Source organism: Lagopus leucura, unplaced genomic scaffold (genome assembly GCF_019238085.1).
Source record: "Lagopus leucura isolate 7727_CA_CO unplaced genomic scaffold, USGS_WTPT01 Super-Scaffold_760, whole genome shotgun sequence".
NCBI classification, from domain to species: Eukaryota; Metazoa; Chordata; class Aves; order Galliformes; family Phasianidae; genus Lagopus; species Lagopus leucura.
In genome coordinates this window covers 3152350-3436067 of record NW_024962257.1, presented here as the reverse complement: position 1 = coordinate 3436067, position 283718 = coordinate 3152350, and the positions used below count along the sequence as shown (strand labels likewise).

The following is a 283718-nucleotide window of genomic DNA, read 5'->3' as shown; positions in this document are numbered from 1 at the left end:
CTACATTACTTAATTTCATAATAATTTTCTGTGGCTTGGATCCAAGTCTTGGATAGAGTTTATTACATTTAGTGACATCTACCTGTGAATGTGTCAGTGGTACAAAGTTAAATCATATTTGTATGTAATCTGGATTGAATGTTGTTTCCATTGCTCACTCTACAGAAAGACATTTTGGGGCAAGAAGATAAAAATCAGAGATGGAGAAGTGAAAGAGGGCATTATTAAAAGTTGATGCAGCCATCAAAAAGTTTAAGAATTTTCTTCATGTATTTACAGAGTAACAGAGATTTTAGTACTACCAGACACTGGGAGATCAGAAGTTCAGAAAAGCTCTTTGAACTTAAAGAAAACTAACCATAGGCCATTCCAGTAAGAAGCTCAGAATTTATACTGAGGCCAACTCACCTCCATTGCCTTGGAGGAAAATATAGAGAAATGCCTGCTCAATTATTTTGTAGCTGTATTACTAAGCATATATTGAAGTTGTGTTTGCCAGAACTTCAGTCTGTGACCTCTGTTCTTACAAACCACAGACAAATCCATCAGGAGGCTGGCTGACAGCCAGTCCACATGAAAACAGCTGGCATTCAATTAGAATATAAGTGGTGTGTTTTGACTTGTTTCTGCATTGGCCTAGAAGAAAGTTGAAGAAATATTAGTTCACGTACCCAAAAATTTGGCTGCGAAACAAAGAGAGCAATTATCATTGGATGTAGAGTTTAAAGACCCTCCTGGTATGTGACCTGTTGTACATGTGGCTTCCATCTTATGATTCTGTTTTGAAATAAGATGTGTTCAATTAACCCAGTTTTTTGTCCCATATTTCTATCAGCATGTATGACTAAGCATTTGTACAAGCTGAATAATTTCAGGGGAATGCAAGGACTGAAGTAGGAATAATGTTTAAAGATACTAATAACCAAAAATAACAATTCTTTAGTATCATTATTTGTTGTGTGGAATATATGCCGAGAGGTTGTCCAAAGGAAGGTAACAAAGATGGTGAAAGGTCTAGTCAGGAATGGATGAGGAGCAGATGAGATCCCCATGTTTGTTCAGCCCAGAACATAGGGTTTGGATTTTGAGTGGTTCGTGCAGAGCCAGGGGTTGGATTCAATGACCTCTGTGGGCCTCATCAAGCTCAGGGTGTTCAATGAATTCAGTGAAATCCTCCTATTAGCACTTCACAGTTCTTTTTGCAACTGCATGGCAGGCAGTGAGAGAGAGTTCTTAGCAATTTATAAGATTTATCTTAATTTAGGTGCATGTTTGCTCTAATTGTGTAGAATACCTGAGATATTTAAATTCAGAGTGAATAACCACATTCTCTTAAGACTTAGGAACTTGTATGTGACCCTGGCATTGGTATCTGGAAAAAAAAAAAAAAAATTAAGCAAGGATATGTATTTCCAATTACAATTCAGTAGGTCAAATGATGGGTCAGCTGTTCAGTCTCATCAAAGACAGCCAAGATGAATGGAACAGAGTGTAAAGTTTGACTAATGCTTTCCCCTTCAGAGATGCTTTATCTAGTGGTTTCCTTTGCTCCTGCCACAATGCTCACCACACAGAGTTAACCAGTTTTTTATATTTATGCAGCAGTTTCTCAACTACAGTTTCTCTACAAGTTATAATGTTCATTCATCATGCATTCTCCTTGGTTAGTAATCTGAAGTAAAAATCAGTTTCGTATTCAAGGAAACTTTCTTTATAGCACTGGTGACCACAATTCTCAAGATACGTCCATTTCTGTAGACTTTGCAGATTCTATCTCAGGTGTCCAAGGTCACAGAGGGGAGGGAAGGAGATAGACAGTGCCAGTTCTGCTCTTGGTGAAGTGCTATGTTGGAACTGACCTGAAAAAAAACCTTTGTGGAAAGCATAGGGCGTCAGTGCAACTCCTAAATAAACAAAAGAGTGTAAGTATTGAAACGTGCCAAGTGCTAGCTTTTATCTCCTCTAACTGTTAAAAGACTAAGCAGTGTTGCTGACATAGCAAGAGCTTACAAACCCTCACTGTAGAGGCTGCTCATTAGCACGGTTGTTATGGCAGTGGCATGGCAAACATAACATTTAGCAAAAATCACAAAGCTTATAGGAACTGTAAAGTCTATCACTCTTTCTGGCAGACACTTGAAGTCCTTGTCCTCCACAGTCAGTGGTGTCAGCTGGCAATGTCATGATTTTCTAAATGGGGTGCAATTATACACACAGTACAGCATATTACACTGCTGAACTTTTAATTTTTAAGGACTTCTTATGGAAAAAAATCCATAACAGTGGAGACAGGTTTTGTTCTTTCGCCCCTTAGTATTCATCTCCGCTTCTCAGTTTTTCTTCTTCTCCTTGTCAACCTAATTATTTTCCATTGGCTCTCTTTAAGCTTTCCCTGAGTTTCAGAGGTATGGTTTTTCCAACAGAAATTTTGTCAGATATGAAAATATATCCCATGCAAAAACTGCTGGGTTTTTTGAGGATGGAGAGATACCAGCATACATTACAAGAATTTCTCCCAGTAAAAAAATACAAGATACTGCAAGAGCAGCAAAAGAAAGGTGACCTTTGAACTGAGAGGTAGTTTGTCTGGATTCTGTTGTGTCCTGGGCTTTAAGCATAAGGTAAGTCTTGCTTTTCCTTCCTCTAGGAAACCTGTGTCTTCCTTGTGAACTGCATCAGTCCCTCAGACCAGAAGGAATATATTCCCTTTGGGTTAATACTAGTGTGGATACTCCCTTACTATCTCTGCACATTTAGAATGATACATGTTTTATGTCTGAATACCATTCTGTGCTTCAAAAGAAGGTGCAGTACTGACAACATAAAAGCCGGAGCGATTTATAAGTGGCTGCAGAGCCCTGTGATTAAATTACAGGCTTACTATTTAGCCATGAAACTATATATTGTTACTGGCTGCGTGCATTAAGAGATTTTCAGTATTTAGCTTCCAAGGACTATAATTTATAATTTACTTTGCAAGTGGAGAAAGTTTGTAGTTTGAGAAACTGTGCGTATGAAATCATGTTTGTGCTGTTGTTTGTGGAAGTGTAGTGGAAGAGGGAGAAGAAAAGGCATCAAGGTAACTTTTAGATTAATGGAAAAACCCGTGGAGTATATCTACGTAAGGTAGAAAGCTTTATGTTTGTACAGTGCACTGTTATAAGTGTAATTCTGGAGTTGTCATTGCATTATGTACTTTTGTGGAGTAGTTCTGTAGTAGGGAGGTTTCACGCTTGAAAAGATGCTAAAAGGCTTCCTATAAATTTTTCACTCAGCTTTATTAAAATATACATGTATGTCAGGAAAATATACAGTGCACTAAAGAGCACTTAACGATTGACAATTTTTTTTGGTGTTAATATGATTATTATGTTTTAGGTCACCAATTATGTGAAAATGAATGGAAGTATATTGCATACAATTGCCATTCAAAAAACCCGACAGTTACTGCTTGATCTCAGAGTTTTCACAATGCAAAATCTCTTCTAGTCATTTTTAAGCAGCTAAGAATTGACAATACAGATCAAACTGAGTGTTCACTGAAGACCGTGTCCTCTCTGACACTTGAAACTTTGATACTTATTGGTGGTGAATACAAAATGCACAAGGTACTTATGATAGCAGCTGTGAAGTTGGCTTGATGTCTGAAGTATGTAGTCTTATATTCCTGATAACTAGTTTTATTCTAGCTGATGTAATTATGGATGTTTCTATGTGGATGTCTGATCCTTTGTTTGAATTTTGCTTGTTGTTTTTTTTGCCTTTTTCTTGTAGCAATGAGTTTGTGTAGCAAATGATTCACTTTAACAATTCCACGATTTAAAAGTAAGCCAAGAGATTCAGCGATGCACTGGAAGGGAAAGGGTTACAGTGTCATTTCCAATGGTAAATATTCCATGAGGGTCAATTAGTGAACGTCTGTTCAGCTATGAATTTTATCTTTAAGATCAATAAGTTCTGCCTCAATTCTCTAATTTGTATGGTACAGTTCTTCCATAATGTCACAATTTTTAGTTTACTTTCAGGGACAGATGCAGTGTTTCTTGTAACCTCCACAGGACAAACTGACAAGAAGAAATACTACTTAAGTAGCTTTGTGCTCTATGTAGCAGAAACAACCTCAGCCTCTATTTTCTGCACATTTCTAAGCTACTTTTCTTACCGAGGAGCCTGAGTTTTAATGTCCTACTTATGGGCTGGCAGTGAATAGTCAGCCAAGATCACTGTGTGTTGCTTACTGGAGTTGTGACACTTTTTATGTGCTTGAAAGCAGTAGCATGCTTTTAATAGAGAACAGTTTGACATGGCATAATGCAGACCGGTGCCAGGAATGCCAGAAGCAAAATGATGAGATTGTGTGGTAGGTTAGGTTGGGAAAACATGCAAGTTGTTGCTGTGTGGTTTTTTTGTCTGAGGGGGAAGAGGGATGGCGAGGGGAAGGTGGTGGTGGGCTTTTTGTGTTATTTTTGTGGTGGTGTTGTGAAGGTGGACAGCATCTACAACAAAATCCATGTCAGAGCACTACATCCCCTAAGGCCTATGAGTGACAGTTGTCCTGAGGGCTGAAAAGTTTTGGCCATAAACAAAAACACTGACATAACACCTACATGCAGAAACTAAGTTGGGAATACCTGAGGAATATATCTGAGGCTCTAGCCCACAGATTTGTTAACAAAAAATGTTAGAAACTAATCCAACTTCACTTGGGAAGATCATGTTTTCAGCTCACTGCTGTCCCAGATCACCCATGCACTTATAAAACAGCAGCAGATGGTTCCTTGTGTTTGCACAGCTGTCAGTACCAGTGGTAATAACAATAATGCTTTTTGCTTTAATAATACCTTCCATATGATGGTCCTACAGAGGTACATAAGAGGCTAGTGTGGTTTCGTTGTTTTTTGGTCTTGGGACACGTCCTCAGGGTGTCACTTCTGAAAGGTTTTCTCCATTTTGCTGTATCCCCATCTCAAGGCAGCAGGGTAGACCTGGCTGCAGCTGTGTGTGGTATTTATGGCTCCTTGTTGCAGAAGTGCTTTGTGTTTGTACACAATCTTTTGGTTGCTTTTCTTGCAATGTATTTTGATCATAGCCTATTTAAAGATCAAGTTCTACTTGTTGCAGAAATGATTAGAAGGATCAACAATATTGGAAAAGGTTTACAGCGAAAATTGGAATCTTACTTGTGTCACCACAATATAAGTCATATGTAGGCCTGTTATACAGCTTGCCACAGCAGTCAGGTTCTCTTTTTATGGGAAAAATACCACCCTGTGAGTGTTTTTGTATTCTTTATTATATAAATTGTATATGAATGTGTGTTTATATACACGTAAGTGAATGCATCTGTCTAGAAAAGTATCCTATCGAAATACAGCACATACAGCTTGTGTATATTAATACAGGTGTGTATATGTGGTTGTATAATGAACATCCTCCATATGCATCTGAAAATATTACATTGTCTATTGTAATAAAAGGCAGAACAACACAGTTTTGTCCAACTCTGTAATTAGTAAGCAGTGCACCGCTTAAAATGAGACAAAGGTTAAAAGCAGAACAAAGCACAGCATGTCTGTTGCTGAAAGATCAACTGCTTTCATCAGGAACAGGAGGAGAGAACTTGCAACCAGGTAGAGATGGGTGCAATGAATGGAATTAGCATGCCTTTGATTAGTTGCTACACAGCTGCAGTGAGGAGTAGGAGGCTGTTGTGAGAGCACACAGCCATTGAAGGGTCTGTCCTGATCTCTGGTGGGGTGGAAGTTGTTCTTTGTCTATCCCACAGTGTGCAGCTGGGAAGGCACTTTTCTCTACCTGACTGCTTGCTTTTGAGTTTGGCACATACTGTTTGATATGATAAAAAGAGATCCTATAAGCTGTGCCTTGGTAGAGGAAATTTCATTAATATTAAAGTGGAGATGAATAGGTATTTTACTATTGGCTAATAGCTGTGTCAGTGGACATAGGTCAGAGGATCTTCTGTCTGCACTTCAGCTGGAAACTGTTGCACAGATCTGGCTTGATTTTATGCTATATAGCTTAGTGGAATTTGCTAGATTTTACTCTGATTTGTAATATTGAGGTCTGTGATGTTATTTCCTTTCTTTAGTACTGACTGGTTTCTTATATGTTTACAAATCTTGCATGTTTTTCTTTTCTTTTGCATGAAAAAGTAGTTTTGTGCACTCTGGGATTCCCCAGATTGCTCATCAACCTATGCATCACTTCCAAATATCTTTTATTAAAAGGGATTTTTGTAAAATAAATATTTGTCTGCATATGTGAGTAGTAGTACGTGTTGAATGTTCAGGGGAAATCCCAGTGACAAGCTTCAGAGTGAGTAAAAGGCCTGTAAGCAGGCTTTTATGACAGTCTCTCCGTGAAAAGACATGGGAAGAATGGATTTTATCATGCTCCTTTCTTTTTGTTGTTCTGTTTTATTTCCTGCTTCTCAGTTTCTTACATTTCCTACCCAGCAAGCACTCCACTGGGGTTCTCTTGCACAAGTCCAGCTCTGGTTTCATTCGACGCTGTAAGCTGAGCGCCCTGAGACTCACTGATAGAACCCTTTTGAAACCACTAAAAAGCGGTCCTGCTACTCTCGATGTATAGAAAGCCTTCAAAGAAAAACAAACAAAAAATCTTTGTCTATTTAATAGAGTTAAAATGAATGCAGCACTGCACAAAGAAAACTGCGCTGTATTTGTAAAACAGGTGTTCTGATAAATAAAAAAAGGTTTCCGGGCAGATAAACACAGCAAAAGCTTGAGCCTCCCTTTTATTGTGACATTACTGGAAGGTTGCCTAGCTGTAATTTTATCCCTTTTCACTGGCCCTAGGTTCATGCATGTTCTTGGGTTTTGTTTTTCGACACTTATTTTCTTTTAAATGTAGTCCATACAATTAATAAGAAGCAACCTATGTATGGAAACTAATCATTTTAAGGTATGGTTAACAAGCTAAAAATAAGCTTATTTTAATTAAAAGTACACACTGTATAGCTTAGCTTCCACATCCATCAACAAGACAAAACTGTGGCCCAAAAAAAGCAAAAATAGAACCAAAAGTACATTAAGGCAAAAGAAATCTGGCTGACAGCATTCCAATTGCCAGTGTATAAAATTGGAATGTCATATATATTCTTTTCAGGGCAGTATGCTATAAGTCATATTAAAGAAAGAAGTGTTTTACAGAGCTCTAAATACTCCCCGAGTTCTGGAAAGGATCCTGTAAATAGATCTGTACTGCTTTTCATCCAGATCTCACAGAGTTTTGTGCAGAGTGATGGGTTTAGACCCAGAGTACAATTAATATTTACTACCTCAGCTAAGAAGAATTCTCTGCTGTGGTGATGAAGATCCTGTGTCTGTATTTAGATGTGGAAGACCATGATTTTCAAAACTGCTGGATACTTGATCATTTTCAGGCATTGTAATTGTAAAACTATCAGGCAATGCTTTCTGAAGCTGCATGTGACAAACCTGTCAGCAGTAAACTGACAGCTAATGTTGCATCAAGATTTTTATATGAAGTAGAACTTGCACGTTAATGACTGGGTGTACTCTGTACTCTCCAGACTAAGGATAGAACTGTTGATAGGAAAATCAAATTTCTGAAGTTTTTTTAATATAACTTTTTCAGAACAGAAGTTTTAAAAGATTCAGTGTTTGAAGCATTGCTCTGTTTTCCCACATTGTCCTGATTGCTTTTTCCCCTAGTTTTGAAGGTAAGTCCCCACTGCAGTTATCTGTCTTTGCCATTTCCAGAGTTGACTGCTGATGTCTACTTTGTATTGGAGCAATACCAAAATACCACTCTGAAAGCTCAGCTAATGTAGAATCCTTCTGCCCTGCTTCTTAATGGAGCAAATTACCTTTGTCCTTTTCAGACCTACTTCTAATTCATTTCTGGGTACAATTTAAGCTATACAATGTTTGCAGTGGTGTTAATGCAACATAATTGGAGAGACCATCTGTACTTAGGTCATATGTAGTCATTTGAAATAAGCTGACAAGCAAAATGTGTTTATTAGAAATTTGAGATCAGAGTTTTCTACTGAGGACTTCCTTGGTCCATCAGAGCCTATGTTGGTTAAACTTCACAGCTCCCAGTAGAAGCCTGTGTTTTTCCAGAGTCTTGTTAAAAGGCAGCACAGAAGATTCAGTGAATTTCGTAGGAGATGTTTTCAGTTTGCTCATAACATTTTCTCACTCTAACTACTGTTTGTCAGTAAGACCAATAAGAAATGCATAAGAGTTTGCTTGGTAAATTAAGCACTGAAATCTATTAAGTTGGAAATTCATTCCATCTTTATAATTCCATGAAGATATTGTAAGCAAGCTTTAAATCATGGAGATTGTAGAGCCATACCTCAGGTAAGCAGTTCCTCAAGACCTGAGAGAAATGCCTATTGCTTAATGAAAGCAGATATGAACAGAGTCATCAAGTTTAATTTTGGTTGTTGTTTGTTTTTTCCTTGAGTAATTTTACAATTGTCCTTTATGTAATTTTGGCAGAAATTACAGTGCTGGTGGGGAAATGAAAAGCAGTAATCTGTAGTGTTCTAAATGACATTGTTGGGCAGTGGAAAGCATGCAGTACTAATTACATAGGGATCAGGCATGATGACTGATCTGAATTTTTTACAACTTCTGTGAACATGAATATGATGTGCCTGGAATGGTGTACTCATGGTGAGCTCTCAGGCTCATGGTATCTCTGGCATCGTGCTGTGATGTACTTTGCATCACACTCCATTGCACTTATAGAACTCTGTGGACCTCTGCCATATATCCAGGCTTCTGGTGCCTTCGGCTCTTTATGGTCTCATGTTTTGTATCTAGAGCTGTTTGTTCTGATGCTGTGATGGCTCATAATACTTCTAAAATATTTGAAAAGCAGTGATTGTCAGATTTACACTTATACAGATTTATGCAGTACAAATTACAACACATGGTATGAAAGTAACCAGAAAGTGTTCATAAGGAGGGGGAGAAAAAAATCTTACTCCTTATCTGAGTTAGTAGTTAGTGAAAACTTTTCCCTTCCCATAGTGTGATCTAATGAAACCTATAACTTGCAATGAGTTCATTTCCATATGAAAAAGAGAAGTTATAAGGAAAGCATAGGAGATTGTACAAAACTGCAAAGGGTAGGATGTCACCTTTAAAAAAAAAAAAAACAGACATATCCTTAGAAAATAATCACTGGGCTCTGTTGGCAGGGCCCTCCTGCCATTGCTTCAATGAAATGAAGCCTTACTCTGTCATGGCATAAAGCCTAAAGAGTTGTGAGCAATTAGAACATCTTTCACTGAAAGAAGGACGAGATCATTTGTTCAGACCTCTAGGAGGTTAAGCTGACTAACACTGAGGCTTAGTTGAAAGGTGTGTGAAGATGTGGGCTCCCAAAGGAACATCAAAGAGTGATGAGATGAAAGTAGATAAGCTTGCTAGTAAATACTTGATTCCTCCTGTTACAAAGTTATCCTGTTGTAAAGAAAGAGAAGTATTTGTTTTATCAGGCCTCTATGATCATAGCCTCCAAAGAATAAATTTGCAGAAGCCCAAATCAGGCTTCTTGAAGTTAATATGCAGGGGATTAATGCAGAATCATGTTCTAGAATTGGTTCCTTCCAAAAGCATCATTTTAAGGCTTGTCATCAGTGAGACTGGGCTGTAAAAAGCCCAGGGAGGGGCTTTTTAAAAAGGAGGGAGCATTTGCTTACCTTAACATCCATAAGAAATGCTCCTGCCTTCATCCTGCTTGCTTCATCTTTTTTCTTTTCTTGAAAAACAAAGCAGCACATCTTCTATGCAAAAGTCTTGTGCTTTGCTCTGGGAATGGGACTGAGGAAACCATATGATATTGCAGAATCTGTGGCGGTATCTGGGAATAGCTACCCTAAGTAAAAAAGTCCATTCTGCACAGAAAATCTGTCCTTTTGCTGAAGATTCGTCTGTAATTCTGGCTGGAGGAAACTAAGTCTCTGTTCCTTATCCTACTGAGTGAGATGATCTAGATAAAGTCTTCTGCCCAGCTTGAACTTAAGAACCATCAAGTCCAAATTTCTATAATGTAAACGTTCCTACTTAAGCTGGTCAGAGCAACCAAACAATTTGTTACCGTAAATGCTCCTGAAACACTTGTAGTAATTTTGCATTTCATGATTTGTTGGCAGTTTTTGGGAAGGTATGTATGAATTAAGCACACATGTGTCAGCACTGATAATACTGAAACTTTGTCACCTTTAAAATGTGCAAATCCTCCTCTTCTCAATTCCTGTAACAGATAGACTTCAAAGCCATTACATGTTCTCTGCTAACTGAAACATTGCCACATTTGTTTTCAAAACCTGTAAAGTGGAAATAGCTGTCAGGCTAAAAATTCACATTAAGTCTCCCCCTCCAGCAATTTTTTACTGTTAAATTAAGTAATGCTTATAACTGAGTTAGACTTTTTAGCACAGCCACAGCAATGTGAGAAGCTCTGCTAGATAATGCTGAACACGGAGCTTTGTGTCCTGGCTCAGCCTGGTGACTCTCTCACCAGTGATAATTTTCTGTTTGAGAAAGACTTGAAACTAATCTCACAGTGTTTTCAAATATTTATCTTTCCAGGAAAAATGAAGAGATGTCAAATAAAGGCTGCTATGGTTCCTTCTTCCTGAAGGACTCTTTGTTAGGGAAATTTTGATGACCTCACAGGTGTATTTCCAAGGACATCAGCTAAACGTGGCTGACTTTTGGAAGACGTTTGCTTACTGGAAGCCTACGGTGCATCATTAACACTTCAGCTGAACTATTTGTAGCACAAGTATTCCTGTGGTGTCAGTGCTGGTGAAGGAGGAATGTAGTGTCTGGTTGTTTCACCAGGAAATTGTGGGCATGCCATACACTACTTTTCTTCCAGATAATTATGATTAATTACTGAAAATCCATCAAGCCTAGTTGCAAGTGATATAAACAATGATTTTTTTTATTTTTTTTTTTTGCTGACACTGAACTGCCCATGTGTGCTTTTAGTGCAGCTCTAAGCTAAAAACTGTTGATTTCCTTGGCTCTGTTTTTGAGGGTTGTTTTGTTTTTTATTTCCAGCGAAAACAAAATGAAACAAACCAGCCAGAAAATATCAGCTGTAAATGGATGATGCCTCTAGTAAGCAAATAGCTCAGTTTTTGTGTTCTTCTTTCTGTTTCCTGAGCACACTTTTATTAACCAAGTTACATTTGTGTGTTTTGTAATAATACAGATCATCTTCAGTTAGTCAGATTTACATTAAGGAAATCAAGCAATATGAAAAGCATATTGTGCAGAAATGAACAGCATAGAGACATCCAGTAAATGTGACTTTGATACATAAACTTCATGTAAATTGCTTCTTAATTAAGCATTGTGAAACAAGTCTGCATTCTAAGCATGAGACCCTTACCTCATCTGTTGCTCTCTGTCAGTTCTACAACTCGCAGTGTAACCCACCAGGCTTCTCCCACCCATGCTGTCACCCTTTCATTGGTAGCTTGCTGTAGCTATATGCAGTGACTTACAACAGATCCATTTCCTCATAAGAAACCGAATCCTTGCTTTGGAGTATTTGTAGATTGAAGATCTGAGCAGTGTCCATATTTTGAGATGCTGGGTTTTATAAAAACCAGAATATTGGAAGAACACTTTATACTACTAAGAAGGATTAGAATTGTATGCCGTGCAGCATTTCCATGACTGGGATGAGTTCAATTTTTTCACTACATCCCTTATCAGTTGCGTACCCTCTGCACAACGCATCAGTTTTGTAGCCTCCCTTTGTATGTAGCTTTCACAGCTTTATTATCCTGTGCGTGCAGCCTCCCGTAGAACTTGGCCAGCTATGTCTTCTTACTGGGGATTCTGGCTGAGAAGGATAATGATAATGAGATGAGAATATAGATATCACATTGCTTTGAGTGTCTGCATGGCGACTGCTTTTGCCAAGAGTGGATTGTGAACACAGCTTTTGGTCAGTGATGGCTGACAGGACAAGATTGCTGCCAACCACAAATTCTGTGAACTAAAACAATAATTACATTACAATGGACTGAAATTCTATTTGCAGTTAAATTTGTGTTCCCTCTGTACCCCCCTGCTCTCTGGCCCTGCTTCTAATTCCTAAAGTGGGGGCCAGCATGTACAGTTGATCCTTATGAATTGTACTAAGGGAGAAAAACTGCCTATCGATTATTTAGTGTTTTTGAATGAATCATGCTTTATAATGACTGAACAATCCAGACTCTCTTTCATCTCCTTGCATGCTACTTTTTGATATTCAGTATGTGTATTAGAGAGAGGTGCAACACATGAAATGGAATATTATAACCAACTTCATATTCGGGAGAGGAGAGCCAAGAGGCAGAATTAGAATGGCTGCATCCCAGAGGAAGGTTCAAACTGCCTTTATATTGTGTTCCTCCTATGAGGAGATGTTAAAAACAAATCAGTTTTTATCCTTCAGAAAACAACATTTGAATTTTGTTTGCTTTCGTGCTTTAGGAGTCGAAGGATAGTAATTTTTTCACACCTTTTTACTTTGAATAAGCATCATTTGTGACATGCAGATAAGAACAGTCATAATTCACTCAACTGTTGTTCTCCACTTGTGTTCTGCTCTGGTGTGGGCCAAGTGCTGTGTTGCAGGAAAAGCGATGTTGAATGTTGCACTGTCCCATGGCTCTAATGTAACACGAGAGACAGACACTAACAGCGCCCGCCTTTGTTCATTTCTTTTTCCTGGAGCTTGCTAATTAAATCATTAAACTTTTATCTTCACTTAACCGTGGATAAAACCATTTGGAACAATTAGTATGCTGCAGGAGACATGTGTGAAACCAGCAGCATTTATACAGTGTGAGTGACAAAGGAAGATAGATTGAGAAAGAAGGCACATGGCAATGCAGCAAAGCTGCCCATGCTCCCAAATAGGCTACAGATGAAATTACACCATTGGCAGTAGTTACTTATATGAGAATACTGACTGCTAACCCACAGATTAAAGTGCAAATATACTGTATGTTTTGCACTGTCATGTTCCTTTGGTAGTTGGTGAGGGAACTTACAGCTACTCATGGAACTTGTAGACCTGAGTCACACACTGTATAGGTTTTCTTGCAAGAACAGTGCTATGGACTTGAGAATGACAACAGTTTCGACATTCTGTCTTGTGGAAAATTTTAACTTTGTCATGTGGCATGAGGTTGCAGAGATGGATTTATCAGCCAAGGCTCACTGTAAGAATGTCTTAACAAAAAAAAGATAAGAAACTTAATCGTGGTCATGATATTTAGATACGCGATAAATTGGTGTTGCAGTCTCTATCGTATTTATAGGGAAAAACTTGGTAGTACAACTAGGCACAAAAGAAGAATTTGGTATTTCAGAAACATTTGCAAGAATCTGGAAGGAGTAGCCATCATTTATACCAATATGTAATTCTGGTGTGAAAGCCTGGCAGCTGAATACAGGGGTGAACTGAAGTCAGAGGTGGGTTTGACTCTGAGTCTCACAGACCTCCTTTGAACACCAGACTGTTGTATTTTGAAACTACTACACAGCAGAAAGGTCAGAAATACTGAGTCCCTAAGCAAGCATGTTGTACATTGTAAGGAACTTTGGGAGGCTCAGTATGGCAATTTCCAATCCTATTCTGCGTGCCAGGAGTCCTACTTCTTTGGGACAGTTTTGTTCCAACAAGGGGGAAGTTCAAGAAAGGCTCAAAAAGCTGACTTTCCCTTTGCTCTCAAAAGGGAGTATGTCTTTGTTTAAAACAAAACAAAACAACTTACACCTCTGTTCTTTCCATAAATAATCTTTTCCTGGCTGTTTTTCTGACAGTCTGGCCTCCCCCAGGCTTTTCTCATGTGTCGAAGAAGTTGTAAGAGTTGTGTAAGAAAGAACATTAAAATAAAATGAAGAAGAGAGGCACTTCTGTTTTCTCTCCTTTCCCTTACTGAGTGTAAACACTGACTTTACTGATATCTTATAATATCTGCAAAAATCAAAATATCTTGCAAAACCTCACTGCTGTTATTGTGTGAGGTTACAGAAGTGCTGTAGTAGGGATGCGTGCCTGTCAGCTCTAACAGCACGTAATGATACAGTGCTCCATTTAGAAATGGCAATGACAGCTATTAACCTATTCTATTTGTTATAGGACAATAGTGGAGAGTAATCCTTTGATTTCTCTTAACCACCACGAGAGTTTAATGCTGTCCTAGAAGACAGAACCGTTGGTTTCATTTAAATGAACTGTAGAATGCTTTTGGTCTCCATCTCTAATTTGAAATTTCTGTACTCAGAATTGCAATTCTGTGGCTTGCCCGGTCCAAGATTTAAAATTGGGAGTGAAAAAAGGGACCTTGTTTTGTTTTATTTGGTCAGTGCTCTGTAGTTCTCAGTTCAGACGTTCAGTTTTTTGCTGGCGAAGTTTGATTTGCATCTACTCCCGAGCTCTCTGTGCCTTGATTCATCATTGAAGCTGTAACTTTGACCTGACAAGACTACTTTGTCTGAAGCAAACAATTTTTTTTCGTTTCATACTGGTCATTAAAGTCAGAATTCTGATCAAACTCCTTGTTCCCTCCATTGATCTGAAGGTAAATTGTCCATTTGCAAAACAAGTAATATCAAATTTTGTTTTCATTGTCTTCCTTTTTTGAAAGCATAAAGTGGAATGAATTTGAGATAACTTGCCTTGGATTTGAAAAGCTTATTCACATGGTAGGAAAACACCTCCATTCAGGGCAGCTTTGCCTTCCTTGACCCAGTATGGATGGATGGTTTGGAGAATACAGACATCATTAGGTATGGAGAGCTGTTGCATCAGCTCTACTTGTGAGCTCAGGGCATAGCACAGGCATGCTATCTCAGTTCACCTAAGAGGCCTGGGAACAGCAGAATCCAGCATTCCACCCCATCCCCAGCATTGCTAATGCCTTGTAGGTCACAGATGGTTCATTATGCAGGCAGACTTGAGAACAAAGGATACTTAGTGCACGATTGTCTGCGTTCACCAGTTAGGCATGTCCTATATTTTCCCCTCTGTATGTATAGAATTCGCTTATAGTGCCCATCAGTGTATGGGACTGATCAGCCCAGAGAAGGAAGGTGGGTCCCTATCTCCAGCAGAAAACTCTTCAGTGTCCATTATCTTCCTCATAACGGTTTTATTTTGTTTCTGCCACAAATTTATTCCCATTTTTTCTTCACAAATACCATTCATCAGTGTGAGCTGAGTTTGATCTCAAATCAGGCTTCTTGAAAATCCAAATTCAGATATATCTTGATGGCACTTTCATCAGTTTACCCCTGTATTCCTCCCCCAGCCCCTACCCCAGTCCTTTGCTCCATATAAAAGATGTTTGAATGATCAAAAAAGAATAATAGCCAAACAAAGAAGATCCATTTGCAGTCCTTCTGAGAATTACCCTACTTGTGCATTCTGACACTAGTGTATTTATTTGTTTGGAGTCAGAGGCTTGCAATAGAGCAGCTAAATATCAGGATAACACAGCTGCAGACTCCAGCAGTATATAGGATCATTCATAAATTGCTGATCAAATTCTACCCAGAATTACATTAATGCAGCGTTATTGACTTTAATAGAAATGCCTGGAAGTGCTAAGGACAGAATTTGTCCTCTCAGGTCTTCCATAATGTTGAGACATTTATGCTTTGACATTAGTTTCCCACCATATATCATAGAAGAACATTGTAACAGTGTTTTGAATTGTTATTTTAATGGTCTTTTTCAGTACATAGATTAAAAACTGCTTGTTTGTTTTCTGATATTTATTTTGGGGAATCACATTGTAAGTATGAAGAGAACTGTTTGCTCTCTCCCTTGTTATCCCTAATTATAGCAAACTCTTATGATGCATCAGGTATTTATATCTGAATAAAGACTTTTCTACTTGCTTAGCTGCCATCACATGCTTGAGAACTATCCTTTTTTCCTTTTATGACCTCCTGTAACTGCTAAACAGGCACAGCTGCTGTTCAGGATTTGTGTCTAGGCTCTCCTGAAAGTAATATAGGCTGTCATGTACAGATCCCATGATGGATTTACTCTAGCCTAGACAAATGCAGAAGGCAGCCAGAATAGGGTTAGTTAGGCTTACTGCAACGTCATGGCAGCTTCTCAGACTTCTTCCTCTTTTGGAAGAGTTGTTTGAGAGTTCCCAAGAGGAAGAGTAGTCTTGGAAGAATGAACATGTTCAACAGACACGTGTACTGAGGCAGGATTCACTCTTAAAGTGCTGAGATCCTTCTCTTGAAAATTATTTTTGAGCCAACAGGTCACGGTGGGATGAGTAAAACTGATAGGAGAAATGTGGAAGTTTGCAGCAACGTTCTGTAATTGCATATCCTGTTCCACTGAGCTAAAACTGGATTATTCAGATAAAAAGATTATTTGGCTTCAAGATCTTTGGAGCGTGATAAGGATGGAGGAAAATCTACTTACTACTCGCTGTTGACAGGAAGACACCTAGCCCATACCTCTACCTTGGCAGATGTGTCAAATTTGAATCATTCACTCGTTTTAGTGACTTTTTTTGACCTGAACTCTGAGCCATCACAATGCAATTACTGTTTCTTCTCTGCATGCTTAAAATACGAAAGCTTGTACCTTGCTTTGCATCAGCAAACTTTCTGAGCCTGATAAGGATCTCAAATCCCAGCCTCTGAGGCAGTTACATCTGCAAGTTCTGCAATCCTCTCCTCTCATCCCAGTTTCAGGCTGTCTTGTTAACAGGTGATTACCCAGTCTAACTTACTAATTTATTTCATTTTTTTAAAGACTTTTGCAGAGCCCATAGATATCTCTAGGTCTTCTGTTTATTTTTTCCAGTTCTTGTTCAGAATGAGGATATTGCTGGTGAATTATTTATACGACAATAGGAAATGAGAGGGAGAGTGGTGTGAAGAATTTCCATTATAAACTCATACAGTTTTCAGTAGACTCCAGTAAAAACATTTTGTTCTCTTCTTTGCAAGTTTCATTTATATTTTGTCACTAGAGAAAGCTGCTACTGATTTATTTTAAATATTTATACAGAATTGCAGTCTTAAGATACACACACACACACGTTATGAGAATCATACATTAAGGAAGTTTATCTGCAAATAAAAGTGTAGGAAAGGTTGTGCCTGTGAACATCAACTGATTCATTCTTTGCTAATTACCAGCACCTGCAGTAGAAAGAATTCTCCACTAAAACTGGTATTTTGGTCAGTTTTGGTTATGACTATAGACAGAACAAACATTTCTTCCATGTGTTAGCAGAATACACCAATTGCACAGCACAGCAGATGAAGGATGGGATGGAATGGAACGGAGGGCGTCTTGTTCTTCCCTTTGCAGTGAAGGAAAAGTAAAGACTGAGAATGGCTCATGGAATTACATCACCAGCTGTAGAGTATCCTTTGTTTGGTCAGCAAATACATATGAAATATAATTGAAGCTTTACTTCCCCAGAAATACCTTGACAGTGACTTCCTTAATTATTCTCAGTTGCTTTCTCACCTTTATTATTCTTTTGTTGTATCACTAGAGATACTGAGACAGTAATTAGTGAGATAGCATGCTGTCTCTTTGGCAGCTTATCACAGAAATGAGATCTGAAATGGAAAGAAACTTGCAGCTTGGGAGGACCAGGATTAGATAGTTCCATGTGGAATTGTCCAAGAGTGAATGCAGAGAAGTGGGGAAAAGAGGTAAAACTTCAGGTGCCAACCACTCAGCTGTCATCTACCCTGACTCAACTCACAATCATTATTTTGATGGTTTTATTGATCTATTCCCACAGTAGCCTTTTCTGCTGGAGTTTGGAATCTCAGCATGAAGGGACATATCTTACCAGCTGGTAGGTGGACAGACATCCGTACACAAGTTCCTGATTAGCTGAACATCGTATACGTTCAGCTGTATCTTGTGCATCTACACATCCCACTAAACATGGTAGTTTTGTTTCTTTCAGGCCCAGACTCTCTGAAACCTGTTATTACAGTGACTACATCATTGCTTTCCAGAACTCCAAAGTTAACAGAGCAAGGTCATTGTATCTGAGGTTCAGCTTTTTCCCCCCTTGGAATTTTGAAGGAAATGTGAGAGCAAAAAGAAGGTCGCAGGACTTGAGATTAACATGCGTGCATTGAAACATGTATAATGTATAATACAGATGCTGAAGTGTGTGGAATTTTGCATGATTGTGCATAATTGTGAATGAAATCCCAGTGCATGGTTGTCTGCTGGGGGCACACTGTGTGCATAAGCGTTTGCTTGTTGCTGTACTTGTGTCACTGATTTAAAGACATTTTCAGTAATTGTTCCTCCTAAAGCACCACACTTACACATCTAGGAGATATTCTATAATGTTACAGCTCCATAAAACAGATGTAATTGTTCTATTACCACTGTTAACGTTACCACAAGATTGCTTTCTCTTTATCTATGGATGAATTTGTCAGAATCAAAAAGTGTATATAATTCATCCTGCCTAAAGTAGGATGGTGTGGTAGATCTTGGTGAGAATCACACGGAATTCAGACACGTTTTGAAGTAGAAGGGGACTTGATGTAAGTTATTTCAAAATCAATACTGTGAACTGTTTTGACACAAAGTTTTGTGTCTGACAGTACTTAGATTTTACATCTTAGATTATCAGTGACTGATAATGAAAAGGAAACACTGGGCAAACATGAAAAAATTGAATGTCATGGAGTAAGTATTTCCCATCTTCTGTTCTTGTGCTGACATACTACGTGTATAATAAAATCATTAATCGCTTTCAAATGCAAATTTTTTTTTTAACCTTCTTTTCAAATGATGGAGAACTTTACTGTATTCTAAGTTTCCGAGTAAATCCCAAAGCTCCTTCCTTGTGGTTGGTTTCTTGTGTATGTACCAAATAAGTAACTCTTTCCCTTAACAAAAACAGTGCAGGGGCTATAGGTTAATGTTTACTTTTGTGAATGATTATGAAGTAGCTGTCTTTGCTACTAATAAGTGCTATGTGAATTAAGCTGCGTTTGTACTTTTCCTTTTTTCTTTTATAGCATTTTTGATGGATGGTATTTTTAAGAACTTTGTTTCACAGCTATGTTCTTTAGTATCTGCCACTTTGATTTTAATTATTCATGTAAGATATGCTTTGATTTCATACGTACCACCATTGCTCACGTTGCTCCAGAACTCTTCTATGCACGTGTTGACTTTTTTTTTCCGTGAAGCTTCATAAAGCATGTGTCTATCTTGACAACAGGACTGCAGTGTTAAGCAAATGAGAGACTATACAGTGATCTTGCTCTGTGTAAATACTTCAAAAGTGAACAAATAATGTGCATATTTAGCAGGACACATTGCTGCCACACTCTACTTGCTCATTTCATTTGTGACAATGCAGCCCTTTAGCAGTGAAAGAAGGAGTAAACAGAGTCAACCAGGGAATTAAAGTTTTGGGGCAGCTTGTAACCTTTCCAATTATGAAGTAATTCTGCATAGCTTTAACCTCGTAGTTACATTCAAATTCCTGTTTATCTAAAAGGTCTGAGCTGTCTTAAAGGAATTATTTCATCTGACCTTCAGAGGTACTTGTGAAATGCAGTGGGTCGGTCCGTCAGAAAAGCAATAATAAATCCTCTCCGTCTCAACAAATGAAGCTATGCTTGCTTTAGCTTTTGTTTGCTAAGTGGTAGTGTTAATGTCTTCTTGACTCCTGGGCCATTAGGTGGCACACTTGGGCTACGGGTTTGGCAGGGCACGCCATGAAATTGTTTGTGGAACCCAAACTACAACTGAATGCACATCTTTTAATTTATAAGGAGTGAAGCAGGGAGAATGCAATAAAACGTTTAGAAACGAAGTTCTGTAAATATTTTGTCAACTGGAAACGAATGAGGTTTTTGCATCGTTCCTCTTAGGGCATTAGCGGAGTGTTGTCTCCAGGAATGCTATGCTACTTGTGTGGGTTACATTACTGCATTGAGTTGCATTCTCAAAAATACTTGACTGCAAAGCTTTTCTTGGATCATGCACTGGAGCTTCCATTTTCACTGGAAAGAGAAAAGTCTCAAGACTTCTTTTCAAATCTAGCAAAGGCGGCCACCCATAATGTGAAATATGTGCTGAAGGAAGTTCTCCACCCCACCCCACACTTTATGCCAGAATTCCTTTAGTTTTCCTCAGGCTTAGTATTAATCTACTTAGTATTGCATGGCCATACACTATCCAGGCAGTGGGGTCACTCCTGGATGTGAGTCTAATGCTACTTTATAAAAGATAACAAACAAAGACTGATGTTATTATGTTAATACTACGTGCATGACTCTGACTTGGAGTTTCCATTTCTGTCTGGAGAGAGAAGCTTGAATTATTGTTATTCCTGAATTTGGCCAGAGCTTTTCATTTGAGGCTTTATATCATCTGAAATTCCTTTCAGATATGATTGTGCACACGTTCTCATTTATCTGCATTCTGATACGAGAATTAAGTGCTCTGCCTATATGGACTCCAGAATATTTAAAATGTCATGGATCCTGGTGGATGTTTGTGCATGGCAGGAAATGATTTGTGCTGCAGTTGCTTGATGGAGGAATTGGAAAGGATTAGTTAGCATGAAAGTTGTTTTATGATTTCAAATTCTTCTGGAAATAAGAATCTGTATTTGGAGAATATGATGGTGGCAAATGTAAACAGATGCATACAAACAACTTTACATTGCTTGTCACTGATAAGGATTAAGATTTTTATTTACAATCAGCTTACAGCTACTGGTTTCAAGCTCTTAAAACATTCAGAACTGTTTCTTTTGTAATATTAAAATACTGAAAGCAATACATGTAGAAAGTCACCGTTCATAGTCTCATTCAGACTTCCACCCTCACTGGAAATAATTAGTGATGTTGCAGCCAAGGGGGCACAGCTTGAACAAAGGACAAAAAGTAAAGACAAAAACAGTGTCCAAACGGTAAAAGTTTCCATCCAGCTGCTTTGCTTTGCTCTTAAATTTCCTTCCTGCAAGTGGCCTCTCTAAAGGAAGGTAATGGTCCAGCAGTGAAGTGTACAATGAACTTGAGAAAGATGAATGGTTCTTGTAATTTCTATCATAAATCTGCCATGCACAGAAACAGGGTGGAATGCAAACTGTTTTAATGATGACTGAAGAGGGAACCCATAGAGTGCCAGAAGTTCAGATGTTGTTGTATTGACAAAGGACATATGGCTTGAAAAAGAGGCAAGCTACATCTGTTGGTCCCTAAATACATCGAGAAATGTAGGAACTAAGAAGCAGCATTTCAGGACTGAAAGAGGAGTGCATGCTCCAGAATGAAATGTATCATTCAGCACACTGGTTTACCAGAGAGCTTACTGGTATTGCTTAATATAGGTTTGCAAAGTTGATGAATCTGGGACTTAAATAAGTTTCATGTCAGGATGTCAGAGCTCCTGAAGACTAAATGCATTTTCTAAAAATATTATATAAGCCATTGTATGAAAAACATCTGTAGGTTATCATTCTAGATGTGAGAAATGCTACCTTTTGCTTTATTTGCATGATAAGTGGGAGATTATTAACTAATTAGTATGCAAATAGTGAGTGATCCTGACCCAGTTCTTTGCTGTCACTTGTCATCCTTTCAGACAGTTGAGCCATTGTTCCAGTTTACACAGCTAATATTTGCACAACCTGGGATGGCAGCCAGAGGAAAATTCATGCAATGAGTTCTTATCCCACCCCCTGCATTTTAGTTAAATGCCCCTTTAAACTTTTGCGCCTTTTGCATCTGAAACTTTTTCTCTGTGCTCTTCTCCCTACATGTGGCCACCAGGACACCTGGTTTGCTATGGATTAAGCAGCACCTGTGCTTAAAAAAAAAAAAATACTCTCCACCACAAAGCAACTTTCTAATCAATGGTAATGATCATAAAATGAGTGCTGTGTTACAGAATGGCGTGGCTGAGAGCACTGGATTTTCTTTCTCTGAGGATGTAAGATCTCAGAGACCCAGATATTAGGGAGAAAATCACTTGTGCTATATGAGCTTCATTACTCAATAGTGTGATAATTATTTTGATAACCCCCTGAGAAATTCTTCAGCACTACAAAGGTAACTCAGCACCAATAAATGTGGCAACCTTTTTTCTTTGGGATCTACAGTGGCCATTTTAACGGATATTGTGGAGAAAGATGTTACGTGTGCAGAAGCAGCTCTATTTCTGTTGTGAGTGTTCTTCAGTCAGCGGATTGAGAGCAGGGCTTAATTTTGTCTGTTCTTTCTAAGAGGTTAAATCCCATTGGTGTTCAGTGTGTGTGTGGAGGATCTGGGGCTTAGGCACTGGGGGCCATACAGATGAGCTGCAGGACCAATGCTGCAGCAGCTCTGTGACAGTGCCAGCAGAGCAGGAGCTGCCTGCATAGAATTGAGTTAAAATCTGCCTGGTCTGAGCATCTGCATTTGTGCATGTGGAAATGTATGTGTGTTGTTTCTTTCTTTCAGCATGGAAAGTTTTATGTCAGCAATATATTTCTGTGGCATATGGTGTAGCGTTGCTCCACAGATGCTAAAAACCACCCAGATGTTGCAAAAATACAGTTCCAAAGCTCTGCTCACAAGAAGGCCAGACCTCTCAAAACTATTCAAAGAAATTTCTTACTAATCTGCTATGTTGAGAAAGAAGTCAGCACTTTGCTACTTCTGCATGTTCATTTTAACTTGTAGTTTGGTGCAAATGTACTCCTGGAATTGTTGCTTCTGGTCATAGTGTTGCTGCACTACTGAACCATTCTGCAGGTCTGTGTAGTAATGGTACAGCATCATTTGTCCTGTCCTGTAGGACAGCCAGCCCTCCCACCTAAAGTGCTATAAAAATGCTTTTCTCTTTGCAGTTTGCTTTCATGCATGCACGCACACAGTCACCCTGCAGTTTGTTTGTTTTGAATTTAAGAGCTGTAGCCATGCATGTTGTGCATGTTTGGCTTATAAGCTTTAATGAGCTATAGCTTATTAAAGAACAATACATGAAGGCAACAACTGTATTTTTAAAGACACAGGTATACAACCATCAAGTACATAATACTCAGTGAGTAAAAATGCCTACAGTAATATTTAATAGTGGAATAGTTGCCTTTTCTGTAGTGCTGGGATGTGGAAGAGGGGAAATGGTGACAAAGATGAGGATGAAGAGCAGTGGCTGTGTGGCATTCCCAATGCACTTCTAGAGGGCTGATAAACAGGCTTTGGGTGTAGAATTGGTAGAGAGAGTCTATAAATCAGACAAGTGCTTGGAAATTCGGATCTTTTGTGCTTGGCCTCTCAGGCTTATTTTTGTTTGGTTGGTTTTTATTGATTCACATGGAATTAATGGCTTGTTGGAATTTACTCTTAGTCTGATTTGGGATATAGGGATATGGTATAAGGGGGATACCTCATCCTTGCAAATCCCTGAGTAGCTGAGGATAAGACCTTGTAAAAGGAAAAAAAAGTGCAACTGGAGAGTTAGGAACAAATTGCCCTCTATTTTCCAATCCCAGTTACTTAATGGGGGTCCAGGTTACAAAAATGGAATCCCTGTTGTCACATGGATGGATAGATAGATAGATAGATAGATAGATAGATAGATAGATAGATAGATTCCACATGGAGTGGAATGGTTTCCATAGCTGTCTTAACTGTGGCTTCTTTTTCCAGATTTCAGTCACTTTGCTTTTGCAAATGAAAAGTGTTTACACTGTATGCAAACATTTCTGTTGTGTAGTCTATATATTACTTCTATGAATAGCTAAGAGAAAACTTTACTCCCACACTTGCAATATCTTGTCTTCCTTTGTTCTGCCTCAGCTAATTATTTGTGTTCTTAAGGGACACAAATTTCTGGCTTCCTCTTTCTTTACAATTCAGAGTCCTTCTGAAATTCAGAAAAGGAACATACTTCGATATTGAGATGCTTTTTTCTTCTGCTTTCATATATTATTTTAAAAGTAAACATCGCATGTCATCAGATCAGAGATTCATTACATACCTACTTCCCACTAAAATAAATTCAATTTAAGGAAACACTCAAAATTGAGGACTTGATTATATTTGCTCAAACATTACAATAAACACCATCTACTCTTGAGCCAGAAGGATTGTATGACTAAACAGTAAATGATCATTTTCAACATTTTCTAAAGGAATTACAGAGCTATCTTGAAAATGTCAGTGGAACCCGGGAATCTGATTCCTTATAGGCCTTTGAAATCTGTAGTACTGTGGATGACGGACGATACAGCACATTCACATGAATGTAGAATGCAAGGGCAAATTCAGCTGTGACTTTCTTGGCCTATGTTATGTAGCAGTTAGATTTACAGCCCTGGCTTTCCTATGTTAATTTGCAGAATGGAGCAATAGTCATTACTATTTTGTGTATTTGTTCCAGAAAAAAACCCTCAGAATTCCTCCATATCTCATTGTACACCTGGATCATCATTCGTACTGAAGTTGTTCTCAGTGACTGCAAAATATCACATAGAAGAAGCTCAGAATCTCCAGAAATGCTTGAAGAGGAGCCAGAAGCAGTGAAGATCAGCAGGTCTGGGTATGTCCAAGGTATGGCGCTGAGAAGGAAGAGTAACTAGTTTTGTCACACTTAAAATCTGGAAACTGAACAGCATAGAACTAGGTTTTTTTTCCCAACCAGCATGTATTTAGGTTGTAGTTCTTCACCCCAGGGAACCCTTTTACACTACAGTTGGTGTAACACTTTACCAATGTGGGAAATGCTGCATGACAGCAACTTGGGTGTTTTGGATATAGAGAGGCAAAACACAGTGCTGCTATGACTTTTTTTTCAACAATGAGTTGTTAGTGAGAGTATTCAGAGGGATTACCAGTCAGGAGGAGGCACCAGGAATGCTTTGGGAAGGATGCTTGTTTGCAATATTGGCTTCAGTAGGAGTTAGCACGAAGATAGGGGCAAAGGAAGTAGAATGTCTGTGTGGAAGAGACAAAGACCCTGGAACATGTATGAATATTTTGTCTGAAACACAAAGCAGGCCTCAGGCTACAGAGAGCTCCAGGTTATGCTTTGGGCTCTGTTGGTTACACAGTCCATTGGAATTTCTCTCCCATTGCTTTTTTTTTTTTTACTGGAGCTCTGTAATTCACAGTCTGTTATTATGCATACAGTCATTTATATTTAGTATAACATTCTGATTGAAATTAAGACTCAATCTGAAAGAGGGTTAGATTACTTTGGAAATAATGGGCCATTTAAACAATGTCTTAATAGAGCTGAATTATTTGGTATCTGTAGATTCAAACGTGCACTTTGAGAACAATGGTGGTTATGAATTTTTTTTCATGGTTCTGCGGCTGCAATCTAAAAAGAAACAAAACCATACAAAACTGTACTCCTTGAAGTACAGCATGGATATTAGGGAAGTGTGAGATGAAACCTGTGGGGTAATGGGTCACACAGGTACAGCTGTATCTATATATGTTGAAGTGATGTGTGTCACTCCTAGGATCCAGGCAAGTGTGACTGGTCATGCAGCTTATTAGTAGAACCCAACGTGACCCTTTCAGGTTTTCCATATAATTGATAACCAGTCCCACAAGCTTGCATTCATTCTACACCATGGTATTAAAGTGAAGATTTTTTTGATGTAATTTGGTACTGTTTTCCTGCTAATGCTGTGCTTTTTATTTCTCTGTGCTACTGTGAGTAAGCTGTTACCATTTATCAGGCTACAGAAAGATATGTGAGCAAATAAATTTGCTCAAACCACTAGAATACATTGATTCCTAGCTCCCTCTGAGGATGAAGTGCACATTTTGAGATCACGTACTTTACAAGGCAGTAGATCATAAATTTTCCAGTGGTTCAACATTAGGTTACCCCCCTACAGACATTTAAATGGTGTCATTTGGTTAGGAAATTAACAACATACCAGGAAAAAGAAGTTCATGCTCTTGTGGGCATTTTTGATTAAATAAAATAGCAGTGTGAAACCACTTTGTCCTTAGCACGTTACAAATGGTTGGTAATAACTAAATAGCTGTAAGGGTTGAGTCTAAATACTCGTTTTCTTGGTCATACAATGGCAGAAATAAAAAAAAAATGTGTTGATCACTGGGTGTGCAACTAAACCTGCCAGTGGTCAGCACTAACTTTGACTTTCACAGCTTTTGCTAGCTTAAGTTATGTTTATGATGTTCTACCACAGTTCTCCAAAAGCAGAATAACCACGGGGACCATGTGACTGTATGTCACAAACCTGGATGTAAGAGGTGTGACGCTGCAGCAGAGGGGTTTCCAACCTGCCAGGGTACCTTTTGGAAATGGAAATTGATTTTTCTCAAGGATTCTTTACTGGGTGAGATAAATTAAGTCTATATTTAGTTGTACCTGCTTAAAGCCCTCTGTGTTAACATAAGAACAGTGATACCCAGATAGCAATGCATTAGAGCAAGATAAAGCACGCCCAGCAGTTTATCAAATACTTCAACGTATGAGGGTGTCACTGAAATGCTCAGGCTTGGCTGTAGGTTACTTTAGCTTTGTTCATGTAATGATGTGGTTCGGCTGCTTTTTCCTCCTTTGCTGTATGCTTTTATTTTGATAGGAATTTTCTTGCAAATATTTCAGTAAGAAAGTCAGTGTGGCTCAGGTCAATAGGCCTAAATTTGACCTTAGACATTAGACAATCAACCTCAAAACGCTGCACAATTTGTACTGAGACACTTAAAATGTTAATAGGTTTTCAGGACACAGATGAAACTGTTGTATTCATTTTGCCAGCGTAATTTACTACATTAATGATCAAAAAAGAGTGAAAACACTGAGTAAAATGTTAATTTCAAGCACCATTACAGAAATACAATACAATAAAATAAAATAAAAAAATCAGATAAATGTTCATTTGCTGTAAACTGACGGTTCTTAAGAGCCCATGGCCCTGAAGCAAGATATGCTTGTAGCACCAGAAGACCTCGGTCACTATCATTTATGAAATGCAGATTACTTAATGGATTTTTTTTGTAAATGTTTTAATAGAAAAATAGTGATTTAAACAGTGTTCCCTCAGTAATGAAGAGTCGGCATTGTTATGGTGATTGTCTTAACACAGAGCTGCCCCTTGCTTTAGCAGCTATGGCATTCTTGAATTTAAAAGAGATTGAAAAGTCTCAGTGCAACTCGGTCTGTGTCTCCTGCATCCTTAGCGCTGGGTCACCAGTCCTCCAGCTCCAGTTGCTCCTGTTTGTGGTCCTAGTTCTGGAGATATCCCTCTAGCTAGCTGGGGCTGTGCTTACAGCAAATGTGTCAGTCCTGGCGTGATGTGTGCTGTCTGCTGGCGGACCTGGTTCTGTAGCTCAGGGGGCACAGTAATGTTAACGTGTCTCCCTGGGTCCAGAATTAGTCTCCAGTCCCTGACAGAGCTGACATGTATAGAAATGCAGGTGACCACATTAGATCTGCTCCTCTCTGATGAAAATTGTATACAAGGCAGAAAGTGAGAGATACCAAATAAAAGGGCCTTTCAGAGCTAAAACTGAGGGTAAACCTGAGGAAATGAGTCCTTCAAGAAGTGTAACATCAGTCTCTGCAGCATTTGTCAGCTCAAAATAGGTGTGAGGGCTCCCTTCCTGGTAAGAACTGGAAGGCACCTTAACTCTTCACATCTGTGTGAAGGCTCAAGTGTCTCCATCTGGTTGAAGCTGTTGTGCATACTCATATCTCAGTCTAGACCCGAGTCTTGTTCATTCTTGGGTACATTATTTATAAATATCTAAAAATCAGCATGAGATTTTGTGAAAAACTAATGGCTGAGTGCTGAAGATATAGCAGGAGCAGCATCGTTCAGAGTAAATATAGGTTTTAAATAAAGCCTTCTCTGGTGCTGTTCTGCATGCCAAGAAGGCCTAATGACACTTCTGATATACTTCATGCATTCTGACATTTTTGCATTTTCAGCCAGATAAGCATGCAGCACACAGCAGAAAGTGATTGTATTCGTTTCTTAGTTTCTGCACTGCCTATTGTATTAAATAATGGCTTAGGAAAATAAAATAAATCCAGGTCATGCATAAAGATGGTTGGAGTGGAATAATAATTATGTGCATAAGTTCAGGCCTTGATAGCACCTTCTGGGAGAAGCCAGGCTCCATGTTTAGCGAATGCATGCAGGGAAAATGTATTTCTGGCATGTGAGGGAGCTAAATCAGGTCCTGTGGAGGTGAGGGTGCAGACATTCCTTGTTCTAGTAAGCTCAGCTCCTTTTCCACAGAGACTTTCACAAGAGACGCTATGCAGAAGTTCTCACAATGAATGAGGACAGATGATCTCTCTCCTGTCCCACTAAATACTCATTGCTTTGGCTTTCCTTGCATTGAAGAGCAGAAAAGCCCCACTTGCTGTGGAACATATGTACCCACGTCAGCAAGGAATACATTTTTCTCAAAGAAATCAGTCCTTCTCAAAGATCCCAATGGAGCACGCTTTGCAGGTTGTAGGTCAGCACATCCGCTCTAGGGAGCAGTGCAGTTAGAATTGGCCATTTGCCCAGGTATCAAGGAGCTATTTGTGCTGCGAAACAGCACGCATGGCAGCGAGTTGTTTTCAGAATTAGAAGGTATGACAGCTAATTCTGCACTCCATTCATTTTAATTGGTGTTTTTGATGTGATGAAGTGGCAAGGTTAAATCCACTAACTGTGGTGGTTCACTTGAAACATAAGGAAGGGTACACCACAGTTTCATGAGTAGAACAACTGGTAGAAAGGCCATGGCACACAAATCTCTGCAATTTCAGTATAGTAAATATGGGAACAGTGAGCATGTAAACAGACAGAGAAATGTAGAGTAGTATACAATACAAATAGGAGCAAAGCCTCTGCTCTACTATTTGTTCACATCCATTTAAGCCTCTCAGAATATATTTCTTTAAATGGCAAGAAAAATTAGCCCAGGGAAGCTCATAAAAACCTTAGAAAAGATTTAGAATATTCCATCTCTGAAATCGCTTGCAATTAAAATATTGACACACAATCAATAAGCCTGAAAAATTTTACCAGAGATAACTGTGTAGTAGCTGCAGAATTTTGGAGGATAATTAATATTGGAATAGTACGAATTAATTTAGTCATATGTATTAAGGATCCATGCAGAGAGTTTGAAAATTTTTTGGCAGGACTGTAAGAAAAGACACTTCAGAGAGATGACCATTGTGCTTCCTTGTGATTCTCACCCATGTTTGTGCTTTCCAGCTTTCTTAGGCATTCTTCCAGCACGGGAAGCCCAGTGAGCACTCTGCTGTGGGATTCACTGCTGTCAGAGCCACAGCTGTAAAGAGAAACCCAGCTGTTCAATGAATCAAATGGGACTGGAATGGTCCACCATTATTCCTGGATTTTATTCTGCTGCAGGTACTTGTAGATTGGTTCTAAGACAGTCTAAGCAAAGTTTTTAACCTCATTATGAGCTTGCTAATTTTGAAGAATTGTTTTGGTGTTTAGCATGAGCATTTTGCTGCAGGTTTGAGTATGCTTTCATCCAGAATGTTTTTTAGAACGGAATTAACTGAGAAAGCAGTAGTTCTTTGGACAGTATTTATATATTACACAACAGTTTGGAGGCAATCTGCTTATTTATTCTCTCCTGTGTTTGTTAACAACCATCTTGCAAAATCTATCAATGATACAGGTAAGGACAATAGCAAAAGCAATAATGTAAGAGTATCTGGTCACTGCTGTTATAACCCCTAAAGAAGTCTCCACTCTGTGAAAGAGAACCTTTGAAAAGAATTGGTGTTATTTATGATGCTCAGAACAGACACACTGGAAGTCAGGAAGCAGCCAAGAGAATGGCAGTCTCAAGGTGTGCATATTAGACACTGCTGTATTAAAATCATTTCTGATTAGAACGTGATTCTGCATATTGTACCCCTATGCAAATACAGAATGCAGATTGGGCTCTTAAAAAGGGGCACACAGAACAGCACACGCTTGGAAAGCACACAATGGGGAACCAAGAAGCAGTTGGTATTCTGTATGCTTTGTATCGATCCAAAGAGATCTGTTCTTTTAAGAACCTGAAGAGAAGACATAACCTCACTAACGTGGTGCAGAGCCAGCGTGTGTGGACTGTTGGCTTTTGTGAATTAACAAATGCTCCAAATGAACGCTGTAAAAATAAATCAGGGATGCTGCACTGCACAATGGGCTTTGTTCATTTATTTCTGACACGAATGGTTTAGTTTTAATTATTTATAACACTTCACAGTGCATTGGTAAATGTGCTGCAACATATTCTGCAAAAGTAATGGAGTCTTTGAAATAGCAGAGCGCAGCACGGCTGCCATCCCCATTCGGTACTGTGGGGAGTGACCACAGCAGGGGAAGAGGAAGAGAGAGGGGTGATGGTATTTGCATTACTTTGCCTGTGGTATGGGAACAACTGCAGGCACAGACTTTGGGCTTCTTGTTCCGATTCATGCTGGTGGGCGGAGCTCTGGCACTTCAGGGCATGAAATTCACTTTTCCTTCGGACTCTCTGAGTTTGTCAACTCTAAAAAACGATCCATTGAATGTTTCTGGTTTCTATTTTTGCTGCATCTCTTATGTCACAGTCATTCGTTACCTGAATAGAAAGCTAATGTCTGAAATGTCCTGCTCTGCATCCACGTGGAGGTAACAGAAGGGCAGCCTGTTTGAGGCACTGAAAACACTCATGTAAGAGCACTGTGGAAGGGATCCATTTTTACCTTTGTTGTGGGGATAAGAAAACCAGCCCACCTTTCCTTTTCTCTGCATCGGTTGTTGTATCGATAATAAATGTCTTCCCATGGACTGGATGAAGGGCCAGACCTGCACTGCTATTTATAATGCATGCTCCTTCTCCTTTCTCTCTTGCTTTTATCTTGACTTTTCACACCATTGATACATTCACATGGAAATAACCCAGGGAATTAGCATCTTCCCTTTACCACTTGATGATGTCAGATATACCAATATGAGTATGAAGATGCTGCACAAAGGCAATCAAATTTAGTTTGGATTTATGTATGTAAACATTTTACTTCTCCATAGCATTTGCAGCCCTTTGCTGCAGCAACTGTGTTAATATCTGATGCTGTTGAGGAATAGCAGCAATGTTAATGAATAACTCAGCTTGTATAGATAAAAAAAAAAAAATGTTAGAAATATGCTTTGCAGGCTATTTTATCCTTACATCTTTTTCATGAAGCCACATTCCTGGTGTAACATGGGATTTAAAATACAAACCTTCGCTCTGATCCTGCAGAGACTTATTAATGGCCTTTATTTTATGTGCTCATTTTTCAGTCGGACTGTTCACAATATGGAAGGGTAAGAACCTACATGAGTCTGCCGGATCAAGATATAGAACACTAGATCTTATTCCAGCCTTTTCCCTCAATTACAATAGTGTGCTATTATCAGGGACAATTGCCAGCTCCTTAATTACAGGCAGCTGCAGAGCAGCAGGTTGTGTTTGTGCATCGATCCTATAATCTGACTTTACAACCCCAGTATCATCCAGTCACTGAACTACAGGCAACACCTATGCTTATTTTCTCTTGCTCTCTTTTGCACCTTGACAGAATTAATTACCCTTTGCTTCTGACCGTTCCACCAGCATAGCTGGGTGCTACCTCCTTCCCTCTTCCACAGGAGTGCTTGAGTATTCATTACGAGGAAAAATAAAAGTGGCTGTCACATCCAAAGGCATCTCCTCCTCTACAGTCTCAGTGGGTTCATCTACATTCCATAATCAAAAAGATGTAGTTTGCCTTTGCAGTGCCCTTTTCTCTCCTCTCAGGGTCGTGACAAAAAGATTCTCCCTTCCTGCACCATCTTCACTCCCTACAGCACACAGATGTTTTGAACTGCCACACAGTGTGTGCACACCTCCTGCCAGAAAAAGGTTTGTCCAGCATCTGTACCACCTACACGCTTCACTACGTATCCCAATGCTTCTGCCCATCACCCCTTCTCTCTTCCAGGAGGCAGAGTTCCTGTGAGGTCTGCTGTGATGATTGCGGTTTCCTCCGGACTTGTCAGAGCAGACATTGTGTTCTTGCTTCTCTATTGGAAAGTCTTTGAGATTTATACAAACAAAAGTAGCTGTCCCTGGTACACTGATTCACCCAGCTGATGTAAAGCTAAAGCGCTGCAGACAAGCCTGCAGTAGTTCTGTAGGATAGCATGTAATGGGCCGATAAAGCACACGGTTACTGCATTCTCAGATGTCATTTACTTTCTCCAGGGCAGAGAAAGCCAATATGGGGTGAGCAGTAATGGTCTCCAGCAACTATAAAAGCAAAATGAAAAGTGACACTTTTCAACCCAGCAAAATATAAAAGTGAGCTCTACTTCTCCATTCCTCTGAACACTTGAGTTTTAGCTTCCAGCCAGGGCTGTCACTTTGTCTAGGCTCAGCAAAGTGAAAACCTCTGCCGAAAGCGTTCTATCGTCATCTTTATCTTTCTCCTCACTTTTTCTTTCTTGTTAATTCATCTTTACTGGTCCTTTATTTACTTACTACCAAACTTGTTTTAACACCTAGGGCATCCACAATGATTCCTCACACGGAAAAAATGGTTGAACCATAACTAATGTAATAGAGATCAAGTTGTGCTATGTTACACAAAGCACTTCTAGTTTTTGCTTGTTTGTTCACTCTCCCTGCTCCTCTTGGCTGCTTTGGAGAGGATTTTGTTTTTCTGTTGTGTGTGCTTCTTTAATATGGATCCTATGATGTTTGAGTTCTGCTGGACTCCAACCCCAGCCACACATTCACTTTGCCTCAGGCCACCACATGATTTTCCTTTTACTTTACACGCTTTGGAATCTATTCTTGTATTAGAAATATGTTTAATGTAAGAATGTACTATTAATGAAATCAATGTTTTGCTATAAAAAAAGATTATTTCTTAAACTAAAAGACAGAGAAAAATTTAAATGCTCTGTTTCAGCTCTTTCTTCCTATTTTTTACAAGTGTCTGACAGTCAACAGAGCCCGGCTCTGTAAGAACACAGTAGGACGCAGGTTTCAGAACACCTACTGGGAATCCATAGCTCTCATGTGTTGGTATAAGACTGCCAGTTTTCAGAGTACTTCAAGTCTCAGCCTTTGTGACAACCCAGCACCAATCTATTGGTCCCTTCAGAGACACTCCACAGCATGGTTTGGATGCTTGGCTTTTTCCTAGGGAAGAGATCACAGCTAGAAATGGATTACTGACTGTTCTTCTTGAAGGGTTATTTCCATTGTTTTTGTATGGATGATGCTAAAGAAAACCTGAATCAGCTATTAGTGATCTGTTAAGTATGGTGCACAACAAATGCACTCCCACACACTCACGTTCATTTTTCATGATGTGGCAAATGCAACGACCTGCAGAACAAAGCATGCATGGCTTCTGTTTAGAAGGAGAGGCAGCTCTCTAACAACAGGTATGTAATTAGTAAAAGATGGTGGTGACAGATCCTGAAGAAAGAACCTTTTTTTACAGTGGATAAATCTTCAGGATTACTGTGAGTAACAGTTAGATTCCTTAATTATACTGGAGTAAAGAAAGAGCTCAATAGATCAGTTGTTGTAATACAGAGCATAGTTTGTTTCATTGTGTAAGGATAAGAATTTGATGCAGCAGTCACGGGGGGAACATATAATTCCCTGAAACCTAACATAAAATGGTAACTCCCTTTTTCTGTCAATACTCTTAGGATTATTGCTGCTGCTTCTCACCAAACGCCCAGTTTAGGAGTTATTGCAGCTTCTAAAAATGCACTGCTTGTATTCACTGGAAGTGGGAGCCTATGGCTTTGTACCAATTCTTTATATTTTACTGAGCTAAAATAGGATAAATGCACAACTTGATGCCTTTCTGAAACAGATACTTCTGCTTGTTTGCTGCATCCAAAGCTTTTTAGACTCTCAAAGCACTGCTGTGAACATAAGACAAATGTATTTTTTTCAGGTTAAGCTCTCAAATTGAAGGGATTGTGTCCATCTCTGTGCTTTTTCCCTCCTACGTGTGAAATACAACACAGACACACCTCTTGGAGTGAACATGGGTCAGTAAGCACAGTAGTCTTTTGTGTTTTGCATTATCAAATCAGCTGATTGGTCAAATGCTTCATAAAACCAGCATTCAGTTTTGTTAATGATCATTAGCTATTAATGTAACGAACCTAAGAAATTATTAGAGTCGTGGCAATTTGGGTCAGCAGACAAAAGCCTCACCTCAGTCTACATATGCTGGAATTTATTTCATTGCCATTACTGACTTTGACACATGTTGCTGGCATTCTTTTACATCAGGTGAATCAAAAATAACTCCATGAATAACAAATGAATTACTGTTTATTAAAAAGATGATGGCCTGTAATTCATGTGGGCATAGAAATATTGGAATGAAGTGAAATGAAAATCTTACACATAGTTGTAAAATATTTAATATTCTAACACCAATTTGTCACACAGGAAGAAGGCACAGCTTTCAGAATTCTGTACCATTGTTTCAAAGAAGTATAAAACACTCAATACCAGGTATTCGCTCATGGTTCAATAAATAGCAGTCATATAGTTTTATGACTACACTTAATCTCACAAATGTAAGATGTTCAGTGATATATGACTTCTGTTTATACGCAGTTGAAGAGCTCTTCTACAGTCCTGCTTAGCTTCCTTCCCTTGGGAGATACACTCTTAAAAGGAAAGTGGACACAAGAGTTTGGAAGAACAAATAGAACCAAAGATGAAGGACTCGTGTTCCTACAGGGGTTTCTTTGGAACAGAGTATAGATGGGTTTCCCTAGGATTGGGTTCAACTCCCAGTTTTGGGGAGTTTCAGTTTTCTGGCAGAGACGGATCTTTGTTTAGACCCATTAGAATCATTTGTGGTTCTATAACAGTCACTTATCATATGTTCACCTGGTTTCCATGCTGTGGATTTGTACACCTCATTTGTACAACAGTTCCAAGTTCAAATCTTTTCCTAGCCCTGTTTACAGAGAAGTGTGCTTTGGCTGTGTGAAACACGGAAGATGTCTGTATAAGATCTGTAATGGAAATCAGGAAGTCCTTAACTTCCAGGTCGGTGCTGCACTATTGGATTTTTGAATAATGGAAAAAATCCCCTTACCTCTAATGATGTGAATTAACATGTAATTATTATTTTAGTTATTGCATCACTTACATTATTAATTATTTCTAATATTTTTTTTACTCTGAGGAATATCATCCCTCTGAGCACAGCTTTTCTCCTTCTGACCTTTTACAGAAGCTGTACAGAATAAGAAGGGAGAAAATGCAGAATAATGCAAAACCATTTAAACTCTGCTGTTGTTTCCAATTTGTCTCTATTAAAGACATGTATCGTTTTTTAATTAGAATAAATGTTGACCTATAAAGAAGACAGGAAACCTTCTAATTCTAAACAAACAAGCAAGAATAAGTAACTTGCTTCTCCTTATTTCTCCTAACATTCAGATTTGATAGATTAGCTCTCATATCCCAGCTATGTTAAGTCCTTCACAGTCTAATCCTCAGAATGCATATTGACAATGCTATTATAGCATGAGTGGGGAAAGATGACCTTGTGTTTTTAAGCAAAATATGAAATATGAAAGTGATTATTTTTGGAACATTTTAAACCAAATTCATTGAACTAAAATCATTTTTTTTCCAGTCTATTTTCTGGAGTAAATGATCAAAAATGATCAGAACTCTGCTCTTTTTTTCTTTTCTTTTTTTTTTTTTTTTTTTTTTTGGTAGTAATATTGATTAGTTGCCCTCCTTTCCCTTTTTATTTTAATAGAAAATGCTTGTTCATAAGTTTTTTTGCCTTGAGTTTACAATATTTGCCAGCTTTTACAAAGCAGTACAAAGCAGCATGTCAGATACTGTTTTTCTAAATTAAGCCATGTGGAAAAAAAAAAAAATTGTACTTTTATCACTTTCAAGGGAGAACAAATATTCTTTTATCTCCCCAAAACTTTGTTTCCTCATCTGCTGGTTATATCAATAACTCACTGGTTGCTGTGAAACTGAAGTATTCACCTGGAAGGTTTAAAGATCTATGGATTTTAAGTGCTACGGGTATATAATTAAGAGCATAAGGACCAACATAAGGACCAGAGCTATGGCTCATACCTAGCTGTGATGAATAATGTATGTGTAATGAAAAGGAAATGGTTGGAGGAATCGCTAAATTAACTCTGCTTCTTCTGGCAGGAGTGGCACAGAGCCTGGGGCTGCTTCACTTTGGCCCCAGGAAGAGGCAGAGTAGATCTGAGTTGTTTGCTTGGCCCCTTTGCTGAGGGTAGATCCGTTGGCAAGGCCAGATCTGCTGTGCTGTGGGATGTCAGACCAACCCCTGCAATGGTTTTGAACTGAAATTTAGCCTGGAAAGGAGGGTGAGGATGCCCACACCCAATGCAGACAGATAAATCATTGAAGTCGACAGAGAGAACATTTTGTGCAAAAATACGTTAGCCCAACACTGTCAAGTGAATGAGAGAATTTTATACTATCCGTTTCTCACTGATATATGTTTGGCTGTCATCTTATTTCATAGCTCAGGCAATTGGAATACTGTTTAAATGTGTATCATAAACCTATAGATGGGAGCATTTCCCAACCGGATTTAAACCATTACCCCAGAGGTGCTACAGAAACCCTGCAGTGTGTCGCTTTTTAACATCAAGGGGCATTTCTGATGTTAATGTCTAGAAAAGGCAGATGAACACTAACAGCTGCTTATTCACAGGCTGGTGAATTGAATAGGGAAATACTCTGTTCTGGAAGTCAGATCTCTGGAGAGAAGTGATAAATTATGAGCATCTCTAAGTAAGAGCGATAGTCTCTAAGGACAGTTGAGCAAGGCTGATAATATAAAATATGTAAAATGTGGAAAATATTTAATACTTCTGTTTCTTTGCTCTAAAGAGTTGGAGGGGTTGTGTTAACAATATATATGGTGCACATGAGCAGGGGAAATGCAATATATTCATTCTCAGATCACTAGTTTGTGTAATGCTTTTCTGCTACCCAGGGAATTTCAGGGCTATTACAGTGGTAAGGAGTCAAGGGCAGTCTCCTCATGGGCTGGCATGGCTCTCTTGGGACAAGAGGAACAGCAGATGAAGAGCTGGACAGTTTAGTACTTTTTCCAAATACTCATTTTTTTATTATATTTGTTAGCTCTCCAATCTGCCACTACTTAAAGGTAATCAGCCTTCATTTCTGAGTGACGGACTGCTCTCCTGAGTGCTGACGAACCAACTCTATAGAAGGCTGTTCTGTAGGAAATCAAGGTGTACAAGGAGAATCTTCAGCTGGACAAAGACACAGTGTTTCCTGGGGCACAGACAGAAAGAAGGGCTTTCCTGCAACGTTACGGTGAGAAAGTCTGAGCAAAATACTCTCAGTGCAATTCTCTACTCTTGCTGCTCTCTAAGGGACACTATGAGTCAGAGTCCTACACCCTCCACTTGGATCAGGAAACCACTGATTCCAGTTCTGCAGGCTCTCTGCAGTATATACCTGTATTTTAGATGGAACATGTGGATTTTCTTGAATTTTCTCGTTGTCTGACTGAACCTGGTTATTTTCTACACTTACATTGTGTGAAACATATCCACACAGTCTATCAGCTTCAAATAACTGTAATCTCAGCCATAATGTTTCTATAGTTTGAGAGACATTTTTTAAAACAGAAAACTGGGTTTAAGTGTAAATTCTTTTAATAGAAGATTGATGCTGAGTTATGTGTAGCTTTATGATTGATAACTGAATTCTCCTTGGCTACTCTCAGTTTACAAGTCTTTATGATTAAGAGAAATTTGTCCTTCACATTTTGGTGATTGATTCCTCTAATCTGTTCATTGTTCACTGAGTAAATGCTTCAGCTCTTTCCTCAGTTTAGGCGCAGGGAAATGTGGGATCTCTAAAACAGGCACTGGACCTTTTGAAAGCTGTCTGGAACCAACAGTGGTAAGCAAAACAAAAACAGAAACAGGAACAAATTGTGCCCAACCTTTGCTTGACTCCAGAGAGCAGTTTTACAGTCTACTCCCTGATAGCCAATGTGCTGAAGGCATCAAAGGCAGAAGGAAAAACCTGTAACAAGACTTGTTGAATTTTAACTTGAATTCTGTCAAATATTTACTTCCAGATGAGGAACCGTGCATGGAAGATCTGTGTTTTAAACCAAAGTGAAGCCACAAAGCCTGCTTGTCAGCTGACTTCATTTCCCTAGTTGTGCTGAAAATGGTTCCTCTGTTGCATGCACAAATCAGCTTCCTCTGTGAAAGCAATGGAAAGCTTGGATTCAGAAATAACTTGCGTTGCTTTTAATGAAACAAGAGTGGGCCATAATTCGTAGAGCAGTATTTCAGTTTTTCTCCAGAGTATCTGCAGCTCTCCCCTTGTTGTGCTGGTCATGTCCAAAACTGCACAACCTCATCTGTGCAGTTGTCACATGGATAGATTTTGGTTGCCCAGGGCACCTTGTCACAGGCAGCTCACTGTTTATTCAAAGGTGAATTTTTGATGAAGTATAAGGATATAAGTAACACAAAACAGTATAGTCCTCACTGGAAAAAAACTGGTAAGAGAGTGTTCTACTGTTGCCCAGTGGGAAAGATAACTTGCTGCTTTCCTACGGCTACTATCCCTACGGCTGAGCTTAGGCCCTCCTCAGTCATGGTACAGGTACAACCCATGGAATCGGGGACAATAAAGGAGAATTAGAGCAGAGTTGCCCACATGTTTTGCTGCCTAGAGCATACTCTGCTCTCCCAACTTTCACAGCATTCAGGTTTTCAGTTTGATAGAACACTTCTGAGTGTTACTGTAATAGCACTTTCAGGCAGATACTGTCTCCCTTCCACTTCTGTTCACATTATCATCTCCCTTCATTCTGTTTTCTTTGAGGCTGCTGTATCCTTTGACCCAGCTATATCTTTTGATATTTTTTTCCACTGTGCTTTCTTTCCATTTGTTATTTCCCTTTAGTCTAACAACTACTTTTCCTATTTCTACTTCTCACTCCATTACTTTCATCATGCCTTTTCCCTTTCCCACATTCCTTAATTATCAATCATCTTTCCCTTATGCTTATTAATCCTAGTGTTTTTCCATTTCTTTATCTGCTTCTTATAGGAGATAAAAACACACACACACAGTTGTTTTCTTCCATGTTCACCCTCACATATAAGCTCCTCAGTGCTCCTTGGTGTGACTGTGGAGGAAGGCTCCCAGCGCATCCGTGTCCTCAGAAGGACCCAAATGTTGGATTTGCCCAGGTGTGTCTTTCAGCCCATGGTCCAGCATTCAAGCTATACCAGATGTATGGCAGCAGACAGACTTCCTTAGGAAAATGTTGTTTTATGGTGTCACTCAACTGTAACATATTCTAATACTTGCATTACATTTTGTTGTCTCCCTTTTAGCTTAGCAACAACAGCTGTTAAAAAATATATGTTTTCCAAAGGTTTTTGAAGAAAACACACTACTCCTCCTGCCTGGAACTGTTTCAGTTGAAACCCTCTTCAGTTCAGTCCTTTTCTTTCTTACCTGGCCAGTGTGTGCGCTAAGAAGCAAGGGCTGCTGCTTTGTGGCTGGAGGCACAGCCCCAGGTTGGCTGGCACCCAGCATCTCCCCTTCTACCCGGGGAAATGCACTGGGGAGCTCCTGATGCAGGCAGCTCAAGGCAGGCAGTGCAGACAGCCTCCTTTCTTGCTCTGAGCTATCAGCTGTAGGCTGCTGCCTGCTGTGCCCACTGCTCTTCCTGGGGAAGGGGCAGCAGTGCCTCTTCATTTGCTTACCGTGGTTCTTTGGGGCTCTGCTATCATCTGCTTGCAGAGTCATTTGCAAACAGGCAGTATCACAGGGGAGCAGAAATGTGCTTTTTTTTTTTTTTAAACCCTAAGCAGATTTATACTCTGGTTTCCTGTCAGATCTTTGCATTTTCCTTCTCCGCCCCTCCCAGCCCCTGACACACTTTTTCTCACTTTCTGTCGCTCTGTACTCATTCTGACACCAGTGCACTTGCTTCCTTTATTCCAAATTCTCCCCAAAACTTTCAGCACCTTGGGGGGAGGAGGGGCAGGAGGACTTTTGCTCCTTGCGTTTCTTTTACTTTTTAACAGCTGCACAGCACAAAGAACCTCTCTGGGGCTCCTTGAAGAGCCAAAGTCACAGGCATGGAGGCAACATAGGGACTTCATCCTGCAGCAGCAGCACTGAAACACTCGCTCATGAGCACCCAAGGTAAGGACAGCAGCTGCATGGGACAGCATTTAACTCTAATTGCCACAAGTTCCACTTTCACCTTTTTTCTGTGTTCATTTTTGAGATTGTGTCTCTGAGGACTGCAGCCACCCATCCTATCCTCAGCAGCACAAAATGTGCTGCTGCTCGGGGGGGCCCTGTGGTACCCCAAGGATTGGTGTTGGTAAGGGAAGTGCGTGCTGAAATGGAAGTGCAGAGAGGGAGGTGAAAGGGCTGCCTGTCAGCACTGGTCACCAGAGAATTCTGCTTCTGCTCTGTGTGCTATGCTCTGACCAAGTCTTTAAATCCTTTCACTAGGGATTTATGCTTTATATAAACTAATAAAATCTTTTTTTCCCCCTCTTTTAATTAGCTCTTCTCACTTCCTTTATTCTTTTCTCAACTCTAATGTATCTCTAATCTTTTTCACCATCTTCTTATGCCTGTTTTTCATCGAACGTATTTTCTGTGTGACAAACGTTCCACTTGTTCCTTTCTTTCCCTTCTCTCCACCTTCTTGCCCATGCAACAGACTGTACGTCCTCCCCCATGTTCTCAGTCTCTCTCCTTCCCCTCTGTGATTTCCTTCTCTCTCTCATGTTCCCCTTTCCTGCCACCTCTTGCATGCACCCCTTCCTGCTCCATCCACTCTGTGCATGCAGCACGCATTGCTGCCCTGCAGAGCTGGTTTTGCATGCAGTGGTGGTGCGTGTCTGCTTACCTGTCTTCCTAATACACACACACTGCTTTCATGTCTGCCCTTTTGCTCGTGTACATAATCAGAATTTGCATGTTTGCAGATTTGGAGATGCATCCCAAAATACCAGGCTTGCATTGCCTCCCTCTAACTCTCAGACTCGTGCTGAGTGATTCACAACAAATAACCGCTGTCATCCTGTCTCTGTTTCCTTCTGTCTCACCAATAGAGTTTTCTAACACCTATAACACACCATAGCTTCCTTTCCACTCACAAGTATGGCCCTCTCTGACTTTGTTTTATCTATCTCTGCTTTTAATATCATCCCACTCCTTCCGAAGCCCTTACCCCAACCCTCCACCAGGCTTCTCTGTTTCTATGCTGTGTTCACACTGGAAGGAAATGCTGAAGCAGATGGTCTTACTCTGCTGCCTCAGCATCCCCCCGAGACCTCGTAAGGAAACCAGAGGAAGTATTGCAGTCTCTCAGCTCCTCTTTCCTTTGCAGGATAGGCAGGTGAGAGGAGAGTAACAGCTTTGTAAAGCTCTTAGAATTTCTGTTTTGATGGTGTGGTCATTCTTATCCCGTTGAATCCCATGGGATTTCAGATCTTAGGGACAGAGGCTCCCTGCTGTAATGCTGTAGCGGTAGTAACTTTGTTCCCAGGATCTGGAAAGAACTCATTTTGCAGATACCAGAAGTTGCCAAGATCAGGTTAAAAACTGCATCCGGGGACAGTATTTGCTATGACTGCTTGTTTAAGTTTGTAAGCTTTGAACCAGATATGACAAAGTAGTAATTTTTTTTTTTTACGAAGTTTTTTAGCTTCACCTTCTTAAGCAGGGCTATTGAGACTGAAGATTTATTTCTTGGGATGTTCTGGTTTGGGCTTTTGGGGACTGAATAAGGATCACTTATTAAACTCAGCTGAATTAATAGGAGAATTATGATGTGCGAGAATTCTCTTAGCAATCTGTCCTGCTCTCTTATATTGTCTTTCTCCTTATGAGTGAAAGAGGCTTAAACTGTATGTTTGCAATTATAATGCATACTTACTGATTCAGAACTAGCAAACTGTGGCCTTTGAGCTGTGAGCATTCTCTTCTGAATACAGAAGCAATTACATGAAAATATCTTTGTCTTTTGCATCTGCCAAAAAGTCTGCAAGCCTGGAACAACACAGTAGGATATGCAATTTCATTCACAGAAGTTCAGTATAACTCTGTAACAACTTGTGATATGAGAAGTTATTGTGTTCTTTTTAGTCATCCTGCAAAACACGCATGATGATCTTGTGCTTTGTTTTTTTCTCCAGTACCCTGTGCCCCCAAAACTATTTGGTTGATTTTTGTTGTTGTTTTGGGTTTGTTTGTTTGTTTGTTTGTTTTGTAAGGCCTTGATATCTCCCTGAAACTCATTGGCCAAGGCTACGTTTCTCTTTTTCTCCCTCTTCTCCTTTTCTCTTCCCCTCACCATCCAACATCACAGTTTGCTGGGAGTTGAGTTAAAAATGGACTTGGTCAAAACGGAGTGGCGACATCTGCAAGGGGATCTGGAGCCAGATTTTATCTCCTAGTTTCTTCAGTCATGAACCTGACAGAAGAGAAATTTCAAAGGGAAAGAGTGCTGAAATTTCAGCCACACCCAGCAAACCCTTCTACTGGGAGGGGCACCTGAGAAATTCAGACCCACATGTTTGACTGCCTCTTCTTATGCAAACAGTAACTTATGGTGAGAGAGAAATCTGCATTAAGGGAGAAAATAAACTGTCTACAGGAGAAGACAATTATCTGAGTGCGTGTATCTCTGATAAAATTGAGAGCAGCTTGAACCTTCACTAAAGGTACATCCCAGATAACTGGGATATGCTGAAAAAAAGTCTGAATGTTTTGTCCTGTTACTTGGCCAAACTTTTAATGAGATACATGGCATGATTATCACAGAGAATGAAGCATATAGAAATCTTTATTCCTCCCAATGTTATGTCTATATACATAGAGAGTATATACTGTATACATAGAGAGAACCATCTGCCCACTTCTTATCAGCTGTCTCAACTCCCTTTGATATAGAAAAGCATGTTTCACAAAATACATTTCACTCAGATGTGGCCATTAAGGTTGTGATGGTGGAATGTGGCCTATGGCAGCTTTCTTTGTAAGCAGCACCCATAGCAACCTCAGCTTAAAAGAGGGCCCAATCCTGAAAAATTTCAGACTGAAGGGTAAAACCCTGCCCTCACTGAATGCAGTGGACTTTTGTCAGTGGCACCAGAGAGGTTTTGCTTTGGCTGTTTATCACTGCTGTCTGTAGGATTTGCATTCTCAGAATGCTGTCCGCTTTGCTGAGAATAGAATATCTGCAGTGAATCTGCAATTCTTTTTTGTTTTTTTTTTTTTTTCAGAGCAAATGATGGGGTTTTCTCAGGTATACGTGTAACAAGATTCTCTTCTCCCTTCCCCCAAATCCTCTGTTGAGTGCTGCCTTCACCCTGCAGACGGGGTCAGCTATTTAATGGCAACGAACGTTTTCAGAAAGGTAACCTTTCTGCTTGTGATTTGTTCAAGGACTTTGGAATTACAATGGTTACTGTCAAAAGTACATAATTGGTCTCAGTGGCACACATCCAACAATAGGAGCTTCCTTCTCTCTGCTTCACTCAGGATTCTCTCCCAGTATTACCCTCTCGCTTTTTTGCTCCTGTCAGGCACAAGAACACAAGTGCCAGTCTCTTAGCTTGCCATTGGACAGCACAGCAGACCTGCCATCCGCCTGGCTGCATCCTGCTGTGGGTGGCATTGAGTTGCTCCTTGGCTGGAGGTTTTCACATTGACTTTAGTTGAACAGAAGTGTTTCTCTGAGCTTAGATTTTGAACACCTCTCATCCTTCATGCTCTTCTCCCAAAGAGTTGGGCTGTAGGGAGGATGACAGTCTGTGAGTGCTGGGGTTCTCACATGTTTGTAGCTCTGCAGTTAGAAGTGTATAAGAAGTACAGTCTTTGGGTTCTCTTATACAAAAAGCAAACACTTTTTTTCACAGATCATAAAAATGCATGATTTCTAGCACCATAAGCTGACAAAGTGTTGTGTGTTGTCTGCTGCCACGTGCAGTGAAGAGAATATTCTTGTTCCTTTAGTCCCACAAAACCTATTTCATCCTCTGCACTGTGGATGGGGCATTGCTTCCTAATGCTGTCTGCTTCAGCAATCTCTTTAGCAACTCAACAGGAAAGAGGAATTTGTCAAATCTCACTGGATGTCTATCAGAAATGTCAAACTAGATGCTGTAACATTCTAGTTTTGTCAAAAGGGTAAATGTATGTACAGCTGTGTATGTGATATTATTGCTAGTAATCGTTGCCTCAGTGAATTTGCCTGTATAAAGCAGCACCCTGTGGTATTAACAGATATTTTTGTTCTGGTCCCAGAGGCTACTTTGGCCTTACACGAAGACACTGATTATTTGCTCAAGTCTGACAAGTCTGCCCTGTTCATGGCAGCTGAGGGGAGGAACTACAGTTCCATCACGGCCGTGGAAAGATCCCCAGCAGCTCCTTGTGCTGTGTCTGCTGGCACAGCTCTGCAGGCAAACCCAGGCACTGAGCAGTGAATGTAGCACAGATGTCTGGCTGAGGCAGGATCAGCTTTTTCCGTATGAATGCAGAAAAAAACTGTATGCTAAAGGACATACCTGATTTACACACTTTAGCACAAAAGGAATCCCTTCCAATCCATAGCACAGCTGGTGATTGAGTCTTTTCTTCTTGAACATCCACTGAGATGATCACATTGATAAGATCATTTGGAAGCTTTTGGCTTTCACCATCCCAGTTAAACTACCAGGGGTGGTCATCATTCACTCACCACACTGGTCTGTTGGATGAAGTCTTTGTTTAAAATATTTCCTTCCTCTTTCCAGCTTCACATGGATGTCTCCATGTTCCCCCTCTTGCATCGGAACAAGTCCTGCTGCAGCAGCTGCTGCCCACATCTGTTTCTGGGCTTCTTCCATCGAGTAGTTGCCATTCTGTGTTTGTCACTGTTTATGATGGAAGTAGTTGGGGAGGTCATCAAACACGTTTTGCTAATGCCTCGTACTGAAGGAAAATAGAAAATTCCATAAACTTTTTCCATCTTTACCATTGAAAACTGTTTTTTTCTTTCTGGGGGACAGAAAATAATCTTCTCTACCACTACTCTGGTATTTCCATTCACAGTTCCTGCCAAAACAGGACCCAATACATCTCAGTATTGATTTGCTTAAGGGTATTTTTGATGTGCTTTATCCTTCCAGTAATATATTCCTGTATCTTCAGTTGCACGCTTTGCAGGAGGATCACAGTGTAACATACTTTATTGGAGAAGATTTCATTTCCTTCTGTCTTTTATTCTCTAGATTTTGCGATTTATGCTGTGACAGCTTTTGGTGCAGAATGAAACAAAAAAAAAAAAGTATTTAAACTTTCATCTTAGGTCAGAAAAGAGTGTGTTTTTCTTCTGCTTCAGTTTTGAGAAAACTGAAGAAAAAAAAAGAAAAAGAAGGAGTATTACATTTCCTGTGAGGCTGGAAACACTGAATCAGTCTCTTTTTAATCTGAAATTCTGCGGTTTGAAGGAAAAATGATATTTCTTGGGCATTCTCTAATGGAGTGTTACAATACAGAAAGGTGTTTTTGTGACTTGCCCTCATCCATAGCGAGAGCAGCATCAGTCCTGCTGCACTAAATGCTGTTGGCAGTAACACCATCACTGAAGGGCTGAGCACAGTGCAGAGAACACTATGAGAACACACCATCAGGAAGGAATGAACTTCTCCATCTGCAAACAGCAATTGGAAAAGGCTGGCTTTGAGGCAGAAACAATCAGGATTTGAACACCTGTTTTGAAGGCTATCAATTTAAGGTCAAGCTCTGTGATATTTTAGTGTTTTCTGCAATGCAGAACAATGCAAACTCACGCAATTGTGTAATTAAAACATAGGCATAAATTGTGGTTATGCATCCAGCAGCAAGCACACTGAATCCTGCCTTGGCTGCCTGTGGCTCCTCTTGCACCACCTCTTGTTCTCTCTGGGCCCGCACCGTTAGATGTGGATCTTAAATCCTTATCTGTTAATGGGAGCGTAGGCTCTTCTCTGTTGTCATCACTTTTGGAAACAGGATGTAGGTAAATTGGGCAGTTTTGTCAATTTTACTATTGTTTTAAATATATGTCATGTATTTTCTACTATATTTCAAGAGACTCCCAAAAATCTGAGAGCTGAAAATTGCAATTCAACAACTTCAATTCCTTGTAACTTGTCTTTCTTGTAGCTAATAGTTAATGCTGCTGTGATGTAGTTTAGATGACTACATCATATTGCAGTATTCTGAGGCTGGAAACGGTGATGAAGTAGGAAAACAAATTTCCTGTATCACACAGATATAAGAAGACAAGTCAGTAATGGAGAGTCAGGGGTGAAAAAGAAGGTTGGAGGTTTGTTTGCTTGTATCAAACCTTTAATGATACTTAAACTTAGCTTGGAATGTTTTGTTATACAGGAATTTCTGATTTGTTTTCCTACAGCTGGTAATATTTTGCACTTAGGTGTGCCTTGTTTCCTGTGACTGTCAGCAGCCATGTCAGGGTGTCCTCAAGTTGATGCTGTAATGCATCTCTGCCTTAGGGAACTCAATGTAACTGTGCTGCAGAAAGGAATCAAGAGAAGGGTTTACAGAAGGTGGTTTTCAAAGCACCTAACTTATTTATTGCCAATAGAAGGCAGCAAAAGTTGTGTATTAATCACTTCCATTCGGTGAGTACCTGCACATTCCCTTCTGCCTTTGGTAGCTCCATTTCACTATTCCTGCTGCAGCAGTCCTCCTACTCAGAGCTTCCTCAGTTCTGAGCTGGCAGGGTTTCTGGGATAGAAAGAATTAATTCTAGGGGAAGGAACGAGTCAGGACATTAAAATAAAGTATATGCTTCTCCTTCCATATTTTTACTTTCTGAGAGCCAAAGCTCTTCCTGTTGTGTGCAAGGAGCAAAGTGAATACAGGGTCTTGGAAATGAACCGTTCTTTAAGAGGCTTCTTGCTGCTTTTCATCAGAACATAAATAGTCTGTGGCTCCTGCTCAGGGCCTTGCTGGTGAGATGGAGGCTGATACCTGAGGTCCAGCAGGACGGCTGCTCACAGAAGCTGCAGTCTGTGCACTCGTTTTCAGCCCTCTAGACAGATGAGTGTCATTTAGCTGCTCTGACCACCAATCTTTACCGTGGTCTGAAAACTCTGCTCTGCTCACTGGGAGTGGCCCTGGAACCTGAAGAGAACTTCTAAAGCACTGCGTGATCCTCGAGAGAAAATTAGGCAGAGCGTCTGAGAAAGCTTCCCTGCCCCTGAGCCGCTCTCGCCTCACAATATTGAACGATTCTTGATATACAGCCTCTGCTTCCCAGTACTGATAACAAAGAAGAGCTGCTGGATTTGTCACACTGCAAAGCAGCCAGTTGTTACAATGCAGCAACTGCATTCTTGGGTTTTCAGCTTTCAAGGGAACATACAAGAATTAAACAGTGGTGCACCCAAAAGGAACCGTGAGTAGCACTTTAATAAATCCCTTTTTACCCTGGAGGATGATGTCATTGACAGCAACCAAGGACATGCCTACACAGCCACTCCGGAAGCTTTACTAGCAATCCAGAGATCATTAATGATTTCTCTCACTCAGGACAGGTCTTGCAAACACTTCCTCCCACACCGATTTGCTGTGAACGACTGCAGTGTGAATATACAGAGAAAGTTTTGTGGTTCCTGCCCTTCCCCAGCCCTCTCAGAGCTCTCCCACAGTGCTCGCCCACTTCTCCATGTCCTCTCTTCCGTGACGGTTTGCTTTGTGTGCTGCTTCACCAGGATGCCTGCAGAGCAGGAGCAGAAGAACTCCTTTCTCTCATTTCCTTCCCCTCAAGTTACTCTCTGCCCAGGGAAATGTCACTGTCATAAGGCAGTGTGGGCAAAGACACATGGCGAGCTCTTGTCCTTTACCAACTCCAGTGAGAAGATGCAAAGGCATAGCTCTCCGTTGAAAGGATGTCTCCCAGTGGCAGCAGCATCAGTGCTGGTGGTCAGGACAGTCCTAGGAAAGCTAATAATAAAAAGGCAAGTTTCCTGTTTTAAAGGGGCATTTAAAATCCTGCATGTGCTTCCTGTAAAACAATTTCTGCAATCTCCCTGATGTTTGCAGTGCCCTGGAGAACTCAGATGATGAGTGTGTTGCTTGTAGAGGATTTGAAACACTTATTGACCTGTTTATTTTATGACAACCTTGCTTCTGTTTCTAATCCAGAGTGAGCTTTATCTGTTGTTGGTTTTGATTTTATATTGTGCTATATCATGCTAGAGTAATTTCTGCTGTAGAAGACAGAAAGGCCTTATCATCAAAGAGGAAAACCTGTGAGCAGAGCAGGCAGCTCCTAAAAGAGCTGTAACCTGAGTGGAGAGAAGCAGGAGTTAAACTGGCTCCTGCACTGCAATTGTTTTGGGTTACGGTTGAGGTTCCATCGCTGTGCCTGGTTCCTCAGCCTCATCTTCCACACTGGCTTCGTTAGCAATGAGATGCTAATTAAATTTCATATTTATGATTGGAAAATAAAACCATTGGACCTTTTAAAAATAGATTTTTATGAGTTTTGGCCCAGTCAGCTGAGTCAGCAGAATAGAGTCTGCAAGGCTGAACGTGGCAGCTTTGGGGAAAAAGAGATAAATAGAGCAAATAACAATAGGAGAGTCCAATGTAAAAGCTTATGCAGTTTCTACCCTGTATTAATTTTCAGCATAGGAAAAATAATTTTATTTTTGTTCCTCCTAGAATAAATATTTCTAGTCATGCAGAAAAAAATCCTTTATTTTGTCTCAGAGGGATCAGAGCTTAAAACTTCAGCTAATTCTTAAAATCTCAATTGCAGCTGGAGATAAAATGTAGGAAAGAGTTGATCCATCAGCAGCAGTATTTGCCATCATCTGTTAACTAGCAAAATATTTCATGGATTTAAAGGAGTTTGAATTAGCATGAGTGAGCAGTGTCACAGCATCAGCTCTCCTCACTGTGGGACAGATGGAGTGTTTGCACAGCACTGGGAACCAGAACTACCTGAACACTGCTGTTACCAAATTTATAGGTGCTACAGAGTGTGGTTTCATAGGTAAGAATTCGCACCTCCCAAAGATTTAAAGGCCTTTTGTTTTTCAAATACTTTGCATTGAAAGAATGCTGCAATTAAGAAAAGATTTTTGAAAGAGCTCGGCATCCATTTAGGCATGGAAGAAAGACCTGATTTTTAGGAGGGCTTAGCACTCAGCAGCTCTGTGACTCGTAACACCAATCTATCCCACACTCGGAAGCAAGCCATGCAAAAACCTGGCCATTTATTTTAATGCCTAAATTCCACCTCCGCTCTTTGAAAATCTGACCCTAATTACATGTTGTGCCCTTGAGTAGGAATGAGAAATAGGGGAAATCAACCCTGAGGAAGCAGAACCATTCACTACTGCTCATACTGCGTGTAACCTTGCTGCTTACAGACAGTGTCGCATTTAAAGCAAATGCTTTTCTGCTCAGAGTTGTTCGCTTGTGATGCTTTAAGCTACCAGGTACGGTTAATGCAGATAGCATATGAGGAATTGTTATCCTTCAAGGCATAAATTGGGAGAATGGGAGGGGAAAAAAGCTTCCACTGACTGAGTGTGCCATGATGCTTTACCACGCTTTGTATTGAGGTGACTCTTCTTGTAAGGACTGGGATTCAGGTGACTGTCATCCTGAAAATCTTGCTTTTGTAATACTGCTCATAAATGCTGTTCTGCAGCAGCTGCCCATGCTTAAAGACTGGGATGCTCACAGATGGAGTGCATCCGTTTGCAGCTTCTGTTTTCACAAATATTTATTTCCACAGTCAGCAGAGAACCCAATAGAAAGCAGCCCCTGCTCATGTGGGCTCCTTCTGGAGGACCACACTCAGGTGAACAAGCAGTCAAACGTTTGATATTTTTGAACTTTCCTACTTGATTTTTTTCCAAAGATACATGTTGAGCTGGCCTGATGTTGAGTTTCCTGATGGGAACAGAGTTTAATGTCTTCCTATGGTAAGTGAATTTTTTGTGGTCACTTTTCCACACCAAAGGTTCACAGTATTTTATTCTATATCATGAGAATATTGATAAAGCAACAGAAGGTACTTAATCCTTCCATGCAATGTGTTGGCAGTAGGAAATATCACGGAATTGCCATGTGTTTGGTGTGGTCTCTTCCCCAGGACAGCAAGCCAAGGTTGTAAAGAAGCCACTGCTTACAGAAATGCAGTCCTTTACCACTAAAGAAAGAATCAGGCAGCTTTAAATTGCTACAGAAGTGAACCTAAAGGAGCCCTCCTGCAGGATGCAGGGTGAATTATCTCTGTTTTTTGCAGGTTGCTTTCCTGTTCTCTGCTGCACACCTTGCAGGGCAGCAGCTCTGCTGTGCAGAGCTGAGCCCAGCAGCAGCAGTGCGGGAAGTGAGAGTCGGCACAGCATCCTGCAGCTCCTGCTGCAGCGGAGCATGCAGCTCTGGGTCAGGACAGTGCTTCCTTTAAGACTTCCCTCCACGGTGTTTGTTAGAGCTGACAGTTGCCCACAGCCTCTATTCAGAAGAAAAGGGAAGTCAGGCAGCCCCCAGCATGGTTCTGTCTGCTATATATAGACAGCAAGTTTGAGAGAGAGGATGGTGGGTGTATGTTTCCGGTGCTGTGTGATACAGTCCCACTATAGCAGTGCAAGAAAGGAGGGGACACAGAGAAGAGGTGACCGGAAAGCATAAGTGGGAAAAATCTATTCGTAAACCACATGCAACCATTTCCATGCAAAAGGAGAATTTTGATTTCAAAATAGTGAGCTCCTTCTGATTCCCACTAGAGTTCTGTCCTTCCTCAGCTTCACTGATTCGATCTATTGTATACTTATTCTTGCCAAGTGGCACCCAGTTTACTTCTGCATCTTCGTGCTCTGCTGGCTTGCTTCTTCAGGCAGCAAAATAGCACATGTGAGGGAGCAGTCTGCTCTTTGCAGTTGTTCTGTCTTCAAATAGTTGCAAAGAATGGGTAGTAAGCAACTAAGAGCTAAGGAAGGTTGGATAAGTCTTTACAGAGCTGTATGTAGAGCTGCTACACCTCTGCATAGTGCACTTGAGATGGTTAAGTCATCCATGTTCTCATCCTAGTCAGTATGTGCTGCTGTTATAATACAGTAAGCAGTTGGCAGGTGGGTTATTTTTGTAGTGTTTGGAGTAGACTTGTAAGGTTGACCTTTATAAGAGCGTATGACAGCTTTGTATTTGTTCATTCTTCAAATTTTCAAGCTTCTCTTTGCCTGTTTAGTACAACTAGTTGTATTAATGGAAGTGTTAATAGCACTGATGAGAAACAGGCTGTTTTCATAGGGTTATGCAAGTTTCATGTGCTTGCATCAGCTAATGAATCACTGACCTTACTGAGTTCTTATGTAGCTCAGTCTATACAAATTGCTTGTAAGCACTGGCTCTCTGAACCAAGGAACATGCTGCTTCTTGTAAAGTGAACATGCATTTACTGGGACCTAACCTGCAATCATCAAATCCATCTGAATGTTTGGCTAACTTGAATTTTGAATTCAAGACTCCAGATCCGATGGCAGGAAGGTTCCTAATCACACCCTCCTACCTGCTTGCCTGCAGTTGTGCCTCCTCCTCAACTACTGAAAATCTCATTAGCAGTTGTAAAAACAGGATGAGTTAATCTCTAAGAAAAAGAATTAACCTGAGACCCCGTAATAAATTCTGAAGCATTTCTTGGGCCAGCGTCCTCACGAGCCCTTCACAGCCTGAGGATGACAGCTTCTTTTTTAGATCTTTGCTTTTAGCACACATTAGCTGAAAGGAAACATTCCTGTCAGTAGTTAATGTTGCTCTCAAGAAAGAAAGGCCAGACATACAAACATTTGTACTGCGTTAGCCCAGTGATTTCTACTGTCCTCATCGTCATGCGTAACGGAATGGAGAATATGTAGATTAAAGCTTTTATTAAATGTTGGGCTTTCAGCTCGCCGCTGCTACTTTGCAAATCCTTTTAAATAGGTGCACTAAATCCTTGTGGTAAATTATTTATGCAAATTGTTGTGCTGTTTTCCTGATTTGCATGCCCAGAACTAGCACTAATTTCTGATGTCTCAGGATCGGTGACAGGGCCCTCTTTGCTTTACACCCCACATTTCCTTCTCTTTGCCTTTTCTAAGGCTTTTCCCATTCTCATTTGTGTCTCACTTCTGTTCTTCACTTTCATTCTGTTGATTTCCCCTTTCTTTGACTTTCTTTTTCTTTATCCTTCTCCCTTTCTGTATTTCCATTTCCCTTTTTCTCACAATTCTTTCAACACTAAATCTTGTCTTTTTCCTCAAATATCTTTGTGCCATTTCTCATTGCTTGCCTGTCTCATTTCTCATTTACTGTCACTAACATAATCACTTAATAACTCTGGTGTTAACAGTTTCTGAAAACTGGATGTCAGATTCACAAATAATAGAGAAGAAAAGAATAGCCAGATAGTAGGCATTGGCATCTGAAGGGACAAATCTTTTGGGTGACCATAGAGGTACCCCAACCAACAACTGTTTGGGAATCAAACTTTACATGGGATTCTGAAGTAGAAGTTTAAAATGGTGGGATGTAGTTCTGAACAGATCCATTTCTCCACCACTCACCAGAGAGGAACTCGATTTCTAAATTAACCTGGGTCCTAATGCTGGCTGGTGAGATGACTCCAACCTCTGGCTCCACTCAGAAGTTCACCCTTCTGTCAGTGGTGCTTAGTGGGCACCGTGCTGAGGAAGCTAGGAACATCTTCCCTGTGTGTAGAAAACTGACAGACAGAAAAATGGAGTCGTCAAAACATTGTTGCTACATTTCTTTAAGTTATTTGTGTAGGAGAATTTTTTCCATTTTCTTTGTTTATTATGGGTAATATGTGCTTTACAACCAATCTGATTGGATCTCGCATGTTCAGAGTAACGCAATCTGCTTTCAGTTTGCTATTGAGACAAAATTAGTCATTTCCTTCCTGTGTGATAACATGGTAAGAGCTCCCAAGTTCTAAACTGGCAGACCTGAAAAGGATGTCGACTTTCGATATTTTCACCAGATGGAGAGCAAAGCTGTGAAGCACAGATCTCTGCCTTTTATGAATCACAGATCACTACAGGATCCTAATAAGTATTTTTAGACTGATTAAGATCTTTCATAACAATATTTTGTTGTGCAGAGCAGCATTCTTAACATGCAGTTTTTTCCTCCAGAAAAACTGATGGGTACATTATAGTGTTTTGTATGCAGTTGCAAAAGCAGACAAAAGCTACATGCAGTAAGCATGGAATTCAAAGCAATATTATTAAGGTATTAAGCAATATTATCCTTCAATTCTGAGAAACTAGTTTGTCTTTGTTGCATACAATGTTTTCTGGTTTAGAGGATAATAAGCAAACCATTGGGTGTACTGCATTAACAACGCCTACAATTGATCCTTGCTTTATCTGTGCACATTTCTTTTTTGCTGAGATAGTGTTAAATGGATCTGTTCTTAGTAGAGTAACTAAAGGGAAAGGAAGAGTAATTAAAGAGAGTTCGTGCAGTATTAATTCTTCTGGCCTCTTCTGCAAGGGGAGGAATAGCGATTAGAGACAAGTCTCTGATTTATTCTATTGCCTTCATTCTTTTTCACAGAGGAGAGATACTGAAAGTGTAACATGACAGATTTCTTCATTTCTTTTCCTCTCGCTTCGTTGTTTTTGAGATAATAATTATGAAAATCAGGGGAATTTTCTTTCCCTCTCATGTTTGTCAAAGCAAGATGAATGTGCCTTCAGAGCCCTTTGACAAAGTTAGGAGGTTGTCTTGGTTCTCTCTGCTATTTAGAAAATGTGAGTAGTATTTATGACTGTAGCTGTCATCTGGCTTCACTGGAGAGATCCAGGTTTACCTCACTGCAGCTCTGCATGACTCTGAGTGGATTTGTATGTTGCATGTAGCAGAAAGATCGACTCAGTGGGAGTGGGCAGAAAATATTTGTGCTAAAGTATTCCTACTTTGAGTTTGAAGTTTCCTGCTCTTTTCCTACTTCAGTGTTCTTCTACTTTGATAGACTTATTCAATATTTTTTTTTATATTTTATTGGAGCTGTGGCTGGATGAATCTTTTATACAAAGAAGAAGCTCTGATATATACAAAGTAGTTCTTTCTATGACTGTGACCTGAAAGAGAAATACAGCCTGTTCAACAGCGCTGCCGCCTTCAGAAAGTGTTCTTGGGCCAACGAAACCTGAAGTAATAAAACCAGGTTAATAATAAATGTCTCTTCTGGACCTTTCCATCTCAGTGGTTCCAGGTGCTCTGCAGTCTCTGATGAATGAGTTCTACCAGGTGGGCACGCTGAGAACCTGCACTTTATTTTCTTTCGCATCAAAGACGGGTTAAGAATTTGTCTCCTCTCAATTTTGGGTTCAGGTTTAGGCAACTCTATGGTGAACACCTTGTAATTGTAGGCAAGCAAATTGTCATCTTAATCAATGTTTAAGCCTTTGGAAAGTGGTTTTCAGTACTGCAGAACATACAGCACTGCAGCCAATATAATTGGAAACAGCTGGTATTGAGCATTTCAGAGAGGCAGTAGTGCAAACAGAGCTCTCCTGTCTCCTTAAGCAAAGGGATGTAAGTTCCTTATCACACTTAAAACTGTGGCTTTCCTCTAAAATTAAAAATAGCTCTCAATCCCTTTGTGGTTTTGTGGTTCTCTGATATTGCAAATCTACATCTATCTGTACAAGCAGCTGTTGAAAAAACCTCCCTGTTTTATGTTGTCATCTGAGATGCTGGACAATCTTAAGGGAGAAAGGGCATACCCCATGAAGTCTGGAGATACGCATACATAAAGGATGTAATGCAAATACCCTCAAAATGTTGAGGGTAATACACATAGCTTCAAAAGACTACTTTCCATCTTTACAGTTTGCTTTAAAGTGTGCTAATTTACACATAATCCTTTCCTGTTCTGTATACACATTTAACATTTAAGATGAACAAATTTATGTTCATGCTGACATACAATTTGCACAATTTGTGTTATTTTCTCTTCAAATACTGCCATTCTGTCAACATCTGTGACAAATGCACAAGTCCAAAGCATTTAACAGTTCACCCCTTCCAAAGCAAACTTCCTCCTACTTCCCAGTATAGGGCAGAACCCACTTTTTTGCATTTTGTGAAGAGTGTATCAAGAACCCAGCAGTGCCAGATGAAGCTTCCATTTGCAGTCGGCTCCAATACCAACAAGCTGCCAGGAATTCACAGCAAGGGATGCAAATAATGAAGCAACTGAAGGGTTAATTTCTGCACCAACTGAAATTAATCACAGAAATGAAGCCTTGTATCAGCTTTGATGGAGAGAACTTTACAGAAGCCCTGGTTCTGAAGCCTGGAGGCTTTATTCCCTTGATTGGTGAAGAGTGTCACTGACATATGAGCGTGTGGAGCTAGAGTGAGAACAGAGAACTGCTTTAGTGGCAAGGTGATCTGTTTGGTTGGAAAACAGAAGAAAAAATAGCAAACATGGAGGAAGATTCATCTGTGCATAACAGCCATGAGAAGGATAGTCCCTGAGAGAGCGAAGGAGATGAGGAGAACAGAATGTTTCATTCAGTGTAAAAAGGGATTCTCTTTATTTGTCTGCATCTATAGATGCCTTTGAAATGGATGAGACTGGCTGAGATTATTACTGGATGAAGATCTCCTGCAGTTAAAAGCTACACTGTGTACTAACTACTGAAAGGAGCAGCAGGAGAGCAATTTTTTTAACTGCTGTGGCAATTCTTATTTCCTTTTGGCTAATGCCTGCTGAAGTCAGCCTGAGTCTGTGACTTCACACCTGTGATTTGTAATGGACAATGCAGTCTTTCTGACTTATCACAACTTGTGAATGTGTTAGGTTACAGCTCAAGAGGTGCCGGAGTCAGAAATGAGGTAAGGATAACAGTGAGCAGAAGAAATAGCTGATTACACAGCTGAAAGCATTTTAAGTCTGCCTTTTTATCTTATAAGTGAGAACAACTTTTGTGCAGGATCATCACAGCCAGGAACCACGGAGCAAGGTCCTTCAAAAACCTGCAGAGCAGATGCACTGCTGAAAATCTCCTTTAAAAATGGAATCCCCCTGTGCAATCCTTTAGTGGTGTCCCACTGAGTTTCATTTGTCACGCCTGGTTTTGTACCAACAGAACAAAACTTTGACCCATCCACAAGTATTTTATTTCTTATTCAGTGTTATATTTTTGTATATAAATATTATATTATTTACTGTGGTTCGTTTGAAGGGTGCTGTTTTAATATCACCCATTGGTTTCTGTTGTCTTTGGAAAAGCTGCAAAAGGCAGATGGGTTACCTGAGGTTTGTACTCAGTCTGGGCATGGAACCACAGCAGAAAAATAACAGATCTCTTATGCCCATCCATGAAGGGTTACTTGTTAAATATATTTTTCATACCATGTAAGAAATGTATTCACATTGAGAATTATGCTGATGAGTGAACTTTTCTTTGAATCGTTTAAATCCCTTACTAATGTCCTAAGGGAACTGCTGACACAGAGTGCAATAAGTTCTGGTTCAGTGCAGCAGGCTGTTGGATATTTTGCAATTTACAAAAGTCAGGCAAGTGCTGCTGAGATGCACCTGGGAGCTTATTGGAACACCTCCCCAAACAAAGGGCCTGCAAGATACCGCTGTTTAGCTGAGATAGCTGTGACTTTGAGATGACTAAAATACTGCAGGACCTTGCTGCCTTCTCCCAGACGTTCAGCTTTTCCAGTTGTGCAGTGTGTGTTACGTTTGTGATTCCAGATTGCACCTTGCAGCACAGCTCTTCCCTCCTCTGGGGGCAGCTGTCTCTTTTGGCCCCGCTGATGGCAGCCACAGAGCTGCTGTTTGTGTACAGTTACAGCAAACGCTGAGGAAGTGCTTCCTGGGATATGAAATGATTAAGAAAAGAATTCTGGAGTATGGGAGAGAACAAAATGGGCAGTTCTGTTACCTATCCATGAGGAAGCCATTCCAATTTTTTTGGAGATTCTGGAGGCCAGCCTGGAAGTTTGGACACTATGGTACAGCCTTTGAAAGCACTACACAAGGAAGGGGCTCTTTGTAGAACAGCTCTGCATCTGATTGTGATAGAACACTGACAGACACATTATCCTGCAGATTAGCACTTGCATTTATACTTTCCAGAATAAGGAATTAATAGCCTTTGGCTATAATAGCTGGATCTGCCCAGCGTAATGCAGCACGCTCTGCAGTTTCTACAGTCAGAAGCTAAGGAAATTATAATACATTGGAGATAGCCCTTCTGGTCCTAGAAAAACAAGGCATTGCTTTTGAGCTCTTTAGTTACTGATTACCAGCAAAGCCTCATAAAGCACAGCTCCATCTCTTATGGCCCGGGAGCAGCATGTTGTTTGTAAGGTGGCCTCTGATGGGCTAACAGAACTCTTGGAATAGAAGGTGAACTGTTGCATGCCACTCGTATTGCAAGAGCTTGGAAAAGCAAGAATGCAAAACTAGGACTTGGTTCCAGAGCTTGACATTTATCACAAATGTAAGAGGGAAAGATTTTTACAGCTTCTCTGCTATTGACTTAACTTTAGTACAGGGTTTTTCACCTCATTGCCTGCCTTGTAACCTTCTCTAATGAGGTGGTTACAAATTAGGAGCTGGCAGGAAATTGCTGAGCAAGCACTGAAAGGCGATGTGATAACTTTTTATGAGTCAAGAATGTTTTCTGACTCGAGTGACACTGTGCACAGAGGGCCAGGCCTGAGCTCACAGGTGCCTGCATTCAGCCCCAGGTCAGTCAGTCCATACACAGCTACAAAGGACAGACATACGGAACTACTCACTTGGGTGTTAACTCTTCCTGAGGTTCATTTACATGAGTTGGCTTATGCGGGAAAATTGCAATTCCAATCTGTGCAGCTGAGAGGAACAGAGGAGGTAAGAATGGCAAAATTAGGTGCCTGCAGCAACTGTTTGTCTCTGCTCTGGATTCTGTGCGTTCATATTCTTCCTTGCATTGCACCGTGTCCTTTACCATTGTTTCTATTACGAAGAGGGACTCTGACTTAAAGAGACCTTCATGGGCTTAGCAGAGCTACAGATTCATCACTCGCAAGCAATATGCAATAGTTCATAGGCTCAAGATAGCACTTCTTTGAACTGTCACTTTCCAGATGAGTTGTGAAAAGGCTGCACTTCAGTTCAAGCAGTTTCAATATAGGGCAAACTCAGCGTCAGAAGTGATTTTAAACTCATCCAATGTAACATGGAAGCGCCAAAGAAAAAAAAAGTAACAGGATATAAACTGCCCCGTTTGATGCTCATATGCCAATTGTTTCCCTTCTTAAGGAGGAGAGCCAGAGATGGATGACTGCCTGGAGACACTGAAAGATGAGGAGGAAGCTTTGTGGGAGAATGTGGAGTGCAACCGGCACATGCTGAGCCGGTACATCAATCCAGCCAAGCTGACCCCGTACCTGCGGCAGTGCAAAGTAATCGATGAGCAAGATGAAGATGAGGTGCTTAACTCTCTTATGCTGCCCTCCAAAATTAACCGAGCAGGTAATTATTTTATGAGTGGCTACATCTGTATCCCTGTCTCAGCTGCATTACCTTGGGGAGTCTGGAGGGAACCCATATCGAGTTACAGATTACAGAATGGAAACCCTCTATCCCGTTTATAGGAGATTTAATGAAAAGGGTGGAATCTGCTGCTGGTATTTTGATAACAATGACTCTTGCCACTGCTGTGCAGGCTGGAGCTCATGAGGTTCATATTCCCATCACAACCTTGGCAGACATTTCAGTTTGCATAAGCAGCAGCCATTCCAAGAGCAAGTTCCCCGCTGCCATGTGGTGCTTCATGGTTTGTCAGTGCAGGGTCTGCCATCCCAGCATGTCAGTGCTCCTGGGGGAGGCTTCTTTTGGAATTTCTGCTCCCGAGGACGATTTTCCTGCACACCTTTAGAGTAATAATCTGCACAGAGATAAGGAATACGTGGCATTACTTCATGAGTTCAGCTGAACCCAGCCAGCCATATTTTGCACAGCACGTTGCTGTGGCAGAGACAAGCCCAAGACTAGCCTGACTTCAGGGATACTATATTTATGCTTCTCACAGTGCTGTTATGTCACCTCTCAGTTCTCTCTGGGTTGTACTTAGGGCGGCTGCTGGACATTCTTCACACCAAGGGCCAGAGGGGCTATGTGGTTTTCTTGGAGAGCTTGGAGTTTTACTATCCTGAACTCTACAAACTGGTGACAGGGAAGGAGCCCACACGGAGGTTTTCCACTATTGTTGGTGAGTAGGATCAGTCCTCAAGCCTGGTGAAATAAGTACTATCTTGAAGACTGGGTTTGTATTTCAGGCAAGAACTGCAAACGAAAGCTGGTCTGTTAGTAGCATCTTGAAGTTTTTCAATCCCTTTCAGTTCACAAGGAGGGAGCAATGAGGGAAGTATAAAGAAAGGGAATGTCCCAATTGTCTGAATGGGGCTGAAGAGCTTTGGATGGAGTGAAAGCCACTACAAGAGGACACAGCAGATGTAATTTACATTGATAGCTGACACATGCACAGTACACCTGAAGCATTCAGATTAATTGTATATGTACACGTCCATTTTATAAAATTTGTGCTATTTCCACAGGCCTGTCAGCTCAGCTGACACAATAAAACAAATGTTAGTGCTTCCTGTAGTATCTAAACGAGCTGTATGTTTGTATACTGTGATTCTGGTAATAGTGTGCTGCGTAATACTTGTCCTGTTGCCAGTTAGATGTATAAATGTGTATGTGTTTATACATATTCCACACATACATAATTTGGGACACTTGTTTCATAGTGAGTTCTGCCGATCCTGCTTAGCGTTAGGTTACTTTATGAGAAGTTGATAAGCTGTTCAAACATTTTCAGTGGAGGAGGGACATGAAGGCCTTACCCATTTCCTGATGAATGAGATCATTAAGCTTCAGCAGCAAGTAAAGACAAAAGACATGCAGCGCTGCGACCTCTTGGCTAAGTCTCGCCAGCTGGAGGATGAGCGAAAGCAACTAAAACTGAACAAGATAGAGCTGATGACCTTCCAGGAGAGATACAACAAAATGAAGGAGGAAAGGAACAACTACAACGATGAACTGGTCAAGGTGAAGGATGAGAACTACAATCTGGCCATGAGATATGCCCAACTGAGTGACGAGAAGAGCATGGCTGTGATGAGGAGCCGAGACCTGCAGCTCGAGGTGAGAGAGATGCTCTGGGTTTCTCTAATCAGGAGTAGCAATGGAGGATGCCAGTGGCAAAGTGAGTTTTCCGCTGACAGCGGAGAGGTGTAGAGCTCATCTGCTTTGCTCACTCAGATGATTAAAGGCATCAAGGTACTGAAATTCTTACTGCAGTGTTGTGTATCAGTGGCAGATAATTTACACACTTGTATGAAATAAGCAGGACATAACATACATTGTTTGCTAAAATCATAATTTCAGCTTTTCAGGCTCAACAATATGCAACATGACAGTTATTCAGGCTTATATTACGGTGTTTTCCTCAAAAAAGCCTCATAACAAGTACTGGAGTATCTTGGGACCACTTATAAGACAGAAAGAATTACTTCAAGTGCCATGAAATTTATGCTTATGGGTATGTCACAGGTGAGGCAGAGTAAACAGCTACCCACAGTGGATCTGGATGCTGAGGTTTATTTTAGAACCGGTGAGATTAGACGTTTTACAGCACTTTGATTTTTCACAGTCATTTATTGCTCCCTCACCTCAGTGCCGCCTTTTCTGAGCCCCAAACATCCCTTCCCTGCAGGGAGATGGTGCAGGAGGGTTGGTCAGCAGTTTGTGTTGCTTTGTCCTGCTCACTGTCACCAGTCAGTGTGACTGGCCAATGTCCCTGACTATCCCCCAGCATTCATATCTGTACATCACTCTGACTTCCAGTTTACTCCACCACTTTCAGACCTTTTCCCCAGTCAGGATCATCACCCCTTTCTTTCTAGGCTCCCTTCATTCTGAAGCCACTTCCTGGGGACCTCTCTTTTCATTCCAGTGCCGCAAGTCTCTGGTTTTCCCAATCCAAATAGCCTGTGTGCAGAAGCACAATGTGTGGTCAGCCTCGTGAGCAGTATATCTGTCTTGTATCTCTTTATTTATTGGAGAATTGAGAATATGATGCTCTTACTCTAGTTTAGATGTTATCAAAATTTACAGCCGGCAAATAGTAAACAGCAAATAGTAAACTTCTGCTTGAGAGTTCAGAAGTTCAGATCAGGGCATTTATCACACATGCATATCTACCCAATTATCTGCTTGTTAGCATTCACAGTTTAAGCTATTTTTTCCACCTATGACAGTATGTTTTCACCCGAAGGTGAGAATGTTTTCAAAACAGTCAATACCTGAGCTTGAAATGATTTCTTGCCTTCTCTGTCTCTCCTCCTCACTGCTCCCTGGCCGCTGCAGATTGACCAGCTGAAGCACCGCCTGAACAAGGTGGAAGAGGAATGCAAGCTGGAGAGGAACCAGTCACTGAAACTGAAAAATGATATTGAAAACCGACCTAAAAAGGAACAGATGCTGGAGCTGGAGCGAGAAAACGAGATGATGAAAACTAAAATCCAGGAGTTACAGTCCATCATTCAGGTACCACTGTGAAAAGCTCTGCCACTTCAGCTCGCCCCTCCTGCTTACCCAGGTGATGGGTTCTGAAAGCTTTGACCACTCCTTGCCTCCAGCCATCCCCTCTCTCACCTCCCACACTATCTCACGTACCCCAGGAGGACTTCTACCAAAAATGTTGTCATCTAATAAGTCAAGCTGTTGAGAAATGAGCTCTTTCTCGGTGCAGAGCACAGCGGTATAACTAATGAGCATTCAACTCCTTCCTTAACCCTGCTGCTGTTCTTTGTACCAATCTGTCACTACAAAGCTGTGTTAAACAACCAGCCTAGATATTAGAGACTCTGTAACTTTTTCTGTGCTATTGTGCCAAAAGATTCTGATGAAGCATGGGATAGTAAAGGTCTCTAATCATGGTTTGTCACTAGTTACCAGAATGCCCCACAGAACACTGCTGTGCACAAGTACCTTAACTAACCCTGTTTTGGGCAGATGGGGAAAAAGTATGATATGCAGCTAATTTAGCACTGTGTTGCTCTGTAAAGAGCATAGTCAAATGCTGAGATGTGTGTGAGCGCTCAGCACTTTGCTGGGCAAGGCTCAAAGCCTTTTAAAATGACACTTAAAAAATATATCAATAGAATAATTTTGGAACATGGCTTTTAGCAGTGTCCAACAATTCATACTTCTAATATAAATCTGATTCAAAGGTTGAAAAAGTGTGTAGTGCAGAAGATTCTCAGAGTTCTGGTCCATGTAGGCTGTCTCATATTGATTGACATGGTTTTACAGCACATAAGGAAACAAAGAAATGATCGAGAAATATCTTAAAACAAGGTTGAAAATCTCCTGGGAGAAAGTATAAATAAACAAAAGGCAGTTTTAGAAATATTTACTTAATTAGGTAGCCAAAATGTCACTGAAATATCCAACTTAGTCTAGGTATTTTTAAAACAAATATGCACGATACTTGCTTGCATTTTGTGCCTTTTTTGTTTTCCATTTATGGTTAATTGTGGATGGCAATTTATTTATTGAAACCTGCTTTGGTAAGCCTGATAATTTTAAAACTGAGAGGAAAAAAGTATTGCTAGAGAGCACAGAAAATGAAGCAGGGGTACAAGCTACTTTCAGGCACATTTAATATTCTCTAAGCATAGCCCTCCAAAGCCTATACATGCTTTAAAAATGCCTCGGAATGTTTTCTTAGGCCCTGCTCTTTGGCAAAGGATGAATTTTGTGTTCAGTGAGAGCTGATTAATAGAGGAGAACTTTGAATGCAGGGCTTGGAGTGAAGAATTGTGAATGCATCCAAAATGGATCAAATTATAGCCAGCACAATAAAACAGTAAAACTGTTCCTTCATCAGACTGTTCTGACAGCACGACAGCCTTTATTCATCTTCTTTGACAATATCTTAAAATATGAACAAATGTCCATTCCTTCTGCTGCTTTCCCATTGCAATACCATGTTCATTTTCTATTCCTCTTGTTTGTTACTGTCTTTGTTTTTATTTTTCCTGCAAAATTCTTTTCTCTTTCCCTGGCCTGTCTATTAAAAACATGTTTCCTCAGGCTGACAAGCGGAGTTTACCTGATTCAGACAAAGCCATTTTGGATATCCTGGAGCATGACCGTAAGGAGGCACTGGAAGATCGCCATGAGTTGGTCAACAAGATCTTTAATCTCCAAGAGGAGATTCGTCATGTGGAGGACTTGAGAGACAAGGTGAGAAATAAGGGATGAAAAGAGGCGGGATATGTCAGGCTGGTACCCAAAAGACCTCTAAGTGCAGTGGTAGCTAACAGACTGTTATTCTCAGTATCTTGAAGAGAAAGAAGATTTGGAGTTGAAGTGTTCAACACTAGGAAAAGACTGTGAGATGTATAAGCACCGTATGAACACCGTGATGATACAGCTAGAAGAGGTGGAGAAGGAGCGAGACCAGGTATCTAACCATTGAAGTGGGGAAAATCTGTAGCAAAAGCCTATATCTCTTCTGTGTCACTCTAGGGAGTTATGGGTAATTGGATCCAAAACACCACTAAAATATGAACATTTACAAGAAACTGGTATTTATGGAAGTAATTTTACACAGGGTAATATTATGCTGTTCCCTCAGTGTAGCATCCACCAGGCAGAACCAAGAACTTAGCAACAGCTCCTACAAGTTTTGTCTCAGTGTCAAGTGACCCAATTTGCACTCTAGAATGTTTTCCCACCTGCCAAGAGAGAGCTGGAAACAAACCACCCTCATTATTATTTTTAATGATACTACTGTGGCATGCACCCTGGTCCTTACTGCTACGTTAATTAGTGGATGGTTACAATTTCTGAAGTCCTTATTCCAAATGCATTAAAAACAAAACCACTGGGAGAAGGCCCAAATGCAAAACAGATTCTTCTGTCCACCGCAGGCGTTCCGCTCACGTGATGAGGCTCAGACACAGTATTCACATTGTCTGATTGAAAAAGATAAGTACAGGAAGCAGATTCGGGAGCTGGAGGAGAGAAATGATGAACTCCGAATTGAAATGGTTCGGAAAGAAGCCTGCATTGTTAACTTAGAGTGCAAACTCCGACGGCTCTCTAAGGACAATAATTGTCATGACCAGGTAGGGACGAGGTAGATGCGCTTGCATTCTTTTTTTAGGACTTCTGTCTTTAAAATATTTCCACTTGGAATGAAGAGGGTACTCTATTCCTTCTGCGAATTAGCTAAAAAACCTACTTCCTTCTACTAAATGTTAATGCTCCAAGAATTTCTTCGGTACAGTGGGGATCACGTTGCCTGTGTTATGCACACAGCTCTCAAAGGCTGGCATTTCACATCCTGATTTGAATTGTAAGGGAAAGAAATGCAAAAGGAATGAATTTTTGCACTGGGGTAGAAACCATGAATTCTTTTGAGGAACGTGCTCCACTGAACAGAAAACAAAAACAGAAACAGATATGGGGAGTTATTGATTTGGGACTGGGCCACATTCTGCATGAGCTTCTGAAGCTCTCAACTCACAGAAAGTCCTGTCGGATTGCTCTTAAGGGGAGTCAAAAGGAGCTGTACCAAACTCCTTCTCAGAAGTCTTTCCTTCTGATCTTCAGAGTTTGCCACGCAATCTGCCCATCACTATTATCTCCCAGACCTTTGGCACTTCGAGCCCAAAAGCCAATGGTCAGGAAGCAGATGACTCCTCCACATCAGAAGACTCACCAGAAGACAACAAATTCTTCTTGCCTGATCAAGCTCGACTCAAGAGAAGAGTGAACCTAAAGGGAATCCAAGTATGTCTTAATATTGGGCTGGAGTGGTTCAGTGCAGGGACTGTTAGAACTAAGATACATCAAACATTGTGGTTATGCCTCTGAAACTGGTGTAAAAATAGGATTTATGTAAGTTTTTGCCCAGTGGTAATTTATGCCTTGAGGAGCAGATATAATCAGGTTTCATTGACCATTTTTGTACCTTCTCCCTCTTGCTTCTGTTGTTCATTCACATTCTTAGAGCACTGTCAATAAATTGATTCATTGCCTCCTTACCAGGAGTGAAAAAAATGATATAATGCCCAAAGTCTAGAGCACAAGGAACTGAAGGTGGAAATCGAAGCACGGGTGGAAAAGCTTGCATCAGCTGGAAGGAATAATAGAAAGAATGGACAAGAATTTGAGTCAAATTAACTGTCTAATTTAGAATTAAATTATGGCAATTTCCTTTCACAGAAGAATAAGAGGTAGCACGTGTTAGGTCTAAGATTTCCCCAACTGGCTGCATTTATTATGCTGTTATTATCTGATGCAATATTCACATGTTGTAAATACATATATATATATATGCAAGCTAACATTTGGAGTTTTGAGCTTCTCCTCACTCTCATTTGCATTTGAATTCTCCCTGCCCTTCATAACCTTTCTGAGCTTTGACTGTTGTTATTACTTATGGCTGTGGAGCTGCATTTTGTACACTGCATGCTCCAAAAGGATGTCTGTTGTATTAACAGCTGCCTGAAGCCAGTCCCAAGGCACCCACTTCACCTTTTGTCTCTTTGTTCCCTCAGCAGAATCTGGAAACTGCAAAGCATTTGGGCCAGACTTTAAAAATAGTTAAGTAGCTTCCATTCATGACAGTGGCATTTGGATACCTAAATATCTTCAAAATTTGGAGTCCTGTTGTTTAAATGAAGGAAAATATCTTGCAGCATAACAGTAGAAAAAGAAGGAGTGAAAATATCTGTTTTACAGTGTGTGGCGAATATCCTGCATTTGTTTTTGCCTTTTTAGATAAATCCAAGAGCTAAATCCCCTGTCGGCATGAACAGAACATCAGAGTTTCAAGGTCAGAAAGAGCACCTATGTCCTTACTCCTTTTCTGTTGTTTTGTCTCATTTGTTCAGTCTCTTTAAGTTGTTTTAACAAACACTGTGACCCAGGAGACTCTTAACTAAGCTCAAGACAGCAAAATAGTTCTTCTCACTGTAAACAATGTCATAATTTGAAGCAGTCGGCTGCTCTACCTGATCAACCTCTCCATCCAAAGGTACCTCCACAGACGCACAATACTACATCCCATAATCTGCCTAACTTTTTTGTTTACTTAATCTTCCCTTTATCTCATCAAAATTGTGAAGGCTGTACTGTATTTCTTTCACAAAAAGTCATTATGCTCTTTTCTTTTTGCTGTCGGAAAGATCCTTCGAGCCGAAGAGACCCCAGTCTAGTGATCCTCTAATGAGTTTATTTGTCCTTCAGCAAAAAGGAATTCATTTTAAATCTAAAACACCGCAATGGCCTGGAGGAAGGGCTGACCCACCCGCCAGCCAGCTGCCAAGTTACCAAATTGGTTGCTGTATGCTCCTAATTCCTCTTACTTAGCTAACAATGTTCTCCAAACAAACGTCATATGCAGCACTTCCTTCATTTGTTATGTGCTGTATTGTACAAAATAAGAAGGCAAACATGGTTCCTGCTGCATGATGTTGTATTTGTTTAGCATCAAATAATGGCAACATTTGTCCAAGTTAGAGATGCTGAAAGTGGGAGGGGGGTCTATCAAGAAATTCATGCTGTGCTTCCTGGGGCTGCCTATGGCTGCATGGCCCCTGTTGGGAGCATTGCTCTTTTAAAACAAATCCCAGGTTGCCAAATGATGGGGATACAACACAAATAATTAATGAATTAATAAAACAACCCTCCAAATTTGTGAATGGGTATTCATGGAGCTAACAAAAAAAAGCAGAGGAAAGAGCTGAAGGAATTGTGTTGATGGGGAGCTAGGCGGGCAGCAAAAAGGGCTCCAGTGCCACCCTCAGCTCCTGCACAGCACAGGATGGAAAGTGAGACAAACTGAAGTGGAAAGATAATTGTAAGCCTTGTTGAAATCTGTGAAAGACTCTGTATTGGAAATGATCTAACCTAATTTTCCTCGGTGTCTTTATTTTTCTCTGTCATCTGTGAGCGCAGCAGTCAGAGCGCAGGATGAAGATGGGGCTGATGCCAGCAATGGCCGCACAGACACTAGTTCCTCTAATTCTGTTTCCATCAGTAACTCCATCAGCAGCTGTGAAGTCAGCAAAATTGTAAGGAGCCTTCAGATGTCCCTTCCCTGCTATGACCTCCTTTTCTGGTGTGGCTGAGAGCTTCTGCAGCCCCATGTTGTCACCTCACTGGCCACCTGGCTGTGACCCAACCCCAGCCCCTTGTCAGAAGCTTAATTGTTTTACCAGCGTGTTCTTAGAACTGTGTTAGCAGCCTTTTCCAAAAGCATAGGATTGGACTTTGTTTATTTAAAAAGATTTTAGATTTTTTTGACCCTTCGCTGTGTCCTTATGCCATTTCGTGTTTAGAAAGACGAGATTTTCTTTAAAAGCTGCTTTGTAATGCAAGAAAATATTCAGGTTTTGGTTGTTGGTTTTATTTTTTTGAGTCCTCTGAAGATTCCCCCATTTGTAAGTAACAGGCAGTTAGAAGAGGGGTGCAGATCACAGCTGGAAGTTTCTGTGTGCCATAGCCAAACCATTTCTTCCCTTCTTGCTGTATCCCCCTGATCTCTCAAGGTAGAAATCCCATTATACATATGTGAGCACTGACACAGCAGGACAAGCAGGAAGAGAGAGTGCTCTTGTGGAGTGTTAGTAACAAAGAACAAAACATCTTTCTAGAATGCTGTGAAAAATGCTGCCCCCAGGAAATTAAAATTATAGCTGAGAATAGCCAGGAAAGAACTCCCTGCCACTTGTAATAAGTTTAGCTGATTTAGGAATATTTTTTGGAACATCTTTTGGATGTTTTGATCACTTAACTGTCTTCCCTGCAGTACAATTTGCAATTTAGACTCCAAACCAATGTACTAGAGTATTAATGGAATATATGGAGGTATGTGTTTTACTTCCTCATTCCTACTGTATTTGTGTGTTAATATATATATATATACAAACACACAGTCTGTTTTTCATCTGCTTTTCGTCCTCTTCCACCTATATATCAGCTGTGCATCACACACTCTGCAGATGAAGTTGAAATCCTTCAGTAAATCAGCCAGCTGTGTGTCACAGAATGAGGTTCAGTGCCATCAAGCTCTCTGTACATAGAGCTGTAATAGCATATGAACACGAATGCTCTTGTACAGAACATCTGTGAGCAGAGAATCCATTCTTCTTACTGTGGGATGAGCTTCTCAGTGCAGAGCACTACGAGCAAGCTAGCAGGATAATGCTCCTGTAAGTTAGAAATGATAGCACATTTAATGCAAGTGTCCTTTCTCTTGCATGCTGCTTTCTAAAAGCAAACCCTGAGAAATCGCAATGACAGCATCATGTCTACCACTCCTGAGCCTCCAGGAAACGACTCGATCGTCAGACGCTGCAAAGAGGATGCTCCTCCCTGCAGGTGTGTGGCTGTGCTGCTGAAATGTGCCCCATGCCCTTTTATCAGTAGGGGAAAGAGGCACCCTGGCTTGGCAAGGTCTGAACGTGGGCCTTATTTTGTTAAGCTATTGAGCACTAAATTCAGGTTATCTTGAGACCGTACCCAGAAGCTCACTGTGGTTTATAACTTGATCATTAGCCCACAAAAAATTAGATTTGTGAACATAATCCAAAATAATTGCTACCCTCGTGCCAAGTTGTGGGTTTCACAGTTCATCTGATCTCAGTTTCTGGGGGGAAAAAAGTGAGATTGTAGTTCAAGATGTAGGAAAAGTTACATTATTTCCTTGCTTATGCACAGTGTAAAAATAGCTGGTTCTTCCCAAACCAACTACAAAAATTCACCCTTCACCTGAAGCCACGTATGAGGGATATCAGCTTCACGAGGGACCTGCAAATCACTGTGGATGGAAAAAACAACAAGCTGTTCTCTATACGGCTTTGCAACCAAACAGCGTGCTTTAATGGAGGTGCTGAAAGTGGGAAAGTGAACATCTTTTTTCTCTCTCTTCTGTTCTCTCTCATTTTGTTTTTAATTTCAGCTTGGTTGAAGAGGACAATGACAGCTTTGGATTTGATGCTTTGGAGCTAGATGGTAAGCAAATGTAATAGTTTAACTGTGAGATGTGATGAGCTCATCAGCTACAGATACTGTCCAGTAATCAACTCAGTCTTAAAAAAAAAAATAGGACACACAGTCTGAGGAAAATTCATCAAATCATTATAACAAATAAGCAAAAAAGAAAACAGTGGTGAGAACACAGAAGCAGTTATTCCTGGAGAAGCGAAAGGATTGGACTGAATGAGTAGATAAGAATGCTGTTTGAGGTTTTAAGGGTTGAAAAGAAGACCTCCGACCTTAAAATAAGGAAAGCATCTAACTGAGAAGGGAGAGCTAGCACTGAGGAGAGTGTGGCTCTACTCAGTGAGAGGACAAGAAAAGAGAGGTGCAAACAATTCCATTTAAAAAGTAAGATAAAGCTTTTTTTACTACAAGAGCAGTCAAGCAATGCAACATAATTGTCCAGAGAGGTTGAGGAGATCATAGTTCAAGTTCCGTATCTTCAGAGATACACAAAGGAAACCAGAGTCCTCTGGATGATCCTGCTTTGAGCTGAGGGGTTCATTAGACAGTCTCCAAAGATCCCTTCCAACCCAAACTGTTCTGTAGGATCAGGTAAGATCTAGTAAGCAAGACCGGCATTCCTTGTCTGTAGAAAGGAGTCATTCCTCTGCATCAGGAATTTCGTCATTCAGCTTTGGCTAGGAAGAATCAAACTTCCGTTTTCATCTTTTCCATCCTTACTGCTGTATCTCGGACTCATTGTTTTGTTTTGTTACGCTTTTCAGATGACAGTCACGACAGACACTCACATGGAGCTCCTTCGGTGCACTCTTCTTCCTCTTCCCATCAGTCAGAAGGCCTGGATGCCTATGACCTGGAGCATGTCAACTCCATCTTTAGAAAGTTCTCTCTGGAAAGGTATTTAGTTTACCTCCCATAGACACAGATTAAGGGGAAAGGCTGTAGGAGGCATCCCCCACTTCACTATTAGTTACTGAAGATGTAATTCAGTGGCAGGAACACCGTGTCACAAATTGTCACTTGGCACTAAGATCTCTTGGTGCTGTGTGAAGTCATTATTTCTTTATACCGATAGCAGTATGGTGTGTTATTTTGGTCTACTTTCATATCCTGTAATCCAGTGAAAGTCATCTTAGAATTTCAAAAACTTCAAAGCTGACAAAACATTATAGAGGTTTAAATTTATCCCTGTGGTCTTGTTATCCAGTCAGTGTACTTTAGGCTATCCAGCTGCTCTTCTGCAGGGCTTACACAGTAATAAGGATTTATTTCAGAGTCCTTAGATTCTAGTGCTGGATAGATTAAGTTTACTTCTGTGTCTCTCATTTATCGTGCATGCATTTAACTCAGGATTGGTAGTTAAAAGGGGAGATAGCCATGTAACTCTTACATCCTTTCATCAACACAGACCTTTTCGTCCCTCTGTCACATCTGTTGGACGCATCAGGAATTCCTGCCATACCATCCAGCGCATAACACTGAATGGGGATACTCTCAATTCAGAAATCACTCTTATAGGAGGTAACGACAAAGGGAGCTTTGTTAGCTCTGTCAAATCAGGATCACTTGCAGAAAAAGCAGGTCTTCGGGAAGGACACCAACTCCTACTGGTAAGCATAGAATAATCAACACACATCACAGATCTCTGCACTCCCATGCATGCATCATCACCACAATAACATCTTTTTGCATCTTCTTTCACTTTGTGTTAATGGCAAACTGTATGAATTTTGCAGAAGAAAATCTGGTATTGACTATGAGATTATGGGAAAACAGTATTTGTGGTTTTGGTTGTCCAACACATGCGCTTTGCCATGTCCAACACATACCTTTGCACTTCAGAGTAACTCTGTATGGAAGAGCTGAGAGCAGCTGATGCTTTCTTTAAACGGTGTGTCTTTTGGTACTGCCCCTCTGAGAACAGTAGAATGGGAGACGTTCTCAACTTCCCAGTAGTTTCTTACCTTGAAGGGAAGTTTGTGCTACGTAACTCGGCACAGTGACTCCTAAGTCTGTCCCCAGCATCATGTAAGCACTCCACTGATGCTTTTGCTAAGTTGCTCACTGCTTAGAGTTTGCCTTACATTGCCAATGCTCCCAACCTTTATCCTATTAAAATACCGCTGAAGGAGAAAAATATATATATGTAATTCCTTAATTACTTACTACTGGGATTGTCAATGAGCTGCAGTATGAGTCCACGACTGCCAGCAGTCCTTATGTGAGAGAAAAGAAGCTAAATAATTGAAATATAATCTGCATCCTGATAGCAACGTATCTGGATTGCTTTATCAGAAAAAGATTGTGCCGCTTCAAAAAATCCCAGTATAATTGACTCAGACATTGAACCCACACTGGAGAGTAATATTTCTTTCATATCTAGTTGGAGGGCTGCATCAAAGGGGAAAATCAGAGTGTTCCCTTGGATACTTGCACAAAGGAAGAAGTCCACTGGACAATTCAGAGGTGCCATGGTCCAGTAACACTCCAATATAAATCAAATCACGAAGGTAAGACGGAAGGTATTTCTCAACTCAAATAGCCCCAGGTCTATGGTACTAATTAGCGTGGATGAGAATAACAGAACCAGGATGTATTTTATATTGGTATAAATCTGAAGCATGTCTACCAGTGTTAATGATGGCAATTCTGTGTAACTGCTCCAGCTTTTAGCTATGTAACTCCGAGCAAAATAGCCCATGTGCTTGTCACTACATGGCCCTGAAGGACTGACATGGTGGAGCAGCAGCTACATGACTCACATAACACAAAATTATTTTTATGTACTGTTTTCTGTAATACAGTGTGGTGAGCTGAATCATCTTTATCCAGCTGAAGCCAATTTAGCATTTACCTGTTCATTTCCTTTGTGTCTTTATCATATCCTTAACAGCTGGCGTTTGTGTGCAGTGAATGGAATTTGATTGTAGTGTTCAAGGCTGGCAATGATAATTTGGAGTCGTGGATCAAAAATTGCATTCCAAAATCCTTTTTTTTTTTTTTTTTCCTACTGGTGCATATGAATTTTAAGATTTTGTTGTTGTTGTTTTGGTTTGTTTTTTGTTTTTTAATGCTAGCTAGAGAATTTTGGCTGAACAGATCACTGTACTTACATACAGAGTTTAGTTATACTATGTACTTCCATAGGATAGGGTTTAGCTGTGTCTCCATCTGTGCTGAGAAATCCAGTTTTACTGGTTGTGTGTGGAGTTACTTTTCCGGGTAGCTGGTGGTGTCATCACTTGAACTGGCGAACACTGGAGGTGTTCAAGAGCTCTGTGGATGTGGCACAGAGGGACGTGGTTGGTGGGCATGGTGGTGGTGGGCTGATGGTTGGACCAGATGATCTTAGAAGTCTTCTCCAGCCTTTATATTTCTGTGATCCCCAAGGATTCTGGTACCAGCAGCATGACCTGTATGTGAGCCAGAGCTCCGTTAGTGTCATTAAAGTGCAGCCCCATAACCTTGCTGTAGTGTTTCCAGAAGTACAAAGCCTCTCTTGGAGGAGGCTCAGGAGTTTGTGCTGGGCTTCTGGCAAAGCAGCCTTAGTGTGCAGCAATACCAAGGTGCTGCCCAGCATGTCATGCTTTGTCCCATTCTCCATTGCTGCAGGTTACAGGAAGCTGCTCTCTGAGCTGGAAGATGGGCTTATCGCATCGGGGGACTCATTTCACATCCGCCTGAATCTGAACATCTCTAGCCAGCTGGACTGCTGTTCCCTGTCAGTGAAATGTGATGAGATTGTTCATATTCTTGACACCATGTACCAGGGGACATGCGGGGGATGCGACTGGCTTTGTGCCAGAGTCGACCCTTTCACAGACAAGGACCTGGAGAGGGGAACCATTCCCAGCTACAGCAGGTGAGCACGGAGCGGCTGCAGCTGAGAGGAAAATTAATAACTGCCATAGGAGAGGTGTGCACGCCTCAGTTCTTGGGATAAGACTTGGTGATGTTAAACGGTAACATGAGGTATAAGGCTTTAGAAAGGAGATGGCAGAGCTCACCTGAAAGAATAACGTGGGTTTCTCGAACGGATGCCGAGGAAAATACATCATGGAGGTTCTTTAATCCTTAACACTGTGTGGTTTAGTCAGTCCTCACTCCTGTTTCTATTTAATCTTTTCTGCAGCCACAGATCCGCTGCAGTCCAACCTTTGAGTAGTTTCAGAGCTAACCTGACCTATGTGTGATTCTGTCCTTGCAGAGCCCAGCAGCTCCTCCTGGTGAAGCTGCAGCGGCTGATGCACAGAGGAAGCAAAGATGAGACAGACAGCTCACACAACACCCTGAGGGCTCTCCGGGTAAGTGCCTTCAGAGTCTCCTTAGCATCCATTTCTCCACTGCTACTTGTTGTTTGTTATGTTAATTTTACAGGAGTTCCTGTCGGGGCTCTCTGTGGTTTTTGATTGCACAGGCAATGGGTGACCTTTGTTTGCTTTAAACGGTACTGTCCCTGGCAACATACCTAGCTCAGCACACTTCTAACTCCTCCTGCTATGAGGTCATATGCTTTATATCTGTTCTGTGTCATAGTCAATGCCTTTCATTTTCCTCTGCCAGTATGTCTCCAATGCATCTTCACATCCACGTATAGAAGAAGCTGTGTTGTTGGAGTTAGTAATCTGACTTATTTCTCTCTCACTGTGAACGAGTGTCTAATCCAAAGACTGTTATTGTCTCTAATTAGAAAGATCTTTCCCAACCTACATCCAATGGGGAGAAGTGGGACTTCCCGCTCTCCAAACAACAGGACTGCCAATCTTTCCTTTTCCTTCAGTACTTTTTCTTTCTTTAGCCCAAAGAATTCTACCTATTAAAAAACCAACTTACTGTTATATTAGTGACCAGAGGTTCTCCCTAGAACTTGTAACAGAGCCTAGGAGACTCGCTTGCTTCTAACACTGGCAGAGAGACGCTGCAGCCGCAGTGTTTGATCTCAGCCAAGGTTAAGTGTCATGCATTCCTGCTGTCCTCCAGGCCTCACTCACCAGGAGGACATGGAGTGCTGGCAGAGTTGTCAGTGAAAGCAAAAGCTCTGCCTGCTCTTTCCTGATGCAGAAATCACCTCCATCATAAGCTGTGGAGTGCAGTCTCCTGGAGGAGCAGTGCAAGAAGCACTGTTTCTCAGCATAGGCCGTAGTATACATAGCTTGCTTAGAACATTGTATTTGGGGTAGTTACAAATCAGTCATTGTTGTATTGGAAATCTGAATTAACTGCTTCTGCTTATTCCGTCCTTCGTTGCTGTGATTAAAAACGAGCAAGCAAACAAAACAACAAACTGTGCTATTTTTTACTAGAATACGCTGCAGCCAGAGGAGCCTGCCCCACAGAGTGACCCAAAAACCAGCCCTCGTCTGTCCAGAGCAAGCTTTCTTTTGGGCCAAATATTACAGGTAAAAAAGTTCAAATTCAGTGGAATGTCTGAAATAGTAGGTGAGAACAGCAGACATTCTTAGGCTGCTTTCCTCTCCCCAGTAACTCCACCCCAGGTAGTTGTGTCAGGATGTCTTCCTATCTAAAAGAGGTTTAATATATGAAAAAACTGAGTGGGTTAGCCTGTCCCCTTGTCCTATCACTCAAAAATCTGTCCACTCCTTTATTAGAGCCCCTCTTTAACCGAAATGCTGCTCTCAGGTCTCCCTGGAGCCTTCTCTTCTTCAGGCTGCACAGCCCCAGCTCTCAGCCTGTCCCCACAGGGCTTTAAGTCTCTGTAGTACAACAAAGAAGGGGCAGAGCTGTGTCTGTAATCTGCAGCATTGTTGTGCACATACTGTGTGTGTGCGGATGTGGATACATCAGTGCTTGGACTAGTGATAGCAGGGAGCTCTGCCAAGGAAAAGAAAAGCATGCCTCTTCATAGCAGAGAACAAAATAAGAAATCCCAAAGGGCATTAACAAAGGCTCTGAATCAGATCTATGATATTTAAAGAGCCTTAGAATTCAGTCAACAGATCCATGGAGTCTTGTCTTTGATAGATGTCGGTAATTCAGATCTCGTAGATAGAAAGTGTGGGCTGATGAATGCCTAGGAGAATAAGGAATGTAAGAAACGAGGGTCCAATCTCTTCGTTCACCTTTTCAGTTTGTCAGCAGGTCTGAAAACAAATATAAGCGTATGAATAGCAATGAGCGAGTTCGTATCGTCACTGGCTGGCCCTCTGGTCTGGCACGGACCTCATCTGAAGCAAAGAAACCCTTACCTGATAAACTGGAAGGTATGGATATAAAGTAATGGTAGTTTCACAAACAAGCTTACAGCAATGAAGCTTCCTGTTCTGTTGGCAGCTCTTCCTAGTTTCTCTCTTGCTCTTTGTCCAAAACGTTTAACAAGCTAATAAGCAGAATGATTCTCCCAGCAAGTCTCCTGTTAAACCGTGAAATAATCTCTTGAAAGCAAAAAGCACTTGAATTATTTAACCTTAAATTGGGCATCATACTGCTGGATACATAGTAAGGCATCAGAGAAGGAAGGACGGCTATGACTAACCATGTCATTTCTGGTTTGCACATTTCTCACTTTTTTTTCTCTCCAAATACTGACAGAGAAGAAATCAGAGTATAAGTGCCTTGTTCTCTACTCAGATTTGGATTCCAAAAGTGAAATCAACAAGAGGCTGATCCCTTACAGCTTGGTGAGACCCATCCACTGTGAGCGCAGGCGCCCCGTTCTTTTCACCCCCACCGTGCTCGCCAAGTCCTTGGTTCAGAAGCTTCTCAACTCCGGAGGCGCCCTGGAATTCAACATATGCAAGCCAGGTAATGGGGTAAAAGAAGCCCGTGACTGCCAACCTGCATTGTTGGAAATATGAACATCCATATGTGCACACAGAAGGGCATGCAGTACTGGAAGTTGCTTGAGGTACCAAAATCACATTAGAATGATGTCTAACTACAGTTCCTGCATTTTGAGAGTGCCTGAGATATCTGAATGTTTTTGAGACAGCCGATGCACAGTTATGAGACTGTGTGTCTGTGAATATCATCCATGTGTATGCTGCGTGGTTGCTAGGATGCCCCTCAGAGATTGAAATGCTGTGAGTGCTCTTTCTGTTTGCATACTGTTTGCATACTGCATATCTAGGCGATGTGAAATTTTGATTAATTTGTTTCTAGTATTCACTATTATGAGGAATATCTTCCCTAGAGCGATTTTATGTTTCTATCTCATCCAAGGCTTGAAGATTGTGCATTTGATCTGCTCAAAAGACTGATTTGCTTCCATGCTAAGTATTTACTATTAAAGCAATATGCAGCACTGTGATTGCTGTAGGGCAGGATTGTATACAACACAGCATTAAACACAGCTGACGTTTCATTTTTACACTAATATTGAATACCCAGTGCATCGTACGCAGTCCTACAGTCATCCAGACAGAGAAACTAAAAAGTTAAGTATGATAATAAATATTCCCTGTCTTGCAACATAAAACAAAAGCTTTGATGTAGAGCTGCAATTCACAAGGGGACCAGTATCACACATTGCAACCTAAACCAAATTTTTCTGAAACTTTAAACACGAATGCTGGAACACTAAATCCATACTTTAGGAGCCTGTGCTGAAGGGACCTGCTTTTTTTTTTTTTTTTTTTTTTTAATTTAAGCTCTTCTCAGCATCCCTCAGCCCTGAAATGTTGCTGCGTAACATTAGGTGCTGGAATTGTATTTACTGTTTTAATTTAATGCCTTCATAGTGTTGTGGTAATTGCCCAAGGACTCATTGGTGGAAGATATAGCTGAGGTGCTCAGCTGTGATCAGATTAAGCTTTAATTGAATTCAATGGAAGAAATGAGGCAGCTGTTAAGAAGACAATTCATTGCTCATCTTCTTCCCCTGAACCACTCTTACATCCCAGCTGAAGTGCTGTTGGATAGCTTTGCAGGTGTACTGTTGTTGCAATCTTGATTTATTTTTTTTTGTCCTCATCCACTTCTCCCACCAGATATTGTAACAAAGGAAGAGTTCTTAAGGAGGCAAAGGACGGAGACGATCATCTTCAGCAGGGAGAAGAATCTGAGCACATATGAGTGCATCGTACCTGCCAATATTGAGGCTGTCACAGCCAAGGTGCTTAGAGTGCTCTGTGCCATTGGGTAGCCAGTCTGTATTTGTCTGCAGTGTGTGTTTCTTCTTGAGCAAGGACTCGCTGGTTTACAGTTGTCTTTTCTTGCCTGCCTTAAATCTCAGATTTATGTTTATTCCCTCACACGGCCTTTATTTGTGCTCTTGCTTTTCCCTTTCTTTTTCATCCTCAGCCACGTCTTTTTGCATTCCTATTCTTTCCCTGCGATGACCCACATTGATGCAGCAAAATATCCTTTCGTTTTCTCTGCTCCGTCCCTCCTTCAGTTCCTTTTCGTATCGTAAGTATCTCTGAGTGCGTGAGAGAGTGAGAGATACAAGAAGCGAGACAAAGGGAAGGAGAGCCTGAAACACAGGCACAGGGGGGTACAGCTCAGAGATAACAATGTCAAAGACAGAGATCTCATATCAAGCAGAGCAGGTCTGATGCACAGCATGGAAAAAAGGGAGAATTAAAAGGATGGTTTTTTCTCTCACGAGCAGTTGCAGTAGACGTTCTCTCTGAACAAAGAGCGTTTGTGTATGCGTGTACCACTTGTGTTTTACCGTGCTCTTCAATTTTAGATCAATCCCTTTCTATTTTAAACATTTTCTGAAAGCTTTTAAGCTTCACTTTCATTTAACTGTAAACCAGTAGGAGGAGTTGGGACTTTAAATGTATATTTGATTTGAAGGTTTTAAACCAGTACAGTGGTAAATGCAGAGCTCTTGTGCTGACCCCATAAGGTACAGATACCTTTATCTGAAGATTCTACAGCTGCAAATGTTTCTTTGTGACTCTGCTGTGACTTTGTTTTTAGAATAAGCATTGTCTCCTGGAAGCCGGAATAAGCTGCACAAAGGATTTAATCAAAGCCAAGATATATCCCATTGTTCTTTTTATCAGAGTCTCAGAGAAGAACATCAAGAGGTTCAGGTAAAATAGCAAACCTTTTGCGCATTTGCTATTCTGTCTTATTCAGCCCGTAATTCTTGAGCCGAATAATGTTATCGCTGAGGGGAACACAGGCCCTGTTTCCCTTGGCCTGGTGTCTGCGTCTGCATCATTTCCTTCAGCAGCTCCTCCCTGAAATCTTACAATGGGAGAAAGGAGGAATTCCCTACACTTTGCATTCTTTCCCTATCCCTGGTAGCAGTGAGCACTGTGGGGAGGGTGAAGCCTCAGCATGTGTTTTTCTCTATGTTTAGTAATCCCTCAGCATTTCTTCAGGTAATGCTGCTGTAAGAGGGAAGTTCATAAACGCTTGCACTCTCTCTACATTCAGTCCTCTCAAATTGTTTCCCCATAGCAAATATTTTTCCTTGGGGGTGAGATGGAGGTAGTGGAGGGGATAGATGTGGCGTAGCTATATTCTTGCTTGCATATAGTTTTATTGCTTGTATATAATCAGTAGAAAATAAATTCTTGATGGGACAACTGGGAGTACAGGATTCACTTCTACTGTGAGATGTTTATTTTCGGTCTGCTCATTTGGTACAGGAAGTTATTGCCAAAGCCAGAAGCTGAAGATGAGTTTTTACGTATGTGCCGTCTGAAGGAGAAGGAGCTGGAAGAGCTGCCGTGTCTTTATGCCTCTGTAGAGGCAGATGCATGGAGTAGTATTGAAGACCTTATCAGAACAATAAAGGACAAGATTGGAGAAGAGCAGCGTAAAACCATCTGGATAGATGAAGATCAGCTCTAAAACCAGTGTGTGAAATGGGGCTCTTTGATGACAAGAGGATGTTCCCAGGTGGAGCAGGGGCGCACAGAGTTCTCTGATTTGGTGCCCGGCGCTCACTCCTGTCTCATCCCTGCTGACTGGAGACTTGCTGGTGGCAGAGCCCACGTATGGAATGGAACTGGAGCTGTGCTGGATAGCCCATGATTCAGGTGCCGGGGATCTCGGATGTGGATCAGACCACCACGGCTTCTGACACGCCAGCATCTCTTAATGGACAGCAGCTGTTTATTGAGTGGGAAGGACAAAGATCTTGAGAGGGATCTTGGGGTAATTTATTATGTGAAAATATGGATCACAATTGGCTTTTCACGCACTTCTGATGAGACCAGACAACTGGAATCTAGGAGAAATAAAGTGTGAGGATTGGGCTAAAGGAAATGAAATTGAGGTGTGTCTTACATCCATCTGGAGGTGAGATTCCAGATTCACTGCAGTAGGGAAACTGAAGGCTGTTTGGAAGCAACAGGAACACTACTGCTAACTGTCATAGCAGTTCTACAGCCTTGTTTTTCCATTACCATTTTGATCAGAAAGGAGGTAAATAACTATTATTCCTGGCTTTAAATAAAATGTAAAGGTATCACTGGTGTCTTCTCCAAACAAGTTTCTCTATTTCTTTTTCTCCCCTGAAGTCTGTATTTCTCTACAACTTCATTGCCAGCCAACGTATCTGCACTCAACAGGAGGGACTGTTCTGCAGAGAGGAAAAGGAGAGCTTCATAAGGCAGTAATCGCTGGGAGCCGCTCCATCCTTGACCTCTCTGCTGTGATTGACAGCACTGGGACCAGCGAGTGCTGCTCTGTGCTGTGGCCAAGCAGGGTAACATTTTCAGAAGCCTGTATGTGACTCAGAAGACCACATCCCATTTTCAAAAGCAGTCAACCCCTCAGAGAGTTGAAGTTCCACTGATAATGAGTGGGACTGAGACTCCTAAGTCTCTTAGGGCTTTTAACATTTTTCCTCTATACATTAGCTACTGTATTGAGACTGCCAAATTGATTCAATAAAACCGATCAGATAATTATGACTTGCAGAACTGCTGATCTGAAAGGCAGTAAGAACTGACCTGCAGAAGAGGAATACATCCCATTATCCTTGGGTCTTTCTTTCTCTGCTGTATCCCTCCATTTTAAGACACGTTTAGTAACTAATTTATCTTTGCTTCTTTGTTCATCCCACATCCTCTGTCTCAGTGCTTCAGAAGGGCATGCAGCAGCTTGCAATAGCAGGGCAAGCAGAATCCAAGCAGAACATCTGGCCTGGCTGCCCTCACTGCACTGACTGCTGCACTGTCCTTGTGAGGAGCTCCTGATGCTCAGGGTGTCTCTCAAGTAGACTGGGTCAGTTTGTGTTGGCTTGCATGATGGTGCTTTTCTACTCATGTTTATGCATATCATTTTTTAACTAATGGTATCTTCTAGAAGTCATTAATGTCAGTTTACATCTGACTTCTTTTCGCTGCTCTTTCTCTCATCTTATTCATGTTTGAAAGGCTGTTCATAGCACTTGTCAGAGAATGGCTCTTTACCTTCCCAATGCCATCTGTTTGGACTGTGCAAGCAGGGAGATGCTCCTACTTTGCAGTCTCTTTACAAAGAACAGTCTGCATCCACCATTCCCAGCTCTTGCCAGGGCAAAGAATAACAACTGATTGGGGAATACATAAAACAAATTGGATGATGCTTCAGAGAGCCTCTGTAGCCCAGCAAGAAAGCAGAAAGCATTGGCTAGAAAAGCTAAACCTTCCAGGAGTATCTTGCAGACATCCAGACAGCTGGGCAAATGGAGGGACTGTGAGGACATTCCTCAGCTGCTTCACCAAAAGGTTTGGTCAGGTCAGCTTCAGAACCTGAGGAAGCAATAACACCTGGAAGATTGGCTGGAACAGGTGGGGAGCAGGAAGGAAAGGATGAAGGGTCTCCAATTGGCTGTTTCTGTAGTGGTCTCTCACTATTGCTTTAACTCTGGACCCCTGTACAGGGAGAACAGCTGTGGATGTGATTTGTCTCACTTAAATTGAGGCACGGAAAAGGTAGATGCCACAATCTAAAGGATGTTTCTTTTGCAATGAATTGAGATACACCTCCAAAGAGGTATTTTTCTAACTTCTTATAGATGGCTATCTAAGGATGAGATGATTGTCCTCTGTGTCTTTCCATGGACCACAGAAGGAAACTAGACCTGGCCCTTAGCAGTTAGCTTTTTGATTTGTATTTTGAGACACCTAAAGATACACTAGAGATGGCGGCAGAGAACAATCATAGACCTAATTATTTCTGTAAGATGAAAGGGGTGAATACATGGAATGCATTTATCTTTACAGTATCAGAGCAAATGTCCTGTAAATTCCCAGTTCTGCAGGTACTGTGGCTGTCTGTGCATTTGATGCAAAGCAACCAGACTGTTAGGTGAAGTTCACTGGCAGAGCTGTATGCTGGCCCTGCAGCATCCTCATCTCTCTTTGGCTCAGTGGAGAAGCACCGTATTCCCTCTTGATTTGTGGGTGTGATCTCAGAAAGCAAAACAGGAACAGCAGGAACACATTCCCTGAAGTAAAACAGAGTGATGGGGCTGTTATCATTCAGACTAGCTGAAGGGTGGCTTCTGATCTAGCTCCAAATGCTGTTCATCTAAACCTGCAGAAATTAACCTCTGTATCTTTAGAAATGTATTCAAAAGTACCAGCCTGAAAGGAGGCCCTGCATTTCCCCCAAATGGTGGAGTAGTGAGGTCAGCATGAACCCCAAATCCTGAAGCCACAGAGCTGAAATGCAAACTTGAAGTTTGCGCTGTGGATTGTTTCAGTGATTCAGCTAAGTCTGGCTTACAAGGTATTACTTTAATCTACCAACGATTTCCTTGCATGTACATGTAATAATACACGTCATCCTGAGTTCCTGGTCGTGCATACGGCTGCTCAGGTGTGTGCACAGCCACTTTATCAGTCAGGCTTCAGTGGTGGTAACTCTGTTGAAAAGCTGGAAGCAATGATTAGGAAAAGGCAGTAGAAACTGGAAATGCTGTTTGCTGCAAACAGTGTCCCAGCTGAGTCCAGGCCAGACTGGGCCTGAGCTCATTGAAGGGTAAGGATACGGCTGTTTTTCCACCTGGTCCTCTGGTATTTCTGCATTGCTGGCCAAGATTGGTGGTCAGCACCCGGGCATGCAGCCATGGCTGTAATTCACAGATGTTATCTGAGTCCAATGGAATCAAGGGGCAGAGCCAGGTTTGAACTGGATGCCGTGGCTGAACATCACAGCTGACATCAGCCACCCAAAAGAGACCGTGTGGATCCAGTTCTGTTCATCCATCTGAGGTAAGCAGAATTGACATCAGCCCATTTTAAAGCAAACCACTCCAAGATTCTAAATCAAGTTTAGGAACACTTCTCCCCAATCCGTATTTTATGCTATACAAGGATTTATCAGAAAGTTAGGGCAATTGCTCTGTATTTGGTATGCTGCTTTTTTCTGTTTAAAAAAAAAAAAAACAACTCTGCTCTGAAGCATAGAATAATAGCCTTTCAACATGTATTATTGGAAAACTACTTCTTCTTTGCTTTACGAAGTCACGAGAACTTGCTGAAAGTTTTTCAGATGTGGTTTGTTCTTTGGAAAATGTCATTGAAAAATTGGTTTCTAGAAAATGCAACCAGAAGTATTTCAGTGGAATATTCTGTTAGGAAATGTGTTTTCATCCATATCATTTTCTATGGAAAATTTTCCATTCTGACACTTCATTTTAAGAAGGTCAAAGCTGTTAAATAATAGTAATAGTAATAGTAATAGTAATAGTAATAGTAATAGTAATAGTAATAGTAGTTCTTTTCAGTATTTCACATACTTCTAATCCCTTATCTAGATGTATATTTTTAATTTTGTATAGTTTACGTATTTCTAAATTCTACATTTAAACATTTAATTTGATTGAAATGCTTTTTGAAAAAAGCTTTGTTTTTGATGTTTGTATCCCACAGAAGAAAAACAGAAGCAATGGCTTATAGCTATCAGATGTGGTATAATGCAAGAAAAGGTGACCGAATTGGGCTTTACATTCTGCTCAATTCTGCTGCTAAAATGATGGATTATCACAGTCAGTCTCATGCAGTTCACCACATTTGGGAACTGTTACAGGTAAAAATTTCATGCAAACTTTATTACACAGAATTTGCTATTCCTTTGAATCCGAATTCCGGCTGGAGGCGAAGCTGTCGGTGGCTCTGTCTGCAGCAGGCAGTTCTGCATGATGTGCAGGGCAGGAACACACATAAAGCAGACCATTGTGTGTGAGCTTTAAGTGGAGATAGTTGCCAAAGCTGGAAAAATGCCTGGAAACTCGTTAGAGGTATCTGTATTCTTTTATGCCAAGCTATTTTCATGGCCTACGGTTGGAAAACTCTGCCGCAAGGATAACATTGGGCAGTATGCAGGTAGCTTCAGGGCTCCAGAGCTGCCGGGGACTGCGATGCTCCTCGTGGTCACTAAAGCTGTGAAAGTAAAGCAGCGGTTGCTGAGCTGTGTCCTGGAGATTGACAAGTAAGGCACAGTCAGGGATTTGAGGTTTCTGGGAGAGCAACATCCTAGGATTTTGCAATTGTTTGAATCGAATGCTCTGAATCAATCAGCATTAATCAGCTCGTGCTGTGAAGCCTACCAAACGTGTTCCCTCTTGGTGTAGTTACTATCTCCCTTGCTCTCGTTCGAGAACTGAATAATACAGCACTGTTTTGTGCTGTCTGCCATTAAAGGCGCACGGGATTTCAAGCCAGAGTTACGTGATTCCTTTCCTACCAGTTACTTTGCCTTCCCTGCATCTGCCTTGCTCAGCTTCCAGCATTCCCACCTGCTCCGTGCTGTGCAGTGCATGGGCTGTTTGCAGCACACTTGGTTTGCAGAAGCTCCATCAGAGCACCACCCTGTGCCCTCTGCTGAACGTGTAAATCAAAACTGCAATTCAAGAAAAACCTTCTGCCTTATCAGATTTGTCTGCAGCAGAAAAAGGAGGCTCATGTGGGTCAAGGCAGTGTGCCTTCTGATGTGGGAGAGCTGGTATCAGCACAGCCCTGGGCTGGAGCTCCAGACCCACACTGACAGCATTGAGCACTGCCCACACAGCCATGAGAAATTGTTCTGTCTGACACTTCCCTGAATGGAAAACCTAATTCAGCCAATGCAGTGCTGAGACTGTGACAGGAAATTTCCTCCCCGATCTTTCAGAGACCACAGAAGTCTGCTGCATTCCCAGAAATGGCATTTCAGATTTCTGCAAAGCTCTGGAGCCCTTCCTGATCCACACAGCCCTATCCAGTGACAAATCTGTGCCACTCACATGGACTTTCCCCTGAGTCTTTCCAGTGCGCGTTTGCTTTTGTGCCTCTGAAAACAGAAAACCTCCCATCCTGGTTTCCATCTCCCATCCGTAATGCAGGTCTGGTGTTGCCTCCACGACCTGACTGCTGTACACAGTGTGATTTATAGCTCAGTTTGAGAACCCTATCAGGAACCAAGCTCAGAACAACAGGAAGCTCTTCCACCCTCCTTCCCCCGCCTCCTTTTTTCTGTTCCTCTGCTGCAGAAACTTTCTGATGCTCAGATCATAGTCACTCCGAGGTTAACTGCCCCATTCGTCACTGGAAAAAAAAAAAGAAAAAAAAAAGAAAAGAAAAAAGAAAGAGACCCTTTAAAAGCAGATGGTGGGTGATAGGGAACCTGTCTGAGAGTAAATATCTACAACAGCATGTCTGCTTCATCAGATATTAGCATCAAAAGCCATCTGACAATTTAGCAACAAACAGCAATATTGATTTTCTTCCAAAATGCAGCCACAGAAAGACAGAGTTGGTTTCTTCATAGCACCCTATCAGAGCTGGGCAAACAGTGAGGCAAGAGCCAGGCAGTGCCTCCCACAGCTGGAGGTGATGCAGGAACACCGGGATGCTCCTGCTTAGCTGCAGTGTGTGCCACACAGAGCAGCATCACCAAACTGGGACCGGGTTGCTGCCACTGCAGCAAACAGGAGCTGCTGGGTGGGGTGTGAAGGAGCCAGGAGGTGCAGCTCACTTCTCTGGCTGTTTTCAGACATACTAATTAACTGCTACAAAGCAAATGAGCAGTAATAGCTGCCACTCCACCTGTGCTGCCCTCAGCAGCCAACCTGACTTTTTTGACCCTGACAATCTGGAAGAATTCCACCAGAGAACTGAGATGTAATGCTTTTCCCCTTTGTTTTCTGTCCCACTAAGTACATTTTCATATGAAAATACATATAGTGAAATTGGGAATTTTTGCTCAGAGATGTGGGGAACCAACAGGGATTTCTAACTGTCATCGCCCTCAGCAATTGCAGCTACCAAGGCATCAGCAAAACAGCACAGGGATGTGCAGGCATTGGGACGTACTGAAGGTCCATCTGCTACTCATGAAGTGGTATTCAGAGGGTCACTGCTAAAGCCAGGGCACACTGAGACACGAAGAGAAGATTGAACTCACGTGGCCATGCCCAGCCCTGGCTGTGGGCACATCCCCAGAGCTCAGAAAGCAAGACAGGAAATAGAGAACAGCTCATGAGCAAACTGAGAAACGTGTTCCTGGCATAAACGGGCAGAATTCCATTAACTTTCAGTTCTGTGCACCGGCAAGAACTGAGCTGGATATCGACTCTGACCTAGTTGAAGTTCTTTACAGCAGCATCACTGTACTGTTAAAATATTGTCCTAAGAGCCATTTTTTGGTTGTTGCCTTCATTTTTTTTCACCCTAGAGAAAGCCAGTGGGGTAAACTTCTATTAAATGAATGTGAAAAATTGATGCCTTGTTCTAAGTGCACATTTATAAATATAACATCAAATCCAATGTCTCTTGGCAGCTTCTCTCCTGAAGAGCTCTGCCCTCCAAGCACTCCTGCCTTGCTGTAGGAATGGCTTTCCCTTCTCAGCCTCCGGGAACAGTCAAGCCACCTTCCAAAGACAGCCTGACAATGGTGAGATTTAGCTCTGTCATTGCAGCATGTCTGCAGCATTTACTTCTCCATATCCTGGTACTGAGCTGATCTGCTCATTATCAGATTGCTGTTTATTAATCAAAGCAGTAACAATGGGATGAAGAAGCTGGAATGCAGCACAGACAGTGCTTCATTTGTTCCAATTGATTTTACTATCACATTTTATTACTTCTATTTACCCTATGTGCCTCAGAAAGATTTAACTGCACTAAGGGTGCAGTAGGGGTACATGGTTGAATTTCTCCTCCTTTAAGCTCTTGCTATTTCTATTATGATAGTCAGAACTGTAGGCTCCCCCAGCAACTAAGTCATGACCTTCTCTGCTAGAAAACAGCGTATGGAGGTTTTCTGATAACTGAACTCCATTTGTGTACGAAGTCCTGCATGCGGAGTCCTAGGGAAGTCCATGAGGATCACACATACAGAGCCTGTCTGGAAGTTAGATTGCCAAGATGACGTTTTACAAATTCTCAGCACTGATCAAAACCAGAGCTATAGTTGAAGCAGCTATAGAAGGTGTAAGGAAAGAGTACACAGAACAGCATGTGCTTGGGCCAGGATGGTGCGGTGGTCTCAGGATGAGGTTTTGTCTTCAGTAAATGCAATAGAGATGATGATGCATGTATTTTCTTGCCTTTCCTAGCTCTTTTCTAATGTCTTAGATTGCCGTTCACAAGCTGGATCTTGCAGACTTCAGCCAGCACATCTACAGCATTAGGAACAGCAAATGATGACGGCCAGAAGGTAAGCAGTGCTTTATGGAAGGTGGGCTTGGGTCAACCAGAATACAAAAGGAGGCAGGTGCTGTGAGATAGCATTGATAATCTCCATTTCACAAACAAGTCTCACTGAGAAACAAAAGTAATTATTGAACTTTGTCTGAAAGGCCTATTAAAATGAGTGGTGAAGCTCCTATTTTTAGCACAACCAGGATTTCACTCTAGAGATTTGTGAGTGTTGTAACCATGCTGTGAACTTGCCCCATTCAGTGAGTACAACAGGAAACCCATGGTTGGCTGCACCTGTGGGCGTGAGATACAGTTGCGTGGGGAGGTGATGAGAAAATGTAACCAAAAAAAAAAAAAAAAAAAGCTTTGTTTTGTACATTATTTTTGTAATTAGCCCAATCCCGGGGTGAGGAGGCAGCTAGCAGGTGGTGGCATGTGTCATTAATGAAGCTCAGAACTGAAACCACAGATTGTCAGCTGAGCTGAAAGTTTCCATGGGCTCTTCACTCTTACTGGAAATGTGACAGTCCCTCACACAGGAATTTCTTTCTTACCACGTGCTCCATCTTGCCAAGATGCTGTTTGGTAATTTAAGTGAAGCACCTGTGCATGCACATGCAAACCCATCCGCATGCACATGTGCCCCATAGCACAGCTTGTGTCTGTTCCACATACAACATCACACTCTTTGGAACCTGCCACACGATGTCGGATAGAGCTGCTTTGTGCTGTCTGCTCCACCAGCAAAGCAGCTGCTCGAGTGCTACCAGCAGAAGGTGTGGGGTTTTAGGGCAGAAGATGCTGAGTGCCACAGCCCCGCTGTGAAGTGCACCCATACATACGCTTGTTATTTCTGCAGCAGTGTCTGAGCTGTGTGATTTTGAGCTGTCTGATGATTTCTTTATCCTCCTGCAGCCGATGACCTTGAGCTGCACAAATAATTATTTTCCTATTGCTTTTTTTTTTTTTAAAAAAAAAAACCCTATATTTATTTTTGAGCAGTAGTAGGGATAATTGAATGATTGCAAAACGTGCCACTAGGCCACTCGGGGTTAAGTGAAAACTCCAATAATGCCATCTGCAGGAACGTTTTTGGTCGCATTTAAGGTCTCTGTCAGATAAAGGGTTAGAAAATATCAGCCTGAGACTTTAGCATTGCAAATGGGTTTCTGCAGGCACAGCATGAGTGATGGGAGGGAGAAGAAGAGGGGGAAAGAACAGCCTGACACTGGTGTTGTGTTCAAGCTGGGCTAAATCCGGGCACCTGGGTGAGATTCAGTATTGATCAGAGTGGAAGCACAAGAGTATTTTGGTTAATCTGGCACTGCTTCACTTGTGCTGTATTCCCATTGTTATTGGAACCCGTGATTTACGGTGTTCAGCCTGGATCAAATTCAGCCGCTGTATTTCTTAAGATTATTTTTTCACCTTTTCTTGCTGAAGTGCATTTCTGGCAGAAGTTTTACAGCTTTCCAACAGAATCACGTCTCCCCCCAGTGGTGAAGTAAAACAGCTTCGGTTTCCAAAGTCAATTAGGTACTGTGGCTGTGTGTGAATGTGCATGACAATGCGCTTAGGTGTGAAATCAATTTGAGAATGACCCTTCGTTAGCAGCCACATCTTTTACAATGTTTTTTTTCAGTAGAACTCCCCTGCTCCTTCGAACATCCTCCCTTGTACAGATATCTCATGTTTATGCTCTTCCTTTTAACAAAATAATATTGAAATTCTCGCTCGATTTGCATGTTTTCTTATATGAACATTAGTAGTTTCTGTCCACTGATTCCACAGTTGTACAATAAAATACCTGGTTGAGTCCCATCTTCTCTTGATGTGAGGTAATGCCATGCTTTAGACATTCGGTAGAAAAATCCCTTTGGATTGAGCTGTTTTCAGTCCAGGAAAGACATGTTCAAGCCCTGGTCACCTCGTAACCGAAAGCCATATGACACAAGTGCATTGGGGTGAGGAGATATTGATTTACCTTCTGTAAAATAAATGTAAAGCCAAAAGCCAGAGCATTTTTCAGCACCTCTCCTGTCCTTCATGATTTGTGTGACCCTCACTGCATGCCCCACATCTCACAACTTCACTCTGCATCCCACATCTCCCCTACAGTCTCTGAATTGCAGATACATATTAAGAGTTGCAGGACTTGCGTGGCTGTGTTGTGAGCCATGAGCATTCCATTCCTCACCCAGTCTGTGTCCCTCACAGACCTTTCTCATTTTTGACCTTTCTCTTCACATTTCCATATCTGAGATACACTCTGTATCACTTTCTTAACCTGCCCATGCCTTACTGTAGCCCCTGTTGAAACTGCTGCATTAAAAAGGATATTAGAATAGTACAGTGATACCTCAGTCAGAGGAACAGAAAGAAACACAACAACATTTAAACCTGTATTTAGTGTTAATTATGCTTTTACTTCCAAGAGAGAATAAGCACACCATGCTGAGGTTGGAAAAGTCGCTCAGAAAGGGTTCCGAGTGATGGGATGTGATTAATTGATTAGAATATGTCAGCAGTGCCCGTAGTTCCCGTTCTGCTGATTTTGTGCCAAAACAATGGGCTGTGATGGCTTTAGAATCAGCTCAACAGTCCCCCTTCTTCTGAGCATCATAAATGAATTGCAGAAAACAGATTTGTGCCTTTTCTTTCTGAGCTCTTTCATCACCTGAACTGTGACAGAGAATGGTTTTCTTCGGTGTTCACTGTATCACAACCGTTTGCTAAAAAAATGAATATATTTTTGAAGATAAAATATCTTGTCTCTTCAGGAGAATGCATTCTCCTGCTTTCTTTGGGTTTCAGGCTGTGCTTTCCCTGTCACCCACAAATATTCACTGTATGTTTCTTCCTCCTTTTCTTCTAGCCAAGGTTATAAATTAAAATTCAATTTCATTAAAATTGTAAGTAATCACTCTCTGTCTCTCATTAGTAATGATTCGATGCAGGGGGATCCCGGCTGCTCCCACAACTGTAATTCAATTGAACTCACCAGCTCTTGTTCACAAATCGCTTGAGCTGCACTTTCTTCACGAATTTATGGCATCAGCACTGTCCAGAGGTTGAATTACAGCTGCAGGTTTGATCAGGGACTGCATTATTCTGCATCTAATCCTTGCATTCTGACAGCAGCGGGGGGAGCCCTGTTGTTTTACAGGAGCTGTGCATTGTTCTCCTGCTTTATGTCAGGGGCTGAACTGCCTTTGGGATCGGAGAACTGTCAGCCCAAAGCTACAAGCAAACAACAAGATCCAAATGACACGGTGCATAAATAACGAACACAAGGACAGGCAGAAGCCAGCACTCCTTTTCCTGCTCTCTCCTAGATTACTGGGATGGTGGCTGACCACACACTGTGCTCTTTCATCATCAGATGATATCTGAATGCAGCGATGCTATCTGAGCGCGATGTTGAAATAGCACTCCCAGCTCTTATCCAAAATGAGGAATGTTGATACACACTGAATGCTGATATTCACTGGTGGCACAAAATCACTTAAGCATTAATTAAACGTTCAGCCAGAGGCCGTGTTCATGCGTTTGCTCACACATAGGCCTTTCCTCTCAGGCAGCGATTGGCGACTGATGCATTCTTGGCAGCATGGGATGTCAGCAGATCCTGAGCAGCACACAGCAGGGCCTGAGCTGCTCACACAGAGGTCATACATCACCCACCAGCTGACAGCCAGGATTTTGCCTACTGCAAGGCGATGCATATCCCCAGCCCACCTGTCCCCCTGGTTTTAACCCTGGTGGAAAGCAGCAGCTTCATGTAGGGATGTAGTGTTGTCAAGTCTGGAACATGTGTCTCTCAGGTTGGAATTGATCATCATTGGCACTGCAGAGGCACGTGCCCTGACACATTTAACCTCTGGAACAGAAAAAGATAGTGGCATATTGCTTGTGTGAGTTCTTTCTGCTTTACAGAATCCATACTCAGGAGTTCCTGTGATACCAGGCTGAAGCTGGCATTTGTCAGTGTCTCGTACTCATTTAATTGAGCTCTACTGTTAAGTCATTAATGGCAATCACTTAATGTGTAGTAGTATAGAAGTTCACCCCTCTTTTGTTTCTTGTGGTTTCTACTAATTTTCTTTTCTTAGCATCAAAATCTGTCACTGGCTCTGCAAGAACCCTGAGAGGCAAATGAGAAGAGTGGAGCAATTCCGGCAGGTGTTCTAAAAACCTGCTTTCTTTGGAAACCGAATGTCCTTTCATTTCTTTATGCAACCTTGCCATTTGCCATACGCTCTGTTATCACAGATGTGACTCAGCACAGGACATGGGAGTGCTATGCCCACACATGGCAGCTCTGTATTTTTCTTTTCTTCATTAATTCCCTGCCACCCTGCTTGTGGTGATGCCCAGTTTGTTTCTCCTTCTCTGCTCTGAGAGGACAGGATACTTAATCTCCTCTAGGTGGACACTGAAACACTGTCTGAATGAAATGTGGATCACTCCACTGCTTGGCTCCTGGCAGCTCCTCTCTGCATTCCTTCCTCCCAGGTTTTGCATGATTTGCTCTCATCTCTTTAAAATGACAGAATCTCATCCTTCCCCACTTTTGGAGACTAATAATTCTTTAATTAGCTCGTAGTCACATTGGGGCGTGCTGTGAGTGTTTATCTTTTCATATTGTCTGAAAAACATGAATATTCAGAGACTAAAATGGATTGTTTGGATAAAGTCTTTGAAAGGATATTAAGCCAAAGGCTAGGATTTATTGCATTTGCTGTTCTTTTGGGACTTTTTTTTTCTGTTGTTGACAGGGACCTGCTTTTCATGTTAATGTCCATTTGGTAGCTGGGAGGAATAAAGAAACCTTGGGATCCCCCCCTTCCCCCGTTGAGAGAGCAATGAATAAACATGTCGCAGAAGCAAACAGGAATAACAGCCCAACGAATTAGCATGTGGAAGGCCTCTGTGTTTGATGCCCATCTGCAAAGTAAAGAACAAACAGGAGATATATGTGGATGCATGCATCTCTGTTTGCAGTGGCAATCTCTTTCAGATGGCAAACACTTACAACGAGTGCCAACGTTTTTGCACATCTTGAAAATATTTGTGTAAAAATGGAAAGAGAAATGATTGCCCATCTGCACTGTGCAGTGGGAAACGGTGATGCGGGCAGAATGCACAACATGTGGGAAGCACAGGAGCCAGGTGAGCGAGCTGAAGAAGCAAGATTTTCCTTCTTCAGGCCTTGAGAGACTCACTGAGTGATGTGGTGACAGCACGCTCAGATGCGCATCATTCTGCTTTTCCTTTGGAAACATCCTAGGCTGAGAAGTAGTGAATTCACTAAGAGGGCTTGGATGGCTCAACCTTCTAATGGGCTTCGGTGAATACTGTGGGCTCTGTTCTATTTATTCTTCCTAAAGTGTAGGTGTTAAGAAATATGAGGCTAGTAAGTGGGTGACACAGCATCTGCAAGCATCACCTCAGCAATTCCGGTTAGCAGGCAGCCTTGGAGTGGGATTGTAAAAACTGCATTATTTGTAACCTTTGCAGCAGCAGCATTTTTAAAAACAACTGTAACCAACAGCTTTCTTTAGACATGAAGAGAATAACTAAAGAGAACATCTGTTTTCCCTTTAGATGTGGAACTGCAATAGCAAGCCATGCATAAATTTTATTAAGGCTTGCTAATTTCCTCCGAGTTTGGGGAGCTACGTGTTACCCATGGAGATGTTTGGCTCTGCATCACCAGATGAAAAGTAATTTTAAAAACAATGCAGAAAGAAATGTGTGTAACTTGGCAGCAAACACGTTGTGCTCTTTTCTCAGGAAGCTCCACTTCAGTTGGCTTTGCATTCATACTTTTTGAGATTTTTTTGCCTTTTTCTACCTCCTAATATCACCTTGTTTTCCAGCAATTCCACAACAGACATCTAAACGAAACGAGCACCTGAGCTGGATATAATACATACTGCTTGGGTCTTCTGTACTCAAAATCAGAGGTCCAAACACTTTCAGAACTGAAGACTTGGGTCTGTGTTGTTTCCTAAGTGCCAGACTTCTGAGTACCCCACTCAGCTGGAACCCTGCTCTGCTCCCACAGGCCATTATGTGCCCTGTGAGGAAACACCTTCAAGCAGAATCTCACTTTCTGTTCTTCCTGAAGTCACAGAATCCAGATTATGCACCATCCCTATGTGGATACAGACAACCTCACACTGAGAACTCAGAGCCTGTGGACGCTTAGTAGGACATGACTGGAATTACACAGATTATGCCTTCTTGCATGAAATAAGTAGAAAAGTCACAGCATGGGTTAAAAATACGCTTGTCTTCTCTCAATAATTAATTGTTCAGGGATTAACATGAGGTTTTGTGTTTTGAAAGTAAACTAATCCACTCGTTGGCTGGTGTGTAATGAAGGAGAACAGGCTACTGTCAAGCAGGCTGAAAACAGTGAAAATTAACTACAAGTGCCACGACTCACATATTTTATGTATATGAGTAATGTATTCCCTGTGGGACAGAAGATGAAAATATCACACAGAAAAGAAAAACACAGTGGCTACAAATTTAATAAAACAAGCAATCATACTTAGCCTCAAAGCATAATTTGGCATTTTTACTGCCTGATGGTATCAAGGTGGGGCCAGTGCAAGAGAACTCATGCTTGTGAACTCACAAGAAGCACGACTTCACTTTTTACAGCCTGAGTGCAGAGCTAGCAAAAGGAAAGGAAAATGCAACTACAACCCAGAAAACACTGAATTAAAATGATTATAATTGGAAAGCACTGTTTGGTCACCCATTCTTCATCCAGCAATACCATGACAAGGCTGTTTGAGGGAGTCTCGTTCTTTGTCTTGCCCTGTTTTCAATGTCTTGGTGATGATGCTCAGAAGCTCAAAGAGTTTGTGCAAATCTGGGTCAAAAACATGGATGCATGGCCCAAACCACTGAATATTAAAACAGTGTTAAAAGGGACAAGGCAAACACTGAGATACAAATTCCCCATTAGGTGTATTTTTTTTTCTTAAGAGATCGCAGAAACACAGAATCAAGGAAGTTAGAAGGGACTTCTGGGGATCCCTCAGTCCCTATTAAGGCAGTTTACCTACAGCAGGTTACACAGGAAAGCATTCAGGTATGTTTTGAATATCTTCAGGGAAGCATACTTAATTTTCATTGACTTCATGGGAGTAAAGAATGCACACATTTTATCAGAGAACTGGGACTGCTGAAAAAGAGCAAATTACAATGGAGATCATAAAGAGTTGCAGAAAACATCCAGACAAGGTATCAGTACCTGCAGTAAAAGAAATCATATATTAGTCCTGAAAGGTTTCCACGTACTTAATGAGGTTGCTAGAAAATAGTTGATTTATTTAAAGTATTTTTGTTTCATTCCTCAACAGATCATCACTTATTTTCTCCCTCTCTACTTTTTTATTCCAGTGTGGGGAATGTGCGGAGAAGTGGTCATTGAAAAAGCCACATAAAACTTCTGAGGACACAGTGAGAACGTGGCTCTTTTAACATTACAAATCTACCAGCTTAGGTAAGGGCTTGAAGTGCATATAAACTCCCACACTTCCTCAGATACGCAGAGTCACGATCTCAACAGAATCTGCAGAAGCAAAAAATCATAAGCATAAATCTTTTTCAGATCTACAGGTGTTGCTATCTGAATGCACAACGAGCAATTCAAGGGCCCCAGCATCTTTTAACAAGCCAGGCTGAGCTGGGAGTACTGCCCTGTGGTAACAACAGTTCAATATTTTGACTCCAGCTGCTCACCCAGCACGGTGGTCAGAAAGGTGGGTGACTTATCAGCTCAGGTGTTTCCATTAGTGCATGCTTTATCTTGCTGTTAGCCTTAAGATTGCTGGTTTCTTGCGTAAACCCCAAAGTTTGAATTGCTTTAGAGCTAGCTCTGGTATTGTGCACGATGCTCTTCTGCAAGCTAGTAGGCATATCCTTACTATTGTTTTATTTGCTTCCCACTTTCGCTGAGCAAAATATTTCTCCTGGCAATGATGGTGTCTGATAGTGTTCAGGAAGACAACTGCCATGTCTCAGGTATGGGCAAACATTCTGTTTTGCAATACTTGTAGGGTCTGTTAGGTGCATTCTCAGTTGAAATGGTGGCAATACCTCCTTCACACCGTATCTCCTCCACTGATGTTGATAATACACATTCAGAGGGCAGAATGTAGTTTTTAAGGTATAAATCACAGCAGATTGGGTAAAGAGTCAGTCATTATCCAGGGAACTTGGGAGAAATTTGGGGTTGGTCAAGCTTCAAGACACTGAACAGATAGCTCTGCATGCTTTCAAGGGCTTCATCCATATAACCTGTCTGCACGTAGAAGCAAGTGGCATTTGAAACTGAGAGAAAGGTCCAAGGTCAGGCACCTCAGCCCTCCTCATCCACTGTGCTTGGTGCTGACGTTCATCAGGCCATGGCCTTCTCTGAGCTGTCTGCAAAGATCACAAAAAAAAAAAGAATGGGATGTACCTACTGGAGTTCAATGCTGAGGCTTCTTCCGTAACTTTTGTACATTTGCACAAGCTGCCCAGATGTCACGGCTGTCTGCAATAAGGTCTTTATGTACAAGCAGTCACTAGCTTCTCCAGTTCCCATAAAACTTTTCAGCTTTGATCTTCTACTGTTTGTTTTCAGGGCCAGGGGCACAGAAGTTCATGCTCCAGCCCTTTCCCAAGAGCTCCCCGTTTTTCTGCTCATTTTGCTTTGCAACCAACAGGGGAAATGGAAATCACGTTGCCCTCATTGCTTCTTTCTAGCCTCCGCTCCTCTATTTATTTCCATCTTTCAGTCTGCTTTTTCCTCTCCTAACATCTAGTGGAGTCAAAGCAGAAAGAGAAGGGGAATGAAAGGAGGAAACAGGGATGGGGGAAAGGAAAATAGAGTTGAAATAAGAAAAATATATACCTGTAAAACTGAGAAGTTAAGAGAAGGAATAGAAAAATGAAACATCACTATTATTTTATTCTGTTTTGTACCAATACCAATTATTTTCAATATAAGCCCAAAGATGGGAGATGAACCAGGAATCTTGAAACACGGAACTTGGCATATAATGGAGAAACAGAGAAGCTGAGCACAAACTTCTCTTCCAAGCTCTTATATGGGTGCTTACACCTGCTGCTTAGGCTCATAACAAAACAACTGCAGAAACTCAGCAGGGAGCACCATAGCATTTGTGAGGTTCGTCCCAGCCACTCAGCAGAGTGCTGCTGCAGCTCTGCAGTAGTAAACAGAATTATTTTGTCCTGGTAGCAACAACAGTGTTCCAGGGGAAAGAGGGAGTGGGGGCCCCTCTGACAATTAGATGTGAGCTATTGATGGCAGCTTTCACGGATGAGTGCACAGAGCTAAGGATGTATGGTAACTGATTTTTCTGATGAATTTATTGTATACTATAATTTCAGTCCCACTTACAGACAAAGCAGATCTACCATGGGAGCTGGGCTTCAGAGTTGTTTGAATTCTCTTTCAAAACCCTTTAGAACCTCAGAAGTCTGAAGAGGACCTCAAGCAGGGCGCAGACAAAGCTGGTGGGGCAGAGTAAGGAAGCTAATCAGAAACACCAATCTGAGAGCTTCACAGTCACAGAAGGCCTGATTTGCAGGCAGTTTAGCATCTGCAGATTCCAGCGGGAGTCCTGAGTGCTCAGCTGTTCCCAAATCAGGCCTATAGACAGGGGAGATCTGGGGGTTGATTTGCTCGCATTCTCCCAGCCTGACTGCTTTCCTATAGGGCAATGCCGACATCCAGCGGGTAGACTCGTGAATTACAGCAGTATTTTTACACAGCGTGAGCTGTTGCTGAGTCTCAATGCGGAATCCTGGCAAAGAGCCTTCTGATAGAAGTTCCTGTGCTGTGATGAGTGGCTCACGACTGAGAGCCCTGTGCTGTTCTTCCGACTCCTGCATTAACGTAAAGGAGATTTTAAGTCCTCTCTCTTAGTAAGAAGAAAAGGATTTGCTCTTTGTGGAAATGCTTGCAGCTCTGTAGCGACAGTCACTCTGACACTCACTTCCCAGAAGGGTTTTCTTTGCTTTGTTTGGTTCTAAACCTGTGATTTCCTGATCTTTTGCGGTATAATAATGCTTCTGAACAGCCCTAACATTCTATGAAGTCCCACTGCTCTGGTATTTTCCCTCAGTGCTGTATGACGACCACAGGCCCAGCACACTTCACTCCAGCACATGGTGAAGGCCTGGCAGGGCAGGACAGCTTCAGCTGGATCGGGAGTTTATGATATAAGTTATTTGAAGCAGATTCAAAAGCATAAAATCAGTGAGAGCCACAAGGTCCAGTAGAAACGAGGATATGTGCTGGGCTTCTGTCACTGCCTGCTAACCACAGGCCAGCCACTCACAATAGTGTTGTCTTTTTTCCTCCAATACCTGATCAGATAACAGGGGATTTTCGTTCACACGTGTACTTTGGCACTTTAATCCCTGCGAGTGACGCAATCTGACGTCACACCTCGACGTCACACCTCGCGGCTGCGGCCACGCCCCCCTGCTGCTCGCACAGCAGCGCAGGCCCCGCCCCCAGAAATCACACCGCTCCCGGTGCCCGCCCTCCTACCTCTGATTGGTTGGCCCTCAGCTCGCTCCGCCTTCCATCGGCCAGCTCCGCCCCTCCCCTCCCTGTTCCTCCCGGCGCTGCCCTCCCTGCTTTGCCCTGAGCCCCGTCGCTCATTTAACCCCGCCCTTCATGGCGGCTTGTCCAATCGAAAGCGCGGAGTTTTGAGCGACACTACCGCTACCCAATCAGACGCGGCTCCAGCGGGGGGTGGGGCCGAGCTGGCACCTCCTTCCGCAAGGCGGCGGCGGCGGCGCTCCCTGACTGTAGGGGCCGGGGGCTCCGCCGCGCCCCCGCCCCGTCGCGCCTCACCGGGACCGGAGGCGGTTGCCGCCGACCGAACCCGGACCCAGGCGCTCGTGGGCACTCTCCTTCCGCTCCCCGGCCTCGCGGCGCTTCCTTCAGCCCGGAGTCGGGCGGCGGAGCCCCCTCCCCGGGCAGGGCCTGCGGGCCGCGCCCCGCCGCCACCCCTCCCCCCGGCCGGCCGCACCCCGCCGCCTCCGAGCCGAGGGGAATGGGCGGTCCCGGCCCTTAGCCCCCGGCCGCTCCTCCTCCTGCCGGGTCCCGGCGTCTCGGCGGCCTCCGCCCGATGCTGGCGGAGCCGCCCGGGGTCTCGGCGGCTTCGTGAGCGCTCCCGTCGCGCGGCCGCCATGTCCGGCGTGGTGCGAACCCTGAGCCGCTGCCTGCTGCCGGCCGAGGCCACGGGCCGAGAGCAGCCGAGACGGGAGGGCAAGGAGCGGAGCCGCGATGCGGAGCGGGAGGCGAGGCGGAGAAGCCGGGAGATCGACGCGATGCTGGCCCGGGAACGGAGGGCCGTGAGGCGCCTGGTTAAAATCCTGCTGCTGGGAGCCGGGGAGAGCGGCAAGTCCACTTTCCTCAAACAGATGCGGATCATCCACGGCAGAGAGTTCGACCAGAAGGCGCTGTTGGAGTTCCGGGCCACCATCTACGAGAACATCCTCAAGGTGAGAGGCGGGAGGGGCACCGCAGGCTCACCCCGCTGTGACAGCCGGGCTCTGGGCGGCCGGCGGAGTTGGCGGTGCGTGCAGGTGCGTGCGGGGCGGAGGCCTTTGTGTGCCCGCTTGGCACTGCGGAAAACCTCGACGGAAAAGAAAAAAAGCCAACAAAAAAGGCTCAAGGAAAGTTCCCTGCGAAGGGGATTGAGGAAAGCTTGGTAGAAACGTGGAGAACGGGAATAGGTGTGGTCTGTGCTCTGGGAACAAACATTGTGAGAGCATCCCCTGAGTCCGAGCTGGAGGAATTTTATCGTGCAGAGATGTGAGGTTTCTATGCTGTGAGCCTCGGTTAGATGAGAAAGGGGTCCCTGGGCGTGTTGTGACTGCAAATAGCTGTGGTGTGGTTCGTTGTTAGGACTGGGGGTGCAGGTGGTTGGAGTTGGGCAGCATGAGGTGCCAGCCAGCACGGCTCTCTAACTTTGTTCTGGGATCTTTCTGAGCAAGTTTTGTTTGGTGCTTGTGCAGGTTCTGCTCTGGCAGGTTCCTTTAGTGGCTGGAGAATACCAAGGCTGCCGGTAGAGCCTACAAGTAGAGCCCTTGTTCTGCAATTAGGGGAAAACAACATTGACTAATTTCTGGGAACAGGCTTTGGTGCCCTGTGCAGGTAGAAGTTCTCATATTTCAGAAAAATGTGAAAGATTCATAAAACAGCTCATTCGGTAATGAGTCTCATTTCATCTTCATAAGTTCTCCAAAAGAACAGCTGCTTTCCTCTCTGTAGCTTTTCTGTAAGACCAACTCCATTCTTATGCGGACGTGGATTTGTGAAGCTCTGTCATATCTCACAGAAAACTTAAGTAAAGGGAGCTGTGTAAATGAAGGATAAAACAGTTACTTTTGAAATTTCAGATATGTTTTGAACGGTAGATACATACGTACCTAACTGCACACACACAGTGATTCTTGCTTTTAGAATCTCACTGTTCCATCAAGAACTTTTCCTTCTGTTGTTGAACAGGAAAACTATTGACTGATTCTCTTTTCCTTTACCTTTTTAGTCGGTTTCTGGAAGCACGCTGTGTGTTACGTGAGCATGCACACATACTACAGGACGTTTGGTGTTTTAGCTCTTTTTTTTTTTTTTCATTGAAGTTAGCTGAGCAAAAAAATTGGTACAAGTTATTAGCTCCACACCTAGAAATAAGGAGCCTCATCCTACAGGGCGTCGTGCTTGTTTTGGTGCTGTCAGGAAGAGACTTGTGAAAACAGAAGAACCTTAATGAGATTCTTCAAGTTGTTATAAGCAATAGTAATTTGAGCAAAATGTTACAATATTTTATATATACAGAATATAGAGAGTGTTCCACAGTAGTGTTCAGTGTGCTTAGAAGCATTCCCACCTTTTACTAGAGGAAGCTGCATTACATATTTGAGACACTTGTCTGCTGGATGGCTTTGGGCACATTTACAGAACTTGGAGTAGAATCCCGATCCTCAAGGTAGCAGTTTTGGTTTTCTGATTCCAAGACCAGTACTTACAATGTTTGATGGAATGTTGTCAGCTGATTGTGCTTTTCAGCCTCCTATTAATCAAAGAAAAGCTTAGAAGTATTTTTAAAGGGAGGTAATATGCTTTAATGGAACACCTTTTGGGCCTTGCAGATCATGGTTTGGGGGTGTTAGGTTGGGCTAACCTTGTAGCTACGCGTACAGCAGCTGTTTAACTCTTCCTTTTGTAGTTTCTACGGATGGCAGAGGTGGCTCTTGAGTAGCAACACAGTTTATTCTTCACCTATGCTTTTGGGGAATAGCTTGGGAACAGGCATTATGACAAGAGCATGTGGGAGGGAGAAGAGCAACCAGCAGAAACAGTTTTCTGATGAGGAGGTCTGAGGCTGGAGAAGGTAGTGAGTGTTCTGTTTCTCTTTTGCTAAACTGAAAGAGATGTGATAACACAGTGAAACAAGGCCATAATCTTCAGGAAAAGCCATATACCAAGGTGGGTATGTTGCAGGGCTTTTGAAACAGGCATTTTGACAGAGAAGTTTAGCTTAAGGCAACTGTATAAAACTTCCTTATATTGTTGTTATTTTTTTTTTCCAGTGAAAAAGCTTAAATAGTTCCCAGTGAATTAATTTTGCTGCTTTGACAATGTAGATTGTCAAGTGAATCTGATTGCTGTTCTTTCTGTAATGGTGTTTAGGCTAGGAGTTATTTCCCGTTTCAGGAAGTTCAGCCTAGAATGCTCATCCATTAACACTAAATGGAGTGGAGATCGCTGCGCATCCAACTTAAAAGGGAAGATGAATTCTCATAATACAATATGTGGACATCGTGAAATGGAAACGGTCGTGTAGAATAGCATAAAAATCTGTTTGACGTTGTGGAGTACAGCTGCAGCAGCCGTGCCCCTTTTTGCATTCAGTTCTCAGCATTGTCTCATAATGGTTCTGTTAAGCTTCTGCAGCACTGAGATCTGAGTTGGAAATGCAGTGTAAATCTCTGGGATTAAATGGTCAATTTTCGTTTTCCAACCGTGACTGAACTTCGCTCTGAAGGAAGGAGGATTACTGATCTCTCAGCAGCACTTGGTATTTCTGAAGTGCTTTTTGCAGGGCATTATGCAGCCTGCACAGCTTCTGGAAACCAAAGGAACTGGTTTGGAGAACAGAACCTGAAACCTCCCCGAAAATAATGGTGTGAAGTACGAACTGACGTTAGTGTCAGCTGCTTCTTTGTGCTGAGTTGTTAGCTTCTTGCTTTTTTCTGATATGTCTCTGATGTTGAGTTCTTTCCTTACCCTGTTCTCCCTGTTTCTCATCCCCCTCTTCGGGAAACCCTAGTTAGAAACAAAATGCTAAAACTAAGTAAATCTGTGATACAGCATTTACTTTTCCATTTAGTACAGGTGATAGTTCAGGGCCTCACTAGCTTTTTCTGGCATTTGTGGGCTGGTCTTCAAATACATTAGTTTTGCTTTGGTTTAAGGTAAATAGTCATCGGTTAACTAGGGTTTTGCTTGTTAATCGAGGCTAAGTTTCAAAGTAACTTTTTGAAGCTTTTTGATGATGGGAGTGAAAAGCAGCAGTGTTAATGCTGAGCTGTGAGTACACAGCCTGCACAGCTGAGCACACCCACTGGCAGGGGAAGGTTGGGCAGGGGAAGGTAGTGTGGGGCTGTGCTGCAGCATGGGCTGAGGCAGCTCCTGGTTGAACAGAGCCACTCAGAAAGCTGTTATGCACCCAAGGTTTCAAATGTAGGAAAGAAGTGGACAGTGGTGATGTAGGGGTGTTGTGGCAGTGCCTTCTAGCTGTAACTGGGGGAGCGAGCTTTCTGTACCCTTCAAAATAGCTGGGGTAGCCCTACTACTCTGTTTGCTGCCTTTGATAACAGCTAAAGAAGTCAGGGAGTTGATGAATCGTGGCTCTGATGTTCCTTGTCCAAATGTTTTTTTGTTTCAAGTATGAAAATATCACGCTGCTTGAAAAAGCCCAGCTTAGCTGCATAAGAAAATAATTAATCCACAAGCACCCGAGCAGCACTTGCAGAAGCATGTCTGGGAGATCCCAATCTGAAGGAGCGGGAGGGAAATTGGTTTATAAAAGCCTGAAGCATTGTCTGTTAAATTTTTTTTAATTTTTTTTTTCCCCTAATTTTGTTGGTTTCTGGGTTGAAATTGGGAAGGGCAGCTCAAAGCTTCATACATCCATCAGAGTTTTCTTGCTGTCTGTGGCCTGGATCACAACGACTGGCCACCAGATTGAGGAGCCCAGAGCTGCAGAGGGGACTGCTCAGGAAATGATGTGTGACTTCACTTGTGGGCCCTGCCTGGGGAAAACAACCCGAAGGTGGAAGCTCCCCGAGGGCAGACATAGGGTGCTTCTGAGCGTCACTGCAGGGGGTGCAGGCAAACCTGAGAGCGTGTTCCTCCACAGCTTGAGGCTGAGGGGCAGGAAGCTGGCTAAACGAGCAGCCCAAATGGAGCTCATTTTAAGAGATGGTTCGGGCTTCTGCAGCTGGTACTAAAACCTGCGCTGTTGCTGCTTCATTGTTTCAGGTGTGAGTGGCCTTACTGTTACCAAGTTACCATATGGAAACCTTTTTTTATTCTTGCGATTTTTAGTTCCAGTCAAGCACAGGCTCTGAGCAGTGGAAAAAGTATTGCATTTATACCGCTAATGCATTTCTCCTACCAGACTGCAACTGCAGGGCAGCTCTCTTTCCTCTGTGTGAATTCCTGTAACTCTTTAAACTGAGTGAACTCCATCTTTCCTTGGGTTTGCATGGAAATGAATTTGGTAGTCCGTTAGGAGGGGATGCTCATGGCATAGCTTGGTGCTTCGAGGTGGGAATCTGGCTGTACTGGAGCAGTTCATTGCAGGACACCCATCTCATCTCCACTGGGGCAGCATCTTGTGAAAGAATGCCAAGGAGAATACGTTGCAGGAACTGTGGCTAATTAGGAGCTTTTCCATTAAATTTAACATACAAGTGCTAAAGCTCCGTGTTAGAACTGGTATTTAAATCTGATTATCTTTGCTCTAAGCATTTACTGTTTGATGGTTATTTTAATAAGAAAAATAATATTCATAAAACTATTAATGGAAAAATAAAACCCCCAAACCTGGGAGTTGTCTCGGCCTTTTTGTTCCAGGTCCGTTTGGTCAGTGAAATACTTAATTTCCACTTTGTGTGTTTGGGATTTCTCTCATCTGAATTCCAACAGCTCTGGTGGTCTCTGCACATTTTAGGGTATCTTTTAATTGGGCTCAGAGAAAGCAATCTGTCTTCATCATGGTGGGCAGTGGAGAGGAGCAGTGGTCAATAGTAAGGATAAATATTCATTATTGCTCCAAAATAGAGCTTACAATGCTCTTGTGATGTAGTCATTAGTCTTGCAGAACATGAGTTGTCCCTGGAGACTGCAGACACATACTTTGATGTTTTCCAGACAAAACTTCAGTCGCTTGAGTGACTAAATTTGGGAGCTTGTGTTATATTCAGTTGTTTCAGTATACGTATATTTATGTAATTCACTTGGAAACAGTATTGGCAAAGAAAATTCTGCTACTATCAATGTTGACAAGACAACTTTAAAGCAAAGGCAAACTAGCATATGTTACTTTAAGAAGCTCAATAAAAATTACAGACAGAGGAAAATGTGGGATTCATTGGCTGTAGAGTTCTCGTGTGAGTTTCCTTCACTTACATGGCTTTCCCTCTTGGGGAGGCAAGCACAGCTTGTCTTGAAGGTGAGGATCCTCCCTGCTGGGTGCTGCAGCAGTTGTGGTCTTGCAGAATCCTGTGAGGATGCTTCTGGAACGCAGATGTGCCTTCAGCCCTGCTGACAGTATGAACTAGAGGCTGTTGTGATAGTCTCAGGAAGAGGAGAAACCTGTTGGGGTCATTCTGGAAGCGCTGGCCTTGGAACTTATTTTAAGGTCCTGTGCGAGCTGTCACCTCAGGTGACATCTCATTGCTTTGTGCCTGGTTGCAAGCCAGGTATACATGAAGAATACTGTTTCTTGTGCATTTAGCATCATTTTGCTGCATTTGGTCAAAGATAAGGGCTCTTCTCAGAATTGCCAGCTAAGCAGACATTGCTGCTCCTAGTTCAGAGATTCAGTGGCTGATCCAAATGTTCCTTAATGTTCATGGTGTTTATTTGTGGGCTCAAAGTAATGACAAAGCCTTCAGATGGCGGAGGGTGGAACCACAGCACCAGGAAGGATGCCCCTTCTGGTGGTGTTTGGCTGTTAGATGAACTGCTCTGTAGCACGAAGCTCCCTCCTTAGTGGCATTGGGTTCCTTTCTGCTCTTTGAAGATGAACTTCCAAGGGCATAGATCAAATCAAAACATCATTAATGCCTTTATGAGACCACGCTGTGCAAATCTGACAGTCTTGCAATTAGCTTTGTTTGGTAATAGATCTCCTTCAGCCCAGTGTTCTAGTTGGCAATAAAAAAAGTGCATGTGAATATATCTCCAAACTCTGACAACTTTATTTTTAAAACATGCATTTGAAAATGTCTTCTTTTAGAACCTAAAGAGCTGTTTTCTAAAAATACACATAGGTTACATTTTATCATCTCTATTTGCCAGTGAGCAGTGCTGCTGAAAAAGCCAGCTCCATCTCTGCCATGCAGTTCTGCTCTCTCGTGCTGGCACTCACAGAGCTGCTGCAGATTTTTGGAGCAGCCTTCCTGGCTCTGTGCTGCTGCCAGCTGCATCACTTTCTGCTGCTTCCACATGGATAAGGGCACAGCAGAAATGTCAGATCAAGGTGGGAGCTCTCTCCGTAGCTCAGCTCTGTATGAGTTGCTATGAATTGTGATCCTCAAATGCTGTCAGGTCCTTGCCAGCAGCGAGGAGGAGCACGCACAGTGAGAAAGATGTTTTGATCTCCTGTTGCCTGCAGTGTTAATGGTGGTGCAAAGCCATAGGGAAGGGCAGTGTTACCTATTAGCTCTGACTTGGAGCCTCACAATTAAGCAGTGACCTGCATTTTGCTTACAACAATCATTTCTGTGAGTGATTTGGTTGCTGAACATCGAGGGCTTTGGTGTGAGGTTGAGCAGCGTATTGATAGTAACAGCTTTCAGCATTGCTGCAATATTGTGTGTGTTGTGTAGTTCATAAAATGATTGCAAAAAAAAAAAAAAAAAAAAAATCAGTGTAAAAGATTTTTCTATTTGTATACCAGCTCTATTTTGCAAGTTGTCTCTAGACCTTTGGCTATAATAAATAGCCAACATTGCCTGGCTGTAGGCTTGGGTGCAGGTGAATCTGGTCCTCCCTTATGAACACATCTTCCCCAGACCTGTTGCTTGCACTGCTTGTTTGGTGCTCAGCCATGCTGCCTTCACCCAGCTGTGAGTTGGACCATCTGGTAGAAGGTGTGGGATTTCTAGGAGAGATAAGCCTTCAAGTACTGGAACAGGTGAATAATTTAAGAAACGAGTGTTGTGTTTTAAGTGGTGATAAATACTGATGTAAGATATTCCTAAGTCAAGCTGCTTCTTACATACTGCAGCTGTTCTCTTCGTGTATTGCCAAGTACCACTGGTTTCAAGTGAAATTAGCTGGTGATAGCCTTTCTTATAATCCCACAAAGTAACTCAGAGAAGGAGGAAAAATATATTTCAGTCCTACTTGTAAGCATTTGTGGAAATGCTCAGAAGGCCTTTGTGCTGCTGATGGGCAGCAAACATTGTGCTCAGTGCCTTGACAGCTGTGCTCCATCAGGCCAGTGCTTTGGAGTTCTGTCTCTGACACAAACAATTGGGTACAAGAACAGGGCAATGCGATGCTGTGGGCTTCTCTACCAGCCTTTGGTTTTGGAAACTTCTTGAGCCAGGAGTTGCATCTGGAATGTAATCGAATAGTCCTCTTGGGGCCTTCCTCTGTGAAATTATCTTGGTTGGTCTGTGAGTCCATTTATACTTCTGGCCAGCATCCTCTGTAACTGAGTTAGGCTCATTATGGGGTGTGTAGGAGAAATCCCTCCTTGTAGTTGAACTCAGCTGTGTTGCTGTACACAAGTAGTTGTGCAGTGAAGGGATAAAAACAAATAATCTATTTCTTTTCTGTAAATAGTTTTTACTCTCTACAGATTTCTGGTATGTCATGCCTTAGTTCTGTCAAAGCTGTAGATTTCGATCTGTTTAGTATCTCATTCTGTGTAAGATACTTTGTGAGATAGATCACATCACAATTCCCTTGCACCTTTTTGATTCTGACTTATTTCCATTCATGTTACGTGCATTGTACAGTGACTTGGATGTGTTTAAAAATTGCTAGGAAAGGAATTGGACAGAGAACCTTCTTGTTTTTCCTTTCTAACATTCTTGTACGCTGCTGTTTTGCCTCCTTCTAGTGTTTGACAGCATCCTTATCTGTGGAGTTGAGTTCTTTCCACCTGTGCTTGTTCCACGTCTGCTCTGCAGCATGGAACCTTTAGCTCAGCCAAGCTGTTCAGAAGTTCATATCAAAAGCTTTTGCCACATTTTTCTGTATTCCAGTTTTGAAAACATTACAGCAGTTGACAATATTTAGCCCTCTGAATGAAAGAGAGAATTGGTGGTTTCCTTAGTAGTAGAAAATCAGTAAAAATGTCAGTGTTGGGAAGGCTTAGTGTGAAATGGGTGCTGCACTGGAAGCAGAATGAGGGAACCTTTCCTGTGCCAGCTTGCACCCCAGATTTTTGAGGTAAGGATTACTTTGTTTTGGAGATTTGTTTCTCCTCATCTTTCTGACATCTGCCCATAGCATTTATATTTTGGGGAAGATGCTGCAATATTAGATTTAATTTAACCTTCCTGGGGAATCTTGTTGAGTCATAAATATATTTAACCACTAAGAGATGCGGGGAGGAAGCATTGGCTATGCTGCTTTTGTCAGGCTTCTACCTGTGAGACATTTTAGCTGTAGTTTTAAAAGCTGGTGTGTTGTAAGCATCCTGACTAGAGAAATACTGTTCCTGTGGTTATCCACAGGGCACCATTTCTGCTAACCCATGTTCCATTTCTGATCTTCATTCCATGTTTAAAATTGACCTGCTGTGTGCAGGTCTGTGTTCTGCTGATGCCCCTGTCTGACTGCCAGCTCACCCCAGGCCAGGCTGTGCACGTGGTTTGGTGGCAGCCCTTCCTCCCTCTCTAGCAGGCACAGGAAGGCAGTGTATGCTCCCCACAGGTAACCTTGAGCAGGGAGTTCTGTTCCTTCTCTTGCCCGATGGACATTCAGACCTGCTTTGCCAAGAAGCTGCAGCCAGCAGATAAGTAACTATTCTGGGACTGGAGCAGTCTCTACACCCGTGATTAAAATTCTCTTCTGTGTTTTTTTCCAAACAAATGGTGGAACTTTCCTTAACAACAGTCTCTGGAGATCCTGCACGTCTCCGGTGGGAGCAGTAAAAGGCAAAGCAACAGTATAGGGAAAGGCATCAAGTCTGAAGTCCAAATACCACTACATCTTAGCAGCAACTGAGAGTTCTTGCCATCGTTTGCTTGAGATGCCCGTAGAGAACAGCAGTGGCTGTGAGCTGGTGAGGGTTAAATCCATCAGAAGGCTGAGGATGGAAAAGCTGGGGCTGAGCCGAGGATGGCTGCAGGGAACTGGAGCTGGTGAGAGGTCAGAGCTGAGCCCTGTGCGCTGGCAGAGCCCAGTTAACCGTTTGTGTCCATAAATACAACTTCTCCCTATACAGAAATGAACATGGTGTTCAGGTATCTAGAAATAGCAGTTCTCTTATCTGTCCTGGTTACAACAGTGTTTCTGGAAGTAATGAATTATGAAATGTTCAGCTGGGGCTGAAGGGAACCGGTGCTGACTTCGAGTTGTACACAGGTGACTGCTGTACAGCTTGCAGAAAAATCTATAATGTCAAGAGATGTGATGTGGGCATCTCCAGTTCATAGAATCTTGGATGTGTTGCTTTTTTCCTTCAGGCTTGTGCTTATTGATGCCATTCAAATAAAGCAAATGAAAGGACTTCTGCTAATAAAGCAGTGCATTCTGTAACTAGGAATGGGAATGGGCTTTGGGGCTGTGCAACAGAGTCACTGGACATCTGGGACTTACTCTAGAAGTTCATGAATGTATTCAGTTTTCTTGGTACTGTCAAGATCTGTTCTCTTCTTCATAAAAAGAAAGTAAGAAACGCTGGAGAATGAAGTATTTACATTTTTGGGTGGCTGCACTTCAGGAGCACTCCTTGTATGATGACAGCTGAGATGCTTTGTTTTGGGATCCTGTTCTGTGACACTTAGACTGAGTTGCTCTGCATTTCCCTCCCCAGTCTTCAGCTTCCACTGGAGAAGTTACTGCTCCTGCTTTGTGGTGTTGTTAAAGGGTGGGAGACGCAAAAACTTCAAGTGTTGAGAAAGCATGCTTGCCACCTTGATAGCTTGAAGTACACAAAACAACAATCAGTCTCAGTGATGTGGAGGTTCATGTGCATAGCTTTGGAGACAACTTCAATACTGTTACTTTATATTACAGTTTATTTTCATAAAATGCTACCCCAAAAAACCAGCACAACAAATGGTTGTTTAATATAACCCACAGATTTTTGCTTGTGAATTAAATGGTGCTGAAGATGCTAAGCTGCCTTTAAGACTTATCCATTATTAAAATGATTCTTACTACTGGCAAATAAATATTGTCCATCTGAAGCTATTAGGAACAGGTGTGTTAGATTCAAGGCTGAAGTTTTAAAGTTATTTAACCTAAGTCTGTTTGAATTTTTGCCACGGACAAGAAACTAAGTTAGTTCCCAGGCACTCTTTGTAATCAGTGTGTACTTCTATTTTTAATCTGTTGGTAATAGTCTTTGTTCTGCTGCTAATATTTTTTTCCATGTTAAGAAATACATTGTGGCTAGTTTGCTGATCTGAGCAAGCTTGCTCTATCTTCTTTCTGGTGGAGTGGTGCAATGAACAATGCTCATGATTCTCTCCTGAGTTCAGTCCCATCAGAGTAGTGTTTAAAAAAAAAAAACAAACAAACCCTGAAATTCAGGCAACTCCGAGTTCTTGTTCTTTTCCACTTCAATCTCTTCATCACTGACTTTATATCCAAATTATTCTTTAGGGCTGCAGGGTTCTGGTTGATGCACGGGACAAACTGGGAATCCCTTGGCAGTACACGGAGAATGAGAAGCACGGCATGTTTTTGATGGCTTTTGAAAACAAAGCTGGGATGCCCATCGAGCCTGCCACGTTCCAGCTGTACGTACCTGCGCTGTGCGCCCTGTGGAGGGACTCAGGAATCAAGGAAGCCTTCAGCCGTCGGAGCGAGTATCAGCTGGTGAGTGCAGCCCTTCCCCTGGTGGGAGGGGAAGAAGCTTCCCTGCTGTATAAATATCTCCACAGTTGAAAGATGGCTTGCTACGTGCAGGGTTTAGCCACCATGTGAGCTGTTTGTAGTTACGCTGTAAATCTGAGCGCTTCAGCAGCAGGAACAAGTGGTGGTTGGAGCCAAACTTGAAAAACTACATGGCAGTGAGAGGGAGTGGAAAAGTGCGCGACTGGATAAACTGGAAGAGCAAGAGGAACCAAAAAAGGCAGGAATTGGTTGAACTAAAAATATTTTAGCAGCTCAGTAGTTCTGTTCATAGTAGGTCACTGATGAAGGCACGCTTAATTTGTAACTTTCCAGTCCTGCCAGCTTGCACTGTATTGATACTGGCAAACTGTTCCTGCATGCAGATCTTTTGAAGTGAATACACCACCCATTCTGGCTGCTGCTGTTTGACTGTTTCTTTTCATCCTGACGCCTGCAAGTGAAATTTGGATAAGCAACCGAGAGATGACAGTGAGCTTGAAAAATGTGCAATCTTGCTTGCTTTCTTGTTATTAGGTTTTCATGCTCTAGCACCAGAATAACTGCACTTCTGGTGTGGAATGTGTTTCTGACAGCTGTTCATATTCCACTCCTTTTTATTCCTGTGCCCAAGATGGAGATGGCTTTTTTTTCTTTTATTTCCATTTCCTTTTCAGTGAAACGAGGTAGAGAACTGTGCAACATGGTGTCTCTGTTGCTGGTTCTTAGAGGATGACACTGGATGATTATTTTTTTTTTATGATAAATGTATCTTTGTGATTTTAGAGTATCAATAACGGCTTAATCTGCAGCTAGAATTCTTTGCTTCCAGTCCACAGACTGGATTCAGCTTTTCTTAAAGAAAGCTAAAGGTCAGATTCCCTATTCCTGGATATGTTATAAATGTCATTTAACTGGAGTTAGAGCCTAAAAACATGCATCTGAATAGTCTTCCTTAGGCCCTTACACAGGAACTCGATGAGACTATTGAAAAACTAGAAAAATTTGTAGTGATGAGATTCTCCTTGTTTTTTCATGCTATTGCTTCTCGTGGCTTCTCCGGTGTTCAGTAGTGTAGTTAAACTCATAATGCAGACCTTAGGTCTTCATCTGTCTCCGCTATTAAGGTACCTGTTTGGGTCTTGCTGTGCATCTTTGAAACCTGTTTCTTGAAGTACCTTGAAAATAGCTGAAGAATGAGTAAAATGATGAGGTGAATTCATCACAGGATGGTAGTAAAAATGTTGTTTCCTTAGGCTAAAAAACAACTTGCATGTTACTACACTGGGCGTAGAGGGGGGATGTGCCGTGGGGAGGAGGGAGTTTGGTTCATAATTCCTAGCATCTGCAGAAACAGATTAGGCCTTTGCTGTTCTGCTGTGTTCAAATGTGGAATAAAAAGCTGGTTCATGCCATGGGGGACTTGCATTTAACATGAGACAACTACTAAGAGAATCCAGTATAATGAGCAATAATTGCATCAGTTGCCTATTAATTTTTTTTCTTTTTTCTCAGCAACACTGTGATCATGCATGAGTTTCATTTTTATGGAGAAATTCAGATTGGGATCATGTGGTATATTCATCCTTATTCTAGATAGCAATAAAATTGCATCAAACTGGGGTGGGGGAAAGTCTAGCTTGTTGAATAAATAGCATTCCAAGATCAGTAGGCCTACCTCTGCATTCTCTGGCTTTGAGATCAGGATTAAACAGGAAATACCAAAAAATAAAAAATAAAAAAAGCTCTGCAAAAATGAAGCATAGAGGCATGCAAGTGATCATTTAATGCATCCTCATCTTCAACATCGCAGTGTAGTTCTATCGTATGTCTGTTTGGATGGCATTCATGTGACCTGCTTAGCGTTACTAGGGTAACTGGAGCTGCTGCAGCACCAGAGCTGTGTGCTTATCAAAGCAGAGAGAGAGAGTGTACTGCAGAACACTGTTGGCAGCTCAGTCCTGCTTCGTGCATCCGTGGCAGTAACATCCCAAAATTCCCAAGTGCTATTCCTTTCCTTTGCAGGCTGCATCGCTGGATTATAAAACACCTTCATTTCTAAATTATATATAATTTATTTTTTTGTATCATGGGCTGTTCTCAAGGGTACAAATACTGGCTTTAGATTGATTGCTAAACGAACTTGAGGTTTTAATAACTTGAACCTGTTCTTGGCCTTGCTTCTAGACCCAGCAAAACACACAGCCCAAGTGTGAGGAGCTTAGAACCAGGGCAGGTTTTGTTGTTTTGGTTTTACGTTTTTTAGGCAGTTTAGAACTGCTAAACTTTTTGCAGAAAGCAGATAGTTTAGGGAGATGCCTCATTTATAATTGCATATAGCATATATAAACCTATACCTTAATTTAGTTTAAACCCTCCCTGGAAATAGATTCATGTAAATAAATAAACGCCAGGTTTAGCAAACTCCAAGAAAATCATTATTTTCTGAACTGATTTTAGCTAAGGCTGAAGAGAACCTCTGAATCAGCAATACTTCTCTTATTTAAAGTAAGCTCTTTAATGGAATATGCTTGGTTTGAACTGTATTTATTATCCTTATCCTAGTTTTAAAATCTTCTCAAGTTTAAAGCTTTACATTACTGTGGTTTTTCAAACGTTGTCCAGAAACGTTCAGAATTGACGGCCTTGCTCAGCACTCGTGTTCTCTTCACCACAGCTTCAGAGTCAACTGAACATCACCTCGTTTTATTATTGCCAGTACTTTGGCTCCAGCAGTTACTCCTCCAGTCAATGCTGTCCCGACTTCTAAGCCAGAGGATTTTACTGGTCTGTTTTCGGAATTTATTTCATCAACAAGTTGTGTAGCTTTGCTTAAAAATGTTTTTAAGCATTTTTAAGCATAAAACAAAGATGTTTTGGTTGGTTATCAGCAGCTGGAAATTACAGCAATCCAGGTGTCTTCCGATGGGCTGTAACTGAGCGAAAGGACTGACTCAGCAGCAGGAAACTTGTTGAAAGAAAATGGCTCCGACCATAGCCATACAATCTGTAAGCTGCTGCTCTGGGACCACAGAAGCTGCCTCTGGGCATTTGAGTGTTTTCTGCTTCAGCCTAGAAGTGCTGGCTGTAAATCCATGTCTGGGTCTTTGAGCCTTTCAGAAACGAGTGGGTGGATTCTACAATGACAGGGTGCTTTTCTGCCTTTTTTTTTTTCCCCTGTCTTTCTTAAAGCAAACCAACCAATTTCACTTTCCTTTCACAAACCTCAGCCGCCCCCCCCCCCCCCCCCCCCAAGTCTGTCCCCACCGCCCCAAGTTCCTCTGTTCCTTGTATGCAAGCCAAATCGTCCGGGGACAAAAGCTTCATTGTGTTTGCTGCATTGTCACGGCTCTGTCCTTTTTAACTACTAGAATAAGGAATTCCTTTGTAATCAGTATGTGATTCTTCTCTCTTCTCCCTTGCCCTCATTATCCTACCGCATTTTCTGTCTGTGTGCTAGAAAGGAACACATTTATCGTGTGTCTGAAAATGTCCCGTAACATTTTGATCTTTGGAGGTTGCCTGCGGTGGCTTAGGCAGCTGGGTGTTAATTCTTCCTTCCCAGCAGGTGGAGACAAATTCTGAGTGCTTCCTCGTAGTAAGGGACTGGAAATCACAGGTACACTTTTGCTGGAAGGGAGGGAGCTTCCTCAATTTGAGCCTGTAACAAGTATTTCGGTATTCTGAGTTCAGGTGCGTGTGCTAAAATGAGCTGAAAGGTTTTCTTGCACCCGTAATAATGCAAGTTCCTACAACATCATAAAGTGTGGAGACCAAGGCCAGCATAAGTATCATGTTGTCCAGATAGTGGTGGTGATTTTATTTTATTTTGTTTCCAGTGGGAGAATGTGAGAAGCCATTCTCTTTGTTTTGATGTGTCTAGAACCAAGCATACAAAGGGAAAGGACATCCCTGTTAACAGGGTGGGTAAAGATGGGCTAAATAGAGCTCCTCGTGCAAGTAGGTGATACTTAAGTCATGGTTAAAACCAGCTGCATGTTATGTGCTAGCACTATCACAGAAGTCATATTAAAAATGAGCAGATTTGAAAGCCAATCATCTGGTTTCATTGATACGTTGAAGTAAAGTGTCATTGTTTTTATTAGGTTGGGGTTTTAAAACATGCATATTGTTTTATCTCCATCCTAAATACTCTTAGTCAAAGCAGTATCTTAAATTGAATTACTCTTGCTCTTTCTCTTCAGAATACCAAGTCTTTCTAGTCTAACTTTGTATTTCAAGAGCTCTTGAACTACTTCAGTGGTACAAATTATCTTCTCATCTCCTCAGGATTGATGGGGCTATTTACTCTGAACTCCAAAGCCTATTAGCAGATAAGGCAACTGTGTCCATTTATTCAAATGCAGCCAGACTGGTTTCTGACTTTTGTGTTCACAGATAATTTACCTTCTTGCAGAAGGGAGTGAGGCAATGCAAGGAGGTTGCAAAAGGAATCCATTTTAATGCAGTTAATGTGCAGGATATACTCATGATCCACCACTGAAGTATCAATTTAATTATTATTATTGATGTTCTCTACAGTTGTGAAACTGTTTAATGTGTATTAATGAGTAATAGGTCCTTTTAAAAGTCAGCGTAAGTAGGAAGTAGTGGTTCCTGAGCAAGATGTAAGGGGCTTGCAAATATAGATGAAAACTTACTACTGTGTCTGCAGTTATTTTTAGATCCCTGTTCAGGGAATTGCATGGAACACTTCCAGTAATATTTCAAATACTAAGAGACTCTGAAGCCTTAAATGTGGGAAGACTCTGGAAAATGCCTTTCTTTTATCCATTTTTTTTGGGTGTTTGGGGATATAATACAGAAGAAGTGATAGTGCTGTATAACCAAGCCTTCACTTAAATTTTCCACTTGTTTGTTGTTAAATTACAGTAAGATTTTGTTATCTTAGTTATGTTAGAATTCTGAAATGGGTTTAATTTGGCATAAGATGTCATAATAACTTCAAGGATCATTAACTTGCCAACTTCGTATAGCTTAAATAATATCCTGTTCTGGATTCATAGCAGGGTGAATTATGTAGGTGTTTTGTTTCAGTTAAGTATCTAAGCAAGGCTTTGTGCTTGTAATATGGCAGTTAAGTACCAGAGGTCCAGATTTAGTTTTGGTTCTGTCCTCTAATCCCAAGACCTCAAATGTTTCTGGTCATGTTATGTAGTTTGACTCATCATGGTATAGTGGAAGTAGTTAATTGCTTGTTTAAGTACAATACTGCAAAGCATTGTGCCTGGTCTGTAGTAGGAAGGATTAGCAGTTGGAGTCCCTGGATTCTAATCCTTGTTTCTAAGACCAAATAGGAAATTTTTTTTTTCAGGTCAAAGTCTCAAGTGAGAACTCTCATACAAAAGTGGCATTTTGTTAAAGGAAGGGAAAATTAATGAGTTTTAGGCCAAATTTTATTAAAACCAGAGAGGTGGCAAAGCAAAATGTGCCTAGGAGCCTTTGCACAAGGTTGTGTGGATGTTGGCTAATGCTCTACATGTAGTTTGTCAGTTTGCATATACAGAAGTTAAATACTCAGCTTGCACTGTTCTGAAAACAGATGTTTAAAATAGATGCTAACAGGCCTGCTGCCACCAGAAGATCTCCTCGAGCAGCATGGTGTTTGGCTGTACCAGTGCATTACTGGTGTGTTGTGACAGTCTGGGGGATTCAAATTCAGTACTGAGCTGGGGCAGGAGCCAAAGTTGAGGATGCCTTCATAACATGTTGTCTGTCACCTAAAGCAAGGAATGCTTCACTTGATAATGTCAGTTTTGCTATAAGCGCCACTGAGCAAGAGGTGAGAAGTTGTTTAAATTAAAGTAGGTTGGATTCAAAGGTCATAAATCATTTTACACTTTGAATCATTTCGAGTTCTAAGAAAATCCACTTGTGCAGTATCTTCCTAGTGAGAGAAGCTGCTTCCTCAAGCAAAACCATCCGCAGAAAGCTGTGTAAGATAGTGAAGCAGTTACTATCTGTTCTTAAGTAATTTTTGCTATTGGAGAGAAATGACGAGAACCAGAAAGGTCACGAATTATGTTTTCAAAACAATACAAATGGGAAAGTGTTAGAAAATAAGTATTGCATTTTGTTACCAGAAGTCTCAAGCAAGGATTACAGCCTTCTGTATGAATGCTCTTGTGGAAAAAAATCAAGATTCCTGACATAAATTGTTCTTGGGCCTTAAACTGTGACAGAATGCAACAGCTGGATGAGATGCAGTCTGCATGGAATAGAGAAGATAAGTTGGAGAGTAACAAGTAGATCACACGTAATAAATAGATAACAAGAAAGTAAGATGCCTACCATATGGGAACTGAGACAGACACTGAATAAAATTAATAGGGAAAGGCCTATGCTGCTGACTATTCTAGAACCCTGTCTAGTGAATTCTTGGCACTCTACAATTCTTCCATCTCTTTTTCCTTCCCCTTTTAAAGGTCAAAAACTCCTCTGAAGGCAAAATCACCTCTGAAGATTGTAAAAACGTACAGTGTGTTCACACACTTCATTAATTCCCCACTGTCTGGATACCAAAAGGTTGAAATTTAGACTTTGTGTGGTCCTACTTTGTACCTTTTAGGTTCTTGGAGGTAGATTAAAAAGCCTGGTAATTGTATGGCACTGTGTAAGCCTGTCTGTAGGAGTTCTTGCTTTTGGCCCTTGGATGCCAGTAAATCTTGACTGTAGTTTTGGTGTGGTTAAGGTGAATGCGAGAAACGGCTTCACAGATACAGCTCTCATGTCAAAAATGCTTTAGTATGATTTGCATCTTGCATGATGGCTTTCCATTTTTGTGGTCAAAAAGTTTCGTTTTACTTGTGTTTTTTATTAAGGGTGAACTTTTGTTTTTACCTCTCGCTTCTTGAGCCTATTAGAGAATTGCTTGGGTGTCCCCAAAAACGAGCAGAATAAATGTGGTTGTCCTTGCCTGTGTGTGGTGGTGGCTATAATTTGATGTCTTACCTTCAGCTGTAACAGCAAAACACAAAATCAAGTTCTTAGACTGGAGAAGTCCTTTTGGCTCCCAACTCTTGAGACTAAATGCCACCCTGCTTCTGGAAAGAAGCTTTAATTTTATTAGGCATAAAATAATTAGAAAAAATACTCAGTATGTCTGTCTTTGCAGAATTGTTGTTCTAAGTCCTAATTAGCACTACTCTAAATCTTGCAGGAGTGTATTGAATATAAGGATTTGTTCAGAGCAAGTACAGCTGTAATTAATCTTTGCATTCCCATCAAGAAATGCTGGCACATGCTGTGAGAAACAAGGAAGGAAATTTTCAGTTCAATCTGTCTGAGCCGGTACCCCACTGCAGCTAAAAAACATGGGAGTAATCTTATTCCTTTCTAGTGTACAGGAGAGTTCTGGGCAGAGACAGATCCAACCCGGTGAGTTGACTTGAGCTGTTCATTTTGCTGTTTAGTTTCCACCTCGCATTTCTGATGCATCTCAATAACTCAAGAGACTGCAGGATTTGCACCAAGAAGTACCAGAACGTACTGCAGAAGTCTGGGCAAGTTATGTGCCTTTAAAGGAGAGCTGACTGCCTGACTAAGGGAGTCTAACAGTTAACCACTGAAACTTGGTGGAAACTGGAGAGAACTCATATTGAACAATAAGCATGCAGGTTAAAGCTGTGGTAGTGCATGAGGACACAATAACTGCTATTCTAGTCACAACAAAATATGCATGTTATGCAGGGGCATTTGTGTTAATGATTGTTCATACTAGAGTCTAAAAACAACTGCAGAATATTGCTCCAAGTGGAAAGGCTTGATTGTCGGATGGGATTCTGTCAGTCTCAAAGATCTAGCTGAAATGGAGACTGGGTTTGTGTTTCCATGACACAGGTTTTCAGTGGTTTTGGTGTATTAAAGCCACATGCAATTGTTCAAGATCCAGTAAGGATCATATAGCTCTGTAAAAAGAAAAACGGGCTCCTGCTGCTTCCTATGGGCTATATTAGTGCTTTTCTGCACTCACAGCAGGTTTCAGAAGTTTGTTTTGGGAGGGGAGGCTGTAGAAAAGAAAAGAATGATTTTCTGTAAGCCCATTGCCCTGACGTGGCTTGCTGTGCACCAAGAATGCTGCCAGTTCCAAGGGCAGCCTTCTGCAACTCTTCTGTATTTTCTCTGTAGTAAGTCTGCTTTCTTTTGTATTGGAAATAGATTCTGTCCTTTCCACCTAAAATCAGAACGGAGAGTGACTTCAGTGGCCTTCCAAATTACTCTGAAGTGTTCTCTTGAGAAAAAAATAGTCGAGGTCAAAGCTTGAATTTTTCAAAGGGGCCACTGAGTTTAGTGAGGATAATGGTTAATGAATGCTTTAAAGCTTTCCTGAGTTTCCTGGTTTCTTGGTCCTCCGCAGCTTAAAACTGCAAGTAACAAGCACAGATGAACAAATAAGTGATGCATGAAGAACTAGATCTGTTTTCATGAGCAAATCTCACTGGTGTATTCTCTGGGCATTTATGCTTTTTTAGAAAAGAGATATCTGAAGTTGTTCTTAACGCACAGTCAGTGTAACAAGTTACATTTAATAAGCCTGTATTCTTGAAAAGGTAGGACATGCAAGAAAGCTGAAAAGGAAAATGCAGGTAGGGTCATCAGGTAGCAATAACGTTGTTGTATTTGTGCCAGCTATCCAAACCCTGGTTGCTTTGTAAAAACTTCTTGTAAAGACTAACTTTCTTTAACCTGCTTTTCTTCTCTTATCTTCCCTATTCCTACTCCCTCCCTCCCAAACCTCCCGTACAGTAAAACACTTGAGTGTGTAATGCATAGTTTGAGCTTAGTTTGGGCTGTAATTCTGTGACAGTAATCATGGTGAGCGATAGGAAATGGTGGTTTAGGGATTTCTGCCCTGCACTGTGTTCCTGTTTGTGTTGGCTTAACTTTATTGGAAGCTGTGCTGTAAGTGGAGAGGCTGATGTGAGGCACTGATTGTATGCACAGCTGAGGTGGTGACATGCCGTGGCAGTGAGGAAGGAGCAAACAGCTAGCATCAAACACGAGCACAAGTTACCTTAATGTGAGGCTGCCAGGGAATGATGGCAGTGTCTTTCTCAGACAATTGTTCCTTTCCTTCGTAAGACTTTCCTCATGCTAAAATAAAACACCTGTACTACAAGGATGCTGTTCAGTTTTCTCAAATGTTTGCTCTCCACCTTGTCAGTGTATCACAAGTGTTTGTGTAACATTCGAAGTCAATTCTCTGTTCTCCATGTGCACTGTGCTCAGAGAAGGAGGTAAGAGCAGGGAGGGAGAAACATGGTGCTTGACTTGTGATTTTTTTGAGTCTTGAGTGAAGTGATAGCTGTGCAGCATTGGAGATTTTCATACGTATGTTTGGTAACTTGATGCATCTGAACAAGGTACTGCTCCAGAAAACCTCTTGGGAGTTCATACTGCCACAGACTGATCAGCTGTGAGTTGAACATGTGGAAGGAGGAGAGATGTCTTCTTAAAGGAGAAGAGTAAATGTAGTGCAGAACTCTTCTTTTTCTGAACCTGTGCTAGCTGGGAAACCTTTCTGTTACAAAGCCAGAAGGCATGATCTCTTCTCACTCGTTTGCAGCTAAACTTAAAGCAGTTCTGTGGAGTGAACATAATTTGCTATAGTATTGACTTAGGATTTGGGGGAGGGGAAAAACTTCTTGGAAACATCATGCAAGATTTTCTGTTTGAGAAAGTGGAAAACATGTTGCTCTGAGAAGTAATTTATTGACACCTTTCAAATGTCTCCTCTGTATACAACACAGATTCCTGCAGTTCAGACTGTGGCAGACTTGTGCTTCACTTGGCCTTACTCCTGAACAAACTGTTGATGTTTGTCCTTAGAAGGTCTGCTGTTTGCCCCACCCCCAAAGCCTCTTAATTTGACTCGCTTTCCATGATACACACTTAATTCTGCTTTGGGAAAACTCAGTAAAATCTCAAACTGGAAAAAAATGGTGGTTTATTGATGGAACTCTTTCTCCTATTTAATTCTCTCCGAATTGTGTGTTTAAGACTTTGATCTGTCTAGTTTCACTCTGGTCAGATTATAGCACTGAATTAATGATGTTAGAGGTGTATTTATTGGGCAGGAGGCAAAAGAAGAACCCATTATATCCTCTTTTTCAGTTGTCCTTCTCCTGGTGCAGCGTATGCGTTCTAGGCTGCGAGGAGCTCAGATGGCTGTACACATGGCTGGGCAGCTTCCCCACTGCAGCTCAGGAGAATGTGACCAGGGCATTAATTGGGGTTTTTTTTCAATAGGCCAGTTTGCTCAGCAGCTTGTAGAAGATTGTTAAACCTGCTTCAGTTTGCACTGTGGCTTGATTAATCTACACATGTAAATCAGGCCTTAAGGATGGAATGCAAGTCACTTATTTCAATTATTAGTAATTTACTTGAGAATTGTTTTAATATGTTTAAAGCGCTTGATTCTTATAAAGCAGATGAGTTTGTGTTTCAGGGTGAATAAGAATAAAGCTTTCTATTTGATACAAATCTATGATATTATGAAGGAGGAAAGCTCCACAGTGATTTCTAATAAGCCTGAGCTTCGTGACAGTTTGGTTACGGGATGTCAAAGGGCTCAGGTGTAACTTTCAGGTACTGAGCAGCTTTCTGAATCTTGCAAGATTCTCGTTTTAATCTGTGCTGTATCTACATCTTAGTTGTATGCATACAGACAAAATGAGAAAATCTCTATAAAGTTTTTTTCAAATAAATGTGTGGGATAAATGACTTTCCAGTCCTTTTAATTATCTTAAAAACAAACATGGGGAAAAAAAAAAAAGAAGCATTAAAAGATGTCTGAGCTGATTTTTATGCAGCAGATGGAGCATTAAGGGCACCTTGGAACAAATGCTTTGGTTTAGGAGTAGAGTAGGAAGTCTCATTCTGTGTGATACTCGAGGTTATTCCTGTTGTAAATGCATTCAAGTTGCTTAGCTTTCCATCTGGCTGCCTGCCATGGAAAAGTCCAAGCTCAACATTCTCTCATGACTAGTCTTAGCTGTTTTCTTCAGCCCACAAGATCTAAGATACTCTTTTCCCATCCCTTTATCTGATAAGATTTGAAAGGGAAACTCACTGGTAAACTGATTTCGTCTTGATCAGATAGCCAGCACTGCTGACTTGGTTCATCCATAAGGTAATATTTTCTGTCGGTGTCTTTTCTAGTTCTGCAGATGTCTTCTGTAAACAAAACAAGTTTCAGGTTTGCATACTGCTGCAGAAAACAAAGCTGGGGACTAGGACAGCCTAATGGTTTTGTGTATTAGTCTGCATTATTCTTGATGGCTTGTAGAAACACCCAGCTGCTTTAAACTCTTCATTCATTGGAAATGCACTTTTTTTTTTTGCCTGGCTGCTGCCCACTGAGAATAAATGGGATCGTTTTCCAGTCATTCACCAGGAACTCGGATCAGTCTATTCAGTTACAGCTCAGAACTTTCTTTTAATGGTGGCAGGCTCGCTGCTTTCAGTCGCCTTCCCTTATGCATTTGAGCTGCCTGTGCTTGGAATGAGAAGTTGAGCTGGCGAGCGTTAGTTCAACTTCATCAAGAACCTCCGGTGTCTGAGATGAAAGGGTTCTTGCAGCAGCTCCACACAATGCATTCCCTTTGTTGGCAAGGAAACAGGAAGGAATCCTTTCATGGGATGCTTAGGACTAGATCTGTTGTCCGCTGGTGCCAAGAGGAGTATGTGAGCTGGGTGCATTGATGTTGGCTACAGCCATCAGGCTGCTGTTCTTTAACCGTAACTGTGTTTCTTCCACATGAACTCAGCCTGTATCTCTGTGTATCTGCTCCCTGGATCTTTCTAGTTACTAGTCATTGAGGGCTAGGAAGTGCTATATCACTGTCGTGTGCTAATCTGGCTGAGGCTTTCTTTAGAATTAAAAATAATTATAATAAAAGCAGTGATTTAATTCTTTTATATTGCTGTTTGCAACGTTGTTTTGTGTGTGGTTGGTACTATTTTCTTTGTTATTTGCACCTGCTTTTCTTCCTGACAGTGTAGGTCAGTGAAGCAGTTACAGAGACAGTAAGAAAAGGTAAAATCAGAACAACAGGGATCTGTGCTAATGTCTCTTGAAGCCTAGACTGGAGGACGAGCCTGCCTTTGTCTGAGAGAAAATTCCTTTTGTCCTAGAGTTACTTACTAGTGTGCATATTTGAGACAAATGGACAGAATTGCTAACGTACCATTGAGTAATCTATCTCCTCTACATCCTGTTGATGAAGAAACACCTAGAATTTGGGGGAAAAAAATGTAAGATTTTTTTTTTTCCCTGCACAGCTTCCAGAAAGAGGTGATGTATTTATTTAATTGCTGTAAAAAGCTGGACTGTGTGGGAGTTGCCCTTCGTCGTAAGAACTCTGCTCCTGTTAAGTATTCCTGTATCATCACTCGGTTGCGGGACCCTCAATTCTTGTTGCTGGTGTGGGAGCTCAGACTGGCCTGGACTTCTGGGAAAAATGAAGTAAATACTTGATCCCATATTTTTTCATATGCTGCAAAGCATACAGTTCAGCCAATGTGTCATGTATCAAAGCGGGATGAGTTTATAGAAAGCCATCCTGACTTGGACCGACGAGCAGATTTTTGCATTGCCTGTTTGTACTGAGCTGACAAATAATGGATCTTTAAAATATTTTTAGTCTTCTAACATGTGATACTCACATTGTATGACCACGCAGCTGAAGGAAGAGGTAGTTTTTAGAAGCTTAGAAGCAAACAGTCCGTTTTGTAGCTGGTATGTTTGCAGGGTACAGATAGCGGCGACTTGGATAAGCTCTGGAGTTGCTGGATGGGAGCCAGCAGCTCTGGCTGTTGTTAAGGAGGAAGTTGCAGAAACCTGGTAGTTACAGTTCAGTATGGCTTAAATAATGAGAAATGGTTAAATCTCTGTCTTGGAATTGGTGATTGAAAAATTAATGTTTGTCTTGTGTCAGTAAGCGTGAGTGCCCAGACAGGATGTAGATAATATCTGCCGAAGAAAATTACAGCGTGGAACAGGCATTAACATTTCAGTGTTTTGGGACAATTTGGGTTACTTCAGCATCCTTCTGAGTGGATTCTGAGCAAGCACAGACACGCTTGTCTCCTGAGAAAATAATGCTTTAGAATTCTTCAGCTGTTGTAGAGAAGGGTTTGCGCTTGAGGCTGTGCTAACTCTGCCCTGTTAATAGTGAGGCTGAGCAGAAGTACAGATTTAGGAGTGACTTGCTGAAAGAGCAGGTTATTCTTCCATGAGCAATTTTATTTATTTACAGTTACCCCTCATGAGAGCTTTAAACCTGGTTCTTCGGGGTTTGCTACTCTTTCTCTTGGACCAAACCAGGGTGTGGAAAGTGGAGATGTCTGCGTGCTCACTTGTAGAGGTTACATGGATTATGATGCTGGGCCAGCAGGTCTCTCTTAAGAAAGCATTTTCTACATCTCTTTGCTGGTGAGATCTTGGTTTTTTTATCTCAACATATGGCAGAGTAGCTGATCTAACAGACTCCAGCATTTTCAAACGCTAGTCTCCTGGTTGCTTTATTCTACTTCAGTGTTAACAACCTTGTTCTTCCCTTGGGCCTCTGCTTTGGATATATTGCCCTTAAAAAAACATCTGGAGTTGTAATGTTCAAACCTCTCAGACCAACAGGTGATCAAAATTCCAGAAAATGTAGAAAAATGAGATCTCTGCATTTGTCTGAAAATCACAGGTATTACTTTCAAAGTAGCTTTGTCTTTTCTGTTAGCGTGTGTCTTTGGCAGACACAGTGGAATAATACTTCATATAATGACCAGCTTTAGATGAGATTTATGTATTAATGCTTCAAGTCCATCCTAATCATAGCATCGTGGATTATCCTGAATTTGGGGGAACCCCACAAGGATCACTGAGCTCAACTGACTCCACATAGGCCGACCCAAGAGTTAAACCACACAATTGTGCATGCAAGATCTCAGAGGTTAAAAACTGGAGATTTCCAGGCTTGCTTCTGTGTTCTCCTGGATTTCCTTTGCTCAGCCTTGTGCTGAACATTTTGCAACCTCTACATGCAGGGTGCATTGCAAACACCACAGCCCTTATAGTCTGGTTGCTGTTGCTTCCACTCTGCAGAGTCAGATGCAGTTTGTGGTTGTTTCTTACAGTGTCTGTTTCTCTGTGTGTCTCTGTGTTTGTGGGAATCTTGTTCAGATCTGTATTTTATGTTCCTTGAAGTATAAAGTTTCCTTCCTGTGTGGTTTAATTCATCATCTGAAACAAGCGAAGGCTGACAGGTCTACCTTAAATTGTCCACTCTAAATTTAGCTGCTAGGGACAGAATGGTCAGGAAGGGCTAAATTAATATTATGTCAAAAAGGCCTTGGGATGAGGAAAGGAAAAAAGCCAATTTGGAACAGAGGATCTGCTTTCAACTCTTTCAGAATTGGAAGGAACTGCTTTTCAGAAGGAGATGTTTGAAAGGAGCACGTATTTTAGGGAACTGCACAATGGGACGTTTCATTATGGTCTGTGATCTGACCAGCTGCCACTTGGGGTAACTGGCTGAAGGTTCGTGACACACTGATCCATTCTGGCCTTGCAGAACATCTCTTATTACTGAGCTTCTGTGGGTATTTTAAAGCAGCCTACATGTAATCTGTTGTGCATTTTGTTTCCGTGAAGTGCAAACTACTTGGGAATGCTGCCCAAGTGTTTTTTACTTGCTTTATGCAATGTTGAGTGGCAAAGGAAGTGACGCCGAGTTTGTTCTAATATTTCACTGGGGAGATTTTTGCTGTGCTATGAATCTCGCCTGAAGGCACAGAGATGTCGAATTCAATTTGTTATTTTTATGGTAATTTTGGAGCTAATATTAAGATGACGTTCATACAATACAAAATGTGTAGAATTAGATGAGGCAGATGTGTCATCTTAATTTTGCAACTTTTGCTGCTTGAGAATTTTGCTCGCCGTGCTCACAAAAATCTGGGATATAAAAGAAGAGCTTTAGAGCGTTGTTTCAGGAAGCAAGAGTATATGTTTACATTTTTCTCCCTTTCTCCTTCAGCAAACTGTACTATTTTTTTATGGCTTCACCAAACTGTATACCAAGGATAGGGCAATTAGAAGAAAATAATAATTGAAAATAGAAACCAATTGTGATATTGCGCTGCAGAACTCACAGGCTTGTTTTAGACCTTGTGTTTTTGTATCTTGATTCCCCATTCCCAGATGTGCAGTGACTCATCCTGCTGAACAATGGGAACAGCATCTCTTACCCCTTCACTTGGTCCCACTTGGCAGAGCTGCTGCTCAGAGGATATGTGTTGCAGAGGGAGAAGAGATTAGCAGTGGGAGAATGAATCATCCCAGCGCCTGTGGTAACTCCTGTGCAGAGAGCAAGAAGTTAAGGAAGGCTCGTGGTCTGTGCTGTGCTCTTGTGTACTAAAAAGGAGCATCTGCATTACGTGGAATTCATAACTCGAAGGGCGTTGTTATCCTTGCTATCCTTCAAGTCCATTGCTCTGTGCTGCCTGCTTGGTGAACCAGAATGTGCCCCCACACCCCTCTCTTCAGAAGCAAGCAGCATTTCTATGAATCAGACTGAAACGTACAGCAAGGTTACACAATAAGCCTTTGGAGCAGGAACTGCATCTGTGCTGCTGCATTCCTGTGTTACAGCTTTAATCGGGGAGTGATCTTTAAGTAGGGAGTTCTCAGCATCTGTGTGTGTGTTGCTGTTTTCTCCTCCTTCAGGTTTGTGTGCTTTAATGTTCTGAGCTATTCTTAGCTCTGAACCCTCTGGAGCTGAGGGGGGGTTTTTGTTGTTTTGACTGGAAACAGATATTTTGACTTTAGCAGTGAGTATCTCTGAATTCTGTGTGAGCAGAGCAGGCATCTTCAGATCTGTCAGTCCACTCGTATGTTGATCACACCTGTTCCATCAATCTGACTTGGGTTATCCAAATATTTTGCAATTACTGCTCAAAAATTTCCAGAGTTGATAATTTGGCATAATTACAACACGATGAAGGGCTTTACGGGAAACCAGAGAAGTCTAGTTTCCTTCAATCACTGAAGAAGTGAAGGTTATTTTCTCAATAAGTAGGTGATTTTTTTTTTCAGCCTTATTATAGAAGTGCAGAATGTTAAACTGAAGCAGGAAAAGCGAGGAGGCACAAACCAGAAGTCAGGTAAAAGCCATAAATCAGGTGAACTTGCTTATGTATCCCAGCAGTGTACGTGCATACAGCTGTTTCCTGTTGGCAGCGTGGGAGGCCATAGGAACAGGGCAAGGACTCAGAGCAGCTGCATAGAAAAAAGGAACAAGTTGCATCGCAGACAGCCCATTTGCCATCTTATTGTACATTTAAAAGCACTGTGTAGGACAAAACACAATGGAGAAGGTGGGGTTTTTTGTTTGGTGGGGTTTTTGTTATTTTTTTTTCTTCCCTTGGTGACCTTTTCCTTTTGGGCTCTCCCCTCTCCTAAATAAGACTAATAACACAGGAAGACCTTTTTTCTTATTCATGCGGTCTGTGATACCTCTTCTGATCCCATACGGTGCCAAAAAATACAGGAAATTACTTTCACCTTATGAAAATTCATGGTTGTAAGGAAGCTCTTAGAGCAATTGTTCTTTAGAAACTTCCCCCCACCCCTGAAAATGGTTTTTTTTCTTTCTGCTAGTGATACGCCGTAAGTCTTTTGTGATAAATAGAAGCTAAATATACATTCTCTCTTGTATGAAAAGAGAACTCCAGTTTTAAATGTTGAGAAATCGTGAATTACAGCTTCCTGTTGTCTGTTCCTGATGCTGAAAGTATGTACTTGTGCAGTACACTCAATCCTCTGATCTCCATTCTGATTCTTCAGAATAAACTGTTGTGTTGGCATCTATTGCAAGCTGTTCTGGAGCAGAATAATTTTATTCCACTGTCTCAGGCCTATGGTATGGAGAGGAATGTTAGGTTTAAGGTTTTATATTGCTGTTGGAATCTGTGAGATAATATTTTGAGAACGTTCTCCTTCTAAATTAGTAACTTGGTAAGGGCAGCTACTGTCAGTTCTGTCAGTGCAAAGAGCCCTCGGTTTGAGTGTAACTAAGGCAAGCAGTCTGAAAAACATATGTGTGTTTTAAAATACTGATTGTATTATGTTCAATATAACTGCAAAGAGATTTTGTACAAATTCATTAAAACCCTTGAGCCTAAAAAGACAACTACATGTAGAAGAGAAATTCTTTCAGAATGCTCCTTTTTTTTTATTTTTTGGCAAACAAGTCTGGGTTAATCTACTACAAATACTGGGTGACTTCAGTCTTCCACTTTTCTAAAGATGTGTCAACCACTCTAGGATATGCTTTTGTTCACTTCTGCAAATTTTAAGCAAAATAGGTTAGTTTTTAATGGAGGTGTTCATCTTCACTCCCACTTAGCGTCAGTTGACTGCATTCATTGTACAAGGGATAAAAGCCTCAATTCTTTACTCCAAAGCAAAGAGTTGCCTTCAGTAACGCTTCCTTTTCATTATAAAAATTTACTGGGAACATTTCTTTCAGATTTCTACTCAGCTTTGATTTTTCTACCAAGTACAAGTTAAGAAAAATACTGCTTTACCTACAGACATTGGTAGCACATAATAGTAGCTTCACTTACATCAGCAGTTTATGTGAACTAAACTATGTGGTATTACTATTGTCGCAGCTCCTTAAGCACAACGAGGTGTAGTCCAGACCTCCATTTGTGATTTCCCATCTCTCTCCTTCTCCACAGGGTGAATCAGTGAAATATTTCCTGGATAACCTGGATCGGATTGGTCAGCTGGTAAGGCTTCAGTTTCTGAACAGAGAGCTTGGATGTGCTACAGTTGATGTCTTAATAATAATAATAAAAAGTTGCATTAAAAACTTCAGCAAAGTTATTTAGATATAATGAGCTTTAGTCTTGTGGAACTGAAGCTTAGTATTTGATTAATGTTTTCTGATGGATGAGTATTGTTTATGGAAGCTGCGTTTTTGTACATAATTTTTATCTTCCTGCATAGTCTCTGGAGCTCATTCTCTTCTCGGTGCTCTGATGGCTGGTACTACTAAAAGCAACAAAATCAAACCCTACCAAATAAAGCATTTACCACTGTAAAATTCAAAATCAGTGATGAGAACACCTGGCAGGAGACTTGGAGGAAAAAGAAGGAAGGTGATTTTTCATAAGCCGGAGAAGTTCTGAGCTTGTGAAGAACAAGTTGCTCTGCAGTGGTGGCCTGGGCCAGATCCTGCAGTAGGGAGTGTTGCTGTCATTGCTGGTCATAGACTGTGAACTGTGTTTCCAGGAAAGCTTGCAGGATACCCTTGGAGAGTAATGAACAATGAAAAGTACAATTTAAAAGAAAAAGTCCATTCGCTGCCTTACAGAGCAGTGTCCAAATGGTAATAAAGCTGTGGGTAAGAATTTCATAAAGGTAAAATAGTCTTCAGCGTGAAAATACAATGCAAAAAGGACGGCTGGTCCTTTATTTTTATTTTCATAGGTCCTTCTGGTAGCTGTTTACCAATATTTTGAGGTAAACACTCGACAGTCCATTATTTTTAGTTGGATATTCATTCTTCACTTGATAATTAAAAGTAAAAAAGGACTCTGGTTGATTTTTTTTCTCTCATTCAGTACTTTGACATTAACCAGCATTTTTGAAGGATTTTTTGACACTCTTTTCATTTCTTTTACAGAATTATTTCCCCAGCAAACAAGATATTTTGTTGGCTAGAAAAGCTACCAAGGGAATAGTAGAGCATGATTTCATCATTAAAAAAATACCTTTCAAGATGGTGGATGTGGGTGGACAGCGATCTCAGCGTCAAAAGTGGTTCCAGTGCTTTGATGGAATAACTTCAATCTTGTTTATGGTCTCCTCCAGTGAATACGATCAGGTTCTCATGGAAGACAGACGCACAAACAGGCTTGTGGAGTCCATGAATATCTTTGAGACAATAGTCAACAACAAGCTTTTCTTTAACGTTTCTATTATCCTGTTCCTCAACAAGATGGATCTCCTTGTGGAAAAGGTAAAGACTGTCAGCATTAAGAAGTATTTCTCGGACTTCAAGGGTGACCCTCACAGGCTAGATGATGTTCAACATTATCTGGTGCAGTGCTTTGACAGAAAGAGGAGAAACCGTAGCAAGCCGCTCTTCCATCACTTCACCACTGCCATAGACACTGAAAACATCCGTTTTGTGTTTCATGCTGTGAAGGACACCATCCTTCAAGAGAATCTGAAGGATATTATGTTGCAGTGAAGGAGAGAAGTCCATGTCCTGTTAAAATTTGCTGGAGGGTTAGATTAAAATGTTTATCCTTTCTTTATGGCCCTTGCATGTGGTGTAGGACCCATGCTACTTACTTGGCTCAGGAATGCTGTAAACAAGCCAGTCAAAACAGAGGAGCTATAGGCCGAAGGAGTCAAATGTTGATGTTAGCTACTGAATCATTTGGACTAGAAACACTACTGAAACATGGCTGTTGTAGGTTCTGTACCTAGTTTGGAATGCTGAACCAACCACCTTCTGCCTTCTTAGAAAACAAAAAAAAAATCTGACAAACCATATATGAAAGACACTTTGTTTTAAATGGAAATACTTATTTTTCAGAGACACTAGTCGTACGATCTGCCTTTTTTTGTATTTTGGAGGTGCTGAATTGATCAAACTAACCTAAATGTAATGAGATTGGTAGCTGTATTTGAGAATGTTAATGGAACTTGCATTCTTAACATTAGGAGTGTAACCAGGTCTGGCGTGCAGTTTAGTTTTGCCACAGAACTGGAATCTACTAATTAAGGTGGATGCACAGCTCTTGTCTGAAGGTTTTGCATGAGTCTCCTGAAGCTTAAGTTCAAAACTGTTCAAGGAAACCCATGTTGGAGTAAATTGGATGAAAAGTTAAGGCCTTGCTTGAGAAGGGCTTATTTTGCACTACATGTAAAAGGTATTATTACATCATGGGGAATCTGATTTCCTTGGTGAAGCAGCCTGTGCTGGAGCACCTGACCCTGTATGTGCACAGCGGGTGCTTGAGTGAGATGTACTCCATGGAAATCCAGCACTGTCCTCACACCTGCAGCTTGGCAGTAATTGTGAAGGTTCAGGATCACGTGACAGGGCTTCATCTATGTTTGAAAGCTGATTAAACTCTTATGCAAAGGTTTTGGTAGTACAGCAACTGTTTGATTAGTTGCCATCAGCTGACTGTATAGGAAGACCGAACACCCTAGAGATCCCAGTTTTACAGCTGCACTGATACGTTTGGACAGCAACACCTTGCTGTCAAATTAGCCCTTAATCTGTGTCTTAATGGGATCTTTAGCCAGTAGTAATGCATGCGTAATTCTGAGTACAGTCAAGGTTGGAGTTGCCCCATTTGGGCAATGGTTTGTGTATATTCGAGAGGCTATGAAAAATGTTGATATGAACTGTTAATTTCTTAGCTCTCAATCTGTGTAACTATCAGGTGCCTTTTCTGTGTACAGACATATCAGATCTTTTCTATTACAGTGGGGTATGTGAACAACCTTACGACCTGCCTTTTTATCAGAGCACTGTAGTGCTATTCTTTAGGTAACTTTCAGACGTAGTTTACTGTGCAATTTTTGTCATAGCTTTTATCTGAGAATAAAACCTGAAGGGCTGTTTGTACCCACACAAAGGCAGCAGATTCCCTGGAGTTCTTTTCCCCACTGAGACTGCAGTGGCATGTCAAAACAAGCAGCGTTTTCCTTCAGCTGGTGATCCCATGGGAAATGCGGTCTAAAACACATGAAAGGACAACGGAACAGGATTTTAATTCGGATAAAATCTGGAATCTTTCTTCCCCTCTGAAGCCTGCAGATGTTCGTATCAGTGTGTTTGTGTGGTTTCCTACTGTAGCAATCATTGGGTTTTCTTTGTGCAGCTTCAGAGTGGAAGAGACGTGGCTGTGGGTGTTACATAACGCAGGACTGAGGTAAGAAGCAGTGAAAAGTTGCAGGCAGGAAAATCCAGGCAGCAAACTTAAGCAGGAGTTAGCTTTCTTGTAACGAGTCTTATTTTTGCCAGGACCAAGTCTGTCTTATAGGTGTGTATTCAATTTTATCCTCGAAGGGGAAAAAAAAGGTCATGTGTCAAATATTCAGAAGAAAGAAACTCTTAAGCTTATTACATTTTGATTTTACAACCCTGGCAATGCAAGTAAGTTCACTTATTGTGTAAGGTTCATTTCTGTAAGCTAGTCCATTTGTTAGCTGGGAAGTGAGATTGTTCCAACTTTTTCAGGCTTTTCTTGGAGTTCCTGATGGTAGCTTCCACTTCACACAAGGCACTGGAAAAGAGGAGGCAGTTGTGGGCTGACCAACTTCTAGTTTGACTTGATTTTATTTCCTAGTTTGCTGTGACTTCATTCTTTCACTGCATTTTCTAACAGACTAATATTGTGCTTGTTTTCAAATCAGTTAAGCCTTTCAACTCTATTTTTTTTTTTCCTCAATAATTACCTCAGCTTAAAGTCTCAATCTACTGTAGCTTTACCTGGGAGGTGTAGCATGGAATTTCCTGTTCTGTTTTTTCTCTTCATTGTCATCTATGGCTTTAAAACTCTAAGCAGAGCTAATAATGCAACATACATTTTAATTAATATGATCTGCACCTGGAAATGAAGCAGAATGAGTTATCTCATACTGAGCTCTCAATCTTGCTAGTGTTTGGGGTTTCTTGCATGTTGTAGCAGTTTTGCACAATAAGCCCAAGATTTAGGGAAGCAGGTTGTTCCCCTTGTGCCCATCGTTGCCTTTCCTCTGTCTGGTGATAAAATGAGCCTAGGCACGATGCTCTAAGCTGCAGGAAAAAAAAAAAAGAAGAGTTTGGCTCTATAGGGTGTTTTCTGTGTAACTTTGATAGGGTTGGTTCATATCAGCAACCCAAGGTTGGGAGGATGCTGGTGGGAAGTGAAGCACTTCACAGATCTGCAGAGGATTTGGACTGTGATTGAAAAGGATTATTTTTCAGGTGGCAGGTAAATGTCTTTCTCTGCTAAATTCTGACTCTACTTCTTGCACAACTGAAGCATTTTGTTTGTTTGTTTGTTCTCCCAAACTAAGTTGCAGTATAATAAAGCCCAAAAGCCATGTTATGGTAAATCCGTTGGTTATTAAAGCAGAACTTGGGTGACTTAGGTGGTACAAACATCTCAGGACAGGCTTGGTCAGTTGCTTGGTCCTTTTGCAAGAGACAAAAAATTGAGTGACGTGGTGGAGAAATGCTGCAGGTAAACACAGCTGGGGAGAACATCTTTTCTGTTGTTAACTTTATGAGGTTATTGTTCATTTGCTGGTCAGGAAATAGGGCACAGGCAGGATTGTAATCAGATGGGGACTTTGAACAACTCCTTAGAGGGAGGGGAAAAAAAAAAAAAGGTATTTTGTTGTTCCTCCTCTGATATTGCAGGTCAGTGACCGGTGGTGGGGTGGTGCAAATGGGCTTCTCTTCCAAGGACAAAGAGAGGAAGCACTTGCATGTGCATGCAGGAGAGGCTTATGTAATCTTGCAGTTCTAAGTACAGAAACTAATTAAATGGGAGTCTTTCATCAAACTCTTCTTTGTATTTAGTTTTGAGCTAATGTAGTGCATCAGTCAGTATAATTCCTTCAATTGTAGTGCTGTCATTTTCTGAACAGTTCTTAGATGGCAATGCCAGACAGCATAGTCAATTGGAATGACATATTTGATAGGCAGTTATCACTTCAAAGCGGTTAAATATTTCCTAATCTTGATTCTGAAGCTGAAATTACTGGCCACTCAGCTTCATGCTGCATCTCAAAGATCCTTCAGTTTTAAATGAAGAACGTATCTTGCTCTATTCAATACAGCAGCATAGATTATTTGATGTGGTAATAGTTGAAAATGGGATATATTGCTGAGCCAGACCCAGAGCTAATCACGTTACAAGCATGAAGTTGTTCCTGAAGGTGTTCACTTGTATTTTCTGAGCTGACTGAAGCCAGAACCTCAGCCAGGCAGAGTGGAGGAATGTGCACTAATTCAGAACCAAACAAAAACGCTCCTGTAGTGAAGTGGAGCAGGAAGAACTCATCCGTCTGTGGCACTGCAGGCTCGAATTTTATTCCACCAGGGCAGCTGAAATAGGTTTGGGTACAGAAAACTGTCCGTTCAAAATGCTCCCCACCCTAAGATGCTCAGTACTGCTGGTAGTGTCACCTGTAAAGACTTACAGAATTAAAGGAATAGTCAAGTGACAAACTATTCTACACAGAATGTCGCTTGAGTAAGTACATCCTTTGCCTTCTTTAGGCAGATTTCTGGATATTAACTTCATGTTTTGCGTTTTTTTCTCTCTACCTTTTCAGTTTTCCTGAAGCCAAAACTACGGGAATTTTGTAAGAGACCCCTTCAGTTTTCAGGTAGTGAGTCTGAACACCTGACTTAGCTTTGCATGTGCTATCAAATGCTTTTGGGGTTGATAGACAACTTGATCCGTGCCAGCTTGAGACAAAAATAAGATATGCAGTGTAATTCCCTGTAGCTTGAAATGTAAGCCAAACACTGACTTCCCATCATTAGACCTATAGTGGCTCCTGCAGCTTCAGTAGTAGCCTGTTTTCCAGATAATTTTTCTAGTATAAAGACACACGATGTAGTCAGGGGTTTTAATACAGCACTGCCAACTCTTTCCCTCGGTACACTCTTTGTTAATTCTGTAACACAGGAAGCAGTGAGTAGGGTGCTTCAGCAGCGTCCTTAAAACATACCTATGCCTACTTTAGTAAATGATGCACATGAAGCATCGGTTATGGGGCAGCAATCTCAGGCTGGCATTGTCTGGGCCACATTTGGGCTGAGTTAGTCCCACCTCCATGCATTTCTAGGTGAGGACTGTGTAGTACTGAGGAAGTAATTGGCAAGGCAATACGAAACCTTGTGCTTTTTACTATTACTTATTTTGTGATTAGCTGGAGTGATCTCTGCTTTGTGCTGTGAAGTGGGCGCTTCTTTGTTTTGACACTGATTTATTGACATGGATGGAAATGAGCTACTTGGAGCTGAAACTGCTGTCCTCCTAACCAGGTGATGCTCTCCTTGCTCGTCTTGGTGGTTGGGCAGTTTATCTTAGTTCTTTAAATTTTTGTCTTTCTAACTGCGTTTGGAAAGCAGTGTTGAAATGTCTGTGTTGACATGCTTGTCTTCTTATTGGGTGGGGAGTATGGAGGTACTAGATTGTCAGTGCTAGTGCTTCTGTGCCTGGCTTGGCAAACAGGATGACAACCTAGCTCTTGGCTTATGTCCCAAGGTCATATCTTGTGTCTGATGTGAAAATGATCACGGTCAGAGGGAGAAAGAGCAGCACTGACTTCCAAGGAAGGCATTCTGGTAAAAAGCCAAAGTATGTTGGAAGGGAGCAGGAGAGGGGAGCTATTTCCTACACAGATGTCAAAAGTTGATGGCGCCTGAAGACTGAGTGTATTGGGAAGAAATGCCATCTGTATTGACCTCAAAAGCTTTGAGTGGCTCCAGAGAGCTATTGGTTGTGAATGAAGGGCAGCAGGCTGGTGAGGCTGGCCCTGCTGCTGCTGAACGCCCCTCCATTGTAAATCTCTTCATCTGTTCCTAACTGGGTGCTAAAACTCAATTCCAGATAAAATACGATCTGCAGATCTCTGGGCAGCGAGTGCATCTCACTCTTTGCTAACAGCTTCTTCACCTTTCTTCAAGATACTGGAGCAGAAGTATTTCAGGGGAATGGCTAGATGAGATACTGTTTCCATTATTGGAGTAAAATGCACAACTGATGGAAAGGCAAATTTTTGCATAAGGAGGATCAAAGGAAGAGGTTCCTACAAGGGAAGGAAGAGATTTTTGAATAGTCCTGCTTTTCTCTGCTCCTGCCCCTTGTCAGCCTTTTGTGCAGAGCTTGTGTGAGGTGGGCAGGCACAGCAGCTGGGGGAAGCCAGCAGGGAGGAGGGGGATGTGGAAGGAGAATGATTTTTGGTAGTTCACAAGATTTGGAAAGCGTGCTCAATGGATTGAGGTTTGAAAACACGTTCAAACTCCCGCTCACGCTGAAGCCATTAACAGTCTTTAGGATAATGGGTGTTTTTCTGGTGTACAGGTTATGTTGTCTGGGATGTGAAATGAGCTTGAATTGATGATAAATGTTGAGCAGTATTTTTGGAGATGCTGCTTAACAAAAATGCTAGTATTTATTGCTCTTGTGATGAGTTGTCTTGTTCATGGAACCAATATGTATGAAAGCAAACTGACAAGCACCAAGTTATCTTGTGACACAATCACGTAGCTAGGAAGCCAATTAACATTACCTTTTATTCTGCAATTTACTTGCTCTGTGGTGCCTATGCATTGTAACACACATACTATGCAATATCATTCTTTTTCTAAACCAGTTCACTACATTGGGCAAGAAGGGCCTGAGTTTAGCCTTAATTTTCTAACAGTTCACAGGAAAGTACTTTAGAAACAGTGACAAACAAAACGAGGTTTAAAAAATAAACCACACGAAATAAAAGCACAGTTCCAGACTGCTCACGTAAGTGTCTTTCTAGCACCAAAACAGCATCCACAATAGAGACAGCTACTTGCTGTAATAGTTTCAACTTATGAAAACTGTGTACTAGATAAAATTATATTGTGATGTGTAAAAAGTGTATTTTATAGCTTTGGTGACTTAGTTTACTGTTTTGTATATATGAATTTTATAAATCTATTAAAACTTGACTTGTTATACTGTTCTTTATGGGTTTAATCTTTCAAGAGAGTCTGGAGTGACTTTTGCTGTGAAAAGATTTCTGCAAGAAAGCTGCTTTTTTTTTTTTTTAATAACAAATACAGCATGGAGTGCATGAAACAACAGCTGTCATGCAATAAAACCTTCTTCTGTAATCTGTGTACATCTCCCACCTCTCCAGTTCTGGTCTGAATCATTCTTCCTCAACGTGTTTGGGAATTGAAGGCTGGTGAAACATTAACCTATATAAAACTTCCAAGTCATTCATCTGTAATGTTTCAGTGCATGTTTTAGGCATTGGAAATGATGGGAAGTGCAAAGGAAGAGACAGCTTGAATTTGTGCTCGTGTATTTTAAGTTCAGCAGGAGCTTGAAATCCCCTGTTAGGGATTCCTCCTCTGCTGTGCAGTGCCTGATAATAGCTACAGGACTGTACTTGCTGCTTTTCCAGGGCCAGGCTCCTCTTGGACTTGCATACTGTGTGCTGGGGTGTCTTTGTACTACTTTGCAGAACTGCTGACCTTTGGAAGAGCCTTCAGCATCCGTGTCTCACAGCACTGCCATCGTGGCACCGGTTTATTCTGCCAGAATTGAGTTCCAGTGCTTAGGAATGCTGCTCACCTCTCATTGCTTACACTCTGGAACTTTGCACCTGGCAGGTTTCTGTGGCAAATCTCAGTTGTTTCTTGTGTGAGCCGTTAATGCTCACTCCATTCCGTTGGCAGGTGCACAGTGTGAAATGCTTCATGGGAGCACTGATGGCCTTTCTTCAACTAAACATTTGGAATCTTGTGTCCTCATCTACATCAGGGGCTTTGGGAACGGCTGCCTTTTGTTCCCTGAGCACTTTCAGGTGATGGTGTGTTAGCAATGGATGGTGAACTGCAGACTCAGTATGTGCTTGTGAGCACACCTGGGAACCAAACCTTGCTGATTTGGAAAGCCCTCGGCTCCCCTGCCCATAACCACACAGCTGATATCACCTGTGGGCCTTGCTGAGCTCCTTGGCAGTGAATGGAGCTCTGAGCTGCTGTGCTCATCTCCTCCTTTCTCCTGGACAAGCTGAGCTGGTAAGTGCTGGTTCTGTCACTACAGCATCAGAATCTTACTAGTGAACAGCATTTCTTCATCTGCTCTATGCTTTCACAACAGAGCACAAGTCAGACCGCAAGCCAAAGCTTCTCAGAGGGAGGCTCCCATCCCTGGCTGCTGTCTGCAGTTCCTGTTGCTTATGCCACCCTCTTCTGTGTTATCTTCGGACTTGGTTGTGACAGAAGGCCATCTCCTTCCCTCGGGCAGTGTTGTCCTGCATTTATGGTATCTTTGGGGGAAAGTTCTAGAGTCCAGCCTAACGTTTCCTATGGAATTGAGAGCAAACAGGGCTGAATGAAAAAGATCTCATGCTTAAAATAGTGAATCTCTTATAGCAACGTATGAGTAAGCACAGGGCAGCAAGTGGAGCTGTCATTCCTGTAGGATTTGCTGGGGGCTTTCTGCTGTTGGGTCAGGAGTCCTGAGCCAGCCCTGCCCACCCCAAAAACACACTGGATGATTCCTGAGGCCGTCCTCACACAGGGCACAGGGCAAGTGCTCCGCAGGGAAACCCCCTCCTCCTCCCTCAGCTGAACAGGCCCTGCCTGCTTTCTGTCCTCTGCAGTTGCTAATTCAGATACGTTCAGCAGGGAGAAGGCTGAAGCTGTGTCCTTGGGAGTTGCAGGGATGTTATCAGTGAACCACAGATGGCGAGGGCTCAGCCTTGCTGGTGTGCAGGTTGCTGAGTGTGGTGGGAGCCCCACCTATACGTACCTGTACCTGCACACGGTGTGCCTTGTGTGGGAGGCAGCTCCCAGTGCCAGCACGGCTCCCATTCCTCATCAGTGAGTGCTTACAGAGCAGAGAAGAGCATGAAAGCTGTGGTTTTTGCCTTCTCAAAGCAGGGAGAGGAATGCATGTGTAATTCCCGCTGTTACAGTTAGTAATCCATGTGCGTGTGAAATCTTTTATTTTGCCAGTTTGTTTCTTTTTCCTCTCCTGTACCAATGTACAGAGGATGTGAGTGAGTAGTTTGAGCTCATGGCTCCAAGCCTGGCTTTGAAGTGGAGCAGCTCCGGAGATCCCCTTGAATGTCCACCAGCAGTCACATGAATGCTGCTCTTTATGGTGGATGAGCTGCCAGGGAGCTCTCTGCTCTGCTCACCCCCTCTGTGCCCATCCACCCCCACCTCCCCCTGCTCAGACCCCCTGTTTTGGCCTCAGCTGTGCTCCTGTGCTCAGCCTCCAGCTGACAGAGCATCGGCCGGAATAGAGATGAGTGTTTTGGTGTGGGAGGAATAATAGCTGTGCTTCAGTCAGAAATGCTAAGTAGGAGAGAGCTCTGTGTATGGAAGAGAGCTGCCCTGGTTTAATTTGCATCTGTTTGTTCAGATGGCCCAAGCTTCTGTGTGAACTTGTTTGGTGTTTAGCATAGACTCTTCCCACCCCATTTCAGACCAAATGAAACACAGCATGGAAATGAAGTTGCCTACATGGGAGTTGATGGGAGCTTGTGGTCGCGCTATAACTTAAACCAGCACAGAAAAACCCTTAGCAAAGAACTGATCACATCAAAAAGATGCTCGCAATCAGAAAAAAAAACAAAACACCTTTTATTCCTGGGGGAGTTCCAGTTTCTCTGTGGCAGCAACAGCTCGTAGGGAGAGGTCAGAAACAGGGCAGCAATGCAGCCAAAGCCTCGGCAGCAAAGCTGACCCATCCAAAGGCAGGCCCTTGCTAGTTGTCCTCCCACCGCCAGCGATGAGGGGATGATTCCCCTTTGGACAGTTTTCTGGAACTCAGTTTCCTCCGCAAAGAGGAAAATTTGTCTCCGAGCACTTTCCGTAGCCCGGTGTTGTCCCTAACGAAGGGCAGATCCTTCTTCATAGCGGGCAGCTGTCCCGTGAACATGTCCCACCTAGCCAGAGCATCCACAGCCTTGTCTACTCGAGCCAGTTCCTCCTCAGAGACGTTTCTCTCCAGGGCAGCGATGCACATCTCCAGCCACAGCTCGTAATCTTTAATGACATCCGCGGGCTGGCTGGGCCCTGCCAGCTGGGGCTGACTCTGCACCTCAGCCAGCGAGCACAACCGCTCGTCCTGCTCCAGATCCGGGCCGATGGAGAGCGCCTGGCTGCACACATCTGGTGTCAGCGGCTCCGACAAGGAGGTCACGGCCTCGGAGTCGTTCTCACAGCACATCCCGGAGTCCGAGCTGAGCGGAAGGATGTCCTCTGAGGCTGACAGGTCTGCTGGCTCCTGCTTTGGCCACGTGGACAGCACGGTCTGCGTCCAAGCATAGAGCTTCTGCAAAGGGAAGGGAAAAGGTTTCATTTTAGAGAATGGGAAGAAATAGGTGCACCTCACCCAACGTTTTCAGGTAAGCACAAGCATCTCAGGTAGCCCAGCTTGAGATGCCGTGGGCAGGAGAATGTTCCTTTACACAGCAGGGGCTTCCTTTTATTTTTCATGTATTTTGTTCTCACAGAGGGTGGTGAGGCACTGGCACAGGTTGCCCAAGGAGGCTGTGGATGCCCCATCCCTGCAGGCATTCAAAGCCAGGCTGGATGTGGCTCTGGGCAGCCTGGGCTGCTGGTTGGTGACCTGCACACAGCAGGAGGTTGGAACTGGATGAGCATTGTGCTCCTTTGCAACCCAGGCCATTCTATGATTCTGGTCAGTGTCCATGTCTTAGATGTGGACTGAATCTGTCCTATTATTGAAGACACTAAAAGGAGAATGGAGTGCATTAACTCCCCTGTCTGTATGTGATCTCTGCTAGAGCCAAATCAGGGCCTTGCTAGAGGAAAGCATGTCCCTGCAAAAGCTCCTGAGATGGTGCTGAGGAATTCTCTTCCACTGTGCCGTTAAGTCCTGTGGTAATGTGCCCTGTGCACCTAAGAACAGCTCTTCCCTCTCGAGCTGAAATGCACAAGTTGGAAGGCTGAGCTCCAGGAAAGAACTAATGAAAGGAAAATGTCTGAGACAATTTCCTTTTTAAATATTAAACACTACAGCGGGTTGCTTCTGGCACACTTACGCTGTGGGGAATGAATCACTGCTCCAGTCATCGCTGGATAAAAGGTGATTTCCCTGTCTGCCTTGTTGGCATGCATTGGCGTTTTTGGGGTGTTTTTCAGCTTTTGTGGTCTATTTCTCCATCTTCATGCTGCAACTCCCAGCTGATATTGATGCAAAGCTCTGCATTTGCTTTGAAAAAGCAGAAGTGACAACTACTGGGCTTTAAGTCCAGCTGCAGCCCCAGTGCACTGAGCACTGTGCTGGGTCTGTATAGACACCAGAGAGCCTGGTGCTGTTGTGGTTGAGGAGCAGGCACAAAATGCCAAGTCCTACAGAGCTGTTTTCTGCCAGAGCACAAGAGCATCCCCCTTCTCCCTGCCCCCTCTCCTTCTCTGTTGCTTTCTCTTTAGGCAAATGACAGAGAAGATAAAGAGCTCAAATTGAGTGGGTGGGAGAAATCGGTTGCAGTCTGTGCATGGAGCCTCAGGGAAGAATTTCATACAAGAGGAAAATGGACTCTTTCAGCTGAGTTGGTCTGCCCTGCCCCCTCCCTCTGGGGCAAGGAGAAATGTGAAGGGATGGCTCTTCTCCTGCCTCATCCCACCTCCGAGGGCCTTTCCTTCTGGGTGTGAAGCACAAAGGCACCAGAAGCTGCAGTAGGAAGCAGATGAGGAAGGCGACAGCAGAGCTGTTTGGAAGCTGCAAATACTCCGTGGTTTTACAATGCCTTCTAAAATTCCCAAGACTGGAAGTCTGAGAGAGAGTCATAACTGCTGCTTAGCACCGTTCCCAGGACATTCCCACAGTGCGTTTGAATTCTTTAAAGCAGGGGATAATTGCCTTGAGTACACTGCCAAAAGCCAAAAATCTTTCCTGTCACTCATCCTCTGGTGGCTTATGGATTGCAAGACATGATGGGTTCCATAGGGCTGCAGCTTCTTTTTATGTTCTCACATGTAAATAGAAAGGGATAATGTTACAGCTTAGCTTACCTGCAGGCAGGTAAACCAGCTTTTGTGCCCCAGTGAGTGAGCTTGCAAAGCTCATTAGCACCATGATGGAGGTGCAGCTGCCCTGTGCTGCTGATCTAAACTCTCAGCACAGCTTGAGCACTGCTGGTTGCTTTCTAGTTGGTTGGTTTGTTTGTTTTGGTGTGGCCACTGGAAACAGTGCAAACTGGTATAGGCACTGTGTGCAGAACAGCCTGAGATGCTGTGAAACGTTGTAGCAGGTGGAAGTGGTGGTGGTGGGGAAATGCAATGAGAATTGGTTGGCTTTCAGTTTTCAAGACAGCCTGTAGTGGAGCAAGCAGCTGAGCTGACAGAATGGAGTGTGTTTCTGAGTGTAACTCAGATAAATAAATGGAAGGGCTCATCCTCCTACTTAAGGACTGGTTTCCTGTCCCACGTGCTCTGCTGCCCATAATCTCTCAGTCGCAGTCGTTAGCAGCATTACCTGCTCCTGGGGAGCAGCGGCTTTGTGTCTGGCATTTCCTGCACTCACTGAGGCTGTCTGGCTCTGCTCTGACAGGTGCTGCTTCTTGCTCATTCTGCACAGGGAGGTGTGACTCCAAGCTTGCACTTGGGCCAGCCACAACTTCCCAAATTGCACTTTGCAAGGAGCTTGGTTTTCAGATTTGATATCATCGTCAGATGTTCTCTGCTCCATTCACAGTTAACTGTAGAATTAATCTCTGGCACGACTATCTCCTGCCTCAGTGCAGAAGCAAAGCCTCTTACAGCTATCATTGCAGGCTGCGTCTCGCAGAGCTGTCATTGTCAAGGCAGCAGATGTGAGCTTTGGCAAGTGAGGGCTTTCTGTGAGTTTGAGTTTGCTGCTGCCAGGGGAAATACAGTATTTGCTGCAGGTGTAAAGGAATAGCGTTTCTAGAAGAGCTTAATGCAGACAGCACTTCTCTTCTGGGAGGAGATAGTTGGTGCTGGAAGGTCAGGCACTGAAATAAAGCAGTCCATTGCCCTGGTGCTCTGGGTGATTTGGGGAGCTGCAGGCACCGAATGGTCACAGGCAGCTCACACCACGAGGAAAGCAGCACAACGTGCATTTTCTCCACGTTCTCTGCTGTGTTTCTGTGTTTTTGTTTCCAAGCTGAATGAAGCAGAGCTGTCCCCATTCCCATTCTGCTCGTTACAGACATAACCATAGACTTTAAAGCAGGCAGCAGGGGAAAATCCTGTCTGTGAACATGATGTTTGCTAGACAGAAATAATAATGAAGGAGGAGGTAGGATGCAGAGTGAGAACAGTGAGATTATTTATATCCTCCTTGCTGTTCAACTCTTTGAAAGGGTAGATAACAGCAGGGCAAGGGGAAATGGTTTTAAGTTGAAGGAGGGAAGATTTAGTTTGGATGTCAGGATGAAGTTATTTAATGTGAGAGTAGTGAGTGCTGGAATACACTGCCCAGAGAGGCTGTGGATGCCCTGTCCCAGAAGGTTTTCAAGGCCAGGTTGGATGGGGCCATGGGCAGCCTGGTCTAGTATTAAATGGGGAGGTTGATGGCCCTGCATGTGGCAGGGGGGTTGGAGATTCGTGATCCTTGAGGTCCCTTCCAACCCTGGCCATTCTGTGATTCTACTGGGCTACTGAGCCCAGCTTTTTAGCCATCGGAGGCAGAAAAAGCCTTTCTGGATCTATAGGAGGTTAGCTCTGCTCCTGACAGTGTCTGTATGTGGTGTTAGCAGTTCTGTAGGTGGGAGAAAAAGATCCATTTATTAGGAAGTAGTCCGTGAGGATCCTCTCTTGAACTGCTAAGCTGAGGAACTGCAGCAAAGTTCCCCGCTAATATTTCCTCTGGGATATCAGCAGCCCCAGAGAAAACCACGTTGGCACATGAGAAAGAACATGGACATGGGAACTGCTGTTGCTCTGGCCACAACTTGCTCTGGCTTCACCTCTGCCCACCCTGAATTTGGGAACAGCAATAGCAGAACAGCTGCACTGCCTTTGTCGCTGGCCAGAAGCCCTAGAGCTTGCTTAGAGAGTTGGTCACTGGCCACACTGAAATCATAGCTCTTGTTTGAGGCATGACCTGCTCTCATAGAAACTGAGCATGCTAATGCTGGATTTGGGGGGTAGCCCCCTGGCTGGTGGCTCTGTCTCACCCTGTAGCGCTCGACAAGCTTGAAGCCCACGACGTGCTGCAGCTTGCGCAGGCAGATGGGGCAGAGCTCCAAGGGTCGCAGCAGGGCTTCGTCCAGGCTCAGCGCGCCCTGCATGATGCACTGAAGCCAGCGGCAAGTCCCCAGGCCCATCAGGTGGCAAATCTCGTGACAGGTCACCTGTTGGGAAAACAGAAATCAGTTGTCTCAGCACTGCTGTGAGTCCTGTTGCCTCTTCTCGCAGTCAGCACTGCGGTTTGCTCCGGTGGCACAGGGAGTTGAGGGGTGCATCCATAGAGCACCAAGATGCAAAGTGCTTGCGAGTATGGGCGTACACGAGCAGAGTCTCTGGGCTGAGAGGCAGATTATGCTCAGGCCTGAAGTACTGAACCTCAGATAGCAAGAAATAGGGAGTGCAGGAGAGCACTGGTCCTACCTTACAGCACTGAACCATCTCTTGGGCACTGAATGGCAAGGTCCGCTCTCGACTCTCCTTGCTGACATCACTTAACTGTTCTTTCTTTGTGAGTGGGTTCAAGCTGCTACAGCTGGCCTGGGGGAAATCCCCGGAAAATCTGGCGAAGCTGCAGACACCCACTTCTGTAAAGAGAAGAGTACAGAGGCTAGGCATCGGTGCTTGTGGCTTTTCCCCAGTTCAGCATGCCTGTACTGGTGCAAAAAGACATGCTTCCGAGGTTTGCAGCGCTTTGGCTGCCTCTGCCTAAAATAGTGTCCCTGGATCACTACTCACTATGAGTCCCTTAATTTTAAGTTGGAAAAACCCAGCTCATCAGGCAGTGAAAAAAAATTAGGGATGATGTTTATGCAGTGCTGCCTGATCCAAACGCTGTGCTGGGACATCATCAGACTCCAGTCTCACCTTGTCCTGGCAGGAATTTGCTGAATGTGAAGCTCCAGGTCTCACATGGGTACAGGTCCAACAGAGTGAGCCCGAGGACACACAGAGCATCCATGGGCTTGTTGTTCTTCAGGAAGTTCAGGATCCCATCTGGACAAACACAGGAGAGATGCCCATTAAATTGAAGCATCCTTGGAAGACGCGCAAGAGCCACGCAGGAGCAGATTTCCAAATGTGAAAGGCTTCAGAACTCCCCTGTGCATCACCCAGCCCATGGATTTACTTTGGCTCTGGACAGACTGCGGGAGAGCTCAGCCCACATGAGAGCAACAGTGCTGGATCTGAACAGAACAGCACAGAAAAAAATACAAACAGCAGAGGAAAACATGATGGAAGTCTCTTTGCTTTTCATTCCTGCTTCCAGCCTCAGAGTTCTGGGTTTTCCCCAGAATCAAGATTTCTCCCTTCTCCCTCCCTGATGAAGGGTGATGTCAGGCATTTCCCCATGGAGGGCCTTATCACCACACACCCAGACCCTCACCTGCATGCAGCTGCACTCTGTCTGAGTCCTGGCTGTGGCGGTAGCAGCAGTGAATTGATGAGATGGGGATGGAAGGAAGGCACTTCACACGGAGCCCCAGGAAGAAAGACTCCACGCAGCTCTGAAGGGAATCCAGCAGTGAGGGTCCCGCAGGCCCTTCGGTCAGGTCTAGGGAGAAAGCTGTGGTGTCAGCACCCCAAGGCCAGAGTGAACCAGGAGCTCTGGGGGGGTCCCGTGGGTCTGGCCCCAAGGCAGGCTTGTTTTGAGGCTAATTGCTAGCTCTGAGATGGGGCAGTCATCTCTAGATGGTTTTGTGGGTATGGAGAAGAGGAGGGGGCTCTGTCAGAGAGTCACCATGAGGAAGCGGGGTGTCATTGCAGAGCAGGAAGGCTATCTTTGAGCTGAGCAGTGCAGAAAGGTTAACCTGGGTCAAGCCAGGGGGCTGCTTGTTGTCTGGGAATTGGCATGGATGGAGCTCCCAGAATGCTGCATTATCCAGCATTGTTTTACATATGCATACATACAGATATGTATATATATATCTATGCATATGTATTCATATCAAATCTCACCCAAGGGCACCTGTGGTATTTTCTGGGGAGCTGTATTGCTGGCAGTCATCATGACTCCTGACTCTGCACTGGGGATACAGCAGAACCTTTGCTGCTGTGGACTTAGCTTTCTTTGTAGGAAATATTTCTTGCCTCCTTGGCAGAAAGGAAGGATGGCAATAGAGTTGGGTCGTCATCCCCCCCACACACCTTGTGCCTTACTGGGTTGCTCAGTGTGGATGCCTTACCAATAGGCTGCAGGTAGATGTGCTTTCTGCAGAAGCTCTGCTTTCTCCTCAGCACAGCATGGTAGAAGGTTTCAAAGTCCTCGGGGGCATCGGGGTGGCTGAGGAGCCAATCGAAAGCTGTCCGGATGAGCAGCGTGCAGAAAAGCGTCCTCTGTGGGTTGTAGGCTTCAGAAAGGAACAGCTTTTCTGCCCTGGAGAAAGCCTTGGCATAGAGCTCCTGCAGAGCAGGGTTGGTGGAGATCAATGCATCCTTCAGAGCCCGGGGCCCGAAGCTGAACTCCTGAGTGTGTTTGCACTGCAGCATTGCGGAGAGGCCCACGGGCCGTTGGGGATCTGGCAGAGCTCAGCTCTCAGATCTGGTTGCCACGGGCTTCCAGCTGTGGGATCTTAGCGGGAGCCTGCAGGCTGTGCTCAGCACCGGCCGGGTGTCCTGAAATGTGTGTGAGAGAGAAGCTGTCATGGGACGGCCTGCATCTTCATGAGCATCACCGGTTTATGCACCAGCAGGTGGTGCTCGAGAATGCGCAGCCCCCGTACTGCGAGCAGAGGTCTGGGTTAAATCAGATGGTTGGGTTTATCTGTTTATTTATTGATGCTCCAGTTTAAGGTCGGGTGTCGAACCTCTGGCTGTGTTAGCCCTTATGCGGTGCTGAAAGGCAGTGCTCCTGTCCGTGGTGGGAAAGAAGAGCAGAAGTGCCAAGTGGAACCCAAGTATTTAGCAGCTGAGTTTTGGGAAAAGCTGCTTTGTACAGGTAAGTGCTCCACCTGTGTACAGCAGGATGGAAACGTGCAGGTAGGTACGCAAACAAACGTTCTAGGAAGAAGGATTATTTTCTGTGAGGTGAGTTAATACTGGTTTAAGAGAAACCTGTGTGGATAAGTGTGTGTATCAGCTGCTGGTCATCACTTTGTAACAGCACTGTGCAATGAGAGGGGAAAAAAGAAGAGAGGTACAGTATTTTTAGGAGGAACTGGTTAATCTGTAATTTAAGTAGCTCAGCAGTCACCAGGTCCCCCTGGGGACAGAGATATAGCCATGAATTCAATATTCAAATAAGAGTACCAACATGAGCCAGATGTTTTCCTCGGTTACAGTGAGATGTCTGTGGTAGTTTCACCACAAGATAAAGGTGGCAGCCCTTTAAAATTGAGTTTCTTTACATCTAACCCTTGGGAAGATAGTTGTCTGTTTAAGCAGTCCTTAGAAAAGACTTGTTTTGTGTGATCTTCTGTGGAGCTGAGGGTATATCCCAGAGGAGAGGGAGCAAGTAAAAAGCTTGCTTTTATTTTTGCAAGCTTTGTATTCTGCTGGCATTAAAGCCTGACAGCAGGAGCACAGTGGGATCTGAAGTAGTACAAGGGCCTGAAACCAATGGAATTCTGGAGACAAAATCTCTGATGCTTTCTCAGCTACCTCTTCTTATTGCCCAAAAAGTGTCTGTGTTGTTTTTGCAACAAGACTACACGTGAGATTATTTTGTACTCTGTCACCCAAATAAATCTCTTGGCTTCTGACTTACTTCCAAATTTAAGATTTGGAAGTTTGAATTGAAGGGAGATTCTGACCCTACTGAAGTCATCAGGAGTTGAATCTTGACCCTGCTGTAGTCCAAGGCAACACTCATCCTGCACAAACTCGAAATGCAAGCATCCTTTTTCCCACCATACTCAGAACTTACACTGGGAAAGCACGAGCAATGTTAGCACTGCTGTGCTGTGTGAGCCCTGCCTGCTGATCAGCAGGAAGCCCAGCTCTGCGCTCAGCCTGGGTTGGTGGTGATCTTGTCAAAGGTGTCTGAGAAGCAGGAGCCGCTTACATCAGCGCTGCCTGCGAGTACGTGGGGATGTGAGAGGAGCTGCTTAGAGAATGAATGGATTTTTCCAAATGGGAAGCAGCAAAGAGTGGATGAATGCAGTAATGAACACAATGGGGGCAGTCTCTTAGCCTGCGTTCCCCCGGGCTCTCTCATGAAATGCAGCGTGCACCCAAAGCTATGGACATACATTGTTTCCCAATGCTTCCTAAAAGGAAATATTCACACTGCGCCACACATCCCCAGCAATAAGCATGGGCATTTTGTGAGCACCCACGATGCACGAGGATGTCCAAGATTACACTTTGGTGCTTGGGAAGCTCAAGGGCAGGAACTCACTTGCAGTCTGGAGCACTGTGTGCCTCCTTCTCTTGGACACCAGTTTTGCTTCCAAGAGAACAGCAGCAACCCATTGCATTCACCAAATCCAGCACCATTGCTTCTATTTAACAAGCATTTCTAGAGTACTTCACTGCAAGAAATCAATGCTTCAGAAAAATGTTATGGGCATCTTCAGCAGATTCTTTTGCAATGCTGACTGTAGAAGATGGTATCTGTGCTTGATCTAATAGATGGATGCGCTGTTTTCATTAACTGATGTGGAAGGGCTTTGTAATTTTTTAGCTCTTTTTTTGGGGCTGCTATAATGCTCCAGCGTGGTCCTTCCAGAGGGAATGGCACTTCAGCTGCAATGGGCATTCATTTTCCAGCAGTTTTAAGACACCAAGGCAATGATGCAGAACTGGAAGCACCGGTGCCTCCATATGCATTCCAGGTATTTAGGAAGGAGATGTTATGTCTTTAGAGCAAGCAGCAATTCATTTGATGTCTTGGCCAATGACAAGCCATAGGATCTGATTAGCAAGCCCTGAGGAGAAAGTAACTCTCATTTAAAAGGCCATTGACTTCTGGTTGCACTTGAGGAAATCCTTTAAGCAAAGTTACAACAATAATTTGCTGCAAGCGAGGGTCTCCACTCATGGCATTCTCTCTTTTTTTTTAACTATCAGGGAAAAAAATTCCTATTTCCAATCTGGACTTTGTTATTCCCACTTGCAGCCATTTGTTAATGTTTACTTTTTTCCAAAACTGTGGGCATTCCCTAAACATCCAGCCTGAGCACTCACAGCCCATAGACCCCCACTGTCACACTAACCTGTAAATGCTTTCATGTGCAATTCAGGTTAATCGTAAATTATTCCCTTTGCAAATCAGGTGCCTATAAATTATTCTCTGTAATTGGAAATTACCTATGAATTATTCTATTTGAAATTCACATCTATGTCATTCATTCTCTTATTATATTGACATTGCTTGCTTGGACAGGTATGCGTGGGGCTGACAGCATAACTCTGGAAAGCCAAGGCAGTGCCATACAGCACGAGTTCATCCATGATGGGATGGCCAACAGAGATGGTCTGGTGTGCAGAGAACCAGCATTATGTGGCCTAGAAAAGGGGCATCTATGGATACAGGTTGGCCATTGTAAAGCTGTTCATTTTCTAAGCCTGCCTGTAAGGTGTTTCTCTCTGATTCAGGTGTTCTCCCCTCTTGGCTACTGTGCAGTATTGAGAGACAGACTCCTTTAACTGGGCTGCTTGGGTGTCAGAGAGGCATTAGCAGAGACTGTTAAAACTGATTAATGGCTTGAGTTAGGTGCTGTACTGTAAACAGGCAGTGAGAGAGCAGAAGATTCATAGCCGGTCAGCAGCAATGAAGAGCCCAGAGCAAACAGAACAAGCGTTAGCTAATTATCAGCACACCCTAGTTGCTCTAATAGCTCTTTTCCTGAGATTTGCAGTTGATATCTGCTGCTGCCACTCGCAGAGCATTCTCACCTTCCTGGTATAACAGAAATGACCTGAGAGCAGTTTTATCAGTGTTTGCTGACAGCACAGAATGGATGCTCAATGGGAAAGTCCAGCACAGTGGGACAGAGGACAGTGGACGTGTGCGAGGATTTAACCCCAGTGCAAATAATGTCCCTGCTGTTCCTCTCCTCCCTCAATGACCTGGTTGCAGTCCTCACACAGCCTGAGGCTTTGCCTACCCACTGGGCTCAGCTGCCGAGGTCAGAATAGATCCATTTTGCCAGGTTCAGACCTGGAAAGGGACAACTGGAGGCTGAAGGGGGATTTGGGGATTCTTAGCAGCTCTCTGAATCTGCTCTGCTCACAGAGGAAATGCACCCCGGGTCTGATTCTGCCCCGTGCTTGTGCCCATGGGGAGCTGGAGCCCTTTTCAATCTGTGGCAACAAAATGCTGAGTCAGATCTTGGTGTGTTCCCATCCACACAGTCAGATAAAAGCCTCCTGCTGCCATATCCCAATAATATTTATGCGTAACGTCTCCAGCATACGCCTGTGACTCTGAAACAGATGATTTGTGTGGTCTCTGAAAATGAGTCATTCCCAGGAAACCTCCTGAGATTCACTCTGGAGGACAATCTACCTGCAGGCTGTAAGCATGGGGGCTTATTGCTGCAGGGCACCTCACCTCAGTCTGCCTTGTGACTTCCCATGGGCTGCTGGCCTGGGCAGGTGGACAACCCATGGGCAGGAAGGTTTGTGGTATTAAAGACTGGAATTGTAAAGGTCATTAACCACCTAAGATGGAGACAGATGCTTGGAGATTATTTCCAAGCACTTACACATCCGCTTCCCTCTTGATTTTGTTTTATGTTAAAGCCTGCTCTCTTTCATACGTTCTGCTATGAATATGTATTAAGGACATGCATTACCCATAGTTTGTCTTCTATCCTAAGGATTTCATTCTGTGCTCATAAATAATGCTGCTTTTTCGTGTGTGCTTTCTATTGAAGGATCTCTAAAAGCCACACAAATACTACAGAAATATCTGTGCTGCCCTACAGAAGAGGAGATGAAGGTATGCACCCTCTGTCCCCTTCCCACTCACACCCACTATCTCATTGGTTTTGGTGCTCGTGGATTTTTCATTCTCTGGTTAAACTCTCAGTGGTGTTTCTCCCATGCACCTGTGAGATGAAGGGATGGCTGCATTCTTCTTCCCTTGCTCTTACATGCAACAGACTTGCATGCATTGCTGGATATTTTCTGTGTATTTGATAACCAAGGACGCAAGGGCAGCCCAGAATTAGAGCACACTGCCTGTCAGTGCTCTACAACAAACGTAGTGCTGCCGAGATATCCAGGCTGTAATCATTCACAGCTCTGGGCACTTCACTCTTCATCGTACTTGTCTAGACAGACTAAATGGGTTCTGCAAGACAGCCCCAGTGTCAGCCAGGATAGAAACTGCAGGGTTTCCATACAGAGGAATGCCCAAACAGGTATGGCTATGGTTAGATATTCCCTCAAGTGCAGGCGTTATAAAAGTAGTTCATCATGTGGCATAAATGCACTGTAATGCTGTGTCTCTTCCCCAGGAAACCAGGTGCTCTGTAAAGCAGCAGCACGAGGCAGGGGATGCTCCTTTTGCAGTGTCTCTCTCAGGGAGCCACACAGCAGCGCGGCTGCAGAGGGCAGCCCCGCACCCACGACCTCACCGTGGCCGTCTGTAGCCGAACCCTCGGCAGCTGGAGCTGTTTCAGCGAACGGGCACGTTCTGGAAGTGCTGCAGGAGCAGCTCCTGTTCTGGGGGACCCCCAGGCCCACCCGACCCTGCAGATTTGGATCCGGGGCATTTTGCTTCGGGATCGCACGGCTTGGTATGAAGGGAAGGAAGCGATCCCTCAGCGCCCTGAGCTGCTGCCCCACGGCCCGCAGAGCCCAGCTGAGCCCCTGCACCCAAGCCCCTGGGAGGATGCTCCAAGGGCAGCTCCCGGAGCAGAACCCCGGGCACGCCGAAACGACGATCTGAGAATGTCTTGGAGGTGCTGGTGGATGCCCTCGCTGAAGCCCCACCACCCCTCTTTGGGAGGAATACCCCAAGAGCAGCCCCTTGCACTCCGGCATAGGGGCTGCTGCAAGCAGGACCTTGGTCACGTAGAATGATGCCCCCAAGCTGCTCCCCCCAAAAGGCGGGGACAGCCCACGGGGGAGGGGGGGATCCCAAGGAAGGGTCCCGACCCCCCGCCCTCCGGAACCGGCAGCCCCCATTCCCTCCCGGTTAGGATGACCGCTCGAATCCTCCCTACTCTGCGCCCACCCCGAGCCCCCGGGACCCCCAGCACTCACCGCCCGCCGGGCCGGGGCTGCGGAAGCCGGGGAGGATCGGCAGGGCCGGGGCAGCCGGCTCGGGGCTGGCGAGGCGGAGCGGAGCCGGGCAGCGGCGGCAGGAGGAGCGGCGGCGGCGGCAGCAGCAGCAGGAGGAGGAGGAGGAAGAAAAAGGGGGAGAAAAAGCGGCACGAGTGGGGCTTGGCCCCTCCGCCGGGAGCCCACGGGATTCGCCGAGCTGCCGCCGGGAGCCGCCCCGAACCCCGCGGGGGAAAGCGCCGGGGGCAGCGCCGGAGAGGGGCCGGGGGGACCGGCGGGCAGCGCGGGGCTGAACCCTACGTCGGGCTGCAGGGCAGCCCCGCAGAATGGTTTTGGAAGAAAAAGGGTAAACGGGGCTCTGGGAAGGGGCTGTCGGCACCGGCGGGTCCCCGCTGGAGCCGGGAGAGGAGCGATGGGAGCGCGCTCCTGCTGGGAGCCCGGGGCTGGGCGACGTGTCGGTGCCGCAAGGGCTGAGTGCTCTTTAATCTGCTCTGTTAATAAGAAACGAAGGTTGGAGTGGGTGTCTGAAGAGCAGAGCTCTAGTTATGTGGTTGTACCGGAGACTGATGAGATCTGCTCCATGGGAGTGGTGGCTGTGTTTGCCTTGATGCTCCTCTTAGCACATCCCTCGCATGACGTGGATGTGTTTCTGTGTCCCAGGGTGTCCTTTAATTTGGGAATATTATCTGTTCTCAGGAAGGTTAATTACACTGGAGGAGTGGATCTCCAGCCCCATTTCCTCATGTAGTCTAGCTTTTGTGTTTTGATCCTTTCAGTGCTTTGATCCTGCGTTTCTCCATCACTAGATGGAAGGACAAAGGAAGATTCCAGCTGGAACCTGGACTTTGTCCCTAAGTGACACAAACAGAAGTTAGGAACACATTTCTCAGGCTGTGGAGCTGCAGTGCTCCTTGCAGCCCACACTGCAGGCACAGCTCTGCAGGGTACAGCAGGAATACTCCACCAGAGCCTCAGTGGCCGTACAGGTGGATAGATTGCAGCACTGCGGGGTTAGTGAGCACCAGGATAAGAAAATCACTGCATGCAGCAGCCTGCCACCCTGGGCTCTGCATTGCTCTTAAGGCACTGAGAACATCGCTGGTGAGAAATTGCCTTAATTAGCTGCTATCATAATCAGAAGGAGGGGAGCAGCAGCAGTCTCACCTGGCAGCCTCTGTGGGAACCTTTCTGCAGTGCAGTGTGGGGGCAGGGCTGGGCCTGGCGGCCTTGCAGCATCATCCCTTCCCTTCTTCTGCTCACCAAAGCATGGGAGATGCCCTCTGTTCAGTTTTAATTGGTTGCTGCTTGTAATTAATGTTTATTTGTATTAATTATCTGAAATGATGTATCTCTGTGTTGTTTGTAGTACACCAGCAGTGTGTTCAGAGGAACACAAACCCCAGACAGGCAGCTCCTGCCCCGGAGAAGCCAAGAGCTAAACCAGGCAGCAATGCTGGCAGTGTGCTCCAGGAGTGGAGACTTAGGTTTATTTCCTACAAAACCTATTGCAACCTTGGTATTTAATGCTTGCTTTAGCTGCCCACCTGCAGATCAGTCAGCACAGCTGAACAGGACTGGTGCTGCTGTGGTGTCCTCACAAACAGAAGGGAATCTGCCCCAGAACAACACCAGGACTGGCTCTTGAGAGAGTGTCCTTTGGTCATCTGAAGAAAGCTGCACACGTGGATATCTCCATGAGGGAAAATGTCAGTACTGAGTGCTGTGTGAGCCACGGGCAGGAGACCAAACTGCAGCCACAGGCTGGAGCCAGACAAGCTGAAATGAGGAAACAACACACTGGGTTTTTTTCTTTAGAATGAAGCTGATGAGCTCCTGGAATAAATTGCTGAGGACAGCCTCCACATGTGTTGGAGTTTTCCGAATAAGATAAGATGCCTTTTCTGCGAGATGGGCTCCAGGCAGGCACACAGTGCTGGGTTTTGTGCAGCCCAGGAAGGTTCTGCTCCTGCTGAATGCTGCAGGTGTGACACTTTCTCCTGAGATTGGTGCTTGGGCTGTCGAGAAGTTGGTGTTATTTCTCTGTCTTTGCAATCTGCAGCAGTTTTGAAGAAGGCAGGGTGCATTTAGCAGCAGCCTGGTCTGCTACCACAAAGCAGAAATGCATATGAGCAAACTTTCTTAAAGTTTGAGTGTGAAAAGCAGCCTTGACAAAGCATTGTGGGTTCTTCTGTTCTCTTTCTGCTCTGTGACTGCAAAGCCCTGATCTAGATTTGAGCAACCCTGCTGAGGGCTGCATTAACAGCAGCCACATTGTGCTTGGTCCTAACGCAGGTGCAGTCCTGCCAGGAGCACCAGGAGGAGGACGGGGGAATGCACCAGAACAAGAGCCTGGCCTTAAGATGCTGCTTTGCAAAAAGGAGTGATGTAAAGGTTTCTGGCAGGGACAGACTTTGGGTGCTGTTCGTTGATGGTGAGGGAAAGGGAGAAGCGGGACTGAGCAGTTTGTGGCAGAGGCTGAGGGTTACCACGCTGGGAGTGCTGCTGGGGACAGGTTTGCCTTCTTTGTAGGCTGGAGATGTGGTGGTGTGTTTCTGGTAGTGGGACAGTCTGAAGCAGGAGATGAGGAATCAATAAAGCAGGTGTTCTCCTTGTGCAGGCTGGGGACTGTGTCAGACAGGCTGTGACAGCTTTGTGCTTCCCCTCTGAAACTGCTGTTCTGGCTCTGCCTGCATCAGAGGGCACAAGAAGGAGAGCCGTTCCTTGTCTCTTCCATTCACTCTCTGTAATATCCTTAAAAGCTGTGATGTGTCACTCTGGTGCCTGAACAGGTTCCTCCTGTGCCCAGCTGCTGCTCTGGGCTCTGCCCACCCATCGCCCTGCCCTCAGCAGTTGGGATGGGCCTCATGGAGGCAAACAGTGATGTTGTCAGGATTTTTTTGCCTTTCCCATGAAGCGGTGAGGAGCAGCAGCAGTAAAGGATGATGGAGGAGAAGGGAGTAGCAGGCAGCAGGCCCTTCTGGGAGGTGAGAGAGCTGGGGCATCGGTGTCCCCAAGGCACTGGATCATGCCTGCAAGCAGAACTGTCCCTCTGCACTGTGTCCTGGCACAGCCCATCTCCATCAGTGGGCTGGGGAACTGACAGAAACAGCGCTGGGCTGGTGCTCCTGCAGTGACACAGACTGGAAGAGACAAACAGCCCCAGCCCTGCTCTGATCAGTGAGCGCAATCTGCTGCTACAACTGCTGCTGGAGGTAGAGGGGAGGGAGGGGAAAGAACAGCGATTAAGTGAAGCGGGAGCCGTTTGTTTGCAGATCTGTTACTAGGTCACGGTACCACCTATATCCTGGGTTTATTAAGGCTTTTAAATGGAGCCTGAGGTTTGAGACCCTGGGGAAGGGGCTGTCCCTCCTGCAGCTGGCTGATCGCTGATCCAGTTCTGCTGTACTGCTAATAGAAGGAAAACTTCTCTTATCCCAAGCTCTGCTCGTTTCCAGAGCTGCTTTCCCTTTCCAGCACTGATCTCGTGTTTGGAATCTCCCTGTGGGCAGTTGGTGTTTGTGCTCCACAAAGGAAGAGAGATTTCAGATCCCTGTATCTTTGCAGAGGGTTTCGGTACTTTTAAATTCATTTTTATTTTTGCTGCTGGCAGTGTGGGGGAGCAGTGCTTTGTGGCTCCTGTTCAAGGTTCAGGAGCCCCATGGAAGGAGGCTGTGCTGGAGCAATCCATCCCAGGCTTTAAGCCCAGCCTGGACCTGCTCTGTGTTTTCCCTGGGTTCAGTATTGAGGCCAGCAGAAATAGCATCTCATTTCCCGGTGTCAGAGGAGGTGCTAAGTAGGACAAAGTTAAATTTGGGATTATTAGGAAGAGAAGAAGCGCAGATGCTTCAATGCACGTTTGTCTGATGGTAACATCAGAGCACAAATGTGAAGAGAGCTGCCCTTTGCGGAGGGCAAAGCGAGGAGGATGCAGTGATGCAGTGAACTACTGGGCAGAAGTGGGTATTTGGGAGCACTTTGGGTTTTCCTCGTGCACATGGGTCTGGCTGCCAGTCTGCAGCATTTCGGCCCAGGGAGCACCCAGCTGGTGTCAGCAGTGGTGCAGGGCAGGTAGGCACCTTGGTGCAGAGGAATTTGGGAAAGCACAGGTGGAGGTGTTCTCCTTGGTGGCAGCTTCATTTTAAGCTCTATCAGAGTTTTTCCTAAGAGAGAGGCAAAGGCGCTGAGTTTCAATGGGCAATAATTAAATGGAGACAGTGCGCTCTAGAGAAAAATGTACTGTGTATAAAAACAAGGGAATCTTTGAACAAGAAGCAAAGCCCAGCACCAAGCTGTGCAATTAAAAAGCTGCAGTGAGATGAGATACGAGATGGAGAGAGATTCAGAGACACTGAGATATTTGGGCAAATCACCGTGCCCCAATTTTCTCCTTGGCTGCCCTTGGCTGGATGAACTCACTGGTGGGCACTGCCAGCACCAAACTGAGTGCAGTGGATGCACTGGGAGCAGCAGGGCTGGGAGCTGGGCCGTGTCCTGCAGGATGAGCCCCCACGTCCTGGCTCGTGGCTGGGTCACTGCTCATGGTGCTGGCATTGCTCCAGTGCTGGTCTGCTTTCACCCAGGGATGCCACGAAGGTGGCTAAAGGCCAAGTGCTGTTGCTGGAAGCCAGCTGCAAATTAGTGCATGGCGTGTGATTAATGTGCTTTTTAAATGCATTCATGTCCTGTCACACTGGCTGTGGCTCTTGGGTCACACTCGGTGCTCTCAGAACGTTTATTAGCCTTATAGATCCCCTGATTATTGCTTTCTCTTTTATAATTAAGCTATGAAACTCAGCATGGTGCAGCTTATACGGCGTTAATTCAAGCCTGGCATTCTCTGCCTGTGCCCTAGGGTAAGGCTAAACGCTGGCAGCTGGGCTGCTCACTGCACAGTTGCTATTCTGAAATTCTCTAATATGATTACAGAAATAACAGTCTGTGCATATGGGTGACTTGGGGCTCAGTGTTGCTGCATGCAGCAGTGAGACATGGTGTGAGCTCTTTGGAGCTCCCCATGTCAGCGCTGTCAGCTCTGCTTTGCTGTTTGCTGCTCTCCTTTCTCAGGACATGAGTGAGTTCTTTCTCTTTCTTATGTTCTGGCCTTGGCTTAAACCTCACATAAGTGGAATAGAGGATTTTCTGTGGAGCTGAATATTTACAGCCACTTTCTGTCAGCTGCAGCAGCTCTCTGAGTGTTTCTGTCCTGCCCATGTTGCAGCAGGTCACCACTTCACGTGGCCACGTGGTGAGCTGAGCTAGGAACAACGGTATCATAAACCACATCTATCTCTTTGCAATTTTTGTTTTCCACCTTCTAGGATGTAGGATGGACTGTGCTGGGATAGCTGGAGCTCAGCACTACCGGACAGGAGATTGTTGCAGTGACCCAGCTTCGTGCTTCCAGTCACAGCTGGTCCCAGTGCAGAGAGCTCATGAAGGCTTTGCTGGGCTGCTGCTGCTCCACTGGCAGTCCCTGTGGAGTGTGCCCAGCCCTCCCTGCAGAGATGTCTGAGCGGGCAGTGAAGGGCTTCAGCTGCTCTGCCCACCTTGGTTCTGGGCTCTGTGTGTGCAGGCAGTCCTACCCAGCTGCAGGTGTGGGGACAGCAGACAGCAGGTGGCTGTATCTGCTATGGGAGAGCACGAATGTCCCTCATCTGTTTGGGAGCAGCAGGAGACAGCCCGGAGGTGGTAGGAGAGTGGGCACAGATTTCCTCTGTGCGCAGCTGGATGACCTCTGTGATCAGCACTGCATCTGGAGCTGATGGAGGCACACAGTGACAGGTATGGCTGCTCCCTCCTGCCTCTCCCCCAGAGAAAACCCCACGTTTTACAAAATGCACATCTGCTGGCTGTGTCTCCCCAAAACTGCATCGAACTCCCTATACTTGCTGTACTGTCACACTCCATAGTATGTGCTATTTATACTCACGCTGCTCGTGTAATCAATTATTACTCATCAAGCAGAGATCCGAATGCTGACACATCTGATCTTAAAGCTTCTGCTCCAAGCAGCAGTGCCAAAGCCCATGAGCAGGATGCAGCACCGTAGTGCAGCAACTCTGTGCACTCAGACGTTTCCATGGAGATGGATCTTTGATCTCATCGCACTACATGAAGGGTGGGGAAGATGCTCCCAAACTCAGGAGGAAGGCAGTGCTGATTCCCTCAGGTCAGAAGTTCCCAGTGCAGGAACTGGAGAGGCTGGAGGGCTCTGTTCTTCTTTCCATGATGCCATATCTGTAGCACCAGCGGGGTGAAGCTGTGCTGCAGCACGCGCTGGGGATGTGCCTCTCGCTTGGCCACACTGCACCTCTGTGCTGATTTAGTGCTGCTGAGGATCAGACCTTTGTCTGCGCTGCAGTGTTGTGTTTGTGCTGTATGATTCATAGTGCTTTGGTGCCAGGACAGGGCACGTTGTCCTGGCTGTTGAGAAGAAATGTGAGCAATAAGGAGAAGAGCTATGAGAATGTACAGTTAGCTGGCTGCATTTCTGGATGGAATGGAGAGCAAATTCACATTTTACGTTGGAGGAATGTGCAGAAGGGAAGTGTTTGATACGATAACATGGGGGCAGTGACCAAAGGCAACAGCCAAGCTGGCTTTATCTGTCTGGATGAGCTCTGATTGTGCTGGCGTGAGCTCTGTGCTGTGAGAGCTGGCAGCAGGGTCAGGGCAGCTCCTACCAGCACTGGAAATCGAGAGTTGTGTGGACGGAGCTGGAAGGGAATCCATTAGAAAAGGGCATCGTTAGGTTCAGCAGTGGCTTGCAGTGAAGGTGGGCCACGTGCTGACGGGTTCTCCACGCTGCATTGGTGGGCAGAGGTGGTCCTTCATGTCTGTACTGTGTGTGCACTCAGGCAGCTGAGCGGTGTTTGTGATCCTCTCCTCCTTTTGCAGCTGGGTGGTGACACTTCCTGGTCACTTCCTGCTGTTCACAGGGTGCTGATGGATCAGTCCCTTTGTCTCTGCTACCAACACAGCCTCGGACTGCTTCTGCAGTGTGTGATAGCATGCAGGGTGAGCAAGAGTTTGTACAGAGCCTGCTTGCACTGCTGATGTTTTTCTCTTTTCAAAGCGTAACTTGCCTGGGGGCACCGAGCTGCCAGTGGTGCCCATTAGTCTCTCCTCTTTGGGGATGAGCAGTTCTCCACCCAGGCAAAGCAGTGCTCATGGTCTCCTTGCTCCCAGCCCTGTCAGAAGCAGGTGAACCTTCATGCCCTGCAGGTCTGTGGGCTCCTCAGCTTGGTCACCATTTTAGTCAACTAAGTTTAAATGCTTTCTTTATGAGGACGTACGTTGTTTGAAGCTCTGAAAAAGTTACCGTATTTTTCCAATACAACAGCTCTGCTCAGTGTTAATCATAGCCATGGGTTTGCTCGGAAAGCTGATGGGTGGATTTTTGCTGGGTTTTGTTGCTGTTGATTTTTCCAATAACCATCAGTGCCAACACTGTCATTGTTTCCTGTCGATCAGAATGGGCTGTTCAGCCAAAAATGTCGTGGTGTTGTCCTGTGCAGCAGTTCACTGGGGAGGAAGTGGTGGGAAGAGCGAGCAGCAGTGAACATTTGGTGCTGCTGGTTTGGATGCATCAGCTAAGGACATTGGATGGTACTGAGAAGTGTTTTTTCCCTTAATTCTATGGACAAAGTGGGATTGCTGTGCAGCTCCCTGCGCCCATCCCATGGCTGTTCAAGCCTATATGGACGCTGTCACTTAGCAACTGCTGTCAGTTCTTCCTTTAGCTGCTGCTTTATTGCTGGCACGTAACAGGAGTTGTAATTGTGTGACCAGCCCCACAAAGGGTGTTTGTACAGCACGGCTCACAGGTGTGAAGATGAGCAGCCCCACCACAGCCCTCTTTAAGATCCCAGTGTTACCTTACACCTGACCTGGGAAATGACCCCCAAATGGGAGCACCAGAACCACTGTCACCGGGCAGAGACAATCCATGAAACATCACCAGCGTTGTGCCATCCCCCTCTGCAAAGGCACTCAGCTTGTTTGAAAGATGGGTTATGAGCACAGTCTGTCCTGCAGACGGAGGAGCAGCTCTGCCACCGAGGTCTGAGGTCTGGCTGTGCGACGTTTAGCAGTGCTTGTTTCTCAGCAAAGGACAAAACCCACAGTGCTGGAGGGAAATGACACAGCACAGGGGTGTGGCTGCTGATATATTTTATCACTGTTAATTGCTGAGAACTGTGGTGAAGCCGGATGATGAGTTTCCTCTGTAACGTGTGGTGGTTTTAAAAGCCTTGATGAGCTTGTGTTGAAAGGTGGAGCAAATTTTATGAGATGGACAAAAGAAATTTCTAAGATGTGTGTGAGTTGGTCTGCGCTCACAGACCACTTCTCTAAGGCTCAAGCAGCAGCTTCAGACACTTACAGCTCATTTTTTACTTCACTCATACAATGAGCATAACTAAGCAAAGACTGCTCTTTGAATTTTAAACGTCCAATGTATTAAAAGACAACTAACAGCTATTCTTTTGGCAGCTTTCACAAAGCCGTTACTAGCACAGGGCTGAGCCAAACATTCTTTGCTACGTCAACGTGAGTCTGAGCAGTGAGAGGACAAATCCTTTTTCCAGTGCTTTGTTGAAATGTGTTGAAAATGATTCTTGGAATTTCATACCTGTGTACAGAGCAGGTAACAGAACTCGCACTGCCCCTGTTCAGATAAACAGAGCTTTGTAATCTTCCTTGTTCACAGTGCTTGCTCTCAGAGATGTGGGTTTTTCTCATCTGTGATGCCCTGTTGTTATCACTTGTGTAGCTGCTGCCTTCTACCACAGGCCACATTTAAGTAACTGACAGAGCTGAGCACTGGTGCCTTTGACACGACACGAGCCCCGTGCCTGGCCACAGCCTTTGCTGAAATCATCTGTAGCATCTGTATGGGGAAATCTGCCTCCTGCAGGGGCTGCGCAGCTCCCACGCTGATATGATGCAAAAGCTGCAGTTCCCACAAAAACTCATCCCAGAAAGGCAGCGTGCAGCTTCCTCCTCTGCCCAGCAGCCCACCTCTTTCCATCCCCAGAGTCCCTGGATGGCAGGAACACAGAGTTTATGGAAGGACCACTGTTTTCATGATGCAAAGTCGCAAAAGCACTTGTATACTGACAGCTCAGTCCAGTGTGTTGCAGGTAATGAATTTATTTCTAGAAGCATACAATAGCTTGCTTTCAGTCACCTTTTTTTTTTCTTTTTTAATGTTTCCTTATGTAGGCAGGCTCTGCTGCTTTCTTAACATACTTACACGTTAAAAACAGAAGAAATGCCTTTCTTTATTTACTTAGAAAAATAAAACAGGCAGATCAGTTTATCAGAGAATATACTTAAAAATAAGAGAAGCCATCAGTATTAAAACAAAGACTCTCTGTTAACAGCTAACAAAACTATTCCTTTTTTTCTGTTCAGAGTAACACTTCCTACTATCTTCTCTTATAACACTTTGGTAGCAAAAATTCTCTTCACAAGAAACCCGTGTAAGTACTGTTCCCTCAAAGCAAAAGATGTCTTTAGTAGCAGTCAGCCTCATTCTCCTCTATGGTCCCCACAGTAGCAAGGATGTCCTCTAAGAGGGACCGGGGGCTTTTCTCCACATAGTCACTACCTTTATTTAGGTCACTGTGTAGTTCCACTAAGTTTATTGTTCTCAAAGCTAACATCATGCTCTCTGGATCTTGAAAGTCCACTTCACTACCATCACCTGTGGGGAAGTTCTGGACCAGAGAACCCTGCCTTAGTGTCCTTTGTAACCAATGAATGCCATGCCCTGCAGGTAAGTCTCCAGTCCCTTGTGAATCTGTGGTGCTACTCTGACAGAACTGAGATTGTAAGGAAAGCAATATACCACAGGCTTTCTGACCCACTGTCTTGTCACAGTCACACAAAGACTGAAACAAGAAGCTGAACAGGTTTGCTCGGCAAAACATCTGCAGTGGCTTGTTCTCATGAACGGAACTAGTGACTGCAGATGAGACAGGAGCATAATAGCATTCAGGAAGGCCAAGTTGGCAAAACATATAGATACAGAAAATTTGAACCAGTTCCAAACAACCAAGTTTGACTTCCCAGTCTAAGTCACGTGCTGCAGTCTGGACCACCGTAGTGACAAACTGCTCTGTCTCTTCCGGTTTACCCGTGCAGCTCTCTTTCACCCACATGGTGAAGACGCTCATCACAGCTCTCCTAGGAAAGACCTCTGGGTCTGTGGACAAGACTTCTTGAAGCTTTGCCGCAGTTTTCTAAATGTAAAAAGACAAAGGAGGAAAGGAACATTACAAACAGACAAAAAAGCACAACAAGAAACAGGGGAACAATGTGTAGTTCTGCTCGTGTCTGCAGTGGATTACACAAAGCCGTACCTCTTTATTATACCGGCTCCCTGCAACACGTGACTGTGGAACATAGACATAAATAATGTAGGCCAGCTGTCCCATAGCCGTCACAGCGCTCGCTCGCACGTAGCTCTCTGGATCCTCAAGAAGGTTTTCTATACGCTTTGGCATCTCCGAAAACAGGAGAAACTTCCTGAAATCCCTACAGTCTGTAAATGAGACAGCAATGCAAAGAAGTGAGGCTTTATTCTCTCGGAGCATGAACTTGTTTCCAATGCAAACAGTGATTTGTGTCATACGAGGATGATCGCTGACTGCAGGGCAGCTGACAGTGAATGGAGCTGCTGCTCACAGGAGCACGGACACTTTCTGGCAGGCTCCTCACTTTGCAGCAGCTTGGTGAATTCCAGCTGTGCCGTGTTTGACACTGGAGTTTGGAAAAATGCATTTACAGTTGTTTCTATTGGTGAGAAAAAATTTGCTCCAGGTAAATCAGAGTGTGGTTTCAGCCCCATCAAGCAACTTTTGTTTAAGGGAGAAAGAAAAAAAAGGTCATTCCTTATTGCTGTCAAGCCACACAACATAGTTTAATTTGCTAAAGCTGTCATTAAGGAGGACACAGCAACTCAAATTCAACAGAATAGTGGCGTATGTTTATGAATCTTTTTGACAGATTTTGACTGTGACCTGAAAGTAAAAATCTCAACTTATCTTTTCCTTCCCCCTGCAGTTACAGGTCAGAAGATGCTCCACAGACCTGACTGACTTTCACAACATTACAAGAAACGGTCCTCCAATCTGAACCATTAAATCTCTGCACATACCTGCCAGGGTTCTAATCAAGCTGGTGAAGAACTCCAGAGAAGAGTCTCGTACTTCCCAGCAAGGACTGCACAAACGCTTCTGCAGCACCAGGAACACCTCTGTGAAAGCCAAGCGAGAGGGGGGAATTGAGATGAAAGGTAACAAACCAAACCACTGTGCAGCCTCTGCACTGTTTCCTGATGTGATCCCTTTTGTTGACTTTGCTTCTCTCACAGTTCCTCAAAGCACTGTATGAGCAGATACAACTAAATTCAGCACAACTGGAAACAAATCCTAACTGCTTTAAGTGGAAAAGGAAGGTGAGAGCACATTTCAGATGTGCCACCAGTTGCTGTTTGTCCAACTTCGATAGCTTTGTTACCTCGCAAAATCTTGTCAGCTTGTTGCTTATTTTTGAAGAAGGATTTTCCTGACGAGCTCCTCAACCACATGGACATAGCTTTAAATGATTTCTTCAGAACCTGAAGAAATACAAAGCAGATGTACTTTATTGCAGGAGAAGGCGGTTTTGTCTTTATGCTAGACAATTTTTTTTTTTTTTCCACTCAAAATTACAGTGAAATTGTCAGAAGAAATTAGTGCATGCACTTTCATTCTATAAAATAAGCCACAAATGAATAGTGCTTATGCCACATTTCTAGCCAACTGTTCTCAACTTTAAAACATTGTGAGTGTCTCCAGCTTTTCACTTGCAGCTGTCACCCGAGTCATTTGGACAAAAGAAAGCAAGAAAACAAAAGTGTTACTGTAAAAGATTTTATTACTTAATAGCAATGTCAAGTGGATTATATTGGCTCTACAGTCAGACACGATGGCTCCTATATTTTCAAGAATATCTGACTTACTGATCAACTACTTGCTCATTACCATTTTAGCTATTTCCTGCAAGTCCCTCAGAAGAAGCCTTCTAGATATTCTTATACTGACTGCTAAGAAACACCTGTTGTCAGACTGGTTGTCAGAAGTATGTTCCACTGGGCAAGCCAGTAGATTTGGAGCCTTCTTTAGTTCTATACTCACAGTAGGAGGAGTGTTTGGACTCTCCAGGTATATCAGAAGGACGTCAAACAAACTTCTCATAGTTGTGTCATTGCCTGAAACGTTTAAAAACAAAGCAAAACAAAAACTCAAGAACCAACATTAAGAAAAAGGGAATAATTCAGCTCTTCAAATATGGAATGAAAGAGGATTATAAAACTGTTTTATAGAAGAAAGCAAGCACAGTCTTCAAATACAGAATAGTAATTTCCAAAATTAAAATTTAAATGCAAAGTTTAACTCACAGTTGCAGTCAGGAAATGCTGCAAGGACATCAAGAGCTGACTTCTGTACTCGGAAGCAACCTGCCAAGATTTGGCTAATCTTGCTTCCCAGAGCAGTAGCTGGAATCAGGAGGCTTTTACAGAACAGTAATGTCGTCATGACAGAACACAGCAAAGATGTATAGGGTAAATTCCTGGGCAAAAAAACCTAATGGGAGGGAAAAAACCACAACAAGCTTCCATCAAATGTTTCAAGCATACATACAGAGCAAGTTTCTGGTAGAGACACAGCAAAAGCTGCAACTTCCATTGTCCTTACGGTAACATAATGCTAATAACTGCTAACAAGTAACCTCCCTCTCCCCCAGTGAACCATTGCATAAATGGGAGGAGATGCTTTTCACTACTTGGGAAAGCAACTCTACTTATGTTTTTCACTGGATCAATACTTGCAGTGGATATAATGTATGGCAACTAAGCCTGTGAAGGTAGATGTAAAACCAAGTATGGTCCCTGTTTACAAGACTTACTATTCTTCTGTTATCCTATTGGGAATGTATCCTGCTGGATTTTCTAACTAGCAGAACTCACTTTTTCCACAGAGAGCAGCTCCCCCAGATGAGCAAGGGTCTGGCACAGAAAACCAGCACAAGATGACTTGGAGGATAGAAGGCTTTCAACAGCAGAGGGATCACTAACTGACTCATACAGCAAACCTAGGGAATCAAAGAAGGGAAAAACTCAAGCTGTTAGTGATTACAAAGGATAGTGATCTCCAAACTTGACTTTTGAGCTACTATTTTGAGGTGATGCAGCATGAAGATCCCTTCAAATGCAACCGTCAGCAGGACGCTGCACTTTACCACAAACATTGCTGCTGTCCTTGACTTTTTCTTTTAATCTTTCTCCAGTTTTTCTGAAACCAGGCACTTAAAACACTGGTAAACAGAATAGCCTCTAACTTTTCTATTGCAATACTACCTGAACGTTCCACGGAGGCTGCTCTCAAAATACACTCCATTGGTTGAAAGAGAACAGTCAGTGCTTTAATTGTCACAACCTGTGGGCTTCAAGGAAGAAACAGCAATTACCAAAACAAGAAAACGTCAACTCTACCCCAAACATCTATCCCCAAATGCTGAGCAGACCAGTGATTTTCACACAGGCTTGTAAAAAAGCCAGCAACAGGACAGAAATGAAATTACTGTCACAAGTCGAGCGTTCTTCTGATTCTCCCTGGCTAACTGAAAGAGAGGAATGGTTCTGGAATTGACAAACAGCCTCATCCAGCAGCAAAGAGTGAAAACTTGTGTAAGAAGAGAGTTTAGACAGGCACTTATTGCATTAAAAATAAATATATATATATGCCAGTAAGATACACATGTTAGTTAGTCTGAAAGTAAGTATCTATGTGCTATAGTCATTCAACGTATGATGACTTCTCCATGCTTTTTCACCATCTAAAGGGAGAAGATGCCACTGGATTTCTCTGAGGTGCACAACAGATGAGGCAACACCTTAAACAGCAATAAGGCAGAGTCCAACTGGATACATGGAAAATACTTTTCATAGTGAGACTGTAAAGAACTGGAACTGGTTTCCCAGAGCAGCTATGGAATCCCCATCCTTTGGGATATTTGAAACTGGATTGGTGAAGGCCCTGAGCAACCCAATCCATCTCTAAATGCAGTCCTGCAATGTATAAGAAGTCAGATTAGATCACCTATACTGCTTCCTTCTAAATTAAGTTTTCCTACTGTTGACAGAGATGCACGATGTGTGCAAGATGCACACTTCTGTTGGACAGTGGTTCAAGTTGTTACACTTGTCAGAGCTCATGTGAAAAGTAACCAAATACTTCTAAATTTGACAGTCAAAATATCCATCTTAAACAACCTTGGCCTTAAAAAGTTAAAGGAGCTTTGAATTTCTGTCCAAAATTGCTGTCTGTAGGTAAGATACAAAAGCATGTGTGTGAACATGACACTGGCTCTTTTCATTTCTGTCTTTGAAACAATTATTCTAATAGCAGTGTCTGAAGTTTGTTAGCTATTTGCATGGTTCTCACCAATCAGTCCACTGTATTAAGCAATACAGTGGAAAGTGCAGTGCGGTGAATAAAACAACTCTCAGAAACGAGCAGAGATGTTGGGAGCATTTGCAGAGTGAAAAAAATTCATAGCAGCAACTCCTACCATGGGTAGATCTTCAGAATTCCCCCTGCCAAAGCACCTGATTGTTCTGGGGTTAAGTGTTCCAGAGCAGATGTCACTAATGCCCAAAAACTGTCTTCACGAAACACAGGAGACCTGAGAAGAAAGAACAGTAAGTCATATGTCCTACTAACACAAATGGTATTTCTCATCACCGGATCCAAGATCTTCACCTTGCCATGTTTAGAAGAAGATCCACCAGTACGTGCTGTGCTTGAACAGAATCTTCTGTCAAGAAGGATTCTACTCGCTTTGCAACGCCTAACCAAAGCACTTTAGTCCAAGGAGCATGACAACTGCCAAACAGACTAGTTAACAGTTTTAATGACTGCTTGACATGAGAGGCAGAGTTGGATTGAAGAGAATCTTCTATATGCTTTATAATCACGTGGGCACACGCTGGCCAGTCGCAGTCCTTGGCATCGAGAGGTACAATCAGTTCAGGCCCTACAGAGTGGGTGAGCAAGTGCACCAGAAGACAACGGGCAGCTGAAGCCACAAACAGGCTGGGATCTCCTTGCAGAACAAAGATCACATCTATGCCTCCTGTGTGAAAACAAAACAGAAGTCAATGAAGGAAAATAACAAGTCTTCCTATTGTGGAGTCTTGCTGCAGTCCAGCTGTATATTATTTTAATCCAAGTAACACAGAGGCTTAAATGTGGTTTGTTTTTTAACGTTTTGCGGTCCCTGTTGCCTTTTAAAGTCAGACAGTCCTTAGGTACAAGCAAACAAAAAGAAGAAAGTAAAATTTTTCAGATCTTCACATGTCTTAGTAACTCAGGAACAGAAGACTTCATTCTAATGGCTGTAATATTAGGAGGGTATATTTATGGAAGGAGTCTGTACCATCTGCAGACAGATCCAGTAAGGAAAAAAGGGAATTGCAGCAGCAGTACTCATTTCCATCACATGCTGCATAGGCTAGTACCCATCCAGCATTCCTGGCCTCTCTATATAGAGGATCTAAAGTTGGTGTTAACAGCAGGAGAACTTAAAAACCCATGCAAGGAAAATGAGACTGCAAAATGTAAGTGTCAAGAAATAAATGAGTCCCTGGTTAATTTTTCATCAGTAAAATCGTAGCAAGATGGATGGGAGGACTTGGGGCATTACCAGCCCTGGAAGCACTCACCACCACTGCAGATGAAGTGGAGGGCAGACTGGTGTTGCACCATGCTGTGGACGCCCTCCACCCAGCCACTTCGCACAGATGCATCTTCCCATGCTGCTCTCTTCAGAGGCCCATCCTCACCAAACAGCCTGGCCAACAGCCCCAGCCGCTGAGGGCAGAGAACACACAGAATAAAGAGCAAGCAGAGGGGCTTCAGAGGAGCAGAGAAGCTGCATGTCAACAATATAAATACTGCAGTGAAACCTTCTAAATAAACACTAAAATAGAGAATTGTCAGATTCTCATGCTTGAACTCAACATAGCTCTTCTTTACGGACTAAGCAGTGTAAGGGTTCTATTGTTTGTTTCTTAAGATGCAGCAGAAAAATTACATATACATTAGATCTGTTAAGCTGCTTTATGTTGCACGCATCTCTTTCCCAAACCAGAGTTTTGTACTATAAATGGAGTCTGCTATATAGAACAGGACTTTAAGAAGCTCCCTTATTTTTGCAGGAAATCAATCTATTATGGTCAGAAAACTACATCTGTAATTGCAGTTTAAATCTAAAGGACCTGTCCAGGGATATATGATATTCTGCAGCTATTGATGAGACCTACTGCTATCCTATATAATGTTTTGAACTTTAATTGAGAATTACTACATATGAGGACTTACAGCTTGCTGCAAGACAAGCAATGAGATGACAGCAGCTTGATGTGACAACTGAGAAGGCTTATTGCAGGTTATCATTGAGAAGCCTTACATGCAGAATCTGTACATATCCAGGAGTCCTCAGCACAGGGGAAACCAGGCGCACAACTCACCTGCAGGTGCACGAAGCTGTTCTTCGCAGCCGCGACTATCCCAGCTAACCGCAGCGTGAAGGACAGGACTTTCGGCTCCGGCTCCGGCAGCGCCAGCACGGCGGTGAAGAACTTCGTCAGACAGGGGTTGTCTCGCAGCAGCTTCGCGGTGGGCTCTGGTGAACGGGAATTATCCAAGGACAGGAAGCGACGTCGCCGAATTCGGCGGTACCGGTGATCCTCGGCTTTAGCTGAATCCCAATCCCCCCTCTACCCCCTCTTACACTCCCCCCCCTCCTCCCCCTGGCGCAGCCCTCGGGCGCCCTAACCCGCACTCACCGGCTTCCCTCAGCTCTCGGAACCAATCGAGCAGTTTTTCCAAGCAGGTGTCATCCGGGCCGCGCTGCCACGGATCGGCCAGCGCCGCACAGACGCTGGGCAGCAGCAGGGCGCACTCACGGCTCATGATGCGGCGGCCCCGGGGTGACATGGCGGCGGGGCGACGTTGGGCTCCCCAACGACCAAGGGAGAACTCGTTACCACCGCCGCCGCCGGCCGTAAAGCGAGTGTCGCAAAAGCCGGGCGCGCTTAGCGCGCGCCGCTAACGTCCGATAGGCGGTTTTTAACGCAAATTAAGCCTTCCAGGGTCAGCGCGGCCCGGCCTTCCGCCATTCCTACCTTTCACGGCCGCTGGGTGGCACTCGCGCCCCGCAGCACGGCCTCACGACCGCCCCGCCAAGCCCCGCCTCATCCCCGGAGCTCACTGCGCAGGCGCACGCTCGGCCCGGAGCCTCGGTGTCGCGTCGCCTCGTTGCCATGGCTACCGCAACCCGGAAGTGCCCCTAGCCGGGCGCCGAGGCCTGAGGTCGGGCCTGCTATGGCCGCGGAGGGAGAGCTGGTAAGGAACGGGCAGCGAGGGGAGGAGAGCAGCCTGGGCGCGGGGCCCTCAGAACCGTCAGGCCGATGAGGTGGAGGTTGCGGTTGCTAGAGGAGGAGCGAGGCCTCGGTCTGTGGCGTGGGGGATGTAGCGCTCCTTTCTGTCCCTCCCCAGCAGTTCGATGGAGGCTTTGAGGCCCTTCGCTGAGAGCTGTTCTCTTGTTGTTTTGGGCTGTGAACGTTTGCAGGGACTGGAGTGCTCGTCTTGTGGCACCTTTCTGCCCGGGTGAATGCTGTGCCAGGGCCGACTGCCTTCCTCACTGTGGTTCCCCTTGCGACAGGCGCAGCTGTGCAGGGAGATGGCACGGAGTGATAAAAAGGCCTTAAAAACAACAGAAATAACATCTTGCTGTGCTGCGGGGAATCTTGCCTCGGGAAATTAAAAGCTAACTGGCATAGTGTGTGAGAGGCACGCGTGCCTGCTCTCAGCCAGCACAAAAAGCTGCTTTAGCTGTGCTGTTGTTGTCAGCCTCATCTCTTTTTCCATCAGCTGGGAATCTAAGAGATATTTTGTCCCCTCCTCGCCTTTCACGGAGATAGATCAGCGTCTTTCCAAAGAATGGGGCTGCAGCTGGAAGCGCCACGGAGTTGGCGGCAAGTGAAAATGTTTTGTGAGGGCAGCGTGTGTTTGTGTGATCTGAAAGGGAAGTGGAAATTTTCCTTCTGCTGTGGATGTGCTCGCATTCGAGAAGCAGAAGGTTCTGTCAGCTCAGCGTGAGGAAAGATCAAACTCTTTTTTGACTCGGTAGTTTGTCCTTTTTTTTCAGCCCCATTGCTTCTTCAGTCTATTAAATGTTCCTGTAGCATAGCAAGGGTGGGAACAAGTAAGGGAGGAAGAGGACAAAAGGATGAGTTGCTGTTTGGCCAGGTGTGACTGGGGAGAGGCTCATGCAGTGCCTGCACTTTGGAAATGGGACACCTGACGGCTGTGTGATGGTGCACTCCAAAGTGCCTAATCTCTGTGGTACTTGTTAGAAGTGACTTGCATTGTTAGCACACAGAACGCAGATCGTGCTGTGTTTGCAAAAGCGATGACTTGTTTCCCACTGGAATTTGTTGTATTTGAGCTCTGTTGTGTTAGTAACAAATCATTCTGGATATGTATTAAAAGCAATTACTTGGAGAGCAGCAAATGTCACAGTTTGTGTTTATTTCCCAGGGAGATGACAGCTTGTCTGTGATAACCTGTGAATCAGATGCAGAAATGGTGAGTTAATGGCATGCTGCAGCTAAATGCCTTAAAAAGGCCTCTCAGAATGTTCTTGCACAGGCTACACCCATGCGATGGCTCCTGATCGATAAGAACATCCTTCAGAGAGGAGAGCTTGCAATCTTACTGCGGTGTAGTTTGATATGAAAATCTCTTCTAATTCCAGATGTAATTCAGGCTTCTAAATTCTCTGGGAGTTGCAAATGGTATTTGCTTCATTTTGCTTTTTATCAAGCTGAGGGCCTGAGTAGCTGTTTTACTGTGCTCTAATGGAATTGAACAAGCCTTTCCTTTAGAGGAGTGGTCCTACTCTATTCTGGTACAGCCTCTGCTCTGTGATCATTGTGGGCTTGCTGTTGTATGTAATGCAGACCAGGAAGGTCTTAGTATTCTGAGCATGAACAGTCTACTTCATAGCACAAAGCTTCAGTAGGTTCCATCCTAATTTTTGTGACTGTTATTGTAGCCAGATCTGCATGTATTTAACGCTTCTGGTTTTGTTTTATGCACAAAAGGTTTTGAGTTATTCTAATAAGTGCTCTTCACATAACATGGAGATTGAAGCCAGTTTTGCAGTTATATGCTGGAGTGTTCAGAGAGCATGATATTTTAAGCACATCCATTTTCTTTTTTTCTTTTTTTCCAGAAATTAAAGAAGAAAATTTTTCACAAGCCTCCAAAGTCACCAAGTAAGAGCTCAAAAATCTTCTGCTTCCATTGTGCATAACAAGATAGATTTCTTTGTGGCACAGGAGGTAGATTTATTTGAAACAACTTCTTTGTTCTCACTGGAATTGTTCATTGTGTGTGCAGAGCACCTCTGCTTGAGATTTGTATTCTGTAAGCAGTGAAGTTAGACTTTTACAGGCTGAGTATTGAAGCTTATAGTTTAGTAACAGTTCTTGATTTTTTTCAGGAAGGGGAAAACAATTTTTTTTCCCCCCCATTTTAGTAAGTGCTGGTATTTGCTCTGCAGAAAGACCATGGGATTACCAGAGATAATCAGAGATACCTGCACATCCTACCATCTAACAGATATTTATGTTAGTAGATTAAGCACTTCCATTTCATTCTTTTTTCCCTGTCACCTTAGAAGTACAGCGTAGAATGTTCTCCATCAGTACTGGATCTGCAGGTGTGCTGTGTCTGTAGCTTATTTTCTGGCTTTTATGTTTCTTACCATGTATTTCCATTTACCTTCCTTTTTATATTTATAGTGAATATCTCAAAGAAAACAATCTCAGGTGTTGTTGTGATTGTTGTTACTTTGTGTTTATAATAAAAGAAATCACATAGCACTTCACATTTTTGCTCTAGAGTGAGAAGGAGGCAAACTCTTCTGACAGGAGCATATCTACCTCCTTCCTTTACCTGGAATCTCTAAATGATGGAATTAAAACAGTTCCTTAATTTCAACCATGATTTTTAGTTTAATTGCTTCTTCCTTGATCTACTTCTCAATTTGAAGACTAACTTGCCAGTCAATATAGCAGACATCTAAACTCAGCTTCAAAACATGAGTAATTATCAGTATTTATACCTAACTGCAGTACCTGAAGTAGTGCTGAGAGGGGCTCTCCAGCAGTGTCAGACCCAATCCTGTTTTTTGATTGCTGCTAGAAAGTTGCCAGTGGTTTAATAGCCACAGAGCCACTTCTGTCAGCTTATCCAGGAGTGTTCCTCTCACATGAGGGACATTTCTGTAGGTCAGATGTATGAACATAGATACACAAGCTTCTTAAGATTGAGTCTCCAAGTAAGTATTTCTGCTTATGTTGAGTGATGTTACTGTTATTATGTTACTCTGCCTCTTTCGCTTGTGGCTGGGAACCTGAAGCTCAAAACAGATTTTTTGTGATCTTGAGCTTTTTAAGGCAACGTTAAGATATTTTCTTCTGTTTTAGAGTCTCCGTACAGCTCTAGCACACAACTGTATCCTAAGAAAGCTGCAGTTTGGAGATCTCTGCAGGGAACAGGCAACGCACATTTTGAGAGTGCAGCTATGAAAAACCCAAAGCAGATGTGGCTGGGATCACTGAAACAAGGTATCAGTATAGAAGTGTTATCTGCAGAGTGGTTACAGTTCACTCCTGGGGACAGCTTAACACATGAGCTCTGAGATGGGAAACGTGTGTTTGGTTAGAGGGTGCATGGGAAGTCATTTCCATAGTAGTTATTTGGGTGGTTGGAACTGAGTTTGAGTCATCTGATCTTGAGCATTGGAATTTATAGTAGGAATAATTAACAGCACCTGGAGCTTTCAGTGTTGTATTTGTTCACAGTAAATCCACCGATGTAATTCACAGTTATCCCTGATTTCTGCATTTTGTTCCTTTTTTGTTGGCAGGAATGAGCCATTCCCTGAGATCAGATGTTGACATGGGACATATGCGAGCTGGCATTTCTAGTAGCACTCCAGAGTACTTGAAGGAAGCTCTAGGAATGAAGAAGCCCAAACATTCCCGTTCTTCTAGTAATGGTAAACTCTGTAACTGTATGGTAGATAAAAATTAGTGGTCTGGTTTTCTTCCATGTAAACTCATGCATTGTTTTTTAAGATCATAGCTTGAGTAAAACAAGCCCCGTTTCAATTTAACCTATGTTACAATGGTGTGTCAAAGTAGAATCGTTGGAATACTTTTGAGATTTACAAATTGGTTGAGGCAGCTCCCAGATTTTTTGAGCAATGAATCACTATTAGCTTTCAGGAGTTCTTGCAGACTGCCATGCATTTTCAGCTGAAAACATTGCAAATATAATATGGTTCAGTGGGCCAGCTGTAGACAATTTATTGAACTCTGTGAAGCAGTTTCAGAACCATTGATAGAAACCATCTGCTTGCCTGAAATTCTGTGTAATTGACTCCTTTTACTTTTTCTCTAGAAAGTGTTCTATCATGTGGTTGTGATATTAAAATCAACTGGGTGTTATAAGAAAGGCAAAATGTGAAACTTTCGTCCTGTTCTTTTTCTTAAATGAGAACTGTGATGTTAAAAATCCCAGTATGAAATTGCATTTCAAATGCCACCTACACTGTTACTGCTAACACGTAGCTCGTGCTGACTCTAAAAGGCAATAAGCTTTCGCCCATTAAGTATCAACAAAAAAAACATATTTTGGACATCTTAGATGTGTTTTGTAAATAATTGTTGGGAAAAGACTTCAGTCTTCTGTGAAGTGTGGTTTTCTTCAGATGTTTTAATTTAGTGCAATAGAGAAAAGAAACTTTAGGAGAAATTTGCCATGAGATGTAGCAGAAGGTTCTATGGTAACACCTCAATTTTGTTTCCATATGTAAAATAAATTTCTTTGCTGATTTAGTTTTGTTTGTTTTTTTTTATTATTTTTAATGCTTAGTTTCCAATATGATGATGTTTGAAACTTTTCCCTTTAAGGTTTTCATTTAGGAAAAAATATTTCTTTCAGTTCTGCTTCTTTTATTTACCATTTTTTTTTTTGTAGGCTACATTCCTGGAACTCCTGACTACAAGGAAAAAGAAGAGATGTATGATGAAATCATAGAACTGAAAAAGGTGCTGTGTCTCTGATGCTCACACTGTAAAACCATGGGGTCTCTGTCTATCTGTACGTGTCCAGATGGAATTCTGTGGTACAACTTAGATATCCACCCAACACTTTTGTATTTGTAATGCAAGGTCTAGACTATCTATTTAAGGCAATTTTCTTGTGCTTATGGTGTGATAGATACTTCTGAGCAGTAGATGTAGAAGCCTTGCAGTATATCCAGTCCTGAACCTCAGCCATGGACACAGAAAAGTTTCATTGCATTGGTTTCTTTGCCCTTCAACCCAACCTCTTTTTTTTTTTCCTATTTTTTTTTTGTTTGTTTTCCATGCTCAGCTGTTGCTTGTCATGTTTTAATAACGTGGTGAGGCCAGATGTCCCTGTTCATTGCAGGGGAGTTGGACTAGAACATCTTTCAAGGTCTCTTCCAACTCAAACGATTCTATGATGGTTTGTCAAGTGAGGTTTGTGCAGTGTCTGAAAGATAAGGACAAGCTGAACTCTATGGATACGAATTAAAAAAAAAAGTCTTGGCTGTTGTAGATCATTTGTGTAAGGTGGCCTTTCTGTTAAAAGTTTTATTTATCTTCATAAATAACTTTATCTTTGTCCTGTCATCTGCCTTACCTGTCAGCCCTGGTCTACTGTGATGGTCTTTGTTTTGTTTTTTTCTTTATTGTGTGCTTTGTCCTGGCCATCATAACTAGAAATGTTCTGATGCCAGTAACAATTCATGTGAAAACTCAGTGTTTCTGAAATGAACTTTGGATTTTTCTCTCCTTTTTTAGACAATACAAGCTCAGAAAAACGAAGGAAATCGTATGAAAACTAAGCTGCGTCGACTAGAGGAAGAGAATAACAGAAAGGATAAACAGATTGAACAACTGTTGGATCCTTCCAGGGTGACTGTTTCTTTAGGGCAAGGGGTAAAAATTGACAGAACAGTGCTGATCTGCGTGATCCTCATTTTCTTCTCTCCCTTTGATTAGCAGTGAGTCTCTTCTGGAGCCGTTTGGAACTGGCTCTTATCTAACATTGGGCAGCTCCCAGAAACTTCTCACAGTGTTCTGAATGCTTTTTCACCTCTGTAGCCCCATTGCACATCAACCAAATGCAATTCTTTGTGCCCGTTGCTTTATGCCTTGGTAGCAGTGTGCTAATACAAAATGGTGAGCATAGGGACTTTAGAATTTAAGCTGTTGGACTGTGAAAATGAGTATGTTAGAAAGTCCTGTGGAAATTGCTAGCAGAAGAAGTAGCAAAGTTTGTCACTTGCTTTGTTTGTCTTCTCTTGCAGGGCTCTGAGCTGGCACGATCTTTGTCAGCAAAGAAGTCTGATAACGGATGGGTAATTGTTACTTTGCTACCTTTTGCTTTCATTTATACTTTCTTCCTCTTGTGGAATTGAACCACTACTGATTTAAAAAAAAAAAAAACTTTTAGGGAATCGTAACAATTATTTTTGTAGTCAGGTAGATAACTGACGACAAGGATCTGGAATTAACCATATTGCAGGTAGCTTTCTTTGTCACTTCCTTGAATCTGTTTGCATCAGTGTTTTCCCTTTTTCTTGCTGCTTTTAATTTAACAAGGTAATGGGTGCAGTTGTTTTTTTTTTTTTTTCTTGTATTTTGTTAAAGATTGTGTGTGAAAATTATTAAGCTGGCTATGTTACCACAGATATAAATTAGGGTCACAGGATGGCAAACATGTTTCTGATTTACTAAAGTATGTAGGAGTAAGTATGTCTGGTTAAGTGCAATTTACAGAGAGGGCAGGATTATGGAGAAATCGAACTTATGTGTAGATATGGAATATTCCAGCTCTCTGTTCTTTCTGTAGGTGGTTAATGGATTAAAGCAGAAGATTTTCAAGCTAGAACAACAGTGCAAGGAGAAAGACAACACTATCAAGTATGACTTTGTAGGGGTAGGGGCTTGTATTGGTTAAGATAATAGAGGGGATTGGAAATCCATGTTAGTTTTTCGCCTATATTCTTCTGTTTTTTTTAACACAGATTAATAAACTTTGAGAATGTCTTAGAAATTTTAAACCACCCACCCAGAAACTGTAAATCAACAAGCATTGCAGTGTCTCTGCCAGTATTGCTGGATTAACTTCTGTGCTCTGTTTTCAGCAAATTCCAGTCAGACATGAACACCACTGATTTGGAAGAAATGAGGACAGCTTTGGAGACCTACTGTGAGGAGGTACATCTGATAAAGCTCTCAGCATGCATGCTGGAAAGGAAGCTCAGTTGTTGAGCTGAAATAGAAATCGAAGATTTTAGATTTCCTACAGCTTAGGTACACGTGTAATTAGAGCAGAACTTTCATTGATATTTTGATAGCTCCAACTCTATGTACCAAAGAATTTTGCTTCAATAAGCTGAGTGTGTTAGCCAAGAATGGGGAGTAATGAAACTAATATACATCCATACGTGTATTGTACATGTGAAAGCCAACATAATGATAGCCTGATTTTTCAGTGGTGGCCTCATTGAATTTATGACTAGCCAAAGGGTCTTCCTCTGATTTCCTTGTAGTGAACAAAGGTGCTGTATTAACTATGTCAGCTTACCTCAGCTAGCTTGTTAATAGAATCTATATTTCACACTTACAGGTTCATCGTCTCCAAATCCTCCTGGCAAAATCTGAGACTATGAAGAAAAAGTATGTGAACTCTTTTTGAGGCAAATATTTGTGTATGTGTATCTGATGTATCAACTGTATACTTTTGATGGAAAACAGCTACATTTGTCATTTTTCTTTAGTCTCTTTTCTTTCTCGTAGATCACTTAGTGGGTGTGGAAAAAAAAATGCTAGAGATATTTAAAAAGCCCATAAAAGCTCTGAAAGTCTCTGAAAGTTTATTTCAGTTAAATGAAATCCATTTTCCCCCGTGATCACATTTGTTCTTTTGCTACTGACGCTTGAAACAAACTCAAAAGATGCTTAGGGTTTTACAGTTGAGTCAGTTCTGCACCTTTCTCTAGGGAGTGTGGTGCAGAGAAGTTATTTTGGAGTAAACTTGATTTTCCCATAGCGCAGAGATACAGATCCAAAGCTCAGGGTTGCTTTTGAGAGAGATCTGTGAGTGGCACTAATAAGATACTGACAAAGAAGCTTGTACTGGTGCTTGTCACTAGTGCACAGAGGTATATAGATGGTAATAAAGGGAAACATGCTGTGAGAAATGATCTCTAGAGGAAATAAAAGACAAAGCACAAAGCCAAAAGACAAAGCTAGACCCAAGTAAGAGCATGTGTGCAAGTAAGTGTTGGTCAAGCTGAGGAGAGGGTAATGGGCTACTGGGGTAGGAGAACATGCTAGCACACCAGATCAAAACTTTCTTGCCCTCGTAGCATTGTTTTAAGGTCAGACAGCAATCTTAACTTTTGGGTGTCACCAGTCTTTGGGCTGATGGAAACATGAGAGCTCTTTATGGGCTATGTGCACTGGTTGTGTTGCCTTGATTCCTACTGACTCCTGTGGATTAAAAACTGCAATTTGATTTGCCACTGCTTTTAAGAAATGTTCATCTCTTGGCTCAGGCACACAGTGACGAGCTTCTCAAGGCTGTAACCATCACAATTAATTTAGTCACAGGTAAAAATGAGTCATCAGGGCTCTTCCTTGTCCTCATTTATTTGTATCTTTGAAAAACAGTGGTCAAGGCTGTCTCTCTTGATTATTTGACTGTCAGTCTCTACTTGAGAGGCTGAGCTCTGAAGTAATAGGTGAAGTTGAAGGTCAAGACTCTGGCACAGAAGGAGTGTTTCTTTCACAAGGCTTGCCTACATTATTTCTGGCTGAAGTGAACGATGTTTAACTCCTCTTTTTTCACTGTTAACTATGAGTATTTCTGTGTAAAGCTGTGGCTTCCAATTGTAACCACGAAATTAGACAAGCTTTCAAATCCTCAGAATGGGCAGCAGATGTTCCATTTTAGTTTTGATGAGCCTAAAACAATGGCATTCAGTAATCGTTGTGATTTCTGTCACCTCAAAGTTTTGTTGATTTGGTGTTTCTGTGTTGTTTTTTTTTCCCTCCTGTCTGGGACAACTTTATAAATAGTCTATAAAATGATATCTGGATAGCTTTGTTTGTTTTTCCTGATTTCAATTTCTTTCAATTTCCAAAATGTAAATTAGGTTCAATTTTTCACTCTGATAGTGTAATGGTAGACCATCTTCTCCTTTACCTACAATTATTCCAGTGAACAAGTGATCTAAGATTCCTTTACAGTGGAATTTGTCCAAAACTAGGTCCATCCTTCGATTTCAGAAGAAAGTTTGCAGTAACTTTCTCATTTAAGTATTAAATGCTTCATTTAAGTACTAAGTGCTTCGTCTCACTAGAAATCTGTTTTGCTAACAAGCTTTACAACTTCGTACATCTGGAAGCTGTGATTTCTTCCTCCTTTTATTAGAAAAATTGGAAGGGCAGAATCATTGTAACACCTGAAGTATTTTTAATGCAGGACAGGCTTTCCTTATTCTGGTGCTTCTCATTTCCACCACATCAACGTAAGTAGCATCCACCAAATCTGTTTCAAAAATCTCATTGATTGAAATGTATCTTAAAGAAAGAAATTTCTCAGGAGTTCACAGTTTCACATTAGAGCAGCATTCACAGTTATCTCACAATACATTTATGTGTAGGATCTTTTTGTTTATAGCCTGTTCTTCCAATCTCAGTCTGCTCAGTGAGTGAAAGAGAGCAATTAGGAGCACACAGGTTATCTTTCTATGTTGAACAGTTTTTCAGAGTAATCTCTGCATTGGCTGAAGTGGTTTTTCATCTGTGGTCCGTAGAGTACTGGTAAGGCATTGTAAGATCTGTTAAGAAAAGAGGTAGAAAGCTCTAAGTAGGACTCAGACAAGCACTCCTGCTTATGCACTGAGGAGACAAGAGTGTCCTCAATCAATCAATGAACTTTCAAAGTTTAACTTCTTACGCTGATATAAATTAAAATAACTGTGAAAGTGTTAAGTCAGATGATCTTTATTCTGCTAGGAAAAAAAATTCAACTTCTCTAATAAAAAATGCTGAGAAATGTTATCAGGAAGGAAGTGGAGACAATTAAGTTACCCAGCTAGATAGTGAGGCTGTTTTATTTCTTCTGATGCTGCTTTTTTGTTCTCTGCTTTAAAGTTAACTTCCTGTTTTTGATCCTTTTTCAAGTGCAGAGGGCAGAGATACCCAAAAACGACTGAAGGCACTGAATGCTGCTGTCCTGAGGTTGTCCCGGAATATCAAGGAATTGCAGAATGAGAATCGGTGTCTGAAAGAAGATCTGGATCACATTTTGAGCTGTTCTGCGTCCAGGAAAACAAAAAGTAGGCACTGAAATGTGGGGCAATGGATTTAGGTACATTTGAAAGAAGTTTGAGAGGGAGGGCAGGACCCCAAAGTGGCAGAATTAAGAGAGGTAAACCAAAAATGGAGATTTGGATTGGGCGAAGGTTATAACAAGGTGTTTGTTAGAGGGGTCTGTCTCTAAATAGCAGGGATGCTGCTCCAGGATGACCTGGGTTTTCTTTATTATTATCCCTGAGAATTCTGGGCTGCTATCACTTAAAGATTAAAATTTGCTGGCAGATTTTTTCAGTTGCTGAAAACAGCTAAGTACCAATGGCTTATATTGATTGCTGAGTCACATCTATCAATATCGTTTTCATCTTTTGATTGCTGCCTCTTTAAAGCTGAAGCTCAGTGATCTTAAGGTGATCCTTTTGTATGGGCAGAAAAATATTAATTCATCAATGCAGTTTCCTGCTTAAAGTTTTGTTGTTGCATTTAGATTATAGCGACTGGAGCAGGCAGAGCCTTATGAGGCGGATTTTGGAGCTAGAAAAGGTGAGTGTTAATATTTGTGTGGCCATCTGAACTGTCTTTAAACAGAAAATGGAGAAACACTGGCTTGTGCTGGTGGCAGTGTGTATTCTGTCTCACACATGTGAACTGATATCTATTCCATGTCCCCTTCCTCCCCTTTTCTTCTTCTCTTTTCTCAGAATTATTGCATGTAGATGCATATTTCAGAAACAGTTTTCATTTCATCTCTCTTGGCTTAAGTGAAAATTTTTTTATGCTGAATTCAATTTTCTTCTCTTTGTGTTTTCTTCTGTGTAAATTTATTTTGCTCAGAAAGTAGGTGACATGGAGAACACCAGAGTATTGTCAGCTGATAGTGAGGCAACACAGTTACTTGGTGTGTCATCTTCACCTTCTACAGACCCAAATCATGCAGCCTCTCAACAGGTAGATCATGCTGAGGAATGCCATCGACTCCGAGAGCTAGTAAAGAAACTGAAGAGTGATAGGAGTGCTCTTCAAAGTCTCCTACTTAGTAAAGAGTAAGTGCAGCACTTGTTTTTTTGTTTATGTTTTTTTAGCATAAGTTTTATTCTGGTCTGCCACATTCTCCACTTAAACCTTCCTTCTGCCAGGCCATACGCTGTCTTCTTTCTCTCCTGTTAGCAACTGATTTGTCATTTAAATTGCTTAGGCTGGTTTCATATGTCACTGCATAAGGGCAGGCAGGTTATTCTGATCATGAGCAGAGATTTGCACACAGCTGTGTATTGCTAATAAAACGCTTTGCCTCTCTTTACAAATTTTGCTTTATTTAAAGGGTAAATTAAATGTGTAGTTCCTTTCCAAGTTTAAGATAACCCATTTTGTTTAGAAGTTTAAGTAAAAAATAATTATTTTATTGGGATATGACTGATGAAAATGTTGCTTAGATTTCCTTATTCTTGTTTAGCTTAGACATCAAGCAGTTGCTTCAGGCCAAGGCTGAAGCAGAGCTGGAGCTGCAGAAGTACCAGAACAACAAGGAAGAAAGCACGAAGGAAGAGCTGACTTTAAGGTATCGTATATTGGTTTAGTAGATCTTTAAAATAAATAACTCCAAGAAAAAAACTCAGCCAAAACCCATTAAAGAGAGTTCTCTTTTGAAGCGACACACAATTCATATAGATCATATGGGCTGCAGGAAGCTGGGAATTCATTTATGTAAAACTCTGATGGATAGACCGGATAAGTTATCGGGGGAGGAGATCTGCAGAGTTTTAGAGAAAGACTGAGATATACAATAGGGAAAAGAATTAGATTGTAAGAAAAGTGAATGAGGTGGATGGAAAAAAAAAAACACTTGCCATGTTGCACTTGAGAACTTCTTTCAATTTACAAGAAAAACTGTACTATCTTTATCTAGAAGCTTCTGCCTTTAGACCATTGCTAATACATTGATAATAATCCTGTGCAAATGTAGGGGAGAAAAATAGTGACTTCCTTATTGCTTTGTAAGATGGGACTTTGTTGCAGTTTCATATTTGTCAGTCATCATTTCAAATCTACTTGTATTATTAATAGCATCAATTGTACCATTCTAACCTTGGGCCATTTTCTTTATAATTTTAACCTAAGGCTTTGCTATCGCAACTTGAGAATTGATTGTCAATGTTCTGTTGCTGTGAGAGTATGTCTGATGTTATCCTGAGCACCATTTCCCACTTGGACATTTAAAAAAGCCAAAGTAACCCAATTTTATGAAACAGGTTCAGTCTATTCAAAGCAGGAAGAACAGAAAATGTCTGACTGTTAATATATTTGCCTTTCCAACCATAGCGAGGAAATGCAGAACCTTACACAGAAAGAAGGGAAATCACAGTCAAAACTGGAGGAAGAGGAGAGACAAACGACAGAAGATGCATTAGAGAAACTTAATGAGGTACAGATAAATGTTTTGTGGGTATTTTTCTTTGCATCTGATATCCTGTGAGTTGTTCAGATAGTCTAAATAGCTAAATGTTTCTTCTCTTTTCTGACACATGGAAGACACACACAGAAGGAAAGGAGGAGGGGAAGCAAGAGCAAAAACAGTCCTTTCCAATGATTTTATGCTGACCAGGTGATCATTTAGGGCACTTATGCTACTTGGTCAGAAAATACTATTTAGCTTTTCTGTTTGGGTAGAAGCTGGGCCCTTTTTTTTTTTAAATTTTTTTATTTACATGACACGATATTTAAGTAAAAATGGCAGAAAATGGCAGTACAATGCAGTAAGCACTTAACCCCCTTGAACTGAAGTCTTTCTAGAGTTAAAGTATTCATAGCACCTCCATTTTGAGTATTTAGATGTCTAACAGCTGTGTTTGTGCAGCCATTTGGCCTGGACAGTTTTAAATGGACCTCTGCGCTCAATTTGTTTTATTCATGAATAGGAGTGAACTTGGTATCAGTGATCTCCCACCCCTGTGCTGAACGTTGTGGCTGATCTGTAGAGATGAATGGGCACTGGCAGAAATGCTTGCAGATACAGGGAGGTCATGTTAATCTCATTCCACTAAAAACCATCTAACAGTTATAACTGGAAATTTTGACCATTGGAACTTTCAGATTAAAGTACTCTGAAATACAGGTTGTGCAGCAATAGAAATAAAAATGTCCGTGAGCTTAAGGGGATGCTATTTCTGATACATAGTGCAGTTCTGTAGGAATTTAAGTTAGATTTTTTGTTAGAGGGTGATGGATGCTAAATGATGTTTTGAATACCAAATAACTTGAGTTTCTATTTAGAAACAGGCAATGAACAGTCCCTTCTTTCCTCTGCAGACTATGTATATTCTTGGCCGGTAACCATCTATTTATTGAAATGTTCCCATTATTTGTAATTATCACTAAGTTCCCACCAATTTTTCATTTTAATGGTAGGTTGTCACTTCTAATATAACATGATCCATTTGCTAAATGTAAGCCTTTAACTCAGCATTTCAAAGGTTATAAATAAATCCTTTTCAAAGAATCAAGCAGCTTTTTTCAGGGTCTATAAAATCTCTTATTGTTTCGCTTGGAATTTTATACCAACAAATTAGATTCGTGTTTTAAAATTGCTGTTGTGACTTTAGTTTGGCAAGTGAGGTAAGATGATTGGTATAGGTTGGATATTTAGGGATCAAAAGGATCAGATGGCCAGAGGCTCAATGGACAGCCACATCTCAGGAGAAATATCTGGAAGAAAATCTTGTTTTGCTCTGTTTCTTCATCTTTTTCCTCTAATTAACTGATTTCTTCAAGACAGAAGAGTAGAGTTGTACTGATTTACACAAGCTCTCAGTCTTGCATGCGTGATGGCCAGCACATCAGTAAGGTTAAATACAATTTTGGGCTCCCACCTGCCAGCAAGAGACACGAGAGAGCTTCCAGGTTGATTAATATTTGTGTTCCTTGGAGAAGAATTGCAAAATTAGGTACCCTAACATTTGTTCTCAGTCTGTCAATAATACAAAAAATGTTTCTGGTCAGCAAAGCATTGATTTCCACTGTGGGAGTTCCTACTGCTTTAGTGATGCATAGAAACATAGAAGTACATGTAGGTGAACACCTTTCCATTCCCATGTTCAGCTAGCAGCTGAAACAAGGACAGCAACGTGTTTTACAGTAACAGTCACCTGGATTACAGGTTTGAACACGAGCAGTATTCAGAACTAAGATTTTCCTCCTTACCCTCTTTCCACCCTATGGGCAGGCAGAACATTGAAGGACTTTGGTGTCGATTTCTGAGTCAGTTGTAACCTATATCCCCTCACAGAATTCAGATTTGCATCAGTGTAATGAGTTAAAGATTCTCCTTCACAGCATTCACCAAACTGCACAGTTAAAGATGAAGAAGACTGCAAGAAGGAACAAGCAGTCAGATGTATCCAGAGATGGTGGAGGTCGTACCGAAGTAAGGTGAGTCTCCGGTTGGGAAGCAGTGAGGTCATCCTGCTCTGAATCTTAGCCTGGTTTCAGAGTCTGGATAACCTGCCACGGGGCTCCAGGACCTGCAGCAGTGATTCCTTACTATCATCTTCTCTTGCACCACTCTTTTCAAGTCCTTCCTCATGCTTCTTTTGCCTTTGCTTCCTAGAAGCTTGTTTCTGTTCTGAGAAGTGCAGTTTCTACGTGGGGGAATGTGGGTGAGCAGATAAACTAAAGGAGCAGAAGCAGTGCTTCCTTGGTAACGTTGCCTCCTCAGATACTCTTCTCGTGGCTCCTTCCTGCTGCACCTTGCATTAGCACTAGGTGTAGAGCATTAGGAGTAGAGCCCGAACTAATCAACCCAGTTGCAGCTGGTGTGTCCTGCCCCTCTGATATGCCACATCAGAGAAGTCTCTTCTAGCAACTAATGCCTGTAGCACCAAGACAAGCTTTAGTGAGATTTGTTTTTGTGTTTTTTTTCTTCTTCAACACTGCTGTGAAGCACAGACTTCTCAGTGCTTTGGACCTGTGCTTGGGAAAGCTGCCTAACTTTCCGTTTGAGGCTACAAATGAATGACACAGTAGCTAAAGCTACAGTAAGCAGTACTGAGTCCTGAAATCATTGCTTTTTTTCTTATTCTTTCAACTGTTTCTCTTTTCTTTTCTTTTTTTTTCCCAGCAAGCTTTCAAACAAGAGCGAAGTTTGTTAGGCAGTGAAAATAATGAAATGAGAAAATATAAGGTGGGGTTAAATTCTTTGAAAAGATTACACTGTTATTTATTATGTTAAACTTTGAGATGTAATGATCTATGACAATGCATTTTCCATTTCAGAAGGAAGAAATTGCTCTGGGTGAGGTGAGTATGTTTATGATACCCAACAAAACAGTGGATCACATGTAACCTGCATAAAAGCATAACCCAATATTTTTTTAAAATTATTTTTAAATAGGTTTTATTGTGATGAGCTGTTGTTCAAAGGCCATCTTTGTAATTCAGGCTGCTCATGATCCACCTTGTGACATCCTGATTTTTGTTTGATACATCTTTTCAAAGTGTTCACCACTCAATCTCAAATTTTCTGTGTGTTTTTCATTTTCACTGTGATGAATCTTCAGAAGAATTTCAAGTAGGATTTTGAAGCCTTTCCTAAAGAGAAACGTTGCTGAGTGTTCTTCAGAAATTGAGTTTGTTTGACAATTTTGTCACTTCTTAATAAATGCTTTGCATACAGGATTTGATTAAACTTTTTTCAAATCACACAGCATAGCATCTTACACTTGTTTCTTACAGAAAATAAAATCCTACTTTCAGAAGTTAGAACAAATTCTAATTATGTGACAGAAGCACGTGTTGTGTCTAGATTAGAATCTAGTAAAATATTTGAGCAGAGAGGAAAGACTGCTGCATTCAGCATAATCACTGCAGTGGTTTGCCAGGCTTTACTTGATTTCTGATCATACCAGAGCATCAGAGAGCCTGCTGCCTAGCCAGAATCTAATAGGAGAGTGGGATAATATTTCTCTATGTGTGAAATACAGGCTAGCACTGGCAGCTGGAATGTAATTGCATTTGATAGGATCAATGATGAACAACTTTTAGGCTGAGTTTAAACTGTGGGTTGTTTTATATCCCTCACGTGTTGGGTAAATTCTCTGGATTGTATGGGAGTCTCTGTGAAGTAAATGTGTGAGAACCCTTCAGCATATAAAGATGTCAGGACATCACTGTCCATTGCAAAGGGAAAAGCTATTTTGCATATGTGCCTCTGTGCTTGGGACTCTTGTTTTTAATTTATAGCTGCCACCTTTCAAGGGAGTTACCATTTCTTCTTCTTCTTAATGCTAGGCAGTTGTTGTGCTTCAGGCAGCTTTCAGAGGACATCTGGCTCGACAGAAGCTGCTACTGAGTAGTGGGCTGCATGATGCCCAACCTTACAACAGGCAAAGCCCAGGAAGAAAGGTAACTTCAGGGGCAAATGGGCTATATCATTATTTTCACCTTACTTCGTAGAGTACTGTGCTTCCACACTTAATTCTCTGTGTCACCCTGTAGAGCGATCTTAATGCACTGGTTGGTAGCACCACTGTATTTCCAGAAAGATATCCAGTTCATTCCCTGGTATTCCTTTCTGACTTCTTAGTTTTTTGTAGAAATAAAGCTGTAATACCTCTGCATTATAGTCTTTAACTGTTCCTTACCAGTTAAGCATTTTTTTCTGTAAATTGTTTGCCAGCTTATGTGAGCATCCTTTGCACCTTTAGCGTGCTAAAATTAATTCTCCATTCATGTTGTCCATCTGGTTGCACTTGTCAGTTTTAAGCAAATAGGCCAGTTGTAGCAGAACTGAATAGTTCATGAAGGTTGCCTTACCTCTTCTGGCTTCTAGATGGTTTCCTGCCTGAGGTATAAATGAACTTCAGAACTCTGTAAGCCTTACCTTGCAAATATCTAACATTTCATTAATTGAATATGTATATTTCAAAACTTGTAGGGCGATCAGGTTTGCATTCCTACTGGTTTAGTCTTATGGAAACTTTAAGACTGCAGACCAAAAGATAGAAGTGTTTGCTCCACTGCTGTTTTCACAATCAGGAAATAAAATTGACAAAGCTTCTGTCACATTTCTGTGCAATTTGTAAAAGGTCAGTTCTCTTTGATCTGATTACTCTGCAGAACTCCTGTATGCCTCATGTGTCAAACTCCTTGAGCTCATCTTCTCTCTGCAAGGAGAAAGAGAAGATTGTGACATTCATCCAGTCCGTTTTCAGGGCTCACTTAACACGTACAGTACTGCTTGAGGAAAGGTAAGTGATGAATAGATTTTTCTGCAGTGTAGTAGCAAAATTGTTTTTACTACAGAGGAGGGGTAATTTTTTTGTGTAGGATTTTAGTGTGGGTTCCTTGGCACAGAAGGAGAACGAGAGCATTGTTCAAACACACACAAGATAGCTTTCTCATGGGTATGCAACAGAAGAGTTTCTTGTTGCAGTCTTCCTACATCCTGCTGCATGTTCTCTTCCATAGGGATGAGGGAAAGTAGAAGAAAAGAATTACTCTTTGGGAAAAAAAAAAAACAACAGTTGCTGTCAAACTCATTGCTAGCTTGAAATTGAGTGAAGCTCTGACATGTGGAAGTTAAATGTTATGTGGAAGAAGAGGAGGAAGGAGCTAGAATATGATCTTGCATGAAGTCTACTCAGCTCAGGAAGAACTCAGTCATTTGCTTACTACATAGGTTTATGGTGGTGCTGGCTTGAAAAAATACTTCCTTTTTCTCCAGGATTTACTGCACCAGAAGCCATTAGTACTGACTGCTATGGTTACAGTGAGAGTTACTTAATTGTCACCTCACAGGAATGACTGCTCACTTCCATAAGTGATAAATGTTGATGCTAGTAATACAAGAAACTGTCCTGTATGCATTCTGACAACAGATTGGTGTTCTTGTTCTGTACCTCATGCTATGCATTGTGTCTTTTTGCAGGCCCTCTGTGTCTAGCACAAGTGAGAAAATGGATTCTGCTCTCTGCAGGACAGAGAACAAACCAGTCTCAGCAGCACTCCAGACCAGCCTGTCAGCCAGCATGTCTTCTCTTCCTGGTAATCTTATTTCCCTTTGTGCTCAAAAGCATGTGGAGTTTGAGCAAATGTATGCTTAATTGTACAGGGAAGTTCTGCACTCTGCTTGCACTCTGTATCCATGTATTCTTTTATACAAGCAAGTGCAGTCCCTCCAATAAAGACTGTAAGTTCTGACAGTACCACTCCCAGCTTCTTCAACTTCACTTGCTTGCTGCCGCTTCAGGTTGGAAGGTCTCTCTGGGGACAATGGTAATTATGTAATATTGACCACTGTAGCTGTTGTATGGTATTCTCCACCATGCTTTGGACCTGAAGCCGTAGACAAGTCAGCTGTGTCTATTAAGTCATGTTTCCTCAGCAGTCTTCACTTGCTGCAGTAAGGAAAAAAAATGAAGTTGTGGATGACCTTTCCAGCTGGTACCACAGTGGTGCAAACTGGGAAAATGTCTTTTCTTTTCTCATGGCTGGTCTACAATTTGGTTTCCTTCTTGAATTCTACTTGCTGCTTCTGAGATCATGGAACTAAAGCCAGAGGTGCCTCTAAGAGGCTGTTAGAAGTACTGAGCAAGAAAGGCAAAACAATGATGCAGAAAGAAAAGCTGTAGACACACAGCTTCAAAGGACAACAAACAGAAAAAGCTAGCTCTATCCTGAACAGGAGATTTTATGGACCCCAGTTGGAGAAAAAAAGAGCAGCTTTGAGGGTGACCTGAGAAACATTGACTTCTTTTTGTTGGTGAAAAGCTGATACTCCCTGCAGACTTTCGGAGAAACAGAGTGTGGTTTAAGCAGCTCAGGCTGTTTCTGTAAGATATGAGATGGAGAATAAGCCAGATTTGCCAAGGCTGTGAATACAAAAATTACCCTGCAGTGGAGGAGGAAGTATATAAGAAACTTCACTGTATGCCATATTCAGAAGCACATTCTACTACTTTTGAAGGGGTCAGTAATACTTGGTTCTGAAGATATTTTAGTTTTGAGTGATTTCAGTTATGTCTAGAGACAGTATCCAGAAAAGAAATCCCACAGCCTCCCGTTTTGCCTGGGCTGTAAGTTTACTGAAAGTCTGATATCTGTCCTTCCTAACTCATGACTGATGTGAAAATGTGCTGGTGAAATTGGCTTTTGGAGTAATGCACTGCACTGGTCATTCTGCATTTTGGAAAGCAGAGAAGACAAAGAGCTTGTTTAACAGCTGAGTGATTTAAAGCAATCAAATTCCTTTGGCTTTAAATCATGCAGCTGTTGAACAAGCTCTTGCTTCATTCGTTCCAAGGTCAAACTCGTGTTTTGTGACCTTTCAATCTTTCAAAGATCTTAAACTTTCTATGAAAATACACATTGCAATAAGTCATTTAGTTTCACAAGCCTTTTGGCATTATTTTGAGAGGAATGGGAAAGATGAAAGTGTGTTTTAAAGAGGCTTGTGTATGGGCTAGAATAAATTACATTGTTTTCATCAGGTTAGGTATGTCTGCTTTCTTTAGAGGAATAAAATCTAGCACAAGTGTTGCAGCATTCAGCGCTGCTTTGCTTTGCTCACAAATGTGGATACTACTTGAAGAAAGCCATTTCTTTGCTTCCAATGAAGTGGAACAGATGATAACAATTCAGTCTAAAATTTAGGCTTTTGTTTCTTTCTGTCAGGGGAGTGATAGAAAGGAAAGAACGTTCAGAATATGCACAGCAATCTTGAGTAAGCATTGCTCTCCACATATTGCTGCTCTGGGTACAACTGTTAGCTTATCTGAAGCATTTTCAAAATCATAATGAATTTGCATCTAGTTGTTTCACTAGTGTGCTGAGCCATTCACAAGCACAAAGATATTGTTGTCATTTTGAAGTGCATCCAACTGAAGATGAGGGCAATAAAATCTCAGTCTTCAAGAACGGGATATAATCTCGAATGATTTGGTCAATATTAAGCCATTTCATATATGATGTCTGTTTGGTGGAGGTGTTGCACCTTCTAGTTACTGTGCTTGCTTCCAAAAGTTCTCTTTCCTTATCCCTATCACAAGCACTCATAAGTCTTTCTGAAAAATCCTCATATTCTTTGCTGACTGATACAGAGAGGAATTTCACTTAACTAGAAAGTCATGCGTTTCTTTGCTTCTGTGGGTTGAGGTCAGTGTGATGGCCTCCTGCATTCCTTGTTTTCATTCACAGGCTCTCTGCCTGTCACCCTTTTTCTATTCTGGGCTTGTTGCAGACCCCTTTTCTTTATTCCACATTCCAATTGCTGCGTATGCCTCTTCCATACCAGCAGTTTTCTTCGTCAGGAACCCCTCATTTCACCATAACAGCAATGGATCATCAGTTCTTCTCCCTAAGGAAGGTTCCCTGTATGCCCTCTGCTAACTAGTCCACTGTCAAACTCTCAGTGCGTAGCCTCTTCCTTGCGTGTTTCCTTTTTCTACCACAGGTCATCTTGATTTGTTCCTTTTCCTCTAGGAGAGATGGTCTTTTTTTCAGAGAACCGACACTTGAAGCCGAAAAATTAGTGGAGCTGAGGGCAGGATATTGAGCTAGAAGATCTTAATAGCTGTCATCATTAAGTTAATAAATTTCTTGCGCAGGGGTTAGAATCTGCTGGTTCTGCTTGTCAGATGTAAAAGGCCCCATGTATCAGTTTTCTCTTTCCAATTTTTAGTGGAACCAAGGTTCTATCTGTTTATGCCCCAAACATTTCTTTAAATTGCCGTTGCTGAGATGCATAGAACCAATAAAACTTTGTGTCATTCAGCATGTGAATATATGTAGTGGTTTGTAGATAGATGAATGAAAAGCATTGTTATGGACAGCTTCTCTCAGATTTCTCACCCATTTCCCTTCTCTCTATTTATATCTGACTGAAGTTCTCATTATGACCTTTCTGCTTAGCTGAAGCTTGCTTGGATCGTTTTTTCCTTTTCTGACCATCTAATAAATACTTGCTTTTATGGCCTGGTTTCAGTATCACGTTGCTTTACTTTGTGGTGTGTAACCGCTTGCAGAGATTTAAAGACAAGAAGACAAATCATGCGTGGTCAGTGTGTCAACTTAGTGCTTGGCACGCAGCTTGTCATTAAAGCAGAACAGGAATAGTTACGTGCAGGAAAAAACAGATGAGAGATATTCATAACTGCAGGTAATTCTGGAAACTTGATGGCTCAGAGAATATTACTCTTCCCACAAGGGCTTGTTTTTGTCACTGTTCTTTATTGATGCCCCTGTTTCCTTTTGCAGTTGTTTCGGCCGGCGCTTGTGAGAAGCAGCCGCAGCCCTCCCTGTCTCTGCCTGTGGATGAAGCTCACTCAGACGATTCAGATGATATTGTAATTGTCTCTCCATCGTTGAGGATGAAGAAAACCTCCACCCACTTCTTTAATGGGCTCTAATCTTGAATTATTCGGTTCGCAGACAAAGGTATTTCCACCGAGGTAAAGCGTATCGAAGATGAACAAAGGGGGGATGTCAGCCTGCAGTTGTCTGCTTTTTTTCAGCTGTGGATGAATACTTGTTTGATAAGTCATCTCTGCAGATATATGGCTACAAGCTGCTGACTGTCTGTTAGCCTTAGCCCTGTAGTACAAAGAGAGAGTTTGGGTTGTAAAAATGCTGCACCAAAGCAGTTGAATTTGTGAGACAGAAGTTGAAATTGTCAAATTTAAATGAAAGCAGCAAAGGCTTGAGATATTTCATAGAATCATGGATTTGTTTGAGTTGGAAGGGAGCTTTAAAGGCCTCCATTCCAACTGCCCTGCAAAGAACAGGGACATCTACAGCTCTACCAGGTGCTCAGAGCATTTTGTGTCCAAGGAAGTCTTTCAAGTTGACTAAGATACCTTTTTAAATTGGGAAGTGAAAAATGACTTAGCCCCAGTTTTCAGCCTGTGTATGCAAAGGGGAGCAGCTTGTATTTGCTATGAGGTCCTCTCTGTTTAAAAACGTTATTGTCGCATTTTAATTTGTATTTTTATACACTGAACATTTACAGTCTCTGCAGATGTGTAAAGTCTTTTTAGAACGTCACTTCTGTCATAGCACTGCTCTAGGTCTACTGCGTCTGCACAGTTTTCTTATTTATTGCTCTTTCCCAGTGTTTGCTGTCGTATATATTGTACTACTTTGTACGTGATCACGTAAATGCTTCTATTTGCATTTGTCAGAGAAGGGGTGTAGTAGCAGGAATGTCCTTGTGACTAGTTTTTCTGCTTACATATCACAAATGCAAGGGGAGATGACACAGCAAACGTTTGACGTAGAAGATATGATGCTGTATGTCCTGTTCCAGCTTATATCTCTGGATTGCCTGAAACTCCCACCTAGCTAAGTCACTCATACACTGAGCTCTAAGGGGTTTTAAGTTTCATGTTTCTTTGCTGTTGATCTCTCCTCTCAGCACTGCCTTTGTGTGTGTGCACATTAGCAGTGTATACTGCAAATGCACCCTCAGTCCAATCACAGGCAGGGAGAAGGGTCACAGCCATCTTCTGTGGTTAGCTATGAGGCTTATGCTGGAAAGCATGGCACTGTGCACTCTGTGCCGAGGGATTTGCATGGGGATGGATAACACATCTTGTAGCCTGAACGGAAGCAGGATAAGCAGTTGACTTATAGATATCAAGACACCCAGAAATAATAACACCAATATCTTTACCAGACTTCATGAAGGGACCAACGACACAATGGGCTGTGGAGAACATGGTCAGAGGAGTCTTTCTAGATCTCTTACACAAACTGTACCTCTTCTTAACTGAAAGGAGGACGTTGTGTTCCAGGCTATCATTGCAGCACCCTCCAAAGGCATTAAAATGCATTTTGTTTTGTTTTGTAAAAGGCGAATCAAGTAAATTATGTGATATTTAGTGAAAGGAGAATTTATTTTACAAACACACAGTAAAGTCTTTGTGGAGACCCTGGTGGTTTCTTTGTCATCAAGGAGTAATAAAATCTCCTGTAAACAGAAAGCACACTCTTAAATAGAAGATTTTTATCACCTTTTCCCTCTTCTTTTTTAAATTAAAAATCAGTCGCTGCTGTTTTGCAGAATACTAATAACTCAGAGCTGTCTCGGTTCTCTGATTTCAATGAACCACTATCTGTGCTTATCATAGTTCATGCCAGTACTTGCAGCCAAAGAGGAAACTGGATGGCTGCAGCACAATGCAGCTGATTTCATTTAATCCCAGCAGTAGAAATGCCGCCTTTGCTTTTTCCAAAGGCAGTTTTGAGAGCTCTCCATACCCAAAGCAGACTGAAGAATGGCATTTATACTCAAGTTGGGTGAATTTTTCCTGCTGGTACTTTGGTCACATGGCTGCTATCTGCAGGAAGGATGAAAAAAAGGCATGTAAAATAAAAGAATAAAGGGGATAAAGTCCTCTTGGCAGAAGCCTATACCTATCTCCCTCTATTGCTGGAAGTCATGTTATTTATTAAAAAAAAAAAAGTCATTTTGCCACTTTGCTAAACAGAAGCAGATCTGTATTGAGTTTCTTACGTATAATGTTTCAAGTCTGTAACTGTGCCTGCCATGGATACCTCCAGAGAGAGAGAAACTGGAGCTGAGGGCTGACAAATTAAGGAGAGAATATGTAGTGTGTGTCAGGACTGAGTCTGCTATAAAGTACCCACCTAACTGTTACCCTACAGGGAAATGCTTGGGCAGCAAATTTAATGAAGTTGACATTCAATTTATTGTGCCATAATAAAGAACCAATATGAAAGTCTCGGGAAATAGATACAGAGTAGAAAGGCTTCTGTCTTAACTGAGCGTGCGGCCAGCAGCAGTGCTGTTGATAGCTGAATGCCTGGATAAAGGGGAGACAGTCACTTTGTGTGACCAAAGTCACCAAAGGAAGTGTGAGAAAGAGCAAATGTCTTCTGGGGTGAATGAGCTTCATGAATTCAAGTCTGCAGTCTGATAGCCATACAAATCTGGTGCTTCCTTTGAGCACGCTTCAAACTCATAATTCTGAAAGATAATAACACGGTCACAGCGCGTGAATGTTTGGTGTATGCTAGAAAGAGAAACCTCCACCATGTGAGCAACCTGTAGATCTGGGAAGAGCCATGGAGCAGTAAAGGAAGAAAATGTGTTTTTCAGAGGAAATGGGGCATTTTTCCTTTCCTCAACTCAACAGGGAGCTAAGGACAGTGAACATCTGTGTGGCTCAAACCTGTTAAGATAGGGCCAACACAGACATTTAGTGTCTGAAAAACATTATCTGCAGGGGCATCAAGGTCCTGAAATCAAGTTAAACTCCACTGTAACCTCCCAGTAGCACACTTTCCATTCTGATGATATGCAAGTTCTGCATGGGATGATGTTGCCTACATAAAACCCTTCACAGTTTGCTGTACTCTTTGCAGGTAGTGATCATGTGTGAATATAGGGATCTCTCACACGATTTGATCTCTTTCCGTCCTTAAGTGCCTATGCCTGTAAATATTTTACTGAGGCATCAGAACCTGAAGGATGTAATATTTCCTACATAGCTATGCAAATAATCCCTAGACAGACAGCTTTTTATATAGATGAAATGGAAAGTTTATTCATCTTGGCATATCAGAAAGCCATCATTTGTGTGATTGTTTTAATAATTGGAACTGTGCAAGTTACCTTGAGATCTTTTTAAAAGCTAAAACAGTTGCAGTGTATTTTCTCCTGGCTGTTGAACTTTCCAATAAAGCCCAAGTTTGTAAATTAATTGTTCATACTTCCCTGCTTCAGCTGTTGTATTTGCATTGCCTTTGCGACCTCTTCAGCTTGCTCCTGTTGTTTTCACTTCACACCTAGGCTGACCTTTTACTCTGTGCTGTTTTGCTAAGCCTGGTCTCCTTCATTCTGCAAGACGAGCAACGAGGCCAGTAAAAAATTAGCTCCTAAACACATGGGATGTGAGTTTCTTCATTAGTGTTAATTCCAGATCCTGCTGCCAGTAGGGTGAATGGAAGCCTGGCACTACTGACAACAGCGGTGGGCTTTTGCTTTCAGACCTGTTTCTGGTGTTCTGTTCAAAAAGAGGAATCCTGTCAAGTAGTTCTGCAGTGCCATTCCCTCAAATACGTGGCTTTGGGCAGAGTACAGCAAGTCTCATGTGTGCCGCTTCATCTGCTGTGCTGCTTGCTTGTTAGCTGCTACAGTCACAGGGTGAAATCTGGATAAATAATTTGCCAGAAAGAAAAAAAGACAAAACCAGATGTGCGTAAAGCACATTTGTTCTTACTTACGTGGCCTTTAGCATTCATTGTGCCCTCGTTGTGCTTGAAGGAGTAGCCTTGAACAGCGAATGTTGCTGTGTTCTTGTTAACGATGCTCTGCTGTGTTCTGCTGATTAAGCCATTGCCCTTTCCACTCTGGCTTTCCTATTGACTTAAAATCTGAGGTCACGTCTTCATGCATCTTTTCTGATCCCCAGGAAATGTTCCTGTTGTTCCCCTTACAAACAAAACTTCCCTCTCCAGGTGATGCTCAGGCTGTAACAGCTCTCCCACCGTTGGGAAGATTTTTGCCAGCCTGCCTCAAAACCACTTTTGTGGCAGTGGGTACCAAAAAACCCCGTGAGGGCTTCTATTCTTGGTCGTACAGATTTGTCATGAAATCCTGATGCTCAAAGTGATGGGGAAGGGTCCAGGAGGGCTGTGGTGCTCGCTGTGACACACTGCCTTACCTCCTTGCTGTCAGCCATGCAGTATCACGCCTGCACTTCACTCCTCTGCCCCTCTCCCTCTGCCAGTTCAGCAGTGATGCTCTGCTTTGGTGGTGTAGCAGAGCTTGAAAGTCTTTCCTGCAGTATGAATCTAGAAATGAAATATTGTAAAATCCGTCACCTGGTAATAGCACAGCTATAAAAAAAGCTACGCTTAAATGGCCTCTAGTTATTTACACAGAAAATTAAAGCAGTGTTTTGTAAACTTGGGGGTTGATCACGAATGCCTGCAATACAGGTTAGAACATCCTGTCCAAACGTCAGCTTAGGATGAAGCAGTCATCCTTATTGGTGTCTTACACCAGAGCCTATCTGTCCAACCTGGATTTTTTTCCTTAGCAGCCACTCCAGAGTTCATGCAAGGAATTGGCAGTTCTCTTCCTCCTCTCAGCGGATGTTCAATAGCCGAGCACAGCTTTTCTGTGCTAGCAAGCCTTTATTATCATACAAAATGTACCAGAATGTTATGTAGAAGTATCTTAAATAATTAAACAGAAACGACGACTGACAAAACAAACGAACAAAGTGCAATTTGAGCTGTGCTATTCTTTCCTTTTTATATTCACTTATTTGCTAATTTGCTGAACTTACTGAACTGCACCGGGTCTGGCTGTGATTAGAGGGAATTTGCCAAGTTCCTTTGTAATTGTTTCTTTGCAATTAACTAAATAATAGAATGTTCTGCGTGTAGCTCTCTGGGGAAAGGAAAGGAGCGGGCAGGTGCTTTTGCAATAGGATTTCCATATCTCCCACCCATTTCCCCAGATCTCACACTGGTAGAAGATGAGGGAAGGAAAGCGCTGCCTCAGGGCTGGGAATGACAGGATTGACCTTTTCATACCATTTCTTTCATTTGTTTAATGTTTTATGTCGGTCCCACTTGTGGCTGTTTGTTGGCACCCACAAGGCCTACCCATCCCCCTGCTGGCTGTGGCACTTTTAAATCCATATTGTTGGCTAAAGCCTTTCCTAACGTGTGCCAGGGCTGCCAGTCAGGAGGTCCCTCGCTTCGTGGTGTATTAAAATTGGAATTGCTTCATCACGGAGTGAATAAAAAGAATCATGGGTGTGGGGTGACTGTTACTAATGGTGCTCTGGTTGCACAGGGAGGAGCATCTGAAGTCAGAAGCTGCTGAAGAGTGAAAAAGAGGTATTTTCTAGGAGTATTTTCTCAGTCTGGTGGCCTCAGGGGCAGCTGGGGCCATCTTGCTGGTTTTGTCCATCCTTCTGTCTTCACTGCCTTTAATTTTGAACACATCTGTGTATTTTATCCAGAGATTCGGTAGCAGAGCCGCTGCCATAGAAGTTAGCAAACGCTAATGTGGCTCTTTGGGTCACTTTGCAGCAGGATTACCGTTTAGCAAGCTGACATTTGCAGTTTGCTTTGGTTGATTGTAGAACTGTTTTCTGTGCAAGGGTGACTTGCTGTGAGCTCTTGTTTCTGGTCTGTCACAGCGGTGCCTCGTTTGTCCATTTTGCTTTGGCAAAACAAGAGAGTACCTATTTGTGCTGGGAGGGAAAAGGCTGCTGGAATCAGGGAAGCCTTGCTAAGTGGTGTGTTGTCATGTAATCAAGGATTGCCTGAATGGAATCAAATGAGAGATGGGAGGCATCTAAGAAAGGCAAACAGTGCTTCCTGACGTGGTACAGCAGGCTGCTGTGCCCCACCATGCAGAGCATGGCCAGAGCTGGATCCTGTCCTTTGTCTTTTATTCCCAGTTTGCCGAATTTATTTTTACATTTTCCCAAATCATTATCAATAATTGTGGGATAGAAATTAAAACTGTTGATGCTTCTGTTTCTCTCTAATCCCCAATCCTCATTCTGCTCTAATTTAATCCAGCTGTCACTGCAATGAATGGCAGTGAGGGACATGCACGGGGTGCTGCGAGGCGGCTCCCATCCCTGCTTACCCCCACCCCATGCAGGGCCTCATCCTGCCGCTGCTGCTGACACCCCTGTTAATGGCATCCAGCTTTCTCTGCATTTTGTCCCAAAACATTTCGTTCAGTTTGATTTACACCAGCGCTGTCAAATGGGATCTCCGTGTTGAGTGACTGCTGCATCTGCTTTTATTCCACGTCCATCACATGGCTCACAAAGGCACTTGGATGCATGGCCTGGCGGGGAGTTTCCATCCAGAGCCCCGTGGCAGCAGCAACATCTGCAGCACAGATTCCACCCCAGAGCGCTTTAACGCTGAACTGCTTAAACTGTGGCATCGGTGGCTGATGCAGAGATCTCACGGTGTGAGCAAGGTCTCAGCTCCTTGTCTTGGGGTCGTTTGAACTGGAGGTGAAATATTGCAGACCATGAAATAATTCCCTCATCCTGGCAGGCACTGTGAAAAAGAAAAAAAAAAGAAAAGAACAGAAAATGTGCTGTTGTTCTGCTGTCCTGCTGCACAAGGCCGCAGGAGTGGAGGTGCTCTGTCTTGCACCCCTGTGTATCTCATACTTGTGCACACAGCGCTGTGAGCTCAGATGTGGGATGCGGTGCTGTTTGTGAGCGGTAAGATTTCACTTCCTAACAACACATTTGAAAATCCTGCCCTGGTCAAGATCTCTCCCAGCGGTTGTAATGCTGCACTGTGGGGCTCGGAGCTGTCGGCTTGGTGACCCACAGGTCCACATCAGCGTGAGTTACTGAAGCAGTGCCGCTTTTGTGCTGGGGGCTGTGAGAGGCCAAACCTGTGTGCGAACTGTGCACCGCGGTGAGCTCGGTGTGATGGGGCGCGCTAGGAAACCTCACGAGGAGCCTCTGGACACCTCGGTGCTGAAAATCCCCCCTCGTTTTTGGAAAACGCTCGTGTTCGGACGCTCAGGAAGCCAACATCGAAGCACGCTGCACAAACGCCCGGTGCGGGGGCACGCCGAGCCCTCAGCTCAGCACCTCGAAGGTCCGAATCCGCGCGTCCCTCTGCCGCGGGACCGCAGTGCGTGGGGTCAGCGGGGCGAGCTCCGCGTTGGAGCATCCATCCACAGCCGGGCCCGGCAGGTAGGCCCGCCCCGCGCCCGCAGCCCCGCACGGGGGGGCCGCTCCCCTCCGCCGGCGGTTGGGCGGAGCGCGGCGGCGCCAATGGGAGCGGGCGGGCGGCGCCAGGCGCGGGGGTGGTGGAGCCTCTCGGCGAACAAAGAGGGAGCGAGCGGCGCGGCGGGAGGGGAAGAGGGAGGCGGGGGAGACGGCCATGCGGGGCCGCAGGTGAGGCGAGGACCCAGCAGCCCGGAGCGCTCCATGGCCGGCGGCTCGGGGTGAATGAAGCAGGCGAGGCGGGCATGGCGGGCGTCAGCTACTCGCCGCCCTGGTGGGTGAGCCTGCTGCACCGCCTGCCGCACCTCAGCCTGCGCTGGGAGCTCACCGCCGCCGACTTCCGCCCGGACGACGCCGAGTACCAGCAGGTGAGCGCGGCGCTCCGAGCGCGGTGCCGAGAAGGGGCCGCGTCCCCTCCATCCGTGTGGGGGTAGGGGGCCGTCCCGTCCCATCCCGTCCTCTTTCCTCCCCGCCCGGCTGCGTTCCGTGCCCTGGGGCCGCCGGGTCGGAATCGCCCGAGGGTTCGGTGCCGCTCTGTTGGCCGCGTGGTTGCGATGATCGCGGAACCGCGCGTTCGGCTGTCATCTCGGAGCGGGGCTGCGGTGGCTCCGAGTCGCCTCTCAGAGCCGCGGCCGCCGGGATCGGTTGGCTGCACCATTTTGCTTTTGGAGAGGACTCGTGCCGTCCTGGAACCGCAGCCGCTGCTGCGGGAAAAAGGCTCCGGCCGTGAAGGTGCGGGCGATGCTGCGGCAAGAACGGCGATCGGAGCGAGGCGGGAGCGCGGCTTTGCGGGGTGATGCCGGTGCGGAACGCGGAGGCGATGTGTGGATGCTGAGAAACGTCTTTAAACCAATAACCGGAGCGGAGCACTGACCCGGCTGGAGCGTCTGGGGTTTCGTTGCGTGAACTTGCTGTGGTTCCCGTGGCCGAGGGGCTCAATATGGCCACGCAGGGCCGTGGGCTGCAGGCGGCCTGCTGTGCCCCATCCCTTTGGGGGGGGCTGCCCCTGGGCCGGGGGGCTGCGTGTGCCGTGTGAGCACAGAGCTCACAGCCGGCTGTGCTGTGTGACCTTTGGGTGCCCCGCAGGTGTGTGGATGTCACCTGGATGGCCCAAAATGCTCCTCGCAGCGCTTTGCAGTTGTGCTCAGATAATTTTACTGTAATCGCGTTTGGACTTCTGCTCTCTCCTTCTCCTCTGTGTAGTGCAGTGCTGCCCTTCCTGCCATGCTGTTCAGGACTCCTCACGTGGCAGCCGATGGCCTTTTCAGTCTGAACATCAGCTCGAAAGAAAATGTCTTATCAAATCTCAACCCAAATGTCTGGATTACTGCGGGGTCTGTCTTTGGGAGCACGATGTGAATTGCAGCTTTGCTGATTTCAGGGCTGGGGGGGGGGTGGCCGACAGCTCCAGCAATGCAGGCACTGTTATCAGTGCTTATATAACCGTGCTGCTGCGAGTTGGCACTGGAGTTTGTAGCCACATAGATTAATTCTAAGGCAGTGAAACAGGGCAGCTTAATCCGGGAGTGGGAACTGTAATGCTGAGTGCTCTCTCATGCTTCAAATTGTTCTGAATTCTGGCTTTTTCCATTTGCTTTATTATGAATTTGCATCCCCTGCTCTGCTTGCAGCCGGTGCTGGCATAGTTTCCCCTTCTCTTTAGGAACCTGTCACGTTATGGAGGCGGAACCATATAAAACCCTGAAAATAAGGCAGTCCACTTCTTGATTTAAATCCTGTTTATTGCTCTCTTCTTCAGAGGTCTCACAAGGTGGCCCAGTTTGTGGTTGTATTTGTTTTCTACTCTGTGGTTGATGCCCTCGTTCTGAGGGCATGTGAGCTGTCAGTGCCCACGGTATGTGAGGTCACTGGGGGATGCTCGCTGGGAGCGTATGGGGATGGGAAAGGACAGAGCGTCCCTGGCTGCAGTAAGGAAGGATTACATTTGCTAAATTGAAAACACCTTCAAGTTTCCATGACTTCAAGCCATAGAGTAGTTGGACGGCTGTCATTAAATAGCATACAGCAGGTCACTGTATCCATTCTCATTCTGATTCCACATGAGGAAGGAAGCAGTGTGTCTTCTCTGGTTCTCAGGAGAAGATTTCCCAGTCATGAGAGAGGGAAAACATTGCTTTCTTTATAAAGTACTGTTTCCTTTAGGATCGTCTTAGTGAAAGCCCACCCTCTCTGTGCTCGTGTTGTGATGGTAGTCTTTGAATTTTGGTAATATCAGTCACCATTTGAACAAAATATGAGACCCAGTGGCTTGGATGTGGGTGCTGTCCTGTCACCTGTTGGAGTGCCACGTGCTGTGGGTGAGGAGGGTACAGATGTACCAGGATGTAACCTCTACCTGTCAGGGATTACTGTAATGCCTGAGCCTCTATTCCACTGAAGCAGCAGACACGCTGTTGTCCCCTGAAACCTCTCTGAAGTGCGTGTAGTTCTTAGATAAGCACTCACTGTCTGTGTTTGAAATCAGATCTCTGTGTCTCCTGGGACTCCGGGCGGTGAGCACATCTGTGAGGACCCAGGCTTAACAGCAGTTCTGCTGCTCTGTCCCACACAGCCCCATTCTACAAAGCAGTTACACTGCTGTGCACTGGCCCATATGGAGGCAGCCTCCCACAACCAGGTGGCTTCTTTTGTCCGAGAGCTCGAGGAGTGCTTATGGTGATGCTGCCCAAGGGCTAGGGTTGGTGCAGCTGGGGGCTTTGACCATGTACCTCCTTTACCTTGAGTTGCTCTCTGAAATGCCATCCCCTGGTATTATTTACTTCTTATCTTCTCCCACTGCGTATCATGTTGTGCTAGGTTAGAACACTGCGTGCAGCAGCAGAACAAATCCTCCCACCAGGACTGAATTGTTTCAGTGTATGTATATGCATGGCCTTCAGATGGCTGGCTTCCCTCTCAACAGTCTGAGGGCATCTTCCCTACCCAGGGGAAGGGAGGTGAGCTTCAGCCCAGGGTGAGCTGTGATCCCTCACATCTGGGGTTGATGTGCTGGGTGATCCCATCAGAGCTGCCTCCATGTGCTGCTCCGTAGAGCCTTCCATACACAGCAGCTCATCTCTCTAGTTCCTGCCCTCCCGTGAGTCACTGGGATTGAAGATATCTTGATATGAACAGTTTTGTTCTGGCTGTATTCTCATCTGAGTCATACTGCAGTGCTCTGCAAAGCCTTTTCATTGTGTAGTGAGTCACAAACTCTGGAGTGAAGGGAATGTAAAAATGGAGCACAGCCTGTGTTCCCTCTGACAGTTCTGGTTTCTGTGCCTTTTGCTGCTGAGCAGATAATGGCCATTGCAGCAGCGCTGTCCACTTTCCCAGTTAACTTGAATGGGAAATGAAGGTGTTCCTTAGGCTGCTGGTGTCACTAACTTAATCTGTTGTTTGTGCTTTATTGCACAGCATTGAGTTCACTTTATTTCTGAGAGTTGGTTAAGGTACTGTGGAGGTCACGTGCTGGAAGCTGCACAGTGGGTGTAGGGATAGTTGTTTGAGATGGGGGCCTTTGGTACCAGCAGGAAAGGAACCTAGAATGCTTCTCTGTAGCTCTTATGTCTCACTGTGAGCTGAGAAATGCTCTATAAACAGTGAAGAGAGAGACTAGATATGGTTTAGTGGCTTGTGGTAGCAATGGTAGCAGGAGGACAGTTGTGCTAGGTGATCTTCTAGGTCCTTTCCAACCTTGTGATTCTATGGTTCTAAGGGGAAAAGAGGCTGCAAGAAGCTGAGCTGTGGAGTACTGGACTTAAACTTCTGCTCTTCTTAACTGTTGCAGAATGGTGAAGTTGACCTGAATCTGTGTAAATGTGGGCTCTGTGTGAAGCAGACTAGAGGAGAGCAAAGCCCTCCAGCGCATCTTTGAAGCTCTTTCCTTGCATCCCAGCAGCGCTGCTTCTGTTGCACACAGACAGTAGGTGCAGGGGCAGCTGAACGTGCATGGGGAAAAAGCCTGCATGATGGATTCCCACCAGTTCAGAAGCACGGCCATGCTGAAAGTAGCAAAGATAAGAACAGGGCTGTGCTCCAGTCCGCGGTTTTGAGATGGTCTATCTGACTGTGTCACCCAGGAGGTTCTTTGCATGCCCTGCTTGGTGCTGTTATGCAGTAGTATGTTTTTATCCCCTGATATATGTGCTGGGGGACCCAGCAGTGTGAAGGGCTGTGTAAACCCAAGGGCGCTGCCTTTTGTTGGCTTGCAGCCTCTCATCCATGTGTGTTTCAACGTGTAGGCAAGAGTTCAGCACGGAATGAATTCTGTCAGGTACTCGCTGGCTCTGTGAGGCTGTTTCCCTGCACATAACAGCTAATGTCGTCTTTGGAAGTATTTCTTGGCTGGGGAACCACGGTGAAGCCTGAACTGCCAAAAAACTTGGATTAGAGAGATTGTTTTAGAACTTCCTCTACTGTACTGGCGTCCTATTTCAATGCTGAAACCAAGAGTCTTTCTGTAAATTGGGAACATGTGTCTTAGTCAAAGTGGATGACGTGTTCTTGTCTAGTTGGCTCCCAGTCAGCGGGTAATGGGCCTTTCTGAAGGGGGGGGGGGAGGGGGGGTCAGGCTGAAGGCTGCATTTGGGAACAGTTGGACCTCTTCCAAAGCCTGATCAGCATCCCACTGCAGCATTCGTTTCTTCGCACTTTCAGAAAGGTTAGGTGACCCTGGTTAGCAGAATCCAATGTTTTCTAATTATGCTGAAGTCGCTTTCAGATTTTGAAGAACTAATGGTAAATCCCTGCTTCCCTCTTCTCATCAGTGTTGGTTGCATGAGTAACTGTGTGCTTATACATCAGCCCCACTCCGGTCTGTTTGATCTGAGGGAGCTGCAGCACAATGGCTGACCAAGAAATGTGGAACTGAGACAGTTTTTGATGGTTGATTTACTGAAGTAAGGCACAGAAAGGTTTCTGTATACCATACATCCAGTTGCACAGCAGCATATGGTATACAGACAGGGAAAGAAGTCAACCTCTGCCAGCTTTCTGTCTGCAGCCATACTTTTTTGCTGACCCATGCTGTGCTGCTACGTTTTCAGATGGTCTCCTGAGGGCTCACAGTTTCTGGAAACCCTGGCTGTGGATCGCTGCACTCTGCTCAGAGAGCAACATTTCTAAATGTATGGTTTTAGCAAACCTAAGTATGCACAGAGGTAAAGGACGGCTTGGAGAAATGTGGAATGCATTGTAGGGGAAAGAGCTGAGAGTGTGCAGAGGGGGGAAACTGCTTTGTACGTGTCGAATCCTGAAAGTATTAATCCTGTGCAGAGAAGATGTTGCCAGCCCTGCTGAACTTTCCAGTGCAAGGAAACCCTTATGCTGTGCCTGGCTTGGGCAGCATCGTGCTGCTCTCAGCTGCACCAGTGGAACCAGTGCTCAAACCATTGCTCTGCTCACGCAATGGGCAGCTGCTGGCACCTTGGCACTGAAACCACTTGTCCTGTTGAAGATCTTGTTGTTTTTTCTATGAGACCTGTGACTCCTGATCGTGTCTGAAGCACAAACAGTGTCAAGGTGGTGCATCCACCTCCTCCCAGTGCTGCAGGTGTGTTACGCTTGTGTGCACACAGGTGTCTGTTGGTTTGCAGCAAATACTGCTCAAGAACTTTCAATTCTGCCTTTGCTTTCAAAACAGAGTAAGCAGAAATAGTAAATGCAGATGAGGTTCTCTGATATAGTTTGCCACCAAAACAATGCAGCTGCTTAGGAAGCTTCTCTTTGGTGTCTAGATACAAAGCCCGACCACTGGTGGTCTGCAGAAAGGACCATGGAAATCAAATAGGTCACTTCATCTTTTATTTTTCTCCTTGATTCTCAATGCTACTTTTTTTTTTTTTTTTTTTGTTTTATTTTTTTTTTTTTGTGATGGGAAGCAGAATCCACGCTCTTCCAGTTAACAAAAAGCCTTTGTTCAAACGTTCATCCAGTAAAACAAGCAATGCTTCAAGCACATGTTGGTGTGGAATTTATTGCTGCTTATTTTTCATTATTAGGGAAAGTGAGAAGTTCTCACCCAGAACATATCTCATTAGGCATGGCTGGAGATTAAGGGTGGAAGTCAGGTGCTTTCCTCTGTCTTAATCCCGAGGCTTTGAATGTGGATTAAGGGAGCTGCGCGCAACTCTTCTTTATCTCCCTCGCTTGTATTTTGGATTAAATTTATTTTTGAACCAGTGAACAAAAATCTGTCAATTGAGAATGAGACAAAGATTTGGTGCCTTTGTCACACTGTCTTTCTTGATGCAGCATCTTTGGTCAGCTGAAGGATGGGCACCTCCAGACCTCTGGCATCTTTCTTTCCTCCCCCCTCCTTTTCCCTTTTATTTTCTTGCTCTTTCTTCCAGGACAAGGCTAACTTTATACCTCTTTTCTGCTAGTTCCCACCCACCTGTACACTTAGTGGTGCAAAGCTCTTATAACTAAGCTCCTGATGACTGTCAGCTCTCCTCTGGTCTCTGTTTTGTCTTTTAGCAGTAAGCTTTCTACCAGCTACACTGAGATTTCCCATTCCCCTTGAGTGGGTAGGAGAACTTGGCTTGGTTTCAGCTGAGCGAGGTTCCCATTGCTGGGGGAAGGGCTGTGGTGTCTGGGAATTTCTTTGCTGTGAGATTTGGACAGGACTTGAGTAACCTTGAAACGTACCAGGATCGCCTTCTGGACTGAACTTCTTAAACCAGCTTGTGCTCTTGAGATGTGGATAAGGCTTAAAATACTTGGGGACGTACTGATGTGCTGGAAAAGTTGTCTCAAATAATTAAACACCCCGTAACTGCTGCCCTCTGAGCAAGGCTGTCTGCTGCTCGGTGTGCCATCCTGCTGCCTGCTCAGTGCAGATGATGATTAACAGGACAGGTGAACGAACGTCAGAGGAAGATTGAGGTCATGCAGGACTTGCTGTCCTGGGGATGCACTCGGATGACAGCCTAAAAAAAGTGGCCGAGAAAACTTGTTGCATGACTGCAGTGAGAAACCAGGAATTGGTTACATGTATCCCCAAATGAGAGAGAGCCTTAGCTGCACCATGGAAGGGTCAGCAGGTACCCAGCAAATAGTCACTGTGAGGGCAGGGTGCTGCTGATGCTTTCTCCTCTTTCCTTGTCTTATCCTATGTTGAAAAAAAGCCAAACTTGGGGCACTTTCATACTGTAAATTCTTTAATCTCAAGGTTTTTTTTCTTTAGATTTCTGATGGTGATCAACTTGTAGGTTTTCAAGTCTGTTCTCATCATGTGATCGTTGGTTAGCCACAAATGTGTGTGCTCCTGTAAAGCAGTCATTTGTGTGTGCTTGGGGCTGCAGGGCTGTTCTCTTGCTGAAAGAGCAGAGGAGGGGGGGAAAGGTTAGCATGCAATGCGTTGGTAGGGAGGTGGATGTAACTCAGTCCTGATACTTGTGTTGCTTCTCTTCTCTGTGCACTTGGAAATGATGGTAAGATTTAGAGCAACTTTTGCTTTTCCATGGCCCTGGGCTTGTTAGCTCTGGCAGATGTAGCTGTGCCAGGCTTCTTTGGAGTTACCATTTGAGCAAGGAAGCATATTATACTGCAGTGGTGAGAGCAGCCCTGCAACAAGCGAGGGGAAGGAGCTGCCCTTCACCCTCATCCCTGGAGCTACAGCTCAGATTGAGGTTTCCTTGCTTAGAGTGCTATGGGCTGGCTCTGCCTGCTCAATCCCATAACAGTGCCACACGTGCATATGCACCAAAGTCCTTTGCAGTGTGAAATTAGGGATGAAAGATAGTGCTGATCAGTCCTGACAATGCCGGGCTTATTCCTGGATGGGGAGAATCTGGCATGTGGAGAATGGATGTTTCACAAATGTGCGCCACATTCAGATGTGTTGTTATGCCAGTGCTGGTGTCTGTGCATGGGCACCCTTTTCAGTCTATAAAACGCCGCTGTTCATGCGGTGAATTTAAACAAGCCTGCTATTCAGCACTGAAATTCAAAATAACTCCAAAACCCAAATGGAGGCACTTGAGTTGCATAATGGTGTCTGTTACAAGAGGGCTTGGGCAGATGATGTAATGCCCCTCAGATAAGGGCGGGCTGTGGGAGAGGAAGGGGGTCTGGGTACGGGTGAAGGTAGCAGAGCTATCTGCCGGGTGTTAATTAGCCAGCTTGAGTAATCCCAAGGTCAATTGGGTTATAGTTGTGCATGTGGGGAAAAAAAAAAAAAGGACTTGTTGCTCAGTGCTGCCTGTTGTTTCTGGCAGTTATAATTGCTTTAGTGTCCACTGGCAGATTGATGGGCTTCGCTGTGCATTAGGCTTGCTGCTTGGGATGGGTTCTCCTGCAGCCTCACAAGGCTCCCAAGCTCCCAGTGAGGCTGGCTGTGGCTGCTGGGAGCACTGGGATGCAGTGTGCCTTCCCTTCTCATCGCTGCAATTGTGGCTCTTTGCATCTGGGCTCAGCCTGCAGCTCTGTTGTTTGAGCACTCATAACAGATGACTTTTACTGTTCCCGAGGCCTCCGGCAGTTTTGTGGTGTGTTGCTTTCCTTCCTCTAAGCTTATGTTGAACTATCCCTTCCTTGTGTCCTTCACCCTAGGAGCAGCCCTTCCTCCTGTTGCTGTGTGCTGACACTGCCCCTGCACCCCTCTCTGGCTGCTGTAGGGGGGAGGGATGAGGCTGCTTCCCTGCCTGCTCCTCCACCCCTTTCTCTCCTGTTTTACAGTATTCGCTCCAGGAAATGCTGAGAAAGTTGAGAGTGATGGAATTCATGAAATTCAAGCTGTGCTTCAATGAAAACGTGTTTTCAATTTCTGCCTCCTTGGGAGCCCGGCACTGAACTGCAATTGTTAGAGCTGGGGGTTGGGGCTGGGATGAATGGAAGTGATGGAGGCAGCGCTCGGTGCATCGTGCACTGGACCTGGCTGCTCTCTTGCACTGCAGGGCTGCTGTGTGATTTGTGATGGCTGCGTTCAGCTGTCCAGAAGGCCCAGGCCTCTTCCTGTAGAGTTCACTCTGGCTGTAAGGCCTGAGTGGCAGCAAGATGCTGTGGTGGGATGTGACAGAGGGACCAGGAGCACAGAAAGCCCCTTTGAGTGTCCTGCTGACTTAAGGTGCAAATTAGAACAGTGACTTTAAAGCTTTTAGTAAAACTCATTAATTCATTCTTTTAATTAGATGCCCAGCTACGGGCTTGTAATTCGTAGAGCCTAGGAGCAATTGTGACAAACTGTGCTGCATCAATGGCAGAACTCTGCGTTTTGGTAAACGCACCCCTAGTGAGCTCTTGGTTTGCTTTTGGAAGGGTAGAGCAATGAAGGAAGCAGCTGAGATGCTCGGTGTGTGACCTGCTGCGTCAGACCTGGTGGTGGGAATGGAGAGGAAAGGGTGGAACTGCCCTGCTTCTGTGCTGCTTTGTGGGGAAGGTGTCATCAGATAACTTCCAAGTGAAGATGGAGGGAGAGGAGATGTAATAACTTATGCAAATGTCTTCTAATCAAACCAGTTCCTTCTGGAGTTCTATTTTTCCAGTGAGAATCTAGCGAGCTGCTTGGTGGCTTTGCACACACAGCTAGTTTTGCTGTTTGGAATTGGGAAGCAGCTGAGTGTTCTAAAACAAAAAGTACCAGGTGCTTTTTCTTGAGTCTTCTTGGGCATGAAAATGGACAGTACACTTGCATTGTGCTGTAATCTCTTCCTGTTTTTGAAAGGAGGAAGGAAACTTTGTTGTGTGTGGTCCCAACAACACTTGTCTTGAGCCTGAGGAGAGAAGTCTGTACTTCTGATAATTTTGGAGGAGAACTGGATGGGAGGTTAAAAATCCATCAGAGAAAGAGTTGTTGTTTCTACCCCCGTTGCAGCTCTACTTGTAGTTCAGATTGCTGAGTGCAGTGGTAGATCCTGAAAACAAGATCTCTGTGTAGCTTCAGACTGACAGGCTGTCAAGTGTGAGCAGTGCTGGAAGGCAGAGACCCAGAACAAGGCTGTGGTGGCGATAGTTGGCTGTCACTGTGCTTGGATAGACACAGTTAAAAAGATAGGATGTTTTCTTTTCTTCGGATCTGAACTTGAGTAAGGTAAAAGTCAATGCCTTGGACTGCAGTGGACAGGAGTAATTACACAAGGCTACATCGGAGGTATTCATAACGACAAGTGTAAATGCACGTGTTCCCTTAAAAGGAAAACTTCTAATTAAATTAGGAGGCAGAAAAAAGAGAATCATCTGTGCTGATCTCTTTTTTTTTTTTCTGACTGGATGTAGTGGAAAGCAGCACTAGCACATCCAGCGAGGACAGAATGATTTACTTGACACTCCTCCTGCAGCTAAACAGAACCCTTTACTTTGGATGAGAGTGCGGTTCTCAAAACACCACATAATGCTTCCTGTGTGCCTCGTGCTGTTTCAAAATGTGACCTATGTTTTCTGTGTCCTCCCATCCCTCCCTGCAGCCTGAGTTCATGCGGGTGTATGGGCTGAGCAGTGGGGCTGGTTGGGGCAGGGCTCCATCCCTGAGCTGAGGTCCAATTCTGTACGTGTGCAGGGAAGTTCCTGCAGATTGAACTACAGATGTGGAATCGGCCTGAGTAGGCAAGCTGATGACAGCAACCAGTGTACAACATTGAAATAGCTTTTTGTTCCAGTAAGTATAACAAGGCAAAAGTCCTGGTTGACCTCAAGACCAGGACTTGGTGTGCTGATGGGCTTGCTTCTCCAAAACGTTGCGATCACCTTTAAATTAAAGGGTGAACTAAAGGTGATAACTGAAAATCCATCCAGTCCCATTGAGGAAGCTCTCGCTGTGGACACAGTGCTTGAGGATGTGTTCCCAGTGCTGTGTGAGCAGGCAGCTCAGGGAGAGGCAGTGTGTTGGTAATGCTGGGAGCGTGCTGCTGAGGTGTAAGTAACGAGGCTGGACAGTTTACTGCAGCTCTGCTGTTTTTATTAGTGCAACTTTAGCCTCGGGCAGAGCGGAGGTTATGGGGGAAAGAGGAAGGGATGTGCTATGAACTTACATCCTCTCCCAGCAGATGATGAGAAGCAAGGTATGGGGTTCTCCTTACCCTAATCCCCACTGCAGTGCTAATTCTTCTTGTTCCTGTACATCTTTCTTAACCCTGAAGTTCTTACTGAGGCAAGTGCTGCTGGGTCACATGCATGCCTCGCTCCAGTGCCCTTTCTTCTTCGGTGTTTGCGTGGGTTCTGGTGGTGTCTGTTAAAATTCAGTTGCCTGCTGTTCATTTTTTCCTCCATAAAATATTGATTTCTGAGAATGCTGTTTGTCTTACTACAGTCCCTAAGTACATTAAGTAACTATTTGCTAGCTATTGTGCCTTCTGCCTGTGACTGACCCACGTCTTCGTGTGTTCCTAGCGCTGAGGAGCGCTGCAGCTCAAGGCTGCCTGGTGTCTGAGTCTCTCTCTGCTGATGGCAGTGGAGCACAGCCAGTGAAGGTGTCCTCTGGGACCAGAACAGCAGCACATCACGCAACTGAGATGTGGTTCTGCAGGTATAACCCATGGGCAGGACTTTCAGCACTTAATAATTACATTAGGTTGATTTGTGCCGTCTTTGTGAAGAGTAACCTTGTTTACTTGGTGCAGTATATTAAGGGTTCTAAGAAGGAACCACTGACATCTTAGCCCAGTTTGGTTCTTTCCTTCCTGCCCACAAATGGTACAACACATCTCTGATACCAAAACTAGCTGTGCAAGATTTCTACTTTAGAGATGTTTGCATCCTGCCTGTGCCTCACTGCTGCCTTCTGTAAGATGGGGAAACCCATCAGTCTGTTCTGGGCAAGCAGGTCTGAGCGCTCTGTGCAGCTGCATGCGGACTGGTCAGCAGAGAGCCTGCCTCCCATGTGCTGTAAGCGTAAAGCCAATTCTTCAAGGGCTGACACTGTTACATACAGCTTCTGCAAATGACGGTGTAACCTTTAGCTTAGTAAGCAGAAAAGTGCCTTATTTGATTCCTGGTGTTAGAACCGGACTCTGCAGGCTGCCTGGGCTGCTCTCCTTGCTGTCTAACGTGTAACTTCCAGCCAGCCCCTCTCCTTGTGCCCCTGCTAATAGCTCCTGAGCAGAGTTCTGCATTCCAGGCACGTTCTCATCCCGCCCTGCTCGCTTGGCCTGGGTTAGTCATGCATGTCAGTGTGTGTCAGATCTGCCTCTCTCTGCTCTCTGAATCCCTGCTTTATAAAAGACAGTAATCAACAAAAGGGTGGTTAAAGATGCAGAGCTTGGTTATAGGCTCTTGTCACCTCTTTCACTGTGATTGTTGGAGTAAAGAGAGCATTTTGAGCACAGTGAAAATTCCAGGGTCCTGGGAAAGTGGCTGGAGCCCCGCTGTTCAACTGTGGGGCACTCACTAAAATTAGTGGGTGCCAGTGATGTGACTGAACCACCTGTTTTCTAGGAGAAGACTAAATGAAAGCTTAATGCTGTGCCATTCCTCACAGTCAAATTGTGCCTCTGGGAGTTACTGTTAGAGCTCCCTGTCGCTGCACAGGGATTGTCATGTCTGTAAGAGTATGCAGCAAACTGCTTGGGTTTCTTTGCTTGCACGTCTTCCACCTGCAGGTATAATCTTGTGGCCACTTAATCACTTCCATAGCAACCAGCCTGTCATAAACAGGATTATGGTGCCAGTAAGGATGCAGGGCATGGAGAACCAAGGCAGGAAGTCTCTCCTCACTGTGAGATACCCTCACTGATGTGGGATAAGGAGGACTATGCAGAGAGGTGTGCACTGGGAATGTTCTGCTTGCATGCTGAGCCTCATCATCAGGAGGTGGGAGGAGCACACGTGTGGTGGGAGATGAGTCCTTGAGCTGCCTCAGGAAGGTGAGCCCACGTGGTTGGCCAACCCAAGTAAGCACCATGCAGGGCCCGAGGTGTAACTGCTGTGCCTCAGCCAGTGTGATTAAAATCTCAGAGGCACCAGGGGCATGTTGTGACCATCTAATTTTGTACCTGCCTTCTTCATACTATCCTTATGAGAGCATCCTAGGTTTCCCCGCTGTGGGTGGGGTAAGATTATTCTATTACAAAGTACTGATTGCATTAATTCCATTAGTATTATCATAGAATGGCCTGGGTTGAAAAGGACCACAATGATCATCCAGTTCCAACCCCCTGCTATGTGCAGGGTCACCAACCAGCAGATCAGGCTGCCCGGAGCCACATCCAGCCTGGCCCTGAATGCCTCCAGGGATGGGGCATGCACAAACTATCTGAGCAACCCGTGCTCAGAGTTAAATTAAAATGCTGTCTGTGAACATGCTCCATCTTAATTTCTGTCTTTAGTTGAGCTTGAGTTGGCAATTTCGCTGTTGAAGATGATGGAAGGAAGGAGAAAAATCAGAAGGTTCTTTCTTTAGCTTCTTTTAGCATTGAAGGCTGATCGTGTGCTGTGAGGTTCTTCTGCAGGCCATAAGGGAAAGTTCCTGTGGGAGGTTCAGGTTGCATATTAGGAAAACGTTCTCAGAGTGGTGATGCGCTGGCTCAGGCTGCCCAGGGAGATGTGGGGTCACTGTGCCGGGAGGTGTTCCAGAACCACGGGTGTGTGGCACTGAGGGTTGTGGTCTGTGGTCTGTGGATGGGTTGATGGCTGGACTGGGTGGCTTTAGTGGTCTTTTCCAACTTTTATCTTTACAAACGGAAGGAGAACTCATTTGCTTGCACACAGTTGTTGCTGGAGGTAGTGTGGCCGGGTTTATGCTGCTTGGAGTTAAATGAGAACAGTTACTGAGTGCTTTGTAAGAGTGTCTGAGCAAATGCTCTGCTCTGTTTGTAGTTCATGCACTGCTTACTTTCATTCAGTAAAAGCTCCATGAAGCTACTGGAGTTGTTGCAGATATTTGCTTTGTCGCTTCAGGGAATCTTATCTCAGGGCTGCTCAAAACTCCTTTCTAGAGGATGGCTCTCACTTCTTGCAGTGTTTGGGTGATGTAACAAATGGTTTGATTGCTTCAGTGAGGCAAAAGTACTGCTTGGCTCTTTCCCAGCAGCTTTAACACCTGCTAAAAGGTTGAAGGATTCCAGGCAACTGCTGCCAACCCATCAGGGCTTTGAGAAGTCTCTTGTCAGAGATCCAGCATTTGGTATATGTTGGGAGTTGGATATAATTCCCCATTAATCTAATGCAGTTGGTCTGAGCAGTTCTAACTCTGCTGCTGCTCATACTATTTCTCTGTTGCTGGTGTGTTTAGGGAGCTGATGGGAGTTTGTGGCATGCGATTGTGATCACTGGTGTTGAAGTGAAAGAGGTGAGGTAGGCTTAGGAGGGCATGGCAGTCATCTTTGTAGCTTCAGAGAATCTCCAGTGGCTGTAGTTTCACTGTGGTTGGGGTGGTCAGTGAGGTCATCCTCTGTCATATGTGTTGCTTGGGAGCTCCTGAGCAGCCCTGCTTGCAAAGTGGTGAATCCCAGTGGCAAATTGCTGATTGCCCAGGTGCCTCAGAGCAGCTGTTTTCAAATGCAGAGTAAATTGTGAAGAGAAATGAAGGTACGAACAGTGCAGGTTGAATCCAAAGAAGGCCATTAATCTGGCAGAAGACAACTGGCTGAAAGTCCACGCAGCCACAGAGTGAACTGGAAGACACCTAAGTTAAAAATAAAGGAGGAAGTGGTTGGCAAACAGGGAGTGAGGAACCAAGCCCCAATTCCTGGTGCAGATTTGATGAAAACGCATTTCAGGAAATGCAGCAGCCAGAAAAGCTGATGGTGTATTTCTGTGTTCAGCACTGGGGAACCTGTAAGGTCAGAATGCTGACTGGATAGCAGCTGTTTGGCTGGAGTGCTCCTGGCTTGCTGTAGCTCTCCATGCAGAGAGAGAACCCATCTCAAGCACTGGTTGTTAATCTAAAGGTAGCACTGAGAGGATGTGGCAGTAAGGCTTACAATATATCAAGCTAGAGATGAAACAAAAACAGCTCAGGACTATACTGAGAGAGGGGAGAAGCTTCAGTCAGTTGGGGTTATGAAAGCAAATGTACTTCCTTTTCTTTTCATAGTTTTGTGCACAGTGAGCAGTGTTGCAGCTGCTGTCTGAGAGGAAGCTTCAGTGTGTTTAAATTTTCAAGGTCAAAAGCACAGAGCTTCTGAGTGCTGTTGGTGGGGGATGCAGCACTTCTGAAACGTGGGATGGGTGAGGCAAGGTCTTCCTGGAGAGATGGGGTAGCTCTGTATCACAAGTGTGCAGAGTAGCTTACGTTTCCCAGTGTAACACGATATGAATAGCTGCAGAGGGTAAGCTGACCACAAGTGGGAAGCAAATTTGCAGTCAGTACCTTTGGCAAGATACAGAGTTCCCTTCGAGGAATCCTGGGGGATCCCTCTTTCCATAGATGTACGCTGGCATTTGATGCACCCCTGCATCAGTGAACTGTGCATTGGACAGCCCTGGAGCGCTGCTGCCAGGTGAAGGCACATCAGGACGATGCCATGGCAGCAGGGCTGATTCCTGCTATCGTGGTACTAACACCCATTCTCCAGGCCCAGCCTAGAAGCAGTAGCTCCAGGTAACAACTGCACAGCTCAGACAGCACAGAGGGACAAGATAGGGTGGCAGAAAGTAAAGAGGCACTGATCTACGGAGCTCCAAGCAGCTAAAGCTGCAGCAGAGCGTACAGTGCTTGAATTCCTGCCTTGAACACTGATCCAAGCAGCGTTCTGCTGTAAGGTAGGTGCTTTGCTGTAATGCCTTCCCCAGCTGTTGCTGCTATGAAAACAAATGTCAAAGGACTCCATTTCTGACAATGGCCCTCTCCGTCACAGGCACTGCAGTGCTGAGAGCTGCTGGATTAGCGTAGCAGGGGCGGCTCAAAGCAGCTGATAAGCGCTGAGCATTTCCTGCTGAAATTATGACCGAGTGACTTAGAATTCTGCTGCCTTGCACATTTTTCAATCCCTGACTTTATAGCCAAGCCCTGGCTGCCTCAATTGTCACCACATCCTCTTTTGCATCTGTAAATCGCAGGAGGATTTTTTGGTGTCCAAGTTTGCAGCGCATGCGGGTTGGGGTCACTAATAGGAAAGGTCACTTTGTTCTGGGAACTGTAAAGCATTACAAAATGCTTCCTTTCCTGTGCTGTGTTTTGGAAAAGTATTCTTCCCTATAACCCAGGGAAGCAGGGCGCTGTCAGATTCTGTTGGTGTGGTGTGTTGTTTTTTTTTCCCCTCATTGTTCAGGTGCTTAGCTGTGCTCCAAGAGAAGGTTTATTGTTGCCTTTTTCTTTACCAGTTGAACAAGCGCTTTGAAGTTTTGCTTTTAAAATAAATACATAAATAAACAAGCTGCCTTGAGCTCCTGCAAGTCAATTCAAGCCAACTGACTTCAGCTTTATCTAGTTTTACACACAAGAGATAGCGTGGCTGTGCGCAAACTCAACTTTGCTTTGTGGTTTTGTACAGCGCTCTGCGCAACGCTCAGCACTGAAAAGCTGGATGTTGTTAATAGCATCGTCAAAGAGAGACTGATTGTTCTGAACTGCTGGGGGAGCAAGACCTGTATGTATTGGAGAAGCAGCTTCCTGCATCAATTTTGAATAAATCCTTGCTGAAGACTTGCTCATGTCTTCCTTGTTGCACAGTGTTCTTGTACAAGAGTGGAAGAAACTTCTGATAGTACTGTATTCCAGCAAACCAGGAGTTATTTAAGATCAGATTTGGGCTTTAAGCATGCATGTTTATGTGTTTAGTCCTCTTCAGGCAAGACCTCAGTGGAAAAATAGTGCAAGACTGTGGCTTTCAGCACCGTGTTATTTTGTGTAAATGGGACTTGAACATGAGGACCTGCATGGGGAATCCTAAAACTGATGCAACTCTCGCATCCTCAACCAACCATGCGGCTTCAGCCCTTTAATTGTGCTTGTCTGAGGTGGAAGTTTGTGGCTTCTGAGGTCATTGTTACCCAGTCCCCAGCAAAGGGAAGGCAGGAGGGCATGTCTGGGTTGGTGGCATAACGCTCTGCCCCCAGGGCTGCCCAGTGATCACACAGAGATGCTGATCTGGTTGTGAGCTGCTTACAACACCGCGCAGAGGCAGGTCTGAAGTTACAGGATAACTCGCCCTGCTGCTGACCTGAGCTGTTCTGCTGGCTTGAGGCCAGGGTATCTGAGCTGTTGCAACCTAGAACAGCACCGAGCCCTGACCCAGGTATAAAACACAGCTTTCTTCTAATTATCTCACTGGTCTGGCTCACTGTGCTTGCATACAAGGCAACATTGGATGTGGGTTGAAATGAAGGGCTCTATCAGTTCTGCAGGTGAACTCCCTGGTGTATTCTGTTGTGCAATATGTAACTTTAGTCTGCCACTGGGAAAACACTTCTACCAATCAGGTGAACCTGACAGGAACGAAGTGCCCATGTGTCATCATGCTTTGGCACTTAGTATGGTTAGGGTGCGTGTGGAAAAGCACAAGGCTTCGCACTGAGTCTCCCTTCTCGGGGTGTTGAATCAATGAGCAGAATTCCGGAGCCAGATAGAAGGTTCCTGGCTGACTCTCTCTTCTTGTGGCCCTATAGCTTTTTCTAAACTTCAGTGGTGGTTTTTTCATGGAGGAAAAATGCACTTCTGGGTTTAGGTTATAGATTAGCTGCTTCCTACTCTTTATGACTTCTTTCTCGTATGGAGTTGGAAACAATGCAGGGCTTGGAAAGTTGATAGAACAAACCATTGCACCACCAGTGACAAGGGGCTTGTGATAATGCTTAATTTCTGGTTATTTCATGGCTGTGGAATTGTAGCTGAGCAGGGGATGTTGCTGTTAAATGAACCAGCACACCCTTCTCCTTTTTCTCCCCTTGCTGCTTTCTCCCCTTGCTTCTTTCTCCCCTTAAAGACCTTATTCTCCCTTACTTTAATGCTCTTGAGCTGTTCTGGCTGCCATTTGAGCACTTGATTTATATATTTTTATTTCCCCCTGCAATGGATTATGTGGGATTTGATGCTCTCATTGTGTGCGCACCTCCATACCAACGGCTACAGAGATGATGTGAAATCACACAGAGCCATGTGGCGCTAACACTGAAGGTCTGAGGTAGTGCTGTGATATCATTCTGCAGCTGGATGAGCAAGAATACCAATGATGGCTATCTCTAGCTCCCTGGGATTCAGCTGCGTGTCTGAAACACAGCAACAGCCCCCACCTTCCCTACACATTTCCCTGCTGTGAGTCTGTCTGTGTTTTGAAGCCCTTTGCTAAGGTGCACCTCTTCTAAAGAGTAATGAGGTTGAAAGCAAGATACAGGGCTGTGTGACCAGCTACAGCCCATCCATTTATCAGTGAAATTGTTTTCCAGTGCTGCATGCAGAGAGAAACTGTCAAGGCTGATAAATGTGCTCAAGCTTCTTCACTTCTTCATTCTCCCTAGAGCTCAGTTTCCAGGAAGAAATATTGATACCTAAAGTATTGGAGATAGTCACCAGGGACCAACCTGGAGTGCAGATGGGGCAGGAATATTTTATATGGGAGCTGGCTGGGTATGCAGTCAAAACAATAAACAGCTTATTTTGTTTTATGAAGATTTTACTTAACAAGAAAAGGGAAGGAACCGAACTTCATACATTGAAGTGTATGGGAGGGGACATCCTTTCAGAATGTTTGGTGTGTTGGAGATAACGGCACCCTTCCTTTCATCAGTAGCCCTTTTTCTAAGTGCTTTTTGAATGCAATGCAGAGCCAGTATGTCGGGGGCTCTGGGCATCTTATTTCTGTGCTCTAGCTGAAATAGCTCTTCCTGCTGGAGCTGACATCGGAAACGAGCTGAGCTGCACATGCTGAACAAGAGGAAGGTGGGGAGTGTCTTGCTGGCAGGAAGCTTGTTAGTTCTGTTTATCTGTATGGCAGCTTGGGAATAGCTGGTTTTGAAATGCTATGGGTTTGGCATTCACTGTTTAGTTATCTATGGAAGCCCATTGGGAAGAAGTGGTATTTTATGACTCAAAGCTTTATATGGAAACAAAAATTCCCCCCCTACCCACTTGCATAGAGAGATGTGCCTTAATCTGTGTGTATCCCAGCCAATGCCTGGGATATACAGGTGGACATCCTTCATCTCCAGTCACGTTGCTCTGTGGCAGTTAAAAATTATGCTGCTATTCCTGGGCTCCGTAGATGAAATTTCAATTTAACTTTAGAACCTCAGAGCCCTTGAATAGTCTGTTCTTGCAGTATCAGCATACGTGTCAATACTCAAGAGTTGTGTTATCTTAAAGGTCATAAGGTACATTGATGCTTTTAAATGCTTTAGCCCAAAACAAATATAAATTGACTTTTTCCCCTATTTAACCATTGTGAGAGTATTTTTTTCTCTAAAGGAGGAAATTTCTCAAGTACACATTGAAGTAATAAACATGTCTTAAAAATGAATGATGAGCTCTTCCTAAGCACAATCAGTGCTGATTGTCAGTATTGACAATCAGTGGGTGCTTTTTACTTACTTTGGAATGAGAGTAACTTCAGATTAGCAGTAGTTCTTGGGGATGGTTATGTTTTCCAGGAGGAAATTTGAACTTGAGGAATCACTTTAATGGAACTCCTTGGGTAGCAGCTTTCTCCCAGCACAACAGCTCTCCTTGGTGCAGGACAAATCGCTAGGGATGTGACAACAAGGAGGGAGGGCTAAACCTAACTTGTTGTCTGGAGATCAAATGCTCCATTGGAGTGATAGCCTGGGCAGCTGAAAGGGTCTTTGGTTCCTACAGCAATGAATGACATGAAATACAGCTGCTTGAGTCCTGGGACATCAGAGCTTGTTTTGAGCTGACATCCCATTAAAAGACTTAAAAAGACAGTTCCTCCGAGCCAGCTTGTCCAACTCGATTAGATTGTATCTGGAGCTTGATTGAATTTGTGGACAAGATTATGAAAAGCACCATGACTGTCAGTGAGGTGAGCGGGCTTTTGAGGGAGAGCTCTCTTTGTATCCCAGAGGTGGTGCTTGTGAGGTCAGTTATGGTCAGCTAGGAGGTTGCCTTGGCTTTAGCTGCGTGTTCAGCGTTCTTGCTGTTATGCCATCGGTCTTACAAATACATGGGCTGTTTGGGATTTGTTTCCTGAACGTGATGTTTGCATTACTGTAGGACAGGCTTCAGTCTGTCCTGAAACAGGAGGTTTTTTTTTTCTGTTGTGGCTGTTACCAAAGTGGTCTTAGATCTTGGGATTATGGGAAAAGCTTTGATCACCAAGCACAAAAACAAAAATAGGTATGCTTGTTAGGTTGGAGTCATTTGCTGTGCTTTGTTTCTTCAGCAGGTCAGATTTGATAGATAACAATTCTGGATAGCCTACTTAAATAACAGTCTCAATATTTGTGAAGTTGATGTCAGTCAGACTTCCATCTGAGGATGTGAAGATTTTACAGCCTCTTGTAAGATGAGAGGAAAACCTCAATACCTCTTTTCTTAGGATCATAGAATGGCCTGGGCTTGAAAAGGACCACAGTGATCATCTAGTTTCAACCCCCCTGCTATGTGCATCCTCACCCAGGATGGACGACTGCTAAGGTTTAGAGGCAGCTATGCTGCCTACAGCTGTGGGGCTGCACCAGTGTGTGTGGGGGTGAGGCAGCACTGTCAGAACTGCCCATGCTCTGTCCTGGGCATCTTCTCTTGCCCAACATCCAGCAGTGATGGTGGAGAAAGGGCAGAATAATCTCTAACACGTTGCTATACGGCTGCATGTAAATGTGGAAAGCAATACTTTGCGGGGAGATCCCACTCATGGAAACTGTGCTTCATACCTCTTTTCTGTGGCAGTAAAAGCAAGCTGATGCAGAAATAACAGCAATTTCCAAGCCTGAGAGCAGTGCTCCTGTAAATGACTGTAAACCTTCTTTTGCTAAAGCTTTAAATAACCAAGAAATCTAATATTTAGCTGTCTGCTTATCAAATGTCTCCACACCTCATTTGGTTGTACTGAGCTCAAAGGAGCTAACAACAGATGCGGCAGACTTTCAAATGAAATTGTACTCTTGGTCCCCAAATTTTTTTTAAATGGTTCTGTACTTTTCTCTGGAAAGGAAGTGTGTGGGGAAGGTGCTGTATTTCTTTTTCTTCTTTTTTTTTCTCTTTCTTTATTGTCTTTTATTTTGTAAATGTCAGCATGGTCTTAGACTGTGGTACCAGACCCTTTTCTGTGGAGAAGCCAAGATTGGTTTGCTTTCCTGTTGTGACTCTTTTCTCCTTTGCTTTCTTAAGTTAATGGAGTGCAACACCTACAAGCACAGCACTGATGCTCGTGCTGCTTTTGAGAAGTATTAACACCTTCTGGGTGCCAGCACTGCTCCGACCTGCCAGACACCAGCACTGCTGCACATCTCACCCCATGCCTGTGCCTGCAGTTTCTTCCCACTGAGCCATGGAATGAAGCAGAACCTAGGGTTGCCTTACTGTGATGTGGTTACCCTGCACAGACCCTGCCTGCCCTTCTCTTCTCGAGGTGCTGCTGCTTTGCTGTCTCTCCCTGATTGACCTCTGCTGGGGGCAGTGATCGATGCGTGCAGTGCTACAGCGCTGAGGCAGTCGGTGCCTGTGCCTGTCACGCTCTGCTGTGGATTGGCAGCATCCCAGCCCCAGACTCGTTGCTGTACAGCTCTGGGAGAATGCTAAGCATGAGCATCGGTGCGCTCAGCTCGCCAGATAACTCCTGAGGTGCCTTTCTTCCAGTCTGAAGCGTGCAACTCCTCCGCTGCTTCTTGCCTCCTTCCCTCTACCTCTCCTTTCCATCCCCCTGTGCTGCCTCGTGTTGTTGTTTTGAGTGTTCGTGCTGTTGAGTCTCCCGTTTGGTCTCGGATGGAGCTGACTGCATTTATCACACCCACAGAGCGACCGCCTCCACTCAGCGGTGCGTGGGGGAGAGCTGTCACCTTCTGGTGCTTCGTGACCGTGTCAGGTGGGCTAGGTCACGCAGCTGGAGGCAAACAAGCTGAAAATAGCCCTAAAATGGGGTCATCAGCCATTTTGTGTGCAGATGCTCTCCGCCGGCGAGGCATTCTGTATAACTGTGAGATGATTTCCAGGAGAGGTGCTGACTGAGGAAGCCCAGTGTGGTGGCTGGAGGTCTTGGGACCTTCCAGCTGGAGAGGAGGTAACGGCACAGGGCTGGATCTATAGCAGCTTTCTCATACTTGAAAGAGAGCTAGGAGAAGACAGGGTCAAACTGTTCTCCAGGGTGCATGGTGAGAAGACAGTGAAGCGTTCAGAGGGTGGTGAGGCACTGGAACAGGTTGCCCAAGGAGGTTGTGCATGCCACATCCCTGGAGGCATTCAAAGCCAGGCTGGATGTGGCTCTGGGCAGCCTGGGCTGCTGGTTGGTGACCCTGCACACGGCAGGGGGTTGAAACTAGATGATCACTGTGGTCCTTTTCAACCCAGGCCATTCTATGATTCGATGATGGGGCAGTGGCCAGGAGTTACATTGGGGAATGGCACCTGGCTGTGGTGGCTTACAGTTTTTCCATGGTGCTATAGCAGGGCCTGAGGGAAGGGTTGGAAAGCCAAGCCTTCAAGACACTTGAAACTTGCCTGGATGAGGCTCAGATCAGCTTCATCCATCTATGAAATCAGCCCTACTTTTAGCAGCAGGTTGGACTACAGTGACCTCCAGAGGTCTCTTCCAGCCTGTTGTTCTCTGCTGCTTTATGGGACCCATGAAATCGAGGTTTCTCTCTGCAATTCTGTAGCAGTGACGTGTTTGACCTAGTGGAGTGAACACTGTAAAACTGGAGCCTTAAATATGTGCATTTAACATTTATGGGAATTAATCTTTTAGGACTCAGTGGCGCCTGTAGTTAAGTTACAGGGAAAGCAGACCAGACAGCTCTGAATGCTGCTTTCCCCTATTCCCTGGAGTGCCAAGTTAAGGTTGAATGGTGCTTCATCTCCCAGTTCTCCCCCGCTCCCCATTAGTGTGATCTCTGTTTATAAGGTATACCTTCCATTCAGGTACTCTCCATATAACTCTTTCAAAAAAGTATTGACTCGTGTCAAGAGCAGCATATAAAGTCATTTTTATTTTCACTAATAAAGTCCAGTGGTATGTGAGTGGATTCCAAACTGTAATGAGAAGCTAACCAGCAGCTTCCTCCACCCTCTGGGATCCCAGGAGGTTACTGGAGCAATGCACTGCCCCAATTTCTTGTTTGTGTGGTGTCTGGATTTGCTTCTTTGGTTTGGTGTTTTCAGCGTGGCTCTTGGTAAGCTGGTCCGAGGCTGGTAGGTTGCTGTGTGCAGGGCCAGCATCTGACAAATGACTTTAGGAGGGGAAAGCAACCTAAGTAGCTTAATAGGATTTAGTTCTGTCTACACTGTCCTGCCAGAGCATGTTATAAACCACTTTAGTGGGATTCCTTCTTTAAATATAACCATGACATCAGCGTGGGCAGAACCTCCATAAGAGCTCTGGGAACTCTCCTGTAAAATCAATCTCAAAATGCAGTTGAGAAGAATGAATGAATGAATGAATGCCTGTGCTGCAGGACCTGAGGTCTGGGAACAATGCTATCTGGTGAGCAGGATGGGAGGATCTCTGAAGGAGAGTGTACTAGCTTACCTTCAAAGCACTTTGATTTCTAGTGTCAATGATGCATCTGTTGGGGAAAGCAGCTAACAAGAAATCCTGTAGGACAAAGTGGTGCAAATAACTTCTACTAACTGCTGGAACTACTGGTGCAGCAACTTATTTGACCATCCTTACATTTTCCCAGGACTTGGTGGTGAAGGAAGGAAGTTAAATGAGGCACGCTGGTCCCTAAGTAGGTGATAGAAGCCTGGCTTTGCTGAGTTGAGAGGGAACCATTTCCCCTCTTCTCCCTGATACCACTGGAAAATGGAGAAACAGCGAAGAGGTGCTGAGATCTGAAGCTGCCAAGTGAGATACCCTCTGTAATTCATTCGGTGGCACCAGATTTCACTTGTAACTGCATGGCTTCTCAATCTGTATGCACGCTTACTCTTGCCCTGTTCTCAGGAATGGTGTTTGGGATATGAATTGAAGAAGGACTGGCCCACTGTTCATGGTCCACTGTTCGTAGCACAGCAGTGTATTAGTATTAAGGGGGGAGGTTGGTGGCCCTGCCTGTGGCAGGGGGTTGGAGATTCATGATCCTTGAGGTCCTTTCCAACCTGGGCCATTCTGTGAGCAGTGGTGTGGCAGAGCTGAACTTGCAGACCACTTGCCAGAATATTGCTCTCAAGGCAGCAGCATCTTTCTGCACCCAGTTGCTGAGTGCACCATCTGCAGCTCCACGCTGCTTCACAGCACAAAGCCGTGAAGAAAGCATCACTGCTCAAATAGCCTTTCTCTTCAGCACAGCTACCAGAGGCCCTCATCCCTTCCCAGTGCTGGCGAGGAGCCTGCATGAGGCCTTTCTTTGCACTGTGCTTCCCCTGCACGGGCTGCAGAGAAGTGGTTAATGGGGTGGCTGGCCGTGTCAGTGGTGCAGGAGCAAAGGCTCCAGCTGTGACTGCGGTGGGTCTTGGCTGGCGTGGAGGTTTTTTTGATCTGCTTCCTCTCTTAGTCTCTCTGTGGTATTTTTTGTTCCTGGGTTTGAAGGTTCCCAATAGTGAATATTGGTTGTCTTTGTCCTGGAGGGTTTTTTTGAGAGGTTTTTTTTTTCCTCCTTTAATAAAAGGGGGAAAACAACAACAACAAAAAAAAAAAACAACCCACAAACAAAACCAAGGAAGGCACAGTGTGTAAATGCTTCCTGGACATGAATTGAATTTCTCTTGGGGGAGTAAAATGCACTGCTTATGCTGAGGGAAGAGATTTCCTCTTAATTTTTTTCCTTTTAACCCCAGTGCTGTAGTCTTTTGAAGAGAAAGTTTTGGAGTGAATTTAGGGTGAGAAGTGCAGCCATTATCACTGCCAGTCTGCATGTTGGTGTTGTTTGTTCAGTGATGTCAGCTCAGCTCTGCATCCCTCCCAGTCATAGAAGAAATCTCCAGCCTCATGGAAGACTGCCATGTCCAATCCTTCATGGCTCCTCTTCATGGCCAGTGTGCTGCCTTAAAGCTGGCTTCATGTAGGAATTATGTCATAAGGACAGCTAGCAATAGCACAATGGTTTGGGACTTTATTGAAAGGCTTAAGACTGGAAATGTTGATATGGTTGAGTTTACTGTGTGCAGCAGTGAATGTATGGGGGGAAAAAAAGAAACAGCACTAAAAAATAAATGGGATTAAAATGGTGCCTGCAGAGGTGCTGCCATGCACAATTTTCTGGGCAAGATATCATTCTGCAAATGATTGAGGAACACTACCCTACTGGCACAGCAGTGATCACGTTATCTGTGTTTGTCTTAAATATTTTCGTCTCTCTTGGGTTCCTACATAGTTCTTGCGTTCCTGCGGTACGGTTGGAACGCTTCTACAATCCCTCTGATTGCAAGGAGTACAAATTCATTGCTTCCAATTAAAAAGTGCTCGGTGTTCTTTGCAGATCAGTTCTGAGCCTTGCCACAAAACCACTGCTCTACCCTGGGCAGTCTCCTTAAAAATGAGCTCATCTGGTTAGATGCTGGAATATGCTATTTACACACATTACTTGAGAACAAAGGTAGTGCAGCTGCTTTATTTTTTTTTTGCCCCTATGGCATCACTTCTCCCCACAGTGAGTGAGCTTCTTTACCTGTTTGTGTCCCATTAGTGGGCTTTATGAAATCCTGGTTCCATCCCCACTGAAATGATTTGGAGGTGGAGGACTGCAAGCGATGTCCCTGAGAGGATGGGATGCCCTGCAGGGTCCAACAGTGGAAAAGTATGGAAGGCAACCTGACTGACTTTCTATAACTGCTTCAGTCCAAGAGCAGCTGTTTTTAAATAATAATAATAATAATCTATTAAAATGAACTTCCTTCATATGGAAACTTTGGAGGGAAATTTGGAAAGTCAGTGCTTTTATTTTAACTCTTGGGGTAGTTAGGAAGTGGCCACACTTGATCTGTTTTTCCCTGCTTGGATATGTTTGCAAATCATGAGATGCATGGAGAGGATGCCAGCACTGTATGAAAGGAAGAATGCTTGTGCTGTATGTCTGTGCATGCTCTGTATGCAGCTGGATGTATATGCTATTTGTTCAAGTTTTTCCAAAAACTTTGTAACTAGTGTGTATGATGTGATGTCAAACCTCTGAAGGCAACAACCCAGCAAATGAAAAGTGATGTGGAATGATGATGAAGCAACCATGTTATCTCCAGCTGTCACACCTTTGGAAACTGCTGTCTGTGATAGTGGGTTGGTGTTCTGTTGGGTGAAGTTTCCACAGCTGAGATAAGTTTTTTTTTATTTTCTGTTCTGCTTAGGGGTGGATCTCATTTCCACTGTCCTTCCCCAGTGCTTTGCATTTCCACTTCCAAACAGAAAAAGTGTGTGTAAGCCTTTATCAGAGCTGGTTGCTGTCTGACTGCTGTGTGGTAGTTGCTGGGCTGCTCCTGCTTGGGAAATCCTAGCTGAGGGCTGGGTGTTTGAGCCCTGGTGGCTGATGCTCTCTGATTTGCTTAGCTGTTTTAAGAGAGAGTAAGCGGGCCAAATAGTACTGTGCTGTGATCCTAAATACGGCTTTTAATTTAAACCAGCCGCTATGTCATTCCCAATTCAATCCTGGAAAGAGCAGGCTTTGAGTCCTGGAGAGGAAAAGGGTAGCAAAAGGGGGTGCATGCAACTGTCTTTACCAAAATGTAGGCAAAGCTCTTGCAATTCACAGGAGCTGTATGAATACTTGGGTTTCAAACTGCATCTCGTAAGAAACAGCAGCAGTTAAAGAGAGCTGGTAACCTGCAATAGAATACGAATGCCTTACAGATGGGGGGGGTATGGAAGGAAATCCTGGAGACTGGTGTTGCCTATGTATGGTCAGCATAGACAGGTAGCAAATGTGGTGTCCAAACACTTTGCTTGATAGTGTGAGCAAAGGTAGGCACGTATGGGATTTTTCCCCTCTAAATGAAATGCATTGTCTGAGAGCCCACGTTGTAGAAGGGGGAAGGGAAAAAGGGGGGAAATTGGATTAAGTCACTGGGCTTCAGGCCTAAGCATTTCCTGCCTTTTTTAAAATATACCAGTGCTGCTAAGGTCACGTGCTGAGCTGTGCAAGCAAACCCCAGCCCGTGGCTGCGTGCAACAGGCAGCTTGGCAGTGCTGCATCTCGCCTTTGGGGAGTTCCAAGCAAGAGAGAGTGGAGCCCAGCTCCCGCAGCAGGGCTGGGGATGGGGAATTGTCTTGGCATGGGAATTTATACAGCACTTGGGCTTGAGCCAGGTAATGCAGGCAGTACTTGCTTATCCCTGAGTTTGAGAAGCATTAAATTCATACCGCCTTTATAGCACGGGGTTTCTTTCCATTATCCACTTTACTGGAAAATTACCTTGTGAGGAGATTGGATTTTAAGACTTTAATGGATGATACAGCTTTCTAAGCAAGGAAATGAAGTTGCTTTTGAAAGACTGAGTATGGGGACCACTGTTGGGCAGGATGGTGTGAGCTCATCCCATGTGGGAAAGGAGCAGTGGTGGAATTGTGCAGGTTTGGCATGGGTGAGCTGGACAAGTGTGTGCATCAGCTGTGCAGGACCTTTAGGACCAGACCCTTTGAACTCTTCCAGTGCTCCCTTTGGAACCCTTCACCTTCCCAACATTTATTTGATCTTTGTCTTTAAACAAAGCTAGTAGGCTTAACTTCATCCAGCTGGGAATGATAGGAAAAAATAAACTTCTAAAGCTGAAGTTCCCAAAGGGGTTCCTTACGCATTTTGCTGGTCTGGGATTTGGGGCAAAGACCTGCATTGAACACCAATGCATCCATGCCTTTTTTTTTTTTTTTTTTTGAGCCCTGCAAGGAAATCTGCAGAATCCCCAGGAAGGAAATCCGCCTTTTCAGCGAGAATGCTCATTTGACAAGCTGCCAGTTCTGAGCTAAGCCTCATTTAATAAAGATTTAGTCTGTGGGGACCTGTCAGTGGAAACTGAATTTGGTGAGAGCGTCTCATTCTTTTCATCACTGTAGTGCAGAGAGGCTTTCAGCCAGCATTATGAAGAAACTAAGGATAAGAACATCCAGTTTGGAGGACCCCCTTACCTCTGGGAATGGTTCCTTGCTGTTGTGTAAGATGGAGATTGCTGAGTTGGTAACAGCTAAGGGAATAAAGGGATTGTTATTTGACTTCAACCGACTAGAATGCCAGCGTTCACTGCTGATTAGCATGGATTAGATCTGCATTCGTGGGCAGGAAAAAAAATCCAACGCCATTGTTAAGCAAATCTTTTCTACTTATTGCTCTCCATCTCTCTTTGGTTTGTGAGGGGAGATGCTGTGTTGAATTCTAGCACCTGCCACCATGTAACCCATGGGAGCTGAGGTGTCTGTATGTACCTGCACTATAAACTGTTAAACCACAGCTCTCAACCAAGCTCTGGTGCAGACTGCAGTGCGTGCTGGTTATTGCAACAAACAGTGTATCTGAAGGGCCTTTTTGGCTTCGGCGTTGCTGGCTTCTGTGAGTTGGACCAAATATAAAGGCAACATGGAAAGTCTTTAATTATGAAGTAAGAGGTCAGAATGTTAGTATGGAGGAAATGGTGATAAATTTTTAATCAACCTAGCCTTGTTCTCAGTCGTTGCCTGTACAAGAGCACTTGAGAATTTAATCTGAATTAACTGGAGGAATAAATTCAAAGCAGATTAGTTAAACCACTTTAAATGCACTAAAGTGAATTAAACTGCATTGAATTAAGGCCATTCTAGTTAAACTACAGTAAATCCCTGTGTGAACGCTCATTTGTAATTAACGTGGCTTTAGTTCACAGCTCTAATTCCAATTAACTCCAGAATGCCCTTACCTGTGCAGGTTGTTTCTCAGGACAGAGGAAAACAGCCCGTGTTTGAATAGATTTGAGCTATCTAGTCACGCTAGATGTTTCAGCTGCGGATCTGTTTTAGCCTGGTGTATTGTCCTCAGGTGATTTAAAAATAAAAATAAAGAAGCATGACATAATCCTTGGCATTTTTCCTTTTTTTTTTCCCAGAAAGGAAAGCCAGTAGCCAAAAAAGCCAAAGGCGAAGTGTTGGCCTATATTGCTACTCCAGTGTGGACTTGCTGTTAATATATCTATCCATAAAGTTCTGCGCTTCTGTACAGTGTGCTTTCCCTGGGAGATGTCTGTATAAGGAGATAAGACAGCAGAACCTGTCCTCTGTTTCCATGGTGCTCTTCTTCTCTGCCAAGGGATCCCTAATGAAGGAGAATACATCCCAGTACCGTGGGAAAAGGCTCTTCCACAGCACGTTTCCTGCCCAGCCTGGCTCTCCACTGTGTTGAATGCAGTAATTGGCCTGGGAAGGCCTGTTCCCCAGGCGGAGGAGATAGGGATGGTTTAGTACTGAGATCAGTAGTGGCTTCCATGTCCATCACTCCCCCCCCTCCCCCCTTCCTAATTAGATTCACTGATACATGGTTGGCTGTGTTTCCCCTTCTCTAGAGGCCGTGGGATGAACCTCAGTGGATGCCACATGCAACGCTTTCCATCAGAAGGGGTACGGAATGAAAGTCAAGTCTCTGGACTCACAGCAGCACATTCAGAACAAGCTGATGAGGGTTCAAAATGTGTTGCTCCTGTTGCCAGCATTACACAGAGTTTGGTTGAGTAGGACGTAATTATCTATGAGCACATAAGCTCTTCAGGTGCCCTAAGGTCTGCAAAAAAGGAGTAGGAAGGAGTGTGGGCATGATGCTATCCTGCAGAAGTTTCTTTTCTTGCTTAAGAAGACTTCCGTCCTTCATGGAATAAATAGAGATGAGTGCTGCTTTGGCAGCAGCCCAGTTTGCTTCATTTGTTCTTCTGGGTGAACGTTTTTCTCTTCCCACACTCCTTTAACCTCTTCTGTCTGTTTTATTATCACAATCTTAAGTCACTGCATGGAAATCCAGAAGGAACGTTAGTTACAGATTGAGTGGAAAGCTTTCTTTTGGCAAATGCTAGCTTTAAGGTAGAACTATAAAAGGGTTTTCAATCTGGCAATGATTAATACAGCCCTGTTGTTGAGATGCTCAAAAGCTGTAGCTGTTGGATTTCCTATTTTGTCCTGTGGGTTGGAATTGCAAAGTTTAAGAGGAAATAATTTTTAAAGTATTGATGCAAGATTAAAAGGAAAATGGCATGATTTTTGGGAACCACCTGAGGGCTTTCAGCTTTGGTCTCAAGTTTCTTCTTGAGGTTTGAGTGGACTTTATGACTAGCAATAAAATAGCAATGCTATCCAGAAATAACTATCGCCTCTTCCATGTGAATAGTTGTTCACTATGCCACGCTGCTGCTAATATAGTTCAGGTCAAGAAAATGAGGTGATTGGAAGCTGGATTGGTTGAAATGAGTAAAACTTCAGTTAATACACACTGATTCGAAATAATCCATGTGCTTATTCAGGATTGACTTTCTAACCCTGTGGTGGTGCCAGGATTTATTGTGCCAAGTAACCTTTGTGGCAGGGAGGGGTGGAGGTGGGAGGACTCGCTCAGCCATCACTCCTCTGTAGTCAGGTGATGAACCAGCAGCTCTTCTGGCAATGTTAGTTCTTGACACTCCTGTGAGTGCGGTCCAACACTCACCTCCTGTTTTGTAGCGCTTTATCTTTATTTTGAGCTTCCCTCTATTAGGAAATGTACTCAGATGTGCCTTGTATAGCCCATTTCTGTTGTGCGGATTGATATTCCCTTTCTTGACTGCATTTGCGATGGCAATTTCTTATGTGAGGACACTTCCTGCTGGGGAGGATGTAATGGAGTATCCGTCCCTGAAGTGCAGTTTCAGGAGCAGAAATTAGCCTACCAGGACCAGGAAGATGAGAGAGACATTCATGTATGTAATGATGTAGATCACAGTTGGGAACTTGTGGTTGGAGAGAGCTGCAAACAGCTGTTTTGCGTGGACATTTATCATCCAATAGACAGGGCTGCATGTTGGTTGAATCTGTCTGCAGGAACAGAAGCTGTGGTCCTGGAGGCTTTGAATTGTGCTGCACTTAAGGCCAGTCAGCATGTATGTCCTCGGGGTGCAGTATTGGCACCTGAAGGTACCCCAGTGCAGTGCGCTAGCTCCTGGCTCAATGGAGCTCATCAGTACAGGGGTGTTTCTGTGGGGGGAGCTTCTCGCCGTGCCCTGTATTTCCTACTGTGATGGTGCCTCTCTGCAAGGGAGCCTAGATGTTTTCTGCCCCTTTTGGCTTCTTATCCATATTGAGAGGGTGAATGCCATGAACCCTGGCAGCCAGTCAGAGCTGAGGAAGGCTGTTAACACTGCAGGAGGCTGCTGAGCACGTTCCTGCACGAGACCAAGAGCGTTCAGGTTTCACAGCGCCTTTCCAACCTAACAGTGCCGCTCTTGGTTACTTCCCCATGTACTTTTATTTTGAAAGAGCTTCCGAACACTCTGTCTCCTGCCATCCTGGCTGATACCACTTGGATTTACACTCATTTTCAGGGACTGCTCTGTCTCCACTTCTGCCATTAGTGTCAGCACAGTGGTAAAATGTTGCTCCTCCAAGTTGTCTTCGTTTTCCTGTAAGGGCAGTTCATGCATCATTTGTGATAAAGGTTCTGATAGTTCAGCAAATGTTCAAAGACAAATTGATGCTCTTTTGTGGCAAAAGGCCCAGTGCATAACTTTACATTTACTTGGGATAATGTGGCCTTGGATAACCGAGTCCCAGATTTAGTGTTGCAGGATAAAATGTCTGAGGGCTTATCCAACCTCAACCTCCCTTTTTAAATACTGTTATTTAATCCTGAGAAGCAGGCACAGGCATATCTGTGGTTGCAACCAGGCTTTCACTGCCAGCCAGTCTCTGGGTCTTACACTGACTCATCAGTCAGAAAGATTAATAACTGCTCTGCTGGATGATTTCACTTGTTGTCATGGCACATATCCATTAATGGAAAACAAATATTCTCTGGAAAATGAAATGCAGATCTTGGTGCACTGGCCAGCCAAGTCCTTTTGGCTAAATGCTTACATTCAGCACACGTTAAAGCATCCCTTCAAAGTGAGCACTTCAGGTTGCTTGGTGCATAGCAGTCTTTTTAGGTGTTTGTTATTTTCTTTTCTTTTTTCCCCCATTTGAAGGGATCTGTTCCTCCACATCTGGAGCTGCAGTGACGTTTTTTTTTTTGCTGATAAAGAGTCTGTGGGAGAAGCTTTTTGGTGAGCTCTGCTTTCCAGCAGCAGTGCCTGCTGGTGCGTGCGGGAGGGCTGAGGGTGTGAGCGAAGAAGTGCAGGCATGCAGTGCAGGAAAGCTTGGCGTTACAGCAGCCTGAAGTGTTTAAAAAACAACCAACGTCCCCAAGGAGCTTTGGTACGCCGAATGTGTTGGTTAATTTAGTATTGAGTGCTTGTGCATGGCAGGCCTTCAGAAGTGGGAGAACTTTGGGTCTCTGAAGGCAGCTTCCCTCTCGAAGGCCTCTTTCTGCTCAGGAACTCGAACAGCGCGCACCATCTGGCATAATCATGGGAAAGGGGGATTGTGCTTTTTCCCTTCCACCCCCACTTCTTTCTCTCTCTTTCTCAAAAAAAAAACCCCAGGGTCAGTTCCTATAGGAGAACGGAGTTTCAGCTGTTTAGTTTGGGAAAGCTGCACCTGTAGGTGCTCTGCATCCCTGGCACGGCTGCTGAGCTTTGGGTTGGTTCCTTTGGGCTGCAAAGGCGAGCAGCACGGTACAACATGGAATATCTGTGATGCAGCAGACAGCCCTAATGAGTATGAATCTCATTATGAATGGTTGATGGGCACTACAGCTGTAAACACTGATGTTGGCTTGGCTGGGAAGTATGTTCCAGTGTTGTGTGGCTCATGTAGCTTGCCAAGATAATAACTCAGCTGGGAGTACCTACACAGCGAGCTTGGGGGGAAGGAAGGGAAAGAACAACTTTTTGAAGAGGAACTTGTTACCAGTCTGGTTTAGAAGTACTCATAAACATTGTTGAGAATCTTACTGCAAGTGTGGCATTCCTAAGGAGGAAAAGAGATGCTAATTAAAAATGCCTAAACTTTTGTGTTACATTTGCTGATACTGATCTGTGCCTGCCTTTCTCATGTTAGGGCAGTGATGAAACTTGGGGCTTTAACTATACAGTTTGTTGGTGTTCGTCACCGCTATGCAAGGTTTGCCCTCAAACTCTTCTACATGAAATAACATCCGTAATTTCATTCATTCATTCGTTCACATGAGACAGGGTGACTGGATTTGGTGTTAGAACTGATTTTGCTTTTTATTCAATGAAGCAGTTTTGCATTTTGGCATTTGGGCCAGGATTTTCTGAATACAAAACAATTGGAATGGAGTTAACCACTTAAGGCTTTCCTTTCCTCCCAGGGAACATCTGAATAGAAATAGGTGTGACAGTACCTCCGCTTGTGACTACTCTGAGCTGCTGTGTCTGTAGCACCCGCATTAGTTTTACTGTATATTTGTAAGTGGATGGGTGGTAGATGGAGGGTTTAGCATTTATTCTAGGCCTATCTAGAATAGAAGAGTTGCATGGGCATTCTTTTTTTCTTTTTAATTCAATCGCATGTATAATAAATTCCACCCCCTTTCAGACCTACTCATGCACTTGGATTTCTAATGAAGAGCCCTGCATATTTATTCATGAGGATTAAAGGACTGTACAGATAGAGGCAGCTGGCTGAACTGTTTATTTATTTTTTTTCCTCTCTCTAAATCTGCTGACCTCTGATCTGGAGCAAAGAGGAAACCATCCCTGATTGACTTTGACTGTTTGCAGACCGGGTTGGACAAAATGGCTCAGCTCCTTGTGGTTCGAAGGCAGGATGTGGTGTCACTGAGTAGAGGCAGGAGGAGGAAGTGAGGCTGCATGTCTCCTGTTTTTGGCTTCTGAAAACAAAGCAGAAACCCCTAGCCAACAACTGGTTTCCAGAGTTGGCCTTTAGCACTGCATCTCTGCTGAGGCCTCTGGGCTTTGCTTGCAGCCTGCACTGTGGGCAATGATGGCAGCTGTGGGTAACGATGGGTTTTGTTTCCCGCAGGCTCTGCTGCTGCTGGGTGGCATCGCGCTCTCCTGCCTGGCTCTGGACCTGCTCTTCCTCTTGTTCTACTCCTTCTGGCTCTGCTGCCGCCACCGAAAGAGCGAAGAACACTTGAATGCCGACTGCTGCTGTACAGCATGGTGTGTCATTATCGCGACCCTGGTGTGCAGGTAAGGCTGGGAGGGATGCTTCTCTTCCATGGTGCAGGACATCCTGCATGCTGTTTTCATGTGTTGTGCTTGCCTGTAGTTAGTAATTGTTGGTCATTTCTTTTTCCCCTCTGTATTTGTGTGTTTTTAAAGTATTTTCTTCCACTGTACCACTTGCAAAAGTGCCTAATGATTTCAGCAGCGTGAAAAGGAATAGCTAATGTCCTGCTCTTTGATTCTGTGCAAGTGGTAAATCAGAGGCACTATCTCCTTGGGGGCTTAACGCTTAAGTTGAATGGGTCCAAAGTTCAAGGAATTGTCAGGTCTAGGTGGGGTGTCCACAAAGAACGACTATGGGGAAAGTGGATTATGACGAAAGAGGCACAGATAGTTCTTTTGGGTCTGGGGGTGTTAGTTTTTGACTGGACACGGACATGCAGGTGGAATCTGTGTAAGGCATTACTGCATTTTATCTGCAGCAACGTGCAGTGGTTGTTGGTGATGCTGCCAGTGTCAGCAGTGCTTCATGTTGTGACTGAACAACGGGAACTTTTGGAAGTGAGGTGAAAAGAAAGGTTGCTGAAAACAGGAGAGTTAAGGAGCTAGTGGAGAGCACGCGTGGAAGACCTTAGAAGAGAGTTTGTTTGACACTCTGGTTTTTGGTCAACAAAGATGTAGTTCCCATTTCCCAGAAAGACAATGGTGGGACATCTGAAAGCGGGAACATGCATGCAAATGTCAGGAAAGAACTTTGGATTTAATTTGTTTGGACTTGAGTAGGGTGAGTTCTCTGGGATCCATGGACATTTGCACTGAGTGCTGAGGTTTGGAGTGGTTTTTTTTTTTGTTGTTGTTTTTTTGTTTTTTTTTTTTTGCTGATTCCAAGCATCAGCTGCTCTTACCCAAGGTTTCAGGTGGTCTGATTTTCCCCTTTGCATAAAGGAGATGACAATGACAAGCTTGCTTTTTTGTCATCTCATGGCTCACTATAATTGCTAATAGATCACGTTCTAGACCCACCTTTATGGAAGCAAGCATGTTCCTTGAAGGCCATGCTCAGCTTTTCAAGGGCTACTAATGGATTTCTCTATTTACTCTTTCAAGGTATATTTGAGAGACTAGAAAACCCCTGTCGTACTGGAACAGAGCATTGATATCACTGTGTTGTGAGTTTAGCAAGCTATGGATGGATTTGCCTATAAAGTCCAGGGCTTAGTGATTTGGAGACCTCATGCATTAACAGATAATGCTGCCTTTGCACAGAGCTCTTTCTCCTGTGCTCTGCTGACTGCAAGAAAGTACCTGGAATAGAAAGACAAACTAGAGAACAAGTCATAAAGAAGAAATCTCAACTTCAGTCACCTTTATTTTTAGTGATCTCAAGAGCTTCAACTGCATCCATTCCAATCCACTGAAAGCTCTGTGGTTCTAACCCTTACAGAAGCTCTAACTGATGCTATTTATAGTGGTGTTGCTGTTACAGGCACTTGTTAGCTATTGTTATGCAGCATTTGTGTCCAAGACAGCTGCTGCAGTGTGGTAGTTCTGTTTGTTTTTCATTGTAGGCAAGGTTGAAAAGGAGGAATTCTGCATATCTCCCAGATTTGTGCGTGAGACAATTTAAAGTTGGAAGGTTGGCATTTAAATTCTGGTGAGACTGATGCAATTCCCAGTCATGGCCGCAAGCTGGGAAGCATTTTAGGCTCACTCTAAATCTAACCAATTGGTTTACATCCTTGGTGTACCATTTGTTTTAGCAAGTATTAAATCCAGGAGTATCCTAACAATTAAGATTCTACTGGAATCTGAGGTGATATTGCATGAATACTCGTTTTAGTCCATTTTGTTTTATAAAAGTTCCCCACTGACGTTGGTTTGTTTTGTGATAGCAAGGTGATGCCACCTGTGGGAGCTGAAAGTGCTGCCTGAGTGCTGCTGCTCTCCTGTGGGACTGAGCTCTGTGTTCTGCCCCTCTCCCAGCAGCTGGACATGACAGTGCTCTTGAACTGATGACTTTGGGCTGTCTGCACTCAGTGTCTGTCTAGGGTGCAAAAACAGCTCCCAACAAGCATGGAATCTATTCTGTGCTAGTGGGGAATCCCAGTTAAATACCAAGAGTCAAAGATCAGCCAACTGGACGTATCCTGTCCTGACTGTGCATGACACACAGCAGAGCTGCCTAACCAGCAGATGCTGTGACGTTCCAGTGAGTGGGAATAAGGCTCTCCTGAACACCTGTCTGCGGCAGCAGGCTGACGTGGGAGGCAGCTTGTATGGCTGTTTGCAAGTGAACAAAGGTAGCTTGGATGCTCAAGCAGCCAGAGGATCCAGGCAGGCTGGGCTGGTCTGTTCAAGTTCCATGAAGTGGATTGTTGGCTTCCTAGCTGAAAACTAGTTAACTCTGTTTGAGCCCAGCCATGCGTAATACATGCTTATCTAAGTTGTGGGTGATCCCTGAGGGCTGTTTGTGAATCCTTCTGAATACTGCATCACTGTGCATCACCGTTTTCTAATGACTCTCTATTTCCTGCTGAGCAAAGAGGGGAATGCTGAGCCAGCAGGAAGGCAGAACTAGTTAACTGGAGTTCTGCAGCAAACTGTCTCCCTAGTGAGTCTTCCCAATTGCTTGAACCACAAAGCTGCAGGATGGACTTGCCTAGATTATTCCTTGAGAACTGAGTTCATTTCTAGTCCTTAGTAATTTCCATCAGCTTCTGTGTATGGGGAGTTGTCATCTCATATAAATCATCTCATCCTCAAGTGCCTGTAGGTCACAGTAATGCTCCCAGAAGGAAGCTCTGCTCTGAAGGCAGGTAGGAAGCTTCCTGGAGAGAATACCTAAAAGAAATGGGTACAAATAGGTGGCAAAATCTTGCTTTCTCAAGTGCCAGTAATAGCACTTTCCCTTGGTGCTAAAGTGCAAGGTGGTAATTAGACAGACAAATTAACATTCCTCCTGAGAACATGAAGTCTAAAAAGGGCTCTCCTTATGAAGTTCCTGTAATTAAAGCTGACTTGGTGTAGTTAGATTATTCATTTCTAAGGATGTGATGTGAATGGCTAGTGCTCATCTTCTCAGACTGGTGATTGAACATCCACAGGGGTTTTCTCTGTGTGCAGCGTGTGTTACGACTGGAAGATCTCTACAGCAGCAGGCCCGAATATGTTCTCCCTGTCAGATTAATGCTCTGCTGTTCATATATACCTTTTGTAATCCATAAAACATTTTTTTTGTGGGTGACATTGCAAAGTAATTTGGAATTGCAGTTGATTTCTTTTTCTTGTCTCTTTATTATGGCATGTCCTAAGCTCACACAACTCTTGCATGCAAATAATAGGAAGGCTGTGTCCTCAGGGAAATTCTGCTGTGAGCTTTTCAGGAAAAGAGAGGGAAATGTGTGGGTTTTTTTTCTGCAGACTTGAATTTCTTGGGCCTTGCTGTAAAGCAGTACTGAAGTGCTGCAACATGCAGTAATTGAAATCATACTGTTGTCTCTGTATGAATTAAAGTCACAGCCTGCTGCTGTTCTCTCTCATCACTTAACCCTTTAAAGAACTGTTGCAGTACATAGGCGATAGGAATGAGAGTGTTCATCTCAGAAATGCACATTGTTCTCATACTAATGTGTACAGGTTTCCTAAAACTTAGTGAAATGAGCAAGCCAAGCAGCAGGAGCTATTTATTAAATGACCCATAAAAGCTTGGTGGATGGATTTTCAGATTCTTATTTAAAAGACACTGTTGAGAAGGAAGGCAGAGAGAGGTGGGGTGGTGGAAGGAGCATGGGACTGACTCAAGTCTGGGAGGAAGAACTGGGGGTGGGATGGTGAAGAATGGGGAGGTGATGTGCATGTTGGGGAGATGAGTGCAACAGGAACGGCAATAGCAGCAGCAGAGGTGACTTTCTTATGCAAGTGTTGAAAATGTGTTGGAGTCGTATCATCTGGAGGGTGCTAGGGTGGAAAAAAAGCTTTGTCGTTCAGGATTGTTGGTCTTGTATCCAAGCTGCATGACAGAAGTGCAGGCATTGGGCGATGATTTTGTCATGTGAATGGTATCTGCTATAGCTGAGGCTGCAGAACCTTCCAGGGTTTGTGTATGGAAACACGTGATCTGTCTTGGCCTCAAGGGCTTATGCTGTTGGGTCACAATAAGTATATCTGTTTTTACTTTAAAAGACTGAGCTCTGATGAAAGAGAGCCCCTGTTTCTTTTTAATCAAATAAAAATATAGTTAAAAACGAGTGCAAATCCTTAAATCTGCTTTAAACAATAGCAGCTTTTACCTGTGTGGGTGTGTAGGCAGGGATTTGAAACAACTGTTGGATGTAGGTGAGGCCAGATACTTACAGAAAGCTAAATAGCAGCAGTTCTCCCATTGCCTGGCTTTTCCTAGCACAGTGTGAGGGCAGAGCTGGCTTTTGTTGGGCTGTAATGTGGTAATTAATCTTGCACGTAGACTCTAGTGAACACACCGCATGCGTGTCCAGGGGAATTTGTTACTTGAATTAAATGCCTTTTATCCCCAATTCCAGTTGCTGTCTTGCTGCCTTATAGGAGTCATGCCTGTGACTAGCTGGCTGTGGGCGGCTGAAGTTGGTAATGCAGGGCTGGGCAGAAAGCCTGTGAGGATGGCTGCTGGGCAGCGCTGCCTCTGCTTTGGCAGAGTCTCCAGTCAGTTCCTGTGATGGTAGCACTGCATGCCGAGCACATTTGACCACACTGGCTGAGGTACCTACCTGTATCATGGTGTTATGGACAAAATGACTGCAGCGTGCTGCTTCTGAGCCTCTTCCACCAAACTGTGCTGCTGTGCTGGAATACCAAGAACCGAGGAGCGGGGTTCAGCCTGTGCTGAAAGAATAGCATTCTAGTAACTGGAACAGGATGAATAACATTGCTTACAATTTAAAGGGTCTGAATCTGCATATTCAGTGTCAGGAATGTCCCGAGTTTTGTTTGGTTGTAAAAGCAGCTGCTAAAGTTTTGTGCTGCTCTGGACAGCAGATTTGTCTGAGTTTGTTGGCTCTGATACAAGGCTAGGGAAATTCAAGTTACAAGTTTGTAATTGCAGTGACGAGGTGCTGAGTTGCCTTATCCTAAACATGGACATATTTCAGAATCTACATTATTTTTCAGCAGTCAAGGAGTGTTGCTTTCTTTTTTTTGTTGTTGTTGTTTTTGTTTTCTTAATCCCCATCACCTGCAATATAAAGCTGCCACCAGGGAGCAAGGCGGAAAACTTTTCTCTTTCATTATTGGCATCATTGGTGTTATGAAAATATTTGAGGGAGGGTGTTTGTGAAGAAAGACTCCATTCTTGTATTAACACCAAATATTAAGGGGGGGGGGGGGGGGGGGGGAACGAGGCATGGGCAGGAAAGCTGTGTGCTGTGTTCCTGCAGGAGAGGAGTGACAGCTGAAGCAGTGGTTCGGATTGCAGGCTGTGTGTGCCAGAGCAAAGCTAGGCAAGTGACTGTCAGCCAGGCAGAGCCCACCCTGGCCTGTGTGGGTGCATTTCCCATCTGGATGGTGGTGGTGCTGGTGACCCTTCCTGTCAAAATAAAGGCACTGTGCTTACCCTGAAAGCTGTTGTCTCACTTGCTTCCTTCCTCTTGTGTATCTCCTTCAAAACAGCCCTGTGAGTGCTATGCCATAACACAAACTTGTTGTGAAGAAACTGTTTAATCCAGGAAATCTTTAATTTATACAAAACAACAGCAACAAAAAACCACAACACAAAACCTGTCCTCCACCCTCCGCACCACCACTGCCTTCCTTTCTTGTAGCCCAATCTTAGTGTCTTGAGAACCATCCCAGAAAAGAATCTGAATATTCTGAAGCCAAATGTGAGATGAGAACAGGAAATTGGTGCCTTGATTGACTTACCCCTGAGTTTAGTTGTATGATCCCTTCACAAGTTCTTTCTTTCTCTGTTATTAAGGGGAAAAAGAGGGCTTGGGGAATGGTGAGTTCCTGCAGTGATTCCTTAATAAAAAGGTATTGCTGACTTGCCTGGTTGTAACTCATCCACAGGATCTTCTTCCTGTAAGTGAGATTTAAGCTAATATGGTTTACTCCATAATTAGGGTGGACTAATGTGTGTGGACAGTTACAGCAAATCAGCTGATAGGTGGTAATTTGCTAAACAGCTGGAGTTGAATTGTCCACAAGCTTGAAATTCACTTGCTTAAAAATAAATAAGCTTTTTGGCCAAGTAAGTTATTAAGATTTGCTTCCCAATTATCTAAATCAATACAATACAAATGCTTCTGATGGGAAGATAAATTAAGAAATAAGTCTGAACATCTACTGTCAGGCTGTGGAAAAGACATGGAAAATGGATCTTAAAGATCCATCATTGTGGACAAGTAGTTACTGCAAGCTCTATATGTTCTTCCCTTAAAAATATAATGAAATAATCTGTATTTCATGTCCAGAGAAGACTTGGGTTTGGTGGCATAGCAATGGTAGCACCCATTTCTCTTGCAGGAGCCACTGAAGGGCACCTTGACTAGCTGGATTTCTACTTGCCCATGTTTAGGGCTGAGCTCTCTAATGGTTCTTTAACAGATTGACCACAAATAAAATGTACTTACTGAGAAGGGGTGGTTTGTCACATGTGCTGTATAGGCAGTTATTGGCTGCATGGTAAGTGCACATAGATATTTACAGGGGATTTTTTTGTATGTGGTCGCTGGGGAGCGTGACTGCCTCCAGCTGCTCTTTGTGGAGGCACAAAGAGGGGATGCAGCATCCCCTTCTGTCAAAGTCTCTGATGTGACTATGCAAGAACTAATGTGACTTACCTGGCAGAGGTAAGCAGCGTGTTATATTGCTGCCCTTTAGCTTGAACTGTGCCCTGTCTTGCATTTTTTTTCCTCTGCAGTGCTGGAATTGCTGTTGGCTTCTATGGGAATGGAGAGACAAGTGATGGCATCCACAGGCTGACGTACTCCCTACGCCATGCAAACCGCACTGTGGCAGGTGTTCAGGACCGGGTGAGCATGAAAGCAAATGGGTAGTGTGGGAATGGGCAGCCTCAGCACTTCTCTTGAGTCTGGCTGTGCATGTATCTCTGCCTTTTTTTTTTTTTTTTTGCTAGCTTCTGAGCTTAGAGATGTGCTAAAATTTCCATTAATGGAGCGATGCTTTCTTCAGCTCTTCTAAAAATATCAAAGCAAACACAGCTCGTTAAATGAAGTCTTCTCTTTGCGATTGTGCCTGTTTTAAAAACAGCTTCTGATCAGCTCTATTCCATGGACGTGGAGGCAGGCCAAGGCAGACAAGTCTGTTAGCAAAAAGGATCACTTGAGCACAATTGGTTGTTCCTGTGTTACATCAAACGTCATTAGCTCTTTCTGCAACCTTGATGGCTACTAACCTCTTAACCTCATGGCATGGTAACCTTCAACAGATGTCCTTCTGCTAGACTTGATTGCAGTCATTTTTAACCTGTTTTAGGAGTAAGGTGAATGTCTTATTTGGGAAAAAAAAAAAAATTGTATTCCCAGCCTTAGTGGCTGTGTTCTGGGTTTGTGTAGTTCTGCTGTTTATCTTGATATGGAAAATAGCATTTAAACTACATTAAAACAGAGGTATAGAAGTATTTGCTTATGGGTGGGGTTTGAAGGGTAAGCGATCTGAGCCTCTTCAAACAGAATAACTGGAATCTGTCCATAATTTGCTAATAAGGATGAATTCTCTTTTACTTCCTTCTCATCCTTTTCCTTTGCCATACTACAGGTGCTAGATACCACAGTGGCCCTGAACCAAACAGCAGAGCCAAACCTGCTCATCCTGGAGGAGATGTTTGCAAAGCAGACAGACCACTTGCACGTTATCCAGAAACTGCAAAGTCTCTTGGATGATTTGGTCAGGCAAACAACTGAGATCCCCTTCTGGAAGAATGAAGAGCTGTCTCTGGAGGAGCTGGCAATTCAGATTGACCTCTATGACTGGTACAGGTGTGCAGCACCCTGTTAGTATAGTGATTGTGGCATTTGTTTTGCAACAATGATGTGTTGTGTCTGTTCTGTGGGGCTGAGCCAAAGGCTGTTTATTACTGTAGGTGCTCTTGGCTCACTCAGCTGACTTCATTATACAGCAAAACTGCATTCAGTTTAAATCAAAATACATGACAGCAACTTTTTTCTTAAGAGTGTTGATTACTAGCTGAAGGGAAACATATTTTCAATGTAAAAGATTGGTTGCTTGTGCCCTAATACAAGGAGAGAAGTTGTATGGCACATTAACTTGAATAAAGTAGGAATGTAGACTTGTTCCACGTGTTAACATCAAACACTATCATTTCTTTTTATTAAAGTTATTGAATAAAAGATAACACCAACTGTATTTCACAAAAGGAAACCTTTGTCCACACATTTGAATCAACTGAAGTGTTTCTAGCAAACATGTAGTAAGTTCAGGAAGCTGCAGTGCTCCTTCTTTACCTGATGGTGTCCAGCAGCATGTGGCTTTTGTACTAGAGTAAGGTTAGTGGTCTCACTTCTCAATAACTGTATGCTAATCATGTTGTTTAAATGCATTTGCCTCCCTGGACTCCTGGCACAGCAAATACCAAGTGACCTCTGAAAATTAATAATTAGCAGCGGCTTTTCAAAGAAAACAAGGGCTGAGTTTGTTTTCTTGTTGTTTTTCCCCACGAGAAATTCGGACTACTTGAACTGTCCCTTTCATACATCAGTTTTCTTTTGCTGTGTTTTTATTTGCTGCAGGTGGCTCGGGTACCTGGGCCTGCTCCTGTTCCATGTTCTGATATGTTTGTTGGTGCTCTTTGGGCTCATCAGAAACTCCAGGGCCGTTCTTATGGGGTAAGTTCTGACTCAGGGACAGCACGTAAGGAATGCAAGTGCCTGCTAGTTTAAACCTCTAGTCTGTTGTCAATTGATTTCAAGGACTTCTGAGAACAGTTTAAATCTGCCTCTTAATGCAGAGTACCTTTGTAGAGCATTGCTCTGTGGTTTGGAATAGGGCTACATGTGAGGGATGTTCACAGGAAGGAGCTGTACAGCTCTATGATACTGTTCTGCCTGTTTTCACATCAAAAGCAACCAACTCATCTGGACAGCAGCATGCCTTCTGCTGGGCAGCACTGGTAGCCTCTGCTTGGGAGTCAGCTGGGAAATAGTAATGTGAACATCCTCCCTTAGATTTACAGGCTGTGGAAGTCGTCTTTAATTCTCTATAGTGGTGAAGATGTTTGCTAATGGATGATAAGCACTGCCTGTGTTTGCACTGCCTAGTAGCATGCCTTTTGTGTCACAATCTGATCCTCTTTACCTTTGGTTGTCACACCTGAAGAGACTTTACAGAGAACACGCAATGGTTTGTACAGTTATAAGAAGTCTTGTTGCTATGTTACTGCAATATTAATGTGTATCTATTTCTACAAAGCACTGCAAATGCTGCCACGCTCAAGCCCCATTACAAGAAAAAAGTGATTCTCTCCCCGTGTTGCAGCTTGATTTAGTTTGGCATGTTTGGCAAATATACCAGTGTCATAAACACAATGAGAGTTTGACAGCTGACATAGCCAAGATTTTGTCCTGATGTGTGATGGTACCATTAATAACTGAAATGCATATTCAGATTTATTATTTGCCAGATGACTTCATACCTGGCAGGTGATGCAGACAAAGGTCCAAGTGTATGCACAGATGGTAAACCCAGAGTTGAAATTAGAAACTCATTCCCTCTTGCCAGAAGTTCATATTAAGGCATTTCCCCAAGGGAGGACATGGCATAGAGAAGCAAGTGTGTCAGAGCCAAGCAAGATGGTGAAATGCCAGTTTTAGATCTTTGAGCCAAGCAATCAGCTACTGACCCAGTCATCTTCATTTAAAGGAGAATAAAAACTGTGTCACATTGAACAGGTAACTGTGCTTAGCTGAAGGCACCAAGCAGTGCTGTCCTTATGTAGCAGGCCACTTTGCTCTGGAGTGCTCCGCAGGATCTGCTAGGCTCTGTGGCTGTTGCAAAGGTGAATCCCCATTCTGTGCCTGGCTCTCTTCCTGGGCTGTGTGGGGTACTTGGGTGGTGTTCAGGTGCTCACAGCTTGACACCAAAGTCAGGTGTTCCAACACAGGCCAAGTATTCCCTCCGTTATCTATAGACAATACAGTGCTTACAGCCTTGCTCTAGAAACGGAAGGAATTTGCTCAATTCTCAGTCACTGCATTTTCATGGGTTGTTTGTTTGCTGTGATGTGTGCTTTTGGTGTTCCCTTTTTTCTTTTTATGCAGATATATGGGGCTGTTGTTCTCTGAATATCTTTCCCATGTGGAAAGTCATGTCCACAGTGAGAGTAGCCCAAGTGACAGGAATGCAGTCATGCATCTGCCAATCTGCCATTCCCTGGACTGCCTCTGTGCCTTTGACTTCCTTGCTTGGAGCTGACCAAAGACTTTTCTTCTAGCTTAGTCTTCCTCTTGCTGAGGCCCCTGGGCCAAGAAACAATGGAACCATAAACTGGACATTAACTTTTCTGGTTGCTGCTGTCTGCAGCACATAAAATGGGATGGTTTATCTGAAGATGCGGTGACTGTTAATTTCTTGAGTTTGGTAATTACTTTGAATTGCAGATAATGCATCTTGTGACAGGATCTGGTTAGCTTGAGATGAGAGTTTCTACATCTGCCACCTGTCTGTCTGTCTCCTACAGGGTATGCTTGCTTGGGGTGTTTGCCCTGATTGTCAGCTGGGGGTCCTTGGGTCTGGAGCTGGCTGTTGCTGTGGTAAGTGGCTCTGGTTCAACTCCCATTCACCTCTTGCTGCAGGTTTATCAGACACAAGATTAAGCAGCCATCAGTACATGTTATGCACTGTTTTATTGTGTGTCTTGTTCTAGGTAGCTGTCCTAGTAACTTGATCTGTGAGAGTTACACAGCTCCTCAGTGGTGGGGTGCAGTGTCTTGTACTCCAGCACTGCTGAGGCTGCCTAAAGCTGTACTAGTGGGAATGACAGTGAGGCTTCAGCACCTGAAACCTCCCTGCAGTGGAAGATTCCCTGATGTTAACCTGGCTCAACTGCTATTTTATATTGGTGTTCTTTGATGTTCCTTTTCCTTTTTGCCCTGCCTCTTTCTAGGGCTCCAGTGACTTCTGTATTAACCCGGATGCTTACATCTCCAAAGTGGTTGAAGAGAACGCAGTGCTTAGTGCTGGTAAGTCTTGGGGCTGGCTTTGGCACAGGTGCTGTGGCTCAGCTGTCACGTAGGAGTGTGGCAATGACTGAGAACTTGTGGCTGTACCCAGCTCCCAGCAGCCAGCTGGGGGAAAAACAGATGTGTGTGGAGCTTTGGAAAACCCTCGTTCTTTCAAAAAATGCTTTTATGCACCAGTCAGAAGTGTATGCATACATCCTTTTATCATCATTAATAATAATAATAATAGTCATTTTTCTGTCAGAAGATTCTTTCTTTCTGGCCCTCAGGCAAAAATAACTGATAAGGTGGATCAGCAGAAGTCTCTGGTTTATTTAAATTGAGTGCCCTGGGTCTTTTTATCTCCTCTTCTAAGCAATGGAACTGTGGCAATATCAGTTTGTAGTTTGAGTTGTCATTTTTTTTAGGTTTCCTTTTGTCTGTATTCTAGCATCTAATATATTTATTTTCTATATTTGTTATTAATAAATACATGTATCAATTTTTCTCTTCATGGTGTTTATAAATAGGAGTCTTTTGAAAGCTAATTTAAAGAATAAATGAACAGAATCAGAAGGAAAGAAATATGAATTTCCCTTTCATGGTAAATGCAGTATTTGGATTGCTTTGTTTACCCCGTTCCACTTAAAGCCAAATGCCTGCATCACAGCAGCATTCAACTGAAGCACTGATGGATGGATTCTGTATTTGTCACTCCTAATTTAGGCTGAAGTGGTTGGTGAGATGAGGGGTGCCTCCAGTCTGGGCGTTGGGGGCAAAAGTGATATTCAGAATTGTGGCTTAACACAAACGTGGTTGAGTGCTCACCAGCAGAGAAAGATAATAAAAAGGATAAGTACTTTGCAGGACTGAGTTTGCTTCTTGGCTAACAAAGTTACCTTCTCTCCTACCCTGTTTTCTCCCTGATGGACCCTGTATGTATTTCTGATGGTAAAACACAAATAAGCTGTGACCCTGATTTGTGTCACATGTAAGCCACGTTCTTTACTGGTTCTCATTTGCTTGGAACATGAACATCCTTGCCTTTCATACTGAAAGTCTGGTGTTACTGCCGTGCTCTTGGCCAAGTGCTGTGTAACTGATAGGGAATTAGGTATGTGGCTATGGCTGAGGATGCAGGGACTCGAAGCCATCAGAAATATTGATGTCTGGAGGCAAAATGTATTATGAAAGAATACATACATGCAGGTTGGTAGTATCACCCGGCAGATTATTCTTAGAGTGCTTTATTTATTGATTCTTTGGAAGGGAAAGGGGAGAGCCTGGCAGCTCACTACAGAAGGGTCTTTGTAACAAAGAAAATTCAGAGCAGAGAGTGAAATGTTTAACGCGTTGTGTGAAGTGAAAATCCTTCCTTTGTTACAAGAGTGGCTTCAGGTAGCAGCTAGTCTCCTTTTAGGTCTAGAGGGGAAACAGGCCATGGAGGCCAGAGGAAAATACCAGACACTGGTGGCAGTCATGCTGTGTTAACTCGATAACCCAAAACTGTGTGTGTAGTAACAACTTGGTTGACCCTAAATTCCAACGAGGAAACCCCTCCTTGCTCCTTTTCCATTTCTTCTGCCCTTATCAGCTTGGCTCCAGCAGTTTTTTGCTCATCGGTACCATTCCCATGGGGTTCCTGTGGGTCTGGCATCCCCATCCCTCCTGCTTCCCCCAGCAGGGTCAGTCACCTCCCAGAGTGAAAGAAGGCTCTGTTCCAGCAGCACCACCAGCTGTAGCAGTTGCTAAGGTTCCATAAATAACAGCAAATGGGGCTGAACAAGATGCTGAGGAGGAGGAAGAGCAGGTGCTGTCATTGGCCTGAGCTGGAAGGGTGGCTTCTTCAAGGGCTGCCAGCACATCAGCTCACTGCTGCTAGGAACCATTCAGCATTCACAAGCACCTTTCCTTGTTTTTTCAGATGGAAATTGGTCTTCCTTCTGAGCCTGCCATAGCACTGGGCAGCTGGTGGGGAGGTGATCACATATTCTGCCTTCCCATGTGAGTTTTTACTGTTCTTATGATCAGGAAGCTACGGAAATAACTCTTGGTCCCCCATGTCGTGGAACATCCTGTGCACCTGAGCAGGAAGAAGGGCCACAATGCAAGGACTGTTGTGTGGAACTGTTTAGAGACACTCTAACTTCAACAGTGGCTCTTCTAATAGCGTTAAAAGATGCCAGCATTTACTTTAAGCTTCTCATACGCTTGGCTGTAGACTGTGGCAACTGCTTTGTCATCAGTTGAGCTCTGTCTACAGGAGGGACAAGTTCGAGGATGCAGGATCAACAGCTGAGAGCCAGAAGCAGCCCTGTTCTCCTAGGGGAAGCTGCCCTGCTGGAAGGATCCCAGTTCCAGTGCTCAGACTTGTCACACACTCTCATTTGCTGCAGTATGGATGGATGAGGCAGAAATGTTTGGGCTGTTCCACTTAGTTTCACCAGAGTGCAACCTATTGTGAATTTTTCAGTTCAGAAAACAGATTGCTTAAAAAAAAAAAAAAAGCATTAGTTGAAGGAGAGACTCAAATAGTTCATGGAAGAAAAATCTGTTGAGAGTTGCTGTACAGGCAGAAACCACATTTAGCTTGGGAATCACATAGCTGAAATGGTGCTGGTATGAGATACTGGGTTGGGTGCTGTCATCTGCTTTTAAGGACACTTAAGAACCAGCAAGTAACCTTAAATGTGAGCCAACCACTAGCTTTACAGTGCTGGGTCAGTGTTTCCCTTTAATAATTCTGTTAGTTGTTGATCTTAAACATGTTGTCTTATAATATTCCCAGTCTTATACTCTGGCATTCAGACTAGAGGTGAACGATGCAGGTTTCTGTATTTACAATGCTTTTTTGCTGTTGGTTGTATTTTTTTTCCCCATAAGAATAACAGCATTGGATACTAGGCAACTAGTATGTTAACGTTTGTATATTAATTGCTATTTGCAAATCTAGATAGAATTAATGGAGCTGAGCATAATCTGATTAAGTGCATCATTATTGTTGTCATGTTTTTTTAGCTGGTGAGGAGATGTCCTTGTTTTGTAGAGAAAATGTGCTGCATTAAAAAAAAAAAAAAGCCTTAACACAGGTTTCCTAGAGGAGAAGTTTAAATCATTTTGCAGAAGAGGATGGATGATGTGTGTGCCTAACATGCCCAGTATTCATTAATTGAGATAAAGCCAATGGAGTTGAACAGTGGCTGTATAATCAGCTCCTGCTGCTAGCAAAAAGACTCGGTGCAGCCAAGATGTTTATTTTCAAAGCAGGAGGCCATCTTCTAGCCTCGTCGTTTTTTCATTGATGTTATGTTATTATTAGATGACTTACTGAATAAAATTAAATAAGAAGGCAGTCTGTCTAAACAACAGGAAGAGCTTTTTCCAGATTCTCTTACTGGAAATCTTCACTGTGAAGAGATGCTTCCGCTGAAGGAGCTGCAAACCTCCTGGGATAGATAATGGAATCTTTCAGCTCCAGCCCAGCCGAGTTTGTCAAACTGGATGCTGCAACTTGGCTGTTCAGATAAAAGCAGCAAGCACTCTTAACCCCCATAGACTCCTAATTGGCCTCTTGCTCTTTACTCTCATCTTAGGAGCCCAGTGCTGAACGAACCGGGGAACTGACATCACCACCACCTTTTCCCATCTAAGGCTGGGACAAAACCCCATGTGGGGGATGTGGTGGCTGTGCTGTTACTGCTTGGGCTGTGTGGGCACAGCAGAAAAGAGCTTGTCCAAAGAAACATTTTCGAGACTCGTTCTGTCCTGATATGGGTGGTCAGAAGCTGTGTTTTCCTACGTTGTTTCATCGGGTTCCTGATGAGCAGAAAGCTTTGTGTGGAGGGCAGTTGGAATGGCTATGAGCTCTTTTATGAAAACTCATGATGACATCAGTCTGCTCTCACCAGTACCAGCAGTATATCTAAGAGAAACATAGCTTCACCTTAGGGAGAAGACTAACCTAGCAGGCAAGAAAATCAAGTCAGAAGAGTCTTCTTCCTCTTAGACATCTTAGGCAATATAGTTCAGCTGTCTCTGCTGGTTAAACATACAGAGGCACTCTCACTGGGCGCATATATAAAAATCAGGCTGCATAGAGAACGCTCAAATAGAGCTGAAGAATAGTGGGGAAAAGCTGTTCAAGGTTTAGGCTTTGCTTTGTAAGCTATGATGTATTTTTTTTTTCTCCTGATTGCTCTTTACCCTACAGCCCTCCTTGCTGCCTTCTGGCAGGTGCATAATGCCATTTTCACATTTCTGCTGAGCTTTGAAATGAAGAGTAAGTCTCCATGGTTGCAGAAGCAACGAGTAGATTCCAGCAGATGAAGCATCTTCAGTAGGCAGTTCTACTTTCCTTTCGAGGAAAAACAGATTCTGTGGAGATGAAGCATTTTAGATAGTTCCCTTCCTTGCCTTTTGTTCCTACAATGCATATGTACTGTGGGAGTGGGTCAGGAGGACTTCCAGCAGCAGGCTATGCGGTTGCATCAAGGCAGCTTCAGCGTCTGTTGTAGATTTAAAGCAGTTTAAAGCTGTTCATCTATCAGCACACTGTGTTCAGTGCAGGGGAAAGCTGCTCCTGCTGGCTGTGCCATTTTGGAAAGCACATTTCTGTACAGAATGCCACACTAGTCTGCAGTACTGGTGTTACTGCAGTGTAGCAGTTGTTGATTTTTGTCTTCCAGAGTAAAGGATGCACTTATTTCGCTGTTCTGCTTTACTTCACTTGTAGCCACCAGTCCTTGAGCCTGGGCTCACAAATTGCAAACTGTGATTATACTGGGAACTGTCATAGTGATCTGCACTCTCAGGGCAATCCAGAAGGCCCTAAAGAAACCTTTCTGGAGCCGTGTATAATAGTAGGTCATGCAACTTAATGCACTTACACAGATGATGTGGAATTGATACCCCTGTGGGAGCCTATGTGCAATTTCTGGTAGTCTGTTGATGTAAAATAAAGAAGTGCCAACATCAGAGCTGTGTGTGACACTGCAGGGTGCTGTTGCTGTGCTTTTCTCAAAGCACAGGGGCACTTTAACCATTTCTCCTCCACCACTGGGGGGTGACTCAGCATCAGAGGAGCAATCCTTTCCTTGGTGCAGTGCTTGCACGCAGCACTTTGTGTGGTCCTTGCAAAGCAAAGCCCACATAGCAGTTCTCACTGCCCTCCAATCTGCTCATCTTCTGCTAATTGCTTTTTAGAGGAGGCCAAAATCATCCCAAAGAAAGAGCTGGGGGGGGGGGGGGGGGGGGCGGTGGAGCAGCTGGCAGAGCTGCCCCAAAGTCGGCTAATGAATTATAAATAACAGCTGTCAGGTTGCTTTGCAGCACATGGGAGCTGGCAGCCTGCGCTGCACTGCTCGGTTCCCAGCGCCTCGGTTTGCCAAAAGGTACATTCAATATTTATGGGAAGTGCTGCAGAGCCGGGATGCTCTCAGGTCCATTCCCTTTGCAGCTCTGCTCGCTCGTGGTTGTGCGTTTTGCTGATTTCTGAGCTGGGAGTGCTTGGAGTACTTTTCCAACCTGGAATACCTGTTACTGAGAGCCACAGATAGAAGATTAAAGGGAATGGGAGAGAAGGTGTTGGGAGAGAAGGTGGTATGTGTATTTTCAAGCTGCTGTTGTCTTCACTGAGCAAACTTCACCACTGGTTTTGCTAAGCTGATGTGCTCTCATTCATCTGAAGAGGAACTGTAAATGTTTGAGCGTTAATCTCAAGGTACTGGACTGGTAACTCTGTCACAATGCTTGTTCCCTCTGCAGCACACAATTGAGAATCATAGAATGGTGGGGAGAAACCTGAGATTCAAAATGTGTGTGTGCTGACTCTGTCCAGGCAGTTAGTGGTGTATTATGGGGGCTCTTGAGGGCACCAGGCTGGTGAATGAGGAGAAATGAACCTGTGTCTTCAAGCATGGAAATAAGTGATGCCTTAGGAAGTGCATTTTAACTCTGCTTGTCTGTACTCATGTGTAGAAGTACGTGTTCATTGCTCTGCAATGTCTGATAGAACTACTCAGTGTTAAGGATTGCACCTTCTTGCTGGTATTCCAGTAACAGCTTTCTTTCCTGGCCCAGTCTGCACTACTGATTTAATACAGAATATACCTTTCCAGAAAGCTGCAAAAGAAATTACATGCATCTAAGTAGTCTGACACCTCCTAATTAAAATCTAATTGCATGCAAGTGACATCTACCAGAAAACAGACTGCTGTTTACTCATTCATCCCCAGTGCATGTCAGAAAGATGAGAACTCTTTTTATATCCATTTCTTTCCTCAGCACATTCCAAGATGTTTCTTCCTTTCGAAAGCAAGATGTTGAAGTGATACGTTACTACAGGTTGTTTTCTTCAGCTAGGAGGGCTTTCTTATGTCCTCTACAGAACTCTAAAACCAGTCTCTCCTTTGAGCCCCCAGTCTGGAAGACTTTTTTAGCATGTGAACTTTCATATTTAGGAAGCGTTATGTTTCAGCATGGCGTAGTAGCATGGGGATGTGTGTTTGCACCTCCCTTGGCCCAATGGTGTGCTTTCACAGGTACTTTAGTTAGCAGCCTGTATTTATATCACCTTTGGCAGCTCTCCTGTGCCAGTGTTTCTGTGGCTGTTTAGTGATCTCGTTGGTGAATGGAATTGGCTGAAAGTTATGTCCTCACTGTATATCCCAGGCGGCAGTGCCAACCTCTGATTGTTTTCAGTGACTATAGAATGGTATTCTGATGCTCAAAAGCTGTAGAAATTAAACATTCAGTTGGACTTCTCCTAGACTGAGGTCTGGTTATGCTATGAGTAAAACTGACTTCTGAACAAAACTTGTATTAATGGTTCCCCTGACAATATAAGCCCCATACTTCTTTATTGTTGAAGGGGAGAGGAGAAAAAAACAAAGCAACAAATAGTCTTTGTTGTGGGGAGCAGAAAACAATTCTTTCTTTATCCCTAAAGATGGCTTATATCCCTTTTTCTAGTTTCCTCCTTGCACTAGAGAGAGGGAAGTGGTTTCACTTACATTCCACTTTCATTTTGTGTATTGCTTCCGGGGCTTAACACGTCCATTGTGGTAGCCATAAAATAGTGCAATAATGGAACAACATCACTAATGTGACTTTCTCTTTTGCCTTTGTAGATACTTTCCGCTATTACATCACCTGTAGCACTGGATACCCCAACCCTTTCCAGCAGGTGAGTGTGAGCACTGTGCCCACCTTCCTTCTCCACTTCTCAGCATCCTGCTTCTTGCAGGGGATGGGTTGAATGCTTTTGGTGCCAGCAAGTTGCAAGGTATTAGCTGTAGGAAACACTCCACCTGTTGGTAAAGCTTTGGTACCTACTTTCCAGCTGTGCAAGCGATACAGTGAGCAGTTGTTTTCCACCATCACTATTGCTTGTATGGTCTAGGATGCCCTTCAGAGGGAGCTGTATGTGATGTGGTAAGGACCATGGCTTTTGTTCATGATATCTCTGTTTACGTAGTGCTCTTCTAAGAGCAGCAATGTGGAGGCAGAGCACCCACAATTCATGCCAGGGTGGGAACCTGCAGACTTCCTGCTTTGAATCTCCTCTTGCGGTTTCTTTTTGGTTTAAGTGGCAACTCTCCACTCCCAAAACGAAGTGGGGTGGGGGAGCAGTTCGCACATATGCCTCTTAAATCCCTTGGGTGTTCAAGGGTTTGCATCCTGAAGTATAAACGTGAGTCATTATTCTTTCGTGTGGGGGCTGAGAAGCAGCACCTGGGCCCATCCCAAACTTTCTCTTCTGTATCAGAGTCCAGAATGAACCCACACCACCCACTGTGCAGCAGACACCAGCTGCTTCAGTTTATAATTAGGATCTTTTTTTTAAATCTCATCTTCCTCTGTTTTCAAGGATGGGAGAAGAACACTTCAGGCTGTGCACCATTGCTATCAGTTGCATTTCTGGTTGCTTATATACTCTCTGACATGCTATAGCATGTGAAATTCCCATGGATGCTTAAACGGGGTGTGAGAACTGTACCCCAGTGGAAACAATTTTTAATATTTGATTCCTTCTTAGCCATCTGACTGGGTAGAAAAATCCATCTGTATGCTGTGGTGAGAATATAAGTGCTTTGTCTTGCCTTTCCTCCTGCCCCTCTGGCCTGGCATTGGCCACAGCTCTGCATGCGTGTTTTGTTTGTACTCCTTCCAGTTCAGTAAAAGTAGAACTTAATGTTAGTGGAACTGCATACATTTCAGTTGAGATTTCCTGAAGTTGAACCATTCGTACAGGTGACACTTCAGTGTTTGCTAGTGAGATTTAAGTCTTAACTCCCAGGAGTTGTGCTGGTCCGTGAGTTGCTGAAACACTCACTGTTTTGTGTTGAGCAGAAACTGTCAGGAAGTCACAAGGCTCTGGTGGAAATGCAAGATGATGTTGTGGAACTCATGAGGTCAGCAAGCAGAGAGCATCCCACCTCCAAGGTAACTCCTCATTTTTGCTCTCCCTGTGTACATAGCCCACTATCAGGTTCTTCAGAGCTGCTTCCATGTAACAATCACTGGGCTTATTGCTTACAGGACTATCTTACACGGATCCAGGAGGTTCTCAATTCAACAGAGATAAACTTGCAGCAACTGACAGCTTTAGTAGACTGTCGGAGTCTGCATTTGGTGAGTACTCAGTAACTGGGCTTGTGTTAAGAAAGCACTAAGTGGGTGTAGAGCCTGTAGAGTACTGATTATTCTGGAGTTCCAAATCTCTGGTGTGCCAAAACAGTTTGTAACAACTTTACTGATTGACTCCAGCAGAAAGGAAAATGGGGTTTTGGATCAAGTTAGCTTTGTATTTTTGTGTTTGAAGATCAGCGTAGAAAACCAGATAACGTCTCATTACATCTGCAAGCTGTAAGGTTAAGGGACCCTAAGCTTGTTTCCGTAGTTCATAGCTTATTGCTTTTCCCACAAAATGCCTTATAGCTGTAGGAAAGCATAATCAAACTATTGCCCTAGCTGCATCTCTGGAAGTATAGAAATAGGTAATCTGTGCTTGTGTTCTTGGGCAATAGGACAGAGGGAAGGAGCTGAAAGGCTAATTGAAAAATGTGGTGACTTAAGTTGGGTGGATGAGTTCTATGTTGGATTTTTCCTTTTTTTTCTTTAATCTCTTGCTGCCGTGTCTAAATTTGCTTTGGGTTTTGTGAGTAGAGATAAAAGTTAAGGAAGTTATGAAAAAACACTCCAGGTCTCCAAAATTAAAATTAAAGTATGCTCTGGAGATGCAGCTATGAACTAGATTGTTTCAGAGAGCATGGTCTGGGGGGAAAGGCTTTTGAATTAGAACTCAGTGTTAACTCTCTAGTGACCAAGAAACTCTGCTCCTTTCTCTCTCCAGGATTATGTCCAGGCTTTGACGGGCTTTTGCTATGATGGAGTGGAAGGCCTCATCTACCTGGTTCTCTTCTCCTTTGTCACAGCCCTCATGTTCAGTTCCATTGTGTGCAGTGTCCCACACACTTGGCAGCAAAAGAGGTATAGAGAGGGTTTAGAACCTGTAGTGTTGTAGAGCTCTTTCCTGATGAAGACTAGCTATTGGATTTGTGCCCATGAGCATCTGGAGCACTTTCCCATGTGATCCCATGAGCGTGAGGCCTTCTTAAGCACAGGTCCAAAAGAAAAAAATCTGCTGGCGTTTGCTGTGGTTGTGATTAATATTTACATCTGAACTTCACTGTGCTGAAATACTACGTGTAAAGAGTATTCAGTACACTGTAGGACTGGAGTCAAGTCAGAGATGAATGATTGTAGCTGTAGAGAAAGGCAAATGCTTGAACTATGTGCTTCTCTGTACAGTGCCTCTTCTCTTGCATTGCTCTGGCATTTGTTCTAGTATGGGGAAGAGAACTAGGATGAGCAGCAACTCGCACTTGCCTTTCTTGGCTTTGCTAAAACTAGGGCAACTGACTTGCACAGCTAATAGGAGTTGAAAGCAGTCGTGTCTGCAATAGCATGGGCAGATAAGATGCTTGCACACTGCTGGTGATCATGTAACAGCAGAGTTGTTTGGAACTACTGTTAATGATGGTAAGGGCTGATCATAAGCCTTGAGCGAATCTTCCTAGGGCCTCAGCAACTGGCTGCTGTACCACATGCAGCTATTAAAATAGCTTTGGGTTTTCTGTTCTTGTAGAAGACTATTAGACTGTGCAGCAAATTCTCCACTGTGGTCCTGAAATGTGATTTTTTTTGTGGCCTAAGCCTAAACTCAAGGTTCAAAGTGGAACATCCAGAACAATAGTAGGAAGCCAGAGCCCGCCAGGCCTGCAGTGCCCACAGAGGAAGCCTTGGGAAATGTCAGAACACTGCTGCAGAAAATGGCTGGTTTCCCTGGCTCTTCCACATACAGCTGTAGAGGCGTTTTCAAGAAGAGAATGGCAGTCTGTTTGAGGGAGAGAGATTTACAGTGTTATCTCTCGTGCTGCCCGTACCATCAGCCCCAGCAGGCTGCTGCTGTGAACTGAAAGATTCCCTCTTGCATTATCTGGAGCACTGCTTCTTCCTCTGGCTCCCTCAGGGAGGTGGAGGATGTCATTGCCTGTAAGAAGCTGTACAGGCTGCAATTCCCTGATTAAATCTTCAGTGCCACCTGGTGGTGCAGAAACTGCAAGTGGTGGTGGGGATGCTCTAGGGATGCCCATCATGTCTCTGCCCAGCAGCAAGACGTTTCACGTTGAGTGTTTTTCTAGTCTTGTCCAGTATCACTAAAATGTACTTCAGATCTTGATACTTCATCCCGTAATTAGGGAAATAAAATAATAGTGTGTGTTATTTCAAAGAGACAGAAGAAAGATGGGGAGGAAATCAGCTTGCAAGCAGTTCTGCTCTGTATTAAAATTGATTTAAATTCCTGGCCTTTCTGAGGGAAGAAAGGCTCTAGAGACGAATGTTGTAACTTACTACATGTGGAGACTTGTGAAGTTTTGTTAGAAGCTGAGGGAGACACTGTGCAACCATAATGGAAGTTCAGACTCTTATCCTTAAAAGCCCTCTGGACATTGCTGCAAGGAATGGAAGGACAGACTGTAGTTTGAAGGATGTTATGCAGAATGCCTGGCAATACATCCTTCCTACCTCTTTTACATGTATTTTTTCCAAAGTACTGTGTATTTTTGGGATGCATGTCCATTCTTTGGTTATGTGACTGAGCAGCTGAAGAACCATATTGTCTGCCAAGCCCTGGGAGAAGACCATAGGGAGATTGCAGGGGATCATGCAATCTAAAAGTCCAGATGGCATCTGTGGGAGGTCTGAGTCACAGTGGTGTAGGCTGTGTTTGACACTGCCACCCTGAGGCATCCCAACTGGGTATAAATGTGGAGGTGTGGAGGATGGTTGGGAGGTTCCTAGGATTGCCATGGTTTCCTGCAAACCCCACATGTGGGGTGATTGTAGGGTTCTAGGAGGAACTTCTTTTCCTTCTTGCAGAAGCTCAGATGATGATGGGGATGAAGAATCAGCTGCTCAGGGGAGCAGACAGACACACGATAATCTTTACAGAGTGCACATGCCCAGCCTCTATAGCTGTGGGAGTAGTTATGGCAGTGAGACCAGCATTCCAGCAGCAGCACACACAGTCAGCAATGCTCCCGTCACAGAGTACATGTGAGTATCCTGACAAAAAGGCTGAATTGCATCTCATCCAAGTTGCTGCACTCAGATTTTGTAGTTGCAGGGCTGGTACTTTCAACTAAGCAGTGGAAGTGATAAAGGATTCTGTCTGAAATGTCAAAAGGCATGTTTTCTGATTAGCATCTACTGGGATAGCCTAAAAGTACTGCAGTAGAAAGGGTTGTATTAGGCAGCATACTCAAAAATAGTACCACTGCTTCGTACTGTGGGATTTAGACATCTGTCCACAGAAAAGGGAAGCAGTGTTATCCAGGCTCCTTACTGCACAATGGTTCTGATCCCTGTGAAGCTTGGCTCTTCAGACAGAGCAGTTTTGCCAGAAGATTTTAAGCCTCCTTAGAGACCAGGAGCCATAGCAAAACCTGCAGGCTCTTTCCTTCTCTGTGTTTGAAGCCACCTCTGGTATTTGTTGCAGTCTGGAGCTGCCTGGTCCAGGTGGGACTTTAAGAGCTTTCTCTAGAAGTGCCAAACCCTGATGGCTCTCTGACTCCCTTTTGGGGCCCATCTCTTGGGCTGGCACATCGTTTTGTTCTTCCCTTTAGATTTTGTCCTTACTTTATCTCCAATTCTGCAGCTTGGCAGTTCTGACTCTGTAGAGAGGCAGATTTTTCGCACAAACCTATTTTTAATTCATTCGATGCGATTCAGTGTGGGCTGTTCTGAGTAAGAGTGTAAAGATAGCGTTATTTCCCTTAGCTTGAGCACAGATTTTGTGACTGAAGAAGGGGATCCACCTGGCCTGTAAGAAAAGCTTTGAGGGAGACTGATCTGCTGCAGTAATTCTGGGGGTGCTGTGCTCTGTCCCATGTCACTGTCAGAGACCTTCCCTGGAGAAGTGTGGCACGTACCCCCATTACCATGTGTGTCTTCCTTTCCTAGGAGCCAGAATGCAAATTTCCAGAACCCCCGTTGTGAGAATACCCCGCTCATTGGCCGGGAGTCCCCACCTCCCTCAGTAAGTCTCTCTTTACTGCTCCTCTCTGCTTCAGTGACTTTGGGGAATACACATTTACCACTTCTGTATACTCTCAAGGGAGCTGATTGTGCAGTCCAACACAGGATCTGGCCCATAAATCAAAGCAGTATAGATGAGCCACGGAGAGCAAAACTTAACTGTGCTACTTTTGACACTGCACACAAAAACAGTAAAACTAAATCTATTAACATTAGTAATCTTATGGGCCCAGTCCTGCCACCACTGAAATGCATGAGTGTCTTGGTGGGTGACTTCAGCAGGATGATTCACTTGCATGCATTATTCTTGCTATCTCTGGCACTGCACTGATTCCTTAAGTTTAAAAAGAAGATTGTTAAAGCAGTAAGCTCAGAGTTATTGCTGAACCTCTCTCCTTAATTTGCCCTAAAGAGACAGTGGGGTGAGACTTGTATTTTTTGTTGTTGTTGAGATTTTTTTTTAATCTTTTGTTTTACAACTCTTTTACTTTCTTTAGAAGCTATTTTTGTATTTAATTTCCTGTGGAGGGGGAAGACAAAAAAAAAAAAAGCCAAACACGTTCATGGAAGGTTTTGATATCCTGTGAACCTTACTTACACCAGGACTTGGAGAACATGCCATCGCAGTGCTCGCTAACTTGGTGGTGTGATTGCAGAGGTTGAGTAGTAGCATGATTAGTAATCAGCCAGTCTTCAAGTGTAGGTAAAGAAAATGCACTCAGTGGCACACGATTTAAATCACGGGGAGGGGAGGAAGGAGTAGGAACTGTGGTGGGAAGGGGGATAATCACATTCATTTTTCACTTCACAACAACCACTTCATCTCACCACAGATGAAGTAGAATAGTGGAAAGGCGATCCTTGACTTGGTAGTTGGCCAGATCTCTTGCAACCTTCTTAGAAATACAAACAGGTTTGTTTTTGTTTTTGTTTTTTTTCCTGTTGCCTGGTGTTCTGAACAGAAGTTTTGGTAGTGTTATCTGCTCTCAGCAGTGAGACAGTACTCAGAAGAGCTGACGTGTGGCACGCAGTGTGGCGTGGCAAGAGCTTGCTTTACCACTGGCATTTCCTGCCACTATCCCTCTGGATCTGCCAAGACATATGTTCCTTCTGTGTCTGTAGGCCAAGGTCCTGCCTCCCCTTCCCCTACTGCTCTTCTGCTTCAGAAAAAAAGCACACTCCTTTCCGCAGGGGCTTTAGTTATGCAAGATGTTTCCTGGTTCTTCAGTAGCTGTTTGCATTAATACCCTGAAAGGGGAACTGAGTCCTGGTGCCTTAGGCTGGTTTCTGGGAGGAGATAAAGATGAGATTTTATTTTTGCAGGGGAACTTGACTTGACAGCAGCCTGTGTGGTCTATAGGGAAGTGCATGAGCAGGGGAAGGAGGAGAGTGCATTGCTGCTCCTGTAGACAACTGAGCTTCTGCCTCGGTGAAGCGAGGAATGGAATGTAGGATAAGTGTGGTTTCTGGAAGGGCACACTGATAGGTGGAGAGAGAGAAAATCCTTTTTGCAGTCCTGCAGTATAGGCAGTCAGCAGAGGAGGGGCACTTTTCTGTTTCTGTATTCACAGCTCTCCATAGTAGGTGGCTGGGATCGTATGGAGGCAGAAGAACTTGCACGACCTGTTTGAAGGAAATTATCTGTGGAAGGAGAGAGATAGGAGGATACTAATGCTCGTGTCCCTGCCTCTTACTGGGAGGGAGAAGGGGAGCTCACCATGTCAATAGGGCATATCCAGTGAGTGGACAGAGCTGACGCATTCCATTTAGCTTTCTTTCTGAGAAGAGATGGTGAGGACTGAGATGTGATGATCCTGCCGCATTGTTTGTCCGTTACTTTTCCTTGCTTTTTGTTTGTTTGTTTTTTTCCCTCTTCTCATTCCTTCTGTTTTCTCCTTCTTGCCACAGGGCTGTTCCTTTAGGGTTGTAGAGCCCACCTTGTCACTGACACACACCACAGCGTTTCACTTGCTTGCACTGTATTTTTCATGCACGTTGAGGCTGCACTCTCTTTTTCTCTCTTTCTTGCGTCATCACAGTTGTATTTGGCTGCCATGGACAGTAGCAGCCATATGAGCTGGCAGCTTAAGCCCTCGGACAGTGCACGGACATACTGGTAACAGCGCCCGCAAATGGAACAGGTACTGGAAACAAAAAGGTCCTTCTTGCTCAACCCCTTCTCCACTCCCGACCTCTCCTCATCCCTGCACTGTTTATCCCAGGCCAGTGCCTTTTATTTCTTCACATTCCTTTCCTCTGCACCTCCCACCCCATTCCCTCCTGCCAAGGGTTAAAATGACTTAGTTTTGCTCTGGTGCAGACTCAAGCAGCAGATTTAACCTTGGAAAGGCTTCTGGTGCTCGATGTGATGGCTACAGAGACCCGTGCCTCACAACTCATGGCTGCTTTAGCTCAAAGTACACACTGGAAAACAGCTTCAACACTTAGTCCTGAGCGCTGCTTAAATGTGGAATTAGTGGTGCACTTTAAATGCAGAATAGAAGTTCTTCCATCCCAAGAAGCTGCTTTAAAGCGAGAACCAATCTAGTAGCTTTTCAGTCAGGACCAGTTCTCTTATTTCAGCTTTTTAGCTTCCCTTGATCCCTGCTGCTGTTCTTTTTGTATTGACTGCCCATAGCAGCATGTGCCCCAAACCACAGATGTTTATCTGCCACGTGCTTTAAGCTCCTCAGTAGGATTTTTAATTTGTTGAAAGGCTGTGGTTGCTAGTGGTGGCCTGTCCTAAAGAGTTATTTCAGTGCCTGTTAGAACTGTGTGCAGCTTCTCCTTGCATTTAAAGTCAGAAAGGAGTCAGTTTAAAGACAACTTCCCCTAAGGCTCCAGGCATAAGCACTAATATTTATTTCATTCTGTTTCAAAACCTTTTACTGTTTTGTTTGTTCTGTGTATGTCCGACTCATTTCATCCATCTCCCATGGGCTCTGTGAACAGAGCCCCCTTAGCATCATTTCACTGTCTGAATTTTCAATGTGCTGTTGTTGCTGACAGTCTCCAAGACAGCCAATGTGTCTTCCCTCACAGTAGTCCATCAGAAAGCCACTTGCATACAGAAAGAGTAGGTGGTCTGCATTAGGCCTTGGAGTTTTCAGCTTGGTTGAATACAGGGTGTAATGAAAGCTCCCAGGCAGCTCACCTGGTGTAAAGGACAGCGTGTTTCCCCAAGGGAGCTACAGCCATGCAGTGACTGGAAGGTGCTGGTTCCAGTTGGAATAAAGGGGCTATTGCTTTTGGCCTGTGCAGTCAATGACCCCTGTCTTAATTCTGTTCCCAGGAAGACGTGTCCATAAAGCTGCTATTCCTTCATTTCTGCTGTTCTTGCTGGGACTTCTCTTAGCCTTGCATTGGATTCCTTTCTGTCATGTTGCTGCTTGGTCTGTGCTCTTGCTGCCTCTTGCCATTTGTCTGCCTTGTCTTGTGACGTGCTGGGAAGCGTGCTGTCTGACCTGGATGTCTCAGTGCCCTCTGCCATGGTGCATGAACACAAACCTGTCTTGAAGCATGGTGCTGGAACCCATGGAAGGGTCACAACTTCCTTCAGTCTTAAGCCTCGTAAAGACTGCTCCTGGGCTCATGGTGGTCTTTCTGCTTCCTGCAGGTGGTATTGTAGCAAAGTCAGAAGGCTGCTTATGAGTCTGTCCCATGAAATAAAGTACTGCCTGGTGGGGGAAAATTCTAGGGTCTTTATACTGGGCTTGAATTATCCTCTGGGCCGGAACATGACTTCAGACTTCACTGTCTTCTATTTCCCTAAGGTCACACCCAGAGTTAATGTGTCTGTCTGCAGGGCTAAGAAAAAGTCATTGCATTCTTTCCAAGACTTTAAAAACAAACAAAGCAAACAGAAACTCTGTTCTTTGGACTTGGTCGACTTAAATCTCTTTGAATTCAGAACCCACTGGCTGGAATTGGCTATTTCCCTCCATTTGTACCTCCCATTCATAATGATACCAAACTCTGTGTTTACTGTGCTGTAGCTATTTGAGAGGTGGATCAACCTTTAAGAACTTGACTCCAGAAACTTTGATCTTTATTGGCTTACTAAAATAGCTCTGGCAGGAAATCAAAGTCAGGGTAGCCAAAGAGATGTATTTATTTTAACAAGTAGTCAATGGTTTTTACTTGGAGTCATGGTTTCACACGGTAAGTGATCTTCCAGAACAGCTCTGTTAGCAGTGAAGTACTCACGATCTGCACAGTTCACAGGACTTGGTAGAAGTTATGGTCTCTAAAATTAACCAATTACTCTCATTATTAGTATTTTTTGCAACAAATGATTCCTTTGTATGCAAACCGCTTCTGTTAATCCCCTCACTCTCACGTGTTCACTAACCATACCTATGAAAGTTTATGCCCTCAACAAGGCTAAATGTGAATGATTCTTTTTCTTTCAAGAGATGCAAAATAAACTCTTGTGCAATCAGCTGTGTTTGTCCTAGCTGACTGGTAAGTGCCTGGGAGGTGTGCTGTGTTGGCTAACACAGGCCACCTGGAGGAACAGCAGCAAGAAGTCTGTTAGGCCCTCTGCTTGGGGTGGCTGAGAGTGGGGAGAAGGCATTGACCTCCTTGCTGTATTTAAAAGGGTACAAGAGGGCATATAGGACCTGGGGGCTGAGAGTACTGGAAGAATCGATGCATTGTGCATGTTCTTTGCCTTCTATGCAAGTCTTTAAAGGAAACTAAATGCAACTGTGTGCATGATGGCTGTGTAAGGCAGTGTATCCAGGTCACCTGAGAGCAGAGACCAAGACTTCCTTAGCTCCAAACTGTGCTCAGGCTTAGAAGTCTTTAGGTCTTTTTAAAAGAAGTTATTTTCTAAGTTATTTTAATAGTGAATAGTATAGTTTGGTTTCATATCCATGTGACTGGCGAGTTTCTGCTGATACATCTTCATTTGTTGGCCTGTCCAGATGTTGGGGTCTGTGTATTCCACAGCATCTTCCCATTGCTTCACAGCAAAGGATGTGCACTAAAGTGCTTAGACGAGAGATGCTGACAGCATGTGGAGCAAAGCATTCATGCAGTGATTCTAATGTAGTTACTGAATATTTGGTGCATGCTTGCGGAGCTGTGCTGTGCTGGTTGTAAGAGGTGTGCAGAAGTTCTAGCCGTTTCCAATTTTCAACCCAACTTGTCATGGCTGTTAGGAATATCCTTAGCAGAAGGAGTAACCAGTTCAAACTGTAATGGGAAAAGGTTGTAAGGTACAAAAATCCTGAGTTAAGGAGAGAACATCAGCCCTAACTCTGACTATTGAGTCTTGATTTGTTCCTTGTGGTGGATTGCAGGTAGGTTTGAATGTAAAAATGCATTCTGCTTGACTGTTTTGGTTTTGTTTTTTTTTTTTTCTTTGGGGAGGAAGGAGCAAATTCTTTTCCACTTCTCTTTCCACAATGGGTACATTATTGAAATATGGTTCATCAAGCAGTTCATCTTGATTGTTAATGTTCTAAAGAAAATTGATGCTGCAAGTTGTGCACTGAATCTATAGGATTTCCATGATCCTAGAAGTTGGTGGGTTTTTTTTCTTTTCAAAATACATCTTGCAAAACCTTAACAACTGCAAATTTTCTTTTCATGCTCATCTCCTACCATGCTTTGCATATGGGATACAAATGGAAAATGAGCAATCAAATGCATTTTGCCTTCTAAGATGTTCTTCATAGCGTGATGCTTGGCTGGAGATTTCAACATTATGCTATCTGTGAATGTGTCCTGCTTATCTTATGAGAAAATTCTTTGACTTCTAAGCCTTTTTGAGCCTGCTGGGTTAGTCTCATGTTTTAATAATGCCCTAAACTTCATTTCTGAAACAGCAATCGTATTTCATAAACTGCATGGAATACAGTCCTCAAACTGGCTCAGCTTGGCATATTCAACCTTTTCTTTCTCACTGGCAAAAAGAAAGAAAAAATCTTAAAAAGAGAAAGAACGTGTAGACCCTTTGTCTTCTAAATATAGATGCTGTTTCTGGGCCAGAGTTTTATATTAAGATCCACGTTCTGCAGAAAATTTTCCCGTTATGGAAGATAGTAAAAGATAAGTGTGCCAATGAGCCCCAGGTATCTTCATCTTCTGCCAGTGGGGTCAGCCCTGATGAAGGAGCAGTATCTCTCTTCTACTGTACACAGGTTCAGCCTGGTTTGGTCTTTGAAGGAAAACTGAAAATGCTGTTAATTCTCTGAAACCTCCTTTGAATAGCCAGGCTTTTGAAAGCCTAAGGATGCCTCATAATGTTCTTTCCCAGTGGGCAAGATAAATCATAGCTCCTGGTGTGGAACTGCCTTCCAGTTGTCTTTTTTGCCAGCTTAACTGGCTATTTTATGTGGTGCAGTTTTAAAGGCGATAATAAGTCAGTATGCTGAAGAGCACTCTTGGGAAGTAAGATGTGGATTTACAGAATTATTCAAGCTCCTGCTGGTATTAAAAAGAGGAAAAAGCACCTGTCCTCATTGCTTGGTTTGGAGTATCGTGGTAGCTGAATCCCAGAAGCACTAACATGGCCAAGATCAAAGCACTGAACGCATTGAAACAAAGAGGAAAGAGTCTCTTGTTCTTACTGCAGTGTATTTGCATGCTTTTCAGCTCAGTATCCAAAGCTGGATGGCAGGTGTTATCTCAGTAGCCTCTGGGAGCAGTTTGGGATTACCTTGCTTTAAACAAAAAATTGTAAAGCAACCCAAAGCAAAGGCACCTCACACCTCTGTGAGCTTCTTTTCTCACCCCCAGGCTGGAGTCTTGTCTACCACTGCATGGTACACAGGCTGGATCCCATGCCATGGTGGATAATTAACCACCTGATAACTATTAAATAGCTAATATCTTGTTGGATGGCAGCTTGTTTCCAGTCTGGTTGGGTCTGTCCTTTCTCAGGCATAAATTGTTCACAGGATTCTTTCTTCCACGCTTTCCTTTCAAAGTGTCCATTTGTGATGTGTGCAATCTTCTGCTGATCTCATTGCAGAGAAATGCAATGAACTTTACACCTCTTTTCTTTTCAACCTCCTTTTCTGGCATGGTTGAAAGAATCAGCATGACTAAAAGAGGATGAAGGTGTGAGGTGGGTTTTTACATCTGTATCATTTCCACTTCCCTTTCTTCTTCCAAGTGAAATATGGCACGTTTTGATTCAATGACTATAGGACTTCATTCTCTATAAAGAGCTTGGATAAATCATTAGCCCATGTGCACTGACCTGGCCAGCATCCTTGCAGCAGGCTATACCAGTGTGTTGCTCTACACAGTGACTTTGAAACTTTCCTTGTCAAACCAAGCCAGCAGCTCCTTGATATGCAGCAAATGCTGCCAGTGTTGTGCTGGGAAGTGATTGCAATCTGTTGTTCCATTCTAATATTTATTCTGACTTCTCTGTTCTGTTGTTTTTGTTTGTTTGTTGTTTTCTTGTCTTGTTTTCCTCCAGTACACCTCCAGCATGAGAGCCAAATACCTCGCCACCAACCAACCTCGTCCAGATGCTGGCAATGTGCATTAAGATGAGAAAGCGAAAAAGAAAAAGAAAATCAAAAAGAAAAACAGCAACACAATAAAAACCAACAAAAACCCACATGTGCAGTCAGACAAAACAATGTGCCAACTGCTGTGCCCCTGTGCTGTCCTCGTAGAACAATCCTGCTGTTCTGCCCCAAATCCAGTGCAGCTCCTTCAGTTTCTCCAGCTCAGAACGCTCCTCCAACCTCATACCTGCCCAATGGAGTGGAAGCCCTTTTTGAATGCAAGCCTTTGCTTTGTTGTATCTGATGTACAAGAGAGAGCAAGCATGTGCAGGCAGAGCAGCTGAAAGATCACCTGCCTGCCCTGGGCTCCACCTGCCTGGGGCCAGCTTTGTCAGAATAATCTTCTGCCTGCATTTTTTCTCTTTCAGTTCCCCAGAGGAATGTGGTGAAATATGGTGGTAGATCTTCTGCTGTGAGATCAGCAGAGCTGCTCGGTCTGTCAGATGCTGAAGAGGCAGAGGCTCGGTGTCTGTGACAACGTGCAACCAGGGGAAGCTGAGTTGATGCGCAGTGTGGCATCGTGGTGGGAGTCCCCTGGTCCAGTGCCCTGTGTGGGGGAAGGGAAACCCCTGCCTCTTGCTGTCTCTGCACATCCACTGTATTTTGGGAGCCTGTGGTTCTGTTCTAGGAAAAAAAAAAAACCACTCCACTACCCTGATAACTTCTTTTTTTTAAACCACTAAGAGAATGCCTTTTTCTTTCCCACTGTAGCTAGCATGTGAATTCTTGAGAAGGAGCAGAGGATCCCAGCACCTTTTAACTACCCTGGCCATTGCTCTGAACCTGACCTCTCTGCTCCATCAGGGAAGCCCAGGTACTTGCAGAGGGCATTCTGCAGCAGGGTGCTGCCTTTACCAGGCTGACACAGATCAAACAGGAGCCAGCCACTGCCCACTTGGTGCCAAACTTTTCCAGGAAAAGACTTTGTGGTGGGGATTTTTGCACTAAAGAGTTTCAGCTCTCTGATGCTAAGTCTTATGGGACAGTCAGCTTGTGAAAACAAGAGGGGCTACAAGCACCGATGGATTTATAGTAAATGCAAGCTCTCCCTGCAAGAGTGACCTGTGAACTCTGCTGGACTTTCTTCTCGTTTTCTTCTTTTATCACCATTTACAGCACAGGGTTGTTGAACTGGCACTGAAGGAGGTTTTTTGGAGCCTCAATCCTAACAAACTCACAAGATCCTCAGTGTATCTTCTGTGCTTCAGAATCAGAAGCCCGGATGCCATCTGGATAACGTCGTGACTATCAGAACATGTTTTTATTCTCTTTGTTTTTGTTTTTCAAGGCACATTGCTAACCACTCTCTGACCATATTAAGGCACACATAGGCATTTTTCTAGCTACGAGGCAGAACAAAGCTTGCAAAGGGGCAGCTGGGTGCCTGCAAAGGGCAACATCCTCCACTGGTGCTGTACTTCCCACTGAAGAGCAGTGCTCCAACAGGCACTGGCAGCTTCCCACTGGAAGAGGAGTCTGCCTCATGATGGGCTGGTAGTACTGTAGAGTAATGACCTTCCAGTGGGGAAACTATGATGTTCTTTTGTGACTTCTTCAGTTTGTTTTACCTCTGAGCAGGGGCATCTTAGTGTGTAGCTGCTGAGTGTGGCATTAAACAACTGGCAGAAGAGACGGAGTGGGAAATATCCCTCAAACTGGAGCTGAGCCATTGGCAGAGGCAGTTAATCTTCACCTCCATGACATTCAGACTCAGGGTCTGTTGATCCCACGTTTGCTGTACGAGGCGCAAAATCTACCGATCTGCCTTTCCTCAAGTCAGTTGCCTTCTTGCAGTGAGGTAAGAATTGCTCCTCGCAGGTGGCTGAGATGATGGTATTGGCTGTGAAAGGGTACCAGCTGTGTGGAAAGCAAGCTTTGTGCTCCTCACGAGAAGATAAACGACTAACAGACTGAAAAAAATACAGGCCGGCTTTTACCATTCAAAGGGATGAGAAGGAAAGGGAAGAAGAGGCATCGCAGAATAAGAATTGGGGAAAAAACTTCACCGTAAATCTCTGGAAGCAGGATTTTCTTGCTCAGGACTGAGTAGGCCTTTCAGACACATTTGATGGGCTTCACACTGAAATATACCTCAGTGTTATCAAATAACAAGGGCAGGGAGAGTGCTGCAGGGTGCATGGAGGGACACTGTGGCTCACGAGCGCCAGATTTTCCACCCTGTCCTAAAGGAAAACCTAGGAGTAGAGCATGTGGCATAGTTAACTCGCAGGGTCCGAAGTGTAGAATTGCTGTCTAGGAGCAGCAGAGCCTTCCCCTTGCTTTGAAGAAAGAAGCAAGATGCATATAATCCTGATGAAGACCAAATTGTTCTGTCCCTTCAAGGATGTGCCCAGATTGCTCCTTAGGTTACCATTTTTAGGGAGGGGATGCCCTAAATCTGTGGCCTGATCCAACTCCCTGATGGCAAGTGTTCTGGAAGCTTGAGGTGAGGATGTGGGGAACCCTGTGAAGACAGGTGCTTCTGTATATTGCCTCTGCTGTGTACAGAATGAGTCTGGAACATGTGTGTGACTGCACTTCGGAAGGGGCTGCATCTGAGTTGTCACAGCAGCGCTGCCTGCTGCTACAGGGGTAGTGGGGAAGCCTGTGCCTCTTGTTTGCAGCATCTAATGCAGCAGCCACCTTGACTTGCTTCTTTCCAAGGTTCAGCACAGCCACCCTTACCACCCAGAACAACTTCTGACAACACTGGGGCTTGCAGCAAGGCACAGATGTGGAGGTATGTGCTCTCTGACTTCAAAATATAACTGGAAAGAGTGTTTTGGAGATGACATTTTGCTCTCTGGAGGCCAGCATAACCTGACTGCAGTGTGAGCTGTGTACTTTTGTCCAGCCAGCACTTCCTTTACTTGACATGGATATTGCACTTTTGTAAAGCATCCTGGAACTCTGCTGCCCCGCTGCATGCTGTGCAGAGCGCTGGATAGGAAACACAGACAAACGGTTTGGTTTTCTTTTAGTATTGTTATTACTTTTTCTCCTTTTTTTTTTTTTCTTCTTGTTTTTTTTTTCTTTTTTTTTTCTTTTAAACTGGAACCTTGAGCAACAGCATGGCATTTCTGCAGACTGGTCTGAGTAGATCTGCTGAAGAACAGATGGCCTTTGCCTATTCCTATGGCTGTGACACAATCAGTCTCATCCATATGGTCACATTTTGTCTGAGGAGGGGACTCTCAGAAGCCAAGATCTCCCAGACTCTGTGCCTCCCTCTTGAGTGAACAGCAGGTGCTATCTGGCAAAGACTCATCTGTTCTAGATGGCATTCATGGTTGAGGGAGTCCAAACTCTTCGAGCTGTAGGAGGGAAAGCTGTAGAGATTTCTCTCTCTTCCGTTGTGTGTCTTTGTTCTTAATGTGACAAAATACCAAGGCCATATCGCCTGGTGTGTCCCAGCTGACTTTATCAGAACATTTATCATGTTACTGGTTGCTGACAAAGGGGTCCAGAATTCAGGGGAGCTGAGATTGGCCTCTGGACACCTCGCTGACTGTGGAAGGAGGGAGGCTGGTCCAGCTGGAGGCGACTGCATTGCTGAAGGCACTTCATGTTACTTTTTCAGAAGCACAAATGTGGTCATTGGCTTGTCTGGTTGGCTTGGTTTATTTCCACGACATCATCATGTGTGAATGACTTTTTCTTTTGAAACTGAGAACTCTTCCAAGCACACGAACATCTCCACAATGTGAAATGTAAATAGCATGTTGGACTCTCGTGTCCAGTGTTCAAGACTGCATTGTAATTGTAAAGGAAATCAAATCAAGACTTGGCTGTGAATTTCTTGTGCTGTCTTGGGAATATAACTGTAGTGTTTGTATCCTGTATGTATTATTAAACTGAATTCATTTTATGTGCTGATAAAAGGGTTCAAGCTAAGGTTTGTAGCGTGCATCCATGTATCCAAATGTGAAGGATGGAGTGCTCCCTTCCCCTCCTGTCCTTTTTAAGTTTTCTCCATTTGATAGCTGTTAATTTTCCGTGTACAGTCATCTCAGCCACGATGCAAGGATGTTCATTGAGTGCTTTGAGGAGGACGCAGTGCATGAGGATTTCAGTGATTCCTAAGTCAGGATTTCCATAGCTGTTCCCTAAAAATATGCTGTGTTCACACGAAAAGTTTGGCTTTTCTGAGAGTAAATGTTTTCTCAGGGGGCTGCTTGGCCATTGCTCATGAGGACTCCGGGTGCTGCCAGGTGTTAGCAGGCAGGAGTGAGTGGATACCTATATGAGCAAGGTACAGATCCCCGTATGGATAAACCCATGTTTAACATCTGGTCCTATCATTTCCTTTTAGCAGCAACAGAAATCACATGCTGAGCCCTCTGAAGGGAAGTGTTGTGGCTTGTTGGTTGTAGTCACCCTGCCTGGCGTAGGCTTGGGTTAGTTGGGTTTCTCCTTCGGTGGGCACAGGTCTATGCAGCACTTCCTACAGGGGGAGCAAGGAGAAGCCAACATCTTTCCCCCCATAATCAGTCGGTGTAACTCACTGAACATCTTGGGCTGCGAGGGGAAAAGCCTTCTTTCAGATTCTGAGGTGTAGGTCTTACACCTTGAGAGATGGGGCCTGTCCTGTAACCGGATTGGTTCTTTTATCACCACCTGCTCTCCTTTTCCAGAAGTGATGGAGGTGGGAGCTGCAAGTGGCTTCTCCACTCCTCCCAGGAGGTCCAGCAGAAGCATCAGCTGTGTTGGTGGCAGTGCCTGGATGTGCCACAGAGTGCTAATGAGTGCTCTGTGCTTTGGGGGGTAGCAGTGTGGTCCCCAGCTGAGCCCCCTGAGGAGCGTTGCCCAAGAGAGGGGCTGTCACGGAGCCTGGAGCTCCCCGGTGCTCACCCAGCCCTAAAGCAGAACCCAAAAGGGCATGCAACCAGAACATTCAAAACACTCCTTTCCAGAAGAGGAGAACTGTAGCATGAAGCTCTTAGGTGCTCTGCGTATTTGATACCACATCGCTCCTCGCTATGCAATTCCAAACTCCTTCCTTCCTCTTCCTCCTCCAATCTCACACAGAGGCTCCTCCAGCAGCCTCTGCCCCCGGGGGGCCCTGGGCTCCTCAAACAGCTTCATTCCATTTGTTGTCCTCCACGTTGGGTCCGGGTGCTCTGCTGCTGCATCGCGTGCCTCAGGTCCCTTAGTAGTGGGGCAGCCCCACGAGTCGTAGTTGCATCATTCAGAGGGCAGTTCTTTTCTTGGACACTGTGCACAGAAACCTAAAGATGAACACGTTCCTGGCCTTTTTGTAACTTTTCTGTTCTACTTCTTAACCATAATGGTTGTATATCATACCACTTTATATACATATATAATATATAAATATATATAATTTTTTTTTTTTTTAAACTTTGGACCTGCTAGTTTCTTTCGAGTGTTCCTGCACTTACCCAAAATGTTTTTAAATTGTGAGGGTTAAAGAGGATTGAGCCCATTTTTGTATCTTTACTTTTAATTCTGTAGTTCTATTGATTGTAATGTAGCTATTTTTTACTGTAACTTTTTGGTTTGCAAATACTAAAAAAAAAAAAAAAAAAAAAAAATCCCTAAATGTAATTTCTGTGGTTTCTATTCAGCTTGGGTTTCATGTTTTAAAAAATAAACAATATAAAACCACCGTTCCTCCTTATTGATTCACACTGCTCACAAACCTGCCTGAATTGTTGGTGCCTCTCATGCACTGCGGTGTCTCCATGGGCTGAGGGCAGGCAGCAGAGCTGTGAGATCGCTGGTAGAGGGGGAAGAGAAGGGCCGTGTAGGATGGGTACCAACCTCACCAGGAGCCGATGCCCCCAGATGTCACTGCTGGGCTGGGCTGGCATCCTTCAGTGAGGCTTTGACTCTTCAATGCAATATTTATTGATGTGCTGTGAGGCCATTGGTGCAGTGCAGAAACACCAATGGCTTTTTGCTGCCTTTTCACCCTGATGCCCCTTTCCCCCAAGCTGAGGGAGCTGGGCTTGTTCAGCCTGGAGAAGGCAAGGCTGCGGGGTGACCTCATTGCAGCCTTTCAGTACCTGAAGGGAGCCCACAAACAGGAGGGGAATCAACTCTTTGAAAAGTTTGATAACAGCAGGACAAGGGGAAATGGTTTTAAGTTGAGGGAGGGAAGATTTAGGTTGGATGTCAAGGGAAATTCTTTACAGAGGGAGTGGTGAGGTGGTGGAACAGCTGCCCAGAGAGGCTGTGGATGCCCCGTCCATCCCTGGAGGTGTTCAAGGCCAGGTTGGATGGGGCTCTGGGCAGCCTGGTCTGGTATGAAATGGGGAGGTTGGTGGCCCTGCATGTGGCAGGGGAGTTGGAGCTTCGTGATCCTTGAGGTCCCTTCTGACCCTGGCCATTCTGTGATTCTATGATGCGAATCCACCAGGAACCAGATTTCCTCCCTTCATTAATAATTGACAGATTTGCCTCTTCTCTTCTTATTCACCCCCTAAAAGAAGCACCTGTGTCTTCCATCCATGTGCTGATTAAACCCAGCTTGGAGCAGCAACAGGCAGCTGATGGCAGGAGAGAAAATGAAGCCCCCGGCAGTCAGCAGGTAAATATTCTACCAGGTGGTGACCCTCCAAGGGATGGGAGCAGCCCGTGCCCTTTCCCAGTGCTGGCAGCTGGCTGTGCCCGGCAGGCTTTGCTCACTTGCGTGGGTCGAGGCAGGGCTGGTGCCTGCATGACGGAGGGGAGTGTGAGGAACGTGTTTGGATGAACCTCACCCTCTACTCAGCCTTCAGTAGTGGTCCGTTAGATCTCCATCTTCGCAGATAAGGCACAGAGGGATGCCCTGGGGAGATGCTTTCAGATGTCTTTGCGCGCTCTTCTTGCCAGGGCTCCGGTTTCCCTGCTCCCCGAACGGGGAGAACCAGATCTCTCTGACCGCGTGGGGATGCTGAAGTCCTGCACTCGGCAATCGGAAGGCTTTGAGGCGGAGGCAGCCACAGGAGGAGCGAGCAGGCAGCAATGCGGACTGCAGGGCTGTGGCTCCCCAGCCGGCTCCGTGGGGCACAGCAACCCGCAGGGCCCACGGTGAGATCCCCGCTCAGCGCTCAGGACGGGCCGTTAATCCCTCCCAGCTGTGCAGGAACCTAAGAGGTGTTACAGATGTAGTGATGAGCGGGCTCTGCTCCCACCTCCCTTCCTGTTCCCACCAGCCAAACAGCACGGCACGGGATGCTCTTACCCCATAAATCATCGCTCAGATGATCTGAACACAGCTGCTAGGAGTCCGGGATGGGATGGGATGGGATGGGATGGGATGGGATGGGATGGGATGGGATGGGATGGGATGGGATGCTCCGGCTGGAAGCAGGCCCCATGACCCCCCCAAGATGACTTGTGTCTGCAGGTCTGATAGGTGCTCGTAGACCAGAGTACAGTTTGGGGTGAGTTATTTTGGGGAGAGAGATACATAGCCTGTATCAGCTACAATGCACTCATGCTCAGCTTGTCCTTCATTTGTTGGCTCTGGAAAAGCACGAGACGGTTATTGGGACATAACTGGAGCATCACCTGCACTGTCACTGTGATCCCCTGCACCTAATGGGGGCAAGCACAAACCCAGCGCTGACCCCCTCAATGGAGGCATCCCAGCAGCACTGTATAGCAGGGTTGCGCAGTGGGACCATGCAGCAGGGCTGTACAGTAGAGCCATATAGAGGAGCTTTACAATGGGACCACGGCTTTGTCCAGCAGTGCCGTGGGAAGTGCTCCCAGCTGTGTTTAAGATGCTCAATTCATCTCCCGTGCGCCTCCTCCTCCGCTCTTGGCTCACGTTGTGGCTGCAGGAGCACAGCGCTGAGCTGAGGCAAACCAGAAGCAGCCGGGGGCTGGGAGCTGGGGCCAGGGGAAGGAGGGGAATTGGTTTTGACAGGGACACGGCTGCTCTTAGGAGGCAGGAAGAGAAAAACACGCTTCGGAGGGCTTGAGAGTGTTATTTTTTTAAATCATCTGCAAGGGATGTGGTGTGGGAAACAGCAAAAATGTTCGGGGGGAGGTGGGAGATGCAGGGGGCTGCTTTGGGGAAAGCTGTCCCATCGACAGGCTCTGATTTCACAGTGCTGGGATGGGCAACGTCCAGCCCAGGTAGGTAAACAAGTGGGTGGGTGATGGATGGATAGATGGACGAATGGATAGGAATTGATGTGTGCGTTGCTCGAGCCCTGTGATTCATCTGCTTTTATCTTCATTTCCCACAAGCATTCCCAGTTTACTGGCTAGAAGTGGAGCTTGGAGAGGATTCACACGAGTTTCCCCGTCTCCTGCCACCCCTCCCGTCCCGATTCACAAATATTTCTCGCCGGGGCTGCTGCCAGGAGCAGTTCTTGTCCTATTGCAGCACTAACACAAGTCCCCCCGCGCCGCCAGCAGCTGGGAAAGCAGCAATTCACACAAAGCCCAGCACATGAAGTGACCCAAATGCAAATTTAAAAAAAAAAAAAAAAAAAAAGGGTGTGTGTTCCAATTGGGGGGATGAGAGAGAGCAGCAAAAATGACTAACGCAGAGCTTTCCTCCCTGCAGGGCCAGGAGAGCCTTCAGCCCGATGCTGGTGCATCCCTGGGGCCCGGCAGTGGCACAGCAGCGCTCCCTCCGCAGCAGCCGTGTCCCCACCAGCCCGGTTTGTCCCCTCACTCCTTCTGAAAGGCACCGAGTTGTCGGCAGTTGAGGATAAACAGGACGTCCCACACCGTCCCACAGCAGCACAGATGAAAGCGAGTTGTCCCGACGCAGCCGCCAAGTATGTGAGAGCAGCAGGGCAGGGCTTCGTTGCCCTTTTATTTATTAATGCATTTATTTATTTACTTTTCAGCCCACGAGTAGAGAGGGAGAGGCCGCTGTGTTCTGCCTGCGCTGCTCCCCGGGGCACGCTGGGTGCTTTCATTTCTTTTTTTTTTTTCTTTTTTTTTTTTTTAATATGATTTCTGTTTCCATATTTTGGTGTTTCCCCACTTCCAGACATTGTGCAGCCCACCCCCCCCAACTCCTAGCAGCTCCAACCCAGTGCTGGGCTTCCCCCATTGCAAGAAGAGGAGGGAGAGCAGGAGCACGTAGCCGGGGTTTTGCTGGAAATGGGTGCTTAGGGTGGGTGTTGAGCTGCCCCGGGTGCCCCACAGGGACAGCCAAGGGAAGGCACAGTGCACAAAGGGGCTGTCCAGGGGTTCCTGTAGCCTCTTTGCCTGTATCACCCCAATAAAGGGTCAGAGGGGGCTCTTCCTTCATCCTGGGGCTGCGGGGGTGTGTTGGGTTGAGGTGTTTTAGCACACACTGATTTCCTGCCAAGGGTGTATTTTTAGCACTGATAACTGAGAAGTTTGAGCGAAACTGGAAAGTAAGTGCAGCTCGAGACACACAAAAAAAAACTCTGATAGAGATGCTGGGTGAAGAGGAAGGCGGGGGGCAGAGGAAGGAGAAGATGAGTCGCAGATGAAAGCCGCTGGGGTTGAGCGCAAACAGCGCTGGGTGAGGAAGTGGGGGGGAAAGGGGAGGGACAGATGTGATGCTGGCCCTTCTGAGGGCTCCTTCCTAGGACTGGTGCCCTATGGAAGGGGCTCTCCCCGCAGCCCCCTGCAGCCTTCCCACGCGGCCGTCCGCCTGCAGCTCTTCACACCTCCCTGCCAACAGCCGGCTCACACCTTCCCTCCTGACCCCGAGCCTGGGAAAAGCCCTTCCCGAGGTGTTAAACCCCAATAGAGCCTTTTGGGGAAGGGGAAAGAGGAGATGAGCCCAGCTCGGTGGGTCTGTACCCGTGAGAACAGAGAGAACGGCCACACAGAGACACAGAGAGCAGGACGGGGGTCAGCCCAAAGCTGCTTTATTGGTGACGGCGGCAGCGAAGGGGTTCACGTCCCTGAGAACGCGCTGCCCACGCCGGTTTCCCACCCCACAGCTATCGCCTTTAGACACATCCTACTTACAAAAAGCACAGAGTGACGTTCCAGATACTGGAACATATAAATTAAGGTAAGTGATAGTTACAAGACATCGCCATTTTTTTTTCCTTTTTTTTTTTTCCTCTTTTTCTTCCTCTTTCTTGAACAGATTATCAGAAGGCCGTTTGTCTTTTTCTTCTTTTCCGATCCACAGAAAACGTATAAAAAGCATCTTAAAGTCTACATAATTCTCCATGTTGTGGTTTCTTGTTTTTCCTTTTTTTTTTTTTCTTTTTTTTTTTTTCTTTTTTTTTCTCTCCTCCTTTTTATAAAAAGGCACAGTAAAAAAAATACTGGCACAATAACATATGTACAACACACCCATTATGGGCCATTTTCACTCAGCTTTGGGTTGGAAATGCTCAGCTCCGGCTCTACCCCGTGATCCTCCCCTTAAGGGGACACAGAAAGGGATATGAGGGACATGGAGTCCCCCACTCTCCTTGCACTGGGTTACATCCATCCTTGGCTCACGGCAAACACTGATCCCAGGCAGCGTTTCCCAAACTGGTTTTGCTCTGGCTGTACCTGGGAATGTGGAAACCCACTCTTGGATTGCCCAGCAGAGCCATGGACCAATACATGGCAGAGCTTGGGGGGAAGAGGGGGGGGGGGGGGCACCTGTGTTTTTAGGGTGCCCATCACACTCCCATTGCACCAAAGAGCAATGCCAGGCTGGGAACCAACACATACACACAAGTATCCCAGATGCTCCAGCAACCCCAGCAGCACCCACCTGAAGGAAGATGCTCTGGCCCCACAGATTGGGAGGGGACACCCACAGGGCTCCCCCAAATGCTATGTGCCAGGATGTGGGGTGCCCCTGCTCAACCCAGGAGGAGACAGCGGGGAGGCACAGCAGCGCTGTGCACACACAGCTCCGGAAAAGCCCTCCTCCCTCTTCTCCCTGTATTTATAGAAAGTCTTTAAATTGGTCTCTATAAATAGTGCATAGATTTACGCCGCTGAAAACATTTCAGCAGGATGTTGGGGGCTCCGGGGAATGGTGCGAATGCTGGCACCGGGCTTCGCATTTGCTGTGGCCGTGGAGGAATGAGACTGTGTAAAACTGTGACCCTGACCAAGGAGCCGGAGCCTCAATGCTGAGACTTGGGGGCTAGGAAAGAGGAAGGGGGTAGAGCCGGGGGGAGGGGGGGAGGGAGAGGGGCAAACACACCAAAAACAAACCAACATCTGGGAGGAAATCAAGAAAAGCTAGGCGGGGGGATGCAGAGCTGCGCTCCCCACGCATGGCGCGGGGCTGCCGGCGGGCAGGGGCTCACCCCATGCCCTGGGGTTAAGTGCTCAGGACCCGTCCCCGCTCGCCATCCCCAGGCAGGGCAGGGTGGGCAGGGGACAAAGGGCCGCACAGCAGCCTTCAGTACACATACACACACACACACTGTGCAATACCACAGCAACGAGGTCCATCTGGAGGACCGACACACCTGCACGCACGCAGGTCCCACACGCCCGTCGGATACCGGGGAGATTCGGGACGAGGTTGGGAGGGGACACTTGTCTCCTAGTACACCACGTTGGAGGGGCACCACGGCGTGTCGGGGTACAGCAGGCAGTGCACAGAGCGAAACCTGAGGAGGAGAAGGGGGATGCTGAGCACGCGGTGGCGACGGCCACACGGTGGCACAGGCCAAGGGAGCTCCTGCTGGGGAGGAGCGGGATGGGAACCCCCCCCATCTCACCTGGATGGGTCCTCCTCCACGGAGAAGGCTCCCTTCATGTGGATGGAGTTGCGCTTGTTTTCGAACATGCCGTAGCTTAGTGTCACCTGGGGGAACAACACAGGGGGTCAAGCAGCCATGGGGATCAATTGAGAGCTGCAAAATTCACCCCTGGTCCTGCTGCTGGGGTGGCTGAGGGGACTCTCCCTCTCCACTGACTGTTTAAAAGCACATCTATCATACCATAGCTGGGATACCCACTTTGCTCGACAAGAATAAGGTGACCTCTCCAAAGGGAACCCATCCAACAAACCTTGGATGTAATCCTTGCTGTAGGGCACTTGGCTGGGGGACGTGCGCTGAGTAACCCAGACCAGAGCTCAGCCCAGACCACCCCAGCTCAGATGGGGCCTTGCTCCAGGTTCCCAAAATCCCACTGCATGCCCAATTCCCAATGGGTAAAACCATACAAAAGTGCTGTCCATCCCAACCTCTCCGTCCATCCCAGAGTTACCTGCTTGTGGATCTCTGTCTTGGGCACCTGGTGGAGGTTCTCCAAGTGAGAGTGGAAGAGGTTGCTGCGGATGAGCTTCACACCCAGCACGGACTCGATGATGTAGCCAATGGTGCAGTCGTCGGGCAGGCGGATCTTCTCTGCAGTGCTCATGAAGTGGCCCCCACTGTGGGGAGACAAAAGGAGCTGCAGAGGAGCAAAGCCCAGGGGAATGTGGGCACCCCATGGAGTCCAGGCTCTGACTAAAAAGCAATTAAGTTTGGGGGAATGGAGGTGCTTCCCAGCTTGTTTTCAAGCCCCTGCAGAAAACCCCATCAAAGCAAAGAGAGCAAAATGGTAGGACTTGTTCAAACGTCCCTAAAGGTGTTGTCGCTCTTCTGTGCCCCGTTGGAACCATGCTGAGTCCCCATGGAAGAGCAATGCCAACACTCTTACCTGGCCCAAGGGCTCATCTTCAGCGCCAGCCCTCGGCTGATACAAAACCCTGCTCCTCCCGTGGCAAACCAGAAATGCACAGGGTGCTGCGAGAGAGGGGAGCAAAGGCAATGAGACCACCTCTTGATGAAGCAAAGCCCAGCCCAAATTAAGCCCAACCTCCCTCCAATGCCATGGTGTGATGATGCCTCGTGATCCCCCCATCATGTGCCCCTCTCACCATCTTGTTCTCGCTGATCCTCTCCGTGGCCTGGATGGGTCTGTCCAGGCTGGGCTTCCCAATGTAGATGTCCTGTGTGTGGGGATAGCTGGAGAGCAGCTTCACCAGCGTCCTCACGTTCACGTAGTTGTCATCATCCACGTGGCAGAACCACCTGTGGCATCAGCACAACCGTGTCCCATCAGGCTGGGGCAGCTCCCTGCCCCTGCATGGGCTTCCCTGACCCCGTAATGAATTGTGGCCCCAAAAAATGCAAACCCTATGATGAATTACAGCCCCCCAAAATGCAACCCATGATGAACTACAGCCACGACCCCCTCCAGGCAGACCCAGGCACTCCTTACTTTCTCCCAGACTCGATGAACTTGTCATACTCCACAGCCATCTTGCAGGACAGGGCCTGACGGCTGTGCGCAGCTGAGCAGTTGGTGTTGATGACATTTCCTGAGGGAAGAGACGGTGGGTTAAAGCCCAGTGCTGGAGTATCCTGCTCCCTCAAATGTGGATGCTTCACTGTGCGCACCCCAGGTGCAGTGGGAGGGATCCCAAGGGCATCCGTGGCACCCAGTGGTCTCTGTGCCACGTTGTTTTGGAAAAAGGACAAATTTGGGGGAAAACTATGAGGTAAGGCATAGGGATACAGATGGAAAGGGGTTGAGCCATGCACAAGGGCTACGTACAACCCCCCCGCATCACCGTGGGTGATGTGCCCCAGCCACCCTGAGTGCAAGGGCAGGGGATGGATGGAGGGGCAGGAGGGGATGTTTGTGGCCCGGCTTCTCCACCCAGGATGTGACAGCCAAAACCTCGCTCTGTTCCCACTGCTTTTTCCCACAGCGGCCACCTGTTATTTGCTTGCCCAGCTCAAAGGGAATTGCTTCCCGGCCTGAAAAGGAGTCATTTGCATGGGGAGAATAGGCTGAGCTGACCCCAACCCCGGGGAGCGGCTGCCAGCTCCACGTCCCCATAAAACCCCGTGTCTACACTGCAGCATTTCGACTTTCTTTTTTTTTTTTTTGGCGTTCCCCTGGTCGGGGGTGCTGGGCAGGACTCCAGCACAGCCCCAGGCACCGCGCACTCAGCCCATTCACACAAAGGGACTCACGTGCTTGCTTCTTCAGCTCCTCATCCTCCCCATCCGTGAAGATGAAGGTCTGAAAGAAAAGACGAGGCACCTTTGAGGACCAAAGGGCTGAGACAGCAGGGCTCTGGCCATGTCCCAACATCCTCATGATGAGTAAGTTCTCCCTCCTGGCTAAAACCCAGCAACCCCCATGATGCTCTCAGTCTTGGATGAAGACTGCAAAGCACAGCCCCTTCCCAGCACATCCCACAAGGAAGCAGCAGCAGGGAGCATCCCACCAGCACCCCCCATGTGAGATTTGGGGATAGCACAGGGCAGGCGCAGCCAACAGTTCCATCCAAGCCAGGACTTCAGACCTCATCTGGAACAACCAACATGCACAGATGGCAATGCCAAAGCAGCTGGCCAGGTGTGTTTGCCCTCATCCCCACCTGTGTCAACAGCCCCAGCCACCTGCACAATCATAGAATGGTTAGAAGGGACCCTTAAGATATTTAGTTCCAACCCCCCGCTATAAGCAGGGACACTTCCCTCTCGTACAGGTTGCTCACAGCCCCATCCAGCCTGGCCTTGAACTGCCTCCAGGTAGGGGGCACCCACAACCTCCCCGGGCAATACTTGCAGGGTGCTGGCACCCATAGGTGCCCACTGACAGCCCCACAGAGGTCACTGTCTCCTGTTACCATAGGTGCCCACTGACAGGAGGTCACTGTCTCCTGTTACCCACTGCCTGCCCGGCTGCACTCCTCTATTTACACAGCTAATTCCTGGCATATGTCACCCAGGAAAGGAGGGGCTGGGGGCTGCTGTCTGCCCTGCATTTGGAGAAGGGCGAGAAGCAGAGAATAGGGGAGCAGGAAAGGCATCGCGATCAATCAGCGCACGGCAAACAAAGCTGGAGGAGAGGAACCACAACCAGCTGCCAAGCGCTATTACAAACCAGACGTGCACAAAAGGGCAGAAGAAGAAAGACAAAAGGGCTGGGGGGGAAGGCAGGAGGTGGTGGGAGGGGGACACGGGATGATGAATTCCAAGCGAGCTGGAAACTCAGTGCCACCCCGCAGGCAGCCGGCCCCAGCGGCGTGTGGGGGTTTTGTGGGTTATGAGGGGAGGGAGCGGGGTCTGCACAATAGCGGGTGCGGGGCTGACTTTACTCAGCAGAGCAGAGTTAAGCAGGCAGCGGTGGTCATTAGCATACAGCTGCGCTGGTTAACCCAGCGGAGGGGAGAGCTGGGAGCTGCTGAAGGAGGGCACGGGGCTGCAAGTGACCCTCAGAGGGCTTGAAAATGGAAGAGTTAAAGTGGGAAGGCAAATTCTCACAAACGCACCGCCACGTGCCTGCTGGGCACCCCTGGGTTTGGGGAGAGAAAGGCCAGCCCTGAATCCATCAGCATGGCCTTGAGCAAAGGGTTTCAGTGTGGGATGGGGACATGAACCCACCAGCAAGGGGCTGTGGAACAGGAAGGGCTCCAAGGGATGCATGCACCCCGAGGTGCTGGGGCTGGAACATCCCCTCAGCACCCACAGCCTCTGAGACAGAACACGTTTGCTGCATTAGATCAGAAGCACCATCTGTGCCACTGCACAGCTCCAAAAATAACCCTGCAGAGCGCTCCTCTATAAATAGGCTGTGGGGACCATTGCTTATTGCTCACCTTCACCAAGTTCTCACCCAAACGATGCATCTTCCTCCCAGCCTCTCCCCTGCACATCCCTGCAGGGTTCCCCATGCTGGTGGCGCCTTGGGGACATGGTTGGGCACACAGCCCTGTTGCAAGGAAGGTTCCTCACCTCCTGCTGCCAGGACCCAGCCAAGAACTTCAATTAAAGCCAAGCTAGTGACAGCCTTTCTCATTTTTTTTTCATTGATTTGTCTGCATTTGTTACAGACAAGTTGTGACCTTCCTGCACAGCTCCTGGAGCAGGAGCTGTCAGTAGGGCTGGAAGACGGATCAGAGCATCCCCATATGATGGGGAAGAAGCCCCATTCTGACAGCAGTGGGACCTGGCCCTACAGCCCAAGGATAGGGAAGAAGTCACAGGTGGGACACAATCACTGAGCTCAAGGGCTGTGCTGGCCCCTGCTTGGCTGAGACTGAGTGAAACATGGGCAGAGCTGCACAGCACAGCACCCCACCCCAGAACAGGATTAGTGCTACTGCAATGAGCACCCTCAGCATCCCCACCCCACAGCACAGCACACAGAGCCACAACACTGACCCACAAGTAAGATGGGACACTGCAGCCCTAAGTCAACACCACCTCTAGGCCCACGCGATCCCCATTCCCCACTACAGTGCTGAACAGGTCCAAGACCTCTCACATTCCCACACAGTTAATTTCTTCAGGGGAGCAGAGGGGAGGAAGGGCCCGCTGGCGGCACACTGCCTGCCCACAGCCCCTGCCCCGGGACTCACAGGAAACCTCATTGTTCTCAAAAGTGCAACTTCAAGAAACACAGGATGCCAAAGCCCCACCAAACAATAGCTGCCCCCGCTGCGCCCAGCCCTGCACAGAGGTACCCCAAGGGTCCCTGCAGCCGGGGGAATGCGTCAGCCCCAATGTGTAAGCACAGGGCTGGAGTCCCCCAGCCGCCACCACCTCTCCCCTGGGGACAGTGTTTCTTTAGGTTTTGCCACCCTCCCCTCCGTTTCTCCTTTCGCAGTGACTCATTTCCCCTCTGCTGGGTGAGCTCGTGGGTTTGCTCTGAGCTGCGCAGAGCATCCTATGGGTCAGGCAGAGCTGAGGGCAGGCAGCCTTCCTCTTTATGCCACATTGCACAGTGCTCCAGAAGGGCTGGCAAAGGTGACACATCACACCCACGCCACCTTCCCCCCCTGCAAAAGGGGAACCTCAGCCCCATGACCCCATAGCACACCAACCCTGCACCCTCCCCACATCTTACTTCCCTGTGCTAGGAGCACTCCAGCCCCCACCAGGGGGGCTCTTTCACCTCTTTTTCCCCCCAAAGGAGGAGAGAACCAGCTGCTCACTTCGCTGGGTTGAGAGCAGCACAGCAGTACTGTCCCTATCACCAACTCTGTGTCCAGATGGGCTCTGGGCTGGCACTGGGATTGCAGGGCACAGCCCTGCAGAGCACCATGCTGGCAAGAAGCTAAGGGCCCTTCCTCCCCCCGGCTCCTCACAGTAAGGAGGAAGAATCCTCCACTGTAATTTTAAATGCTATAATTTTTTAATAACCTTCGTGCAAACAATGAGCTCATTGTGCAGCCAGGGTCCCCCGCCCTCCAGCCTGGCGCTACAGGCACGCCACACTCTTATTGACAAGGATGGCAGCATCGTTATGGGCGGGCAATTAACGGCCCAGACAGTGCCTGTGGCCCTGCTCAAACCTCCCCCTACAGAAAAATCCACAGGGGCTGCAAAGGGAGGAATGCACACACATGAACTGAGCTCAGCTGTGCTCAGCACACCCCAGGACTGGGGGCACCGAGCAGGACCAGGTTTGGCACTAACACCACCCCACCCCAACAGGCACCTAAGTGGGACACGTGCGCTTCTCCCCCAGGATGGGAACTGCGGCCAAGGTGCTAGAGAAATCTGGGCTCCACCACCGGAGGAGCGTGCTGTCTGGAAGGCAAATGCATTCCTCTGTGCCGGGAGCAGGAATTTTTCAAAGCCCGCAATTATCGCGCTTTGCTGGGGGAAGCGAGCAGCTCCCACGCAGGTGGGATGGGGTTGCAACGTGATGCCAGCCCTGCCTTGGCTCCCCGTGGGCAACATGGCGTGTGCCGAGCACCCGCTGCCCTGTGTGCCCCAGGACTGGGATGTTTCTTTAGCAATTCTGCTACGGCAGGAAACAGTGGGTTTGGATGGTTTTTTGGATGGCTTTTTGGATGTTTTTTTGGGTGGTTTGGGCTCGCTGGCTCCAGGATTTCTGCATGATGGCCACTTTCCTCCCTCTTCTCTTTCAAGTGCAGTTTCCCCAGGCTGCGCTCCAACATCCTAAGGATACAGTACTGAGACAACTAGGAATGCCCCCCAGAGCAAGGACGGGAAAAGCCCCATAACTCTTCCCCAGGGCTGCCTGTCCTCAGCCTTGGCTGCATTGCACAGAGCACTGAGCAGGGAACGGGGTTCTGCCCTCTGCACAGAGAGAAGCAGGAAGGAGAAGGGGTGCCCGCTGCCCTGAGAGCACTGCGGTGCAATGGGCCAGAGCACAGGAAACGGGGCCTATTGTAGGCAGAACAAAGGGCGGCCGGGAGGAACACAATAGCTATTCCCCCTATCTGCCAGGGGCAGGCTGGAGGTACCTGCCAGATTTAATCCCTTCTTGCAAAGGAGGAGGTTTGGAGGGGGAGAGAGATGCTGCATCAGGGAAGGAACTTCCCCTCAGCACACCCGAAGTGAGACGGGCTTGACTCAGAGCCAGAGAGACGTTGGAGCCCACCACAAACCACAGGGCACAAACACCCATCCCCAGCCGGGTGGTGATGCAGGAGGGATGGGGAGGAGCCGCACTGCACCGACACCAAAACACGTCTCCAAATCTGAAGGAGCCCAAGGCAGACCCAAGCCTGGAGGAGCCCCATAGATTCCCAAAGGCAGACGTTGCGGGCAGTGCAGGAAGCACAGAGCCGACAACAGCAGCACGGGATGCCCCCGCAGGAGCTGGCGGTGCCGCCGGCTCTCACAGCCCCTCGTCCTCAAGTGCCACACAAGGGCCATCACTCAGCGCGCGGCTGTCGGGCGGGCACCTCACGGGCTGCAACCCCCCTGGCTTCGTGGCCCTCATCTCTAGGCAACCTGACCTGAACACGGCCGGCTCCGGCTCCCCCGTTCCCATGGAAAGTGCCACACAAGAGGCTGCGAAGCCTTTTCTCTGCGCCGGGAGAAAAGGGGCTTTGTTAGCGTGCCCAGGGGGACAGCGTGAGAGCCGAGGCGCGGGGCTCTGGGAATCCAAACGGACAAACGGAGCAAAACAAAGCAAAAAAAAGAAAACAAAAAACCAGAAGAAAGCCGGAGCTCACTGGAGGGGGGGACGGGGGGCGAGAAGAGCAGCCATTCCCAGGATCAACTGTAGGTGCTCAAAGAGCGTTCGCTCCCCCCCCATCCCCCCCACAGCTCTCCACCCCCTTAGCAGTGACAGCGGAGCATAATAGAGGCTTCCATTAAATAACCGCACCAGGGAGGGAGGCTGAGCCGCTGCCAAACCCCGAGCAGAAAGAGGGAAAAGATCCCCAGGGGATAAAACACGGTAAAATACATTAAAGGGAAAATAATCTGCGGTGCTCGGGGCGGCCGGCAGGGCCCGACGCAGCCGAGGAAGGAGGCAGGGACCCGTCGGTCCCAACCGCCGCCACTTCAGGCTTCCGACAAACAGCGAAGAGCTGAGCTCCGGGCCAGGAGGAAACACGTGAAGACAGTCGGATGGGAAGGTTAGGACCGGGCTTCACTGGCTCGGGAAGCTGCCTACGGCTAGGAAAAGTGTCTCAAGAGCAGATGGCCAGGCACATTTCCTAAGGAAATGCTTTTTTTTCCCTTTCTTGTAAGTTTGGTTCCAATACTTGAAGGACAGCGAAAGTGTCAGCCCGTGCAGACGGCGGGGTGCCGGGGAGGCTGGGCTGGAGCCGGAGCCCCCAGTGCTGCCCAGCTCCTGGCACGGCCCTAGGGAGGGGGGGGAAAGAAATGGGGGGAATGGCCCTGCACCATGCCTCAGTTTCCCCAGCGGAAAGCAGCTTAAGGAGAAGAACCCTCCGCGGGCGCTCAGAGCTTTTTGGGTCTGACCGCTCAGTGAGGGGCGGCCAAGCTCCTTCCGTCTCTCCCTCTTCCCGAAGCCAACCCGCATCTCTCCCCCTCCTGAAAGCCACCAACCCGACCTCGGAACCCCCCGGTAACCCGGAGGGGCGCGCAAAGAGGAGGCTGGCAGCGGCGCGGACCCGCTGGCACCTGCCGGGCGCGACCTTACCATGTCGCGGTTGCGGGAGATCCAGGTGTCGAGCAGCAGCTCCAGCCGCGCTTTGTGGAACTTTTTGGTGGTTTTGACGGCGATGAAGACGTCGCGGGGCGAAATGTCCTCGGCTGGCGGCCGTGGGGGGCTCGGCGGGGCGGCGGGCAGCTCGCGGCGTGCCCGGCTCAGCCGCCCAAAGTAGTCGGCGAAGCTGCGGAGGCCCGGAGCCCCCTGCCCCGCCGGCCGGGCAGCCCCCAGGCTCTGCAGCGCCCGCTGAGCCCCGCCGGCTTCTCCCCGAGCCAGCCCCGGCCTGCCCGGCGGCTCCACCATGAGCACCAGCAGGCAGGTGAACATGGAGCCCACGAGGGACAGGAGCAGCTTCCTCCCGCAGCTCTTCAGCATCCTCCTCCTCCTCGCTGCCACCTCCACCGCCCTGCCCGGCCCCGCTCCGCGCCGCCACCGGCCGCCTTCCGTCCGCACCTCCGCCGTCCCCCGCCGCGCCGCCGCCGCCGCCTTTAAACTGCCCCCGCCCCGCCCGGGGAGGGACCGGCGCCGGCACCGCCTCCACGCGTGGCCGCGGGGCGTGGGCAGAGCCCCATCCCCATCTCTCCATCCCCATATTTCCATCCCCTCCGCATCCTCATCCCCATCCTCATTCTCATCTTCATCCTCATTCACATCCCCAGCCCCTCTCACTGCCTGCCCCGCTCCAGCTGCTCTCTGCCCATGGGTCATGTCCTGCGTGGATCCCCCCCCATGTCCCTTTCTGGTAGGTGGCTACTACCTACTTCCCTTGCCATCCCTCTGAGGTGTGGGGTGGGAGCACCGTGATCCCCACTTGCAGATGAGCAGAATTTCCCTAAGCCTCACACACAGCTGTGTCCAGCAGAGCTGTGCTCAGCCTGACAACATCCAGGCTGGCTTAAAAAATAATAATAATAAAAAAGAAAAAAACAAGCGGCGCTTCTCTTGCTTCCACCAAGTGCCAGGTTCAGAAGGAAGCCCGACACCCCCTGCTTGAGCAGATCTGGCTGACCCCTATGCCATGCGCTATGTGCCATGTGATGGGCAGCCCCACGATGCAGGCTGAAAATGAACCCTGTCTAGGTGCCCCCACGGCTGCCAGCAGTGGCAACGATGCTGTGCTGTGATGCTGTGTTCTCAGAGAGAAGTGGGGGCTGAAGGGGAATGCTGGGCTGAGAGCTGCTCCAGGCTTTTGTGCCACCAACCTGCTCTATTACTGACACCAACAGCAGGGCCTCTTTTCCCTCTTATCCCAGGCTTGGGGTTGTCTCTCTTACCATTGTGCTGAAGGGAGGCAGATTTGGGTTTGGGCCTGGGCTGCTCTGCAATGCCATAATCAGGGGCTGCCGCATTTTTGGGCAGGGCTCTTGTCCAACTCACATTTTTCCTGCCGTCACGTGTTCCATTCATCTCTGGCACTGCATAAACAATGCTATAATACCAGGCAGGACGAAGCAGGGAGGCTGCTTCCTCAGGCAAGCCCCAGCATTGGCCTTCCTCTGCTTTTGGGATATGTATCACCCTGCTCAGCTCTCTAACACTGTACCCGTGGCCAAAAGTGCTGCGGAAGACTGTAGGCACAGCTTTGGAGTTGTATGGCACTGCCTGTGGCTGAGGAGGGACACGTCCTGCCAAAGTGTCCCATAATAAAGGGAAGGAAAAAAAAAATAAATAAGCAGTTGGACCCTACAAACACAGGAACCAAATCCCACACTTGCCACTTCCCACTATTGCTGAAGCCCAGCCTTTGAGCCTGTTTTCTTTTCCTCGTCTCCTTTTGTCTCCAACCCGATGGCACAGCAACTGCAGCTCGAGAGGCAGCTGAAAAGCCCGAGCAGCAAAACCCTGAGCAAAGAAAGAGCGCCTTTCTCCAGGAGCCAAA

The 283718-nt window shown here is 44.3% G+C and overlaps 7 protein-coding genes and 1 long non-coding RNA gene across 20 annotated transcripts; 5 read left to right on the top strand and 3 right to left on the bottom strand.

Annotated features, from left to right (window-relative positions):
- The first annotated feature begins 26307 nt into the window (after positions 1-26307).
- CARD11 (caspase recruitment domain family member 11) lies at positions 26308-80202 on the top strand. 4 transcript variants are annotated; one of them, XM_042864664.1, is made up of 25 exons: positions 26308-26389; positions 29279-29437; positions 58489-58701; positions 59303-59440; positions 60053-60378; positions 61603-61782; positions 63334-63486; positions 63581-63706; positions 64176-64373; positions 64861-65040; positions 66034-66088; positions 67213-67328; positions 68534-68637; positions 69218-69270; positions 70026-70158; positions 70670-70871; positions 71645-71771; positions 72874-73123; positions 73469-73565; positions 74565-74660; positions 75350-75482; positions 75850-76023; positions 77208-77332; positions 78148-78263; positions 78828-80202. In XM_042864664.1, the coding sequence occupies exons 2-25, from the start codon at positions 29380-29382 to the stop codon at positions 79030-79032; spliced, it is 3558 nt and encodes a 1185-aa protein (XP_042720598.1). In that variant the 5' UTR covers positions 26308-26389; positions 29279-29379; the 3' UTR covers positions 79033-80202. The 4 variants fall into 4 exon arrangements, with proteins under 4 accessions (XP_042720598.1, XP_042720601.1, XP_042720600.1 ...); XM_042864666.1 differs by lacking the exons at positions 26308-26389; positions 29279-29437 and adding exons at positions 39999-40313; positions 43415-43548; XM_042864665.1 differs by lacking the exons at positions 26308-26389; positions 29279-29437 and adding an exon at positions 39999-40313.
- Positions 80203-82338: 2136 nt separating this feature from the next.
- Positions 82339-93558, top strand: LOC122176246. Its single transcript, XR_006177671.1, has 4 exons — positions 82339-82388; positions 85936-86049; positions 86714-86814; positions 92681-93558. It is a non-coding gene; the product is annotated as an uncharacterized LOC122176246 (long non-coding RNA).
- A 4475-nt stretch (positions 93559-98033) lies between these two features.
- GNA12 (G protein subunit alpha 12) lies at positions 98034-135106 on the top strand. Its single transcript, XM_042864415.1, has 4 exons — positions 98034-98348; positions 108934-109149; positions 126925-126975; positions 127875-135106. Exons 1-4 carry the CDS (start codon positions 98034-98036, stop codon positions 128442-128444), a joined length of 1152 nt encoding a protein of 383 aa, XP_042720349.1. The 3' UTR covers positions 128445-135106.
- Positions 135107-137703: 2597 nt separating this feature from the next.
- AMZ1 (archaelysin family metallopeptidase 1) lies at positions 137704-144690 on the bottom strand. 2 transcript variants are annotated; one of them, XM_042864532.1, is made up of 6 exons: positions 144305-144690; positions 143506-143673; positions 142986-143114; positions 142542-142705; positions 142109-142285; positions 137704-138273 (listed from the first exon to the last, which is right to left on the bottom strand). In XM_042864532.1, the coding sequence occupies exons 1-6, from the start codon at positions 144606-144608 to the stop codon at positions 137704-137706; spliced, it is 1512 nt and encodes a 503-aa protein (XP_042720466.1). In that variant the 5' UTR covers positions 144609-144690. The 2 variants fall into 2 exon arrangements, with proteins under 2 accessions (XP_042720466.1, XP_042720467.1); XM_042864533.1 differs by having other exon boundaries at positions 142109-142216.
- A 14736-nt stretch (positions 144691-159426) lies between these two features.
- On the bottom strand, positions 159427-167532 carry BRAT1 (BRCA1 associated ATM activator 1). The gene is made up of 13 exons (XM_042864531.1): positions 167194-167532; positions 166876-167030; positions 166069-166216; positions 165107-165479; positions 164916-165029; positions 163702-163787; positions 163312-163436; positions 162742-162928; positions 162479-162552; positions 161820-161919; positions 161458-161556; positions 160661-160842; positions 159427-160540 (listed from the first exon to the last, which is right to left on the bottom strand). The coding sequence occupies exons 1-13, from the start codon at positions 167342-167344 to the stop codon at positions 159812-159814; spliced, it is 2523 nt and encodes an 840-aa protein (XP_042720465.1). The 5' UTR covers positions 167345-167532; the 3' UTR covers positions 159427-159811.
- A 147-nt stretch (positions 167533-167679) lies between these two features.
- Positions 167680-192557, top strand: IQCE (IQ motif containing E). 5 transcript variants are annotated; one of them, XM_042864563.1, is made up of 24 exons: positions 167680-167752; positions 168950-168997; positions 169647-169689; positions 170905-171045; positions 171348-171479; positions 172463-172533; positions 173314-173451; positions 173823-173873; positions 174368-174438; positions 174663-174735; positions 175148-175197; positions 177712-177866; positions 178331-178386; positions 178678-178680; positions 178792-178886; positions 179297-179401; positions 180163-180265; positions 182173-182268; positions 182957-183019; positions 183112-183135; positions 184126-184239; positions 184954-185084; positions 185765-185880; positions 189091-192557. In XM_042864563.1, the coding sequence occupies exons 1-24, from the start codon at positions 167732-167734 to the stop codon at positions 189240-189242; spliced, it is 2052 nt and encodes a 683-aa protein (XP_042720497.1). In that variant the 5' UTR covers positions 167680-167731; the 3' UTR covers positions 189243-192557. The 5 variants fall into 5 exon arrangements, with proteins under 5 accessions (XP_042720497.1, XP_042720494.1, XP_042720492.1 ...); XM_042864560.1 differs by having other exon boundaries at positions 173314-173427; positions 178678-178886; XM_042864558.1 differs by having other exon boundaries at positions 178678-178886.
- Positions 192558-196809: 4252 nt separating this feature from the next.
- TTYH3 (tweety family member 3) lies at positions 196810-267560 on the top strand. 5 transcript variants are annotated; one of them, XM_042864140.1, is made up of 15 exons: positions 196811-196957; positions 230588-230757; positions 237626-237737; positions 238483-238703; positions 239475-239570; positions 241421-241493; positions 241847-241922; positions 249029-249084; positions 250251-250343; positions 250440-250532; positions 251254-251390; positions 253344-253520; positions 254427-254502; positions 256541-256642; positions 258118-262022. In XM_042864140.1, the coding sequence occupies exons 1-14, from the start codon at positions 196835-196837 to the stop codon at positions 256619-256621; spliced, it is 1584 nt and encodes a 527-aa protein (XP_042720074.1). In that variant the 5' UTR covers positions 196811-196834; the 3' UTR covers positions 256622-256642; positions 258118-262022. The 5 variants fall into 5 exon arrangements, with proteins under 5 accessions (XP_042720076.1, XP_042720074.1, XP_042720073.1 ...); XM_042864139.1 differs by having other exon boundaries at positions 257794-262022; XM_042864138.1 differs by having other exon boundaries at positions 256541-262022.
- A 4272-nt stretch (positions 267561-271832) lies between these two features.
- On the bottom strand, positions 271833-282255 carry LFNG (LFNG O-fucosylpeptide 3-beta-N-acetylglucosaminyltransferase). The gene is made up of 8 exons (XM_042864368.1): positions 281831-282255; positions 275923-275971; positions 275162-275261; positions 274818-274971; positions 274598-274683; positions 274163-274328; positions 273670-273755; positions 271833-273558 (listed from the first exon to the last, which is right to left on the bottom strand). Exons 1-8 carry the CDS (start codon positions 282212-282214, stop codon positions 273492-273494), a joined length of 1092 nt encoding a protein of 363 aa, XP_042720302.1. The 5' UTR covers positions 282215-282255; the 3' UTR covers positions 271833-273491.
- Positions 282256-283718: the final 1463 nt, after the last annotated feature.

Excerpts from the sequence above, each read along its gene's own strand:
- CARD11 (XM_042864664.1), top strand. The coding sequence starts at position 29,380 with ATGAATCAAATGGGACTGGAATGGTCCACCATTATTCCTGGATTTTAT. Across the intron at positions 63,487-63,580 it reads TGGAGGACTTGAGAGACAAG|TATCTTGAAGAGAAAGAAGA; the intron begins GTGAGAAATAAG and ends TGTTATTCTCAG. Across the intron at positions 64,374-64,860 it reads ACAATAATTGTCATGACCAG|AGTTTGCCACGCAATCTGCC; the intron begins GTAGGGACGAGG and ends TCTGATCTTCAG.
- GNA12 (XM_042864415.1), top strand. The coding sequence starts at position 98,034 with ATGTCCGGCGTGGTGCGAACCCTGAGCCGCTGCCTGCTGCCGGCCGAG. Across the intron at positions 98,349-108,933 it reads TCTACGAGAACATCCTCAAG|GGCTGCAGGGTTCTGGTTGA; the intron begins GTGAGAGGCGGG and ends ATTATTCTTTAG. Across the intron at positions 126,976-127,874 it reads TGGATCGGATTGGTCAGCTG|AATTATTTCCCCAGCAAACA; the intron begins GTAAGGCTTCAG and ends TTTCTTTTACAG.
- AMZ1 (XM_042864532.1), bottom strand. The coding sequence starts at position 144,608 with ATGCTGCAGTGCAAACACACTCAGGAGTTCAGCTTCGGGCCCCGGGCT. Across the intron at positions 143,115-143,505 it reads CAGAGTGCAGCTGCATGCAG|ATGGGATCCTGAACTTCCTG; the intron begins GTGAGGGTCTGG and ends GTGTTTGTCCAG. Across the intron at positions 142,286-142,541 it reads AGATGGTTCAGTGCTGTAAG|GTGACCTGTCACGAGATTTG; the intron begins GTAGGACCAGTG and ends TTTTCCCAACAG.
- BRAT1 (XM_042864531.1), bottom strand. The coding sequence starts at position 167,344 with ATGTCACCCCGGGGCCGCCGCATCATGAGCCGTGAGTGCGCCCTGCTG. Across the intron at positions 165,030-165,106 it reads CTTCTTCTAAACATGGCAAG|GTCTCCTGTGTTTCGTGAAG; the intron begins GTGAAGATCTTG and ends CTTTCTTCTCAG. Across the intron at positions 162,929-163,311 it reads AGCTGCTCTCTGTGGAAAAA|GTTTTTTTGCCCAGGAATTT; the intron begins GTGAGTTCTGCT and ends CCCTCCCATTAG.
- IQCE (XM_042864558.1), top strand. The coding sequence starts at position 167,732 with ATGGCCGCGGAGGGAGAGCTG. Across the intron at positions 168,998-169,646 it reads GTGAATCAGATGCAGAAATG|AAATTAAAGAAGAAAATTTT; the intron begins GTGAGTTAATGG and ends CTTTTTTTCCAG. Across the intron at positions 178,387-178,677 it reads GGATTTTGGAGCTAGAAAAG|AAAGTAGGTGACATGGAGAA; the intron begins GTGAGTGTTAAT and ends TATTTTGCTCAG.
- TTYH3 (XM_042864140.1), top strand. The coding sequence starts at position 196,835 with ATGGCGGGCGTCAGCTACTCGCCGCCCTGGTGGGTGAGCCTGCTGCAC. Across the intron at positions 196,958-230,587 it reads ACGACGCCGAGTACCAGCAG|GCTCTGCTGCTGCTGGGTGG; the intron begins GTGAGCGCGGCG and ends TGTTTCCCGCAG. Across the intron at positions 230,758-237,625 it reads ATCGCGACCCTGGTGTGCAG|TGCTGGAATTGCTGTTGGCT; the intron begins GTAAGGCTGGGA and ends TTTCCTCTGCAG.
- LFNG (XM_042864368.1), bottom strand. The coding sequence starts at position 282,214 with ATGCTGAAGAGCTGCGGGAGGAAGCTGCTCCTGTCCCTCGTGGGCTCC. Across the intron at positions 274,684-274,817 it reads GGATCAGCGAGAACAAGATG|CACCCTGTGCATTTCTGGTT; the intron begins GTGAGAGGGGCA and ends CCTCTCTCGCAG. Across the intron at positions 273,559-273,669 it reads GTGGAGGAGGACCCATCCAG|GTTTCGCTCTGTGCACTGCC; the intron begins GTGAGATGGGGG and ends TCTCCTCCTCAG.